Source organism: Camelus dromedarius, chromosome 18 (genome assembly GCF_036321535.1).
Source record: "Camelus dromedarius isolate mCamDro1 chromosome 18, mCamDro1.pat, whole genome shotgun sequence".
Lineage (NCBI taxonomy): Eukaryota > Metazoa > Chordata > Mammalia > Artiodactyla > Camelidae > Camelus > Camelus dromedarius.
Window position 1 is genome coordinate 17,510,302 of NC_087453.1, and position 276,447 is coordinate 17,786,748.

General features: G+C 43.9%; 1 protein-coding gene across 2 annotated transcripts; it reads right to left on the reverse strand.

The window, feature by feature from the left end:
* Positions 1–18,828: 18,828 nt before the first annotated feature.
* On the reverse strand, positions 18,829–162,670 carry CTNNBL1 (catenin beta like 1). Of its 2 annotated transcripts, none has more exons than XM_064475700.1 (16): positions 162,511–162,670; positions 133,937–134,125; positions 130,095–130,201; positions 121,282–121,423; positions 112,010–112,105; positions 104,379–104,472; positions 101,341–101,432; positions 93,969–94,041; positions 93,674–93,732; positions 92,215–92,363; positions 75,136–75,317; positions 45,555–45,652; positions 42,960–43,040; positions 29,920–30,057; positions 29,614–29,686; positions 18,829–19,018 (listed from the first exon to the last, which is right to left on the reverse strand). In XM_064475700.1, exons 1-16 carry the CDS (start codon positions 162,538–162,540, stop codon positions 18,930–18,932), a joined length of 1,692 nt encoding a protein of 563 aa, XP_064331770.1. In that variant the 5' UTR covers positions 162,541–162,670; the 3' UTR covers positions 18,829–18,929. The 2 variants fall into 2 exon arrangements, with proteins under 2 accessions (XP_064331770.1, XP_064331769.1); XM_064475699.1 differs by lacking the exon at positions 18,829–19,018 and adding an exon at positions 19,027–19,449.
* Between the last annotated feature and the right edge of the window lie 113,777 nt (positions 162,671–276,447).

Below are 276,447 nucleotides of genomic sequence, written 5' to 3' on the forward strand. Positions count from 1 at the left end.
CCAAAGTCACATGTAAGTGAATGTCAGAGCTGGAGCCCAAGCCCAGGCTGAAGTCCTAGAATATGCCCGGTCATATGCCAAGTGCTTATCATGTTTTTTAGTCAAATCCTCATAATACTGAAAGGTAGCTGTTTCATGCCCATTTTACAGATGAGGAAATGGAGGCCCAAGAGGTGCCCAAGGTTGTGTAACTGGCAAGTGCAGATCCAGGGGCCAGCTTGTCTCTTCCTCACTCTGAATAGGAACACGTCGGCCCTGTTGGGCACTGAGCTGAGTGCTTTCTGTCCACTGTGCTCCTTGCAACAACAGTGATCCGGTGAGGTTGCACCACTGACACCCCTGTTTAATGATGAGCAGCCTGAGACTTAGAAGATCAGAGGTGTGCACAAGATGACACAGCTGATGGCCACCAGGTGACCTGTTGGCCTGAACTCTAAGCTGCAAGAAGGTCCCTTCAGTTCCTAGGGTGTTGTTTGGGGCCAAAATCCCAGCTAGAGTGGAGAGGGTCAGCCTGGCCCACTCCTTCTGATGTTGGGATTTGGCACTCCTGTCAGGTGGACCTGGGAGTCAGGCACGCTGGCCTTAATCCAGTCCTGTTCCCCTGAATTCTAAGTCACCTCTGCCAGCCATCCTCTCTGCACCACAGCTTTCCCATCTCTAAAATGGGAGGGCTTAACTTGATCATCGCTGGAGAACCCTTCCAGCTCAATACTCTAGAAGGAAATGAGGAATAGTAACTTGACCAAAACGCACAAGGTTTCCAACATAGATCTCTAGAGACCCAGGACTTCGTTCTCTGCAATGAAGCAAATGCCCTTTAAAACCAGAGCTGGAGTATCAAACCAAAGGAATGACATTCTAATGGTGAAATTTCAGGCAAGGATGAGGAGGTGGTAATGACAAGTCTAGAGCAACTTGACCCAGACTGCTGGACCTGGGTGGGGACAGAGGGGTTTCCCCAGGGGTCCCGGCTGAAGTGGAAGCATCATCAGGTGTCCTGGGTCTTTCATATTAATGATCAGGAGACTGGATGGAGGTGCCAGGTAATTATATTTAAATGGCTGGAACCTGCTCCAGGTTTTCATGGCACTCACCAAGGCCTGTAAATCATGCCACAGCAGCTCTAGGAGGGGATAAATTCCTCTCTAATTCAGGAACATCTCCAGCTGGGATTCTGAATGCAGCACAGCATTTTGGGGGGGGGGGGACAACTTTCAGAGCCTCCCCCCTCCCAGGGAAAAGCAGCCTTCTAGGAGCAGAAGAGGGGGTGGGGACACAGCAGGATGAGCAGAAGCAGCTCAGGATCCTGGAGCTGCAGCCCTCTGCTCCCCTCCTCCCCCCACATGAGAAACCAGGTTAAGAACAAGGCACCTTCAGAGAGCAGAGAGTTCCCAGGACGGTGTGACTGTTTTCATTTTTTTATCCAGCCAGCCAGTCAGCCAGCCAGTATTGATCATCTATCCAATATCTTCTCTTTGCTGGTGCATGCAGTGGTGAGAATTCACCCACTGTGTTCCAGTCTAATCTGTGTGAGCTTGGGTGAGTCTCTTCACCTCTCTGAGCCTCAGTTTCCTTGAAGGAGAGACATGCACCTTCCCTCTCCCAACCCTAGGGCTGTTGTAAAAGCAGATGAGACAGCATCTTGGCATCAGTTTAACAAACAGGCATTGTGCCTATGGCTTTAAATCTGTCATCTCATTGAAACTGCCCAGAGAGGAGGGCTATGATTTTCCCCATTTTATGATGGAGCAACAGAGACTGGAGAGGATAAAGAAACTTAGCCAGAGTCACACATTGGCTTATTCTTGCTAACTTCTACCCACAGTCACTGTACTTTTCTTCCCATGCTCCCAGCCAGCCCTTTCCCCCAAACCTACCTGCTCCAACACCCTTGAGGATACACTTCCCGTGGGGGTACACAGCCCCCCATGTGCGGGGCTGTGTGTGGCAGAATAGAAACCAGACAGAAGCAGGCTTGAAGCCAGGCTCACCCCATCCCATCTGTGTGATTCTGAGAGAGTTACTCAACCTTTTTGTGCCTCGGTCTCCTCATCTCGAAAGTGGAGCTGATGACCCTCTAGCTTACTGAGTTTCATGTAAAATGAAGTGAGATGTGTATGAAAAACCAGTCTTCAGCATCTGGCACACAACAGAGGCTCAGTAAGTGTTAGCTATTGGATCTGTCTGTCCTTGCTGTCTCTAGGATAATCTATAGCTGTCAGGCACTCATTTTATTGCTTTACCTCACTGTACAGGTAGGCAAATGGAAGTCCAGAGACTTCTGGGACCACACATCCCATGAACAGGCAGAGACAGTCCTGGATCCTGGGCCTCCACCTCCCTCCATCACAATCCTCCACCCTGTGCCCCACTGGCTACTCACCACTGGGGGAAGTAGATGCCTCAGCACTGAGTAGGCTGGAAGGTCTGTGTCCCCAAGGAAGCCACCTTTGGCCATAGGTCAGATGTGCATCCTATGGGTACCTGCTCCACCTTGGCCTCAGCATTTCCTGCATCCAGTATTCAATCACTGTTCCTCTTCCCTGCTCCCTGAAAAGATACTTTCCAAGAATCACCATTCCTTTCTCCCATGCTTCTGTCCCCACAACCAGGTGGGGTGTGCGAGGCCCCACTGCCTCTGTCCCACTCCTCACCCCACCCCAGTGAGGCAGGGACGTCCCTGTCCATCTCTCAAGAGGCAGCTGGCCAACCACCTGTCTGGGTTTGGATCCTGACTCTTGCCTTTTCTGGGCTGTGTGACCTTGGGCCCTTTCCCTCTCCGAGCCTGTTTCCTCACCTGTAAAATGGGAATGAAAGCAGAGCTTATCATGAAGGGTCACTGTTGAACTAAACAGCCATCACTCAGACTGCAGCACCCGGTAGATAACTGGGCTCAGGATCCAGAATGGGAGCAGTGAGACCCAACTTTCCATGTCACTGTTCTGATTCAGTGAATGTTCTCAGGATGGGCTCCAGCTCAGGCCTGGAGAAGTCTGAGGAGTGATGGAAGCTCAAGGCTTCAAGGCTCTCGGGAGGATTCCAGCTCCACCAACAGGGTGAGGCCAGTGACCAGGCTATGTGGCCACTGGTAGCACTGACAGGGAGGGGGTGGTCTGTTCTGTTCTGTCCAGCCCTGGCCTCTCCCAGCCCTGTCCCCCACCGAGTCCCAGAGGGACACTGACTCACTGGCAGGGAAGAGGGCGTCAGGGAGGGGCTGGCCTGCAGACCACACATCCTTACCCGTGAGCTCATCAGCCTCTGGGGGACTCTAGTCTGGCTCAGGCTTTCATCGGCCCTGACCAAGTATCTCCCTCTCGAGAGCCCTTCTCCTCTTGAAAATCTCCCCAAACATAACACGCCCCCGTCCCCATCCCAGGTTCTATCTTCCCCTCAAGCCTGGCCCTCCTCTGGGTTTCCCATCTCAGGAATGGCCCCCAGCCACCCAGCCCTGTGGCCCTTGAGATGGACTCCACCCCCAAGCCCTGTCTCTGTGTGTGTGTGTATCTCTCGCTCTCTGGAGCACACACTTCTCCCTGCCCTCCACCCCTTCCCTCCCCAGCTGCAGGAAGCCAGGCTCCCCATCCACCCACACCCACCCCTCACCACAGTCACTTCTCCCATAAAAAAGCTGGAAAGGTGCCCTTTTACAAATGCAAATCCTACCAACCTCCCCTCCTTAAAACTGGACATGCTTCCCACTGCTTAGAATAAACTCCAAACAGCTTCCTTCTGCGACCTCACCTCCCACTGGCTCCCCCTCACACTCTCTTCCAGCCATTTGGCCTGCTGGTGGGCTCTAGAATGTACCGGTTCCCTCTCACCACAGTCCCCTCCCACCACATTTCCCTCTGCCAGGAACACTCCCACACCTCTTTCAGAGCTTGGCTCTAGTGCCACTTCCTGGAAGGGCCCACTGTTCCTCTCACGGGCCCTCCTAGCCCCTAGCCCCTCCTCTTTGCATCCCTGCCACCCCCAGCTGGCCTGTGAGCACCTCAAGGGACCAGTCTGATTCTCCTCACTCATATTCTCTGAGACACACACACGGTGTGGTCTCAGTGAATGTTGTTGAATGAATGAGTGAGGAAAGTAATGGATGAATGAATGGAGTCGACTCTTCAGCCTGGGGAGCAGAAGATGTGGGGCACAGTGAGGGGGGCAGTATTTCAGCTGCAGGGGAGCCCAGACCCTGCACCCACCGACACCCACTCACTGTGTCACTCTGGGGTTTTGGTCCCTCTCTGGGCCTCAGTTTCCCCAGAAGAATGAGGGAATTGGATGATGTGACCTTTAAGGTGCCTCCTCCATTGGTCTATGTTCTGGGATAGGAAGGAAGAAGGCAAAGGGCTGAGCTAGGGCCTGGAGGTGGGGCTGGAGGGTGGGACACCAGGTCCACACAAGGACAAATGTTTCCAGAGTCAGAGCTGTCCTGCTGCTGGATGGGCTGCCTCTGGAGGAAATGAGCTCACTACTGCTGGAGGTACGTAAGTTGGGGGGGTTGCTGTAGGGAGGTCCCCACCCGGCAACCGCACTGCCTAGGAGGTTGGACCCATGTCCAGGCACACAGCCTGGAACTGGGAAAGACACACTCTAGAGGTCAGTCTCAGCTGTGTGACCTTGGGCATGCTGGTTTAGCTCTCTGAATCTCCCAGAGCACCTAACGTAGAAAAGAGTCACAGCCTTGACCTTGCAAGGTTTTGAGCTGATGCACGGGGCCTGGAGCTGTGTGAATGTTTGATAAGCCTCCACATCTTCCCATCCCAGCCTGTGCATCCAGGATGCAAGGTCTGGCCATACCCAGGACAAGCTGTCTTCTTCGTCCCAAGTCCTGCAAGGGCCTGCCCCCATTTCCAGGGTCTCATTGTGCCTGGGGGACCCTGGCCTTGACCCTGGAGCCTAGAAGAAAGGGCACCCTTGAGAGGGCCCCTCACAACGCCAGGTGCCTCCTCCAGATCCCCAGGTCTGTGATTTTTTTCCCGCTGCCCCCTCCTCCCTTGCCTCTGTGCAGGGAGCCCCATCCTTTCCACGCCTCCCAATCACGGCAAACTGCCTCATCAATCATGTTCTCTCTAATTAACTTCTAATTTACCTCTTTAGTCAAATTTGTTTACAATCAGAGACAAGAAAACACGCAGCAGCTTAAGGTGCGGCGGTAGGACCAGCTCTGGGGACGGGAGGGGCCAATCAGCCCTTGGCCGGGGTGCCAGCCCGGGGAGGCCTGAGGGCTCTGACGGGCAGGGGTGGGGGTGCTGCTTGGCCCAGTGGCCTGGCCCCCAGCACCCGTAGAGGCCTTCCCTCCCAGCCGCGATTCACCCTGCCCTCCCCACCCACGTGTTCCCCTCTCTCCGGTTTTTCCACCTGCCCCTCACTGGCTGCGTGGCCTCAGAGTATGACTGGACATCTCTGAGGTTCTGTATTCAGGTTTGCAAAGGGAGGAGTAAAAATCACATCACTCACCTTGCAGGTGGCAGCCCTGCCCAGCTGTGCCTGGACCCTGAGCCCAGAGTGGAAGGAAGACAGGCCTTGTTTGTTTGGTTTTTGTTTCTGTATTTTGGATGTTTTACATTTTTAAAATTTTGAACTGATCTCCAACTTACAGAAAAGTTGTAAACATTGTACATGATAATGCCATCACCACCGAATATTTCAGTGTGCATTTTCTAAACAAAAACATAGTCTCACATAACCACAACATAACCATCAGAATCGGGAAATTCGTGTTGAAACATCACAGCTGTCTAATTTCAGCCAGGGCAGGAGTTTTAATCCCACTGCATCATTTACTGGCTATGTGACTCCAGCCAAGACACAGGGCTCCCCCTAGGCCCAGTTCCTGCACCTGTAAAGGGGGTGGGTGAGGCAATAATCCTATCTCTATCTTGCAGGGTTGCTGTGAGTGGGAGTTCAATGAGCCAATGTGTGGGAAGCAACATGGTGGAGGCGGTGGGGGTACTGCCCCCATCTCTGTGTTCAAGATGGAAAGAGCAGCTGAGGGAGGCCGGTAACTTGTCCCAAGTCACATGACATGAAGCCCGGAGTCTGCCCTGGGAAAGACTGGCCTGGAAGAGGCAGAACCCCAGGGTCATGGGTGTGTCTCACGCTCTCCAACCAGGGATGGGGAACCTGAGACTTTGGAAAGCTCAGTGACTTTTTTCTTAGGCCCCTTGACCTACAGTAAGGTGGAAAGTGAAAAGCAGGGGGCAGGTGAGGGGTTATGATTATTAATGGCGCACCAGTAATACTAATAGCAACTAAAGAGCAAGTCACCTTGGAGGAAGCCTCTGGTGGGGGCTTTGGGAAAGAGGATGCACTGATGCTGGGCGCACAAGGCTGGTACATGGGACGTGGGACTCTCGGGGCGGGGGGGCGGTGTGGACTGTGAGCCATCAAGGATGCGGGGTGGGGCAGGGGGACACCTGCTTGGCCATGGCTTCCGGCCTGTCTTCTCACAGGAGACCCCCCTCCTGCTGACTTCCGTTCCCCTGCTTCGCTTATACATCCATCCACTGGCTCATCCAGTTCTAATTTTCTCACTGTTTCCTCTGCCTAGAACATTCCTCCAGCTCCACCCTTGGCTGCCCCTGTTCACCTTTCAGGTCTCAGCTTTACCTCACCTCCTCCAAGAGGCCCTCCAGCACCATGTTACCTCAAGTAGATGTCCCTCCACCCTGCCATACACACTCTCTAATTTGCTCTTTATCTCATTAACTCATTTTCTTTGCTTTACCTGTTTCTATCTGAAATTATATCATTTCATTCTTTTCTTTTGGTTGGTTTGGCTTGCTTTGTGCCTGTCTCCTTCCACTCATAAATTCCTAGAGAGCAAGGATCTTTGTTTTGTTCCTTTCTGTCTCCCCAGAGCCCCGCAGGGGCAAACAGAAGGTGCTAGATAAATATGGTGAAATGAATTTTGAATTCACCCATTCATTAGTACCTGGTGCCTGCTAATGTGGGGGACATGAAAATGGAAACAGACCACGGTTCTTCCCTCACCTGCTCACAACTTGGCCCAATATGTAATTGCAGGATCTCAGCAAAGCCCAGGCCCCTGCATCTAACACTCTGATGGGACAAAACCTCCTGAGACGGCCCTCGGCGGGGCCCTGGCCAGAGGAGAGGCAGCACCCAGACAAAGCCCTGGGTCCTGCCTGGGACAGAGCTTTGGGGCCAGCCCAGTGTGGGCTCCAGCTCAGCTCTGCTCTACCTCGTCTGGCCCCGGAGGTCCCGGCTGGAGCCCTGAAATGACATCAGTTTTCCCTGCGGTTCTGGAGGAGGCTCTGAGAGGGGGCACTGCTCCAGCCCTGAGTGCACAAGCTCCAGTTTGTCCCTTTGGGGGTGTGTGTGTGTGTGTGTGTGAACCCCAGCTGGGGAGCCCCTTCCTGGGGAGCAGGGATCTTATTCAAGGACCAGGAGGTAAGTCCTGTCCGGAGACTTCGGGAAGATGATGGCTTCTGCCAAGGGGGAGGGTGCCTCTGCTGTCTCGCTGCACTGTTTGTTCATATTTCTATTTCCCTGCCTGTGTTCCTTGTTCCAGCCTGTGTAATTAGGTGTCCAGGGGTGTCTCTGATTCTGTTCCGATAGAATTTGCCTTGTTTAATCAGGCAGAGGATGGCTGCCTCTGACAGCTGTTTTTCCCAGGGGTGAATTGGGAAGCAGCAGAAATCGGGTTTCTTGGCTTGAATTCACCTTTGCCACAGACTTGTGGGTGACCCTGGTGCCTGTCACTTCCCCTTCCTGAGCCTCAGTTTGCCCATCTGTAAAATGAGGGGAGTCAGATCCTGTGATCCCTCAGCTGGGAGTTTGAGACACAAGGGTTGGAGATGCTGCCGCAGTGGGGGGTGGGCCAAGTTCAGGGAGAATCACTCACTTGGGTGCCAGAGAAGAGGCATTTAAATCCAAGGTGGCATTTTTATCACTGTGTTCTTAATTGTAATTGCCATTTAATTAGATTAATGATAATTAATAACAGTAATAATGTACTGTCCTTTGTCTGGGACGATGACATTGCAGACCCACCATCCCCAACTGCACTGAACCCCCTCCTCCTCTCCTCTCCCCCCACCCCTCCTCCCAACTTTGTCTCCCTTCTCACATGTGCTCGGCATGTGACCACTTCTTGTTACTATGGTCACGTCATTAGACCATGAAGAGCTCCAGAGAGCTGGGGACCAGGCCAGGCATCCCATGCCCCCCAACATCCACCCACAAAACACAGAGGGACCAACCCAGAGATGCGCTAATATAGGCCGGATGGAAGTGGGGGTAAGTGGTGGGTGGGTGAATGGGTGGTCCAAGAGATGGATAAATGCATTCATGAATGACTTTAGTCTCAGGCCAGGGGAGGTAACCAAGCTATTCAGCCCTCTAGGGGACCCACCTCTGCTCTCAGCCCCCTTATCCCTGACCAAGCCCAGCCCACTCTAACCCCATACACATAGCTCTCAGATATGTCTCCTCCTCTCCATCCTTAAGGTCACAGTCCTGCCTGAAGCCACCAGCCTGCATGCCTAAACAGTACCAGCCCCCTTCCTGCTCTCTCAGCCTCCTAACCTACCCTTTTCCATCTGTTGTGCGTAAAACAGAGTCTTTCAGACACATGCAGTATGTGACCTGCCTCTCTCTCTGGTTCAGAACCCTTCCAGGGCTCCTCTAGGCCTTCAGATAGGAGTACAAACACTTGGCCTTGGCATCTGAACTTTCCTCATGTGGTTCCTGCCCATGTCCCAGTCACCTTCTCTACTACTGCCCCACCCCCCTCCCTACCTCGCTCCCTCTGCTCACCCATGCTCAGGCCACCCCAGAGCTGTCACACTTCCTCCAACACACTTCCCTCCCTCTGGGCCTTTGCCGCGTTCTTCCCTCTGCAACCTCTCCCCTCCTGCCCCACTTCCTCTCTCCACCCAATTCTCTACCCTTCATGATTGAGTTCAAACGCCACCTCCTTCACAATGCCCTCCAGGATGCCCCAGGAAGAATGAGCTACACTGCCCACCTGCTGTATTTTTGTGTGTCTTGACAGTATCCTCTCCCTACCCCTCGCCTGCCAGGTAGGCTCCCCATTTCCCACAAGAATGTTGGGATGTACTTTTCTGACCATTCTTGGGCTTTGAGTTCAAGTCTCAGCTCTCACCTGGAATAGCCTTGTGACTCTCCAGCCTCTTCCCTTTTCTGAGCCTTGGTTTTCTCATCTATAAAATGGGCTGTGGTGACAACTAATTGGATTTGGGGCTGTAAAGCCGCCAGCTCAGAGCTGGACTCTTTCCTGCCTCTCTACCTCTGCCCACTCATCTCTGCTCCTGAAAGCCCCTCCTGTCTTCTCATCCTGGGGAAATTCCACTCTCCCTTTTATTCCTGGGCCAGAGCTGCCTTCTCCTGGAAGTGGCAGGGACCTTCCCAGATATAACTCAGTTCAGATGTTCCTGGAACCTTTGCTTTGCACCCTGACTCAAACTACTTTTGTGTCTGCTGCTCTGACCACTGTGAGCCCAGGCTGGGTGCCAGCCACTCCAGACAGTGAGCCAGAGGGACGCAAAGGACAGGAGGGGCCCAGATCCTGCTCCACATGGTGGCGTTGCCTCCATGCAGGAGGCCAGAGTCTCAGTCTGCCTGTCACTCCATCATTCATCCTCTCATCCTCCCTTCCTCCACCCATCCCCTCCCTTGCTCCATGACTCAGTGGTCATATTCCACACATTTCCCTTCTCTGCTTAAAACTCTCCAGTGGCTTCCCATTGCATATAGGAGAAAATCCTAACTCCTTACTCTGGCAAACAAGGCCTTGTATGGTCTGATCCCTGCCCCTCTCTGCAACCTCATCTCCCCATGCTTTCCTTCTCATTCCTATGGCACATCTGGCTATTTCTCACCATGTAAACTGACTCCTGCCCCAGGGCCTTTGCACTTGATATTTCTTTTGTCTAGAATGTTATTCCCAACTTCTCCTGGCAGCCACTCTGCTCATCAGTCCTGTCTCAACTCCAATACTACCTTCTCAGAAAGGCTGACCATCCAGACCAGAGTAGCCACCCTTCCTTCCAGTCACTCTTTTATTTCCTTTATAGCTCCTAGCACCACCTTAAGTGGCCTTGCTGGTTTATCTCTTACTTGTTTACTTCTGTCTCCCCTGCTTGGGAGGCAATGGGGCAAGGAGCAAGTCTGTCTTATTTGTTCTCTATCCCCATGGAGTCTGGCACATAGCAAGTGCTCAGAAAATATTTGCTGAAGAAATGCTGCAGGAGAACCTACAGGATGGCAGGCCCTGTGCTGCAACACAGAAATGGATGAAACACAGCCGCGCCCTCAGGCAGAGGGGAGGAGCCAGCTCAGGGGAGGCTCACTGGGGACCTGGGGAAGGTGGGGTGTAGGGGGAGAGGAGCTGGGGGGCCTCAGGGCTGAGGGCAGAGTGTGTGGGGTTCTTGGCACCTCTGCTTGTCATGCTCTGGCTGATGGTGGTCATGTCTGCCTGTCTCTCCCACGAAGCTGGGAGCCCCCTGAGGGCAAGACTTGTGCTCCGCAGAGAGGGAGCTGGTCTTGAGGAAAGAGAAGTCAGCAGGGGTTTGGGAAAGTGGGAAGTGGGGCAAGTCACACAGAAGGAAGGGCATGGACAAGGGTATGGGGTGGGGGAGAATCAGTGAGGCCCATTTGTTTAGGCCCACCCACGGCACTTTGGTTCAATTCCCTGACCTCTTAGAGAGCGCTTGTTACATACAGCACACTGCTCGCTCTTTGTTCCTGAAGGACCTTGGCTTGGGAGTTTGCTGATGGATGGATTGACGCCCTCATGGGTTTGCACCTTCATTCTGGAAGGTATAAATAAAGATAAGTCAGCTCACAATCCAGTGGGGAAAGTGAACAAGAATATCCAATAAGATAAGGGTACTGGTGAGGATGTTATGACCTTTGGTCAACACATTACAGATGCTCAAGTACTTCCTAGATATCAGGTCATTGTTGGTCTAGACAGTGAGCAGTATTATAGCACTGTCGCCCCATTTTATAGATGAGGAGACTGAGGCTCAGGGAAGCGAAGTGACTCACCCAGGGTCACACAGCTGGGGAGCAGCAGGGCTGGATTTGAAGCCAGGTAGTCTGTCTCCAGCATCCATGCCCATGTGGATCCACAGGGTCAGCTTGGGGAAACTTGTTTGTCCATCTTTTAATCTTTCCCAATTACAGAGAGACTTTTACTTGCAGCTGCTGAAAACAAGAACCTGTCCTCAGGCTTTGCTCCCAAGAAGGCTGGAGTAAGGTCGGGAGGGAAGGCAGCTGGCCCAGGCCACAACCTGTTGTGGCCACTTAATGAGCTTAACTGATAATCATGGGCTCAGGCGGGTTGCCAGTTGGGTCTGTCTGTTTGGCCAAGGTTCCTGGCCTTAAACCCACCAGTCGGGGGAGGGTGGCAGTGGGGCCAAGGGAGGGGCCTGAGGATCTCCAGTTATTTGAGTGCTGGCAGCCATGGTCAGCATCAGTGACTCAGCTGTATGACCTTGGGCAAATTCCTTCATCTTTCTGTGCTTCCTTTTCTTATTTGTAAAACGGAGGTGAGCGTGGCACCTTGGAAGAACCTACTGGGATGCTGCAAGTTGCTGGGGACCTTCGGTTCAAAGACTACCTGGCATGTAGTAGGCACTCGGCAAAATTTCCACCCCAGTCCTTCGAAGGACTCAAGGAAACAATCCCAGCCCCACCACGCTTGAATAAAGCAGAAAAAGGCTCTGAGGTAGGCTGGAGACCTGGACTCTTACCTGGTTGTCACTAACTGATGGGGTGACTTGGATCCTAGTCCTCTTTGGGCCTCAGTGTTTTTATCTGCAAAATGGTATAATAATAGTCTCCATATCACAAGAATGTGGGGAAGACCCAAGGAGCCAGGCATGTAGTCAGTGCTGAATAACATTGCTGATGCTGTGGTGGTTTTGGAGGGCTGGATCTGCTGATCCTGTGTGATCTCAGGACAGCCACCTACTTTCTTGGGGCCTCTGTTTTCTCATTTGTAAAATTGACCCTAAGGTCCGCTTTCCCTAAGCTCTGTTGTTCCAGGAGTTCAGCAATGTTAATTACTGCTACCTCTGAGACCCACCTAATCTGCATGAGATGAGGAGACAGTAAAGTCCCTGCAACCAGGGGAGGGCAAAGGTGGGGGCAGGAATTCCGGTGCCCATTTCCCAAATAAAGCGAGGCCCCTGGATTTCAGTGCCAAGCTACATGTCCCTGCCCACTGCTGCCTCTTGCCTGTTCAAGTTGTAGGTCTGTTGCAAAGATGGACCAGACTCCCCTGGGCCCCAGGAAGGCCTGGGGAGAAGGGCCTGGGTCTGGATTCTCCAGGGAGTGGGGCTGCGTCAGCTAAGAGAGGAGGCAGGGCCTGAGGGTGGGTGGGCAGATTTATTGCAGCCATCCCTCTCCCCCTGCAGCGCCTGCTTCTAATGAAATTTTACGGCAGGTGGAAATGATACAACTCTGCCAGCCCTAAAAGCACTTCTATTTATTCATTAAAGATATTTATATACTGAGCAGCTCTCTCTGCTGGCCCCACCTGACTCCTGCTGGGCCTGTGAAGTTGCTCCCAGTCCTCAGAGCTGGGGGAAGGCTCCCTGGGGCAGGGGCCCCTCCCTGCAGAGTGACTGGTCGGTTCTGCCTCAGCACATCCCCAGTGCCCTTGTCTCTACCCACTACTTCCTCCTGGACCAAAGCACCAGTATCTCCTCTTCCTGGGTCTCCCGCTCCATCCTGGTCTCTGCAGTGTGTCCTCTACTTGAGCAGTCCCTTTTCAAAACCAGAGCAAATCCCTTCCCTGCTCAAAGCCCCTCCACAGTCCTCAAGGCCCTGCAAGACCTGGTCCCTGGCCACCTCTCTGGCCTTACTCCTCACCAGCCCCTGCCTCACACTTGGGTCCACAGTGGCTTCTTTGGGCTATTTTCTGGAGGCTGGTGGTGCTTTCTGTCTGTCTTGGGAACTTTGCACCTGTGCTTTTGCTTGGAACCAACCTCTTCCTTCAGCTCTTGGGCTACCCAGCTCCTTGGCATCATTCAGAGCTTAGCTCAAAGGCGTCTCATCAGAGAGGACTTCCCAGACCACCCAACCTCAGGGTGGCTCCCCTAGCACCTAGTCTCCATTGCTTTGCTCTGTGTTTGCTCCTTGATGATGCTGAGTTATCACTCTGTGTATTTGTTTACTTGTTTATTGTCCTTCAGTCTGTCCCATGAGGACATGAACTCTTGATGGTAGGGATGATGTTTGCTTTGTTCCTACACAGCTTGTGGTGGGTGTTCAGTAAATGATGGTGGGAGGACAGCTGAACACCTGGGTACCATGAGTTGGTCACAGGTGCAGGGCTCCCCAGGATGGTCCCTCAGAGACCCTCTCAGTCCCCACGTGAAGGGGAGCCAAGATTCCAAGAGTGCTCGTCTCACAGGGGCTGGGCTGGGGGCCCCTGGTCCTCTACCCTCCTGCTCCTGGGTGTTTCCTGGATGCACGGGCTTGCTGAGGCCCCAGGAGCTGGAGCCAGGCTGGAACCTTCCTCAGCTGTGGTCAGACTGTGGTCCTGGTTACTGTAGACCCACCCCTGGTGGCTTTTCCCCAGCTGATCTTTAGGGCTTTAGAGCAAAGACTCTTCCCAGGGGCTGTGGGAGGCCTCCTGCAGCCTTCCCACTGCCTTAGGAGCGGTGGCCTCACTCAGCTAATATTGATCTATGTGGTGCCTGGGCACTTTCTGGACGAGCCTGCGAGGCTGGATCTTGCTTGAGGGGTCAGAATCGAGGCTTCACCAACACCCAGTGGTACCTGTTTCCCCATCACTTGAGGACTGAACGAGCCTGGAAGAAGCGGAGACTTGAACTGGAACAAGCTGACTCTGGACCCACGTGGCCCCTGAGCTCCCATAAAGCCCAGGACATCAACACACAGGTGGTTCCGTCAGGTTCCGCCACAGCCAGGAGCTCATTCAGCCCCGGCCTTGCCAACCTCAGGGTAGCCGGGGCATCCAAAGAGGTAACTGAAAACCCCCAGGTCCCCAAAGGCCCCTTGCCTTGTTGTGGCCCCGTCCTTGTGCTGGTGCAGTTCCCTCTGCCTCGAATGACTTTCTTCCTCTTAGTTTTTAAGACTCACGGCCAGCCTAAGGCTCCTGTGAAAGTCACTCAGGACACAGTTATGGTGCCAGGGCCTGTCTCTCCCATCTCTCCCGCCAGGTTTGGGGGCCCCTCTCTGCCCCCTACCTCTACTGCAGCCCATAATCGCTCTCTTGTGACACTGTCTGGCTACTGTGGGGGAGTTCAAACTGCCTTTCAAGCTGGAGTGCATGGCCCAGTGCCCAGCATGGGGCCTGGCACAGAGCAGGTGCTCAGCAAACGTTTCCTGGGGATGACTGGGAGGAGACAGTGACATTAATGTGGGATGAGGAGCGCAGAGCAGGGAGGTGCTGGGAGAGGGGTTTGGGCTCCAGGGACGGCAGAGGCAGGGTGGACTCTGGTAGAAGGGTGAGGGCGGGAGGTAGGCAGGGATCCTCTCTCCAAGCGGGCATGAAGATGGCTCCTCCTCACTGCTGCAGAGGGAAAGGGCTCATGGCAGGTACAGGTGAACGTTACAGCTGTTGCTCTGTTGCTCTGTTGTGGCGGAGAGAGACACAGGTGAGAGACAGGGAGGGAGCAGGGGCCCTGCAGGGCCTCTAGGGGCTTCCATCATGAAGTCAAGCTGGCTGCTCCTCTGGGGCTGCCCCCACACTCCCCAGGCTTCTGCTTCCAGAGTGATAGAGTGGAGCCCCTTGTCTGCCACAGAGCTGGGGGGCAGTGTGGCTCTGGGGTCAAGAGTGTGGGCTTTGGAACCACTTTGCTTACGTTCCCCTCCCAGCCTTGTCACTTTGTAAGCCACAGAGGCTCTCAATCTGCTTTCCTCATTGGTAAAATGGGTCGATGATAAAAGTACCTACCCCTGGGGGGTATAGCTCAGTGGTAGAGCGAGCGCTTAGCAGGCACAATGTCCTAGGTTCAATCCCCAGTATCTCTGTTAAAAAAAAAGTACCTCCCCCTCACGAATGAGGGTTAAATGTGCTCACTGGAGTAAAGCTGACAGCAAGAGCCCAATGAGCATCAGCTAATATGGCACACACTGAATAAATCCATTCTTTTGAGACACTGAATGACTTCACTCACCGGAGAAATGCAAACAGACAACAAACTGTTCCCGAACAGAGAGGCAGAGACGAGGTCGGTGAACAGGGTCACAGAGGGTGTGGGGCGGCCCTCACCGACACCCTCGATGGAAGGAGGGCAACGTGACAATACCTACGCAGTGAAAAATGCACATTCTCTGACTTAGCAATTTGGCTTGGGAATTTAAGCTCACACATGTGTGAAATGACGTTCTATACAAGGATGTTCACTGCAGCACTGTAATAGTCAAAGATCGAAGACAACCTAAATGTCCATTAACGCGATTAACTAAATTATGGTACAGCTCTGCAATGGAGCTTGGCTATTAAAGGGGTGGGGAACCCTGAGTTTGGTGGATGTAGAGTGAAAAGCAAGGTGCAGAATAGAATATGCCACCATTTGTGTTAACTCTATTTTCATTCACTTGAAAACACCTAAGACCACCTCTGAAAGGCTATTCCAGCTCATTAGCAGTGGCTGCTCCTGGGGAGGGGCCGGGGAGGCGGGAGACGCAGCTGGCAGGGAGATTTATGCACTGTATCCCCTTATGTACCTTCTGAAGTTTATGCCAAGGGCGTGTGTTACCTCATCAAGGAGAGGTGACTGGAGGAGTGCTTGCCATTTTCTCGGCACAGATAACGAAGGCCCACTGCTGTGATACCAACCACTTTCCATGTGCACTAAGGAGCAAGACAGATTGAAAAATGTGGCCCTGCTTTTACCTCCACTGTGGGGTAAGAAAATCTAATCAAGAAGTTTTTGCCTTTAGGAAAGCAAGTCTCGTCTCTCTGTTGACACTGAATTGACGCTCTTGGTAATGGCAGAAGATGCCACCTGGGCACTGGTGCTGCTGTGAGGGGTGACTGAAGGATGCCTTCCAGCTTCCCTGACAACGCATTTCCCCTAGATAAAAAAGGAATGCAGCCTGCATGCAAATATCTCTAAATTAGACGTGGCCCATCTTGCCTCCTGCCGCTGAATTCAGGCGTGCCGACCAACACAAACATAGCAGCGAGCTGCGAAGGGAGAGGAAAATGAAATCCTCACTTCCCTTATGAAGACATTCTGCCTAATATTGTTTAAAGGCTATTTTATTGCCACGTTTAGATAGGAGAAGGAATATTGCCCCTCTGGGATGCGATGTCCTGGACTCAGCTATGGGCACGAGGATACACACAAAGGGGCTCTGTTTGAAGGGGAGAGCTTGTGAACCCCAAGAGTGGCAGACACAGAAGTCGAGTTCTGAACCACAGGGCAAAGGGGGCCTTTACTGAAGCCCAAGAAATTCTCCCAGAGGAGTGGGGCCGCTCAGAGAGGCAGTCTCAGCCATGAGCAGACACAAAAGGTAGGACACACCCCAGGAGTCTAAGGGTGAGCAAGGCTAGTGATGAGGATCTTCCCCTTGTTCTTAAAGCCTTTCTCAGCCTTGCATGGCGCTCTGTAAAACGGGCCAAGGTTAAGATTTTTCCTCATCCCGTCTCCTTGGTTCCCAAACCCCTGGAACTGTACACTGCTTCTGAATCCTAAAGGATTACCTTCCCCTCAGGCCCTCCCATCCCAAAATCAATGGAAAAGGGGACCACTTCCTCATTTGAAGGTGAAGGTGTGAATTCAAACTTCCTTTTAGCACAGGAACTTTACAGAAAAAGAAAACCTTAGAAAGCAGCCCAACATCAGAAGCAGAGCAGAGTGGGGTGACTGTTGCTGAGGGCGTGAGTGGCCTGGAGTCCTGACCACCTTCTCTTCTATGTTGGCCTTTGATGCACTTGTGGGAAGCCTGGGGCTTCGGTAGAACACAGCTGGGAAACTGCTGAATGGAACTTCTCTGGACAGATCATCAGGTGATAGCAGTTGCTTCTAAGGACAGGGAGGCCTGGAGCGGGGGAGATGGGAGGGGAGACTCCTCACTGTATACCTTTTGTTAAATTTTGAACTCTGTACCGTGTACAAGCATTACCTAGTTAAAAACAAAACTTAAAAAGAAAATAAAGCTGAAGGACTAATGATATCTAAAGCATGAAAAAAGTAGTTCAAAAGTCTAAGATTCTATGGGTTGCATCTGGACATGCTTTATTCTTTGTGAATTCATTAAATCCCACATGGACAGTGGAACAGATCGAAGCAGACTGTGGCAGTCAGTGATCCGTGATTGTCTCCTGGACAGAGGCAGCTCGGGGGAGGGCAGAGCATGGGCTGTGGAGTCCGACAGACCTCGCTTTGAAAGCTGGCTCTGTGCTTACTGGTCAAGGGCCTTACACAAGTTACTTACCCTCTGGGAACCTCAGTCTTGGCTTCGGAAAACTGGGGATAACGATGCCGGCAAGGCTGCTGTGCAGGTTAGAAAGAACGGATGTAAATCGAGTAGCACATAGCAGGTGTTTGATACATGGCAGCTATTATCATTGCAGAAAAGTGAAATAAAAAGAACCAAATCCAAAATGTGACCGTACGGCAACTCTAAGTCTGTAACAGGCCCTGCAACACGCTCTGGCCACCTCTCTGCTGGAACGCTTACCTCCTGGTGGTGACTGGCACACGGCCCATCTTCCCACCAGGCAGGAGGTGAGCAGCAGGAGGGCAGGGCCTGTCTCACTGTTCTATCACCAGCCCAATCCAGGCGCGATACAGGTGCCATCTTATTCAGAGTCCTTTGGGGGACTGCCTGGGATAGCAAACAGGTTTCACTGGCAAGTCAATTCTGGCCAGATGGTAGTGGCTGCCGGAGGAGCACTGCCCCTTGGGGCTCCCTGAGCAGCGAGAGCTGCTCTGACTGAATGGTGGCCACAGGCACAACGCAGGGCGTGTGGCGTCCCCTGCAGCCTATTCGCTGACCCTGGGCTAAACAGTTCATTCTAAATTGGTTCTTCCACTCCTCACTCATGAGGACCCTGTTCTGTGTGATGGATTAAGATCAGGCTAAAGGATGCCGACTTCTGTAAGGGAGGAGACCAACCTTCTCACAGTCCCTGTGAAATGGGTGCAACTTGCAATTTTGAAGCCACAGACTTATGACGGAAAGACAAATCACCAAAGGGGTATTACTATCCACACTTTGCAGATGAAGGAGTGGGATTCAGGAAGGTAAAGGCACTTACTCAAACTGCCACAGCTGGTAGACGATGTGGCCGGGATCTGGACCCAAGGCCTGCCCACTCTAAAGTGGTAGCTCGCTCTCATTCTGATGCTTGGAACCACCTGGAAGCTTAGAACAAGTAAGTACCAGCACCCGGGCCGCACGAGAGACTCCAATTTCATTGTTCTGGGGCGAGGCCCAGCACTGATACATACTTTTAAGTCCCCCTCCCAGTCAGAGTGATTCTGATGTGTGACTGGGGTTCAGACTGCGGCTCTGAGGACCACACACTCTGGCCGGCCTTGCAGCACCATGGAGGCCCTTCCCAGGATGCTTCTGCACAAGCGATGTGCCTCGTGTTACACACCCGGGCTCTCTGTCAGGGCTGGAAGCCCCAGAGGGGTGCCTAGTCCATGCCCTTCCCTCCCCAGCTGCAGATGGGCAGCCTCGCCACAGTCCCTGGGGCAGCCACAGTGGCCACTTTATCCCTGATCTGCTCTCTGAGCCTCAGTTTGCTCACTGAAAGGGTGAGGCCAACCGCTACCCTTCCTCAGATGTGTCCTGTGACAGCTGCCAGGAGGAGGTTAGAGGGTACAAAGAATGCCAGCCCAGGAATACCAAAACTAGCTTTAATTTGTCCAAAAGTCACACTGAGCTGTGTAAAAACTGCTTCTGGGGGAGGCCCAGAGAGTCCATGCCGCCCAGGGCCAGGGCCCCTAGAAGCTCTCCAGCAGGCCCAGGACGCGCTTCTGCTCGCTCTCCCGGAACTCCGGGCTCCGGCCGTCCCCGATGTTCTCTGCGTACTCTGGGGAGACAAAGGCAGCGTCAGGCGCGGGTTGGAGGTGTGGGGTCACTTCATATCCCTCCCCGAGCCCCAGCTCCAAGGGGGTGCGTGCTGTCTGGTGCCTCCAGCAGCGCCTGTGGTGGCAGCTGTGGCCAAACTCCCTGGTCCTGCATTCGAGGCCCTCCCCTCTCCTTGCTCACAGTCCTCTCCGAGCGCGGCCTTTACTCACTCAACACACACAGTGGCTGCACACGGGTGGGCACTGTTCCAGACCGGTGGTTCTCAGCGCGTGGACCCCAACCAGCAGCACCAACACCGCACAGGAACTTCTCAGAAATGCAGATCTGGGGCCTATTCAGACCTACTTTTTAGGGAACTCTGAGGATGGGGCCCAGCAGTCTGTCTGAACAAGTCTTCCAGGTGGTGCTGATGCTGCTCACGCCTGAGAACCACTGTTTGAGGCAATGGGGATAAAGCTGCGATCAAAAGAGATGAAAATCTCTGCACTTGTCGATGGAGCCTACTTTCTAGTAGGGGAGACAAACCAGAAAGTAAAGGAAATACATAGGGTTGCTATAAGAAGGCCTCACAGAGACGGGAGGGGGGGATTTGACTAAAGGCTTCAATCACGTGTGTGTGGGACTATCTGGGAATGAGTGGCAGAGGGACAAGCAGGGCAGGGGCTGGGGAGGGGAGCGTGCCTGGTCCCTTCAAGGGTGGGCAAGGAGGTCGGTGTGGCCAGGGCTCACAGCCAGGGGAGGGGGCGGGGTGCAGGTTGTGTGGGGCCACCATAAGACCTGAGCTTTTCCCCTGAGATGGGAAGCTGCAAGAGAGTTTTAAGCAGATGAGTGACATGATTTGACTTTTTAACCAGCTCACTCAAGCTGTTGTGTGGAAGATACCCTGGTGGGGGCAAGAGCAGAAAGAAGGAGTTGTGATTGAATGATGGCTTGGACCAAGGAGGTCATAGTTGAGGTGAGAAGTCTTCAGATTGTAAATATATTCTGAAGGTGGCTCCAGCAGGATTTACTATTAGACTGGAAATGGGATGTGAGAGAAAGAGACACTGAAGTCACCAAGAAATAAGACAGAAAAGTGGAGAAGGTGACAGTGAGCCCAGAATTCCTCCAGGGAACTAGGGGAACAGCTGTCTGCACCACCACAGAGAGGTACAGGGGTACAGTCCACTGACGTGAGAGTCAAACAGCTGGGCGTTTTCGGGAAAAAGGAGGAAGAAAGAATGGTCTAGACACGCCGAGGAGGAGCATGGAAGACCCTCCACTGTCTCCAGTGGACAAAGGCGTGTGGGAGAAAACAGGCACCACTTGAGAGGGCCAACCCCAGGGAGAGGCACTTTCCGTTGGAGCAGGAAGACAAAGGAAACACACCTAAGAGGATGGGGATACAGGAGATGATGCTGACGACAGAAGATTTCTAGAGGACATAATCAAAGAGCTTTAAGGTGGGTAACTGTATGGTCCAGTTTACCTGGTTATCCCAGCACAATACTTAATAATCCTCTACTTTATTCCCCAAACTGTCCTGGTCCCCCTAGATTATGTGGTCACCTGGTTTTAGGAGGTGAGGAGGGGTGGGATATGGCACAGAAATGATGTGTAGAGTTTAGAGAGTGCAGGGCCTGAGTGGTGAGCAGGGGCCCTGGGCTTCCTGTGGTGACTTCCAGGAGCAGGGAGACAGAGCTTGGTGGAGGGGGAGGGAGGACGGTGATCCAACTCCGCTGCCAGCTGACTGCGCCCTGCCCTCGCCCTTGGAGGGGAGATGGTGCAACACTGTGGGCTGTGTTTGGATCCTGCCTCTAATTCACAATCCTAAGTGGCCTTGCAAAATCTCCTCCTCTGAAAATGTACATAAAGAACCTAGTAAATAACGGATGTTCAAGAAACGCTAGTTCCCTCCCTGAGCCTGCTTTGCTCAGGCCAACAATGCCACTCAGAGAAATCCCACACATCCTTCAAGGACCATCTCAAAAGGCAACTTCTCTGTGAAGCCCTGCCTAGTCACCTCTCAATCCTGCTCCTGTCCTCAGGCCCCTCGTCTCCATCACAGGCCTGACTTCTAGGTCATCCTCTCCTTGTCCCCTCTCTCCCTCTAGACTGAGAGCCTCATGAAGGTAGGGGCCTTTGCCTTACTTTCAGCTAAATTCCCAGCAGAGCCTGGCTGAGAGCCAACTAGCTGTTTGGTGCAATGAATAAGTCCTCAGAGCAGTTATGAGATTGACTGCGAGCACACCTGCCCCCTGCTCCCTGACTGGGGTGGCCTGAGACGGAACAATAGAAGACTCTCCTGCAAGAGGCGTCTGCCTAATAAAACATCTGCTGATTCAAATCAGACAGAGACTGGGGAAGGAGGAGAAAGTGTGCAAACCCTCCCCTACCTCCCACCGCCACCATGCTGGGGAAATAAGCTTGCTCCGGCCGCTTCTTCATTTTCCCTCTGTCCTCTATATTACTTTGGACATGTGCCGGAAAACAGGATTTGGGATTCACACATGTGCCAGCTGTGTGTCTCCCCCCGGAAATCATCCTTTTCTGTTAGGTCCATCCATCACCTCCAACAGCAAATGGCAGTGACTCCTTCTATTAAGGCTCCTTAAAGGGACGGCTAGGGTGCTGGGAGAACAGGAACTGGGCTACCAAAGAAGGCTATGGGCTGTACGTTAAGTGGCATCTCTCACTCACGTGAGAATGATCTAGTCGCTGTCCCAGGAGAGACCGTTATAGCATTCAATACCCTCAGAGGCATGGTCTGAAAGCAAGAGTCTTAATGGATTGAACTAACACTTTGCTCTCCTCGTGTATTCTCAGACCTAGGAGAGAGGGACGTGGAGGAACGTTTGATCCTTTGGCGCAGTAATTTTCCAAGGAAAGCCAGCTTCCCTAGAGGGACCTAATCTCTTTCTAGGGATGTGCAAAGTAGAGGAACAGAGTCTGGATCAGTCCTCTAGCTGAATCAGCCCTACCGAGGCCTTAGGAAAACACACGCCACCATTGAACACAGAGCACCCGTCCGATGGACGGGTCTCCTCTTGTCTGTGTGCGGGGAAGGACGAAACAGTCAGATGCCTGTTCTCTGGGAACGGGCTATGAAGGAACTGGGCACAATCTAGAAGAGGGGCTGTCTTGCACACAGCGGCATGGGAACTCACATGTAGTGAACACTGGTCATGTGCAGGCATTTACATCTGTTGTCCCACTTAATTTCTGCAGCAATCCTATAAGGCAAAGAGCACCATCTCTGTTTACAGATGGGGAAACTGCAGCTGATTAGAGAACTGAAGCCACTTGCCCCAGTCTATAATGGTTCAGGAGCTGAGATTCAAACCAAGAACCTGTGTGAGAAGTGAAAATGGCACCTCAAAATCCATGGGGAGGTGGGGGAGCTGGTTCCCAAAGTGGCGCATTCTTACCTGAGCAGTATTGCACCCTGCCTCTTCCCCATCCTTCAGGAGAAAAACCTCCACAGCAGCCCAGCCTTGGCAGGGCATCTGGCTACAATGTCCTCATAAAAGGTAAAGCTCTGGAGGGACTGTCTTGTGGGAAAGGGGCCTCAGTGGCCAGAACAGATGTGGAGTGGGTTGCTGGGGCCACGCTCTCTCATGCTCTCTCATGCCACCAAATGTCAGAGCTGCCAGGTTCTCAGGAACGTACCAGCCAGGGTCCCACAGTGAGCCAGGCGCAGGGCCAGGCACAGGACCAGACCTGATGAGCCCTGGTGCTCTCCTACTGCCCCAGCAGCTGGCACCAACGGTGCACCTCGCCGCACATCCTCCACCCCTTACCCCAACTCATTCTTTGTTTCCAGAGTAGAATCCTATTTGCAGCAAACCTTGGTGGTGCCAGCTACTTCTGGTTATTACAGCTGCTACAGCAGTTTATAAATATTGAACAGGTTCCTCTCAGAGGTCTTAGGAAAGAGTTCTCTTTGTGTGTGTGTGTGTGTGTGTGTGTGTGCGCGCGCGCGCTAGATGAAGGGAGAACTTTGGGGTTGGGGATAGAGGAAGAGGGGGAGTCGGGCTGGAGAGTGAGAAAGGTGGTGTGTACATCAACTCCCTTCTCTACTTCCCTAGCATTTTCAAATGCTCTTATAATAAAGGCTTTGATGGAGCTCAAAAACAGGCAGCAGTGCTGAACGCATAAATATTAAAGCAAACTTTAGACAGCAGGTTTACGATTCAGACATGGAATACAAGCTGTTCTGTTTATGTTAAGAGGGAGAGGGAGGGGGCACCCGGGCTGGCATTTGAGGAAGAACTGTCTTCCAGGACAGAGACATGGACCAGTACTCACAAGCCTGGTTCAATCCCTGGACCTTAAACGCTTACCCTTTAAAAAGTGCAGGAGGAAGTGGGAACAGGAAAAAGAGGGATGCCAGTATTTTTAAGCTGAAAACACTCAAAGACATATAAGTGATCACAAAATACAAGCTGGGAAAGTAAAATCCATGAGGTCTAACAGAGATTCCTCAATGACAGCAATGGGCGTGGAAGGTCTAACGTCACACTGCTCGGGAAGGAGAACGTGCTGGGTCTGCTGTGAGGGAGTAAGTTTCATCAGGGTGTCATTAAAATGAAACCCACTTAAAGGAGAAGGGAAGGAAACCGACCCTTTGGATGCTGGCAGGGTCACATTCCCATAGCCCACTTTCCTAGAGACATTTTAGCTGGTTGGAAAAGCACCCCCGCCCCCCAACCAAGCCCTGAGGAGGGTGATCTGGGTGCTGGTACAGGCTCTCCTGCCTGCATCTGAGTCCCGGCTGCTGCCAGCTCTGGTGAAAGGATTAGGCCAAGGAAGCGAAGGAACTGTATTTACTGAGTAAGTGTTCTGTCCCGGGCCCCCAAATGCATCTCAACCTCAGCCTTCCTTGGGGTAGTATTCCCTTTCGGTTTGTTTTTTACAGAGTTGAGGAAACCATGGCTCAAACATGTTATCTACTAACTTTTACCCCAAGTTACAAGGAGCCGGAATTCCTGCTGGTCTGTGCTTCTCTGTTTTACTTATTCCTGGGTTAGCTCGGACACGAATCACAACACTGGAGGTAGCTTACGCTCTGAGGCACCCATTATGTGCCAACAGGTAAGCACTTTACCTCTAGCATCTCATCTAATCTTCACAGCAACCTTTTGAGGCAGGTTACCCCCATCTTACAGACATGGGGACTGTGGCTTAGAGACAGGGTAGGCAGTTGCCTAAGGTTAACGCCCAGGCCTCTCTCCAGGATCCTTTCCTGCCTCTGAAAACCCTAGAGGCCACAGTAGCCACACCCTATGTATCAACATGTCATCAAAAGATAAATCCTATCAGCTTCTACAGCTTTAATATTACAGAGGCAAAGAGTTACCAAGAGCCCCAAATCAATATGGAAATACATGTTTATGAGCTTCTAAGAAAAGACTCCAAGCCATAAAGAACACAAGCAAATCAAAGGGCCAGGAGCCAGTTTCTGAAAGCATTTTGAAGTCTTTGGCTCAGTCTTTTCACCACCAGTGAAAGAGTTTTGAGTCAGCCAACCTCTAAGCTTTCCTCTGCCAAACAGCCCAGCAACACCCGATCTTGCAATAAATTTCACCAGTGCCTAAAACATTTAAGAGACTCACCAGAGGCTTCCATGCTAACCCTTGGCACAAATATTTTACTAAGAAGTATTCCCAGGTCACAGCTCCTACTCCACGTCCAAGGAGAGGACGACTCAATGTACAGGTGCATCTGTCTGTGCAGGTCTTTCACATTCACAGGGACAGAATGCACAAGGGCGGTTGCCAGGGGCTTGGGGAGGAGGAGGGTGGGGAGTAAGTGTTTAATGGGTACAGAGATTCAGTTTTGTAAGACGAAAATAAATTCTGTGGACAGATGGTGGTGATGGTTAAAATGGTAACTCCTATGTATATTTTATCAAAATTAAACAAAAAAGGCAAACACCTCCTCTGTGCAGCTTCCCTGGATCGTCAAGCTCCTTTTAGTCTCCAGGAGAACTAACCGTGCTTCTTGAGTCCCACTCCAGTCGTAGCACTGACCTCAGTCTGCTTTGTGTTGTGGTTATTTATCTCACCTGTGATGGGAACGTATTCCCCTTGGGACAGGGACTCCTAAGTGTCTCAGTCATCTCAGGAGTTCACCTAGTGCCCTGTGACGCCAGGGTGCTTTGTAAAGGAAGACGCCCTGAATTTTCTTTCTTAAAATGCCACAGGAGTGTATCAGCCAATTGGCACAGTTAGACCTTTTCTTTTTGCCAGATGGAAGGCCGACTGCGTATAGGTCTGAGTCTGGATCCAGTCTGCAATGTTAAAAGTGACTCGGGTAACATCCCCTTAACCTCCATGAGTCTCGGTTACCTTGTAAGCAAAATGGAGACTGTAACTCTGCTTTTAGGGCCTTTGTGAGAAACAGACTATACATGAAAAGCCTGGCACAGAAGTGGCTTGGGAGTGACCACTCTACCTACTGTGGCCCCAGATTTCTGGAACAGTACAAAGAAGCCTGAAGCAGCACCCCAGTATGCACCCCCAAAAAGCATTAGCTGAGCCCCTTCTCCACGCCACTTGTGGAAGACAAAAGGCGGGACGGCTGTCAGTGCGCCTGCGGAGCATGTGGTCTGATCCGTCCTTCTCTGCCATAGAGACCGTCACCCCCTAGGTGGGCACCACAGGCCTCAGGCCAGAGCTGCCGCCAGTTCCAGGGAAGGCTGGACTTTGGGAACACCGAGTAAGCAGTCTGCAGAAAGAGGGACTTTAATGAGCCATCAATTATTCCCAGCTCTCTTGGCACCCCCACAGAAGAGGAGGAAAGAAAATTGTGAGAAAGGGACCGAAATATAATGGGAAGAGTCCCCTGCTGGGCTTGCCTCATCAGCGTTTTCCTGAGACCTCAAGGGATACATCAGCTGTCATCCTGCCAGCAAAACTTAGGAAATATGTAGGCCATAAAATCAAAGAAAAAAGCTTGCATCTAATTAGTATGTTAAAAAAAAAAAAAAAAAAAAGGAAGCAACCCAAACTGAAAAACAAAATTAAAATCAAAGAGGACAGACTGATGAGCTGGTTTCCTTTATGAGGCTTTGTTTCTTCACGCATTTTGATAGAATGAAGGGTGGAGGAAGGAGGGGAAGGGACTGAAGGCTTTTAAGGGGTGGGCCTGAGCAGAGCTCAGCTGCCACCCTCATCCAGCCCCCCAAAGAAGCCTCACCACAGCACTGCCCTGAGGGTGCTCCCTGCACCACGTCCCGGGGCTGCTGAGAGACAGGTCTGTGGCACACACCCACCAGCCGACACAGGCAGACGTGTGAGCCGCGGCGGCAGAGGCATGCTGGCGAAAGGGGGGGGGGTCGAGAACCCTTTATTATATAAACTTAACCTCCCATTGATTTTTTTCTTCTTTTTTAGTGGTCAGAGTCCTGTGAGGGTTTCTTTGACCTGGGCAACGGCATCTAATTCCCTGGCTTTAAATATCACCTCTATACTAATGACTTCAAACTGTCCAAACTAGCACCTCTCCAGCCGTCATGAGAACGTCTACTGTCTGCTGGCCAACAAAGGGATGTGGGTACCACCTGTACCCCTAAACTCACCCTGTACCGAACAGAACACAAGAGCCTCGCCCAGCAATACTCCCAACCCCATCCAATGCTCCAGCCTCCCCACTCCTGCTTGGCCTCCACTGACATGGTTGAGTTCTATGAAGGCCACTGATGTCCTGTTGTCCTGTCCTGCCTTGGGCCTCTGCTCCCCCTGCCTGGGATGCGCCTTTCCCTCTGGGACACCATGCCCAGTCCTGGGAGGAGCCTCTCCCTGCTGTGGGACTCCTTGGCATGGCCTGTGCCTCTGTTACCGCCACCTTATCACTCCCTTAACATTCTGTTCACAACTTTAATGCAGCACTTATCACATTATAATTAGCTCCGAGCATCTCTCCCCACTAGACTGCGAGCCCTCAGGGGTGGGGATCGTGCTTACTCCTATTCTCCCTTGTACCTCTAGTGCTGGATACAGAGCCCGGCAGCCAGCACTGCTAGCTGAGTCGCTGCATTTCACTTAGCTTGAATTATAGTTGGTCATTTCTACATCTATGTCCCCCAGGAGACTCCATGAGGGCAGGTGCTATGTGACACCTTAGTAGACAGTGTGTAGCGCTGTGCCCAGCCCTGAGGAGAGTCTCAGTAAACATGTGCCAATTTAAATTCACACAAGGGCAGGGTTTAATTCAACAATGTTCACATATTCACCGGGTACCCATTATGTGCCTGGCATTGTTCTAGGTGCTGAGGAGACATGAGGAACAAGCCAGACAACGTCCCTACATCATGGTGCTTACATTTTAATGTATGAGACACATAAAACAAGTAAACAAAGACATAAATAAAAATAATTACAGACTGTGATAAGGGCTAAGAAGGAAATAAACTTGGTGCTATGATGGGAAATAACAGATGGAGAGAAGTGGATGGATTCAAGATTGAGACTGGAGGCAGCAGAAACGGCAGATTCACTAGTGAATTGGCTGGGAAGGGTGATGGAGAGAGAGCTGAAGGGCTGGACTTAGGTCTGGAGATATGGGTCTGAGAGTCTAGACAGAGGTGGGGAAGAGGAACAGGAGTTGTGGGGATGAATGCAGCACCTGCAGGCTGCTCACTGGCTCGCTCACCTGTTCATCCACCCAGACACTCAATCAACAAATATTTGGTACCCAGGATGTGCCCAGCACTTTTATAGGCACTTGGGGGAATAAATGAGGATCTGAGGGAGACAGGCTGGCTCACAACAACTGAAAATTCTGAATAACCTAAAGTGTATGTGTCTGGGTTTCTGGAAACAACAACAACAAAACCAACCACCTACTACATGTTAGCACCTGTTAAAAACACTTTTCCTTTCTCAGAAGATCACTGTTTTGATTACAGGGATGGAGGTGCAGGGAGAAGCCTAAATGCAAGAGAGTAGGGCTGAGAGTAGTAAAAAGTTCTAATTGAACATGTGGGCATTAAAAGTAAATGCCACTTAAAGGCTGGGGTTGCAAATCACCACAGCTACACCTTAGGGAGGAGGTGGCATGACACTCTGAGCAGTAATTCATGTGAGTGTGACACTGAGAACAAGAAGGGAGCACCCAGGATGCTGCTATGGAAGATGCTGGGTGAGGCTCAGGAGCGGGTTCCCCTGAGGCTGCTCTCTGAGGGAGAAGACCATAGATTCCAATGCCTCAAATGCTCCATCTGCAAAATGAGTCTAGTGAATTTACCCTCCCCACCTGCCTGGAAGGGCTATCCTGGGCATGTGATTTCCAGTCCTATGTTTCACTCACACTGCTCCTTTGTTTTGGAATGTTCTTGTCCCAGCCTCTAAGACACAGCTCAGTGTTACTACTCCCACAAGGCCTCCCCAGGACCCCACTTATAATACGATGATGATAATTATCATCACAGTATTTTACAATGCTCATAGTAGCTAACATTTACTGAGAACTTACAAAGAGTCAGACATTTTCCACGTATCATCTCATTTAATCCTTTCACTCATTCCATGAAATCCCAGATGGTACCCTGTCCCAGGTAACACAGTAAATAGCAAAGCCAGGATTCAGTTCCAGGGGCCAGATCCCAGGGCCCAAGGCTCTTCACTTCTCTTCACTTTATTATACATATCATTTATCTCCCTATTTCATGTCCCACCTGTAATGGGAGTTATAAGCCACTTACAGGCAAATCCTTTGAATAAATCTAGCCTAATCCGTCACCTTAGAAAACTGGCAGAACAAGGGTCAGAGAAAGAAATGATCTGCCTGCAGTCATGTCCATCACGAGTCTCTCTGAACCCTGGAGTTATCAGTACCATAAAGTCCAACATGGGCCTCTCTACCCGCCACATATGTGAAATCTGTGCGAAGTGGCTCGAGGGTGGGGCTGCATCAGAGCTGACTGAGAGCTTGCTAACCGACTGGAGGCCTCTTGGGAACCACTCCAGCTGAGTCAGGTCCAACCAAAGATGCAACAGTGTTTGAGGGACTCCCTGGGGTAGGTGAAGGAAACTCACTACAGCACTTTAGGTGTGCTGGGCACTACACTGGATGCCGTCATACAGCATCACATGAATCTTTGTAAAATTTCAAGATTATGCTCACACTGCTGGGGGAAGGCAGAGCTGGCACTGGAAAGCGGGCATGCTCTTTTTACTACACCACACTGCCTCAAATTCACCTTCTTCTGCCTTGCGTAATTCCAGGTAGTTCCTGTTACTTCCTGGTTTTTTCCCCTAAGAAAGAAATTTCCTTCTACTACATGTAGTTTAGAACTGGATTTTTGTTTGTTTCTTGTTTGGTAGTTCTTTTTGTTTTGTTTTTTCTTAAAATTTTAACAAATATTTCCCCTCTCTAGTGCTTCTTGTTACGTGTTTTCAAAATTCAGGAACTGGAGGGTCAGAGGCAGAGAATAACTATGTTAGTCTTCGGCATTCTGACAAAGATGACCTGGACACACAGTGAACTGGACAACACACTTCAGCCTGCAGCGCAGAGGATGCTACACACCAAATTCTGGGGATATTGATAGAGACAGAAAGTAAGCATCATCTAATCCCCTGGAGCCCCAGACACAAGCAACATCCAACTCACCCTTGATGATGTGCCTGACAATCTTGATTGAGCTTCCTCGCATATTTAGGATTTGGTGAACCCTCTGGCGAATCTAATAAGGGAAAGAGTGGGGAGAGAAAGAAAAAAACATCATTTGTCCTGGGAGACAGCAGAATATACTGTATTGAAAGTATTCACCTCACCCCCATCCCTGAAAAAGCAGACCTGTGTAGAGTGAAGGAATTCAAGGAGAGTGTGACTCACTTCTTTCTCTGAGAGCCTCTGTGGGGATGGACAGGCCCAGCTGGAGGCAGCCCCCTCCTACCTGGGGCAGCCCGCTCCTACCTGGGGCACGTTGGCATTGCAGATCTCTGCCATGATGTAGCAGATGTGCTGGAGAACAAACAGCCCCGCATCCAAGCGCCGGAGGTAGAACTCATCCTCGATGTCATTGTCGATGATTTCTCCACGCCGGACCATGTCCTAGAAATGAATGAACATTTGGGAATGAAAGTTGGACAGTGAGTGGAGGAGGAAAGAATAGGTTTCTAGTCCACCCGTAATACACAAAAGAATAGCAGCTACAACAAAAACAACGAAAGAAAAACCACTCCGCCTTGATCTGCCTCCTGCTTCTCCCACCATTCTAAAATACCTTTCTTATGTTCTGTCAATGGACGAGAGGCCCAGGAAGTCAAGATTAAAGCCCATTTTCTTCTATATGATGAGTCAAGGCCAACATGGTCTCATCCACATATTCACACTGAAAAAATAAGAGTTGATGGGGACACAAATCTAAGCTATTTATCTGCTTCTTCTATGCATTCTTTCCTCTACGGTTCCTGCCTCCACAAATAACCTCTCTACAAGATATACTTAATTCTCTTCCCCTTCCAAATCAAGCTATACGCAGGGAAAAGAGGCACCCTTTCTCCACAATTCTGTCTTGGTACCTGGTGATGACACAGGTACCCACTCCATGTGTCACTTTCAGCTTACATTTTGTCAGATGCAAAATGCTGCCAACCTTTCCATTTCATTCCACAAGTTCAACACTTCCTCAAGGCCAAAGCCCTAATGAGTGACAGAAGTCTCTTTCTTAAACCTGTGTAACCCCAGACCCATCAGAATAGACGACTGTCCCCATATCTATTCCTCTCTAGCAGATTCTTTTTTTTTAAACAGCTTTATTGAGATACAATTCACATACAATTCTCTCATTTAAAGTGTACGACTTAGCAGCTTTTAGTATAGTCAGAGCTGTGCAGCCATCATCACAATCACTGTAGACCATTTGCATCCCCTCCACTCTCATAGCCCCCATCCAGTGGATTATTACCACCTCTGCCAAGAGAACCCTCTCCCCATCTCGGGGCCTTTACTGCCTTCTTCCTGGGGGTTCTGGGGTGTCTCTCAAGCCGAACCCCATTTTCAAGCTACCTCTCCCACAAAGCATTCCCTGATTATTCAAGGCTAACAACTCCTCCTTTCCAAAATTCCTGAGAGCACCCTCGACAGGCCACTCCATGACACGTCCTCTCCTTGCACGTCACATTTACACTGATTTCAGTCATCATCAGCTCCTCCCGTTTCTATCACTCCCTTTATTTCACGAGGGTGGGTTGTGAGCTCTGTGAAAGTGGGGACTGAATTTTGTCTTCACATCCTCAGCGCAGTAAATATCCACGCAGTAAATGAAAGAAAAGAGACATCTCTGTTTTAGGCTGTCAGCTCTCAGGAGTCAGAACTGGGTGAGGGACTCACTCTGCATGACTAGCAGGCTGGTCTAAGGCGACAGGTGCTTGAATACATGCTTTTGACGACAACAATCCATTTCTTAATTCTGTCAGTGGTTTTATGGCCATGGTTCCCTCTGATGACTCAGATTCCTGTCACTGACAGAAGCCCTTGGGACCCTGCTTTCCACCCTCCCAAACTCGGAGGAGCAATCATCAATCTCCAAGCAGGATCCTTCAGAGACTATTTAGATGCAGATAATGCGCTTCTTTATTTGCCCAGGAGGCCAGCCTGTAGCAACACGAGGCTACTTTTCATTTCGCTCCTAAAGGCCTCTGTCTGTGAGGCAAAAGAGGGCTCCAGACTTGCCGGGCCCTGCACTGCCTGGCAACTCACCCGCACTAATTCGTAGCTTTATTTAGTAGCAAATTCCTTGGTAACCTGGTAATGGTGTTAATGTTCACGAGGTAGTCATGGAGCACTGGCCTGATGTCCAAGGAGTTTAAATACAGAAGGGCCTCTTTAGTTTCTCATTTACTCATAATCATAACTTCCTACTCCAGAACTCCTAAGAGTTCGGCAGCTGGGGGCACAGGAAGGAAAATTACTCTTGACTTCTACTCATGCAAAAAGCATTTGCTGCTAATACTTCACATTTCTATAATGCTGCAAAGTTTAAAGCGTTATTATATATATGGTACTTATTACCAAATTTAAAGAGAGCAGGGAAGGGATTATTAATCCCATTGTACAAATTAGAATCCAAGGCACACAGAGGTTAGGTAAGTTGCTCATAATTACATAATTACCAGTTACTAGAATATGGGCTCCCTAGGGACAGGAATCCCGTCTGATTCATTGCTGAGGTGGAAATGAATAGCATGAAGCAGAGTGTTCAGATCTGGACCCTGCTATATGCCTAGTGGCAAGGACACCTTTCTAAGCACTGATTTAGGGTAGAAAAAGAATGAAAATGGAGGTAAAGGGATACCCTGGTCTTAGTCACCGAGGAGCTGATTGTCTGGGAAAGTCACAGGGATGTGGAAAATGACCAAAAAGTAAAGGGACACAGTGCACTCAAAATTTAAAGTAATTACAAGTAGTAGGTGCTAATCAGGGTTGGTTAAGATGTTAGGGCATTGGGAAGAAGTGACTTTTGGGTAAGGTTTCAAGGCTTCTGATTGGCAGACAAAGCAGAAAGAATGCCTTAAGAATGAAGGCATTCCTGTGGTCTGAGGCCTTACGCCCTGCATACTTTCTGCTCAACACCCTCTCCCCCACCGCCCCCATACACACAGCACTAACAGGCCTGCTCTCCCTTTCTGGCCTTCTCACCTTTGCTTGTAATGTTGGTGCTCTCCCCACACTCAATCTCTATCATAATAAAGTCTAAAATGTGATATTCCTTATAAAACTTTTCCTGAGATCTTTAAAAACTTCTCAGAGTTTTCCAACTTGACATGATTTTTTTCATTTCTTAAAACCCCCAACCTTGGATTTGTACCTCTTTTATGGCACCTTCCATGGTCTGCTCTGTAAGAGTTATTCAGATGTGTACCTCTTTCCTGTGTAGGTTCTTTGAAAGAGTTGTGTTTTACTCATCTTTGTACCCTAGAAAGCACCTTGCAGGGTACTTTTTGCATAGTAGACCCTTGAAAAGCATTTGTGAAACAGGATTGGAAAAATGCAGGTAGAAGTTCAGCACTATTAATATGCTGTGGTGGGGAGGCTCAGTCAGTGCTTTGGAGGGCTAGCTGGTGGGAGGCCTGAATGCTCAACAGAGGAGTGAGATACGAGAGGCTGCAGACTACACCGTGCAGGAAAATGTCATGATGAGAATATGCAAATGCCTGTATGATGGACACACTGGCTTCAAGTGTTGAGAGGCAGGCAGGGTATACAGCTAGGAGGCCACAGTATTAGCCTTTGTGAGAAGCAGATCAGATGGGGAAGACAGGAGAAGAGCGGGGTGGAGAGACAAAAGCCTTAGAGGTTTGCAAACATGGGAACTTGGAGTGAAACACATTCATTCACGCACCTGGTGAAGATTTCCTGAACGTCTAACTATGAGCCAGGTGTTATATGATGTGCTGGGGGTAGTAAAGAGAAACAGGACAGTCTACATAATCAAGGACATTGAAGTCTAATAAGGTTAATAAATATGAACAAACGAATTTTACTTTAATGTAGCAATGGCTATTATGAAGGACCTCTCATACTGAGTGCCATGGGCCTCCAGAAGAAGGACAGACTGAGTCTGTTTTGGGGAGTCAGGAGAGTTCAAGGGAAATACAACATTTGAGCTGGATTCTGAAGGAGCCTGACAAGCTGGAAGGAACATTCTAAGCAGAGGGAAGAGCAGCACAGGTTAAAGCACAGAAAAGTCGCCTTGACCCGGGTGGGAGAGAATAAGAGCGCACATCACTGTCACCGAGAGAGAGAGGACAGAAGGAAGGGACTATTTCTTTGCTTCTTAGATCCTAGCTATCGGCAGCTCATAGTGTTTGATGGATTACTACATACTAGGCATTGTGTGAGGCAGTCTGAGTAAGAACCATTGCTACCACCATCTGTCCAGCTCGGAGGAGCAGCTAACGTTGACTGAGGGCTTATTATGTGTCAGGTACAGTGGCAAGTGCTTTCCCTAAACTGACTCCTTTACGTCTCATAAATATTGCAAAGTAGGGATTATTACCCCCATTTCAGAGGAGGAAACTGACTCAGGCAGAGCAACCTCCCCAAGGCTAGTGGGTAGCAGAACTGAGATTTAAATCCAAGTCTGCTCTTTTCATATTACAGTGTTAGTGTGGGTACAGATTTCAGAGCTGTCTGAAGAACAAAGGAAGATAGTAAGAGTGGTCGAAACGCTAAAGAATGGAGTTTAGCAAAATTAACTTTTTCCGCTTAGGTCAGAAGTGCTCCTGGTGATCCTCCCTTTTCTGCACTCTTACCACAATCTGATCTCCTTTTAACCAGACACACTGCACCTTCAATTTTCTCTAAACATTGTCATGTAGGAAGACCAGACCCAAGAGAGCATTGCCAAACCCTATTTTTAATTCTTTCCTCAGAACTTCAAGATTCTGACAACATTCAATTCGACATTCTACTTTTAGACACACGGCCACATGATTTGAAAGTGAAATTTTCAAATGTAGATCTCAGATATGACTATAGCTCATCTCCAAGAAAGGCATCACCATCACTGCATTGAACATGCACAAAGATGAAACAGAGATTGGCTGCTAAGATGAAGTTTCTGCCCTGACAGTTTTAGAAGCATCATAGAAACCAGGATGCAGAGAAGGTGACTGCTGTCAGGATAGCACCTTATCTAGCCTGTTACAACTCTGTGGCATGGAATATTTACTGCTGAGTGGATTCAGGGAAGTCGAGCACAAAGGTATACTCCATGTTGAAAGGGAAATAAGAGAAGCAGGGTGATTTTTATTCTGATGGAAAATAAGGAAGTTTGAGTACAGTTCTTTTAGGCACATCTTCTCAAGTTTTGGTCTGTTTTAAAAAGAGGAAGGATGTCACTTTTATTAACCACCTGTCTTACTATATGTGAACAGAGTATAAACTTCTTTAAAATGGATTAATGCATGTTTGGCTCCTTTTCTGGGTTTCTAAGACACCAGATAAAATTTTGATCTTGAGATAAGGATGTGATATGGTTCTCTGGATATCCCTGTGTGAGGAAGAAGAACCAGAAATCTGAAAGAACAAAGCAAATGAGGTAAGATCCCAACTCTAATGCTAACTTACTAGTGTCTGCAGGCAAGTCATTTAACTTTTCTTGGCCTCAGCTTCTTTGCTTGGAAATAAGAAGCCTGAGCTAGATAAAGGAAGGGAAATAGGGTTCATGAGTGCCACCTCTAATCCACTGTAATGACTCTTAAAATGGGAATATGATTAATTTGATTAAGGAGAAATTCCAAAAAACTTGAGTAACCTCTTGAGTATTGTAAAGATACTGTATGCTACAAAATTTCAAAGTAAAAATCTATGTATACATTGAATTGCATTTGAAATAAGACATGAGGGTTAAGATTTAAAGGATGTCTCCCACCAATGAATTCATTCAACTCTCGCCTTTAAGAAGAGTGAAGGTGACTGTCTCTTTGTGAAGCAATGACAACTCAACATCCACATACAGCACTTTTTCCGGTTCAGAGCAGAGGATCTGCACTAACCTCACTTGCTGTACATGCCCTCGGTTGAGTATGTACAGCAAGTATCATTTGCAGATTTCACAGATGGAAAAATTGAGACAGATGTCACTGAATTTTGGATAGAGACTTGAGTAGAATATGATTTCCTAGTCCAAGACCCTTTTTCTGTCAGTTCTTTGACTCTAACAAGAGATGGGTGGCAAAAATGGAATAAAAACAACAGCAAAATTTCCTGGGTCCTCACTGTGTGCCAGGCATTCTGCTAAGCACTTTGATGGATTTCTCATTTTCCCCTAAACTCCAAGAGATAAGAACCATTACTATTTCCACTTTCAAATTAGAAACTGAGGCTTACAGAGGGGAAACCTCTGCTAAGGTCACAAAGCTCATAGTCGAGTAAGTGTTGGAGACAGGATAAAAATCCACGCAGGTCTGGCTCCAAGTCTGTGATCACTTCCACAGTTCAAAGTAGAAAAAAATCTTTGCTTTATAGACCTTTTCTGGTATTAGCATATGAGCGAATAGATGGGATTTTTTCTTTATGCTATTTCTGGGAACTACTGTAAACTAGCAGCATTAAATGTAAGGTCATCTAGCTTCCAGGTCTGTCTTTTCTTTATAAAATGAAGAAACTTAAGAAAGAGGAAGGAAGAGAATCGATAGCTAGACCAGCAAACTCTACATGCGATTTGGGAGAGTTTAAAAAAAAAAAAAAAGACACTCTGAAGAGTTTTATTTTGTTCATTCCATAAGAGAGGGCTAGAATAAAAACCTAGATGGTAATTCAGTGAACAGCGCATTAAGTGGAACAGATTGCAATTCACAGCAGCACGGGCCTGTTTGGGGGCTGCTAAAATAAACAGATCCATCTCCAAAGATACACAAGGAGGTAGCACGTGTGGCATCAAGGTGCCATTTCTGCAGGGCTGTGTGTGTTCCGCCCCTCCCCCAGCCACATCCTCACTTTAAATGTTAATCTGTCTTCTGGAGCACTACCAAATCGCTAACTTTCAGGTGCCTCCATCTCTCTCTGCAGGCAAGTCGCAAGCCTCCAAATGAGCCTGTGGATGCCATTTCTAATCTGCCCCTGACAGACAGGTGGTGAGCTGCCCCTCGCTGATGGGAGGAGACAGTCATAAAAGAAACTGCTGTGAAGCCAAGAGGAATCCCTCTTTTCTTAATAAGAGGGGACATGACTCAGAGGCCCAGAAGGGGTCACAGTTACAGTCTGTAGTCATGGGCAGGAACTGTCCCACCATTTAGAAAAGGACAATTTCCTTTTTACTTCCAAAGCAAGGGGAGAATTTAAACCATGGGAGTGATAGGTAAGTGGAGAAGGGAGAGGCACAAATACTAGCAAAACAAAATCTTCCTTCAAGAGCTTCGAAAATAGAGCAGTCTGTTAGAGAGGAATCCTAGGGACTGCTGGTCATTTTCAGTGGGGGAAACAGAGGCTGGAGAATTAATAAAAGGGATATTTTTTTTTTGAGACTACTCAGCTAACTGATAGCAGCTCTGAAGCTCTGATAAGAACCCAAGGATATCACACCAGTTTGCCCTCAAAGGAGAAACTGACTATGTGTTAGGCCAGCCTTAACACATGAGTATGTCCCTGGTTTTTATAAACAATCTCATTAATCTTCAAAATGACCCTCTAATAAAGCTACAATGAAAAACACACACACACACACATACACACATGCATACACACACAGAGCAAAGCATTTCCCCAAAGAACAGAGTTCATGTGTGGCAGAGCTGGGATTTAACCTTGGGCTGTAAGATCCCAGGGTTCATGTTCCTTTTATGATGCCATGATGCCTTCATCATTAGCATGCCTTCAATTTCTAATTTTACTAAAAACAAACAAATAAATAAAACAACTAGATTGCCCACCTGAATTCTGACAACATATACGCCAGCCTTGAGAGAACCAGGGCTTCTGTGAAGTCAGTATGGGAGACACTGTGGACCCCACTGAGAAAGGACAGAGAGGATGAAAAAAGCAAAACGGAGTGCTTAGGCCACACTGCAGGGTAAGTGGCAGAGATGTGGGACCCGGACTCAGGCCCCGCAACTTCTCCTGCAATGGTAGAAAGGATGATTGTGACTGGGAAGGGGGCAGGGAGAGGGCAGTAGAGAAGGGTGAATGAGCAGATGGCTAAATCTGTCTCGGAAAGAAGGACACAATAGACAGGGAGAAGCACCAGCATCCCCTCCCCCACCATCTGTGGCTTCTACTGTCTGTTAGCTGCGTTCTGCCAAATTCATGGACTGAGACGTGTGGGAACCACCGGCTTAAAGAACAGCTGAGAGGAACTCTCAGCAGGATTCCCTGTTTTGAAGCTTGCCCCAGGAGCTTCCCACACTGTCCATGGAACAGTCAACGGCAGCCTCACACGTCCACTGCCTCCACATCTCCCAATGCTTTACCACCACGCATCCCACACATCCATTCCTGGGCCTTACATCCTTTGTACAGGTCTTTAAGTGAGTTTCAAACACTAAGGAAATAGTCAAAGTCTGTTTCCGACATCTAGTCCTGTGGATACTGTTTCATTACAAGGAGTCCATCTTTCTCTTTCCAGGATAAAGCCTGGGATGATTTAACTGTGGCAAAATTAGCATGCAATTTGTAAGTCATTACGGTGCAAAGTATGTGGCGAGAACACTTTATTAAATAAATCTGCTGAGAATAATTTTCCCAGGAACTAAAAAAGGAAAACCTCTCTCCAAGGCTCTCCTCCCACTTTTAAAATCCCTACCAATACCTATGTAATTATGCCTTACTTCTGACACTCAGAAGCCTGGCATCTCTACATGCAACTAACAGAAACCAGAAGGAACCCATGAGAAGTCAGGATAGCTTCCCAACAACAGGGACCTTGGTGTTTTCTGGGCTTCGTGTTGCTTGGGGAGTCAGGTGAAATCTGCTGAGACAAGCACCCTGGGTATTTACAGATCACAGAGAACTGCTGCTCACTAGAAGAGTCTTAAGAATTACATGCCCTTTAAAAGTTCAGGTCACATCTTGTTAACCAGGAACCCCAAGGGTTTGTTCAGATACGCTGTGGCCCTGGAGTCACGTGGACACTGAATATAATGTGAATGCAGTAGGCAACTGCCAAGACGTGGAAGGCTTTGCTAGTTACCAAGTATTGCAGTAATGTGATCCAAACTGGGTGTGTATAAAATTATCAGTAAAGCTTGTAGATTGTTCTAAATAGGAGTATTTTTCTGTGTTGAATATAGCTATAGTTATGCCACAGCATCCACACAGCTATACTTAAATATTTTTGATGATTGGGCTAATAACAGAGAAAACAAAAATTAGGGTTAAAAATGACAGTTCTGACATAATGTAGAAAGCCCAGGACCCTCTGCCTTCCTTAATACCCGTGGACAAATATTAACTTTATCTCATGAGTAGTGCTCCTCCATTTACTGCGTGTTAATCACTATGTAAGTCCTGAGAATATGATGAACAAGAAAGATTACAGCCCCAGAGATAGAATAAACAAACAAAATAATTACAGGTTATGAAGAAGCACTGGCAATGGGGGCACCACTTTACATACGGCGACCACTGAAAACCTCTCTGAGGGGGTGACATTTAGGCTGAGACCTGAAGGTGGAAGGAGGCACCAGAGTGAGAAGAGGCAGGACAGAGGGAGAAGCACAGGACATAAGGCGGGAAGTCAGTGCACAGTGGCAGGGGAGGAAGGGGGACAAGCAGGGAGGGCTCAGGTCACACATTGTCTTGCGCTACCAGGGAAGTAAGAGAATGCAAGCAGATGCAGAGGGTGGTGGTATAAATGGTCTTTACAGAGAAAAGCTTCTCTGGCCACCTCTACACCCCAGGACCTGTGAAAGCAGCTTTCATGTGTGTTATATCTACATCACCAAATGCCTAAATATGTAATTCCTCACACACCCACAGGTTGGGACACACATCTTAAAAACAAAACACAAGGAAGGAAGAAAACAGCTGGAGTAGTTAGGCTGTTTGTCCACAGCTGGAGAACCAGAAGAAGCCTGGCTCTAAAGCCCATGTTCCCCCCTCACACCCTCTGCTCCTGAAATGTAACATCACTCATCCCAAAACTCAACTTGGCTCCCCACTGCCCCTCCTTTGCTCTCGCTCCTCTCTAGTTTGAAATGTCCTAAAAGTCTTTTCCTTTTAAGGTTCAGCTCAAATCCTGTCTCATCCACAAAACTGTTACAGGAAACTCGAGGAGCAGACGGCTTCCCCCGCCCCTCGGACTCCTCCGGCCCCCGCAGCAGCAGCAGCAGCAGCAGGAGCTCCTGCGGCCCACGCTTCTGCTGGCACTTCCACCCGTGCTCACCCTCTGCTGTGTCCCGCACGGAGCAGGTGCCTGTGAGAGACATCTGCCAAATGACTGGACTTTCTCCAGTGAATCTTGGTCAACTGCAAACCACGGACACTTGTACTGTGCCCACGGGAGTCACCTGTACTGTGCCCACGGAAGTCTGAAGTTTGTAGGGAAGATGGTGGCTGTGAGACACTAAAAAACGTCAATATCTGACCCTGTTATTTAAGGTTTTGTTGTTGCAGACTTGGCAAAGTATATGAGGTATTTAGTCATTACTGATCTGACAGTCAATGTCATCAAATGCCTGAGAAATAAGCATTCAATTCAAGTCAACAAATATTTGCTGAGTTCCCAATGGGTGTTGGACACCCAAGTTTAATGGAGGTTGGATAAGGTGACGTGACAAATTGTTTATGACTTAGGAGAGAAGACTGCATAAAGGAGAGACAAAAAAGAGATGGTTTTGTTCCAAGTCACTTCAGGCCTGTGAGGCGGCTTCATCTGGCAGGGCGGAGCCTGCATGCTGGCATGGAGCACCGCTCACAAATGCATCCCTCACTCCCACCCCGCCCTGACTCTCTGAGCAACACTGAGGCTGCTGAGCACTAACGGCCTCGGAATGTTTGCCAGTGCCCAGCAAAACGGCCTTGGCATCAAGAAGACAGATGTTTGTCAGGGCACGGCAGGGGCCCTGCGCCTGTGGCACACGGAGGCACCGTGAAAGCTGGGGAGAGTGGCTGCAGAGATTTCTCTCGTCAGTCCTAATCAGTTTCACACCCTCTTCAATGCTGATAATAGATAATATTGTGGGAAGCAGGCCAGGTTTCCTAATGGCTACACAAAGCTGCTTCCTGACCCCAACAGCTTATTCTGGTCTCCCTCAAACAAAACAAAGCAACCCCCCAAAACAAAGCCTATTTCAGCTTCACCTCAAACGAAGCACCTGATGGTGCCAATGCCCTGGTCTGCTAAGACAACTCCTGGGACATCTGGCAAGGAGGATGCTCTCAGAAAAAGGACTGCCTGGCTTAAAAGTTACAGAAGAATTCCTAAGGAAGCTAGGAAGAGCTAGTTATAGCAGCAGCTTTTACTTACTGAGCAAGGTATTTCACATACTTAGAGCTCAGTCTTCTAACAGCACTGAAAGAGAGGTGTCATTTCCATTATACCAAAGCTCAGAGAGGTCAACTCATTTGTCCAAGGTCTCAGAGCTAGGAAGTGGCAGAGTTCAAATTCAAATCCAGGCTTATCCGACCCCTACCTCCCGCGCACCTTTTCTACCTGGCTGCCGCTGCTCTACACAAAAGACAGTTGCTGACCAACCTCTCACTGTGCTTTTAATCCATTCCATTTTCAAAAAATGGCAGAGTTACCAAAGTGCGTTCATCCGAACCTCAGGGAAAACGTCAAGCTGAGGGGATTTGAGAAATTGACTTTGGACTTTGCTGATAACCACGTTATAGCTAAGAGACTGGAGCTACCTGAGGCACGGTGACAAGGCATGGCTGGGCAGTGATTTAGAGGTGGTGCCTGCACTAAAATTCTAGTTTCTCTGACTCCAGATGCTTCCTCTACCACCCCTGAAAAGCTTCTTCAGCAGGTAACATGGGGGATTCTGTCAGAGCTGGAGTTCTAATTGTCTCATGGCTGTTTCCCAATGAAAGTCTAGGGAAAGTTCAATTTGTTTCTAATTATCATTCAGACAAAGAGAAAGAATATATTACTCTGGCATTTTAACAATCACTAAGTGTCCACCATGTACAAGTTACCATAAAGAGAAGAAAAGATGAAAAAGGAAAGTTTAATCAAACAATAAAATAAAGAGGGTGAAGTGTGTGGAATGAAAGGACTGTGTGTGGAACATGCTAGTATCTGAAGTCCAGCCTCAGAATTTAGAGCCTGCCATTTACCTTGTAGTATCACCATATAAAAGAAGAAAGTCCCAGTCAATCAATTCAATCAATCAACAAACATCTGAGGACTCACTAGGTTTAGGGAGCACAGGGAAATCACAAGAGTGATAAACATGGTCACCCCTCTACTGGTATTCATAAATGGAGGTTTATTTTGGGAAAGGGGATGGATGGATGAGACGAGGTGAAGAGAAACAGGGCACAGACAACAAGGTCACTGTCTTCCCCCCAAGCTCTAGTCTCTCACCCTGGCCTGAGGCCTGAGGGAAGATGCTAGAGTAACTCCCATACACACAGCTCTTGCGCACGGCTCGACTGCCCCATCACAGATGGGAGGGGGTGCTGGAACGGGCTCTCCCACCAGGGAGGTTCAAAAGCGAAAAGAAGGTGATACAGCAAAACAAGATCACAAGGAAAATGAGTCTACTACAGACTCTGAAAAAAGCAAGAAAAGGATCATTTTGCAGTGTGACCAAAGATTGAGGAATGTCTTGTAGGGAAGAGAATACATATCGGACATTAACCAACAGACACGAAAATCTGCCCTGATTAAAGAGACAGATGAGAAAGCTACACAGGCCAGAGATGGCAGAGGGCAAAACAGAAGCAGGTGAAAAATACAGGAGGAAGGATAACCCCCTAGGTAAGCACGGCTCCGCAAGAAAAAACATCTAGCAGGTTTCATTTCCCTCAGCAACGGTCAGCACAAGACAATGCGGGTCAGTCACTTTGAAACTGGTGTGCAGGCTTTGCCACAATGCACTCAGCGTCTCTTCTCGAGGTCTCCAAGTGTCACCTGGATTCAGTGACTCCCAGTGCCCTTGTAGCTCTTATCCCCGTAACCACCGTTCCTGCCAGTGCTTCCCTAGGACTACAGAAGCCAGCCAGACACACTCTGCCAACACACTACCAAGTCACAGCACTGTACTGTGGTCAGATTTTCGAAGAGAAGCTCTCATCAAGGGTACTTGTGCTATCACTCAGTCTCCCGGTGAGACCTGGATCAATCGTACAATCCATCCTCCTAAGGGACTTCACACCCATTAGAAGAGCAGTTATAACCACTGGCAGACTGTCAACTGTTCTGCTCTTCCAGTATGTTAGGTGGCACACAAAGGTGGAGGGCACCCCTGCTCTTGTCTGTCCTGTGGGAAGATAGAAGGTGCACAAGGGACCAAAATGGAGTGCGAAGCAATAGTTGGCAAAAGATAGGCAGGGATACATACATGTTTCTCTCCTTCAATCTTCTTGTCGGCCACCTGCATTGCATCCAGATATTTAAAATGCAATTCCATCAACCTGTCGACCTGAAAGAGAGAGATTTCACAGGCGTGAGTGAAAAGGAAAGAGAATATCAAGGCAAGAGAAGAGCAGAGCTCCTATTCATCTCCCTGTCACCCCTCACAAAGCAAGAGCCGCTCTACCACTTCTTGCCCTGGATCTGAGCTTTGCTTAGGAACACGTAGGAAGGGATCAAAGGGCTGGGGCAGAACAAAGCAAACACTTGGCATGGAGGCAGTTTGAACACAGACCCATTTCCAAAGGACACTACGCATTCCCAGCCCTTCCAGGATTCCCATGAATTCAAGTTGTTAAAAACAAACAAATAAATAAAAATTCAAGTCCCTTCTTACAAAGAGAAGGAGCCTGAAGTTACATACTTGATATTCACTTAGAACTTTACAGAAATTTCTTTTTCCAAACTGAAACCTTTCATGTTCAGATTCTGCCCCAGAGCTGATCTTTTTTTAAAAAGGTCTGAGTAAAATCTTTTTCGTTGCTTTTGAGTCAGAAGAGAGTGCAAGAAAAACTCCTTCAGCAAGTTAAAAAAAGGCCTTGACTTTTGCTTAGCAATAACCTAAAAATCAGTTTTAAACTTCAAACGTGGCCTGAGGAACAACTCAGCAGGTTTGAAAAAGTTCCATTTATTCCCCCCTAAGATTTCCAAAAGATTGAAAGAACACTATCTCTTTTACCAGGCTGGCACCACCATGGAACTTGGCAACCCTGGTATTTCCCCAGGAGCTGATGCTGATTAACAGCAGACGTTGCTTCAACCTGGCATCAGACAGTCCAGGAAGGCTGTGCCCAAATCTTCCCTGGGTAACAGTGACGACCCTAAGATTTTATATACTTCAGTTTACAAAGTATTCTCATAGCCATTATTTTTTCTAAACTTTAGAAAAACTTGATAAGGTAGGCAGGGAAGATAGACAGCAATCCTAATTTTAAAGATGAGGAAACTGAAGAACAGACATTAGATGATGTCACCAGGGTGACAAGATTGCTAAGATGTTCTGTCTCCTAACCTGATGGCCTCTCTCTCACTTTTTTTAAACAATTGAATTTATTCATGTTAATCACATGGGAGCAATTGGTTTCACTGCATGTTAAGAATTTCTAAAGCACTGACTTGGTCTTTTCCTCCTCATCTTAATGATCCTACAGAGATGGTTTCAAAATATTTGGGGTCAAGAATGTCTTCGAAAAGAAAAAAATAAAAATAAAAAAACCAAAAATCAAAAAACAAACAAAAAGAATGTCTTTGAAAAGCTCATTACAGTTTTGTACCCTTGTCTCCTCCCCTCATAAAAGTACATACACATAGACAAAATATATAATATTTTAGGTTCCTTATGGACACCTAACATCAGCACATGGAACTCAGGACAAGATTCTTTGGCTTTTAAGATAGATGTCTATCTGCTCACACTCCTTTCAAACTCTTTAACCTGATGGCCTCTTCACCATGGTATATTATAGTGAGGGTAGAAAAAATGGTTACAGGTAGGCTCAAAGAGATAGTCTTAAATGTCTCTCCAAAGTAGGAAAAAATTTCAGCCTCACCTTGGACAAGGGAAGGAAAGAAATTATTTTAAGTTAAAAAGGGGGCTTTGGTTCTTAATTTTATTCATCTGAACTATCTACTTATGTTTAGTGTGATAAAATACATGGGTTTTCTGGACTCAGGCAGCCTGGGTTCAAATCCTAGCTCTGCTTCTTGTTACTGGTATGACCTTGGGCAAGTCACAGAATGTCTCTTAGCTTCAATTTCCTTATCCGTAAACGTGAGTAATACTGTAGTACCCAATCCACGGTAGTCATTCAATAAATCGTAGTTCTTATTACTGTTAAAAAATCCTATGGTTTGGCAATTCTACCTAATAAAACTGAAAAGTGAAAAAAAAAAAAACTTATGGTTTGGTACTGTAGAAAACAACGCAAAATATCTATCTAATCTCATTTACACGATCATTTCCATGTTCTGTAGCCCATCTAGGGCAGGCTCTACCGTTTTCTATCATCATGTCATTTTCATCATCACTACCATCAACACCACCTAGTAAGACTTCACTTAATCTTCCTCTCATTGACTCTTCAACATGGGTATTAACATCTCCATTTTAAAGCCAGGGAAAGTAAGGCTCGGAGTGGCACACATCTTGAAAGTAGCAAAACCAGGTTCAAATCCAGACATGTGAATCCAAAGCCTATGCTCTCATTCATTTGTAAGGCTGTGCAAGCTCCCTCTCCCCCAACCACAATCCTATCATAATCCACTCTCATTGGGTCTAAAAATCCCCCTAAAGTGCTAGTTGATACCAACCTGAGGTTTTACTACTTCCAGGGGAATGCATTTGAAGACGAGAGACAGAATAACCAGAGAAACCTCTGAGAGCCAAAGCAACGGGGCCCAGATGCTGGAGTAGATATTTTAGGACAGGAACTCTCAACCCAGCACCCCTCAGATCACATCTTAGATAGAGTCCTTCTATCCTCGCTGGTCCTGGTCCCATCTTTACAGTCCAACAAGCACCTACCTTCTCACTGTCATTTTCAGTGAATTTATTCAGAAGCCGAGTTCGCTGCTGCCCTCTCAGGTTCCGCAGGAGGGAAGCCAGGATCGAACAGACATGCTCTGGGTTGGGAAGGAGAAAAGAGAACACGCTGTGATCAGAGCAGTGATTATTACCTCTCTTCAAGCCTGGTCTGGTTCTATTGAAGGAGGAATAAGCAGGCCTTCCCTGACTGCTGCTATTGATCAATAAGACAAGAACCTAAACTGCCAATGGAACACTGAACTGACTTTCACATCGGGCACAAGAAACATATTCAAAAGGGATGATATCCTCAAGGACAACTTGAGCGAGTGAACTGAAACTTAGAATTTCTATTCTGCCTGGAATTAATTGATTTTCATTGTCCACAACAGCACCTCAAACAAATCCCCCCATTTACAGAAATAACCTGTGAATAGGGTATGAATACTAGCCATACACGTGCATAATGAACAAATCAGACATTTCTATCATACTCTCAAATTACCTTATAACCTTCCCAAGTAAGTATTCCAGAATTAAGTAAGAAATATGATGAGGTCCCAGTGCTAGCACTTACATTCTGGTGCAGCTAGAACCCCTTCAAGTTTAAAAGCAGCTGATCAGTAAGTACTTCAAAATGATAACAATGTTTTTTAAGTTCACATAACCTGTGGGCTTCTATTACGAGATACTATTTTTTCTGCCCAGAAAAGAAGAGAGTAATTGAAGGGTTTACTACAGGTTTCAGCTGTAAAGAGATTCTTTTCTTTAAAAAGAATTTTTAAAAATCAAGAATAATGACCTTGAAAAGGAGATGGCAGAAGTCTACCCAAGGAGAAATGGCAGAGTAAAGTTTATTTTGAAATAAGATGCCCAGAGCATGGGCAACAAATATTCTATTTGAAAACTGACTGAAGAACATCGCCATATGCCAAAGTTCCCTTGAAGTCTCAAAAAAGTCACTTGACTGTTAAAGCCACAAATAAGCATTCTTATGGTAGCACAGATATAATTTTGTATTTGTTTTTCTCCTCACTTATATCAGAAGCATTTCCCCCCACTTCATTTCTCTAATCTCTTAATGCTAGAGCTATTCCGCCCTTAGACTTCTATTTTCTATCTTCCATCACCTCCCTGGGGACCTCATCTAGTCCCACAGCTTTAAAAACCACTTACACATGCTGACAACTCTCAAACGTGTGTCTATAGGCCAGTCCTATTCTCTGAACATGGATTCATGCATTCATCTGTCTATCTGCTCTCTCCACTTGGTTGTCTAACAGGTCCTTTAAACTCCACAAGTCCAAAACCAAGCTCCTAACCTTCCTTCTCAAACCTGTTCCCCACCATCTTTTCCACTGAGTTAATGGCAACCAGGTTTTCCAGATTCTCAAGCCAAAAACAGTGGTGGTATCCTTGATTCTCATCTTTCTCACATGTCCCACAGAAGACTTCTCAGCTTTAAATTACATTCAGAATTCTATCTCCTCTTACTACTGTCCCCACTGCCATTACTCTGGTCCACATCACCATCATCTCTTGCTTGGAATACTCAACAGCCTACTGTGGGTCTCTCCATTTTCACCCTTGCATCCTCTGGCCTAATCTCCATAGAGCAGCCAGAAAACCTAAGTCAGGTCCTGTCATTCCTCTGGGTAAAACCCTCCAATGACTCCTCAACTCAGACTAAGTGCCATTTCTAACGTCAGGCAGGCTCCTGCTCTGGGGACTCTGTCCTTGCTCTTTCCCCTGCCTGAAATGCCCCTCACCAGAGTATATGCACGGCTCAGTCTTCAAATCTAGTTTTACTCAACTGTCATCTTCTCAGTAAGGATTTTCCTCAACCACCCTGTTTAAAAATGCAATGCCCGAATACCACCAAGTCTTATCTGCTTTATTTTACTCTTCAGCATGCATTATCTTCTCAAATACTGTATAATTTACTTATATGTTTTGTTCACTGTCTCCCTTCAATTAGAAAAAAGCTTCTTGAAGGCAGGAATTTTACTCTGCTTTGTTCATTGGTATATCCCTGGTCCCACAATGCCTGGCATATACTCGGTGTTTTGGAAATACTTGATGAATGAATGGGAAGAAAACAGGCTCTCAATACAACTTTTGGGTGGTGGGGCATGGGGTGGGGCAGGACAAACAAACCACTCTTGAATTCTAGGTATTTTTCAAATACCTCTGAATAGCTTTCACCTTTTAGTATATAATGCCTATCCTAGGTTCAGCATCTTTGCATTGGTAGTATGCTCTCCAACTATCAGTTACCAAATGGTCCTTAAAGATATTTTGCATTTGGGAGTAAGTAGATGGCTTTTTCTTAGGGAGCCATCAGTTTCAATAAAATATCTCTAATCAGTAGATACAATTTTTTAAGTACAAAGTTTTTCTTAAAATATGCTATGGACAGAGATATTATTTACCCTCCAAAGACCCCAGGTTCACCTCAATATCCTTCTTTTAACTTTTGTTGTGAAGCTGGGATTGAGGTGGTATAACCTCCATCCTGAACAAAAGGAAGGGGCAGGGAGCAGGAGCAGGATGAGATGAAGGTACAAAGTGGAGAGTGGCCAGAACAGGACCTATCTTCACAGGAAGGCAAAACACATCATGAACCCAGGGTAAGGACAGTGAATCAAGACAGCTCAGCCCAGGGTGAGAAAGTAGAGTAAGCAAGGGACGTCTTTGGAGGCTCATGTCAGGCAAAGTCCTGTGACCTCTGTGTATGTCCAGGAGAGAAGATCAGAGGAAGGAAGAGCGGGAGACATAATCAGTTCTGTAATCTTGGGCCAAGCCACTGGATGTGGCTCTGATCTCTTCAGCTGGTGAACAATGTGGGACAGGCCATAATAAATGCAGTGAATTTTAACAAGCTTAGTTCTGAAACTTTGAAATTACTCTGCATGACAACTGGCAACAGCCTCCATGTATATATATGACAATCTGACAACCACAGAGGAAGGAAAAAAAATCAGCCAGAGAGTTCTCATAGATTATCTGGGCCAAATCTCTTATTGTATAGATGGAAAAATCAAGGCCCAGAAAGTGTCTTGTCCACACAGCTAATTAGTGAAAGAAGTAGAACTCAAACTTCAGATTACTCACTCAGTCATTTACTGACTATTTATCTCTGTGCCTGGCAAGCACTTGGTGATCAGGGCCCCCAAACAACATAGTATCCCTAACCTTAAGGAGCTCCTTGTTTAGTGGGGACAACAAAACAATCATCACAGTGCAGTGTGACAAGTTCCATCACTGAGGTAGGCAGAGGGGGTCTGGGGAGCACAGAGGAGGCACAGCAGACCTATAAGAATACCCACTGGTGGTAACAAATAATTGAAAATCTTAAAACAAAACGTAACAGTCATAGCTGACAATTAGGTAGAGAAGAGAGAGCATTCCAGGCAGAAGGAACAATACATGTAAAGGCCAGTTTGGATGGAGTGTCACATACACATGGGAGAGGAGAGGTCAGTCGGGTGTGGAAAGGCTGCATCATAGAGAAAAGTTGACAAGGATCCATCGATGAATTTTAAGCTTGAGAGGGACAAGATTAGACATGAGTTTAGACTAATCCTTGGCAGCTGGATTCCTTTAGAGATCAGTATCAGGAAAATACTTCTCTTTCTTGATGAATTTTTTGTGCTTTTTATCTGGGTTCCTTCTTTGCCTTGGCTACAAGGAAGCTCAAAGATGAGTTTACGCTCAATCAGAGGAAGCAATTTCTTTCACTGTTTTGTTATTGATTCTCTCCATCCTCCACCAAGGATTTTAAAATAAAAGCAATGGATGCGTGTGGTAAAAACCAAAGAATACAAAAAGGTATAAATGTCCTCAACAAATATTTATTAAGCATGCACTAATGTTTTTCATTTCCCATAGTCTTCTCACTACCCTTTTCATCTCTTCAAAGGGGCAAAAAAATCTACTAAGTATCTTGTGTACATTTACAGATGAGGGGAAGAAATATATATATACACACACACATACACAAATATTATCTACTGTAACTTTCCATATCAGCACACAGTTCTTCTCCTTTTTTTTAAAGTGGCTATCTAGAATTCCATTGAACTCATTTATTATAATTTAACTAATGTTCCAATCATGGGTATTTTAGGTGGTTTTCAGTTTTTGGTTGTTTGATTTTTGCTATTAGAAACAATGCTGCAATGAATGTCCACACCTACAAGTATTCTGGCATGTATACCTTTATTTCTGGCCTGGCTACACTTCTGCATGCATAGTCTTATGGCAAATTGCTAGCAGCAGAATTGGTGAGTCAAAGCTATCGACATATAAAATGCTGAAACACTGACAAACTGTCTTCCAAGAGGGCTGTATCAATTATACTTCCACTCTCAGTATGTGTCCGTGCAAGTTATGTATGTACATAACACACACATGTACACACACATACATCACACATATATACACACACACATACTGAGAGTGGAAGTATAATTTTATATACATATTGTAAAAGAGTATCTGTTATCCCATATCCTCACCCAGGTTGGATATCACCCAATTTAGAAATTACGACGAACTGGTAGGTGAAAAATTGGATCTTTTGATTAGCATGGTTTTCTTCTTGTTATGAATAAGGTTAGACACGTTTTCTAATGTTTACTGACCATTTATATTGCCTTCTGTGTGAACTGCCTGGCTTTACTCCTTTGCCAATTTCATTTCTATGAGCTCTTTGTAAATGAAGAATATTACTTTTTTGTCTTATACATTGCAAATATTTCCCCCAATTTGACATTTGGCTTTTGACAAATTCTTATTCAGAGCTAAGATTTAGTATCCCCACACTGTTTTGCTGCAAGTTGCTCCAAATTCCTATTTGAAAGTAAGCAGGGTACAATAATAACCGTCAACACTTTATTGTCTATCGATGACAGTAGGCTTCTTTGACTCTGTACACAATTTTTGTTTTGAATCCTCACTACTAAGCAATGAGAAAGGTACTACTCTCATTTCTGTGTTCTAATGCAGAATCCAAGTGTCAGGTTAATAAACTTATTTAAGGTCATGCCCTTGAGTAAGTGATGGGAGCTAAGATTTGAACCCACATTGTCTCAGTCCAACATGTAAGCTTTTCCTACTAAGTTACATGCTTCCCAAATATAGAACATAATCATCAAAGCTTTAAAGAAGGAAAATAAAAGAGATCAGAAACTAAACCACGCAAAGCCTGAAAATGTGCTTCGTGTGGGGGCTCACTGTGTAAGGCACAAGGTAAATGTGGATTAACAAAAAATTCAATAGTTTTAATGAGAGGAAAATGAAGCAAATGACCATATGGAGGTAAGACATGAATAACAACCCCTCTTCTCTCTTTTACTGAATTTATCTTTCCAGAAACAATTTCTAGCAGAGTCCAAATAAAGAAGAGACTGTGTTTTAGGTAGTTCCACAAATACTGAACCAGAACCCAATAATTTTCCTGTTTATTCTTGGTGGTTAAGATGGATGAGAAGGAGTTGCAAGAGAATGTTCTTTATATACCTGAACAAGATGGTGTATGGGGTCCTAGTGGCAGAGAGAGGGTATCAGGAGCTGTAGTTTTCAAAGAGGAAAATATAATATATAGAAGAATCATTTTTGGGCAGGGAGGGGGGAACTAGATCACATTAGCATGCATTTCCATAGTTCATCCCAGCCTGGAGCAGAAGATAACTTGATCAACTGCAGCGGTATACTAAGAGTAGATGACATATACCAATTGTTTTGGATTTTAGGTAAAGGACAGGTGGTCCATTTCAGGAAACTCGAATCTCCTTATGCTCCTTCCATCTCTCTCTCTCTCTGGGTGGTACAGCTGGCTGTGGGTCACTGGTGCCTGTCAGATAGGAAAACACTTCACCCACCCCAAGTTTTACACACAAACACGGTTTCATTAGCCACTAATAAATGTAGCTTCCCCAGGAACAGATTTCAGCCCAAGGTGGTGTCAATTTTTCATGCACCAAGGAGATGGGGAGAGCTGCTGGCACAGAGAGCAGGGGAGATAACAGGTTTATCTGCTGGCCAGCACTGCTCAGCTGCTCTGTCATTTCGACAGGATAAAATGGAGGTGAAGGATGGCTATGGAGCTGTCAACACAGACGGGGTGGATGCAGTAGCTCCCACTGCAGAGAATAACCTCTAAGGCAGGGCCCAGGAAGAGCAGAACAAATGAGTGCACACACATGAAAGGAATCCATAAGGCTCCAGAGAAGGGAAGGCTAATAAGCAAATCTACACTTTGAAGTCACTAGGTGAGGAGGCTGGGGTCTCGACGGAGTATTAAAGAGCCAGTATGAAAAGTGTGTGCCCGTGTGAGTCCCTGCCTGCTGGATGTCTTGTTTAACAGTCAGACAACTGGCTGCCTCAGACACCAGTCAGTGAAACTGCCTAGAAGGATGGTTCTGGCCCATTCTTCCCTCAGCTCAAATCTCTTCTTTCTCAAGAGCGATTAGCAATGGATTAGAGTCCTGGGTATATGCAAAGGGGCTAAAAGTATGATTCTCTAGGGTCAGAGTTCTGTAATTTCAGAGCTAGAAGGAGAATTAGAAATGTTTGGTTCAATTTCTCTGGGATTTCAAGCACAGAAACAATAGTCCTGACAAAGGATGTGATTTTACTTCTGGTCAAAAGTATCTCTCTAGGCTCCTGAAATCTAGATCTGTAATTTGTCTTTTTTTTTTTTTTAAATCATGACAAATACTTTTGAGAATTGGATGACCCCTTATACATGTTATCCCCTCTGAAATATACACACAAATGTCACATTTCCATGGAGTTACAGAGTGTTCCCATCTCTTAGGGATGGCTCCTTGTGTTCAGACCCATGGTCTCGTATACCCAAGCCAGAGGTCCTTCCAGAATGGCACAACCAGACTGTGGCAGTCACTCTAACCAGTTTTCTTACAGTGTGTGTGCCATTTTTGTTAAGAATGAGATGGAATAGCATTTTCCATCCTCATTCTTAAAAAAGTATGGTCCAAACCCAATAGGTTAACATAACTTCTCTCTGTGAGGAGAGCTATTTATCCACAACCAGGCCTGTAAACAACTAGGCCTATCAGGGCTCAACTGCTAAGAGATACACCGAAAGGACTAACTCCCGAGCTAACCTGCTCCAGAAATGCCAACAAATGAGTTAGTTAATTTATTGTGAATTTATTATGTGGGGCTTTAGGAACGGACAGGCTTGTATTCAAATTTTGCCTTAGGCACTCACTACCTGGTCAAACTAAACCATGGGCATACTGTTTAATCTCTGAATCTCAGGTCTCTTATTTGTAAAATGGGGCTGTCCTTCCATCTATAAAATCCACTGTGTCAAATGAGGTATGTGCACAGTAGGCACTCAACAGACATTAGTTTGAGATTCGCTGGACTGAAAAAGAGCATCACAAGAGATTCTCTCACCCATGCAGCTGTCAGAAGTTACCATCTCACTCCTTCATATTGCATCCTGATCACATGGCCGCCACTGACCCACTGGAAGTGCTCCGGTCAGCCTAGGTTATTCTAACTAGCTGCTGCTGAGAAAAGTAGGAACTTAGATCACTTGACTTCTTCAGCTGGCAGTGCTGTTTTCTACAACTCAAGATTTGTTCTAACCCTAAAATGGAGCAAGGCCAACTTCACTCAGACTCTTTAATCCCACAATAAATTAAAATAAAAAGCTTACGTGTGGCTGTCTATAAAGCCAAATAATACAAGATTCTGGGAGACCTGCAGACAGCCCTGAGGTGGGTAGTGGCTATTTACTAGTAAGCTGAAGGACACAGTGCATCTAAGCAGAGATGGTCCTTCCTTTTAATAAAAATAAATGTTCTTTGCCATGGTAATCATTTGCCTTTTGATCTTGCTGCAAGAACTGAAAACACAACACATGATCTGCAGAGGAAATGAAAAAGATCTTCTCCTTTATGAGTTTTATAACCACAGAGCAACTAATTTCAGGGCACAAAGTGGTACAGACACCAGCCATCCCTTTACTCAAACTTCTGAGAACCTACTATGTGCCACGCAATGTACTCAGTCCTGGGACTGCCGAGATGAAAGGAGGTACCCACCTAGAGGAGCCCATCTGCATCGTCTTCTGAGCAAGGCTAAGAAATACAGCCACAATTGAGCTCACAGCTGACTGGCGCACAAGGATTACGCAGAGCACATATGTGAAGGACCCCTAGCTCAGCTGGGGATGCGGCGCAGAAAAGCAGGGAAAGGGGAGGGGGTGCTGTGCAGATTGGAAGTTAGGGAGTTGGAACTGAGACAACAGGAAACATTTTTCTCAGAGACTTTTGGGAGTGATGCAGAGCTGGACGTCACACAGCAAGTAAGGATCCGTGAGCTCACAGCTCCAAGTTTTCTGTGGTAAAGTTGGTAGACAGGAGCTGGGATTTTGGGTTCTAGGGGCACATTTAATTCTTGAAGCACAGATCTGGACCATATTCTCGAATCCAGGGACAAATGAACTATTCATATTAACAAATCTCCCCAGGTGAGGATTGGGGTGGGAGGTGGGGAAGAGGAAGAAGGTGACGAGGTCACAGTAACAATCCCCAAATGTGACCTCCTCATCCTTCTGTGCCAGGAGAGGTGCCCCCAGATTTCAGAGGTGTCCTGCTTGCATTTCTGTAGGAATTTAGGCCCCATGAGGCAGGGGAAGATGACACTCACCAGAAAGGAAGAAGAGGTACTAACAAGCTGAGCTGGGCCACAGTGGGAGGCTTCCAGGGATCTTTGGCACAGGGACTGACACTGATCCATTCATTTATTCATGAACAGAATCCTATAACATGTAAGATACAGTGTTTTGGGACAGAGACAATCAGACAATGATCCTGCCCTCTGGGTGCTTACATTTAAAATTACTTGACAGAAAGTGATAGTGAATGGGAAATGGGCAGAACCTACTAATGAGGCAAATACTCTCCCAGTGATGATACTGGGGCGACTGGTAGACAAAGCGGCCCCTGAGCTGACCCTTGAAGAGAAGCAGGGAGGAGAGAAGCCTTGATAGGAGAACGGACAATGGGAACAATGGTGTTCCAAGCAGACAGACAAGCATGAAGTAAAGGCGTGAAGTTGGAATGCACAGGGTGTGGACAAAGAACTGGAAGAGATGAGTGTGGCAGGAGGGGAGGGGGGATGATAGGATGATAGGTAGTTAGGTTGGAAAAGTGGAGGTGGAGTTCAGATCACAGACAAATATACATGCTGGACTATGGAAAGTGGACCCAACCAACATCCTGATGGCCTGGCATTTAAATACTGGCCCAGCCTGGCTGGCTGGGGAAAGAATTCAGGACTGCTCTGCCCACCCAGCTGCAGAGTCTGCACCTGCCTTCCAGCAGCCCAAATGGTTAAGAAAGATATGGGTCAGTCAGAGTTCTATTCTTAGGATGGAAATGGTCCATGTACTTCAACTATCAGGTCCATGTCATGGCCAGATCTTGCAGGGCCACTTTAAAATTCAAGGCCATGCTGCAGAGCTGCCTTTGTTTCCATGGAACATTTAAGGCCATTAGCTCTTTTGTTTTAAGGCTATCATATGGAAGTGATCTCTCATTTCTAAAATTAAAACCATCTCCGTCTTATTGCTGAACCTTGCTGCCCACCTCCCCCTGAGCTCCCCCAGATGGAGAGACATCCTGCTTTCTGGTAAGACTCTAGATGCAAACAGGATGTTTAAAATACCCTAATTAGATCAATCTTGACTTCAGGAGTGGTGTATTGGAATATAGATTAATCTGTTCCATGCCTGGCACTGGCATTTGAAGTAGCAGGAGGCCCTGTCAAATCAAGCCATAACATTACACTCCTCTGCCTTTATTATTATTTTTTCCCTTTTTATATTTCATTATAATGGACATCTGCTTAGCAGGGGATGTGGTAACCCAAGAAAAGTCACGCATATGTGCTCAGCCACTCCAGTTGAACATTGATGCAAGTCAAATCAAACACTCTTCTCAAGACAGATGGATCTGTGTTAGCATCTATATATAGCCCCTTTTAACACATACACAAAATATATGTATTTCTATTCTTCAAAAACATTTACTGAATCCTGGCAGGCACTGGGCTAGAAACTGAGGACTTAAAGAGGCAACATTTATTGTAAACCTACTATGTCCCTAAGTGTGCTTTGCACGCATTACTTCATTTAATTTTCTCAACAATCCTATGAAACATATTTATTATTCTCCCCATTTCCATTTTATAGATCAGAAACTAGAGACTCAGCCAGGAAAAGAAATTTGCCTCCCAGGGTTTCACAGCTAGGAAGTGACCTAATTAGTTCCACTGTAATAAAACTTGATCACTATGCTGTACACCAGAAACAAACATAACATTGTAAATCAACTACAATTAAAAAAAAAAAACAGCATTGCAAAAGTTAGCTATAAGAGGTACATTTACATAAAAAAAGGAGTAACTGACTCCCTGAGATGGTCTGGATGAGACAAACTCTGAGGAATAAGGAGGAGTTTATCAGAGAGACAAAGGGGGAAAAATGGCATTCTAGGTAAAACATGAGAGGTTTAAACACATGGGGATATGAAGGAGCACAACACAGGATAGGCTGCAGGGGTAAGTGATGGGATGGCAGATGAGGCAAGAGAAGTGGGCAAGAGCCTCTGGACTTTTTCCTACAGGACCTATAGAATAGTTGATGGAGAACAGGCAGCACGATCAGATTTCTGTTCCAGCAAGATCATCCTGGAAGATTTATAGGAGTGCACACTGGAGGAGAAGCAGGACCAGATCCAGACGGTTACAGAAACATACATACAAAACAAACAAACACAATATATTACATTTGGACATCTGGGTATATCTAACAGTTAGTTCTCCCTAAGCAAAACCTGAAATGGTTAATGATCTTTCAGAAAGAACCCCAACTTCCTTGCCCACTCTCTGGAAGAAGGGTAGTGTGACATAAAGAATATCACAGTAAAGAGACGTGGGCTTCCAGTCCAAAGACTGAGAAAAATCTTCTATGTGACTCTAAATAGGTCTCTTTTTCACCTACTCTCTGGCCTCAATATCCTTGATTGCAAAAGGAAAGAAGCAGCTTGGACAATATTGTCAATTCAATGACAAAATTCTAGTTATCAAAAAAAGATGTGAACAATTATCAAATGACCCGGCAATTCCACTCCTTGGTATTTACTCAAGGCATAATGAAAACATGACTAGAAAAAGACTTGTACAAGAATGTTCACAGCAGCTCTATTCATAACGGCCAAAAACTTGAAACAGTTTGTCAACAGGAAGAATGGAGAAATATATCCACCCAATGGAATACTACAACATGGATGAAACTCAGAAACAGTCTGCTGAGTGAAAGCTTTACCTGCCTGAGTCCACTGACAGGAGGTTCCAGGTGAGGCTAACCTATGGTGAAAATTTCAGAACAGTGGACCTTTGTGAGGCTGGGCGGACAGATCTGATTAGGAAAGGGCATGAGGGAACTTTTTGGGGTGGTGGTAATGTTCTGTACCTTGACAGAGTATGTATTTGTGCAAATCCATCAAATGTTGGCATTCAAGATCTGTGCATTTCACTCTATGCAACTTTATTTTTAAAAATTGAACTCTAAGTTAATGATATTCATGCTGAAGTGCTTAAGGGTGAAGTGTACTGATGTCTGCAACTTACTTCATGCATCAAAAAATAAAATGGACAGATGAGAGATGGATAGATAAATGACAAAGTGAATACAGCAAAATATTAAGAATCCTCTAGAATCTAGGAGGTAGGGACATGAGCATTTGCTGTACAGTTCTCTCAACTTTTCTGTATGTTTGAAAATTTTCTTTGAAAAAATGTTGGGAGAAAGAAGGCAAGAAAAAAGTGAGAGATGTGAACTTGGAATATAAACGATGAGATTCTTAAAGGCCGTTTTTCTAAAAAGTAGTTTTTAATATGTCTGTTGTTTGAAATTTTGAATGCGTTTTCTATTGAAAAAGGCCCACTGAAACCCATTTAACCTGAAATATAGCCAAAATTAATTCAGTATTCTCATTTTTCACTTGCAGCAGTGAGATTATACAAAGTGTCTAAGTACCTACTGGGTGCAAAACAATATGATAGGTGCTACTTTTTGTTGATTTATTTTCACTTCCCCATGGGATTTCTTTCCTTCCTTTCAGAGTTCCAGTAGCACCAGGAATTTAGGAAAGTGTTTTTTAAGTGCTAGCTTGACTAATTTACAGCCTTGAAACTGTGGGAAAATGGGTCTTCCAGCAAGAAAGGGATATGTATGCCCAAGAAATGCTTCTTTTTGCTACACAACTCTTCTCCAAGGACTCAGAGTGAAAAAAACTGGAGTGATGTGGTATCTAACACTTCCTCTCAGGGCCTGAGCTGAGAGCAAGAAGTTCCCTCAGTCTAGTGTTCATAGACCAGGGAAGGCCCATATCTCAGGTGGGTTGAAGGAGAGGTCCATGAAGCTTTAAGTACTTGCCACGTGCCTACGCAACTGTCCCCTGTGGAAAATTACTCTGATCTGTAGTTTTCTATGCTCCTACAATGTGCTTTGTCAGTGAAACAACAGTATCACTCCAGCAGTGCAGTGTGGATTTGGGAATGCTGGTTCTGGGGGGCACCATGAAGAGTGAGCTGGGCACCCATGACTTCAGGACCTCTGAGAAGGCCTGGACAAACTCTGCTCAAGGGAGATGTTCTATACCAAGTGGCAGCATCCTGACTGGCTGAGACGCCAGCTGCCTACCTAATTTCTCCTCTTATTTCTTATTAATAGAACCTGTATTTATATGCTCAGCTTAAAAAACACAAACAACAACAACAACAACAACAAAACTACAGCTTCCCTTATAGCTAGGTATGACTGTGTGTCTAACTTTGAGTCAAGACTTAAGATGAACTGGTGTTTGGGAATTTCAGGAGGGTACATGTCCCCTTCTGCCCTGTCCCCTCCCCATTTTGCTCTCCTATGGTTTGGAATATAGACATAATAACTGAAACTCTAATAACCATCTGGGACCATCTTGAAAACAGAAGCCACTTTTATAGGTGCCTGGGACACATTAACAAGCAAGCAAACATCTTTGGCCCCATGATAAGGAATAGAATGACAGAAGGAACCTGGGCCCCTGATGACATTTTGAAGGTGCCAGTCCAGTCCTGCTGATCTCTGGCCTTGTTTTACATGAGAGAGAATTAAACCTCTGTGTTCTATTATGTTTAAACCACTGTGATTTCCAGTCTCTGTTACTAGCAACCAACTGCAATTCCTGATACACTTATCTAGTTAGTTCTTTTCCAGGAAGTCCAAAGAGAAACTGTATCCTGAGAGTTCAGGTATTTACCCTAAGAAAGCTGAGTGTACAGTCTCACTCATTTTTGGAACCAGCCACACATCCCGGTGGGTAAAGTCCTAGAACCAGGAGTAACTGCTGGTGAAAAGGTACATTCCTTTCTTTTCATCTGTCTTGAAGGATCTCTTTAGAACATTTTCCATTATATTCTAGAGAACCTGGCTGGGAGGACTGATACAGCTTAAAAAAATTTTTTTTTTCTTTTTTTTAATTAACCCTCATTCTTGTAATGGCAGAAAATAAATGCCTGGAGTCTCGGCATTTCTGTTTTCTCTCTGCATTCCCACCAATACTCACATTAGCAGCACCCACAGCCGGCAGTATTCTGAGGAACTGGTATGAGATGGCTCAAGTACGTGGCTTCTGACTCACCACACTGCGTCCTTTAGTGAGCCCCCTAGATGAGGCCGTCTGAATGTCAGGCGTGGCTGGTTACCGTTTAATTTCCTTTAACACATCACTTAGGAGTATTTCATCTAAATTATTTTAAACTGACTCTGTGGCCTAGAAGACCTTTCAGGGTTAAAAAATTACATAGTTACCACTCCTCTCCCTACCTACCCTACAAAAAACATAATAAAAGAGTCCTTTTCAGTGGTTAGTTTACTGTATTCTCAAACAAGCCTAAAAGGTTAGGGAAGCACGGCAGAACCCTGGCACAGCACAGATCCAGCACACACGGGTTAAGTATAAGTGCCAGAATTCTCCTTCATTCTCCCCTCACCAGTGACTTGTTCGCTATTCCAATTTCCCACTTTCCAAGTATCAACCTGCCTTAGAGCAGGAGAGTTAATAATCACAGCCCCAAAGCAAGGGAGGTGTTTTCACACTCTGAAAAGCCATCCCTGGATGCCTGCTATAGATCAGAAATTCAGTTTAGAAAACAAAACAAAACTAACCACCCCCCCGCCCCGTTCCCAGGGCCTTCAGGGAACCGTCTACACCGGCCTCTTCACTACTTTCACCTTGTTCACCAGTCCCGCCTTTGCTCTCTTCCGACAGCCGCGGGCTCCTCCTCCTATTTATTCTTCCCACAGTTAGCAGCGATGTCCTCCTTTGGGCTCCTGCAGCCTCACCAGCTGCTGGGCTCCACGCACTCTTCCTCCAGATTCCAGGGCTTCAGCTGATTTCCACAGAAACCAGAAAAACCTGCTCACAGCCCCAAGGCGACTTTATGTTCATTTTTTTGAAGTGTGACTTCTTAACCCTTCCTTCCATCAGCCAGTAATATAGCAGAGTGAAAGGACAGAAGGAATTTCAGCACTGCACTAACTTAGTTCTCTCATTTCCAGTGTGAGAGTAACGAACTAAACCATTCTATAATCTTGCACACACAAAAGCTACTGGGAACATGTGCAGTCATCTCTGTGAAAATGCTTCAGGATCATATTCTAACTGGTATTAGACTCACAACACGGAGGAGATACAGGAACCTGGTTAATCCTAAAAAACACTCTGCATTTGTGAAGACCGATTCCATGTTCTGTTCTACTAACAAGATATCATCAACAACTGGCAAGTATATGGAGCATTTTGCCATCGTCATTTTCCCACAAGCTAATCTTTCCACACACCCAATGCAACCATTTTACAGTTGTACAAATAAAGAACTAAGGGCCTGAGAGATGTATGTGCCTTTCCCAACGGGTCTTCCTTAACAGGAAAGAAACATTTATCAGTGTTATGTGTCAGGTTTTTGTGCTACGTGCTTCACATACTCTTTCTCACTTCATGTTCATGACCACCCTTGGAGTGAATTATTCTCCCCAATTACAGATGAGGGGAAAAAAGGCCCAGAGAGGTTGTGTGTCTTATCCAAGTCTTCAGAGCTAGTAAGAGCTAGAGACTGATCTGGCTGGCTTTCTTTCCTCTGCCCCAAGTCTGCCTTTCTAGGGGTGAACTAAACTTACAGCACCCAAATTCCCAGGATACTGGTTAGCAAACTGAGTTGTGAAAAATACGCCCATTTTGAACAAAGCTATAGCTGAATGCAGTGTCCCTTTGCTTTATACAAAGCAGATGGTTTCTGGAAAAAACTGACTTCAAAGTAATTTCTGTGAAACAAATCCTACTGGTTTATTGCTCTGGAACCCAAGATGCATTCCCAAGGAAAGAATTCCCTAGCCTGCTTCATCATAAATATCTGGTAAAGGGGAATGTGAGCAGCCTTGGCAGATGTGCCCTTGCTGGTAGCGGCATTCCAGAACCGTCATGCTACGGAGTGTAGACTCCATCCTCACCCTGTATTGAAGCCCTCAAAGTTGATTAAGCAGCAGAGTCACATGATCAGCTTCTAGCAGTAGCGAGGCAGTTCATCTGAGCATTCTAGGACTGTGGAAGAAGCAAAGATGGACTGGGGAGAGGAGACAATTCCAATAGTGAGCCAGTTAGAGGAGAAAAAATGTTGCAACCATCTGAGAAAGGAACTAAAGGAAATGAGGGTTAGTAGGGATGATAGGAATTACAAGATTAAATTTGAGGTATTTATGATTATAACTGACGTAATCAAATGAACTCCAAAGTAGAGACTAAAGGAGAAGTTTGCCTTAGGAAGACCAAAATTGGGATTAACAGAGAAGAATCTACAAAAGGTTTTGAAAAATAAAATAAACTTAGTAGATTTATGAATGACAGCCAAGGAAGACAACAACATGTGGGCTGCAGCTCCTTCCTTTCTCAGTTTTTGAAGATTTAGGCACATACAAGAGCTATGATCCTGTGTCTAGGGAGTGTCTGCTGGGCTGGGTGGTTTAGAAGACTGTCTTGGTCCGGCTGTCCTGGTCACCCTCTACTGGCCTTGACAGATACAGTCAGCAGTCTGGCCCACTGAGCTTAGACCCTAACCCTAAGACCACAACACTGGAATCTGCCTTTTCCAGAGTTCCATCACATTCTCGGTGCCGACTACATGCCATTTCCTCTGTCTAAAAGCTCTTCCCTTTCTTGTCCGCTTAGGACATTCCTACTCGCTTTCAATCTTTCTAATCCCCTCATGGAAGATTTCCAAGTAGACTGGAAGCCTATTTCTTCCTTTAGTGCTTCCATTTGCAACTTGCACCCACTCCTTTATAACCTTTATAGTATTGTATTGTAATTATTATTTGCATGCTATCTCCCCACTGGAAGGTGAGTGCCTCCAGGGCAGAGGTCTGAGGTGGTTCAGGTGTGTTTCCCAGGATCTAACACCTGTCAGGCATCATTAGGTATTCAGCACTGGCTGAAGAACTCTAGAATGAATAAACTCAAGGAAGGGGTCAGCTGAGGTTTCCTCTGGGCCGCCTTACAGACAAAGGTTATCACAGGCTTCCTAAATGACTCCTAGTTCTGGATGGACAACTTACAATGAGCCTCCTACGTCATCAAGCTATGTTCAGACGTGGGTATCTCTCATTTTAAAGCTTACTCCTGAGCTTATTACTTGCGAAATGCCTTCTGTAGCCTGGGACTTTTGATAGAGATAAGACATGCTGGGAATACACATTTCCAGATATACTGCTTAAATAAAGACCATGTTAGGAGGAGACGGGAAGAGGGCTAACATTTGTTAAGCACCTACTATATGCCACAATAAATCTGAGAGGCAGATATCAACGTCTACTTTAATGTAGCCCTGCTACTCACAGTGTGGTCAGAGGACCAGCCGCAGCAGTACCACCTGGGAACTGGTCATAAATACACAATTTCAGGCCTCACCCAGACCTACTGAAGCAAACTCTGCATTTTAAAAGATACCCAGGTGATTTATCTGCAATATAAATATTGAGAAGCACTGTTGTAGACGTGGTATATCTGGGATCAATGAAGTTAATTAACGTGCCTAAGGTTACTGTGACACTGTGATTTGCAACAGAAATATATATCTGGTCTTTGTCCCCTTTCTGGCAGAGAATGCCTAAAACCCTTGAAATTTCCCGATTAGAGCCATAAAGGTGTCCCTTGTTATGTTAATGAGGTGACTTTTTAAGGATAGGGATTGGTTGCTAGGAGAGCCAACCGAGTGATTAGAGTGATTAGAGCAGCAATTTTCCAGTCCCACCCCCAGAACTGGGAGGGGAGAGGGGCTGGAGATTGAATCAATCATTAAAGGACAAAGATTTAATCAATCATGCCGATGTAATGAAGGCTCCAAAAAACCCCAGCAGGTTGAGGTTTGGAGAGCTTTCAAGGTGCTGGGAGAGTGGCATTCGAGGAGGAGGGCCCGGAAGCGCTGCACCCTCCCCATGTCCTGCCCTACCCATAGCTTCCATTTCACTGTGCCTGAGTTATATTCTTTCATAATCGGTAAGTAAAATGTTTCTCTGAGTTCTGTGAGCCGCCCTAGCAAATTAACTGAACCCAAGGAGAGGGTCTTGGAAACCTCTGATTTATAACCAGTTGGTCAGAAGTACCAGTAATAACCTGGACTTGCCAATGGTGTCTGAAGAGGGTGGAGGGGGACAATCTTGCAGGACTGAGCCCTTAACCTGTGGAAATCTGATGCTATCTCCAGATATACAGTGTCAGAATTGTGTTGAATTCTAAGACACCCTGCTGGTGTCCAAGAATTACCTGCTGTTGATATGTGGAAACCACCCCCACCTCCATGTTGGACACTGAGTCTTAGAACATCTAATTTAGTTACACAACCGGTATAAGCTGGGATTTGAACTCAAGTCTGCATGTTCTATGAGTGCTTTTTCCTCTACACTGCTATGAAGAATCATGCCAAGCTTACAGCTTAGAAAAACACATCTAACTTAATATAAAGTATATACAAAAAACTTCATTATAACAAGCCTCATTATCTCAAAAATTTGCTTTGAAGTTATAAGAAATTTTCACATCCCACATTACAAAAATACCAAAAAAGAAAAAAAAATTCACATCCCACATATACCAAAAAACTTGGTAATAGAGCTTTTCTGCCCTGTCCTGCCAATATTATAAATTTTCCTATTTTATTTCTAGAAATAACTAAAGCACAGGATCAAGAACATAGGCTTTAGGTTCTAGCAGATGTTAATTTAAACTGTGTGCATGATTTGAGAAAGCACTTAACTTCTTGGGGGCTGTTTCCTCAGTAATAAAACAGGCTAATGATACCCCACACAGAGCTGATGTTAGGGATAATGACATCATGGATATACTGGAACACAGCAAATAATAAATGTGAGACACCATCACTGCTATCATCACCAATAGGAACCTCAGCCTGGCTGGCACATCACGAAAATCAGCCTGTTAACGAGGCAAGCAAACATTGTTATTCTACAAGTTTGCCAGCCAGCAGGCACACTCAACAGAGACATAATTTATTAGTAATCAATACATTTAAGAAAGTTGTAGGCATATTTTTTAGTGATTATCAAAATGATACGCTTAATTTATTTTATGGTAACCCTACAGCAAATATGGAACACATTAACCATATTTTCTTTCTACTTTAGAGCTAGAAACAAGGAGGAAAAGTGTTACGAGGGAAAAAATGTAAGGAATGTAGAAGAGACAAGGGAAAAACATTGAGTGTAATACACATCACCACCATATTGTGCATGTGCATAAGTTTATAGTATACAAAGCACTTCCCTATATATTATCCAATTCTCACACACTGAAATACTATTACCTTCCTCTTTAAAGGTGGGGAAACAGGTTCAGAGAGGGCAGACTCGCCAAAGTCACAGAGCCTGTGGTGGAAACACAACTTCAAATCAGAACCCAGCACAAAGCTCCTTTCTAATAGGCTACTTAAGGGATTTAAAGTTAACTACTCTCAAACAGAGGTCTCAGCTGCAGAAAATCACCCCCATGATGGTTCATAGCAAGGTTCTCCAACCCCATCCCCAGTGGTGACCTCCCCAGCCCAACCCAACACTATATCCTTTAATAGACCAGCATCTTAAAAGAGGTAAGAGCTGCTTCTCTTTAACCTGATACCTGAGAATAATTTGTTTGGAGAGCCTTTGTTTGGCTACCAGAAAACAATGTTCAACATCTTTCCAACCTCCTTCTTATGCTAATTACAGTTCATCAGCATCTGGACACCCACAAGCAAAATCAATCTGACTATAAAAGCCAGCCAAGACTTTTTCTTACCATTAAAAAAAAAAAAAAAACTGCAACATGATTAAGTACACAGAGCATTTCCCCAGCAACCTGCAAGCTGCTGCATATATAAATCACATCTAATATCACCAGAGTCCAGGAAGGTGGACACTAACAAACATCTCACACCTGTAACTGTATTCTTCATGAGCAGTGAAATGTATACAGGTTTATTTTCAGTTTATCCTCTTCCACATCATCTGTTAGATGCCAACATGTCTAACACATTAAAACAGTCACACATTAAAAAAATTTTGAAAGGCATCTTCACTTCCCCTTATATTATAACCAGATGAACACAGATGCTTTAGCCTTCAGTCCACGCCTCGTCTCCTTACCATCCTGAAGTCCCAGCACATTCACAGTGCTTGGAAGAGCCAACATCATCATCCAAGCACAGCTTACCTTTCCAAACTGCCATCACCTCCACAAGCTAATCATTTAACCTGAAATCTATCCTGCCTTCTAAAAATATACAGTCCAGTTTCCTAATTATATTAAAAGACTCACCCTTGTCAACATGCACATGACACACAGAGTGAAAACAGCAGGTTACAAAATAGCATATACACCATGGCTCCATTTACACAATTATATGCACATATGTACAACCCCCACCCCTAACAGATGTTTGAATGGATGGTGTCAGTGATGCTTCCAGTAATTAACTGTGGGTGGTGAGACTGGGGGTGATTTTTACTTTTTCTCCCTTCTTTTCCACAATGTTTGAATTTTCTACATTAGGTTATTTTATTCAAACTCAGAAAAAGCAATAAAGATATTTTTAACAAGCCTTCCTCTAAAGACCCACCATGTCAGGAAGCTTCTCTTGGCACAGAGAAAAGTAAAAAGTATGCTTACCAAGGCTTATGCTCTGAGCATTCTGGCCAGTGGGTCTCAGCACTAGCTGAGCGATAGACTCCAGAGCATCTAAAAAATATAGATGTTTGGAGTTCTGATCCTCAGATTTTCTGGAGGTGGGGCCCTGGCATGTGTATTCTGTCAAAGCCCTTCGAGTGATACTGATCAGTGAGGGTCGAAAACTACTGACTTACAGCTCATTCTCAAGGGGACCAACACAGGGAGAAAAAAGGCCCGAGTGCTGGGTGAGGTGTTTAAAGGCAGGCAATTCAAAGTAAGCAGATGGGGGTATTCAGGAATGTTTAGGAACAGAAATTGAAGGCTGAAGTACCACTGAGCTTCAGATATGAAAGGCCACTGAGAAGAGAGGAGGCCATTGTACGCAGATACACCCTAAAGTTGGAAGGCAAGAAGAGGTGAACAAAGTATGGCAGGGCAAAATGTTTGCAATTGAGAGACAGAGTTTATGCAGTACTAGGGGCAGGACTACTGATAACTTAAAAGAAATTGCATAGGAAAAGACACCAAGCAGTTTAAATTAGTCCCACTGCTACTGAGCAACTTTGATTTATGATTAAAAGAAGAAGAATAAGAAGAGCAGTGCATATGATTCACTTTTCAGAAACCACAGAAAAAAATTAGCTTAAAATCCTAGTGGGGCCATGTACTAGATGTGTCTTTGGAAAATGACAACTTCTCTATGCCTCAGCGTTCTCACCTGTAAAACATGGTAATAATACACGGCTCACAGGGTTCCTGTGAGGATTAGGTGTAATGATAAATGTTTTTACCTGATAGGTTTTTATCTGATGATAGGCTTTTGCCTATTAGAGGACTCAATGAAAAAAGCCCCCATATGGTAACATTAGGAGGCACAACCCAGTAAAGGCTATGTGTTGAATTTTAATAAACCAGGTTATTACAAACCAAGTTTAATAAGCCAGTTAATTACTGCCTAGCCCCTCGGTCATTTCCTCATTTTGGCACCACCTAATGCTAAAGAAATAACCTAAAGAGGTTTGGCTATTTCTCTCCTGCTTCTACATTTCTGCTATTTGTTTTACTTCTATAAAGGGGATATGCTGCGTACTAAACTATTTCTATAAAATTCAATCAAGATTATAAATGAAAACTAACAGAGTCATATTGACAAAATAATAAATGTACCAGTGGAAAATTCTATATCCAAAATAAGAATTCAGCTAATGTGGCCACTGAAGAACTCAGTTTCTACCTGGAAAAATGAAAAACGTGTGAGAAAAACAGGAATGATAAATGTTTCTCCTTCATCCTTTCCACCCAGGCCCTCAATATCAAAATTGGGTTTGTGCTAAATTAGCTGAAATACTCAAAATATCTAAAATTAGTACTATACCTATGACCTGTAAAAATTTGAGGGAGTCCTTTTAGTGTAACACAATAAAATAACTGTAAGAACAGCAATAACTATTAACATTAATGAATGTTTGCTATGTGCCAGGTTCTGCCCTAAATATATTAACTCTGTCAATCCTCACAACGGCTCTGCAGAGTTCTTCAAGGTCTGGTTTCTGCTTAACTAATCTAATCTTTTGCTCCATGCTCTTTTCACCAAGGGCTGGTGCCAAACTGGCCTCAGAGGGTACTCCTGGGAAGCTTAATAAAAGGCTACATTTTAAACAAGATTCCAGACGATTCTGATGGGCAGCAAGGTTTAAGGCTCACTGTAGTCTGTCCCTCCTATCTTTTATTTTATAGACGCTGCTTTTTTCAGTTGACATTGCTCCATCTGGCTAACTCATACCTAAGATTTGGCTCAAGAATCACCTTCCTTTCCTTCTTCCTTCCTTCTTTCCTTTCCTTCTTCCACTCTCTCTCTCTCTCTCTCTTTCTTTCTTTCTTTCTTCAGTGGAGGTACTGGGGATTGAACCCCAGACCTCGTGCATGCTAAGCATGTGCTCTACCCCCAGGAGCCACATTTCTAAGATGGGGCTGTTTCTAATCTCCACCTGTTCTCTCACTGCCCAGGCTAGATTAGGAGCCCCTGCTCCATGCTCCCACCCTGCCTCACACTCTCTTTTACATTTTCCCTTGTACTATAAACACAGGTTTCTGTCTCCATAGCTGGACTGTGAGCTTGTTCACCTTCCATTAATAGCACCAAACCTGGCACAGAGAAGGAGCAAACGGTTTGTTTAATAAAAGAATGAATGAAGTCTCAATGACCTACCTTTAGGACTCTTATTCATAGAAACAGATCCTCTGCACAAGCATCAACTGAAATAGAAGGTCTGGTACCTCATTCAAGACGGGATGAATTTTGACAGGATCAGCAAAACCAAGATTATAACTGAGGGTCCAGATTAACAGACCATGATAAACAGTGGCTGTCTTATCTCTTGGTAGCTCTTATTATGACCTAGCTTGTCTACACATGGAGTCCTGGTCCACAGCTGGGCTTCACACCCACAAAAGCCAAGGAATTTGCAACCTACATGTAAACATGGAAACTGAGAGAGGTAAGGATGACTATTTTTGAAAGGAGGCTGATATGCAGTAACTGTATTACCATTTATTAAATGTCCACATGCTAGAGATTATGCGGGATGCTCATGATCATTATTCTTCACACAAGAATTTGAGAAAGGTTTTATCAGGCTTGTGGACTGAAGAGGTATTCAAGGTCTAGAAAGAATAAACTGCCTAAGGCCACCAGCTAGTTTGGGGGTAGAGCTGGGATTTGAAGCCAGGTCTGCTTCCTACAAAGACAATCCTCCTTCCCCTACTCTGTGCTGCCTCTGGATACCAACCGGAAGACCAGTGGAGCCACCCTGGTGTTGTAAGAAGCTTTATAGAAGCAGACCTCAGTTCAGATCCTGCTTTTGTCACTCACTTGCTGAAAGACATTTGGTAATCAACAAACTCTCTGAGACTTATCTGTAAAAAGATGATAGGAATGCCTAATTCATAAAGTAGGTATGCCTGTAAAGTCCTGAGTATATTAGTAGATGCCCAGTAAAAATGTGAGCAGGCCATTAACCCATTTCCCCCTCCTCCAACAAAAGAGAAAACCAGTTTCTTCCAAGATGGCAGGTACATCCTGTTTCATTGTCTTCCTCAGTAGCAAACAACTATGCTGTGCTCTACTTGAGAAAGGCCTGTGGGTTAATCCTTAATATGACTGGAACCAGTTAGCAAGCCAGATGTGCAACACTTAAAATCATCCCCTCAGGCCTGACGAGAGGAACCCTAAGTCCAAACACATTGCTTATTTCAGCATCCTTACATTCTGTCATCCGAGGTCAGGAATGAGACAAGCAGCTGGAGAGAAAGAGAAAAGAAACTGATCCAGAAACTACTCAGTTATCAGGTTTTCAAATAGCAGCAAAAAACAACAGCCAGATATTTCCATCCTTGTTTAACATAAAGTGCCTGTTAGTACATGGCTTAGTGCTACTCTTAAAATTAAACACCATTTACTATTCACTTGCTCATTGTTTTGAGCACTAAAACCAACTCTGTGTGACTTTCAAGCTTGGGGAACACAAAAAAGTGGGGTTGGGGGAATCTTTGAATTCTCTGTTTACGTTATATAGAAAAGTGAGGACCTGGGGCTCCCTGGTACGTCCTCTCTGGGGGAGTTTTTGTCTTACATTTCACACAGGACCTGCATGTTTATAGTCTACCCCTACAGAATGTCAGGTTCAGGGAGGAAAAGGATTTCTCCAGGTAGGTACTTTTAAAACTACCAAAAGAGCAGAAGGAAGAGGAATACAAATGGGAAACCTAACCTCATCTGAGCCACTAGCAGGCACTGTGCTAAGTACTTCATCTGTATTATTTCATTTAATCCTCACATAGCAACCTTGTGAGATAGATCCCAACATTATACTAATTTTACAATGAAGGAAATACAGGCTCAGAGAGGTTAAGCCCAAAGTCATACAGCTAGTAAATGAAAGCACCAAGACAGCAACCCAAGTCTTGTCCTGTATATGTGAGGAATACTAGAGTTAAGCATGGTGTATTGATTTCTGCCTTGTGTGGCAGAGTAGAGGATGGTGCCATTTACCAAGACAGGAAAAGCAGAAGAGACCTGGGCAATGAAGGAATGAGTATGATTTTCAATGAGCTGAGTTTGAGTATCTAGTGGAGTTGTCTTCTGGTTAGTAACAGAAACAGACTCATAGACATAGAATACAAACTTGTGGTTGCCAGGGGGATGGGGGGTGGGAAGGGACTGGGATTTCAAAATGTAGAATAGATAAACAAGATTGTATTGTATAGCACAGGGAAATGTACACAGGATCTTGTGGTGGCTCATGGCTAACTAGAATATAACAATAGATGTATGTATGCTCATGTATAACTGAAAAATTGTGCTATATGCTGGAATTTGACACAACATTGTAAAATGACTATAACTCAATAAAAAAGTTTACATAAAAAAAATAAGCTGCACTGATTAGAACTTGGGGTGGAGACAAGGCTGAAGATTTGACAATCAGTGGCAAAGACACAGAAGTTAAAGCTGCAGGTAGTAGATGAAACCAAGAAGAGTAAGTGGAGTTAAAAAAAAAAAAAGAAAAAGAAATAGGAGAAGACACCACCAAGCTATGCAAAAAATGAACACCTGAGGGGCAGGACAAGGAAAAGAATCTGGAGATGGAACACTGGGAAAGAGCAGCTTCCCCCTGCCCCACCAGGGCAGGCATTCTATTTTGTTCCTATCGTATATTAGGTCTTAAATTCTGAACATAGCAGGAGCCCCAATAAAAGTTGGCACCAAATGATGCCATGCCGTTGCCACAGCCCACCATGAACATGTTAAAAAGGTTTCTTTCTTGCCTAAGTTGGTTAAACGCCCTTCTGTTCTGACTGCAGGAAAAGTTTTGCTATTTCCCTCTTCTAACCCTGGTAGGTGGTGGGAGCTCTGGTCTGCAATTCCTCACTGTTAGAAGCCCGAGAAGCACCTGGCAACAGCATACCTCCTGACTTGAGGAGTCCGCCAGATTCACTTACATTTCTTTGCAGATGACAGAAAAGTATTCTTTCAAGCAGTGACCTGTTATCAACTGCTGTCATTGTTGATGAGGTAAAATGTGTGCCTATGCCTCATATGCACACCACACAACCACACACTGCTTGCTTGGTAGCTCACCCCCCCTTAAAGCTCATAATAGCCTCCAGGGAGCCATGTTAAAACAGCGCAATTAACTAGAACTGCTATAAACTCAATAACTCACCTACCTAATGAAGCAATACGAGGAAAATTGGACCTATTTTAATAAGAATTTTTAAAAGAGACAAGAAGTAAAGGTCAAATGCCATTTCTGGATCCCAGCTCTTTTCTCCTTCCCTCCTTGTCTGAAGCAGCTGATACCAAGGAGACAACATACACTGCGCTATTCTTCAAAAAACCAAGGAGGTTGCCAATCATGCTATTGCACCCAAGGGCACATTTTTTTCTTTCCAACCCATCCCCCAAGCTAAGCACCTCCCCCGATCTATTTCTGAAGGTTTCATTATACAAACCTGAATGGATTTCAATGGCAATAATCCTTTTCCGTCTCCACCCCAACTTACAAAAGGAGAACTAAATTACCAGGAATTCTGGGTTTTAGGGGTGGTGTTTGCTTCTCTCCTCTCTAGAGTCTGCTCAATCTAGAGATTCACCTCTCTCAGCCTCTTTTGTTGGCTTTGGGAACAAAGATGTTTTTAGGCCACCCCACTATTTAGCATATCACGAGTCCTGACATCCCAGCAAGAATGAGTTTGCCATTCTCATGCAGCTGTCACATAGCAATCAGACCGGGGGGCAATAAAACCCACACTCCCAGTTCTCCCGCAGCCAGTCTCTTTGCCTGGCTTCCCAGTGGCCTCTTAGAAGAACAGGTATGTCTGTCTAAGGCCAGGGTAGGCAGAACTGGAGACAGATTTAGTGCAGAAGAGATCTTAACACTTCTTGAAGTGCCTAATCTATTCCGGGGTCTGTGCTAAGCTTACACGTGTCACCTCACCTGACCCTCAAATCCACCCTGTGTGGCAGACCTAGCATTTTACAGATGGGGCAACTAAGGCTCAGAGAGCTTAGGAATTAACCCAAGACCACATGGCTGATGAGCAGTGGCCCCATGTGTACCACACCAGGCTATACTGCTACTGTAGGAATCTGAGGACGGTCCTGAGAGGTGACAAGGGCTGAGACTGGACCAGGATGAACTCAACGCTGATACGCAACAAGCCCCTGAGTTTGACAAGAAAAGGAAGAGTGCCGGGCAGCCCTCCAGAGGGTTGGACTGCCAAGCTGATTCCCAGCCCACAGTGCTTTATTATGAGTTGTTGGATTACCAAAAGCTTGTCATAGGGTGGCTTCACCTATAAGGAAGTTCTATCCATAACATGGCTCTTAAGGGCATGGCTCTAAAGGAGGTGTGGGGGTGGGGGGGAGTGTTCTGCCATAATTTCTAAGCCCATGAGACAAAGAAAAGCTTAAGGCCAGCAATCTACTTGTTTCTGCTTCTAAACAAGCTGGGTCCAAGACCACTCATCCCAGATGTATGACCAACAACTGTCAACTGTATTGTCTCAAACTTGCAGGGTTCTGGGAGAGCCCCCAGTCCATGTTTGTCTTCAACGAGCAGTCTTTTAGGGAGGAGGTTGATCATTCATGTGGTCAACGAATATTTACTGTGCATCCTCCACATGTCAAGCGCCAGGCTAGGCTCTGGGACCCAGTGGTGACAAGGCCACTGGTTTCATAATCTTTTTTTTTTTTAACACTGTTTTAATTGAGTTATAGTCATTTTACAATGTTGTGTCAAATTCCAGTGTAGAGTACAATTTTTCAGTTATACATGAGCATACATACATTCATTGTCACATTCTCTTTTGCTGGGAAGTTTCCATAATCTTAGGGGCTATGAAGTCAAAAGTCCTGGGGCCAAGAGTCCATTTAACAAGAGGCTCTATTCCAGCCTAGGAATCACATTATGCTTCCCTGAGAAAGTGACATCAAAATTAAGGACTTGGAAGATGATTAAAAGCTAGCTAGGCAGACAGGTCAGAGAAAATTGTTGCAGATGGAGGCAAGAACATGGTGGAAACCTGGGGGCGGAATGAATGAGGCATGTTTGCAAATGCTCCTGTGCTCTAGCTTACCACACAAACCTGGTCCACTTGCATCAGAAGGGTCAGCACATGAACAGTAATCCAGAAGACAGGACAAAGAAACCTCGCACAATGCACCCCTGCTCTGCCCTGCCTCCATTCTCACTCTACCATTCATGGCCAGGAGCAGGAGCAGCTAGCAGCAGTGGGAGGTGGCCAGGGCTGTGTTTTCTCCTTGGGGTTCATTTCTCTCTGAGTGCTGGTGTATTCAGGACGCAGAGCTCATCCTCACCAGCCATTACAGTCCAAACATGTCTTCCAGGAGCTGTCTTACCAAGCCATTGCCCTCACTAATATAATGTTATGAAATTCCTAATGCAGGTACTCTAAAGCAAATGTACTGTTACCAGCACGCCACCGGGCACATTTTTCAGAAGGAAAACAGCTGCTCACTGAATCTGTCGCTTCTCAGCAACACGCACACAGAGCAAGAGCCTGGTAAGGGCTGTTTTCCTTCACTTTCTTTGAGCATACTGAAGATACAGCACCAAGTCTCTCAACCGAATCTAGCAGGTCAGCCACACACAGTCCTTGAGGAGTCTCCTGGATTACAGGAAAAAGCCTTGACAACTAGGGCCTGTGCCTCGGGATCTTAAAGTTCAAGTATCAGAGCTTCTAGTTCACTTGTCTAGTTTCTACATTGTATAGACCAGGAAGGAAAACGCAGTTCAGAGAAGTTAAGCAAAAGGTCTAAAGTCACACAGCTAGTTAGCTGGAGAATTATAGCTTGCTTCCTTTCTCAGCTGATTTCCTTATCTAAAAAAACAAGGCTACCACCATCTACTTTACGGATCGGGAGTCCTAAATAAGACAGCACACAATGCAGCAGCACAAGGAATGTGGCAGGTTTTCTATGAATAGTGACTCTCTCCAAAATCTTACCTCCTAGATCTCCAAGACCACCCATTCCCTCTCCTCTAGTCTCACTTTGCTGAATTTCCATTGAGGAAAGAAAAAAGACCAGCAATAGGGTTAACATGTTCATAGTGGGTGTTTGGTTAGTATCTGATTTGAGGTGAATTGAACTGTCTCCGTGTCCTCACAGCTCCAATCCACAGCGCATGCCAGGCCTGCTGCGTCTGAGAGCTGATTTGGTCAGAGAGGGTATCACTGGAGGTGATCACGGAAAGCATGTCACATCACCTTCCCTTTAGCCACTTCAAGGTGGAAGAGACTAAGCCAAGTCAGTTTGAGGAGAGACAGACAGGAACTCTCAAACTTTTATCTAGGATGGTAAGGAATGCAAAAGATCCTGCAGAGACTGATGCCGTCCTACCAATCACTGATGAGAAAAATCACCCAAACCATGGGACAAATGTCCACTTCTGACAAGACAACCAAGTTAGCCAGCTAGCAGTTCAGGTTTTCCCTCCTCTTTCAAAAACGCCTCCTCCTCACTCCCCTCTTTGCCATCCCCCCACCACACTATCAAATAACCATCCAACCATGTAAATTCCCTGGTGCAAGTGTCTGTTAGGCTCCAGCAGAACTGTCAATGCTCATAAATCCCGGGCCTTCCAGACTGCACTGCGGCAATTTACTGGGGGGAGGGATGCGGCAAGCCACCGGACAATAGGAGGAGACTGGCCTAGCAGTAACTACTCTGGTTACAGCACCGAAATTCACGGCATTTTGCTGGGAGTGTGCACCATCAGGGAGGAGAAACATAAAAGGGGGAAGCTGGGCTGTAAATAGTTTATTTCGGCAATTCCTGATGTTGGCTGAATCATACTTTAATACAGAAATACACGAAAGCACTCCTCTGGAGGTGACATGTGTTGCCACCTCATTACTCTTTTCAAAAGGGTCTTCTATCAGAGAGACACCTGGCTACAAATTATAGTGAAGAAAACAAAACCTTCACGCATAGACTTATTCACAGGCCAGAAGGAAATGGAACCACTAGGAGTCAAACAAGCAGAGAACCAGTGCAACAAAGGCCATCAGTGACCTCGGGTCTCTGGGTTGCTTTTCCATACAGAGAAAAGAAGATGAAAAAGAAAAAGGTAGCACTCTTCCAGCTAAGAGTTGACTCCTCAGCTGCACAACAGAACTTTCATAGTAGCTTCTCATTTCCTCATTTTTCCTAATGCACTTAAATTGGGCTGATTTTCTTCAGTGAACCCTACCTTCATGCTCCTTCTCAGTGGTTCCCACTTTCTTGATCTTCCTGGGAGATTTCATAAAAAGGGGAAAGATGGTTCGTAAGCCAAGAATGTCAACAAACTTGTGGCAATTGTCTGTGCCCTCGGGTCCAATCATGGCGTGGTCCAGCACTTTCAGGGCACTGCTCCGGGAGATCTTCTTCTCTCTGGGAACAACAGAGGTTTCATGTGAGGCATTTCATGGGTATGTTCTAGCCTTTTTCATTTGTTTTTAAGTTGTATTTACTGCAGTTCTCATAATAATGGAAAAAGAAAAACAAAACAATTAAATGTCCACCAGTGAGAAAATTACTACATTATAGTATATCTACATGAAATATTACACATTCGTTAACAATAAGGAGAGTCTGTAATAGAATGAACAAATTCTTATGGTCAGAATGCTAAGCACAAAAGATAATATTAAAAATTCTACATGATGCATTACCTCAATTATGTGAAAAATATGCATTAAGAGAGACCGGGAAGAAAAAGATCAAAATACTAACAGGTTATTCCAGGGTAGAGGGATTATGGATCACCTATTATTCCTTTTCCTTTCTCTTTAACAGCTCTACCAAGATAGAATTCACACAACAAACAATTCACCCACTTACAATGTACAGTTCAAAGGATTTTAGAATATTCACAGATATGTGAAACCATCACCACAGTCAATTATAGAACATTTTCATCACCCTAGCAAGAACTCACCTATCCTTAAGCTATCACCCCATCCTAGCCCTAAACAACCATTGATTTACTTTCTGTCTCTATGGATTTGCCTACGCTAGGCATTTCAAGTAAACAGCACCATACAATATACAGCCTTTCGTGACTGGCTTCTTTCACCTGGCATAATACTTTCAAGGTTCATGTTGGAGCACGTAGCAGAAGTTCACTTTTTCTATCCTTAAATAACAATTGTATGGAGATGTCACAATTTGTCTATCCATTAATCCACTGATGGACATTTGGGGTGTTTTACCTTTTGGCTAGTATGAACAATAATTATGAATAATGCTACTACAAACATTCACATACACATCTTTGTGTAGAAAAATGTTTTCATTTCTCTTCAGTATATGTATATCTAGGAGTGAAATTGCTGGGGTACCGGGTAACTCTATGTTTAAACCTTTTGAGGAACCGTCAGACTTTTTCAAAGAGGCTGCACCATTTTAAATTCCCACCAGCAGCATGTAAGTGTTCTGATTTCTCCACATCCTTACCAACACACTCATCATTTGACTTTTTGGTGCCAGCTGTTCTGTTGGGTATGAAATGGGATTTCATTCTGCTTTTGATCTGCATTTCCCTGATAAATCATGATGGCTATTTGTATATGCTATCTGAAGAGATGTCTATTCAGATCCTTTGCCCATTTTTAAATTAGTTTATCTTTATTACTGAGTTGTAAGACTTCTTTATTCTGGATACAAGTCCTTTAACAAATAAATGATTTGCAAATATTTTCTTCCATTCTAGGTGATAACTTTCCACTTTCTTGATAATGCCCTTTGAAGCATAAAACTTACCTATTTTTTCTTCTGTTGTTTGCTTTTTTGATGTCACAACTAAGAAACCATTGCCAAACCCAGTATCATGAAGATTTACACCAGTTTTCTTCTAAGAGTTTCATAGTCTTAGTTCTAACATTTAGATCTTTGATTCATTTTGAGTCATTTTTTGTATATAGTATGAGGTAAGGGTCCAGCTACATTCATTTGCATGTGGATATCCAATTGTCCCAGTACCATTTGCTGAAGAAACTATTCTTTCTCTATTTAACGGTCTTGGTATTCTTGTTGAAAATCAACTGATCATAGACACATGGTTCTGGATTCTCAATTGTGTTTCATTAAAGTATGCCAGGGCCACACTGTCTTGATTACCACCACTGCCTTGCAGTAAGTTTTAAAAGTGGGAACCCTACATTGTTCTTTTTAAGACTATTTGGCTATTCTAAGTCCCTTGCAATTCCACATGAATTTTTGGATCAGCTTGTCAATTTCTACAATGATGTCAGCTAGAATTCTCATAGAAATTGTGCTGAATCTGTAGATTACTTTGGGGAGTACTGCCGTTTTTAACAATATTAAATTTTCTGTCCCATGAATGTGGAATATTTTTCTATTTTATTAGATCTTCTTTAATTTCTTTCTACAATATTTTGTGGTTTTCAGAGTATAATTTTACAGTTCTTTTGTTAAATTTATTCCTAGGTATTTTATTCCTTATGCTATTATAAATGGAATTGTTTTCTTGGTTTCATTTTTGGATTGTTCATTCCAAGTGTATAGAAATACAATTGATTTTGTATATGAATCTTATATCCTGCAACCTTGTTGAACTCATTTATTACTTCTAATAGATTTTGGTGGATTCCTTAGGATTTTATAAATACAAGATCATGTCATTTGCAAACAGAGATAGTTTTACTTCTTCCCTCCCAATCTGGATGCCTTTTACTTCATTTCATTGCCTAATTGCTCCGGCACAGTTCTAGTACAATGCTGAATAGAAGTGATGAAGGTGAGTATCCTTGTCTTATTGCTTATCTTAGGGGGAAAGGACCCAGTCTTTCACAATGAAATGTAATGTTAACTGTGGATTTTTTACAGAGACTATCTCAAAGGTTGAAAAAGTCCCCTTCTATTCCTAGTTTAAGTATTTTTATCATGAAAAGGTGTTGGATTTTGTCAAATGCTTTTTTTGTATCTTATTACTCCTTTTGCTACTTTTCAGTGTCTTTCATTTTTCCATAATGAATATAGGGTATTTTTTAGAATTAGAAAAGATAAACTATTAAAAAAATAAAGGTGATTTCCCCCTCAAGTCTAAAGGTCATAGAATAATCCTGCACGGGCTACTACTCTTCTCTAAGGAGTATAATTTTCTATAACCTTACATTGTTTTCTTTGACACTTCATGAGGTAGAGAGGAACAAGTCAGTCATTTCATATCTTAGTATAACTGGTAAATCAACCAACCAAGCCAATTTTCAATATTTACTGAGCACTTAGTATTGTGGCAGACACAAGAGAAAAACAAAAATTAAAGATACGGTTTCTGCTTTTAAAACAGTTAAATCTATTTAAGGAGACCAATATGGAATAAGCAAGGAAAAGTATAAGTCAGCATATAATTTTCCCCCATGTATTTACTCAATCCACAAATCTTTACTGGATACCTCTTATGTGAACAGGACAGATCAAGTCCCAGTTCTCATGGGGCTTCTATTCTAACTGCAGGAGACAAATGGGAAATCAAGATACCTGACAGTGGTAAATGTCATGGAAACAAAGCAATGTGAAATAATGACTGAAGAGGATATTTTAGGTTAGGTTATTAAGGAAGGCCTCTTTAGTAGTAACATTTGTATTGAGAGCTGAGAGATGAAATGAGTTGGTCACGCACATTTTAGGGGCAGAAGGAACAGCAAGTACAAAGGAAATGAGCGGGCATGGTCAAAGAACAGAAGGCTAGCATGTTTAAAGCCTACCAAGGATCAGTGTTCCCAGCTTGGATCAGAGAGGGAAGCATGGCCTATATCAAAGGTCATGCCACCTAGTCTTGTGAGATACAATAAGGCCTCCAAGTAAAAAACTGATTCTAGGAGTTATGAAGACACAGTCCAACATGTTTGTTCTGAGACTATTATGTGTTAGTTATTTTAGAGTGAGAGGGAGACATTACATGTATTTGGGGGAGTATGGGAAAAGACAGATACACTGTAACACTTGAAAGGTGAGAAAGTAAGAGTGGTGAGTGTGGGCTACTCATTAGTAAAGCCTAGAGAAGAGAGTTCATCAGCTTAAGAGGAAAGTCAGGGTAAGATTTTCTTTAATTATTATTTTTAAGAATATGGATAATTTAATCATATTTTAAGGTGTCAAGAAGCCAATGGTGATCAGGAAACTAAAAATAGAGGGGAGAATTAATAGAAGGAGCAAGGTGGTTGATCAGGCAAGGAGAAACAAGCCTAATCAAAAAGGTGGTAATAACATAACCCAAAGCCCTTTGTCCAATTGTTACCTGAAAGCCAAAGAAGAGGAATCAGAAATGATATCCCTCTTTTGTATAGGAAACACTATTAAAACATTGTACTATTAAAGTGTTAATGATGCAAAGCATGCTATCCTGGGTCAGAATAGCCAGCCAAGACTGGGTCCTAATGAGTGCAGGAAAGGCAAGTAGACAAAAAGCTTGCTGAAGGCATCTTTTGGTGCTAGATCATCCCGGTTTACCTGAGACCATTCCATTTTCAGCACTGAAAGTACAACATCCTGGGGAACCCCTCAGTCCTGGGCAAACCGAGATAGTTGGTCATCCTACCTGGTGCCAACTTCAAACGATCAGGGATGTACTGTGAATATTTCTGCCTTTATTCCTTTGCTGTGAGACTAATCAAAATAATCCATAGATACTCACAAATGACATTCAACCCAACTACTGAGTTTAAAAGAAAAAAAAAAGGCTACCACTAAGCATGCAGGCTCCATGCAGCAGGCACGGCACTAGCTGTTAGGAATTATAAGCTCTCTGTCTTTAACCAATTTAAGAACAGGTAAACAAAAATAATTTCAAAAGCCCGAAGCAATGGAAATTAAATCCAAGGAGGTGAGAGGTAGAGATAATTGACTTTATCCAGGAGAAATCTGTGAAGGTATCAAATGGAGGGTTGACATCTGAACTAAGTCTGAAGAATGAGCATTTGCCAGGCAGAGAAGGGAGAGTGTTGACACGGGTGGTGGTGGTGGGTAAGCTGCATGTGCAAAGGTGCAGGAGGTCTGTAAGAACATGTCACTTGGGGGAACTGGAAGTAGGTATGAATGACCAGGGTGGAAGATGACTGAGGGGAGGTGGGCAGGAACAGGTCACAACAGGCCCTAGATGTGCTGCCAGGGAACCTGGGAGTCTATGCCATAGGTGTTGAGAAGCCATGAACTGTTTAAGAAAAGGAGAGCACTACATGGATAGATTTTAGAAAGCTTAATCTGGCAGTAGTGTGACAAAGAGACTGGAGCAACAGAGATTGGGGTCGGGGAGCACAGTTAAGAGAATACGACAAGAGTGTAAGTGAAAATGACAAGGAGTGGTAGTGGTATGAACAAGGCATATTTGTGAGACATGGAATCTTAAATATCAGGAGCAGAATAAACACATTTCTAAATTCAATAGGAAGGGGTTTTTTGGCACCATGAAGAAATTCTAAAAGGAAGCTAGGCAAATAATATATCTATTTTCATTGCAGCTAGACTTTAGCATCCTACTCTACAAGCTTAAATTTACAAAGGTTATGACTAGGGCAGATAATCATGTGAAAAGAAATTAGGAAACTGAGATACAATATCCTTATTGTTTAGTCACTCAGAAAAAGTCCTCTTGAAATGAATGACGGTCATGTAACAGGGCACCTTCAGTTACCATTCAGCATACACTCAAATCATTTCACATATAACACAGAATTGTTTGAAATACTAAAGGTAAAGGACTCTAGTTTAGCCAAGTCTCTCTTTTTCCCCTGCCTAAGCAAATTCAACAAACAAAAGATTTTAAAAGTAAAACCCTTCTTCAGGTAGGCAGTGTAAGACACGTTTAAAGGGGGCAGTAATTGCATATTGATCACCATTTAGGCAAGCTGCATGGAGGTGAACTTTGGAATATTCATTGGGCTCAAGTTCAGGCTTTTAGCAATCAATACCTGTTTGGCCTGACTTTCTAGGGTTGACTTTATTTGAAATATTTATTCTACTTGAAGACAAGTAGTTTATCTTAGTCTTGGCTGGGTTCATCAGGCTGTCGATCATGCCAGGACCAATGTGAATGCTAGCCTCTAGACAATGGGTGGTTGTGGGAAATGACTGAGAGTCATCTACTGCTCCCTCCTCTGCAAAGGTGAACCTTCTGAGGAGGAGAGGTGGGGAGAGGGAAGTTTCTGTTGTTTTAATTAGCTTGTTCTTTCTTATAATACGGAAACACTTTGTAATTAACATGCATTCTGAGTATAGTTTTTTTTTGTTCTTTCTTCAAATATTTATGAGGTCCCTAACAGGTGCCAGGTATTAAGCTGAAGATGTAGAGAGAGGCACAGCTCATGCTTCTGAGGAGCTCAGTCCACGGGGGAGACAGATGTGCAGACAATGGTACACTGAGAAGAGCCAAGTACTGCAGTGGAGGTGTACACAAAGTAGGACACAAATGCAGGAAGGAGGGCTGACTATGTCTGAGTCAGGGAGGCCTCACAAAGGAGATGATACCTGAACCAAGCTTCACTGGATGTCTTTCCCAGGCAAGCAAAAAGAGAAAGGGTATTTCAAGCAGAAGGAAACAACAGCACATGCAAAGACAGCAGTAAGCATGGAACAGTTGAGCACTGGTTAGAACAAGCATGTGAGGAAACTAACCAAAGCAGCAGAAAGGAACCACCTGAAAGAAGAAGGGGGAAACAATCCCTAGAGCTCACCAAGGACCAGAAGTAGTCTTTGTTCCCACCAGTTGCAATGGAAAAACCTTGTGAACTCCCAGTTCAGCAGGTAGAGTACTTAGAAAGGTACTGCTTTAGTAATGAATTAAATTTGCCATACATTACATGTTAGTCTGGACCCAACTAATAGAGATCAAAAATAAGCTTCAAAAGGAGCAAACTATTTCCAAGTAATTTAACTACAATCTAGAACAAAGTTCAAGAATATTTATAAGGATGCAAAAAAAAAAAAAAATCCAAGTTATATCCACAACATCTGAATTTCTTTAAAAAAAAAAAAAGAATAAGCATCCAGGCATTCAAAGAGCTTAAGCATGTTAACTAGAAACAGGGAAGATATTAAAAAGACTCAAAGTGAACATCTAGAGAAGAAAAACACAATGTCTAATGAAAAATACACTGGATGAGATTAATTGGAGATTACATACTGCAGAAGAAGAGTGAGCTTGAATACGTAACAACAGAAACAATCTAAAATAAAACATAGAAAGCAAAAAAAACTGATCACCAGTGATCTGTGGCTGGACAACTTCAAACAGGTTAAAGTATATTTGACCCTTGAACAACATGGGGGTTGGGGAGCCAACCCTGGGTGCAGTTGAAAATCTGAGTATTTTATAGTTGGCCTTCCAGACACAGTTCCTTTGTACCCATGGATTCAACAACCATGGATCATGGCTGACTACTTAAACAAAAAGAACAATAACATATAATGGGATTTATAACATATGTAGGAGTAAAATATATGACAACAGTCGCACAAAAATCACAAAAAAAAAGAAAAAAACTTTGTTCTTAAGAGTAAAAAACTAGAAACCTAAATGTCCATCAACAAGTTAATAAACCAACTGTGATATATTCATAAAATGGAACACTACTCAGCAAATAAAAAGGAACAAACTACTGATAGATGTGGATGAATCTGAAAATAATTATAGTGAGTTAAATTGGGCAGGTCAAAAAAAAAAAAAGAGTACATACTGTATGATTTCACTTACATAAACTTCCAGAAAATGCAAACTAACCTATGCACATAAAGCAAATCAGTAGTTGCCTGGAGACACTGAAGTTGGGGTGAAGATTTATGGATTACAAAGGGGCACAAGGTAACATCTGGGTATGACAAATACGTTTGTTATCATGCTTGTGGAGATGGTATGATGTGTCTACACATATCACAAAACTCATTCATTGTATACTTTAAATATGTGCAATTGAACTATATTGGAATGATAAACAGCTCTGTAGCTGATGGAAGGGCTCAGATAGGTCCTGTACCATTTCCTGCCAGGTAATCCCTTTTCAGTTTAATCTGCCTTCTCAGCCATAGCACTTTCTCATTTATGAAGAGGTAACACCAGCCTGGAGGGCTGTTGGAAGGATTATTTAGTGCTTTTGAAGCATCTTTCAGGTTTGTAGAGAACAGGGGCAAACTACTATTATCCCATCCAAGTGAGAATGGAAATATTCAGTGAGTAGGGAAAGGGATACTTGTTGGACAAATAACAAGGAAGATCTGTGTGTGCAACTTGGAACACAAACTGGATACAGCCCCATCAGGAGCACAGATGACTTCTAAAAGATGTTCATTATTATTTTGCTTTCGCAGCTGAATCTAGAGACTGAAGGTCAGAAGAAAAGGTTCTAGCTCTTAAAGCAACACCACAACAATAAGAAGAACAGTGACAACAAAACCTTCTGTAAAGGACCATAAGAATAAAAATGCAGCAGAGTTTTTGGATCCTCACATGTTCATTTGGAACAAAAACAATAAAGAACAAAACCAAGGGAATAAAATTTCAAGGTTAAAAACAATTCCCCAGGCTGGTATACCTACCTATATGCTTTGGTACAAACTTGTAACCCCATATTGGACCTGCAAAGACTCACTCTGCAGGTGATACACCATCACCATTTTATTTGTTTTCTTTGTCAGAGACACATTTTTTTAGATTAAGGAAAATCTTACTGAAAAAATCTCAGAGGAAAAAAAAAAAACCGGTGGTTCCTGAAATGGATGTATCTGTATACCCTTCTGTTTCCTTTCTTTCTTTCTTTTTGACTACACAGTTAATAACCAAGATGGGTTCACTGTATTTCCGCTACACAACCCCAAGTTGCATTTGTACACATCCCTTGGGGATCACGGTGGTCTCTTCTTTTTCTAACTGGAACAGGGTTTTACAACACAAGTAATAAGCTTCATGTCAACATTTTCAAGGAAACTGACAGTGTAATTCTTCTGTCTCCCACTGGTTTTGTTGTTTCTTAAAGAACACTGAATTATTTGATATAAACACATACTGTTATAAAGTGCTTGGTGGGGGCAAGAGGCAAATGATTTGGAGTATAGTCTGTAATGAAACCTAATATATTGAAATCTTCTATTTGTAGCAAATCTTACCAAAGAGAGACATCTGTAACCAAGAACATGGAAACAGCAAACCAGTCTCTTTCCAGGGGCAATGAGGGCATTTTAATAGCTCTGCCTTTATTTCCTGCTAAATTGTAAAATGGCTATACCTTCGTAAGAGTAATTTAGCCTTATTTCTATGACTTGGGCCCTCTAAATCTCATCATCACTCTGTTAAACTGAATACTAAACTATAATTCTCCTAAATTTTATTTTCGTCTCAACTGTCCCTGACTACCAAAATAGCACTTGGTTCATGTTCATTATTTTAACTCTTTTGCTGCCAAAGAACATCCAAATATTCTGTCTGTATCCTAACTCTTGACTATCAAACTAAAAGAACGGGGCCAAGCTGCCTGACACACAGGAGCAGGATTTTCTCCAGCAGGGACTCTCTGGTTCCCTCGTCCTTTCAGTATACAGGTCCACACTGCCCACGAAGCTCTGCATCTCCCACCCTCACCTCATTTTTCTCTTTCCTTATCAAAACACTAGGGCTGAATAAGGAGTTCCCCCCCACCACTTTTTTTTTTTTTTTTTGAGTTCTTATACTCTAGGATGGCTACCTGCTGCTTTTTTCACAGCATGAGTTCTATTTTTAAATATCACCTCAGCAATCTTTTCTTCTTTTTCAAAATGTCTTCATCTGTCCTTTGGCAGAGATAGAGAAAACAACAAAAAATAGTCCCTTTTTTTTTCTTATTGATTCTGTCAAGCACTATGAAATCCAGGTGCTCTTTTAATATAGGAATGAAAAAAAGTCAGCTGCCAACTAAACTAACACTGGGGTGGAAGGGTAAACCAGAGAGGAAAGGCCTGCAAGGTGATGGCAAAGAGGTACTAGCCTCTAAACAGTCTCCAGAAACAAAAGCCGAGACACTACAAATCTATGTGAAGGATTTCTTTGAACACTGAGTATAAAGGTTATAAGAAATAAATATCTAAACCATAACCCTGAAATACGTAGGAGGATGATGGAAGAAGAGAGTTGAGAAGTTCAAGTGTTCCAAAGGGGGATAAACTGAAGTGTGGACACTTGTGTTGGCTTCTGCTCTGAAGCCCAGCATGGGCACAGGCAAAACAAGGCAGTGAGCCCAGGACAACAGTTGACGCCTGGATTCCCTGCAGCCTTGAAGATCAGGTTGACAACCACTCTGTGGCATGTTTTATGTTCTTCACACACTAAAAGATTTCACATGGGAAAACAGGACTAAATATCTCCAGGCAGGAGTCTGCATTCTCAGCTACATGGCTTTTCATAAGTTACTCCTCATCCCTTGGGTCTACCTATGGGATCTGCCAGCAGTTCTGTGACTCCAGGATTCTAAACAGCAAAAATGTTTCTCAGATTTTTCTCATTCATTTAGAAAATATTTATTGGGAGTAGTGTTGCTCGGTTCTGGGGGTGTGAAGAGGTTGGCCTGTCTCTGCTCTCGAGAGTCTTACAGTACAGCCAGAGACAAACAGATGCTTCCCGCATAGGGTGGTAAGTGCTCCCACAGAGGTGCACGAGGGATGCCAGAACCTCATCTCAAAATCTCGGGGTGGGGGGGGAGAAATGGGTGTAAGGACATGGCTAGGAGAAGTGATATAGGGGCAGAAGTTTCTTAAAGAAGCTTATCCTAAATATCAAGGGTGAGCTACCCTTAGAAAATAATGAAATGTGTTAAGGAATCTAAAATAGTTTGGTTTAGAGAGTAGGATGTAAAAGTGTGGGAAAAGGAGAATGAGAAGAGATGGCCACAGGAGAGTTAGGCAGAGGCCAGACTCTGAAGGGACTTGATACCCTTTCAAACGTTCATAGACAAAAAATAAAGCTTCATTTTTTAAAAATTAAACTTCAGTAATAGAAAAGGAACAGAATAATTTCTATGTTTATACAGAAGAAGGAAAATGATGAAAGAACAAAAAGACAAGACAAAACAAAACCATCGAGGTAATCACTAGAACAAAATAAATGGAAGAAAAGGACCAAACATAACAGTCATTACAACAGAAATAAATACATTAAATTCATCTATTTAAAGACAAACTCTAATATTGGACTAAAACCCTAAAAAACAGCTACATGCTGTTATGAAGAGTCACATATAATATAAAACGACAAAAAGTTAAAGATAAAAGGAGAGGAAGGGATACAATAGACAAACACAAATTACAAAAGGATTCAAGACAAATTCATTACGTGCAACAAAGAGGGTATTCAATATTGACAAAATATACAATTCAAGATTGAAATAAAAGTAATTAGCACTTACTTGCTGAATAAGCAAGTAAGAATATAACAAGCCAAAAATTCAAGAATAGAAAAAACTCCACAATTAGTCTAATTCTACATTCAGAATTTGACAGATTATTAAAAAAAAAAAAAAAAGAAAATTGGATACAGAAGAGTTAAAAGTATATTTAAAAATTTATTTAGGTGATATTTATAGTACTTTGTACCCTAGGAACACAAATTTTATTCAAATGTCCATGGAATATACACAAAAACTAGCCATCTACAAGGCCACAAGTGAAATCTCAAATTCAGAAAGTAGGTATTTTTCAGCCTATATTTTCTATTAATATAATAAGAAAGCAAGACTTAACCACTTGAAAATGTGATGAAGCTAAGCAATTTTAAGAGAAAAAAATTTAACCTGAAATGTTTTTGTTTTTAAATAAGAAATATTTTAAAAAGCATTAACCATTTAATTCAGAAATTTAGAAAAAGGGCAATAAAACAAAAAGAAAAGAAAGTAGAAAAAGAATTAAAGCCAGAAAAAAAAAATTCCTGAGAAGGCAAAAAAATAAAGTATCCAAATAAACAAAATACCAAACCAAAAGCAAGAATAATCACTATCATTTCTAAAAAATCTGACTGAGGAAGAAAGCAAGGAAATTTAAATACATAACATTAATTATGATAAAAGGGACATAAAGTACAGAAGGTGAAAGAGAGGAAATGAAATGGAGGATATGGAAAAGAATTGTATGAATACAAGGACAAATTATATTCATTAACTTGAAAGTTTATGAAATTGAGAATTTCAGGAAAGTATAAAATATCAAATTGTCTTAAGAAAAACTATAACACTGATGACAGAAATCAAAGACCTAAATAAATGAAGAAATATACCATGTTCAAGGATTGGAAGATGCATTATTACAAAGATGTCCATTCTCCCTCAAATAATCTATAGATTCAATGCAATTCCAATCAAATCCCAGCACGGTTTTTCTATAAATTGACAGGCTGATTCTAAAATTTATACAGAGAGACAAAGAAACTAAAGAACCTGAACAGTTAAAACAATTCTTAAAAAGACATTAAGTCAGTGGATTCACAGCACATGATTTCAAGACTTAACTATGAAGCTATAATCACCAAAATAGGGTGGTGCTGGCAAAAAGACACACAGATCAATGGAGCAGAATAGAAAACATGGAAATAGACCTACACATATAAGATAAATTGATTTCTGACAAAGGTGTAAAGGCAATTTAATGGAACATGGATAGTCTTTGCCAGAACTGGACATCTATATGCAAAAATAATAAATAACACCAAGAACCTCAATTCATACCTCACACAAAAACAGAAATTAATTTAAAATGGATCACAGATCTATAAATGTAAAACCCCAAACTGAAAACTTCTAAAAGAAAATATTAAAGAAATGCTTTGAGATCTTGGGTTAGGCAAACACAATTTATATACCATACCAAAAGAACAACTCAAATAAGTTTATAAATTATACTTTATCAAAGTAAAACTTTTAAAAAGACACTGCTAAAAAATGAAAGGGCAAGCCACAGATAAGGAGAAAAGATTTCCAAAGTATGTATCTGACAAAGACTTGTATCTAGAATAAAGAACACTTAAAACTCAATATGACAACCCAAATAAAAATCAGACAAAAGGTTTGAAGGAAGATTTGACTTTAACAAGACATAGGAAAGGCCGATATGCACATGAAAAAATGCTCAATATCATTAGCCATCAGTTATACGCATATTAAAACCACACTACAAACTCACTTAAATGGCTAAAATTGAAGTCTGACAATACCAAGAGTTACAAAGGATATGGAGCAACTGGAGCTCTTATGCCTTGCTGGTAAAAACTAAAATGATACAATCATTTTGGAAAACAGCTTGATAGCTTCTAACAGTAAACTTATATTTATTTATATGACTCAGTCATTTGTCCAAGAGAAATGAAAATACCTGTTTACCCAAAGACTTTATTCACAATAGCAAAACACTGGAAATAACCCAAATGTCCATCAACAAGTGAATAAATAAACAAAATGACATGCTGGAATGAAGAAATATAATGCAATACTCCTAAGTATAAAAAAGAAACAAACGACTGATATATGCAAGATGAAGGATTTTCAAAAACAATTTGTTGAATGATATAAGCTAAACAAAACACATACTGTACAATTCCATTTATATGAAATTCTAGAATGACAAATAGTTGCCTGAGGCCTAAGGTGGACTGTGGAAAATAATGACAAAAGGGAGCAAGTGAATTTTGGAAGGTGATAAAAATAATCTATACATGCACTGTCCAATATGGCAGCCACCAGCCACGTGTAGCTACTGAGCATCTGAAAAGTGGCTAAGTTTTAGATTTAAATTGAGGAGCTAAAATTTAAATTTATTTAAATTTAAGTTTAAATTTAAAAATTGATACTTGATTCAGTTACTGGGAAACATTTAAGGATGTCTAGAAAAACTTAGGTATGGGAATAGACTTTTTCAACTGTAAATTTTATGAAGTCTAAATATAAATCAATGAAAAATTAATGAAAATTTAGCACTGAATTGAGATGTAAATGTAAAATAGACACTGAATTTCAAAGACAGTATGAAAAAAGAATGTAAAATGGCTTAATAACTGTATTTTTTATTGATTACATGTTGAAATGATGATTCTTAATATACTGGGCTATGTGAAATACATTATTAACTTTATTTGTTTCTTTTAAACTATTTTACTGTGTCTACTACAAAATATAAAATTACGTATCTCACTTGCATTACATTTCTATAGAATAGGGCTGTTCTATACATTCACTGTGCTGAAAACAAAGGTGTGTGCATCAGCCAAAATGAGAACTGTACACTTAAAATGAGTGTGATTTATTGTACATAAACTATGCCTGAATAAAAATGATAAAAATATTAAATTGGGTAGTATATATATATATATATATATATATATATATCTGTGTGTGCTAATTTGTGTGTATAAATGATTATCTCATTGCTGACCTTTCCTTATCAATAATCAGAAATGTAAAAAGAAAATTCACAAGGTATAGACATGCAAAATTAACTGTTCCTCTTAATAGTTAATACACTCAGTTATATTACCGTTATTTAATGTCGGCCTCTCCCAATAGCTATTGAATTTCTTGAAGGCAGGAATACTGTCTTGTTCATGTCTGTATAAGCCTAGTACTTAACATAGTAAGTTAACCCTAGTACCTCCTCTAAAAAAAAGTAAATAAATAAATAAATCTAATTACCTTCCTCCCCCCACCAAAAAAAAACAAACAAGTAAGCAAACAAAAACCACAGCAAGTTAACACAGCACCTTACCAATGTTTTAATATGCAAAATTATCCCAGACACTTTATATACAGTCTAAATCCCACAAACCCCCTGCAAATTTGGCATTGTTATTTGGCATTCTCAGTTTTCAGATGAAAAAACTGAGGGTCAGAGGTCAGAAAGGGTAGGGTAACTCACCAAATATCCAGAACTAGTAAGTAAAAGAGCTATGTTCCAAACCCACACTGACCTCAACTCCAACGCCCTTTCTTCCACACTATACCACCTCTCTAGGTGAGCATTTCATAATTGTTTGATGAGTGCCTGAATCAAAATAAAGATTAGCATTTAGGGGCAATAGAACCACAGAAATTTTCCTGAACTTTTAGTGTTACAGCTTCATAGTCTTTGAACGAGTCCCCTCGAGACAGGGAGCAACTTGGCAGCTCTTCCCAGAAAATCAGGAAGCATGAATCTAGTATGAAAAAAAATTTCGTCCTATTAAACTTTCCATTTGGGAGCCTGAAGAAGAAAAATAACACAGAACAAAGAAAATGAGAAAGAGAAAAAAGGAAATACTGAATCTGCTAATATACCTAATTAATGAGAAAGAATTAATCTAACAGTTAACTTCAGCATTCAAAAATGAAAAGTTAGGAGATCCTAGAGAGGAAGTTTCTAAGTCTTTTGGAACTCCTTTTTAATTAGGCTCCCAATCTCAGCATTCCTGTTTGAATAATCCATATCTCTGGTTATTTATTCAGCTCCCTACTGCTGCACATTTCCAAGCCATATGCTACAGGAATACATCACCTCGTATTTGCTCTCAACCATCGAAAGACACTGGCAGTTCAGACCTTTAAGAAGCTTAGAGAAAAGTCCCTGCAGAGTATAGTTTTAAGGTTAGAAGGCCCAGGAAGCCAAATGCATCTTCTTTATATGCTATTTGCTTGAGAAAAGGTAGGTCATTTCAACAAAAGGACAGGCAATTAGAAGGGTAAATGAGACAAACAAACAAAAGACTCAAGAGAGTAAAGCTAGCAAAAATCAGCTGAACACTGAAGGCCTCTGAATAATTCCAATGCTGCTCTCTGCACTTTAAAATAAAAATTTTAAAGCAATTCCAAAAAGGAAGATTTTCCCATCAATCCAAGGTCTGGTATGTACTAGATAAATGAGGTCTACTGTGCCCCCACTCCAGCTCTACACAAATCTTTAAAGAGAAGATATTTTAGAAACATAAACCTTTATAATCCTAAAAACAAAAATAGTTTAAAGCATAAAAATTGTAGAATTTGTCATTGGAGAATTTGTTATAATAACAAAACACTGGAAATAACCTCAATATCAATAACAGAAGATGATGAAGTAAGCTATATTCCCTTAGAGTCCATTATGCAGTTATTGAAAACTCTCAGGAAGATTATGGCACAGCACGGGAAACAGCATGTAAGTTTAAAAAAAACAGAATAGAAAATTACATGCGTGGTAGGCCTAAAAAGCTGTTAAAAACAAGAAAAGTTACAGAAAAAAAGACCAGAAAGATTATGCATCCAAAGTTGGCTTGTGTTTCAGTAACAGAGCTATTTTTAGGTTCCGGATGCAGGAATTCTGTCTTATTTATTTCCGTATAAGCTAAGCACTTAACATAGTACCTTATCAGTGTTTCTAACAGCAGTTTTGCATGTCTATATTGTAAATTACATTTAGTAGATATGTATCAAATTTATAAATAATTTTTTTCAAACAAGTAGTTTAACAGAAGTTTCATTGTATGTGAATACAAGTTTCAAGATGTGGACTCTGGCTCAAGTTCATAAAGAATAATCCCATAATGATTAGTCTTCCAACCATGCAAACATGCTCTTGCATGTCTCAATTTAAAAAACTGTCCATTGACACTATAACACCTTCACCTCATTTCTCTCTTTCCCTTCCAAGCTAGATTTCTCAAAAGAGTTATCGGTAACAAGTTACCTCCCATTTACTTCTAACTTCAGGACTCTGTGAAATATACTAACATGGTATCTACTTTAAATACTTTAAGGAATCAAGGCATAAATAATAAGATACACAAGGAAAGTACCATAAAGAAAAGTTCTAGAACTGTCTTGCACACTTTCATGTTTCCTATGCCAGGCACACATCACATGCACAATTCATTACTGAAAATAATATATAATGAAAATATGTACAAATGAGAAATATGAATGACATTCTGCTGTTAATAATAAAAATACAGACAAACATATGGCATAGATAGGTCTACGTGGGATATAAAGAAAATTGAGTTGTTAAGAAATTAATATAGGATATGTCTGAAAGTTAATGACTACAGCTCCGAAAACCTATGCATTAAGAGAAAAAAAAAAAGTAAAAAAATATTTCCCTTCAATGGGACACAATAAGGGGCCACAAACAGACCAAAATATACTTTTTATTCATCCAATCTAACTTCAGAAAAGACCATACACATACCTGAAAACTTTATTGTTTTATATATCTAGGAAACTTAATGGAATAAAATATCACAGCTACACGTTCTCAAATTCAGGTTAACAGTGAGGAGCTGTTCAAAAAGAGATGGAGAGATAGGAGATACGAAGCATACCTGAGCATGAGATTCATCAGCTGAAGACCCTCGCCCTTCAGGAAGCGCTCACGATTGGAACTGAGCATTAGGCAGGAGCAGAGTGAATCGAACAGATTCTCCATCATCTCCTGCTCCTCAGCGGTGCTAGGATTGTGTCTTTTAAACACCTGTAAAGCAAAGACATCAGAAAGCACAGAACCATAAGAGAATGTCTTTTCATCAACCAGCACTCAACAATTTCCAAAGCCTGTCTGTCCTGATTACCACCCAGTTGAAGAAACAGAAACTTACCAAACAAAATTCTCATCAGTTTCCATTTTAGAGAAACTGGGTTTTCTGATTCACAGGTATTAAATAAATGTCTTGTTCATGTAAAAACCAAAACTCTCAACTGACCATTGTGTCCATGAGTGACTGATAGTTGCAAGGAGGCAGAGCCCCACCCAACCACAACCCATCTCTTCCCCTTCGAAAAGAAACCACAATCCAGAAGGGCAAATCTTGGCCCGATATAAGGAAGAGTCTCCTAACCATCAGGGCTGCTAAACTGCCTCGTATACCAGTTGTGGCTCTAAGTCATGGGAACAGCTCAAAGCACAAGTTTTGTCTTTTCCAGAAATATATGGCATGTTAAAAGGAAAAAGCCTTTTAACAGTGTATGCATATCCATACAGTCTCTTACAAAATGATCAATAATCTTGCAAGAATAGGACAAGCACTTTCCCAGAACTGGAAACAGATTCACAATTCAAAGATCTATTTTTTTAGGATGGAGGCCAAGTCACTCAGGCTGCTGGCACCAAAATGGAAGCTGTATGCAAACTGACATCTCAGACACTCCCAACACTCTCAAGACTTAATCCAAATGATCTATTTTCAGTCCTGGTTTGGGAACAGTATGGATGAGATTTGTTACAAAAATCCTAACAGTATTTTCAGAATGCCAGCAGAACATCATTTCAACTGGATTTATATTTATTACAATGAGCAAATGGCAATTCCTGATTCCTTATTCCAACCTCCAATGCCACATCCTTCCCTCCCCTCTTCTGTGACCTCTATCCCATTGTATTGGAAGTTGTACTCCTGGAGCTTATCTGGATCCTAAGTGAACTAACTCCATGTTAGCAGCAGATTGACAGGAAAGAAAATGAATAATCTTTGGAGTGGGTCAACTGAAAATAATTTGGTATTCTTGGCCCAAGAACATACACTTAAGCAGGAAGTACACCTCTTTTGGACTGACAAATATCAAAAGTCCACACCAGATACACAGTGATATCTGGTTATAAAAAGCAAATGACTAAGAAAAGGAGACAAAACATGTACCTCCAATGTAGTCTCAAACCTGCCAACATACCCCATATGGCTTGCATCATATGGCTTATTCCTTCCCGAAACTTCCAGCTCCACCCCCCACTTAAATAAAGCAAGCCATGTATCTTCATGGCAGACAGGAAGCATAAGAATTACTCACGGATAACTGCTGAAGAAGCACATCGATTCCATCCAGCTCCCCAAGCAATTCCCTGTTTTCTAAAAAGGGAAAAAAATAGGAAGAAAAAAAAATGAAGCTAACTGTCAGATTTTACAGCCGTCTAACACTGATACATCAGCAAACAAAATCAATACAGCTTGACAGAGTACAAAAGCTGCACAGAGAGCGAGAGGGAGAGCAAGGGGATGCCAAAGGCAAGAGAGCTTGCTGTCATGATCTGAAACAAGCCTGGCTCCTATCCTAACAGTATATCAATACCAAGAGGGAGCCTCACCATCGTTGTCCTGGAGCAATATGGCCAGTACTTCACTACAATACAGTTTGTTGGCGTCGAAAGGCATCTTTGCCTGTGGGGAAATAGGAGAAATGAGAAAAAATATTAAGGGGCCTTGCTTCCTTCCCCAGGACCAATTTTTCATAAGTACTAAGATCTGAATTAGAGAGAAGTATACATTAGAAAAGGGAAAAGGCAGGTTAAGGGTAACACAATGTCTGCCTCTCCTCTCAAGAGACCAGACTCAAGTACTACATAGTAAAACCATAAATGGTAGAAGTACACAATGGTTCTTACACTCCTACTGCCCAGTATGAATGTCACCTCCTCTGTGAGGCCTTCCCAGATTTCCCATTTTGAGTTCAGGACAGTTGTCTAGCATATAGTACATACTCAAATGTGAACTAGATGAATAATGGAAGTTTTGAAATTTTAAGGCTAAAATCCATGAAATTTCATCACAAGCTACAATCATAAAATTAGGCTACAAATTAGCAGATAGATGATCAGAGAGGCTGAAAAGAAAGCAAGTACTTGTTTAGATTAGTTGAATGTCTTTATAACAAAGTAGTTCCTTTTGGATTTTTTTAATGCTGAAAATTTAATTTGAAACCATAAGCCTATCTGCTCGTGGACCATAATCTGCCTACTATTTAAAAAGGAAACCACATTAAATATGCAGAAATGTGTTAATATTTTAACACCCAAATTACTATCCACAATTCTTCCCCTGCAGCATGCTCTGCTACTTGGAGTTGCAGAGGGGACACATCTACTGCAGAGACTATCTTTCATGGCCATCCACATTGCTGTTTCAGTAGCGACACTCAAGTATCTCTCCATTAACAATGCCCCTCAGATAAAGGTACACAGAGAGGAGCAAGCCTCATTGATGTGTTTTTATGTACTGTACCCTTGATCCTTTAAATGCAGGCACCTAGACAATGACTGTTAATCAGCAGCAGCCTTGCTACTTATCCAAGTTTTTGAAATGACAAATAATTACTGTACCTGGAAAGGGAAAGTGTTTATTCTGGAGCTAACACCTTCATCACCTTAGCACCATTCACAGTTCTGTTTGGACATTGATTTTGTACTTAAGAGGGAAGAGTGGCCCTTAATGAAGCAACACACAGCATCTTTTCAGTTCTCTTTGCACGTCTTCCTCATCATGCCTAAGAGCACCCCATGGGATTTCAGAAGGCTGACCAGGTATGACCCATCTTAGGTTAAAAGATCTGTAAATACAAGGTCTTACATGTGCTGACTACAAGGTATACTCCTTGAGCAAATTTAAGGCCTTGTTTCAAGAAATTCAGTGTAACAGCCAGGGTTTAAATGGATTTTTCACTTTAAGAAAAATAGTTTTATACAAATCAAAACACAATAGTCTAAAGCCAAAGGGTGAGCATCTCTATTGGAATGAAGGATTTACTAATGAAATTACTTCCTCAAACATTTAAGTTACAAATATTGCTAGTTTAAATGATTTAAGCCATACCAGCTTATACACAGCTTTTCAAGGGTCAGGGTTCTTGTTTGAAACAGGTACACTTTACTGAAAGAAACCAAACAACATTAGGCCACTAGAGCAATAGGCTTTCTATGGTTCCAATGCCTCTTGTCCTTTATTTGATTTTATAAACTCCTGTCTCCAAAGTAGGAGGGAGGTTTCCTCTTTTTTCAACAAATATTTATTGGGCACTTGCCATATTTAAGACAAAACAATTGGAAGTGATAGCAAACAGAGGCGATTTGACATGAACATGGTCCATTGTCATGGCATTTTTTTAAATTATGCTGAATTAAAATCAATTTTATCAAGTAATACAGTCATGTTTAAAAAAATAAGGACATGAATCTGGGATCAGACACACCTAGATTTAATTCATGAGCATGCACTACCTATGTGACACAAGTATGCAGTTCCCAAACTATGTGCCAAGATCCCTGGGACATCATACTGAATTCACAGGGCATTCCAAGGATTCACAGGATTTCCAAGGAAAGCACAGTGACATCCAATATCTGTTGAATAGTGAGTGCATTAACCACTAGTTCCAGGTACACTTCTTTTGATGACATCCTAGCTTTGTGAAGCTGGGTTTTGGTGGTTGCTGTGATAAAAGAACTGTGTGAAAATCAATGTGGAATAGGAATGAAGGTGGTGGTGTTTACTCTGATTCCAAGGTTTTAGAAGTTGTGCAGTACTCAAAAGGTACACATATCTACTGGTAAGTAATTGTGGTATTTAAGATGAACTAAAAATGCTTTTAATTCATGTATATTATTTTCTCAAATAGATACTAAATTGTTAGGACATAAATATGTATTAAACTGTTTGGACCTAATTCCTTTAAATGGGACTACTAGGTCCTTTTTGGCACAGGACCCTGTAAAAACAAAATTACTAAGACACTAATGGCACCATAAATTAAGAATGGTCATCTACCAGAAATTGACACATTGTAAGCGACTGTAGTTTAAAAAAAAAAGAATGGTCATCTATGACCAAAGAAACATTTCTTGGTCTCAAGTTTCTTTATCTGTAATATGGAAATAACAAAATAACAACTTCTTTGGAGAGTTACTATGAGAATTAAATATATAATATGGAAGTACCTAACACACAGTAGGTACCACAAGTTTTTCTGACGTCTGGAAATTAGAAATATTCAGGTTAAAATCTCAGTTCCAACAGTTACCAGCTATGTGAGCTTGGCCAAGTTACTCTGCCTCGCTAACCTGATTGATATCTCCTATGTTAAGCGAAGCTGTGGGCTAGATGGGGAAGAAGGAGACTAATCTTTCATGTCTAGTCAAAGACAAAAGTCACCAAGGAAGTTTTATTTCTGTTTAAATCTCAGTTAGAGATGACAGCCTCCAAGCCTGCAAAACACCAAATGCCAAATTACAAGGGCATTTAGTCAGAATCAGCAGACAGGAGAATTCATTTAACAGGTATAAGGTCTCTTGGATTTTGCAGAGTTAGCCAATGAGGGTTGGGGCTTCTAGGTCTCTCTTCTATCCAGGAGCCTGGTGATCCTAAATCTTTCAGCTGTCAGTGTAATTACAGAGCCAAACATAGGTTTGTACTCAGCATGTACTAGCCCTGAATAAAATTAAACTTCACCTTTTTGGGAGCTGCTGCTTTTTTGGAAAGTACGAGACAATTATGCTACCACCCGCAGCAAGAAGCTGCAGGTTATTTCTGCCGCTCACCTCTGGTACCTGGAACACACAGGGCACATTCAGACACATCTATAGTCCTGTATAATCGTTAAGGCAGCTTGTGCCCTGCACAGTCCCAACTCTTGGTCATAAGAGGCTAAGGACTTAGCATCAACCAGTTGTACATGTAGTATAGTATAGCCAATTCTCAATTCATGGGCTCAAATGCTGAATATGACAACTGTTTTTGAAGCAGTGATTTAACTGGGGAACAAAAAAAGAGTCTTCACTTAGTTTCCTTAGAAAAGAAAAAATAAAACTTTTGGTTTTGCTGTTATTGTCAATAGTACACAATATCCTACAAGTTTGTATTCCCCATTGAAAAATGAACTGTGATGCAGCATCTCTCACACTACTGCTATCTGCCACTTAATGAAATCCTCTGCAATGGGTTTCATCCTCATTAGCAGTACAAATTAGTGAGGTTTCATTTAGAGAATGAAGAAATCCAAGAGTATCTCTATATACTGCTGGGCTACCAGGACAAAAAGGAGACTCACTGACGTGCCACTCACTTAAGAATTACTCAAGGACTACTGAATAAACATGGAACAGTCTGTTACATAGCAAGGTTTTATCAAGCAATGTAAACATTAGTACTTTATGATGGAGGTTCTCAGACTTCAGCATGCATCAGGATCACCTGAAGGGCTTGTTAAAACACAGATTATTGGCTCTTCCCCAAGCTGGGCAAGATTTGGTGGGTCAGGGGTGGGTTCAAGAATTTGCATTTCCAACAAGTTGCCAGGTAATTCTGGTGCTCCTGGTCAGGAACCATACCTTGAGAACAACTGGGAAGAGATGCAAACCTGATGGAATTCCAGTCCCTGCCCTTAAGGAGCTTAAGGACATTTGAAGAAAGACAATGAGTACAGTACAAAATACATAAAAGTCTGACAGGTGATGAAGAAAAAATGCTCCATGAGGTAACTGTCACACAGTTACTGGTATATGTTAGAACCCAGAGCTGCCAAATTCCACAGGAGAACCAGTAGAAAAAAACAAAATGGTTGATATTCAGAAAATAAAGAAGGCAGAATGGGTTGGTGGCAAAGCAGAGCTATTGAAAGGGTGCCTGAAGAAAGTGTGGAGGCTTGGTTTTTAATCCTAGCTCTATCTCTAATAACTACTATGTATTTGGGCAAGGTACTTAATCTCTATAGGTCTCAATTTTAAATTTTTTGTCTGCAGTAGAAGTTATAAAATTCCCTTCAGTTCAAAAAATGATGGAGGCTACATGGAAGAGTAGCGATTTAAGCTGGTTAATGAAGATTACGTATAACTTAGAAACACATAACAAAGACAGGAGTCATTCCTGGTGGAGGGAGGAACATGAACAAAGACAGATACAGAGATCAAAATAACTGCTGACCTTTGCGGAGCAGGGGATAGATGAAAGAGACGTGTCAAAACCGAGAAATGGAAGGGTCAGATCAGGCCAGGAAAAGGGACTTTAAAAAGTAGGCACAGAGTGGGATCTGATGTAGAGGGAGGGCATCAGCATCACTGCAGGAAGGTTCTTGAACATGTAATGGCGCCATGAAAATGGAGTTTTAAATTCGTCTGGAGTAGTACAGAACAAAAATAGGTAACAAAAATGTTCACATCTCTAGAGACCAGTAGATCTTAGTGAGGGCTGTATATTATAATCACCGGTGGAACTTCTCTAAAATACACTAAAGACAGAGACTGAGACGGTAAGTCTTGGAATCCATATTTTTTAAAGTTCCACTGGTGAAAGTAAGGATCTGGTTCCAGTACTGACTCTGATTCACCATGATGTTTATGATGGTGAAGATTACAACAAGCACTTTCCCAGATTATGAGAATTAGGAGCAAGGCATTGCTTCTAAAAACATGCCTTCTTGCTGGCCTCACCCTTAAGCAGGACCTTCACTCATTAATGTTGTGGGCAGCACAGGATTATTCTAAGAGCACTGGCTTACTAGTAAAATAACCAAATAGTATTTTAATGTTTAGATATCCTAAAACCTTGAAATACTTTAGAGGCAGCAACATGGTTATTTATGCCCTGAGGATTACATAAACATGATGCTTGAAAGGCATGAGTCCAAAGCTTGCTAGACTACCAAATGGGCCTCTTTACTACTCTCATAAGGGTAATGGAATCCAAGCCAAACACTCAAAGGTCAATTTCCCTTTCTGTTACCGAGTCACAAAAAGACTGGCAAGTTTCAACACCTTTCAAAAGGCAGATGAAGCCTTACATTCTGGTTTAATGAAAGATCCTCGAGTCAGTATCAAGTCTCAAGTAACAGAAAAATTGGTCCTGACTTTACAGAGACAAAAATTGGATTATTTTGTATATTTTAAGGTTGCAGCACCAACCCATGGCCACCTCATCACAACTCAGGTCCCTGCCATTTACCCCATCCCATTAACTCTATGCTCCAATTTCCTCTCCCCTACTCCTCACTCCCAAAATGTGTCAAGGCTTTGGAGAACAAAGATTTGTTGAATATTGAGAAAAGAAGAAACTGAGGGAGGTGTGAAGGTAATTACATGGGGAAACAAGTCTAGTTCTAAAAACAAAGGACACCAAGACTCATGAGAGGAGGTTAAAAGGAAGCTGCATGACAATGAATGAATGAACCAAACCTGATTTTTTCCTGGAAGGAAAGGCGAGGGTGTGTGTGTGTGGGTGGGGAGTTGCAGTCTACTGAGCTATGCATTAAGTTTAGACTGCCAGGCAAATGTGCCCATACCCACTGACGGTAACATTTAGGCTAGCTGAATATCCTCAAGTCATGTTATGTATGTTATAGATTTAATGGGAACAAATGTTTAAATAAGTAGGACTGGAGGAAGACTTAGATTGTCAGAGAGGGATGGAATCGTGGGGCATTTGATATTTTAGGCAGAATCTTCTTCCTTAGTCCTGCCAAGTAGCTGGGGAATAAATCTGACCTGATGCATCTCAGACCCTCTGGATCTCTATGATCCTCTGAGATACAGCAAGACCATGACTACTTAGAGAATTATTCTAGCTACAATCTAGTGCCTCCTTTTCACTGAAAAGTTGGGAATCCTTGCCTGCCGAGACCATTTCAGTAGCATACAAGCAGTTCTAAACTGCCTCCCATCACACCTTTGATTAACCCTATTTTGACAGAAGCTCCTGCCTCTCCCTTTCATTTATTCATTGGTACAGCACTAAATGTTAAGAAGATGGTCAAAAGAACCATGCTAAGAAGGAAAGAGGATGAATAATTCAACAGAGATATGAACAAAGAATATAAACAGAAAACTAAAAGAGATGAATACAAATGGCTAATAAACAACTGGAAGCCAATATACTTTTCTCAGTTTTAAAATTCCAAATTAAAATAAAATTCCAGTTTTCACTTATCAGGTTAACAAAATTTTAAGTCTGATAATACCCAGTGTTGCTAGGGGAAACAGACCATCTCAAATCGGTGGGACAACTGATAGAGGACAATTCTGCAATATCTACCCAAAATGTTAGTGTGTATACCCTTTGACCTACCAAATCTACTTCCAGGAATTTATCCTACAGATAAACTGCCACAAGCGTGCAAGAAAAAAAAAATGTGCATGTGCTTGTGCACGTGGGGATATTCACTGCGGCATTGTTTTGCAGTGACAAACTTACAAACAGGGGAATGGTTAAATTAATTCTGGTACAACTGTAAAATGGAATACTAGGCAGCCATTAATTCAGTGAAAAAAATCAACTTGCAAAAGAAAATACTGTGTAATTCTATTTGTGAAACACAAACACTCCTATTTACACACAGACAATTTCTAGAAGGATAGATAAAATACTGTTAACAGTGGCCGACTCTGGGAAGTGGACCTAGAGGGAATCAGCAGAGGGGAACTTTTATTTACAGTTTTATACCTTATGTACCACATGAATTTCTACTGACAACATGTTTCTATTATTTTCAAGGGTACTAAAGGCTATTTTAAAAACAAACAAAAGAGGAGAAGCAAAAAAAAAAAAAAAAAAAAAAAAAAAAAAAGAAGCAAGAGGTACCAAAAGATTCCCAAACCAGGGCATAAAGCCCAGGAATAACAATCTGTGCCAATGACCCAGCATGAGCCATTCCCAGAGCAAAAGGAGGTTTGAGATGTGGTCGCCCATGGCCAAACTTACCTTCAGCCTCTTCAGCAGCCACTGGAGAAGACCCTGCTGGGCAGCCTCTGTACACATCTCAGGCCGGAACTCAGCCATGTTTTCCACAATAGCTGAAGAGAAACAGACACCGGTAATTTGAGAGGGCAACTTTGTTTCCATCTACAACAAGCTTCAGTCCTACCACAGGCATTTTATTCCTCTTCCCACTTCCCTGTATCCTCCCAGCTAGATGCTGTTGTCATTTTTAGATTAACCAAGGAGATGCTATTTTTTTTTCCTTCAAGTTGTGTTACAAATAAAACTCATATCTGAATGTGATGGAATTCACTAAAGGAGTAAGTGAAAGATTTTCTGTGTTAACAGGAAACAGCACTACAGCCGAACACACAAAAGTGTGAGTATCTGCCTATGAAGACCCTCTTAGTCTCATTTGTACTACAGTCCCCTAGACCTGTAACTAAAGAGATGGGGGCAGGCAGAAGCCTTAAGGAAAAATAGGGGGAAGAATCTGAAGCCTCTTTCTTTCCTGTTTTCAGTTTTTTTTTCTCTGGACTCTGCAAGAAAGGCAAGCATGATCTTTTAAAATGAACAAAATAATGTGTATACAGGGGAAAGGCCAGAGGTCAGTGTCAGGTACTCAGAAGAAAACATAATTGGTCCTGCTGTCTCCTACAACAACCAAATTATTGTTCAATTTTAAAAAATTAAACATAAGGAGGCAAAAAATGATTATACGATTATGATACTAAAAAAGGAGATATTAAAAAAAAATCTGTTGTCCCATTCTAATGCATCCAATGCCTTCATTTCCTTCAGCGCCCCTTCTGCTCCATATCCCAGGCTATGTTACTTTCACAAAGCAGACAGAGTTCTGTGTTCTCTAAGCACAATGCCCAGAACACACTGGCTCTGCGTTTTGAAGAGAAAGGGCTGAAGAAACCACTGTACCTCCCATCTTCTTCCTCATTCTTTCACCCACATCAGCCTTGCCAATGGCAAGGTAAAGAATGACCAGGTGGCCCCTCAGGGAGTGGATACAAAGTTGTGGGGGCAGAGTAGCATTGAGACCCCTGAGTGATGAAGATCATTACAATACCTTAAATTACTTTCTCACATTTTCTCAAGAAATCAGCTCATTCATTTTAATCTCTTATGCCTTTAGCTTATTCTTCTGCTTACACTTTAGATAGCTTCCTGATGTCCACTAGGATAAAATCCAAACATCTTGCCATGGTTAACAAGGTCTTCCATAATTTGGATAAACGTATTCCACCAGCCCCATCTCCCACCACCCACCACTCCTACCTCGTGCTGCCACAGTACATTTCTAGTCTTTCCCTAAAGCTCTTGCTCATTCATAGCTTTGCAAATGATACTGCCCAGCCCAAGGGTCCACCTCACATTTCTCCATCAAGATGCACCTGTCTTCATATTCAGCCCCAATCAGCTACCTGCTCCAATATCCAGCAATTTGGAGACCACTCCTCTTCACTTCTATGGTCCTCCCCACTGACGCTATTATACCATTTATCACCCTGTACTATCTTACCTTTCTGTTCAAGACTTTCCCATCACTCTGCCTCTTAAAACAGTAGAACTATGCCTAATTCATCTTTAATCTACCCAGTGCCTAGCATAGTGCCTAACATAAACATCAGGTGTTTAATAAAGAAAAAGCTGAGACCAGACAGATCTCCAGAGACTGCCAGGTCAGCGCTTTTCCCATAACACCAGGCTCTTTTTATTAACAGTTAAGACTTTTGATAAGCTTTCTATTCAGCAAAATCCAGCATTAGGCTAACAGATGGTAATGCCAAATTCTGGCTCTAGACTAGAGCCAACCCCCAAATTACAGATTGTCGTGTTCCCTCTTCTCTTACTCCCTAGGTGCTATGTCTTCCTCCTTCTTTATGGTAATCTTCACAGTAGAGAGTATAAAACTACAAGAGAAATCTGTGGTAGGCACAAAGGAGCTGAGAGAAAATCTAATCTCATCAAAATTTCTGCTTCTGCGGGGTCTTGTTCATTTCTCAAACTCTGCTTACAGATATGTCACCTCTGGTTTTATAAGACAGCGACCAGTGATAAAGAGGACTACCCAAAAGCACAATTCTAAATAGGCTATTGGTTCAGCAACTTTGCAGGGGGAAAGACTGGGGAGACTGGAGGAGAAGGTGGAGGAGGGGAAATACTGCAGAGGAATCCACTTAAATGAACATATGATAAAGTAGCAGCCAAGTTAACAGGAATATTTCAACTCACAGTTTAGATGGCAAAGTACACATGAGAGAGAAACACTAACTCTTTTTCAAATAAAATGTCCTGTAAAGGTACAGGCATACCTTGGAGATATTACAGGTTTGGTTCCAGACCACTGCAATAAAGTGAATATCACATAAAGCGAGTCACATGAATTTTTTGGTTTCCCAGCGCATATAAAAGTTATGTTTACACTCCACTGTAGTCTATTAAGTGTGCAATCGCATATGTCTTTAGAAATGTACATATCTTACTTTAAAAACAATGTACTGTTAAATAATGCTAACCATCATCTGACAATGCAGGGCTGCCACGAACCTTCGATTTGTAAATGTAATACCTGCAAAGTGCAATAAAGCATAATAAAATGAGGTATGCGCGTACACGGTTGTTCAAAAGTTTGAAGATAAGTGGGAAGAAAAACCATCAGAGGAGATTCAAAAATTGTAAAATACACACTTTGCAAAGCAAAAAAGAAAAGAAAAAAGAAAAAAAAAGAATTCATCCTACACAGACTTCATCCTAACTTTTGGAGGCAAAGGCCTGCTAAGGGAAGCAGTTTTTATCCAGGAAGGTTACCTACTTAGTGGATTTCTTTTATTACCTGCAAGCCAAACCAAAGCAGCAGTTATATGAAATTTACACAAGGGTCTTCATTTCTGAAAAGGCAGTTTAGGAGCAGAGAAGAAGAACACTCTCCTGCTGTTGACTCTATTATGAAGGAGGAAGGAAATGAGCTCCAAACCCCAAAACAAACACAGAGAAACTCAGGGAATGCTGGCCACCCTCCCCCTTACCCAGCGTGTTGTGGACGCCATCCGCCTCTTCCTTCACAGACTCATCCAAGCGCTCCAGATTCTGCACTAGCAGTGCTACCACTTGCCCGTCCACCTTGAGCAACAGGGAAGCAAAAGGGATACACGTCACAAAACAGTCCCCCAAACCCCCCCATTCTCTGAATGAACCAAGTAATTATCTGCCATATCTCTCACCCCATCATCTCTTTTGAGCCTTGAAGTGACCCCAAGGCAAGGAAAGAGCAGGCATCATTAGCCCTAATTTTAGACTGAAGCTTAAGGAAACAAAGAAAATTCAAGATTACAAAGTTATTGAGTGACATGCTAGCACCTGAACCTAGGTCTTCCGAAATCAAGTCCTGTGCTCTTTTGACTTTTATGTGGTATTTAAACACCTTAGAAAAATGTCATCTTAAGTCAACAGTTCATTTGAGTCAACGTACATTTGTAGACCACAACACTAAGATGTTTAATTGGGAAGTTTACTTGCCATACTTTACACTGCCCTCAAAATTTAGGGTTAAACTCAAAACATTCTTAACTTTCCACACTAAGCTTTTATGAAACTATTACTTCTGATGAACTTCTGATTCCTTCTTGAAAAGGATATTAACATAATAAAATGCCTTATGTTTGTATTAATTTAATGCATAAGAAAGTAATTATATTTCTCTTATTTAATTTGATTCACATAACACTTACAGAAAACTTTAAGTAACCACTTCATATAGATGATATTCAAGAGATTAATGATGGAGTCAAGACCACACAGCTTCTAAGCAGTGGCAGCAGACGCAAAACCAAGCAACCTTCTAAAATGAAATAAGGCTTATACCACTTCACAAACCTTCTGGCACAACGTGTGCCCTTACAGAGACTGCCTTTGGGGAACCCCGAGGTACACCAAGGAAATAAGTAATGAAACACCTAATAATAAAGAAGTGATTATCTATCTGATAACTCATTCCTAAGTCATAGCCAATAAGTAAACCTATATTGGAAGATAAGATACTGCTACATATCCATATTTATAACCTGTCTCTCACTGTCTCAGTCTCTTCACTTAGGAAATAGGAATAAATTATAAAGATTAAATGAAATTATGTGGCATGCCTTACGTTGGGGTCTGATTCAAAAGTTAAGTAGAGAGTTTGAATCTAGCCCTTTACTTCTTGTGATACTTGATTATTCATTGTTCATACCTCCCGTAGGCTAAGAAAAACACAAATTCTTTGAAGGCAGGTACTGCAGCCTCATTCATCTTGGTATGCTCATCAAAGTCAAATGCAATACTATACATAGCAGACATACAGTAGTTTTGCTAAATTTAAATCAACTGACAAAACACTTAGTGTACCGTAATCATATTTTTATGTCTATTGCTCCATTTATTCTCATGCAATCCTCACAGCTTTTACAAGTGAGAAAACAAAGGTCCAGATTGGTTAATTAGCTTGGCCAAAGTCACAAGGCTTGCAGCAGAAGTGACCAACTCTGAGACTATTTTTTTCCCATCATACCCTATCACTTCGATGTAGGGGGAAGAAAGGAGACAAAAGAAAGGAGGGAGAAGGAAATGATCTCATATTCAACTGACACTTCCTGAACACTTGCATTTAAGGCACTCTACAGACACAACTCAAACTCAGCCTGAGGCTGGAACAATGGCAAGAGAGACACGTCTCGAAATAAGGCCTCTACTCCTTCTGAGTGTGACTTAAGGGAAGCATCTGGATGGGGGAAAAACTGAAATTATTGACTACTCTGTGATACCTGAATCACAAATGAAACAGGTTTATCGAGCCTTTCCTTTATGCCCTGGTTTGAGAAACAATGAGAGATATTAGCTGTGTATTTGAGGGGATACTGATGCCAGAACGGAGAGCTCCTACAAATACGAGAAAGAGCTGTTTCCCCCTCTTATATCAAGGAGATATACAATCATGCTCTCAGATGTCACAGCCAGCAAAAAGCTTCACCAAGGAAATTCACTGCAAGGTTTTCCTTAATTAATTGGACAATTTGGGTATGTGAGAGAAAACAGAACAGCATCTGGGGGAAAAACATGAACCATGTCACAGTTTGTTTTTCCCTAAATCACCCCGATTGACTTGTAATCTGCCTGAATCCTAAAGCAGCAGACACTGCAACTCCGCTGGGTATCACTCTGCTTGTCAGTTCTGCAAACTGCTTCACCAGTTTCAATTGCTTATTGCTGCTTTATCTGCATTATCCACCCCCGCCCCCTTCCTTGATTCTTACTTATGTTACCCATGTCTGCTGTCTGGAAAATGGTGGGGACAGTGGCAGGAATCAACACATTCAAATCTCAGAACTGAATGGTTATTGGTAATGGGTGTCTGGCTGAAGGAAATCTTTTTTCTTGCTACAAAAATCTAACTTCTAACAGCCCTTTTAAGCTTGCAAAGTGTGAAACTTTATGTTTAGCTTGGTTAAATGTAATTTTATCTGACTGCAGGAGGGTCAAAACAGTCAAAATACATCCAGCTGAGAAAATGCTTGGAAAAATGTTTATATCATGCATAGCTCTGGATATCATCTAGTAAGAAGTACAAATTAGTGTTCTGTCCCTCTAACCCCTTGAGCCTACCACCTTCATGTCCGTTTCTCAGATCTGTAACTAAGTCCTAAAACTAGAAACAAATATTGCTTAGGGATTAAAGCATCAGCCAGAGTAACCCTGGCCCTGGAAATCATGGCTGCCTGAAGCCTATAAGCCATTGGTTATTTCTGCTTATTAGCAGGTTTCCCAAACAATACTCCACTAGGTCCTACTGAGACAAAGTTCAAGGGCATGATCAGGCATACTTTTCCACTTGACCAGAGAGGTTAGATAGAAGAGAAGAGAAGGAAACAAAAAAACAGCCAAATAAGGAGAGATGAGAGGGTTTGAAGGATTCTTTTTCTATCTTGGACAATCTGCCAACAAGCTTTCTCAAGAGTTTCACTGGAGTTTTTCTACCTACTATGACTTCTGGAAATTTCATACATAAAAAAACAATAATAACCCCTTTCTCCCTGGCCCTCTTCCCCAACAACGCTGATTCTTGACCAAACAGTAAATTTTGAAAATACATATAGTAATATGGTCACGATGTAAAACTAGGCTTGCCACAACCTAACTAATAATATATTTTAGCTTCCACTCTTGCCCCCCTGATCCCTCCACAATCCATTATCCACACAGCTCCCAAGAGTGGTCTTTCTAAAATGTTAGGTCAGGCTACGTTACTACTCCCTTGCTTGTGATCCTCCATTACTCTCTCTCACACTGGCAATTCCACCTGAACTTACTACAAGGCCTACAGAGCCCAGCGTGGTCTGGCCTCGACCAGGCGCTCTCCCTTCACCCCAGCGGCACGCTAACAGTACGAGCCTTTTTTCCGTTCCTCAAGTATGTCAAGCTCATTTCTTGTCCTTGGTCATGCTAAATGGCTGGTTTTCTTCTTGTCATCCAGAACTCAGGCCTTTACTGACTATCTAATCTAATGTGATTCTCCAGCTGCTCTACAGGACATCACTCTATGTTAATTCTCTATGTAATGGAGAGTCACTGTTTTCTTGTTTACTTATTCAGTTTCTCCCTACACTAAGAAATGAGATCCACAAAAACAGACTTTCTCAGTCTTGTTCATTGCTGTATACCCAGTTCCCAGAATCCAGAACACACCAAGCATTCAATAAACATTTAGTAAATGAATGAACAAATGAATTTTGCTTGGAAACAAATACAGATGAAAGCGAAGATGTTAACAGAAACGGGAAGGGATAAAAGGGATGAGTCCAGAAATTTACATAATAAATATCCTTAGAGCAACCGAAAACCTGCCAACCACAGCCTCACCTGAGCAGCACAAATGCATTGCCCACTAGCCCAAGCCAAAACAACATGAGGCTTCAGAGTCTAACATTTAAGTAGGGTTAACTGAGGGCAAGAATGAGTACAGGGCAATCTCCTGGCTCACCACATCAAAGCCACTTTTGTGAAACTCTTTACAGCAAATGGTGGCTCCCAGCCACATTTCCACCTCCTCTGGTGGTGACAGCTCCACGCACCCACATGTGGAAGCCTCCCTACAGAAGCTATGGACACTACCTGCAGCTCTGCAGCCCCTCCTGGTGCTTCTCCATCATCAGAAGGGATCGCTCCCTCCTCCTCATTTCCACAGAAGCTTGCATCTCTCACAGGCATTCTTAATACTCTGCCCTGCATTAACATCATTACCTATTTTGTTCTTTTTTTCCCTTCCTTTTTCTAACTAAACATCTGTCCTCCTATGTCTCATTTAGACCCACACCCTTCAAATGTTTTTTTGAGTATTTATTCAAAACATTTTTTGAACATTTGTTGAAATGAAAAAAAAATGTTTGTTGAACTCAACAAACATTCACAAACATTTCACTAAGTGGCATATGATACATATCATTTTAACTTGACATTTACTAAGTATTAACATGTTCCAGACATAATACTTAATGAAGATAATGACCATCATCTATTGTTTACTCTGTGCCAGACACTGTTCTTAAGACCTACTAAATATCTCACTTATTCCTCACTTCCGCTATGTGCAATAGGCACTACTGTTATCCACATTTCACAGAAACAGGAACTGAATATGGAGAAGTTAGGTAACTTTCCCAAGGACACACAGCTGGTAAGTGACAAAGCCACCACTCTGGCTACTCCCCTGATGGGGATCACATCTCAGGAAAGACAAACTCACAAACAGATGTCTATAAGCCAACATGACAAGTACCAGGATGTAAAAAGTGCTGGGGGAACCTAAATTCTACTGAAGCTTTTTAAAGAGGCTTAAGATTTAAGTGAGGCTTTAAAGGATGAATAAGAGTATTTCAGTTAGCCCAGGAAAAGCAAGGCTTGCCAAGCTGAAGGCACATGTGAGCAAAGGCAAGAGACTGCCAAGTACATGGTAAGTTTTGAGACTAGTAAGTAGGAAATGGCTATAATCTAATTATGACTCTCAAGGAGTCCAAAGCCTTCTTCAGAGAGGCATGCCAGAGAATTATCATCAAAGCAATATAGTCTGGTGTTGACCAGTCTTCAAAAAAGAGTCTATTTTCTAGGCTACCAGATCAACTTGTTACAAAGCACAAATATTCACCTTTCGTATAAGAATAGCAGTGGATGTAAACCAAATTTAAAACCCCAAAGATCCCTGAGAATGCCAGGACAGCACTCTCTCCCCACAAATGTGCTATTCTATTGCTTAGGACTTCCAACTGGGAAAAAGACCAAGGCAATAACTGCAAACTGCACATCACAATAAGTTCTGCTACATGCCCTCTAGCCTCTGCTCATGTAATTCCAGGCCTCTGATACTGGCCCCAAATTAAAACTACGAAGACAACTCAACCCTTATAATACGAAAACACTTATCAAACTTCTTCCTGAATGCAGCAGCACAAGGGTAGAAAAAAAAAAAAAAAAAGACCACCAACCAGTTCTGCTCTCTGATATTTACCGATGGCTCCTGACTGGCTGTAGACAAGCAAATAATATACGGGAGTCTAGAAACATTCAATTGTCTGTGATTCACACCAGCACCACTAGGATAAAGCTCTAAGAGTCAAAAATCTTAAAATAATAAAAAAGAAACTAAACAAAACAAACAGAAAATTCTGTAGAGCAGCTACCTAATGGCTCCCCAGACTGAGGATGAACTGATTCTTTCCAAACAAACAATAAAATCTGCAAGATCCAGCTTTTGTTGGTGGGCTTGGCAACACAGAAAACACAAAGGGGGCTTCTGTGTGAACTGCTGTTTCTGAGTACGTTTTGCAGGCAGCAGCCAGGCTAGCTATTCCTCTCTCCTCTCCTCTATTCACACAGGCAAAGGATGATAATTAAAATCAGCCCAGGGACCAGGCAGGAAGGCTCATTCAGGGCCACTGTAATTAACCTCTGGAAGGTAAGACTACACAAATGACACTGTGGGGACATGGAGAAGGATCAAGTGCCACAGCCTTCCGTCAGATGCCCCTCCAAACAAAAAGACACCCCAACATCCTTTTCTTTCTGCACAGTGGCTCAACGGAAAAATAAAGGTCCTGAATTCTACAAAAGCGGCAGTTCGCTCCAGGAAGGAGCTTAAAAGAAAAATAGCCATAGACATTTCCATCATACTCAGTCACAAATAGCCCTGCTGGACTCCAGCCTTGCTCTCTATAAGAGACAGTTCTTCATATCCCATGGGTTGACAACCCCTTCATTCACATCAAATGCCAGCTGCAGGCATGGCACATGGGAAAGTCTCGTGTCAAGATGTTGAGAAAGAAAGGGTGAGGAGGTGGTGGGCAGTGTAGCAATGGGGTCTCAGAATCATCTGGGGCCCTGGTCCCAGACATTCTGATTCAGCAGGTCTTGGGTCGGGGCAGAAAGTAGCCTAACAAGCATCCCAGATGCTTCTAATACAAGTGGCTGCAGTGATCTTTGATAAATTCCACAAACGGCATCAAAACCAGAACTGAGTAACATTTTTAAACAGAGAGTAAAGCCCAGACAGCAGGAGACAACAGAAAGAAAGGAAAAACAACAGAAACTTAAGGAGAGAAATAGCTTGGTGGGTGGACAGAGTGCCACAGGAGGTATCAGCATAAGAGGTTGGACTAGGCTCACTCCTGCCAGCTGTGGTGCCTTTTCAATCTTAGAACCCTCTCTGATGACTGGCAGAGGGAAACTGGTGTGGTGGGAAACAGGGAAACAGGATGGCAGTGGGCATCAGAGTAGGCAGGATCTCATCTCAGCTGTTACAGGGACTGGCTGAGCGAGAAGGGGAAGGTTTCACTTCTGCATCTGGGTTTTCTCACGTGTCAAGTGAGTTGATGAGACTGCCATCGGTTCACCTCACATATAAACTCCTTTTGATTGGCTGCTGCCTGGAATAACAGCGAAGGAAGATTCTGAGGCTTTGCCTAGGCTCCACAAAGAGGTGCGCAGAAATTACCTGACCCTGCCTTCCACAGTCAGGGCTGCTACTCGGGTCTGGATGAGCTAGAAGGTTTGTTCTCATTTTTAACACTCTCCGATTCCCTACCTATAAAATAAGCAATAATGATACCTGTCCTCACTAGCGCTTGGGATTATAAAGCCCAGAGGAGAAAAGAAATTCTTTTCTGTGAATGTTCTTTGTAAAAATGTCAACACCACATTTTTAGCAACACACTGGGGGCAGGGGAGCAGGAACACGGACTCAAAGAGAACACGGTTCAAATCCCAGCCATGTGACCATGGCAAGTTGTTTTGCCTCTCTAAGCCTCAGCCTCACAGCTATAAATGGGAATAGTAACAATAATACCCTTCTGAGAGGATATGGTGAGGATTAAATAAAGTGTAAAAGAATGAGAAAAAGCCTGCCTGCAGCAGATATATAACAAACGCTAGGCCTGTACAACCCCTTCCGTAAGACAGTTCCAAATAAAAAAGTACCCCACGTTACGTTTTCTTTTCTTACTCTCCTTATTCAGTCTAGCCTTGCCACAGAGCTCTCCCTCACACCCACCCCGTGCGTGCCACTCACAGAGACAACGGTGGGAATGATGCCAACACCTTAGACACCTGCAAAACCCCAGAGGGACGTGCAACTTACCAGAGCATCAATGAGTACTTCTGCTCCCTCTTCACTCTCATGGAGGGTGTCTATATCTGTTAATTCCTGAAGCAAATCAACCACAGCTATGGACACATGTGAAAGATGTTAAGGGTAACACACACATACAAAATCCCTACTGACATTTTATTAGAATATTTGGTTCCCTTCCATTTCCTAGTCAATCGCTTCATCGCGGTTTACCTTTAATACACTCTAATTTTATTAACATCTCTTCAACAAGGTTCTACTCACAATGGGCGTTCAATAAATGGTGGTAACTGCTTCACTTAGTCTCTTTTTTTATGCTGCCTTCCTGGCAACTTATTCCATGGGTTCACTGCATTTTCAGAAATTTCAAAACTTCAAATAGATCACTTGGGAGGTGGCTTTTCCAGTGAGAGATAGGCCAACACCCTTAATCTTATCTCGTAATTTAAATTCTTGGAACACAGTATAATCTTAATTACCTTGTACAGTTCCCCTTCAAAGACAGTAAAGGTTTCGGAGATGATATGGCTGGTGTTCACCAAGGAGCCTTCAGAAATCAGGGCACGACAAAATAGGTTTAAAAGGTACAGGGAAGGATTTACATTGGACTGTGCTAGACCCCACCAACCTCCCTTCCCCTTAAATACCATGTGGCTTTGGTCATAAAAGGAATGAGAACAACGATGATTACACACTAACAAAAATAGAGAGAAAAAGGGACATACAAGAGAAAGAAAACATGAGTGACAGAAAAAAAGAATTACGTTTAAAAACTGGAAACCAAAACTAAACTAAGTTTCCCTTTCCTCAGCCTGGACACATATACACACACACAAACCCTCACTCTGTCAACCAGCATTTACTGAATGTCTGTGATGAATAAAGCACTGTGACAATGACAAAGGCAAATCCATTCATTCTGGGTCCGTTTCCTCATCAAGAAGATGAAGAAGTTAAGATAATCAAAAACATTTTAAAAAATTACACACCCCAGGCAATTACCAACATGTGACAACTGAGAAACACAGACACCTGAACTGCAGGTGTCTTGAAAAAGGAGCAAACTGAACTGGGAATCAGGAATGATTCACTAGAAGACTGATCAGAAAACAGGCAAACTAAATAAAAAGATAAAGGCAGGTAGGCTAGAAAGCAAAATGTCAGGAATAGAAGCAGAGATTAGACTGCACAAAGGCATATGAAGAGGAAAAGAAAGGTTTTGGTAAGGGAGGGGAGGGGAGAAGAGAGGGGAGAGAACAGAAAAAATTATAACTAGAATTACATGAAGAAAATATTATTTTGAAAGACTAATCTAACAGTTGTGTACAGGATGCACTAAAGCATTGGGGTATTGGGGGTGGGCAGATCGGGGTGCAGGGAAAAGCCAGGCCTGGAAGAGGAAGGCCTGTTCTGAAGCTACCACATATGAGAGAGTCCAGAAGTGAAAAAATAAGGATCAGAATCAGGGCAGTTTCACTAGAAACAGGAAAGAAAAAATAAAAAGGATACAGGACATATTAACAAGAATGATAGGACTTGCTAACTGCCAACTGATGTTCCGGGTATTTTATGAACTTCTTTTGTTAAAAGAACAGTTATTTGAAGGTTCGTTTTATTTATCTATAACTGATCAGCTGACCATCATGAATAAGTAATTAAGTTGTATTTTATTCTTTTGAACTTTAAAGTGGTATTTACCCAAAACATGGGAGTGCTATGACACTCGATGTGTGTAAAGAACTTAAAGGTCTTTGGACAAAACTCCTTCACGCTTATATAATCTTTACTAGCTGTTGACACAAAAGACCATGAACCATACTTCACATACGGTAAGCCAAAACACGTTGTTTGAATTAATTAAAACAATAAAAATAAAAAACAGGCTACTACCAAACTAACCCCTAGAAACCTTGACTAGGAGGAATTCTCCCTCTCTGTACACCTCAGTAGTCACCGTCATTAAAATCACCATTTTTTAAAAGTCATCATTATGCCAAACGTGGTGCTACCAAATTCTTACAAAGGCATTGTAAGTGTGATCCCCATTTTACAGGTAAGAAAGCTAAAGCTTAAGTAACTTACCCAAAGATCACTGCAGTAGTAAGGGATAATGTTAGGTCCATCTAATTCTGAAAACAACACTTTTGCCACTACTCTTCATACGAATGCACTGGGGAATATATATCAGGTTTAAACAGGACTAGTCAGGTAAATTCTAGCTATTGACCTTACTGTAATCACAGAGAAAAGGACTGTCATTTATTTTCACCATAGATTATTTAAATCCCAGGAAAAAGAACAAAATGCTAACAGCTCTTCCTCATTCTCCTCATCTAAGAAGCTCCCATATTTACTCTCTTGAAAAGTTCTTAAATATGAGATGTAAAATCTTATTATTAATCTGCATGTTTAATATGCCTGACAAGATTTCATCTATCCACCCATCCATCCATCCATCCATCCATCCACTGAAGAGTCAGATGTCTACAGGACAAAGATGTGAATTGGGCATGCAGTAAGTACTACCATTACATCCCTGGAATAACACCACGCACCACTAAGTACTTATCAACTATAATGCAATGATTATTAATTAAATAATAGCATCCAGAGACAGGTGAGGTATAATGAAAGAACAACAGATGAAGAATCAGAGCAAACTTGAGGACAGGGGTCGTATCATATTTATTTTTGCTTCCTATCTTTAGTGAACGGAACTATCCCCAAATTATTATTAGCTATGGAATCTTGCTCAAGCCCCTTTATCTTCTTATAGCTTAGTTTCCTCATCTGTAAAAAGGTGGTAAGGATCTCTGGCCAGCCTGTCTCACTGAGTAACTATAAGGAATAAATGAGGTTCTGTGTGTCGAAGGGCAAGTAAGTCAACGTACTGACAAAATAAAGAAAGCTCTATAATATAGATTGTTGTTAGGCAAGTCTTACCAAAGAATGGCCAAGATCCTTACTGTTACCTTTGCTTTTTCTAAAGCTTCCAAAACCTAAAATTTAAGCTAACAACAGAATGATCCTCCCTTCCTGGGTCACAATGGGCTGGAAGATCTAATTTTATATTTCAGCTATGCCACAGACATTCAGATTGATCAAGTCCTTTTTCAGCCTCTAAGGTCTTGTGGGACAGGTATCATATTTTTCTTTGATTATTCTTATACCATGCTCACAAATCGTTCACATTAAACCTAGGAACTTAAAAAAAAAAAAAGGAAAAGAAAATTTGACAATGGTAGTGGTTTTATATAGGAACAGGATAAATGTCTAACTTTTACCAAGAAAAGGCATTTCTTATAATGGTCCAGTGGATACCTCCTTGCCTACACTCCTACCTCGGTTGAGAAGTCAAACAAGAAATCAGTTACCAGCTACTAGGTCTGGTAAGCAACTCATCAATCCTACCACTAACTGATTTTACATAAATTCCCAACTTTCACCAAATAGCATTTTAGCAAGGCACTAATGAGTCCATAATTGTAATCACCAACTCCCGGGTAATATAATATGACCCAGAAGATAGAGGTCATTTGAAGACCAGAAAAAGGAATAAGAACTGAAACTAAAGATAGACAGATGAACTCTCAATCTTGATGAGAAAATTCAGCATGGTCTGCCAACCAGCCAGCATTTCTTCACAAGCAGACGCTGGGCATGGGTGATAAGTTTTTCCACTGTAGTTACAATTTCATTTCACAAGGTAAAAGGCTCTCCCATCCTAGTGTAATAGGAAAACAGAGAGTCTGTCTCTCTGCGAATTACTAAAACACAGTTTTTGATAGCCTATTTTGTCACGTCAGGTAGAAAGGCCATCCCACTCACTCCCTCTGTACCTGTCCACTACTGTGGCAATAAGCTAGTATAATAAGAAGTGAAGTAGAAAAGACCAGCTGGGCACATAATGGTCCATAACACAATGACTCTTGTAAAAGGAAGAGTGTTTACTTCCACATTTTGGCTCTAGATATTTGCTTTTTGGCCTGATCTCATGTAGAGACTTGGGATAAAAACTGAGCATTAATTTCATTAATCTCCAGTGAGGTATGTCCATAAGGAACAAAATTATTAAAAAAAAAAAAAGATAAAGAGGAACAAAATGTATTAAGCAGATGGTTTTAAAACAGTCATTTCAAAAAGGCTTCCTTAAGAAAAATGAACCAGTCTAGATTCACAGTATATAACTAATTTAATGGAATAAATGTGGGGTTTTAAAAAAACTTTTTTCTTTTATTCCTAGACTAGGACAATGATTAGATATAGCTCAATTAATACAGATGAATTTCAAAACACAGACAAAATGGTCTTTTTCTCCTTTTAAAATAGTTGGCAGAGAACTACCTAGAATGAAACTAGACTCTTACTTTTATCCCAATCCTAAATCAAAATAAAATGAGGAAGAAAATGCACTCATTCAAGATGTATTAAGACCTACTAAATGCTAGTGGGCACTATTATGCCACAGGAGAAACGTCCAAACCAAGAGTACAACCATCCTGACCTTCCAAGGACATGGAATGTACCGAAAACTCTTAAGCAAGATCAAAAGTTACATTAAGAAGTCCTTTTCCTAGATTGCCATTTTGGCACTTTTTACCTAATCTGACTTACTTCAGAGCATACTTAAATGGCTAAAATATGGATGGTTTATCAGTACAGATTATTGAGGAAGTTAGACTACAAATGAGAAAAAGAAGTCAATTCTTTTCCATGTAATTTTGATTCTAGAAATACCAAGATGAGAACAGCTTCTAGAAAACAACAGGTTGAGATACACAAGTCTTGTTAGACAGTGTTTGCAGGAAAGCACTGGAGCAACAGCCATCTCCCTCCCAGTCCAATTAGAAGAAAGCCCTTAGGAGGCTCAAACCCTTCCCAGCCCTACTCCTGCTCATTAACACTGGGGTCGAACGCAAGGCACCCCTGACTATTGTACATACCCTCTGGGGTAATATGGTGTGCTGCAGTTTGTTCCACTTTAGCATTCTCAGACCCAAACTGCTCAAGTTCAATTGATCCCTGTTGGCCTAAAAAAAACTGTCTGGTCTTTATTTTCCAATTCCCACAATAATTCTTCACAAAATCCAAGAGGACAACTTTGCAAGTTCTCCTGGATTTCAACAGTCTAAGAAAACTAAGCAGTAATTTAGAAAACAATACTGCTAATGGCTACTCCCTAAAATTACTCCAGACCAAAGAGAGCTGTCCCACCAGCACCAAAGATCTACTCTGTGACTAACAAGCCTCTCCCTCCCTGCGTATTAGTGTGCAGGCCGCTGCGCTGATGCCTTGTTAACAGTGCAATGAGACCTCATTTTTCTGAATCACAAATAGGTGGAGAGAAATCAGACTTTGAAAAAGTTGGTTTAGATTACTCAATATTTTTATTAAAGAATAGGACGCTTAGCTGGGAAGCAGTAGTCATGATTAAAAAAATAATAGTAAAGTCATGGACCTGATATCCTTGTAAGTTTGTAGGAACTATATGAGCATATCAGCTTCCAACATGTGAGGAATGGCAATTTCCACTGACAAGGCAGAGACCATGAAAATAAACTTGAAATGCATACTAATCTCCACATCTATCAAAAGCTTACCCATCTCTAACGCCCAATTCCCTAATCACTGCCAAGCCAGGGATGACCTACGTTTTCTTAGAACTCCAATGGTATTTCCTGAGCATAACACTCGAAGGGCACTTACCACACATAGTAATGTGAATGCTTTTGCTACTGACTGGAGTCATTATTTCTTGTTTCCCTAATAGCACCCAACAGGGCTTATTATCCAAAGAAAACAGTAAATGCCGTGATCTGTCACAAGGACTTGAGAAAGGATTCCACTGACTTGTCACTCAAATTGAGAACAACAACAAATGACATACAAAATAAGATATTTATGGATTTGGTGTTGTGGTGATTTTTTTTTTTTTTTGTGATAGCAGAAGGGGTGATCAACCACCATCTGGGGTTCTATTTTCCCCTTTTTATTCCTCCCTGAACCTTTAGGCAAATTGAGTAATTTTGGCTTAAACTGGGCCACAGAGCTGATTGTTTAGCAATATCTTCAGAAAATATCTTCAAATGTACCTTTGATTGTATTTTTTCTGTAGAAACACTCCAAAAAGGTTCACAAAAAGGGGCTCTAAACATGTTTAAGTGATTTACTTTAAAGGAAAAATTGCTTTAAAAAGCAATATATCTAAAAGGCAGCAGATGTTGGATCCCACCTTGCGTCCCCTCCTAATGCATTCAGAGTGACTCTTCAATACTGTGTGAGGGGTGTGCCCCTCCCTCTCTGCCCCTTACCCCCAGAGGTGCTCTTCACAAACCAGAATTCTGCTCTGCAGCCAGCCGATGGCTGAGTTCCAGCCTCTCAAGGGGGCAGATGAGGCACAGAAGCGCTGACAAGCCCTCACCAGCAGCAGTGATGCAGAGCGCTAGAATAAACTCTGAAGCTGCTTCTCACGGTTGAAAGGACAAGGCACAAGCTGTTTTCTCACATCCTCTGCCTCTTAAGGTTACAACAAATCTGCCTCTCTGATCCAATTAAAATCCCTATAGTTTATGTTTTCTCAGAGAAGGACAAAGCAAAGATGACCTGTGCTTGCTGGGAACATAACCAGCCATGTGTGCTCTTGGCTGATAAATGAAGAGTTAAAAAAGATTAAAAATTTAAGTCATGACTGCCACAAAATTGTTTATTCATGGTAAGGTGTTTCGGGCAGTTACAGCTATACAACAGTAAACTGTTAACAACCGTTTCCTGAAGAAAAATTTCCATTATAGATCACAGATAAGACAAGCAGCAGAGTGCAAGGCTGCTGGGACAATGCTCCAACCGACAGAGGGTATGTTAGACTCAAGCCAAGAGGGCCTACCCTTTCCTGAAACCACGTTCAAGAAAAATGGTACACTGAGGATGACATTTACCCTAACTGCTGCATCTAATTAAAATTAGGTAATTAAAAAAATTTCAAATGCACTTTAAATTTGATGTAGGGCATAATTAAAAATCGGATTTTAAAAAATATCATTAGGGCAGCAGGGTGAAGGTTAGCAGACAAGAGGGAAGAAAAACAGTTTAGCGCTTAGAAAACAGGAGGGAAATGGCAGTCTGTCAAAGTTATTACAGAGGGACTTGTTTTTCTCCTTTTGAAAGACCAGAACTTAACAACTTGGAACATCTGTGCCCTTGCCTTTCCCAAGCATGCCGACGTCGAGCACACTTCTTGTGTCAGTCTTCTCCCCAGCAGGATCCAGGCTGGTGAATCAGCAAAATGTCAGTATCTTCACATAGCTGCCACTATTATTTTGAGTTAGCAGGAATAGAAAAAAGAATGAGAGCTGTGTTTCCAGAAACAAAAGAGGTGGTTTCTGAATTAACACACGAAGTAATACATGACTCTGCAATTCTGTCACGGATGTAGTAAATCCTATAGGGAAGAGACCCAAGGTGCACTAGAATGGACACTGGGCTGGAAATCAGGGGCCTGGAGTGCCAGCCTCAACCTCAACAGCCGGCTGCCCAACATCCAGACCTTAGACTTGTCACCAAGTAAATAAGGCACTAGGCTAAGTCATCTCTAAGGTCTGTTTGGATTCTGAAACTCTACCGGTCCGTAGGCAAATTGAAATGTGAAGTCACAACTGGAACTCCTGGTTCCTAGTTCTGTGAGGACCGGTGAGTACCTTGAACAGGGCTAATCATATGATAGATACCCAATATGTTGACTGACAGATGCTGCTTGAGCATCAGTGAATCCTATGGTTCCTCGGGTCTAGCACAACGCCTGGTATGTAGTAAGTACTCAAAGCATGTCTATCAGACGAATTCATGAGACCCATATCGACCTCACCCAGAAACAAGCTAACTGGCTAGGGTTTTTGTACAACCAAGAATCTCACAGCAAACCCTGGGGAACACACGCATCAATCTGGGGACTGACAGATTCTTAATACTAGCATTACATGAAGTATCAGAAATGGCTTAAGATCACCTTTCAAGAAGCCTGCACTAACATTACTCACTGATTTATTTCTATGAGAATTATCAGGCAGGAAAGAACCTAGTCAGACATGCTCTCAGGAGAGAGATTACCAGAAAGATGAAAACAGCATGAAGCAGCAGCAGATTCCCCATGAATACCCTCAAGCAGACGGACTACATTTGTCTCTTACCTTCAGAAATCTGGATTCAAACAGAACACCTATCAGAAGGGAATCTGCTTTAATGACCATAACCCCAACCACAGGCACATCAAAAACCTTTTCCATTAAAGTAGTCGCACATCTGATAGCAATGCAAAGTATAAAATAGTTTTGGAAGTCACAATTTGGATTCATTTATAAGTAACATTTACTAAGTACCTACTATTATTAGAAACTGCTTAGCATTAGCACTTACATGAACTCCTTTAATCCTCTCAGGAACACTGAAAGGCAAAAGTGTTTTTGTTTTTGTTTTTGTTTTTGTTTTGTAAATGCAGTTTATGAATATAGACAGTATCATTCCTACAGAATAGCCTACCACATTTAAGTCTTGAAAAGTACGGTGACAAGTGAAAAAAAGAATTCATAATTTTTAGAATCTCCAATAATTTAATGTTCCATGTCCTTAACGCTGTTAGACCTGAAGGTACCCAGGTCTCGTTACGTCGCAGGGACGTACTAAGGGCTGGAGGGGCACCAAATTTCACATAATAAATGACACTGGGAGTCAAACCTAGATTGTCTGTTTAGGTCTAATGTTCATTCAACAAATACCAAATGTTATGGTGCACCCAGGCTTTTTCTAAAAGAAATTGGGAAGACAACAATGGACAAAACAGAAAAAAATCCCTGTCTTCCAGGACATTCCCATGTGCTTTCTAGCAGGGTTCACTGCCTCCCCTAGTCTCAACTCCACTGGGCCATCAGTTAGCAGAATGATGTCTAGAACAACAGATTCAAATCCTGTCTGGATCTGCCTATATAAATGGGCCCCCAAATCAAGATCCTGAAAAATTAATGTTGTTGATATATGAACAGATACATCACGATGAATTCTGGTACTAATAAGAACAAATAGGGCAATTAAGGATTGCCTAAGATTTATTAATAGATAAAAACCAGACTTTCAAATGAGTAAAAAGCAGCATGTGTTTAAAGATGGGAGATAATGAGAATGGAGGTAGAACACCAGACATGACAACAGACATCAGCAGAGACAGACAGAAGAGAGTAAACAGCATTCCCCAACCATGTCTGTCTTCCTATTGAGGACAGATCTGAAAGGATATCTGTATTATCATGTCCAAGCAACCCGAGAAGAGACTGAACAGCATTCAGCTCTACCAGAAGGTGGTACAGGTCTGGCATGGTGGCCACCACATGCATCTCCTGAATGATGTCATTTAGGTCCAGCTCAGATTCCATAAACCTAGGAGGAGAAAACAAGACAGCATCATTGAAAGGGAAGGCGTGCTATCAGCACTGAGGAGCAAACAGCAACATAATCCAGACAGAGACAATCTGTCAAAGTGTCTACAACAGACCAACCAAGAGGTATGCTCATCCAAACACCATACTGTCACACAATTTCCTTGGGAAATCGATTTCCTCATTACAGAAATCAATCTTGGATTCAGATCTCATTACAGGGTTCCCCTTACTCTTGTAGTCACACGTTGTCTTTTAGAGGCTCCCAAAGCATTTTACAGCATTAAATGATCTGCCCACCAGTTCTGTGATTGGCTACCATTACCCCTTGGTATGGCAATTCACTGCCCTGAACATAGTTATCCTGTAATTCAAAAAGAGTTTCTCTTACTTGCCACTTCAGACCAAGGGCCAATTGTTCCCTTTAGCCAAAGGAAAACACTGAGGTTCTGCTGCCATCTGGAAATACTTCCCCTTCCCCCACATCCTTTCCATTGAGCCGATTAAAAGGAAGATCTCAAAGTAAAGCAGATATAGTCTGGCATCCTGTAATTACCACCATTTCTGAAGTATGATGATACTTCACTTACATTTCCACACCTGAACCTTTCCACAAACCTATGCCCAGGCACTAAAAACAACTGCTTTGCATTCACCTCTGCCCTCTGCATACCCTCCCCCAGTGTTTGACACAGAAGAAATGCCCACTAAGCCTTTGATGTACAAGACAGGAAGGTTTATTCTGAGAAGGAAATGAGCTAATCCATGTAAAGCAATTCAACAATACCTGACTGAGAGGAACCAGTGTTTAAATACCCTAGAGCCAGACTGTCTGGCTTTGAACCTCACTTAGCCACTTGGCCTCTCTAAGCCTCAGTTTCTTCATCTGTACAATAAATGAGATGATAAAGTTACCTAACTCACAGGACTACTGTAAGAAGTAAATGAATAAATACATCTAAAGCACTTAAAAATGTCTAGTATATAAAAAGCACTCATTTCTATTACTTCTACTACAACTATTGTCATTATGATGTCTATAGATATGCTATTATGTCTACATATAGACATTATAATGTCTAAATTCTTCTAGTATGTAAGCTTCTTAAAGACAGGAATTTTATTTTTTGTCTCTAAATATCCACAGATGCCTGCTTATCTGAATTGAGGCTACAAAGAAAAGGAACATAAGCAGGGACTCTTGAAGTCACAAAGGACTCATCAACTTCCAGACGCTGAGGAGATGGGCAAATCCCACCTCTCCAGAACTCTGGAGATTCTGTAAGAAACAAAATCTGAAGACTATAATTCTTTAATATTATAGGGAATATAGACATATTTTAGACAATATTCCTTACCACTGTTTTTCCTCATTACTATTTTAACCATAACATTTATATACTTTTTTCTGATTATAAAATACTACTTTTTGTAAAAAACTGAGAAAAGAAAGACAAGCCCTGAAAAAGTAAACAGAAATCATCCATAACTTTATTAACCAAAAAGAACCATTGATAATACTCTGGTATTTTTAAGTCCATTTCTTCCACTCATAGCCTCCCCATCCCCATCCCACACCAAAAGCAGCCTACACGGTATAGGTTTAGATTTTTGCTGTTGTTGTTAACAGAGGCTGAAAAATTCCTCTTATCATTAAACATTCTTCTACAACAGGAAAAGCCAGTATCTGCCACAGCTGTCAGTCCTTCCACTCTCACTGCAAAATTACTCACTGAGCACAGCATCTTACCTGCTGAGCCCTAGATATGGCCTCAGAATCCTTCTCAACGTAGTATTCCGAGAAAAGACTACCAATCAATCACAGAGAGGGTATTGGAGATTAAGCCTATCTGAAATTCCTATTCCAAATAACATTAAATAGCATTTTAAAAAGCTACATGGTATTCCCTTGTGCAGATGTACCATAATTTATTTTACCAATCCCCCTTTGTCAAACATTCAGATGGTTTTCAATCCCCACCCCCATACTAGATGACACTAGGATGCATATATTCATAATTACTGTGTTAGATAATTCCCAGAAGGGAAGTGCCAACTCAAAGAGTATGCATAACTTAACAGATTTTGATAAATCCCACCAGAAAGGCACCAATAGTGTATGAAGTGCCTGTTTTCCCCCTTGCTCTCTTCAAAAACAGTATTATCTATTTAAAATCCCCTCCAAATGAGATGGGAAATGTAACTTTTCTTAATTTTGCATTTCTGATACCATGATGGTTAAAATTTTGTTAATGTTTACTAGCTATTTGTATTTCTTCTTTGCCCATTTTTATATCAGGGTGCTCATCTTATTTACTGATTTATAAGCACTCAATATATTAAGGAAATTAATCTGTCATACATATGTTGCAAAAAAAGCCATTGAAAAATATCTGCCTTTTAATTTGTACATCGTGCTTTTTGACATAAAGGTTTTTAGTCAATCTTAGCCTTATGATCCCTATTTTACATGTATTCTGAGCAAGGTTTTTTTTTATAGATCAGATCAGATATATTTTATGATGTACTTTCATGTTTATATATATTTAAATGTTTAGGAGAACTAAAACTGAAATTTATTTCAGTACATAATATAGGGCAAAGATCTAACTTAATTTTCTGCAATATCTGGCCAATTGCCCCAATACCATAAACTATCCTTTTTCCACAGATCTGAAGAAATGCTACCTCTATCATACACTAAATTTTAATGTGTACTCTAATCTGTTTATGGGCTTTTCACTCCATTTTATTGATTTGTCTGCAAATGCCTAAGCCAGGATCATACTTCCATATTGTTACAGTATATTTTATGTCTGTTACTGCAAAACACTCTACGTTAGTATTCTTTTTGAATGCTTCCTTGTCTATTCTTACAGGCTTATTATTCTAAGTAAATTTCAAAACTATTTTTGTCAAGACACCCCCCATACCACTTTTTTTAAGGCTCCTTCCACTGTGCTTATAAATAGATTGATTACCTTTTAAATCACCAGTTCCCTAATACCTAAAGTGTGGAGGCCAAATTAGAATCATGGCTTGGAAGGGCTGGTGCAGAATCCAGATATTCCATGGGGCAGTAGATCTTTGAATCTAATGGGCTCAGCAAACCTCTAAGGCCTATTTGCCTTACCAGGGTAGTTTTGTTTTGTTTTGCATTTTAAATCTGATTTTTGGAGAGTGACTTGACAAAAGATTTTTACAGTTCACTAGGAAGAACTGGCAAAGGATACTGGGCACTAAATAGTAATAAACAAAATCATGTTGATTACAAGGAAGAGATTTGGAGACTTCAGTGATAATCAGTGGCTAAATGTCAGCCTGGAGAGAAGCCTCTGGAGGTATCCTGCAGGGCTCCATCCTTAGCCCTGTTTAGATCAACTGTATTATTTTACTGTTAGTTTTTGATCAACAACTTGGGTGAAGATATATAAAAGGCAAACTTAACAAATGTCATATAACACAAAGCTTACAGGACAGTGAACACACAGCTGATAGAATCAGCTCAGAAAATTCCTGTCAGGTAATGATGATGGGCCTAATTTACCAGAAGAAAAGCTACCTAGGATCCACATAGAGCACTGCATTGAACCAAAAAGTCAAATACAAATGCATGGGGCAGGAAAAGATACAGTTTAATAAGAGGGCATCTGTAGAAAGGACTTGTTGGTTTTAGTCAACTGTAACTGCAATACAATCAGACCATGAGCTCTGAGCACTGAGCACGCTCCCTGGTCCACTGGAGAAATTCAGCAGATGCCTGCCAAATGGAGGAGCAAAGGAAAGTAGCTGCTACAAACGCTGCTGCGGTTTTAGGCTGCTTAAAAGAAGACAAGATAGAGTTATGCTGATTAGATAACCCTAAAAGTCTGTGACATCTGTTATGGGAATCCTACTTTAGGAGGGATATGGAAACTAATTCAGGGAAGCAATTGAGATTATAAAGAGTCTAGATATTCTCTCATATAAGAAGGTCTTGAAATTATTTTTCATTCTGAGTTGAAATCTTAAGAGTCAGAGCTACCAAGTGATGACACAGGTTTCTTTGGAAAGTTAGATCCTTGTCACTGGGGGTAATTAATAAAGGGTGATATTTTTTAAAAAATCAAGAATTAGAAGGGAGAAATGGACTGTGTGGACTCTGTGCGCGCCTTTCAGTCCATTCCAACTTTCAAATTCTTCTTCCAAATACACACTCTTAAGTCAGTAATTTTAAGTTTAGACAGTCAGAAAATTACCAAAACAAAACAAGCAGGTCAACTGTGAGCAAGGAAACGTAATAAAAATACTGCTGGGGTCTGGTGTTACATGAATAATGAGGTAAGTGGGAAATGTCTGGAGTTGGGGATGAGAATGACATGGGCCACACCCCCAGTCACATTATTTACTGCCTGTGTAATGATTAGCAGTGTGTCAATAAGCATTTATGGGCACATACTAGGTGCCAGTCACTGTGCTAGGTACTGAGGATATAACAGATAACAAAATAATCCCAGCTGTTAGCGTCATCGAGATCCTAGCATAGAAGAAATAAAAATAATCTATTACAAACAGTTAATTGTAAGGATATCTGACGCTCCCCAGGAAAATTGCCTTTGGAACACAGAGCACGGGGCTCCAACCTGGTCAAGGGAAACAAAGAATGTTAACTAACCTGTCTCTAAAACTCAACTTCCTTCATCTCCCTAGCTGAATTATAGGGAGGACTAAAAGATAATAAAGTGCCTAATGACTGTTGACACATAGTGGGTAATCAACAAATAAGGTACCCTCAAGCTTGCTATGCTATAACAAAGAAAATTCTTCTCTTTTTGCTCACAAAGTATAAGTCTACTCATTTAAAGCACACACTCCAGCATCTGCAGAGGGCTGTCTAGGGATTCGGCATATCTTTAGCAACAGATGACTCACAGCTGGGGGAAAGGATCAAGCTAGAGGTCAGTGGGAAAGCAAGAGCAACATATTAAAACAGTAACCCAGGCTGCGATGGGGTCACTGATTCCATCTGGTATGACGGGGAATATTCTGCTGGCCTGCCCACGTACATTTGCTTCAGACCAGCAGGATGTTCTCCTTCAACCAGAAGAGTGAATTTTAGCAAATGACCAGCAACGTTCAAAAATATGATAAAAGCAACAGAGATTTCTGCAATCACAAAACCAGCTATTAAGTACACAGAGAACATGATGCTACCTACACCCAGCCAAATCAGTAGTTCTCACCAGAGTGTGGCCCTGGGAGTTGCAGGGTCAGGGTGGAAGGTGGTTGGAGATCCTTTCAGAGGTCTATAAGATCAAAACTATTTTTTTATAATAACTCCAAAACATTATTTGTCTTCTTCACTCTCATTCTCTCAAGAATGTATGGCGGAGTTTTGCAGAGGACTATTCAACATGTGATGATATCACTGCCCTAATGGCTAATGAAATATGCACTAGAATTTTCTAGGATAAGCACTTTGGAGTACTCAATAATTTAAGAGCACAAAGGGGTCCTGAGATTAAAAAATTTGAGAACCACTAAACTAAATAATTTTGCCCCTGCAAAAATGAAGAGAAAAACTACTAAAGGACTTACTAGGGAAAGAGCGCACTCTACTTGATGTGATGTTTGGGAGAAAGATCACAGTGCAAAGCAGAGGATGCATAAGGAGAATTGTCAATTGAATCTGAAATGCAGCCAAATGAAGAGAGGCATTTTTGGGTATGCAATCAAAATGACAATTGCATATATGGGAAAATAAATTTGAATGTTTCTGATCTCAACCGGAAAGTTTCATTCAAATACGCTCTAGCAATTTTCATCTTAATTGCACTTCGCTGGTCTAGAGAATTATAGAAGACACTGCACAAGTAAGAATTCAAGAACTCAAGGTTAAAACACAATGTAGTTTCCTAACTGCTTTTGGACATTAAAAAAAAAAGTTCTTTATGCATGATTTCAATTTTCAAATGTTTCAATTTAAAAACGAAGATGGTATATAAATTTTGTCTGAATGGAAAACGCTGTTGATTTGTTTAAAATAAAATAACATTTTTTAGAAACCAGTTCAAGAATTGTAACATTAGAGAATCTGTGGTACCTAAGATGTAGATGGTGAACATAAGCTGCAGAAACTCATTGCTCTGAAAAGTGACAGAAGTATGTCTACCAAGTGGGCAAAGGCAATGTTGGCATCCCAAGAAGTAAATTCAGTTTTTTAAATTTCCAGTGTCATCAACCTATGGCATAGCTTCCTTATAATGTATCCTTAGGTTCCAAGCAATGGGGATATAGTAAAGATAACATCAACTGTATAAGATCTCTCATGTTTACTGAGTACCTACAGTATGGCAGGAACTGTCCTAGGTACTACAGAGATAAACAAGAGACAATCCACCTCCTAAAAGGAACAGAGTCTAATGCAGCAAGACCCCTGAGTAAAGAAATAACAATAAAACAAATGGCAAAGATGTTAAAGACAGATCGCATTCATTGTAGGCAATAACATAGGAAAAGAGATCTGCTTGTGAGAGAATTAAAGGCTATAATGGGGAATTTGGCAGTAGCTGTCAAAGTTTAAAATGCACATGCCCTTTAATCTGGGAATTCAACATTTACGTATGTATCCCACAGAAATACATGTACACTAAGACACATGTACAGGGAGGTTCACTGCAGCATTGTTCATAAAAGTCAATATTTAAAAAAACCAAATGTCCATCTATAGAAAAATGATAAATAAGTCATAATATATCCAAACCATGAAATACTATTCACTAGTCACAAAACATAAGGTCAATATGCACGTACTAACAGTGAGAGATCTTCTGTTACGTGACCAAAAAAAATCAAGGTGTAGAATACGTACAGTATGATTTATGCAGGAAAAAAATTGCATATTTACATATATATGTAAATCAACATACAGAAAACAATCTAAAAGGATACTCACAGAAGTGTTCACAGGCGCTATCTTTAGGTGAGGGAATGGGAAGGGGGTGCAGTGAAAGAGAGCTTTCATTTTTTATTCTACTTTTGCCCTGTTGGTATTTCTTATGATAATCTATTCATGTACTACTTTATAATCAAACACACACACATGCACACACACAGGGCAGTATGACAAGCACAACCACTGTATGGTGGAGAGCAACACAAAACCTGATAGGACTCTGGTGTTGGGAGAAGTGAGTTCTGATCTAGCTACTCCTACTGTCAAAGAGGGCTGTGGCCCTGGGTCCAGTAACCGGGTTCTCCTCCCTCTACCTCCCTCCTCACCTACAGTACAGAGAGAACACAGTGGACCATGTTAGCCTTACCAGGTTGCTGGGAGAACTGGAAGCCCTCTGATACCTCTGTGCCTTTGTTCATGCAAGTTACACTGCCTGCCATGCCTGTCCATGTTCTTTTCTGCCTAGTAAAAATCAGAATCACTCTTCAAGGCCCAGCTCTTCTGTGAAGCCCTCTATAGCCTCCACCTTGGTATTCACTGCTTCTCCCTCTTTGCTCCCACAGTACTCTGTTTGTATTCCTTTTAAAGTGTACTGCCTTCTACCATGCACTTATAGTCAGTCTCCCTAGTAACCTATAAACTTGAGCGCAAAGACTACTATTCAACTCTTAATTGCCTAGGGGCCTTGGGCATATTAAGATTCATTAAAAGTGTATTTCCTGGGAGGGAGAAAGACAGGGAGGGAAAGAGAGATTTAGGACATTAAAATCTGTAAAATTATGAAAATTCCTTTACTTAGGATTCAAAACTGATTGAAAGCTATCAGATTCCTTATTATAGCACTTCAGAGTGCACTGAGGAGCTGAGACAGTAACAACCATACTAATTATCATTTCATGAGCACTTACTATGTGTCAGGTATTGAGCTAAACACTTATCCTTATTCTCATTTATTCTTCACAACAACTCTGTGATGGAGATACTATTTCTTTATACAGATGAGACACCTGAGGCTAAGAAAGGAGAAGTGACTTATTCAAGGTCCTGTGGGAGTTACACCCCTATCTGTCTAACCCCAAAGCCTTTGACATTGGACATTTTCTCAACGGTAAAGCTATCACTAACGGCAGCCACGGTCAGTTTTCTTTGGGCCTTGAAAAGAATAACACAGAAAAGACTTAACAGGCCTCACCTTTAGAAGGGCCTGGTCCTAGGCTGTCATTTGGGAGCCTGACTTTTGAAACGTTCCCTAAGTGATAATGTTTTGCTCCTCTGGGGCACTGAACATCTGCTTTCCTTCTCAGTCTGGAATTCTGGTAGTTGTTGCTGGCAGAGAATGCCATGATCTGTCTTCAATAAATACCCCGGCCTCAGAGTCTCAAATGGGCTCCCGTAAACAGAAACACTGCACATGTGATGATGTATTTCACTGACAGAGAAAGGTACACATCTGCCCGACCCCTCCCAGTGGAAGGGAGCACACACAGGAAGCCTGTACGTGAATTTCTCCAGACCTCCTGACATGTCTTTTCCCCCCCTGATCCTACTGTGTACCCTTGAGCACCACTGACTCTGAGTCCTGTGAGTACTTCTAGTGATTTCCCAAACATGTGGGTCATTCTGGGACTCCTGACCCAAATCACAAAAACCAAAGTAGACAAAACACACAAAGAGCAAAACAAAAACAGCAAACACAAAACCTCAGAGGAGAAAGAATATCAGCAAAACATTGCCTTACTTCTCTGGATTGTCTGGAAACTTGATCCGCAGCTCTTGGTTTTTATATGATCTTTTTTCAAACGTAAGGATCATTTTCTTCACCGAGCTTTCATCCAATGGTTCTTCCTGGTGTAAAGGGACAAATGCAACGATTTCAGTCCAAAGAATTTCTTCTTCACTAATCACTACTTCTTTCTCGTGGCTCTTACATACCATTTTGTCACTCACCTTTCTAAGTTAAGTGCACAGTACATACTTTATCCCCCCCATTAGAATGAGGATTAAGAGTCTACATCATAGGCTACTTTGTATCATCACTCTGTGTGTCACATTTACCACAGGACATTCAGCTTAAGGTGTTAAAAACTCACTCATTCAACAAGTATCTCTTAAGCATACAATATGGCATGGAGGAAGCAACAATATTAAATAAACATTATTTATCTCGTCCTTCACATTTGTTGTATAGCTAAGATAACAGAGGTTTAAAAGAACTCGTTCAAGGTCAAACCCTGAGTCAGTGACAGTGGCCCTCAATCTTTTCCCCACAACGGGTCAGCAAACTATGGTCCACAGGCCAAAGTCAATTTACTGCCTATTTTGGTACAGCACAAGAGAAGAATGGTCTCTGCAATAGTCACTGCTTCGTGTTTCTTACACATTACTGCATCTGGTCCTTACTAGCTGCTAAGAAGGGAATCAGACAGGTTCCTGGAATCCTGATAATAACAATAAGAATTTAGTAACCTTGCTTAGAGAAAGCATAAAAAAACTAGTAGACCATACAGAGTTTTCCTACTTCATAAACTAGAAGAATACCTACAAAGGTAAATAAAACGAATTTTTGAAAACAGAATCATTTCCTCCCCAAAAAATCTATGCTAAAATTTCAGAAATATTTTCTCAGTATATTTTCCATTTCAAACTAATGTGCTGTAATGCACTCTGCCTCTTTAACACTCTCTCAATCCCTAGCTTCATAGCTTTGTAGTCGCTGACGATAATTCACACCTAAAAGCAATAAAGAAACTACTATTAAGAGAACTGGAAATAGACTCTTTTGGAAAGCATTGAATCATTCCATAATTTTTTAAATACCCAAAAATGTTAGTTATTATTTGATTAAATTTCAATTTTTATACATTGGGCTTTTAAGTGGGAGATACCTATAAATTCATTTTGGGCATGACATGTTTCTTAGATTTTATCAATGACTTCTGGACCCTGAGGTACTTTGTTGGACCACCACCCACTTCCCAGTGTCTACAGCTTTAAAGAGAGCTTCCCTGACATGGCAAAAACTGAAATTATTGCCATGGCTCAGTCAGGACTCAGAGTTTAGCTTCACCACATACTAGCCACATGGCATATGTTACTTGGGTGAATATAATCCTCAAACCCTCACCAAGACTAATTGATTCCACCTCATAAGTCGTTCCTGAGTTCATCTATTTAGCACTTAGAATAAAATCCCAAATCTTTCACATGACCTATATGAGAAACATCTGGCAGGATCTGGCCCAGATAATCTCTCCAACCCCAAACCCCTGCTGGCAGCCCATGTCTACTTGTTCACTGCTGACTCTCCAGTACCCATTAGAGTGCCTGGAACATAGCAGGCATCAAACGAAGATCTGTTGAAGGAAAGAGGCAGAAAGAGAGGGGAAAAACATCACCTGTATCTTTCAAGGTCATAGAGATGGCCTAAAGTGATGAGGTACGTAAAACTGTTTTATAAACCACATGACACTATATTAAGGTAAGCTATTATTGTTACTATTCGCAGTATTGCTAATGTATCCAACTTACAGCTGGGATTTAACTAAAATAATCTAAATTTCTAGGAAAGGGTAAAATCACTTTCAAGAAACCTCAATATCCACAGTTTTTCTTTCCCTTAGCTAACATCCTGCCAACCCTGTAGAAAAAACCCTTATTAGTGTTAATAATACAGCTCTCTTAGGATTCCCAAAGTCTTAGCCTCTCCAGGGTTTGGCCTTCCCTCCTTTAATTTCTCTCCAACACTGGGGAAAAACGGAATTATCAGTCTTCGTCATCAGCCACAGCAGTATCTCCAATAGCTCAATGTCAGAAACCAGAGGGAGATTTCAGAAAGATGAATGCTGGTGATGTAGCACAAAAAGGACAATAATATTTTACAAGTTCACGTGACTTTACAGGGGCAAACATCACTTGTTTTTCATCAAATGGGACTTTGGTGGCAGTGAGAAAATAACTCCTGGACTTGTAGCCCTCCATGTGTCATTTTTACAAAGCGATCTCTTTTTCCCTGTCCCTTAACAGAAGGACTGGTCCCACACTGCATTTCTGTCTCCCGGGCTAGAAACCATTTACCCATGACAGCTACTATCCTAATCCTCCAGTATCAGGCTTGCCCGACACGGGAATTATACCTGCCAATTAACTGCTGCTGCAGGGCTAACAGATTGAGCAGAAGCTAGTGAGGAGGGAGGGAGGGAGGGAGAGGGAGAGAGGATGTGCTACACACACTGTTTGTCTAAGGCTGGCAGCGTTGCTGCCCTCGGGAGGAAATTCAGGACTGTCTCCCACCAAAGTGTCCCCATCTTTTAGGGGCAGACCCCGAAACTGGCACTGGTACAAATCCTAATGAGGAGAGTTATTATTATAACATAGTAAAGACCTTTTTGGAATATGAATCAATTTTTTTTCTTCTCAAATTCACACTCCAGCTTCATTTTTTAAATCCAAACTTAGCATCGTGTCTTTGAGGGAACCAAAAAACAGCTGGCTCTTAAGAATCTATTTCCATAATTCATATTGAACAAAATGCCAGGGTGAAATAACATACAAGCTAACACTTAAGGATTTAAAAAGACACAAAGGTAAGGTCATTTTATTTTTAATCACTGATATTTCACATTATTCTTTTCAGCTTCATTCATTTATTCATTCAATAAATATTTGTTAAGGGCCCAGAGCTTGGCATTGCTCTGAATGCTAGAAATACAGCTGTGAACAAAACAGAGCCAGTCCCTGTTTTCGAAGGAGGTCGAAGAGAGGACAAAGAATGAGTAAAGTAAACAAACAGGGATTTCAGGTCATGGTAAGTGCTGTGAAGACAATATACAGAATAAAGTGATGAGAGCATGAGAGAATGACTTGCAGGGCTACCTCGGAGACAGGAAAGACTTCTCTGAGGAGGAAACATCTGAACTAAGACCTGAATGAGAAGAAGCCAGCCATGCAAAGCATTAGGGGGAAGAAGAGCATCCCAGCAGAGGGCACAGAAGTAAAAAGGTCCAGAGGCAGGAAGGAGTGCAAAGGCCCTAAGACACCCTGAGGAAGGGCAAACAGAAAGCACCTTAGGCATCTCTTTCTCTAAACTGTATTTTTCCAGTCACACCTAAATACCTAATCCCTTAGCTCCTTGAGTTTCTTCAACTTTGTTGCCTTGCTAAGGCCATTTCAACTGCCTAAAGAGCCTTTCTCCCACTTGTTTGATAAAATTCTACTCCTCTTTCAAAGACTACTGGCTATACTTAAACATGTAGGTGCCCTCTCTGTGTCCTCAGTACAGACCAGGAAGCCACCCTGACCCTCCTCAGTCAATACCAATAGGCCCACATTTCAGTGCTTGGGCCTTGATTATAACACATAATCCAGAATAATTTAAAACCTCTATCTGTAAGGTTCTTTACACTTTGCAAAATGCTTTCCCCACTTCATTATTCCACTTAACCTTCATGTCAACACTGAAAAAGGTATTCTTCACCCCATTTTACAGATTAAACTGGGAAGCTCAGAGAAATTAAGTATTTAGCCCAAAATTACACTCTATAGATACTGTGTCGGGGCCAAGCACCTCAGCTCCCAGCTTACCTCTTCCTCTTCCTCCTCACCCTCTCTGTCAATAATCTGAAGCAGCCTTTTTTTGTCATCATCTGCTTCTTCTACCACAGTCATTTCCTCCTCCCGGTAGCGGCCACGCTCTCGAGCACCAGCCTGTCTCCGACGCATTTTCAGCTCTTCCTCTTCATCATCCCGGGGACGTTTTGTGCCCCTGTTGGGCTAAGAAAGAGAAAGAAGAAATACAGGATTTTAAAGCTGGAAAAGACATAGAAAGGCATACATAGTAAACATTCTTAAAGCTTTCAAGAATTCCCCGACTGAAAAGTACCATAGCATACAGTTTCTCCCACAAAATGGAGTAAAGTTCTAAGTGGTTATTTTTTACACCCTTAATGATTCTATAAATACAAGATTAAAGTCACCTACAAAGCAGCTGGCTTTTATTTCTGACAGAATTTTTTCAATAATCCAAAGCTTATCACTTCACCAAAGTTCCTGTATATACAGAAATCCCAGGGAACAAAGCCACTTAGAGATGGGGATGCCAGGTTAGGCTCAATTTACTAGTTAGGACACAATCCCCAACACCAATCCCTCAGTATGTGGTTTTAATTCAGGTCTAAGAAAGATTATAGTCACTCACAAGTAGTTTAAACAGAGAATATTACATATTGTAACTTCTGAGGGTCTACAACACACTAAATTCCTACTTTACAGAAGAGATAGTAAGGCCCAGAGGTCAAGTATAATCCAAGGTCACAAAACCAGCAACAGCACTGAAATCAGAACTGGGACTTCCTGACTCCTAGCCCAGGGCTTTTCCCACCATACTGTCAGGACCTCATTTTGCCTTTGACAGTGCAGTCCATGGAGGAGTTCTTACAACTGCTTGCCATTAAATTGGAATAAAACAGGGTACTACTGAAATGGGCCTCAGGGCTGAGGAGGAACAGACACCAACAGCCCAACTGCACCAGTCAGCTTGGATTACCACTCTGCAACTTTGGGCATGTCATTTAACCTCTCCAAGCCTCAGTGTCCTCATCTACAAGTGGAGATTATAACACTTTTCTCTGTGAATTTAAAAAAAAAGATGCTTTTATGTGTGTGTTTTTAACCATGTTTTCAGCTCTACTGAAATATAACTGACATATAAGATTGTGTAAGTTTAAGGTATTACAAAATGATGATCTGACTCACACATATTGAGAAATGATTCATCACCTCACGTAAGTACCTTTTTCTTTTTCTTTTCTCTTTTTGATGGTTGAGAACTTAAGATCTTAGCAACTTTCAAGCATATAATACAGTATTATTAACTACAGTCACTCTGCTATACATTAGATCCCCAGAACTCATAACTGGAAGTTTGTACCAGTTTAGTGAAAGAACCTAAACTGGAACAGTACTAAACAAATACATAAAATTATTACCATGAGTTAGTTAATCCATATGATTCTGTCTTCCCCAACACAAAACATCTGTGTTAGGCTCTTCAATGAGCTCTTCTTTATCTGTTATAATAACTGCACACGCCAACAGTGTGCTAGTTGCAATGTGGTATGTTACTATCAAAATGAACAAAGTGCCACATTCACTACCAACCGGCTAAGTTGTTTGGTGATAACAGACAAATTCCTACGATAGTTACTCATCTCACCTTGTGACTTAGAGCCCACCCTGTTACTGCACTCTGCTGTCCCAGTGGTGCAAATTCATTCCCCTCTATATTCTTGCACCCTGCTGCTTCCACATACCAGGTGCTTCAGTAAGTCTAAGCATATGACATTGCTTAGAAAACTCACATTAGACAATTTGGTTTGTGAGGTACCACCTGCTATTTTTCACTCTGTTCCTAAGTCTCCCTGGGGTAGATTATGATTTCATATGCTCATACTCTATTTCCATAAATACAAAATTACAAAAATCTATTTTCATCATTACTGGTCTCCACTTTAAAAAGAAGAAGAAGAAAAAGAAAAAAGAAATCAACATGCCAGTAACCATAGAGTACAAGAAAAAGGAGGTGGTGGTTTTCCCGTGAGAAGGGGAAGGAGGAAGCTTACTCCTAAAGGAGGACAGGCTTCAAACTAGGAATGTGTAGCGCCCCAGCAGGTAAGGAACTTCAGCCCCCTGGGAGCGTTAATTCTTTCAGGCTCATAAAACAAGTCCTGCTGTGGTTCTGATTAGCGTGAGCCTGCTGCACCAGCCAAGTCAGAGCATGAGCTCCACAGTTCTCTGCGGAAAGGAGGTTTCTGGATTGTTTATCACAGGGCAGAGAGAAAAGGCAGTGGACCACAATTAAAAGGAGAAAACTAAATACTGCCATAGTTAAGAAATGCAAAATAGAACAATGGCAATGTCTCTTTTGAACACATCTTCCAATCCACTTCTGCAAAGCAAACATTTCAGAGGTTGGGGAGGAGATTTGTTTTTACCCCTAATAACAATTTCCACAGAAATAGCACTTCCCTTCTGCAGAACTTACAGTACTTCTTTCAATCTTCATCACATCTCTGGGGATGAGAAGAAGTTAACAGTTCTATTTTATAAGCAGGGAGACAGGATGCCTGAGATCCTTTAATAAACTCTTGGGAAGATAACCCGGTGCCTTCTAAAAGTTGAAACTGATCTCTGGGAAGCTTGTCAATCTACCATGATTCCAGGACCTAACTGAGACAGATCTGGAGGACTTTCAGGCAAAAACATATACCTATAAACATAAGTCATACAAGACCCTGGCCAAGCTAAAACAATATTGTTAAACTACTCAGTGAACAAATAATTTATTAAAGAATTGAAGGCTTGAAGGATCCTCAAGCAATCATCCTGGCCCAGTACCAGTCCCCAGCTTCCCTTAGGGTAGTGTCTAAATGGGAACACAGGGACAAGGCCAGAATGGATTTTCAAGACAAGGACAGCTTTGCCAATCTTTATGAGTAGGCTAAGCACATCCATAAGAGGGCAGCCTTTAGGTTCACCCACTGTATCTCCAACCTCCTTTCCTCTCACACAGGGTATTCAGCTTTAGCTCCTCGCGTGGAGGACAACTCGGTGGCAGAGCACAGCAGCACCCACTGGGATGCTGTGACAGGGCTCCTTCACCAACATATCCGCCCCCATCTCCCTGTCCAACAGGTGGATAAGCTGTCCAAAGGTCCTGATATATTTTATTTCAGCATTTTTCTCTCCCAAGGCAAAATTTCAAGAACTTGTTCTTTCCTTCTCTTCTCAACCCTCAATTCTCTCTTTTTCAGATACTAACACTCCAAATAGAGAAATTTCTACTCACTTCTGAATTTTGACCATTTTGAACAATAAAGGTTAAAATTCATTTCTTTAACAAATACATATTAAGTGCCAACTATATATAAGGTACTGTGCTGGTGACTGGGGACATACGTGTAAATAAAACAAACATTGCTTTGCTATCAAGGGGCTTAACAGTATAGGACATGGCAGTCCAATCAAAATACAATGCAAGCTACAGATGTAATTTTAAATTTTTTAGCAGCCAAATTTTAAAAAGTAAAAAGGAAATTAATTTTAAAAATATATTTTATTTAATCTAATATATCTAAAATATTATCACTTCAACATGTAATCAATATAAAAAATTACTAATAAGGTATTTTACTTTTTTTTATACTAAGTCTTTGGAATCTGGTAGATGTATTTTACACTTATAGTGTATCCCAACACAGACCTAGCCCCATTTCACGTGCCCACAGCCCTGTGCAGCTAGTGGCTACAACACTAGACATCCCAGGTCCAGAGAATTTTCATCTAAGGGCTTCCTGTTTTCTGATAATGTCAAAATGAAACTGGCTTTCTGGCAACATTGAATGAAATATAGATTCACATAAAGCTGAAGTTCTATTTGTGAAAGATCCCTATTAAAAACTCTGAAGCTAACCTAGAAGTAAACTTTTAAATTATATTTACCAATATTCACCACTGAGAGAGAGATCAGTTATACAAAACAAAGCAAGAATACAGAAGTGGGGAAAAACCTAGGAGCTGTCAAACTGATGCTCCGTATCCGGAAAGGAGTTGTAACACTCAAAGCCGGTCAGAGAGGCCAACAGCTCGGGCCTGAGCGCTCCTTGCATCTTACACAACCAGTCCCAAGAGGATTAAGCTGTTCTTACCAGTCACCTTTGGAGATTAATTTGTTTTGGTATCTGAAAAGTGTTTGGAATCCCTCAAAATGAAGGAATGACAAAAGAAACTGTTCTTAATAAAGTCATTTCTCTGCTTCTGCTGCCCACAGCAGAAAAATGATTAACTCTTAACTTCTGATGTACTAGGATATCAGCCTTTAAGGATTTTTACAATCTTCTACATTCCTCACCTTACTCCCAACAGGTGGTGAGTGAAATAAATGCTCATGAAGCATTTGCCACCATCCAGTGACATAGCTAGTACCCTTTCTAGGCTACATAGATTCCCACTTGCTCAAAGCTTATAGGAAGCTCCAAGAATATATATATAAAATGCCTTTACTTTCCAAAAATCTTGAAGCCTAGTGTGTGTGTGTGTATGTGTGTGTGTGTGTGTGTGTGTGTGTGTGAGTATGTGTGTGTGAGACAGAGAGAGAGAGAGAGAGAGAGATGATATACATATACTCATCCCCCTGGAAATAGAAATCACGACATCTCCACGAAAACTTTGGAAAAAAACAACTAAATTAGCAATCTGCCTAGGATACTCCCTGAATACTCAGACAATATCCAACCTAAGCTTTAGGTTTCATTTCTCTCTCTCTTTCTTTCTCCTTCTCTCTCTCTCTTTTTAATTAAAAAGCAATGAGAAGCTGTAGCTGTAATGAGGGGCTATGGGAAAATGTAGTTATATTGGGCTCAAAGTAATGTACCATAGGAAGAGGCTACATCACCAGAACGAATCCTAAATTAAAACTCCACTATGAAACCAACTCCATTTCCTCTGAGCATGCAATCTATATTATCACATTTATGGTCTGTCTCGACCTCAATTAGACTTGGGGTGGGGGGAAGAAAGGGGACTTCTATAATAAGCAATAATGGTATCATTATGATAAATTATGAAAACACACAGTGCAATTATTAATGTGAAGAGCACATTTGTACCAGGATATGGCAGTGTAGATATGCACTATGGAGGGAACTTCTAAATATAGCTCAACGTTCCAAGTTACCCAGCTAAGAAATGGAGTAACTTTCGTAAAATGTACTTTCATGTTAACGGAAGAAAAAGTATGTTCAATTTTATAAAAGAAATGGAAAACGTCAAAGGAAATCTTCTACAACTTTATAACCAACCAAGAATTCTTCACCTAGCACCAAGAAGGTCACATATCTTCAAAAAAATGCCTTTCAAGTTGGGGCATGAAGTGCTGTTTCCTAAATATCAAACAATAGGAAAGACTCAAATTTGAGCTGAAACAGATAATCTAGTTTATCCCTCTCTTTATAGAAATAGGGGAATCTGAGCTTGGTAGGTTTAAGCAACTTGTCTGTGGTGGAGAATAATGTAAGGCTTCTAATTCCCAACATAGCGCTCTTCCTTCTTCGCCACAGTAACGAGTCACTCCTAACCTGTCTGCAATGGTCATATGCTATCTGGAGAATGAGTTTTGGAGTCAGATTTTCCTAAATTCAAATCCTGGTCCCTCCACTGGGCAGCCCTGAAAAGTAACTTACCCATTCCAGGCTTGAGTTTTCTCAGTCTATAAACTAGGAACGACCACCACTTTCACACAGACATTTATGTATATATGTATTTATGCACATAAAGGCCAATGTTACAAAGTGCTGATCACAGTTTAGCCCACAGAAGACAATACATTTATCTGTCTTTGACACACCTGACTCAAAACCAAAGAACCTCAAGGTTAAGGGTGTTCACCATTAATGGGTTTTAAAATGAGGATTCCTTTTTTAATGTCACAATATTTGATAGACCCCACCCACAGCTGCACTTTTTAGTATCCAATGATTGAGACAAGACACAATGACAACAAATTGATTTCTATGTATTTGGTAATACTTTTCATTGAATTTGTGTTTCTAATTGCCACGTTTATGAGGGAGAAGACAGAAACAGAGAGACTAATTGATTTTGAGAGACTGAGATTCATTCTACAGAAAATGCTTGTGTCATCTAAATTCACAACCTCTTGCAATAATTCTGAGGCACTAGACAATTCAGACTTTAGGAACCCTTGATTTAACTCAGTCATCTTTCCGAGGTTTGAAACCCCTTTAAAACATTTCTGCTAGGCATACGCTGAACCTTTCCTAACACTTTCAGTGACCAGAAACTAAACCTCCCTAAATTGTGCCCCTTCCATCTCTCAGTCACTCAGAGAGTTTATTAAAGAGAAACCTTTCAACCTACAATTTTCTTCCATAGATTCCAATCTTTCTCCTTAAAGCAATATAAAGTAGGTTTAGTCTCACTCTCACATTAAAAAAATTTTTTTTTATTATTTTAAGACAGTAATACGATTTCATTCTTCCTCTCTCATTACCTTTTCTTTTTCAGAATAAACACTTCTGATATGGGGGAGAAGTGTGCATGTAACACAGAAAAGAAAGGGAAGTATACACATAATTAAATTCCTTTCTACCATTATTTTGGGATTTCATAATTTTAAAGCTTTCTGATTCCTCTTCAGATAATTAGACATATGGAATGTCACAAACCCAAGCTTGTGGACGAATTGGTCTAACCAATTTGAAACGTTCAGAAATCATCTGCTGTTAACCTCACCTGATTACATTTTGTCAGAATGAAAAGGAGTTTTCAAACATTCATTTTTACCAGATGGTAGTGAGTGGCCTGACCCAGAAGTTACAGATGAGCTGCAGTAATGAGTTTTCCCTTGCCTTTGTTGGCTGCACATTCACTGGTGACATTTTACAAGTAGGGCTTCTGGCTCAATCAATATTTGCAGGCATGAAACCTGCCAAAGTTAACATCAGGGCTCCCTTGCAAATTTGCTTAAGGCACCAGAACTGAAAAAGCTCACAATCTCTAATGCTGCAACTACCATCAGCCAAAGTCATCAGAGACAGAAAATTCTACCCACCTCAAAGTGTTGTTGTGATGCTTAAACACCTTACAAAGGGGCCTTACGTAAACTATAAAGTGCTATACCAATGTAAGGGATAATCATCATATTTTTAAGAAATATCTGAGCGACAATTCCAGATATTCAAATATAATTATATATTATGCCATTGCAAGACTTAAAACTTAAAAAAAAAATCAATGAATCATGGAAATTTACCACCTTTATTTTCTGGAAGAAAAAATAGGTACCAAAAAACTTCTCAAAATCTGAAAGCAAAGTCATCGCAAATATAAAACAGAACCTTCATTTACTTAATTCCCAATTTTAAAAATTACAGGCACCAAGACCATAATAGTTACTGGAGAATGTGGATTTTATCAATGTCCACAATGAAGGGAGGAAAAAAAAATCAATGTATCAAAAATTAACATCACCAACAGTCTCACTGATGATCTGTAATCTGATTGGCTGACAAGCAACATGAATGTGATTTATGACTTAAATCACTAGTCATGAACTCTACTTAATCAATTTTTCCTACCAAAAAAATTCTTACTCCTTGTTAAAGCCTGAATATATCTGTCTTGCTTCCAAAGGGTGTGCAGATTTCTTTTTTAGAAGTACAAACTATTCTTTATTGTCCATGATTTACTTTGACATCTTCTCTGATTAATACTGCAGCTGCATCAGAAAGCTGAATGTTGATTTGGTTTCTTTATTTATCAAGGCTAACAGAGGCAGATACTTGTAAAATCATTCTAAGGTAAACTACCTCCATTTTAACAGACATTATGAATGTTTTGTCAGCTGCACCAGAACCATGATCATTCATTCACTCAGAGAGTGTTTACTGAGCTAACAGAACCTGAACATCACTCTATTAGGTGCTGAAGGGAATATGAGACATCAACCCAAGAACAACAACAGATCTAAAATAAGTAATACAGTAGAATGCAAAGAGCAGCAGACCAATAATCAGAAAAATCTGGGTTCTAGTGAATCACTTACAAGTCACATGACCTTAGATAAGTCATTTGACTTACTAGCATAAGTAAGTCAAATGCTCTACCCTTGCTCTGCTACCTCACAAGACTGTCTTTAGTAAGATAACAGAAAGTAAGATTAAATAAAATAAAGATACAACACTATGAAAAGAAAACAGAGCCTAGGATTCAATTCCTTTTAATGACTGCTAACTGCAAAGTTTTATGTATCCAAGAGACTTTTAGAATTACTTAAAATCAGGGTTTGACAAGGAATACAGTAACAATTATGATTACAAAAGAAAAAACATGGAGTAGCCCACAAGCATGTAAAAAGGGCCCCAAGTCTCATTAGAACAGGGAAATGCACATAAAAACCATGAGGTATCATCAGGTTAGCAAAAATTAAAAAAAAAAATTAAAATCTCGCAATACCATGTGTTGGTGAGGATATAGAGAAACAAACTTAAAACTTGCTGATAGGAATGTAAATGAGTACGGAGCTAACTGGTGATACCTAATAACACTGAAGATGCATACATTCTACGACTATCCCAGCAAGTCTACTCCTAGGTATATATACATTAGAGAAATTCTCAGACATATGCACAAGGAGATATTTAAAGAATGTTCACTGGAGCATATCTGTAATAAGAAAAAAGAGAAGAAAATGTCAATGATCACTGGATGCATACATAAGCAGTAATCATAAAAAACAATGTATGGGAATAATAATCACCAAATTTAGGACAGTGATTGCTTCTAAGGGAAATAACAAAATTGGATTAGGGAGGCATATGCAATGAAATGGGATTAGGGAAGGGTACACAGGACACTTCAACTGTATAATACTTGACTTCTTAAAAAAAGATCAGAAGTAAACTTGGCAAAATGCTATTGTTACACACACATTTAGGAGGAAAAAAGAAGGACCACTAGAAGCTAGCAGGGAATCATGCAGAACAAGTCATGCCCAACTGGTTGCAGTCCCTTGATATGTTACTGCTGACTAAGGGTTTACAATACCTGCAGGGTACCTTTATCTCAACAAGATCTTTCACAAAGTCACTCAAGTGGGCAGCTGGAGAAATGTGGGTGAACAGAAGCACAGATAGGTAGCTCCACAATAGGTTGAACCAAAAGAGTTATGAGCAATGTAGAGTCCTTTGTTTAAATTCAAAATAGCAAATATATACACTCCCTACCAGGGGAGATATGACTTAAAAAACAAGTCATTCAGGAAAGAGTTGACAATTTCAGTAAATGCTAAATTCAATGAATCAACAGGATGGCCAACTTTAATTTTTCAAAAACCTAATGCATATTAAGGGTTCCCTATTAGAAGTATAACATCCAATTCGGCTACAGTTCCGTAGCACTGCGTTAGCCATCGCATTTTAAAAAGAGGCATTACAATCTCGATATTGCAAGAGCAGGATAGTACAGGTCTAGAAACCTTGTTAAAGAAAAAAAAATCAGAGAAGATTCAGGAAGGCACTCAAGAGTCACCTTCAGTTAGTTAAATGATGCCTTGGAATGGGGTAAATACATATAGTGCTACCATGAATAGCAGATCACCTTCTTTCCCCTATTTTTTCCAGCTAGAGAGAAATCATACTCAGTCTTAAACCCCAGCTCAAAGGTCACCTTCTCTAAGATTCTTCCAAACGCTCCAGCAAGATCTCTGAGCTTCCTCAGCAGGGGATCATATCATACTTGTATCAGCACACAACACGTGCACAAATAAATCTCCATCTCCTCTACAAAGTCATAAGCAGGGTCCTCAAGGGTAGATGCTCTGAGATCTGACCCTTGCTGCTAATACCTCAGCATGCAACAGTGCCCCACTCATAGCAGGTACTTAACCCATGTTGCTAAATCAATGAGACAAGGGAAGAGGACAGCTAAACCAATGAACTACCCAAGAAACATAATTTACTATTAGCAAATGTATAGAATGTATACATGTTCTCAGAATTCCTTGGGTTATTAGAAGACTGCAACCAAACAGAATTCATCTGTTCTGCATCTATACATTTTAGCATTTCATGCTGCCCTGGGCTATACAGCTTAGTAAATTTTCTAATGGTGGAACCAAGTGATATTCAGAGGGTAAGAATAGTAAAACTCAGATTAAGACAAAGAGTATTTGTGCAACCTCATAATCTACAGATGAATAAATTAAGACTTAAGGAAGTGACAAGACTTGAGCCTGAAGCCACAGAGCTGGATCTGGGATCTAACTCTCACTTTTGCAGGAGCGGTATACACAAGCTCTCAATCCTCTTTCCTTAGTCATAACCTCAGAAACTATCATCCTAAAGGCATGATTTGCATCATCTCTCCCTGCTGCCACCATCTTTCAACCAACATTAAAATCCCTCCTGCTATTTTCTACCCATGCTGTTAGCCAGGAAAGCTCTTTTCTGTAGTTGTTCCTTGCCCGTTTGGAAGTTCACTGCCCAAGAGAGCTTAATGTCATTAGTCTAAATGGAAACTGCAGAACTCCCTCCTCTGGGTCATTTGGGGAACCCACACTGAGCCCAGGGGTATCTACCATGAACAGCAGTCCATTTTGATCTTTAAACATTAAATAACAAACTAATATGGTAAGACTATTTAAAACTATTTACAGTTTTAAACCAAGGTTCAGACACAATAATTTCACTTTATTATTTAGGATGACACAAGGTTTAGGTATTTTATAAGTATATGCCACAGAGGCTGGGGGAAGCTGGGCTATGCATTCAGGAACCAGCAGACCCACACAGTGGCTTTGCAAGTTACATGGCACACCTGTTACAGGTACTTATGCTGACAGAGAAGTCTCCAGCTAGTGGAATACTGCTTCTAGCAATGGACAATTTCATTAAGATTAAAGTGGGGCAAGGAAATCTTTAATCACTTTTTCAGTAAGTTGCCTCTGAGGTCATTGCCAAGACTCAAAACTTCATTCCTCTTTCAAACAGGAGTGGTTGAGGGGGAAAGGGTATATACTAGCAAGAAGACAGACAGGAAAGAAAAAAGTGAAGATGTTTTGAGAAAATGGGAAGGGAGGAATACTCAGAGGGTATTAAATGGCCTGGGACTGAATGAGTGAGACCAGATCATAAACAAGAAACAAGTCATTTTATTCACTTACAAAATCTAGGTCTTCCACAGTTGCTCATTAATTGCTTAAGGGTCCCAACATGGCTTTGATGTTAGGAGCCTACGACATCAGCTATTACCATTATTTCTTCTAAAGCTTAAAACTTATCCACATAAGTCTGTTACACAATAGCTGCCACATTTATTTCAAGGAAGACAGAGCTCACATGAAACTTTGAGTATATGGTTAAGAAGAGTATTTTTCAACATTATGGGTAATACTTTAAAGTCTGAAAATGTAGCATGATCATATAATATACTTTCCACCACTGGAGTGTGGATTTACCTATCTCAGCTTGAAGTACCTGGTGTTATGGCCTCAATACACGCCTGCTGATGAGTCCATCGAAAACAATGAAAAGAGATGGTTTCACGTCTGCTTTTGTCTAAGACGCACTTTATTTTCTTCAACTCAAAGGTTTTACTATTTCTTGAAGCTTTACAACAACTAAAGTTAGCAAAATACCTCCATTCCCAATAAAGCCAAGGATAGTAAATGAGTTATTCTTAAGAGTCAGAAATATTTCCTTTACCCAGAAAATAGAGAGAACCCTGACCACCCCATGTGAAATATGATCAAAAGGAATTCTCTGGTGGCCTGGGTGAATGCCTCTTGCCCACCTACAGATTTCCCCTATAAGCTCTATCCCCACTACCACTGCTTACAGAAAGGCTACAAAACTGACTTCAAAGTGATTTTAAACTAATAACTGCTCACTTCCAGAACATTTTAGGATACTCAATTTCCTAGAAATAGCAACTAATAGACCAGAAAAGGCAAAATTCATACCCTGCTAGGCAGGAAGAAACTCTACCAAGGGTTAAGATAATTAAATAAGTGTCTTATACAGAAAAAAATAAATAATAGAATGAAATAATTGTTTTGAACTATCTCTCCCCCTTTTAAAGCTTTTCTTTGAAGCTTGGTAGGCTTATGATAAGAAAAAAACTTAAGATTGACTGCCTTTTTTAAAAAAGTACTTTAAAATAGTGCAGAGACAACTGGTTTTTTTGCATCATGCAAAGACATCATCACATGTTATAATAGCATTACTGTCTTATAAAGGGAAGCAAAGTGAATTTTCATAAGCAGGTTTCCTCTGTGGGTGAATCTCTAGTGAGTTACAACCAACTCAGAGAGAGCCATCAAGGCAAACTACCCATTAGCTGTCAATTTAGAATGACCCAAGAAAGCTAGCCCCAGAGCTCCATTGATATCTTTTCAACAACCTCTTAATGTTGTTTATAACACCTGTGTTAAAGCAGCCTGACATCAATCCTACTCACTTGTCTCAGACTGAAATTACTTAGAAACTTGAGAATTCTGGTAAACACACCAAAAAACAGAGATATCCTGGCTGAAAAACCCTGAACACAAGGGAATTTGGCCACCTCTTTTAAACAAAGCTGCAAAGGTAAGCCATGGTGGGTCTCAATAGGCAAAGTCAGATATAAATCTCACTAAGAGCTTCTTAGGAGGCACTGAGGTCAGAGAATCACAGGATTTAAAGAAACCAGAAAGAATTCCTCCTACAGCTTCCTCACCAAGTGATTATCCAAGCTAATAACAGTGATCATTAACTGTGTGCTTATTACATACCTGGAAATTCACATTTCATTATCTTTTTAATCCTCGCATAACCCTGCCATGTAGGTAGCACCATTCTCTGTTTCTTCAAGTGAGGAAACCAAGGCTCAGGTGGCTTGCTTAGCAAATTGCCTAAGGTCAAAGAGCCAGAAAATAGTGGAGATGGGATTCAAATTGGTAGTCTAAGCCCAAAGTTCTTGCTCATACTACTACCGTGTGATTGGGAAATCACCCTCCCTCAACTGATTTCTGTGCTTACTGCAGATCCATTTCCTGAGGCTACTCAAACTTAAGCGAGATTTTTAGCAGCTCTATCACTTTTAATTTTAGAAACCCATGGGTGTCCCAGACCTGTACAAAACAAAGTGCATAAGAAATGATGCTAAAGTAGTCCCATTTATAGGGAGCATGGTGCAGAGAGAATGGATTTTAGTGGTCAGACACCTAATTTTGCTGTTACCAGTGTGTGACCTTGGGAAAATCACCACTGTCTCATCCTTGGAAAAAGCTCTCACAGCATGAGAAGAAATGCCTAACCCAGAAAAAGTACACAATAAATGTTTAGGAAAAAAAAGTCAAATGGAAATGGATATGCCAGATATAACCAACATGTAATTAAAAACCAATCTTGTTGTATTACCTCTTATTTTTTGCCTATAAGGCGGGGTAAAGAGAAAATAGCAAGTAGGGCCCACAGTAGACTTGGCGTAAGTCTTTGGCAAACAGATTTTTTTTTAAAAGCAAATTAATTAATTAATTAATTAATTAATTAATTAAATAAAATAAAAAATCTTTGGCAAATAAATGGATGAATCAATCTCTTGCTTTGGAGTCAGAGACAGCTCTGGCCTTTTAAAAAAATTCCAGTCAATTCCCAGGTTGCTACAGTATCAGAATCGAGGTTTTATCAAAATTATCAACTGTTACTTGAGACAAGTTTCATCCAACTGAGTGTTTCTAGTGTCACTATCATTCACAAAAACAGCTGAATATACTGTCCATCAAGAAAGAAGAGATAAGAAAGAGGAGGCAACTGTGGAGGTGCTAAGTCTTAACATAAAAAGATATCTGCAAGAGACCCGAAGTCAGCCACCTGATCACAGATTCACTGCTTCATTCACTCATTCCTCATTCTTTTCTTTCTTTAGTCAAGAGACATCTATTGAGTATTTACCATCCAGCAGGCATTGATCTAGTAACTGCCTTAGAGGAACTCAAAGTCCAATGGGAGGAAAGATATGCGATCAAGTGATTTCAATAAAGAATTGTTGGGAAACACAGTCTCATGCACGCAGTATGTCAAACCCCACTCAGATGCATAAAAATGGACCTTAGGCCTGGAATTCGACTTTACAAGAGATAAGGAGCCCATACAGCCTATGCCTGGTCTATCACCTTGTATGGGAATATGTTTCCCTGTTTCAGGCTCAGCAAGTGTCCCTTCCTTCTGCTTAAGCATGTCCGTCAATGGCCTTTAGTCATGCTACTAGCTTTCAGGTCTGGGTCCTCGTGCTGCAAGAAAGAGGGGTGCACGTAGGCCAACTGCCCAGCATCAAAAGGGGAAGGGCTCTGCTAGTCACAAGGGACTGACGTACACTGCTGGAGATGACCTGGCTGTCTCTTCTCTATGTGAGTAAAGCATTGTTTCATCCAGGGCTTGACTGTTTCGCGTTTTCCTTGGCAATTCCAATTCCAAGATGCAATGGGCAGTGTTTTAAGGCCTCCCCTGGGATTGGTAACTAATGCATGGCGTTCTGCTTCCCTGGATTTGATAACCAGTGCATGGTGTTCTACTGGACAAAAATGATACACACAGTAGACTGGAAGCAAGTACAAGGTAGGGTGAGGGTAGCATTCTGCTACATTCTACTCTCTAGGGTATCTGTTCTGAAGCTACCTTCATCCACTGGAGCTTACTATTAGGAAAAAGATTCTACCACCTACTTCCTGGGTGTCTTTGGGTAAGTCACTAAACCTCTGTTAACTCTCCTTACTTATCTATAAAATGTGACTAAGAATACTGATTTCCTGGGGTTGCATTTAAGACGATATGGAATAACATATCAAATAAAATCACACAATGCCTGGCTCTCATGGGCTTCAATACCTGGTAGTTCCCAGCTTTCTGTTTTGTTCTTTTGGCTGGGTGACATATGTAAGAGAAAACACACATTCACTTATTTCACTAGAAGTATAACAATTTCTACAAGCTCCCCTATGAGCTGTTTTTCATTCACTTCAAATCAGGAACATACTAACCCTACAAGTGACCCTCTTCCACAAACACTATCTATCAGTTGAAGGCAAACCTGCCAATAACGCAGAGGCAATACTTCAAGCCCAGCTGCAAACCTACCTCCCGATATTGTCCTGTTGGGCTTGGTGTCATGCTCCCAAAATAAGCCATACTCACTGTACTCAGTAATCAAAAGTTAAGATGGTTAGAAGTGCCTCTGCCTCACACAAGGTGAACCTTGGCTAAAAATTGCTTTTTTCATTAAAATAAGACTTCCTCAACCTCTTGCTGACAATCACAACTAGAACGTGGAGCCCAACAACAGGCAGTTAACCAGTCTTTATCTTGCTCTAATGGTCGTTTTAAGCACACAGAAAAGGTAGCAGGAAAATTACTAATTTAAACAAAATGTTTACTCTTCTAATTATGGGACAGGCTCCAAGAAGATGTAAAGTGATTTGCAATCTTCATTATGGAAACCCCACCGACCACTGGCACAAGTAATGTCAGCCAGAAGGCAGACACCATCTCTCTTTCCCCCACTGAGCCTTCTGTGTCCTTATAAGTTTTGGGGATAGAAGAAGAAATCTTTGGAAAAAGAAAAAAGATGAGGTAGAAGAATCAGAATTTCTGTCTCCCCAAGTTCATTATGCTGAGTGAGGTGGAAGGATCCCCAGTGATATGCCATGGAGATAATATTCAGAGACCACCTTAGCAAGCTAAGCAGCCTGAGGGCCTTTGAACTCTTAAGTCTTGTAAAAACTGCCCAGCTCAAGTGGTCTTAAGCAATTCTTTTTATTTGCTGAAAAATCCTGTCATCAAGGGTAAGAGGTGCATAGAAAACTAGGTGGTACCCACCAACAGCACCTCTGGTCAGAAGGAAATCTGTTCCTCTGCAGATACGCTTGTACCATTGCTAATTTGTGTTATCTCTGCCCATTCAGATCTCCTAGTGCTAGCTCAGGGAAAAAAGTCCCTGCCAACTAACTCTGACAAGTCTGATGGCAGAACTCCCACTGGAGAACCAGCAGAGACAGCAAAGGCAGGCAATTATTCCCTTTCATTAGAGAGAGTTCTTTTTAAGTTTGTTCGTTTTTTTTAAATTTTGAAAACAAAAAGTAGCCATTCACAGCCACTGCTCACCGCAGTCACTTATACAACTGGCAGAAACTGAAGTTTCCCCCTAAGCCAACTGAAAAAGATGTCCTAGAAGTAACCAGAAATGGCTATGCCCCTTTAATTACCCACTGTAATGTAAAACCAGACATGGAGAGAGGATGGCCATAGCAAATCTGGACAAAACAGTGGTGATATTTAATCATCAGTCCAGACCATCTGCAACTGTTTTGCAGAAGCACATAAAGTTTATGTATTCCAAAGCTTCACACAAGTTACCAGGTGCTGAGGGTCAGCTGCATTGTCCTCGGGCTGCTTTCTTCATTCTCTCCAGGGCAGGGTGCTCAACAAAAGGCACCATGCCCACACTGTCTGTGCCAAGCCTGGCACTAGAAGAGTGTTGCTTCTTGATTAAGCCAGAACACAGATTAAATGTTCAGAACTGGAAGATTCTGAAAACAATCTAGGCGGGAAAGCAATTAACCCAGGGAGAGCACCACTTCAGCTGCAGCCCTCTGCAGCACAAAGGTGAATTCTACCCGCCTTGAACAACCGAACTGGCCAGATTGCTCCCCTACAATCTATTCTCCACTCTGCAAACGCAGTGCTCTTTTAAAACAACCAAATTGTGTCACTCCACAGCTTAAAACCCCTAATGGCTTCCCAGTGTACTGACAGTAAAATCTAAACATTTTAGGGTTTCCCATCCTCCCCACAGCTGACCTCTTTCCTCATCTCTGTCCCCTCCTCACTCACCATGCTGTAGCCATACTGCCTCAAACATGACAAGCTTATTCCCACCTTAGGCTTTTGTAGTGGTTTTCCCCTTGGTTTACGTTGCGTTCCTACAGCTCTTTATGTGGCTAGATCCTTCGCATCATGCATTCTCAGCTCAAATGTTACTCCCTCAGAGAGGTCTTCTTGAATCTTCTGGTGATCCCCCACCACTCAATTACATCAGCCCATTTTCTTCCCTTCATATCCCTATTTAAAACCATCTTGTTTTTGTTTAACTAGTTTGCATTTTTTTTGCGTGTTTAGGTGTTCTTATTTATTTGCATTTGTTTTGTTTGTCTTCTTTATTGTCTGCCTTGCCTCCCTAGATATAAGTTCCATAAAGACAAGGGACTGCAACTTTCTCGTGTGTCTATTCCCAACGTCTAGTATAACGTCCTGCATTGAGTAGGCATTTAATAAATTTGTTGAATAATTAAAGAGTGAAAGATTCAATATGGATTACTAATTCAAATAAAATTTACTAGCCCTCAAAAATCTGGACTGGCCAACAGCCTGACTGTGAGCATATGTCATAAAGCCCCTAGAAACATTAGCTGGTTCTTCGCCAAGCCCTGGTGAGTGACTAGGAGACAATGGCAAAAGGAGACAAGACCAAGATGGAGAACTTGTAGGCTCTCAAAGTTGCAGAACTAGAAAATCTGCAAGCCTCTCGGGTAGCATCTTGCTCAAACTGTCCTTTCACAGGAGGATCAGGTGGGCTGACAAATGGTGATTACCAATGCACTGGGGCCAAAGGTTGGGTCTTGAAGGTCCAGCTAAGGCAGGGTACACCATATGAGGTACACTATATGAGGTAGTTTCAGTCCCAGCCAGGCAGAGTCCTCCTGGATAAGGAAGCAGTTGGGAGCCAAAGAGAAGATGTACATACTTAGTCTAAAAAAACTGGTGTGTGTGTGTGTGTGTGTGTGTGTGTTGGGAGAGGGAAATGAGAGATAGGGCCAAGGGCCAAGCACAAGACAGGAACTGGGCAGAGGCATGAACAGGTCAGGAACAAGCACACAGGGTCTCAGGTGATTGCTACAATTTAGACTTCATGGGCTAGTAGGTGTATGAATCTGTGTAAGACTAGCTTAAAGATATAGGATCAAGGCAATCAGACAGGTAAATGACTCCCCTCCAGAAAGATAAGAAATCATGAAAGAAAGGGGCACTCCACAGAAGGCCAGGTAAACCCCTATCTGTGAGTTCTAGTTTCTCCTAACAGACTCCTGAGTAGTGGGCAATAGCAATTGCTCAGGTGTTCTTCAGTCTCCAAGATGACAGTGATGGGTAAAAAGATGTTAGAGGAAATGCTAAATGGAAAATGAAGACAAGTTACACTAACATGACTACTAGCATCACGCGGACTTCAGTATCTAACAGAAGAGCCCCACAGTTTTACAGTTTATCCAAAGATGACCAAGAATCATTCATCCAACAACCTCAACTTTTCATGACACCATTAAAAGAAAGCAAAAAAGGCCCTAAATAAAACCCTATTAAACAATAACACTAAGGAGTGACAGCTGACACCAAAATGAAGCAAGAAAAACTGTAAGTAGGCACAAGAACTCAAAATCTAACACTCCAAAGTGTTTTAATGTAGGAGTAAAAGCTTTCCACCCCTCAAAAGGTCAGGAAAGAAATTGAACACAATTAACACGTGTTCATAATAACGAGCCTAAGACAACAGTGTGACCTACTGAGAAAGACAAGAATGTGTATGTTTTAGAAAAAACTCCATACAAAATGATGAAAAATTCAAGTTTTAAATATGTGAAGGAGGAGGGGACATAATCACGGAAAAAAGCACTTCTCTGAACCCCATTTTATCACCAAGTAGTTGAGATCCTGAGGCAAGTCACATTCCCTCTCTGTGCTCTGCTGTCCCCGTCCGTAAATAGAGGAGGTTGTGACAGATCATTTCTAGGTCCTTCTTTTCCAGCACTCTTGCTCTACTTCGAAACTTCAGTTATCTGGAAAGTCTGTTTATGAGGAACACCACATTCTCCAAAGACACTAGATAAAAGTTAGTGCAATTCAATGCAACCTGTATTTTCAAATAAGGAAACTCATTATGGGCTTCTTACAGCTCCAACCCTCAGTTCCTCAATGGCAATGTCTTTTTCTTGTCCTCTTTCGTTGCTGAGTTTCAGCATTCTGTTGATTCTTTAATTCTTTAGCATCGCCATCTTCCCCTACCCAATGAGTTACTCCTGTCAGAGCCCCCACTCCATGTTTCAGCTTCTCTGCCAATAATTATGTAACTGAAATGCTCAAGTTTCCCTTATTATTAATATGGGACACTATTAGCTGTTTCCTTGGAAGCATTAAAGTTCAAAGAGGACAGAAAAAGATAACACAGCAACTGTAGCTGCAATTCTTTTCCTTTTATCCAAAGCTGCAAAGAAAACAGCATTCCAAAATGACACACCAGCAGAGGGCTGATATACTATTAATGTTTAAGTCTGTTAATGATCCCAAAAGTAACTGCAAACTTAGTTACTCTTAACTGAGGGGGGTGGGTGTCAAATAAAAATGTAACTAATCTTCAATTTTATGTACTAACAGAATGAGCACATGAATAATGCCAAACAAAGTGTTCAATAATCAATCATACCTGCTTTGGGAATACAGTCAGACACAGTCAGAGAGAAGCCTCCTAACATTCTGTGCTTGATTTCAAATCCTTCTCAGTTCAGTCAATGGCTTTGGACAGTGCTGGGTAGTAGATAATCTGCCTACAGGCAACTGATACCCTAAAATGAGCTAAGAGAGGAAGATGCACTGTGGTAGTCTCACTAGATCTTTCACTGAACTCAGGATGAAGATAATCTAGTGTCTATTTACCAACCCACAATGGAGATGGGGTTCTAAAGTTAAACTTTAGGCCAATACATTTTCAGAAAAGTCACTCCTGGAACCCTGTGGAAAAGAAAATATTTTTGAACTATTCAGCTGAAATACTAGACTCAAATGACTGACCTTGGAGAAGGTAAGAGAATTTCTGCTGTACCTTCTCTGAATTCCATTTTCTCTACAGCTATTCAAGACTCAGACCAAAACCAACCATTTCTTCCTTCAGGAAACTTAAGGGAAAAAAGAAAAGAAAAAGAAAGGAGTAATTTGTAAATGAGATCCCTGGCACTAGAAAAGAGGAAAACTGAGATCTCTGGGTAATATTAAAGAGACCTGGGGAAAAGAATTACTGTGCTGGTGACATAATTTTTGATATCAGTGACTGCTAACTGCGGTAGAAGAGGGTTACACTTTAATCTACTGAGCACAGTTCTATGCTGTGGCATGTGTGGGTGACAAACTGTTCTCATTTCCTTTTATAGCATGCTAAACCTTAATCTCCAAGAGACCAGTGACCTTGGGAATACTAAGGCAGCTTTATAGAATTCGAGAAAAAACATTTTTTTTCTTTTGCTACACCATATGTGTTGTTTATAATTATACGATTAATAAAAATTCTCAGCTAACACTGACTGGGCACTTGTGTGTCAGGCACGGTAATACTTAGCCCTACCCACACTGTCTCATTTAACCCTCGGTAAAGTGGAGATTTTTTAAAAGATGGTGGGGCAGAGACAGACGCTGTTATATAATCTCCATTTTAAAGATGAAGACCTGAGGCTTAAACAGGTTAATTAACTGACCCAAGGTTACATAGCTACCAAGTAGCAGAGGTGGGATTCAAACACAGGCAGTCTGTCTGACCCAGAGTTAGTGTTCATCCACAACACTAAGCATTAAAAGGCACCTAAATGGGCACAGTAAGAGGGCATGTGCCTTAAATTATTTTCTCCAACAGTGCTGACAAGCTATTTTGAAACATCCTTATTCTCCAGTGTAGCCATTTTTACATATGAAAATTTTCTTATTGGGGTCTTAGAAATTCAACCCTCCAATTTTAACAGTAACTCCCCTAGGGAGAGACTGCAGAAAAGGTATGGCTGTCTTCCTCAAGTTCACCTCCAAAATTAGGCATCTCAACAAGACCTATCTCCAAGGAAGCTGAAACAGGTAGGACTGGAGTCTATGACCAGAGAAGAGTATTGGCACACAGAGGAAATAAACCCACATTCATCACGCCAATATGAGATCCACAAAGACAAAAGTAAGACAGACTACTTATCTGACAAAGTCTCAAGAGTCTAAACTAAGATGGTGGCAGCTGAATTAGAAAAGAAGGAGTAGCAAGAAGACTCAAGAAACAACTCCTCCTCTATGGAGCCTTTCCAACTTCCTGATGGCTGAGCCACTCCTACCTCTGCGCCATCAATATCTTGTTCATGCTTCTACGAACAGCAATGGCGCTCTGTACTGGATTATCAGTTTTCAGATCTGTGGGATGCTCCCCCTTAGACTGTAAGCTCCATGAGAGCAAGAACTGTGACTTACACATTTTCAGATCCTAACACCTTCCTGACTCCTGCGAGAGGAGTTAAACCTCTGCTCGTGAGCTTGTGTTTTCCATGAGGAAAAGAACCTTGTCTTTCATCTTTTGAGCCCCTTTATCTTTGAGAAATAACTCCAGGGCTTCTTTCAAGTCTGCTGAACAGCTACAGCCCTGACTAAAATGCAAAATCTTGGGTAGGTGATGAGCAGGCGGGTGGAGGGATGCAATATTTGATACTAGAACATCCAGCCAGAATGTTCAGTAAGTCAGGACTAGTGTGCTGTTTTTCTATATAAAGGTGCGGTGAAAGACAAAAGAATGGATGAGTTCCTCTAAGAAGATGAGGAACAGGGTTAAAGAATCAAATTCTAGTGAAGAATCAAGAATAATGAGGCTCAAGAAAATATCTGGCACAGAGGGCATTGGTAACCTTCAAGAATAGGTTTTAGACATTCTACAAATAACTGACCAATATTCTTTGAAAATGTCAAGACTGTAAAAAACAAGGAAAATAAATTTAAATGCAATGTGGGATCCTGGATAGGATCCTGGAACAGAAAAAGGACATTAGTGGAAAAACTGGTAACATTTGAATTAAGTCTATAGTTTAGTTACTAGTATATGAATGTTAATTTTCTAGTTTTGATCACTGTGCAATGGTTATATAAGATAACCTTAGGGGAAGCTAGGTGAGGAGCATATGGAAACTCTGCTGTTTTTACAAATGTTCTGTAAGTTTAAAATAAGGTCAAAATAAAAAGTTAAAAAAAGAATATAGGTTTTGCAGCAAGAGGAGCAAAATGTAACAAGGAAGAGTTACAGTTCGGTAACTGAAGTAACAAATTTGAATCAAACTTTCTTGAAGTCTTAACACTAAAGCAAAGAGATGCAAGTCAGCAAGCAAACAAGATATTAGAACAAAAGTTTATCCAGAAGAGCATATTTAAAGGCAGGTACTGGTTCATTCACTCAATCACTAAACAACCATTTATTAGGCATCAATTATGAGTGAGACATCCTGCTAGGTGCTGGTCCCTGTCTCTAAGTTCACTGCCTACTGTGCAAGGAGGCACATAAATAAAACGTATTTTGTGAGTATGAAAAGAACACACCAGGGGAAAGAGAGGATAGGAAGGTTGCAAAGTGAGGAAATGAACTTAAGAAAAAAATGTCACTCAGGAGATGAAAAAGAAAACACCCTGAAATGGGACTAACAATGAGAATAGCTCTTTATTTGTTATGTATAGTCCCCCAATAAATAGCAATAAGTAACTTCAAAAACCACTAGTCTCAACTATCATGCAAAAAGAGCCTATTTCACAATGCTATAAACTGACATCATGATTAGGATAATATTCTCAGGATTACAGGTAAAATGGGGGCACCACAGAATGAAAGATATATTTGAGCTCAAGTGTTCAAGCTTCCCATAACGTTTCTTATACACACACCATCAATAAAAAACACAACAGAAAACCTCAGTTACAAACTACAATACTACCTTAAGAAAAAGAAGCAGATAAGGGATACAAATGATGAACACATATAAGGGGGAAAAAAGCTTATTAAAGCAAATGAACTCTTTATATACCTACTAGATTAATGAGAAAAAAATTAAATTATGACAACTAGTAGTATCAAGATTGCAGTAGCATTGGAACACACACTGCTGTTAGCACTGTAAAGTGATAAAGAGTTAATCCTATATGAGCACAATGTATCGCCTGACATATCCGCAGCTGAGACAACCCCATCAGCTCCTGCCACTCCCGTTCATTTACTCCAATACATTTTACTCCTATGCTTTTGCTCTCACTAACCCTAGTCAAGAATGACTCTCAGCCTCCTTCACCACCCACAGAATTTCTGTTCATTCAAGGCTAGGATTCCAATGTCATCTCCTTTTCTCCAATGACCAAAGCATCCATTCCTATCAATACATCCCCTCTCCAAGCATATCCAATCATTCCTTCCATTGTGCTTTCATAACACTTAAAAATTATGAATTTTTTAAGGTCCAAGACCATGTCTTAATAATTTTAGTCCATGCAATCCTTAGCACAGGAGATGATGGCACATGATAATTACTAATGACAGGTGTGAGGGGGGAAATGACACATGAATAAAAAAGTTCACTGCAATATTATCTCCAAGAACAAAACCTGGAAACCACCTAAATATTCAATTATAGAGGAACAATTTAGAGAAAAATGGTTGGTCTATCACTCAAGTAAAAATATACAAACATTAAAAATAACATGAAGACTATGTAGAAACAAAATATTTCTGGCAGTGTTAAAACCTAGAACACAAAGCAGTATACATACAATGGTTTTAGACATGTAAAATACATAAAAACTGTGGGAATATAATAAAAATATTTATTGGATTAAGGTAGTAGCTTCCCTTTTCTCAGTACTTTCTTTTAATACTATTCCTGTCAGTTTACTGTCATTAAGATTTTTTATTTCAAAAGAAAGAAATAAGAAGGGGAAAGAAGAAAGACTATTGATTCCTACAAGCCCTTTCAGTCCAAGGAAATGCTATATTACTGACTGATAGGTGACAAGAGGAGTGGGTGTCTGCAGTATTGCCAAACCAAGGGTCCCTAACCCCAATCTGCCTCAAAGAGAATACTTCTCACGTCACAAAGCAAGTCATTCCCACTGAGCCAAACTGCACTGTGAATTCTTTCTTGCAAAACTTCGGAGGTAAGAACTTTTTCCAGACATCTGTGGAATTAGTATTAATGAGAATGCCCTGGAGTTCACATACACGCCTATGCAGCAGAAACTTCTCAGCCAAGGAACTGTTGGGCACACTTCTTGATGAGATGTCTAAGCCTGAAGGCATCAAAAAAAAGTACATTTCCATATTGGGAACATAACTGGTTTCCTTTTTAAGACTTTTTCCACCACCTCCTGTCCACATTGTAATTCTTCTGTCTTCTCAAATGAATAGTTAACATATGTCAAGGATATAAGTCATATACCAAGGCACTTGCTCCTTAATTCTATTACTAGAAGAACCAATCTCAGCAGAAAATTGGAATCTTCCCATGAAGTTGCCCCAAAAGTGAAATTTAGTAAGCACCCTCAAAAAGTTAAATACTTTTAATAAACATTTTTTGATATTATACATTTTCTCTGTTTACTTTAGTCTCTGAATTTTTGGAAGGAAAGAACCAAAAGTCATACAGCTCAATCTCTTCATTTTACAGATGATAAAAAAAGTGATGTACAGAGAGGGGAAGTGACTTGCCCTGAGTCACCCTGATAAATAATGATAAAGGTAGGATTAAAACTCAAATCTCCCAGATTTTCAGTTCATTCTACTACATCAAGCTTTTTTTATTCCTTGAAATCTCTGAAGCTCTTGGCCTAAATAATTAGTATCACAGAATTTTAAAGCTAGAAAGGACCTCAGAGAAACTTATCTAATCCCCTCATTAGGCATATGAGGAAACTGAGGCCCAGAAAGATTAAGCGATTTGCTCTCAATATCTAGACGGCAGGGGAAAAGTAAAACTTAAGCTCAAAAAATTGAAAACTAATGGCCATAAGAAGGGAGGAGAACGTCTCAGCCAGAGAATATTTTAAGAGGAATGTAGATCATTCTAGACCAGGGGGTCTCAAAGTATGGTCCCTGGACCAGCAGCTTCTGCACCACCTGAGATCTTATTAGAAATGCAAATTCTAAGGCCCCAAGGGAGACTTACTGAATCAAACTCTGGGGATGGGGATGTTCAAATCCGACCACTTTCTCCCTGAGAAATGAACTTCAGTGGTCACATCGAGCCTATTTTGTAAATGATAACTATAATCAACAGCACTTAAGATTTATCTATTCCTCTATGTGTGTATATTACTTAAATTTTAAATGTTCTTTAAAATCTGAAAACAAAGTGGAAAACTAGATTTGGGTACTCAGTTAGTTCCAGTTCTGGCTCTGCTCCTTACCGGCTGTTTGTCCTTGGGCAGGTAACTGACCTCTCTAGCTTGTGTTTCCTTTTCTATAAAATAGGCATGCCACCTACCTCAAAGGGCATGTTGAGAATTAAATGTAAGGACATATCTGAAAGCACTTTAGCTCAGCATCTGGCACAGAGCAGGCAGGCAGTACAGCGCCGTGGTTAGGAGCTGCAGCAACGAGGTAGGCATTTTTTGTACCTCAGTTCTCTCATCTGTACAACAGGGATTTAAAACAGTACCTTCCGCAGAGAGTTTTCACAAGGATTTAGAGAGATGATGCAGGTGAGCAATGCATCTTTCATATCTATAAAAAGTTACTGTTTTCAAAGAGCTTTTGCACCCATTAACTCAGGTGATCCTCACAACTTTCCATAAAAGGATGGGCACATGTGATTTATTACGGACTAGATTCCAGGCTGTACCGTCTTTTATGAACAGGAGGAGTGGACATTGACAGAAAGAAAATTGCATGAATAATACATGTGGGGAATGAACAGAGCTGGAAATAAGGAGACTGGGATTCTGGCCTCAACTCTGCCACTACCTTGGCCTACAACCTCAGGGAAGTCCCTTTAACAGAAAGGGGTTCACTTTTCATCTGTGAACAAGTAGGTTGAATGAGGTTATCTATAACATCTCTCAAAATAAAATTCAACTAACACAACACTGTAAATCAACTGAACTTCAATAAAAAATAAATAAAATAAAATAAAATTCAAAACTCCTTATCATAGACCACAGGAGGGCCTCTACACAGTCTGTCATCCGCCTACATCCCTGACATCACCTATCATTCCTCTGCTCACTCAGGAGTTCCAGTTACATCAGTTCTCCTTCTGATCCTCCAACGGCTGCACCAGCTTCTACCTCATAGCCTGTGTACTTGCTGTTCCCTCTAAGGCTGATCATTCTGTACTTTTCATCAGTCTTTTAAAGTCTATTCTTGAAAAATCCTTCACAGGCCATATTATCTAACACAGCAGGTTCTGTCTCCCACTCCCAGGGGTTATTTTCTTTAGCAGCACTGTCCAATAAAAATATATTCAGAGTCATATGCAAGCCACATACATAACTTTAAATTTTCTAGTAGCCACAGTTTAAAAGTTTTTAAGAAGATGATATTAATTTTAATAATTTTCTTTAAGCCAGCGTATCCCAAGTATTACCATTTCAACGTAGAACCAATATAAAACTTAATATATTTTACAATCATTTTTTATACTAAATCTTGGAAATCCAGTATACAGTTTACACATGTAGCAGATCACAATTTGAACTAGCCACATTTCAAACGTTCAACAATCACACATGCGCAGTGGCTACCACACCAAATAGCACAGTTCTGAAGGATACCCTGTGTATCCTTCAAAGCACTTATCACAATCTGAATTTCTCATTTGTTTACTCTCTTATTTTGTTACCTCCCCACCAGACTACAAGCTCCACAGGAGCAAGAACTTTGTTTTGCTCAGTGTTGTATACTTAATGCTTATAGTGCCTTGCACAGTACATATTCAATAAATATTTGTTGAGCAAATGAATGAACCTCTGCTAGCTTTAATATTCTATGAGTCAGTGGGCTCATGTGTATGCCAAACAGGCATACAACCACTCATTCAACAACCCCCCTATTTCCTTTCTTCTTTCACGGTCAAAGCTGTTTTAAAAAGTAAATCACTTGGCTATATATTTCCCATTGTTTACAAGTTCTTTCCCACTTGGAGATGTCTAGAGTCTCCAAAGTCAGTTCTATGTATACTGGCTGAGGGAATAAATGCATGAATAAAATTGTTAACATTTATTGAACGTTTACTCTTTGACAAGTATTGGTCTACACACTTTATATTTTACAACAGCTTCACAACAGACTTACCTGGTAGGTACCATCATTTCCCCCATTTACAAGATGAAACCAAGCCATAGAGAAGTTAAGTATTTTGTTCAACGTTACAGCAGCCAATTAGCAGCAAAATAGAGATTCCAAGCAACATGGGACTACAGACTGATGGCTCTTAGTCACCTATTCTCTACTGCAGACCTGTCCCATGGGAATGTAAGGCCAGCTATATATGTATGTTTAGTAGCCACAATAAAAGACCAATAGCTACAGGTAAAATTAACTTTAAACATATTCTGTTTCACCAATTTTACCCATATATGACCATTTAATCAATATGATCAACAATCAAAGTAACTGATAGGATCATGCAATCAATATAAAAATTTTACCTTTTATTCCATACTAAAATCCAGTGTGGTTTTATATTTTGATTACTTCTTTGTGGTTTTACATTTTGAGTACTTCTCAATTCAGACTAGTCCCATTTCAACTGCTCAACCTATGTGGCTAGTGGCTACCATACTGGACATTTAGGAAGTCAAAAGAGGGGGGCTAGGGAGGAGGGCATAGCTCAGAGGTAGAGTGCATGCCTAGTATGCACAAGGTTCTGGGTTCAATCCCTAGTACCTCCATTAAAAATAAATAAATAACCTCCCCCTCACCCCCAAAAAAGTAAAAAAATAAAATAAAGAAAAAGAGGGTGGTTAAACTTTGAGCTAACAGCCAGAAGACTTCAGCTCTGATCTCAGCTCTGACTTGTTGAGCGACTTTGGACAAGTCCTGTCTATCCTCTGGGCCACCACTGCCCCACAAGTACTCTGAGAAAGTGGGACAAGAAGATTCCTAGGGACCCTTTCCATGCTAAAATGTCAAACATCTCCCAACAGGATCCATCCCATGCTAGAATTTCAAACATCTCCCAACAACTGCAGTTAACATGGGTCCAGCTTGCTACACTTTAAAATCAGCTTTCAGGTCCATTAGTTGATACAGTCCTCAAACAACACTAACAGGTAGCTCTTACTGTCTCTGTTTTAAACATACAAAAGCTGAGGCCCAATGAGGGTGACATGACTTGTCCCAAAGCCACAAAGCCAGTCAGTGGAAAAGCAAGAAAAACCAGTGCTCTCCCACCACGACCACCAACTGGGGACAAGAGAGCAAAAGGGAGATGGTTGTGCAAATAGTCTGGGGCCTTCAGAAGAGTTGAAGGGAGCCAGGCCCTAGGGTAGGGTGAGAAGGGGCCCAGACTGGAGTTGAGAAGAAGGGGCTCGGGCCTTGGGAAGGAATGAGTTGAAAGGGCCCAGGAGAAATTCGAAGGAGTGACGTGAAATGAGAGGCTACGACCCGGGTGACATGAGAGGTGAGGGGACCAGGGCCTGTGGCTGAGGTGAGAGGAAGTGAGATGAAGGGACCCTGGTCCTGAGACTCCTGTCCGGGTAAGGACACGGTCCCCCAGCCCTCCTCGTCCCTCATACCTGGTAGCTCAGAAGTTCGCCCACGTCCATGGTTCCAGGTTCAGCCAACACCGGCTACTCCAATTCCCTCCACTCACCACCAAGCCGCGGACCCTTCAGCAGCGCCTCCAGCCACACTACCGCAAAGCGCTGTGAGCGGGGCCGCAGAGCCAATGAGGTAAAAGTGCGAACGACTCGCGAGTCAGCCACACTGCGGTAAAAAGGCAGCGCTACCGTAAAGCGCGCTGCATTTGACGCCACTACTTCCGCCCGGAGCCTGAAGGGGCGGGGAAGGGGGCGGAGACTTGAAGGAGGGCGGGGCTATAAGAAAAGACAAGAGGAGCTAAGATTTACTGCGCTCCCTCTATGTGCAGGGCGGAAAGGGTGTGCTCTCACAATCCATTCAGTGACTAGGGAATTTTATCATTTTTTCCTCACCTCACAGATAGGGAAACTGAGGCATAGAACTGTACTATCCGGTACGATACCCACTAACCACATGTGGTTACTGAGGGCTTGAAATACGGCAAGTCTGAAATGAAATGTACCTTAAGTGTAAATAAAATACCCATTGGATTTCTAAGACTTGATTACATGTCGAAATGATATTTTAGATATATTGAGTCAAATAAAATAAAAGATTAATGTCACCCATTTCTCTTTACTTTTTAAACGTGGTTAGAAGAAAATGTGAATTACACATGTGGCTCTCTTTGTGGCTTTCATTGTATTTCTATTGGACACTGCTGGCTCAGAAAGTGTATTGTCCAGGGCCATACAACTATTACTGGCTGCAAAACTGTTGGTGATCACATTGCCCTCTCTGGGCTTCTGTTTATTCATCTATGCAAGGTCCAATGAGAACTGGATGATCTTGTTCCTACCCAAATGAAGTAAAAAGATTTTCTGTAGGAAAAGTTGCCCATCCTTGAAAGAGAATCATTCAAAGAGTGCATTTGAGCTCCTGGGATTTAAACAAGGCTCTATCTTCAAAGGATGTTAAGCCTCTCTCTTAGTCCCCTTGGCCATTAGTCCCCTGCTCTTTGTGTTCATGATATTTGTCTTAGTCTGTTCAGGCTGCTATGAAAAATATATATACACTGGCCGGCTTATAAACAACAGAAATTTATTTCTCACAGTTCTGGAGGCTGAGAAGTCCTAGATCAAGGCACTGGCAGGTTCATTGTCTGGTGAGGGCCTGCTTTATGGTTCAGGGACAGTGTCTTCTCACTGTGTCCTCATGTGGCAGAATAGGGTTAGGGAGTTTTCTCCCACCTCTTTTATAAAAGCACTAACATAAGGCTCCACTGTTATGACCTAATCACCTCTCCAAAGCCTCACTTCCTAATACAATCATCTTGGGAGTTAGTATTTCAATTTGTAAATTTTGGGAAGACACAAACATTCAGACCATAGCAATATTTACAATCATTCACCCCATCTCATCTCCATGGTCTCCAGTTATACAGAAATTATTTTTATTCCTCAAAGCCAAATCCTCCCCTCTTCTGCCAAGCCACCAGCCCCTACACCTTAACCAACTCCTTCTCACCCTACAGGTCTCAAATGTCACTTTCTTAGAGTAACCTTCCTCAACTCACCTTTAGTCCAAGTAAGCAACTTCTCATTATTCTCTTTCCTAGCACCTTCTCTACTGCACATGTATCTCAATCTGTACTTAATGGTTGATTACTTGTTTACTGGCAGCTTCATCTACTGGACACAGGCTCCATGTGAATTGTATATGTCATGTTCACCATTATATTCTGGTACAAAAACTCCAATAATACAGTGCCTGGTGTAGGGGGAGGTTCCACAAATGGGCCTTGTGGGTCATGGTAAGTAGATTAGATTTTACACTAAGAGCGTTGGAAAGATCTTGAAAGGTTTTAAGCAGGGGGAGTTAGGTGATTGGGGTATAGTTTTTAAGAATCACCTGTGCAATCTGCTTTGAACTGAGATACTTGAATGTCTTTTCCGCTCCTACTCAGCTGTGAGTATAGACTGCCTCATTCAGAGAGAATAGTGGGAGTATACCCTTTGGAGCTGTCCACCCTTTATAACTATGTCCTAGCTCTTGGTAGCTGGAGCCGGCTTGTAAAGACAGGCTTGCAAGAGCCTATGATTAGATTTTCAGGAAATTGACAAGCCAATTGACATCAGGTTGGTTGCTTGAAATTGGCCCTGGTGGGAGTATTTACATCAAGGAACTCAACATATGGTACAAATCAGGGTTAGTGGTTTTTCAGAGAGCTGGTTGTTAAACATTTACCAACACACCACTAATTCTGGTTCTAGTCAAATTTCCACCACATCTACCTGTGTGCCCTTGGGCAAGCTACTTTCTAAGTTGCAGTCTCCCCATATGTAAAGTGACTTATTCATTCAGCAAGTATTTACTGAATGCCTACTCAGTGCCAGACACCATTCTAGGATCTGAGGATAAAGACATTTATAAAGAAAAAATTCCTGCCCTCTTGGAATCCATATTCTAGTTGGGGAGAAAATCTAATGAGGAAGATAATGTTATGATCCTCATTTTACAGATGTGGAAACAGAGGCAAACAACTTTATCTCTATGTGCCTGATTGCCTCACCAGCAAAGTGGAGATTCAACCAAATTTATATCAGAAGATTATGGGGAATTTATACAAGACGCTGTGTGCAAAGCTCTTAGCTTGGTGCCTGGCACAGAAAAGTACTCAATCAATGTTTGACGTTAATATTATGAGTTGAGAGGGAATTTGGGGAGAGGGAGCAGGGAGGTGGGAAAGATGAGATCATTCCTTATATCCTTTCCTTTGCAGGCATTCAATCACGTCTGTGTGTTTTTAGAAAATGCCTTAAAATATAGAATCATAAGGCAAAAGCCTATGAGAACCAGGTTTGGGGAGCACCCTGTAATGAGGATAATGTACCTGCCAGGGATGGTTTCCCACAGGAGGCACCATTTGGACTGGGGTTTAAAAGATGACAAGAGTTTGCCAAGAGGACATGGTGAAAGATTGGTGACCCAGGCAGAAGAAACGGCATGAGCAAAGATAAGGATGTTGGACAGGGCATAGGGTTTGTGGAGGGACTGGTGGGAAGTAAGGCAGGAGACGGTGGCTGGGGAAGATCTTGGATAGTGAGGCCAGATTTAGCACATAAAAAATGTAAGACACCCAGTTATGTCTGAATTTCAGTTAAACAACAAACAATTTTAGCATAAATATGTTCCATGCAAAATTTAGGAACATACTGAAAGCTTTTTGTCACTTCTCTGAAATGCAAATTTAGCTGGGCATCCTGTATTTTATCTGGCAATCCTCGTCATGGAGGAACTTGGAATACCACATTAAGATATTTCAATTTTACCTTGATGGGAAGGTCCATTAATAATTCCTTGGGAACCTCCCCAGAGATGAAGTTTGGAGCACTCATCCTCCTGGTCTCAGCTTAATGTTATCACATCAGAAGCATTTTCCTTGAGGATAAGGACTATGATAATCGCTCTCCTCTCCTCCCCTCAAAATTCTCCATCAACATTCTTGACTATTATATTCAGAGCACTTATGACTTGTGTTTCTATACTTATTTTCTTTTCACTCACTGGGGGTCTGTTTTCTCTTCCATATTCTAAGTTCCAGAAGGCCAGAGATCGCTGCATTGCTCACCAGGATAACCTTAGAACCTAACACAATACCTAGCACTTAACTGGCACTCCCTAAAGTTGTTGATTTAATACATGGTCCAATCAATCTACTAATTGATACATTCCTGGCAGTACTACTTTCAAATCCTTTCAAATCCCTACCCCAGATCCTAACTATATGCTATTCCAATTTTAAAGATGAGGAAATGGAAGTTTAGAAAAGCTGTGTGTATGTCAAGTGAAATAAATCAGACCAAAAAAGCTAAATACCATATGATCTCACTTGTATTTGGAATCTAAAATAAAACAGAACAAAAACAGGCTCATGGATGCAGAGAACAGATTGATGGTTGCCTGAGGCAGGGGTGGGGAGTGGGCAAAATGGGTGTGGGGAGCCAAAAGGTACAAATGTCCAGTTATAAAATGAATTAGTCACGGGTTTGTAATGTATAGCACAGTGGCTATAATTAATAATGCTGTATTGCATATTTTAAAATAGCTAAAAGAGTGGATCTTGAAAGTTCTCATCCCAAGAATAAATTTTTATAACTATATATGATGACGGATGTTACCTGGACTTAGTGTGGTGATCATTTTCCAACATATATAAATATTGAATCATTACATTGAGCACTAATATAATATAAATTTTCCTAAAAAAAAAAAAAACTAACAAGGGCGGGGGCGGTTCGGGGAGGAGAGCTATGTGCCATGCACCAAGCAGAACAAAAACATGTGCTAATGGTGATGATTTGAGAGTGGCATCCACCAGAGAGATGGGAGAAGGCCACCACCCAAGAGACCAGCTGCTGGGCTGTAACCTTTTTTTTAAAAAATGTAATGTGGAAGAATGATCCCTTCTAGAAAGTTCCAAATAGCAGTGGGCTGCCTAGATTCCTTAAACTTCAAGCTTTTGGTGCTCCGAGATGTAGTCAGAGTTGCTTCCTCCATCTTTCATTGCCCCAGTAAATTATTTGTTGGAACAGCCTTTAAGAAAATATCCTCAAAAAAACACTCATAAAGTATATTTATCACCAATATTGAGCTCCTACCCTGCAATCATGGGCTGATTGGAAACACATAACAGTGCCGAAGAAATCCAGGCTCCATTCAGGCACTAAATGAGTAGGGAAGAATTACAGGGTAGGGAGTGGAAAGGGGGTTATGTTTTCTGGGGAGCAGAATGCAATTTCTGGGGTTTGAGAGGAGTCCCTGTTCCTTCTGCCTCTCACTCCCAAAATCCAGGTCCCCGGATCCTCTCTACTTTAATATTTTTAAATGGTGAAAATGAAATATAGAGAGTTTAGTTACTTGCCCACAGTCATAGTATTAGTAATTGGTGATATTCCAATCCAAGCCTGTCTGACTATGCACCGAACAGTAAGGATTTGGGCTCAGTTAACCTTTCAAATGGCACTGACATTTATGATACAGGCACAGATGATTATTAAATGCTAAAGAGTAATTATCTCTTCCAGCAAGCACTGGTCTCTATTAGAGACAAGGGCAGTTTATGTTCTTAGATACACTGTGAGCCAAGTAAGAATTCAATAGTAGTGGATGGGCAATGAAAAGGAATTATTTGGAGGCTTTTTTTTTTAAGGCATGATAGTAGAATTGAATTATGTTGTTACGAGTCCTAATCTTTTAAAGATACATACTGAAATCTATGCATGAAATAATATGATGGCTGGCATTTGCTTCAAAATAATCCAAGGTGGGAGCAGGTGTGGGTGTGGGTGGAAGTGTGGATGAGAGGGTGATTGGTGAGTTGATAATTGTTGAAGCTGGGTGATGGATGCTTTGGAACTCATTATTCTTCCTGCAACAGAATGGCGGCAGCAGTTTTAGGCACAACATCAGGAAGAGTAAGAGAGATCGTCTTTTCCTGATGCTTTCTCTTAGAAAAAAGGGAGAAGGAAGAAAGGCTACAAGTAGGGACTAACTTTGTCCATTGCCCAAAAAAGGATTCTCCAGTCACTTACGTAGGACTGGAAAAACCATGAATATCAGTACTCACAATGGCTCATAAGAACGTAATGAATTTCATAAACCCCTAATTCTAATGGGTTTATCCCCTCATCAGTGCCCCACCCACAATGATCCTCATGAGTCAGACATTTCAGAGATGCTTTTATAATAAGGGATGGGGAGAATCATTAATGCAATCAGTATTTGGAGTCACTGAAAAAGGACATTGGTCAAGACCACGTCTAGCTTAGGAAGCAAGCAGGCTCCTTAACCAGTGAGCTGAAGGAGCTGTTTATTACCCAGGCTTAGTACTAAGGACGTGGATTCGTTATCTATTGCTGTGTAACAAATTACTTAAAAACGTAGTGGCTTAAAAAACAATGAACATTTATTATCTCACACAGTTTCTGTGGATCAGGAATTTGGAAGCAGCTTACCAGGACAGTTTTGGATCAAGGTGTCTCTGGAGATTGAAGTCAAGATGTCATTCACTCCCAAGATGGCTCGGTCACACGCCCAGCAGGCTGGTGCTGCCTGATGGCCAGAGACCCCAATTCCTCACTCTGTGGATCTATCTGGCCAACCAAGTGTTATCATAACATGATGTCTGGCTTCCCCCAAAGCAGGTGATCCAAGAGAGATCAGGGTGGAAGCCACAGTGTTTTTTGTGACCTAGTCTCAGAAGTCACGGTCCATCATTTCTGCAATATCCTATAGTTTGCACAGATCAGACCTATTCTTTGTGAGAAAGGACTATACACGACATGAATGCCAGGAAGCAAGAGTCACTATTCCATCTTGGAGTGGAGCCTCCATATTTCAGTTAAGCTCTCAGATGACTGCAACCCCACTGATATCTTGACTGCAACCTCATGAGACATGGGGTGCCAAGATCATCCATCTAAGCTGGTCCTTACTTCCTCATCCACAGAAACAGTGAGATAATAAATGCTTTGGTATTTTAACCTCCTGAGTTTTTAGGCAATTTGTTATGCAGCAATAGATATACAAAATCGAAGCAGGTTAGATGCCCAAGAGTGACATTCCCATTGTTGGCTGCCACTGTGACCTACTGATAAACTGAGCATCTGATTAATACCCATTAGACTCCCTGAACCATTCCTGGCAGATATCAATGAAGGCAGAGGATGGCCCTGCCCTCCAGGATGGCTGGAGGGAAAGCTGCTAAATTTACACCTTCTCTTAGAGAATTACAATGCATGTTAGTATATTAAAAGTTCCAAGCAGTCTTGTAGGCTTTCCAAGCCTATGTGACCACAAAAACCATTTTTTATGTAACATCTGTGGAAGTAGTGTTATAAGAAACACATTTTAAGAAAAACTGATCTATGTCAACCTCCTCAGAAGTTTCTGAAAACCTGCTACCCAGAGGGAAATCTCAAATTTTTGCTTAGAAAAAAAATCTATGCATATCCATGTATGTATTTTAAAGACCTAAATTCTTCACGCCTAACACCCTGAGCATACAAATGATGTCCCATCAACAAAATTAACATTCTCTGACTCAGAGCTTCCCCCTGCACCAGTATAAGCCCCTCGGCCCAGATCTCCTAAAAGACTGAGTTCTTTCTGGGCATGCGTATACCCATCTATACTCCTGGCTGACCCTCTCCAGATCCTCAGCTCTGACTTCTGCATTGGCACCTGCTGCCCCCAAGTCACTTGAAGGGAGCCTCGCTACTGCCACTGGTACCCTGCCGAGAACGCTGCTCTCTGGAGCTCTAGAAGCTGCAAGACCCCAGAGGTGCCACAGTCTCCTGACTGGGTCCTCACAGCGGCAGCGCCAGACCATGTCCTGTAGGGACATGGGGTATAGGCATCACTCCTCATTGCTAGGTGGCACCTGTCATCTGGGCCCTACAGCAGTTCTGCTTGTACCCCACATCTCATTCCCTCTGCCCACAGCATCTCTCCCTAAGAGGGTCAGACTTCATCCCTGAGTCAGACGAAGCAGCAGACACTACCCTGTTCTCCCAATTCCCCATTTACCCTCGGACACCCACATACAGAACCTCAAAGAATCTTTTCTTTCCTGTCGCTCCTCTCCCTCCTCTCATCCTCCTCTTCTTCCTCCTCTTTTCCTTCTTCCTCCTCATCTTCATCGCCCCCATCACCTAGCTGGGGTAGGAGGAGAATTCACTAGCTCATTAGTCTCTAAGCCCTATTGCTGGGACCCCTTCTCTGAATCTTACATGAAGAAGATACAAAGGCTCTGAGATGTTAGTGGTGATGATCTCTGAGTAGTGGGCTAAGAGTAGCTTTAATTTTCTTCTCTCTGCTTATTTGTATTTTCTCAATTTCTATCCTGAGAAAATACTACAGAAGTAAATAATAAAGAAAATATATATCTATAGAGGTAATAAAACAAAACCACTTTTAAAATTCATGCTATTTAAAGTTATTCGTAATGCCACATCTTGGGCTTTGTAAAATTACATAGATCTATTTCCCCTTGGATGCACACTGTTCCCCTCGCCCAATACACCTCTAATCCTCCTATTTCCCTCCATGAGAAATAACTACTGTTGGTATTTTAGGAATAGGTTTTTATAGAGCTTGTTACATTTTATATTTATATTTATGTTATATGTTTTTGTTTATACCACCACCTTATTCCAGAAAGGATTTAAGGTGGCTTATGAAGATACATAAAACACAGCAAGGCAGCATAAATTAAAAGAAGGTGTAAAAAAAAAAAAAAGGACACTATGAACTGATCTACAGAACAGAAACAGACTCGCAAACATAGTAAACAATTTTATGGTTACCGGAGAAATGGGGTGGGAAGGGATAAATTTGGGAGTTTGAGATTTACAAATATTAGCCACTATATAGAAAAATAGATTTGAAAAAAGTTTCTTCTGTATAACGCAGGGAACTATGTTCAATATCTTGTAATAATATTTAATGAAAAAAATATGAAAATGAATATATGTGTGTATATGCGTAACTGGGACATTGTGCTGTACACCAGAAACTGACACATTGTAATTGACTGTACTTCAATTTAAAAAAAGAAAGAAACATCACAAAAAAAAAAGGTGTAAGAATAAAAACATGGAGAAGGGCATAAAACAGAGATAGAAATGCAGCTAATACAAAAACACAGAGTCCTGCTGGCTTGCTCTGGAGAGGCCACTAGTTGGTTTTCAGCAGCTAGCTAGCAAATATGAAAACAGAAACTTGTCCATCAATTAACTGGCCCCTCCTACTCCAACCAGCTCATCTTTCCAAATTATGCTCCTATGGAACCCTTCCATGAACTGGACTTCCATGAACTTGTTCTAAAATTCAGTTGTGGAGATTGTAGGTCTATTCATTGAGGGAAGGGTTAATAGGCAGAACCGCCTTCATTTATGATTTTTCCCCAGTGCATGTCCCCCAAATTTACCACCTGCTCCCACTGTTCATGGCAGAGATTAGCACAAGATGGTATTTGATTTTTGCACAAAATTATATGTTTACTCATTTAAAAAATGAAAATGTCTTTATTCCATTGTATATTCTTGCCTCCTTTGTCGAAGATTAGTTGAAATGTCCATCAACAGATAACTGGATAAAGAAGATGTGGTATATTTATACAATGGAATACTATTCGGCCATAAAAACCAACAACATAACGCCATTTGCAGCAACATGGATGCTCCTGGAGAATGTCATTCTAAGTGAAGTAAGCCAGAAAGAGAAAGAAAAATACCATATGAGATTGCTCATATGTGGAATCTAAAAAAAACAAAACAAAAAAACCCCAAAAAACCAACCAAACAAAGCATAAATACAAAACAGAAACAGACTCATAGACATAGAATACAAACTTGTGGTTGCCAAGGGGGTGGGGTGGGGGGGAGGGATAGACTGGGATTTCAAAATGTAGAACAGATAAACAAGATTATACTGTATAGCACAGGGAAATATATACAAGATCTTATGGTAGTTCAGAGAAAAAATGTGACAATGAATATATATATGTTCATGTATAACTGAAAAACTGTGCTCTACATTGGAATTTGACACATTGTAAAATGATTATAAATCAATAAAAAATGTTAAAAAAATGAAAATGTGTCATTTTTTTCTTCTTTTTTTTTTTTTTTTTTGTTTTTGCTAGCAGAGAGACAGGGGAAAGAATGTGTCACTATTTCATGGCATTTTGCAAGGACAATGATTTCAAGGTATTTCTCGATACCCCCCAAAAAGTTGGGGAAGGCCCAGGTGGTGGTATCTGTAAGAATTCCATTAAACAGCCATGTCTGAGACCTACCAGGTACCTAGCACAGTGCTGGGCACAGGGAAAGATTTAAAAACAAGTATAATAAAGCATATGCCTTCCAGAAACTTACCATACAGTGGAGGAGACCTACGCATCTTGATATTTTTTTGTCACTCTGTGATTTATTTTTGAACTACCTTTTCCCTAGCTTCTTAATTTAAAGGCTAGAGAATCAGACTCTCAATTACATTTATTCAACAAATATTTATTGAAGGCCAATTAAGAGGGAAGCTTCATCAACTCTATTTTGTGTATGTTCTGGGGGCAGAATCCTGGCCCTGCCACATCTGGCTGTACAACCCTAGGGAAGTCACTTCACCTCCCTGAGCCTCTTTTCCATCATCTATAAAATGTGGGTAAAAATAGTATATTAATCAAAGTAGTCTAACTGCTGTAATAAACAACAAAATGGATGTTTATTTCTTGATCATATAATAGTCCAACGTGGATGTTTGGCACATGGCCTTCTACACATTGACTCAGGTATCCGGGTGCTTTCCATCGGTGGCTTCACCATCCCCTGGGGCCCTGAAGACCTTTGCTTCCAGTTGGTGGATGGGAAAAGAGAACATGGGGGGTTGTGAGAGATGCATATTGGGGCCTAGCCTGCCTCATCACACTGCCCAGAAAGCAGACACATGGATACTCCTAAGTACAAGAAAAGTCAGGAAATATAGTCTCTCCGTGAGCCCACGAAGAAGAGGGAGTGAGATTCAGTGAACTCTTAACTGCCTCAAACACCTACTCCACAGTGTTATCGAGGATTCTGTAACGATAAATATGCCTAGCATACAGTAGGTGCTCAATTAATGAAGTCATGTGCTATGTTTGTGCAATAATAGCATTATCTATTAAGCATCCAAACCATGTATCAGGTATTCGGCTTCTGTTTAGTCCCATAGCCTCCCAATAACCACACGAGGCCAGGCGATTAACCGTCTCTTTACAGATGAGAAAACTAAGACTCAGGGAGGTTAAGCAATCTGCCCAAGGCCACACAGCTAAAAAGAGCCTAACCAGGATTCAAACCCAAGTTAGTGTGACTCAAAAGCCTGTGACTTTTTCACCAAATCATGATACCAACGGAACACACAGAATACACAGATATGGGCCACAGGAAGTGAGCTGCCTGGGGCTAGTCTTCATAAAAGGTTACATGCAAAAGGAATACATACATACAAAAAAACAAACTTCAAAAAGTTCTTTGGCAAAACAGCAGAGGGGCATTATTGAATAACAAGCATGAAAATTTCCTAACAATCTTCCTCACCTATTTCTAGCCCCATTGTCTGGTCTATGTACTACCAGCCCAAATCTCTCTTCTCTTTTTGGTCTGCTTCTCTCTTATCTCCTTCCGCTAACTTGTGTCCTTCCTGTGTGAATCACTTTAGGCTCTTAGTTTCTTCTGAATTCATCTCTGTATCCAATATCCCAACTGCCACACAAAAAAAAGACTCTACACAATCCTCATTAATCCATTCATTCAGTCAATACAGTATTTATCAAGTTCTATACACCAGGCGGTATTCTGGGCTCTAGGATTCAGATTCTGGTAGAGAAGACTGATGCTAATCGTATAATAATCACACAAATAAAGACCCAAAAGAGAAGGAACCCAGTTCTCTGAGTGGAGAACAGAGGCAACATGACCCAGCCTGGGAGATGGTGCTGGGTTGCCCAGAGATCTGAAGGATGTATAAGAATTATCCAGGTGATATAGAAGGACCAGGCAGTGGGATTGGCATATACAAAGGTCCTGTGGTGGGAGAAAGCACATTTGAGGAACATACAGAAGAACAGGATGGCTGGGGCCCAGGGAATGAAGGGGAGAGTCGGGTAAGGTGAGGCAGCAGAGGTGGGCAGGGGCCACCCCAGTGAGACTTTGTAGGATGTAGAAAAAGAACTAGGTCTTTTCCACAAAGAGCAAAGGGAAGCCATGAAGGCTTTAAGTCAAGAAATGTGTCTGTATAGAAGATGTGTTGTCAGTGCCTCTCACCCATGTGCCCTGGTCCCTACACATTAGTGTACACTGGGCAGACTCCCAGCTCAAAATGCCAGCACTTGTGCTTTTTCACCTGAGGACTTGCTCTGACCACTGGAATATCAGAGGTGCCAGAGGATTAATAGTCCATCCCCACCCTCCCACTCCAGAGCAGCCCCTCTTCCTGATAGGACTTCATAGTTAAAGGCCTAGCTCCCTCACTCCTCAGTTGGGATAACTCTGAGCTATGATGTGTTGTTCACTGGCTCCCAGAGGTCCTGCCGGTGTTTCCTGGGATCACACCCCAAATAAACTCTGTACATCTGAATCCTTTTCTCAGGCTTTTGGGAGATCCCAAATAAGATAGTCTACCATAAGGACAATGGGTTTGAGCACAGCAGGGGAGGATGGATAGACCAGTTGTCAAGGCAGGAGATGCTTGGGGCTTGGACTGAGTGGCACTGAGCATGGGGAAAAGTGGAGGTAAAATTAGCAGGACTAAGATATACAGTGAATATGCAGGAAAAGGAAGAAGGCGATGTGAAGGCTGCTTCCTGGGCTTTGTCCTCCCTAGAAGGGGGGCAAGGGGAAAGGTCGAGAATACATATGTTAATATTTTTGTCCGTGTCACAGAACAGCTTGTAACCACCAGATTTTCTGGAACTCTCTGCTGTCTTCTCACCCTGCCTTGACTCCTCAGACTCTAGAACAACCTAGCTGCCATCATCGGGGGAAGCCTGCATTTTCTCCTGCAGGGCAGGATCCAATAACAGTGTTCTCATCCAATAAAGGAGGCTGACGCACAGGGACAAAATATTGAATTAAAAACAATACCGGAGCTACTGAGCTCGCGCCACCCCTGAACTGCCTGTGCGTGCCTTTGCTCTGCAAATTGGTAACAGAAGCCCCAGGGAAATACTGTCCAGGAGAGCAAGGAGGAGGGAAGGTGGAGGAATTGGGGAAGCAAAGTCAACTCTTAGCCACAGTTGGCTGAGCCAGCACCCAGGAGCAAGGAGTCAGCTGCCAGAAACCCAGCCCTAAGCTGGAGGCTCTGGCTTTGGTCCTGTCTCCATGAAGCTACCTTCAGGGAAGAATTCTGAGATCCTCTGAGATCAGGCATTCTTGGGTTTGCAGCCTGCAGGCTGCAAATCCACCATAAGAGTTGACTCTGTGACCTTGGATTAAGTCCTTAAGATACTCTGAACTTCAGTTTGTTGTTGGTGGTGTTTCAAGGCTCAGCACATGCCAGCATTGTGCTTAGCGCTCATTTAACCCTAACAATGACTCTAGTCCCATCTTACAGATGATGGAACCAATGCTCAGAGGAGTCAGTTACCTTGCCCAGGGTCACATTGCCAGGTGTAGCCAGATTTCAGATAAAGCAATATGAACCTTGCACACGACCTGTTAACCAAGCTATTCTCCTTCAGATAACACATCTCCTATTTTCAAGGTGTTGGGGGATCCCCATGCCACTAGAAGTGTTGGCGGGGGGCAGCACTCTCTCTCTTTCCTTAATACAGCATTTAGTCTCACACCTTGCTATGTTCTCTCTCTCCCTCCCCTGCTTCCCCTCACTCAACTCTTCCTTTCTTTCCTCCAACCGTTCGCCAGCCCAAATTACAAATTCCTCCCCTCGGCCCTTGGTCAGCAGCTTCCCACAACCATATCGTCTCCTTCTAGCTGCCTGAATTGACATCTTTGTGCTTGTCCACAGTCACGCTCTAAGGGGCCTCACCTGCCTCCAAGGAGGCTTCTCAGTGTATCCCCCCAGCCCCCAACCCAACCAGCTATCATCGTGAAGAATTCTGATGCCCACTGTTAAGGTGATCAACATGTCTCAGCCGTGTTTCAAAAGCCTGAAGCTGAGATGGGGTCCGGAGTGGAGCTGGGGGTTTGGACGTTATAAGTATCCTGGGGCTGTCGAGGCTGAGCCATGGAGGTAAATGAGGCCACCCAGGGAGAGTGAGTGTGGTAAAAAGGGCAGAAACCCTACCAGGACCTCGGGGATTTGTTCAGACTCCTGGACAAGGTTGGAAATGAAAATAGGGAGGTGGTTGCACAAATCCATCTTCAGGGCAGAGACCCTGAAATGGGGAGGGCCAGCCAGGTCCTGGGCAGCCCAGGAATTTGGGAGAGTGTCAGTCAAGAATCTTGTCACTGGGACAGAAATTCAACTTGAACTGGTCAAGGCGAAAAGGAGAATGTACTGGCTCCTGTGTCTAAGAAAGATTGACTACTCTAGGCTGAGGCCAGGCAGTGGTGCTCCTGGGCCTCAGCCAGTCAGGCACGTGGGCTCAGAGGCTGCCAGGACCATCTCACCGTCACTTGCTTCTGCTTTCCTTGTTCTCTCACACTGCATCCTGACTACTTTCACATAGTACCAAGCATGACTACCTGTAGCCTCCAGATCTAAATCCCATGGCTTGTAGCTTAGAAGCTTGGCTCTGCTGCTAGGTTTAAAGATCCCATGGAAGGTTTCTGATTGGTTTAGCTCTGGTCCAGTGTCCACCTCTGGCCCAATTAACTATGGCCCTCCCAAGCGTGAGCTTTGAAAATAATCGCTTGGCTTGCATTGTTCTTACATCAATCAGAATGCTTTGGGCTGCCAAAATGAAAACACCAACTTAGCTGATTAACAATGAGAAAAATGTATCAATTCAAAGATTAAGTTCCAAGGTTTGATGGCTATAGGAGTCATTCATTCAGCAGCTCAATGATGTCCAGTCCATCATCCCATCGCATTGTTGGTGTGTGGATACATCCACCTGGTCACAAGATGGCTGCCACAAATCCAGGCATCACAGACAAATGTGATCATACCCTGCGAAAGAGGAGGGACTTTCTCTTTCTGAGCAAGAAAACCTTTCCCAGAAGCTCTTGAAAAAAATGTTCCTTATATCTCATTGGCCGGAATTGTTCCCATTCCTGTTTCCAAACGAAACACTTACAAGGGAAATGTAAACTTCATGAACGGCTTGATAGAGCCCGTGGCCATTTGTAGGAGGATGGATTACCTGAAAAAAAAAAAAAATCAAGATTCTGTTAGAAAGGAAAAAGAGGGCAGTGACCAGTTTTGGCTAAACAAACAAAAATGCATGCTACTCCTCTCTTTCCTCTTCCCAATCCCCAATATCCTCTTTCTCTATCAGTTAACATTTTATTCACCCTTCAAGAATCAACTCAAGTATCATTTTTTCCCTTACTTTTCTCCATCAGATTAATTGCTTTCTACTGTGCGTCCAAGGAGCCTGGCGCATGCTACTTCCATGGTCTTTATTACATCCTTATAGAGAGAAGTCGGGCTTTGGAGTAACTGGACCCAAGTTCAAATCGCAGGTCTGCCACTTCCTTCACAAGGAACTTGGGCATATTGCTTCCTCTCTTCAAGCCTCGGTTTCCTCATCTGTAAAAGTATGCATTCCTTTTTAGGCAGTCTGGAGGATGGAGGCAGGTAACGTGTCTGGGAGTATTCCATAATCTCCTTGGAAGGAAGGAAGAAAGGGAGGAAGGAAAGAAACTATCAGGCTGGCCTAGGCAAAACTCAACTCTCAGCAGGAAAAGCAAAAGTCATTCCAAGGTGCCGACTCTATGGCCCCCTTCCCTTGAAGTTCCCCTCCCTCTGGGTCTCCCAAGAAAGTAATTTTTCATCCCCAAAGTCATTTGGCTTAGAGAGAAGGGGGAGATGTGGTGGCAGGGTCTGTATTGTGCCTGCCCTGCTGCCATCCATCACCCGGCTGACAGGAACTCACCTCCCACAAATAAAGTTATGACAAGCGTCCCCAACCCATTCTTTCAGCCATCACCTCCCTGCTTCCATCATCTCTGACATTATAAGCCATCAGCCAAGCTGTTTGTCACATCTCTGACAGAGTCTTAGCATAGCAGGGCTATGGTAAGGTATGGCTGGACTCAAAGATGGGTGTCCTGTCCGCACCCACCACTGGGGATCTCGAGCTATTTCACATGTGCTCTCAGGAAGGGTTTCTCCTCCAAGGGGCAGGGGTCCAGAGGTGAAGCAGAACTGGAGGGGAACTAAACATTCATTCATTTATCCATTCAGCAAACATTAGTGAATATCTCTACCGTCCTGAACCCATGTGAGGCACAGCTGCAGCCACAGAGAGAACTCACGCCCAGGCCCTGCCCTAGAGCAGTGCCTAGTCCAGCAGGGGGGGTAGAAACAAGCCATGTCAAGAGACAATGCCAGCACAACTGTGGCAGAGGCAGTATAGGGGACTAGTGGAGCACAGAGGAGGGTAGGTACATAGGGAAGCCTTCCTGGAGGAGGTGGCATTTGAACTGAGACATGCAGGATAAGGAGGAAAGATGTGTGAGGGGGCAATGTGAGCAACTCCTTGAAAGGTCTCCTTTCTTCTCAGCAGCTTTGTCTACTTATAATAAAGAGCAGAGTGGAGTGAGGTTTAGGGATAGGAAGAGAATCATATTCCAGACAAATGGAATGGTATGTGCAAAGGTCCTGTGGTAGTTTTCTAGGGCTAATTACCACGCATTTGGTGACTCCAAACAACAGCAATTTATTCTCTCATGGTTCCAGAGGCCAGAAGTCTAAAATAAAAGGAATGGCAGGGCTGGTACTTTCTGGAGGCTCTGAGAGAGAATCGATTTCCTGCATTTTTCCTAGCTGCTGGTGGTTGTAGGGAAGCCTTATTGTTCCTAGGCTTACAGATGCATCACTCCAGTCCCTGCCACTGCCCTCTGTATCCACATGGCCTCCCCTCTGGGTCCTGTCTCAAATCTCCTTCTCTTTTCTCTAAGGACACCCGTCATTGGATTTAGATAGAGCCTACCCTAAATCCAGCATGATCTTATCTTGAGATCCTTAATTATATCTGCAAAGATGCTATTTCCAAATAAGCTCCCCTTTGCAGGTACTTGGGGTTAGGACTTGGATATAGCTTTTTCAGAAGGACACCATTCAACCCAGGACAGACCCAGGGGCCAGAGAATATGGCATATGCAGCAGACAGAGAGTGGTTAAATGTGGCTGGAACATCTGAGACCGGGCCAATTCAGATCCCATCTCTGCCACTAATAAGCAGATGACCTTGACCAAGTCCCTTGACCTCTCCGAGCCTCCGTTTGCTCACCTGCAATGTGAGGTGCCCTCCGGACCTCTGAGGACTCTGGTGAGAGTGAAATGTAGTCATTCCATTAAAGGGCAGTACCTCAATGGGGGTATATCCAAAAGGGACTTTTTGGTTGCAAGAGACAGAAGCCAACCCACACTGGCCTATGTGAAAGAGGATTTATTCACTTATGGAGCTAAAGAGCCCAGGAGTAGAACTGCTTCAGGCTCTGCTGGATTCAGGAGCCCAGATGCTATATATTTAGGATCCAATGTCTTTCCACCTCTCTGTCTTGTGCTGCTCTGCTTCATTTCACATTCCCTGAGGCTGGCCCTTGGTGCTGGCTGTCTTCTGTGGACCCTGTAGATCTGCTCCCTACCCTGGTCCACTCTGCTCTGTGGAGTGGAGGCTGACCTGCATGGACCGCATCCACAAGCTCCCTTGTCTCTGGCTTCCAGTAGGGTTTAGCCAATGAAAAGCAATGGCCAGCGACCAGAGGGAGGGAGGAGATGAAGGTAGACTGTTTCTTTTTTCCGGTCCCTCCCTGTGAGTTCCCTCCACCAAAGCCCCCAGCTCCTGCCAGGAGAAGCCTCCTGGAGCCATAGCAGTTCTCCTTGTATTCTGTAACCACATGCTGCTCTTGCCCTTCAGACCTAGGGCTGCCAAAGACTCCCCACGATCTAGCCTGGATGAACTGCACCATCCTTTGTTGGATTCCCTAAATGCTGTTATAATTCCCTAAACGCCTTTGTTAATAACTCCTTTATTACACTCTCCTGAAATTTCAGTTTGAGTGTCTCTGTTTCCTTTAAGGATCTTACGTGGTGCACCCCTGCAGCTCATGCTCTGCTTGGCTCCACTCTCCTGGTGGTAAGTAAGCCCCATGTGGCAGACTGTGACACGTGTGGCCCTCCGTGAACCAGGTCTCCCAGTCTCTGTGCCCTTGTGAGTTCCCTCCTACAGTGAATGCTGGGCTTGACCACATGACTGGCTTTGGCTAATGGACCCAACTCTATTGTTCCCTGGCCTTTCCAGTCCAGCCACAGCTGAGTGCAGCCACCTGAGTGACCCCAGCCAACATCATGTGGACCAAATCACCACTGTCAATCTACAGAATCTTGGGAAATAATAAATCATTGTTGCTTTAAGCCACTAAGTTTTTGGGGTTTTTGTTACACAGCAAAGAATAACTAAAACATAGCAGCAGCTCCAGTTCTACATTGTTGCACGTTCAAGGGCAGCTCGAAAGAACAAAACTTTTTTGGCAGCTCCTGCGAGAGTCCTGGCATCACTTGGATTGGTTCCCTTGGGTCATGTGCCAACTACGAGCTAATTGCCTGGCCAGAGGAACGTGATGTACTGATTGGCTCAGTCTGGGTCACATGCTTTATCCTGGAGCTGTAGGTGGAGCCCCACTTAGATCACTGGACTGAGAGTTGGGGAGGGGATTCCTAAAGTAAGATGAAGGACAAGGGAGCTGGCTGCTAAGGACACTTTATGGGGGTAAAACTAAGGGAAGATTACCCTCTGTGCTCCCCATCCAACTACCATTTGTGCTTACAAGATATGGGTAAAAATAGATCCCCAGTATGAAAGACGTCCTAGGATGTGATAAGGACACCATAAAACTTTGGCCATGGACAGACCTAGCTTTTAACTCTCACTTCCTTTTTGGAAGCTGCCTTTGGCAAGCTGCTCAACTTCCGTGAACTCTTCTGTAAAATAAGTTAGTTAATTCCTGCACAGATGCGTGGGGTGGAGGGTTTAATTAGATCATGGCTGTTGTGGTGGACAAAGAGAGGGGCTGCCCAGACACCCCTTCAAGGAAGGGCTTGCTGCCCAGCGTGGGGAGTGTGGCAGCAAACAGCCTCCAGCTGTCAGCTCTTCCAGGTCTGCGTCAGCTGCAGAGAGCCACCTGGCCTCAGGTCACATCCTTCCCAGGACAGCCTGCATCTGGTCCCAGGGTGAGCCGGGGTTTCATGGCTTGGCCACTGTGGCCAGTGCAGACCCACCCTGCTGGGCAATGCTCATTCCAGAGCGCCCTGCTGGGTGGGCTGAGGCTTTGCAGAACCTGCCCTGTGGCCTTCTTGCTGTGCCCAGTCCTGCTTCATTCCTTTTGTGTCACAGTTGCTGATCCCTAATAAATATCCTGCACCCCAGACTCTGCTTCCAGAAATCCCAATCAGCTGCAAGTGCTTAACCCAGCACTCAGCACTTAGTGGTCTGTTGTAAAGGTCTGCAGAGTGAAAACCAGCTCCTTGCTCAGCAGGATGAGAACAGGGAAACAGAAGGGACAGGCGACAGAGGCTGGTGTGGGGACGGCCAGGCGTTAAGCAGCTGCTGTGGAGGAAGGGGCCGGCAGGCTGGCAGCGGCAGCTGCTTCCTCGGAGGGGAGAGGAGAGTCTCTCCAGGGGCACCTGCTCCACCCCCACACATCTGCAGCCCGCTGCCCGCCAAGCAAGTGGATCAATTATGAATGAGGCCTCACACGTCCTGGCAGGCCTGAAGACGGGGCAAGTCAGGGCTCTCCTCCAGGCTGGTCCTGGCCCCAAGTGGCCTGCCTAGGATCCTGAGGCCTGGCGGCCTTTGGAGAGGTGGCAGAGACCACTCAAGTCCTAAAGCAGAAGTCCCTTCCTCTTTTTGTAGAATCTTATAGAGTTCAAGACATGTGGAAGGGGAGAGTCAGCATTCCAGGACAACCATCACAGAACTGGAAACAACTCTATAGTCCTGGAACAAGGGAATCTCTGGTTTAAAGGATTCCAGTATTTTCAGGCCAGAAGGGGCCACACGGGCTCTTCACCTGAACATTTCTCTCTCCGAGAACTCTGAGACCAGACCCTAATCGTGTGGCCTGGAGGCACCTCTCACCTTCTTCTAGGTGCACAGGAGAAAAGAACAGACCCTACAGGAGGTGAGGGCTTAGATAGGAGGGAGGCTGTCACAGCTGGCAAGAGCATGGGATGGGATGGGATGGGATGCAGGAGTCACGTGGGAGGGGCTGTCTTCCTGAAAGTGAAGGCTTCAAATGATAAAATACACGTAAAGCACCTGACAGACACGCTGTAGAAAATATGCTACTTCACTTCCCTTTTCCTTCTGTTCACAATTCTCTGTTCCCTATATTTCAGCATTATCCATTCACCCTGAGGAGTTTTGGGAAAACACAAAGTTATCTGGAAGGGAGACACTGGACTGGCTCCCCTAACCCAGAAACAATCATCCATCACGACGTGTGGGGACATGTACTCAGTACAGGCCAGGACTCTCTGCTGTGGGACCAGGAGGATGGATGACTACTCATAGACAGAAACTCAGGAGGGGACTATTTGTACAGGGTTTTGAGAGTAAAAGAGGAGTTCACCAGGCAGAGAGGGTGGTGGTAGGAGGAGAGGAATTCCACATACTTTCTGTGCCTGTTAAGTGAATTGCAATTCTAATCCGTTTCTTAGAGATGAGTCCAAGCAGCCACCCTGATTTTACAAATGGCAAAATCGCCGGACATGGGCAAATCCAAGCAATCTTCACGTTTATTTCCTGTTTCTAAAATCCCCGAGCCAGGAATACAAAGGGAGCAACAATGTGTCCTGAGCCCAAATTAGACCTTGAGATGGAGAGACATTTTCAAGAGTTGGGGCCAAAATGAGGAAGTTTTTGACAAAGCTGAATTTATTCCACTCAAAGATCTGTCTTTATTCCCAAGATCATGTCCTTCCTACTTTGAAGGTGTTTTAAAAATGGCCTTTCATTAATGAAGTCATGGTGATAGTAAGTGATCGTTGTAGGCTGGATTTATTTTTTAGTGTTTTCACTTAGCAAAATAAGAAGTTAATAACCCTACATTGGTTCTCAAAATTTTTTTCTGTATCATACCATATCATCCTGAAAGCTCAGATTTTCAGAACCGCTGTTGGAAGCCATTGGTGGTAGAAGGTTCCTTCTCATCATTTGGACACTGCTCCCTGTCACCTCCCTAGAGTGACCCTCCCTGTTGATCTTGCCTAAAGTGGCATCTTTCCCCCTCCCCACGTGTTTTCTCTGTTTCATCTCCCTGTTTCTTCCATTGAGAACATTTACTTGCTGAAAGCATCTTGTTAATTTGCACAATTGCACACATGCTTATTTACTGCATCTTCTCTAGCAGAACGTAAGCAGCACATTTTGTAAGGTCAGGAACCAGGAACCATGTCTCTCACGCACTCTCCCCAGCACCTAGCACCAGTTCTGGATGCATAGGAGGTGCTGGAGAAGTGTTTGTGGAAGGAAGGAAGGAAGGAAGGAAGGAAGGAAGGAAGGAAGGAAGGAAGGAAGGAAGGAAGGAAGGGAGGGAGGGAGGGAGGGAGGGAGGGAGGGAGGGAGGGAGGAAGGAAGGAAGGAAGAAGGGAAGGAAGGGCGAAAGGAAGGACGGAAAGAAGAAAGGAAGGAAGGAAGGAAGGAAGGAAAGAAGGAAGGAAGGGCGGGCCATGGAGCTTGGGCACTCAGGCTGGAGAACATCAGGGGCAGTAGAGGGTGGAAGATGCTCCGGGTACCCCATCCTGTAGCTCCTCATCCCACCTTTCAGCCATTGCCATGGTACACAGCACCCACGCACACTGGCAGCATCCTCCTTCAAGTGTCTGCTCAATCTCAGCTTTTCCACCTCAAGGCTTTCTTACAAGTGCTGGTCTCTTGCTTAGCCCACTCATAGGCACAGCCCAGAGCTACAAGGGAGCTCATGCCCCCTGTGGCAATGCTTAACCCCTGGGGAATGGGAGTTGGTGGATAAGTGCCCCAGCCTCCCATCCTTTGTGTGAATGATTCCACATAGTTACTCAGAGGGTCCTCCCAGGACTGAGCCCCAGGAGTCCACAGCAGCGACCACCTCCTTCCCTGTCTCCCACTCCCTCACTCCTGCTTGCTGTGCTCACCTCCCAAGTAAATTCCAGGCACCAAGTCCTCAAGGCTGTGCCTTGGAAGACCCAATCTAAGACAGACTGGGTCACTCTACTCCCTTGCATCTCAAAAATTCCCTTTCCCTCATTCTCCCCTCTGAAGCCCAAGTTCCACCTGCCCTGCTGTTCCCAGGTGACTCCTAGAGAACTACCCTGCCTTGTCAGTCAGACAAGCTGGCAGGTCTTGACCATCTTCCAACCTGGCCCTCATTCTGAGAAATTTCAATGAAGGGACTTGGCACGGCACGTTGGGGTCCAGGTGCTTTGGAGACAAGAAAGAAGTAAGAGGCCTCGCTAAAGGAGTCTGTGATGATTAAATCATCTGCTGTACCTGGGCTCCTCCCGCCTTTTGTTCTTTGGCCAACACATTACCTCCAATCCATTATCTTCCCTTTCTTCTCTCGGCCTCCCTAGCCTGCAGCCACCTCGCAGGGTCGCCAACCTGGGCTGAAACCATAGGACAGCTCAGGATGGCTATAGAACTTTATAGTTTACAAAGGACTTTACAGGCTTTTCTACTCACAAGGCAATTCATTCATATTATCATCAATGTTGTTTTAATACAAACATTTATTAACCTCCGGGAGAAGTTTCCCTTATCTTGCTAAGTAAGAGAATAGCCTGGCTAGAAAAGTCATGTCATTAAAATTCATTCATTCATTCATTCTCCTTTTGGTAGCTTCTCTGCGTCCAGGTCCTAGGGATACAAGATGGAACCCTTCCCACCAGGAGCTTGTAGCCTGATAGGCAAGGGTATGAGTCTAGGTCTAACCAGGAAACACTTGAATATTTACAAAAGAGGAACTTTAATCTAGGAAATGGGAGGCAATGGAAGAGCCAAGAAGCCAACTGGACACCGTGAAGGAGCCCAAAGATGAGTAACAGCCGATAGCTGCCACCACCCCTGGACCTGAGGGACAGAAGGCAGATGGAGTGCCAACAAATATATGTTGAGCATCTCCTCTGTGCTGGCCATCGCTAGACTGTGGGGATACAAACATGACCAGGACAGCCATGGGACTTGCCCCCACAGAGTTGGCAGTCTACTGGGAGAAACAGACCTTGAAAAATGTATAAGAAATGATAGTGTGAACACCATAGCAAGCAACATGCTGTGACCAAGCTTATCCTGGCTGTAAAAGGAGGCGTGTAATAGAAGAACCTAACCTAGTCTGGGGGCCAGGGAAGGCTTCCTGGAGGAGGTGACAGTTAAGCTGAGAGTGAATGAGGAGGAGGCATTATATAGATCCCATGTCACAAACTCTCACCTCTACTGGGGCCAGTGATCAAATGCTTGGCCATATTGCATGCCCAGCTTGGGCTAATCCCCCAGCATCCCGCCGAGGACCCACCTCTGGCCAGCCACACATGGACACACTCTTGGCTGAGACAGTCCCTGGCCCACTACTAGGCCTGGTGATACTACCTAGGCCACTGGTGACGAGAGATTCCTGCCGGGGCTAGAGCACCTGGAATGCATTCAAGCCCAGCACACGCCACTGCCTTCAGGAACAGCCCAACCAGCACTGAGGCTTGTCCTCCAGGCCCTGCTGGCCGCCTGGAGCCTTGGCAGACAGTCAGGAGGAGGCGGCTGGGAGGGAAAGACAAAGAGAATTCGATTTCCCTTTTGCTCCTGGTTCCCTATGTTCAGTCCAGATGCCTCCAGATCTAATTCTGAATAAATAATTGTACTGAGTAACCCGGGTCCCTTGGTGATTAAGTAAACACGCCAAGGCGGTAGAAATTGAATTAGTGTGGTGTGCTCAGCCATTATTACCCACCCCTTCTCATGAATATTAATGAGGGGTTATTAAGAAATGTAAATGATGCCTCAGGGGGTGGGAAGGTGTGGGGGGTGGGTCAGGGTGAGAGGACAGACTGTTCAGAAGGCAGCGTGATTGAAGGCATTTAAAAAATTATGTCAGATCTTTCTCTTCTGCACCGTGGCAATGTTTCCGGATGCTTCATTTTTATTAAAATGAGGGTAAAGGAACAAATTTTAATTTGAGGATAAAATTAGCATTTTCCAAGCAGTGTTGGCGGCAGCAAGAACATATTTTGCCAGAAAATGGACATTCAGGGCCGGGTGGTGCCGGGTTGGGGGAGCCGTGGCTGATGGACGATTAATCCTCTCAGTTCATCTCCAGGCAAGGGAGTAAACAAATTAATCTCTGAATGAGGAGCAGCCTGGAAGATGATGGAAGCCTGGAGGACCCAGCAGTGTCTTTGGGAAGCCAGGAGGTGTCACCGAGGCCTAGGATCGCCTTTACTGCTGGTTCAAAGAGGTTCAGCACTTGTTTGAGGTCGCTCAGCAAGGTAGGGCACTCCGGCTGGGTTCTACAGGCAAGCTGGGAACCAGGCTATGATTCCTAGACAAACTTTGGGCCGAAAAGCAGCCTTTCCTCCCACCCTTCTCACTTGACCTCCAGGACCTAGTGGCTGTCTCACCTCTGTGGCTCCAGCTTCTACCCTCACCATTCCTTCCCAATCTGTGCTGCCAGATTCATCTCCCTACTTTCACTACATTTTGTTTCTGCTCCATCACCTTCAAGGGCTCACTATTGCCCTTAGGCTGAAGATTAAACTCCTTCTCCCAACATTTAATTCCCTCCCGATCTGACCACAAACCCACTTTTCCAATTTAAGTACCCACTGCCCCCTCTCAGCTGCAATCAGATGCATCTAGGAAGGTGAGAGGGTGAAAAGAAAGGAGAGAAAAGGAAGGTGGGAGGACAGGAAAGAAGGGAGAAAGGAAGAGAGGGAAAGAGGAAGAAAAAAGAAGTTAGTGTTAAGTATCAGAATATCCCTTTTTTGCTGAATGTGTTAGTTAATAATGCTGATGCTGCTGACGATGACTGTAGTAATTGCCATCATCTCTTGGGTGCCCCGTCTACGCCAGCCACTGGCTTAACACCATTTAATCCTCCCACTGTCACTGTGAGGTAGGCATTGTTACCTCCGTTTTACAGAGAAGGAAATAGACATCACACACGTTGTAAATGACAGAACCAGCCTACTGGACATAAAAAGCTGAATTCTTAACTACTGCACCTCCCACCTCACATGGCAGTCATTACTAGCCCCATTTTACAGATGAAGACAGGAGGTTCAGTGAAGTGAAGTAATTTGTCCTACAAATACCCGAAAGAGACAAACAAGCAGAAACAAGAGGAATCAAAATTCCCTAAGCCAGCCTTGGTCCATCTTCATAAGCACCATTCCTAAGAATAAATGCACTGAACAGCCTGGTCTCCCTGCTTTCCCCAGTCAGTGGCATCAGGCACTCCAGAGGAAACTCAAAGGCTCTCAAAGACCAAGCCAAGCCGTGCCCTCAACAATGTCCACCAGATGAAGCCTGCAGGTTGGCCCTGCAGGTTCCCAGAGGCATCCTCACCCAGGGCCACGAACCCCAGGCCTGTAGGACGAAGCCCAGATGTGGGGTCCTAGCACTCAGCCCCCTTTGCTCTGCTCTGCACAGGAAAGAGTGAATATGATCAGACTCATGCATTTTAACGACTTCCTCAGCATGTCTCGCTCCATGTGCTCTCAGGAATAAAGGCTGACAGGTGCAGCTGAGTTAATCAGAGTGGATAATAGAGGAAAAGACAGGAATCACTGGCCAAATTGCAGCAGAGAAAAATGAGGCAAAATCATGAGATGCAAGTCAAAAGTATCCAATTACAGAGTGATGATGTTTAAAGGGCAAGAACCACATTCTCAGTCCCCTGGAAGTTCTAATGCCACACTTACTGTGAGGATGTGTGGACAAGTAGTACATGAGATCATTTCAGGCAGTACACACATGAACATTTTTTAAAATTTGAATAGGTATGTTTGCTGTGTGTTAGGAAAAATATAACTAGCACATAAAATTTGATGTATATTATTGTCTGGAATGAATCATCTAAACCTCACCCAGAGAAGCCATTTCATTGCTAGTCAATTAAAAGAAAAAATATTTTTAAAAATATTATAGTAGGAAGAAAAATATGGTTAAAAAAATATTAAGTCGACACTTACGTGACTGAGTTTTGGGAAACAATATTTTGGTTCTTTATTATTCAAAGTGGGGTCCATGGATCAGCAACAACAGCATCGCCCAGGAGCTTGGAGGACATGCAGAATCTCAAGACCTTCCCTAGACCTACAGAAGGAGCGTCTGCATTGTAACAACATTCCCTGGTGACGTGTATACATGCTCATGTATACTTTGTTTTGAAAGCACTGATCTATCTTATGTATCAATGGGGGCAATGAAGACTGTTTCAGACTTAGTCCCAGGGAAAGAGACTGGACTGGGATTCCATTCCATCCATGAGACTCTCTGGTTCTAAAACATTTAAAATTTCATAATTACAGAAGAGGAGACTGAAATCCAGAGAAGGCAAATTCAAGATGGCACTGTGTGATTTTTGTCAACTTTGGGACCAGTCCAGGTCTCCAAACATCTTGGCTTGAGCGGGAGGAAATTGTTGACAACAAAATTGCTGTCAACAATGAGACGTGACTTTTTTTTAAAAAATGATTATTTTAAAGACATCACAAGGAAAGAAAACTATAGAACAATATATTTTATGAATGCAGATGTAAGAATCCTCAATAAAATACCAGCAAGGCAAATCTCGCAACATATAAAAAAGATTATACACTATGACCAGGTGGGATTTATCCCAGGAGTACAAGGTTGGGTTAATATATGAAAATAAATTAATGTAACACCCCACAGCAATAGAATAAAGGACAAAAACCACATGGTCATCTCAATAGATGCAGGAAAAGCATTTGACAAAATCCAACACTCTTTCATGATAAAAAACACTCAACAAACTAGGAATAGAAGATAACTTCCTCAATCTGTTTATCAAAAAAAAAAATACACCTAATATAGTCAATGTGACCAAATACATTTTCTTCCTAAGATCAGGAACAATCAAGGATGCCTGCTCTCATCGCTTCTATTCAGGATTATACTGGGGGTTCTAACCATGGCAATTAGGCAAGAAAAAGAAACAGAAAGCATCCAGACTAGAAAGGAAAAAGTAAAACTATCTCCATTTGCAGATGGCATAATCTTATATATAGAAAATCCTAGGGAATCTATATTAAGAAAAAACTCACTAGAACTAATAAATGGACTCAGCAAGGTCACAGGATACAAGATCAATTTTCAAAAGCTAATTGTATTTCTACACATTGGCAGTGAACAATCAAAAAATGAAATTTATAAAACAATTGCATTCATGATAGCAGCAAAAAGAATAAAATGGTTAGGAAAGCTTATAGGCTGAAAACTACAAAATACTGTTAAATTTAAAAAGATCTAAATAAATGGGAAGACATCTTCTGTTTATAGATCAGAAGACTTAATATTGTTCAGTTGGCAGTGCTCTCCAAACAGAAATACAGATTCAATGAAGTTTCTATCAGAATTCCAGCTGAGCTGGATTTGATTTTTTTTTTTTTCCAGAAAATGACAAGGTAATTCTAAAAATTATATGGGATTGCAAGGGCTTCAAATAGCCAAAGCAATCTTGGAAAAGAATAACAAAATCAGAGGAGTCACATTTTCTGATTTCAAAACTTACTACAAAGCTAAAGTAGTCAAGACAGTGTGGTCCAGGATAGACATGCAGATCAATGGAACATAACTGAGAGTCTGGAAACAAACCCTTACATTTATGGTCAATTGATTTTCAGCAAAGTTGCCAATGGGAAGGAATCATCTTTCCAACAAATGGTGCTGGAACAACTGGATATCTACATCCAAAAGAATGAAGTTGGGTCCCTACCTCACCCCATATGCAATAATTAACTCAAAATGGATTATAGCCCTAAGTGTAAGAGCTAAAAGTATAACACTTTTAGAATAAGTCAGTCATAGGAGCAAATCTTCATTGGTTGGTCTCTTAGAGCATCAAAAGCACAAGTGACATTCGTTCACACAAAAAATTGTTCACGAATGTTTATAGCAGCATTATTCCTAACAGTCAAAAAGTGGAAACAACCCATATGCCCATCATCTGATGAACGGATAAATAAGATGTGATATATACATACAATGGAATATTATTTGGCAATAAAAACGAATAAAATACTAATATATGTGCAATATCATGCTAAGTGAAAGAAGCCAGTCTCAAAGTACTGTATATTGTATGATTCAATTTATATGAAATGTTCAGGATTGGCAAATACATAGAGGCAGAAAGTAGACTAATGATGGACTAGGGCAGGGTCAGAGGAGGGTCTGTGTGGATTTGGGAGGAAATCAGAGTGACTGATAATGGGTACAGTATTTCTTTTGGGGGTGATGAAAATGTTCTAAAACTGAAGTGGTGATGGTTTCCAATTACCCTGTGAATATATTAAAAACCATTGAGTTGTACACCTTATATGGTGAATTGTATGCTGTGGTAGCCCCTCAAAGATGTCAAGGTCCTAATCCCTGGAACCTGTGAATATGTTAGGTTACATGGCAAAAAGAATTAAGAATGTAGGTGGGATTAAGATTGATGATCAGCTGAGTTTAAAACAGAATAGAATAAAAGTAGACCAGGAAGATTGTCCTGGATTATCCAATGGACCCAATGTTATGTCAAGGGGCCTTAAACATTGGAAGAAGAAATCTGAGGAGAGAACCAGAGACATGGCATCATGAGAAGGACTCATGTCAACATTGCCGGCTTTGAAGATGGAAAAAGTTAACTATGACCCAAGGACTGCAGGCACACTCCAGAAGCTGGAAAAGGCAAGGAAACAGATTCTCCCCTAGAGTCTTTGGAAACACAGTCCTGCTGACACGTTCATCTTATTAGCCCACTGAGATTGGTGCCAGAATTCTGATCTACAGAAGCACAGCACATTTTTGTAATTTTCAGCCACTAAATTTGTGGTAATTTGTTGCAACAGCAGTAGAAAACTAATACATATTGTATATTAGTTATATCTCAATAAAACTGTTTTTAGAATGATTATTGTCTTAGGCTACATAAATAGAAGCATGATGTCTAGAAGGAAGAGGGTGATGGTCTCTTGGCAATCTAAGTGAGGCAGACTCCATCTGGAGCTCAGCTGTCAATGCCACACTAGATGAGGAGTGTGAGAAAACCAAGGTGGGTCCAAAGAAAGGTCACCATGATGGTGAAAAGACTGGAGATGATGTTGGGTGACGAATCACCCACTGAGGTGGGGAGGAGTTTAGTGGGGTTGAGAAGACAGGTCCAGGGACAATAGAGTGTGTTATCTACAGACAGGGTTCAGCTTGAGATGAAGATTAATTTTCTTCTTCTTTGTTTTAAAAAATATTTTATTTAATCCAAAACACACGTTTACTTAGAAAAATTAGAAAATACAGTTAAGCAAGAAGAAGAAAAAACACCCCAAATATTCACATAACATTTTGCTGCAGGTTATTAATGCTTCTAGTTGGCCTGCTCTAGGAAGATAAAACCATGTTTGTCTTTTATTGTTATATTTCCAGGGTGTGGCTCAAGGTAGATGATCATGGAATGCTTGTTGAATGTATACATAATGCACACACACACACCTTTTTAACTTACAAAAGCAGGACCCTACTGTACATAATGCTTTATAACCTCCCCCCCCATTACCAGTATATTACAAGCTTCTTTCCAGTTCAACAAATACACATTTACATTAGAGATGTAATAGATACTGCCAGACTGCAAATGGAATTCAGGGGGTCTGTGAATTTGAATGGGAAAAAATTATATCCTTATTTTCACTAACCTCTAACTGAAATTTCTCATTTCCTTCAACCATAGTAGCATTAGCAGTATCCTTGCCATCGGTAATGATCACAGATGCTTCCACAGCAAATTACCATTGTTACTTGAAATACTGTTTACACTCATCACTCTTTTGAAGTGCCACTGGTTACTACACCTGTCACTAGATCTTGTTATTGAAAATAATAAAGAAGCACTAATAGTACCATAGCATAAATTTTTAAAGATTTAAATAAATGTATTTTAATATAGTCAGTCTTCTTGGAAAGCTTACACATCTTATTTTATACGTTTAAAATCATTATTCTGAGAAAAGGTCCATGAGCCTCAACTAAAAGGTCCGTGGCACAACAGAGGTTAAGAGACTCTGATCTACACTGTCGCTCTTTTTCTCAATTTTTATTCTGAAATAATTTTAAATTTACAGAAAAGTTGCAAGGATAGTGTATGTACTCGTCATCCAGCTTCCCCTCACGTCAACATGTTACATAATCATGTAACATAATTATTGAAGGCAGGAACTTAACATGGGTACAATGAAGATTAAATAATCTTCAAATTGACTTTAAATTTTGCCTGTTTTTCCACTAATGTCCTTTTTCTGTTCCAGGATCTAATCCAAGATCCTATATGGTATATAGTTGTCACGTCTCCTTGGTCTCCTCCAATCTGTCGTAATTTCTGTCTTTCCGTGTCTTTCATGATCTTGACACTTTTTAAAAAGTGTTGGTCAGTTAATTTGCAGACTGTCCATCAATTTGGATTTGTCTGATATCTTTTCACGATTAGATGAGGGTGTGCATTTTTGGTAGAAATAGCACAGGCGTGATGCTGTGTCCTTCTCCGGGCATCACATCAGGAGGACCTGATGTAGACGTGTTTTATTCCTGTACAGAACGGCTGCAGAGTATCCATTATATATTAATTGGATGTAACATATAATTTACTTAATTGGTCCCTTTCCAATAGACTTTTAGCTTATTTTCAATTTAGGGCTGTTACAAATAGTGCTACAGTGAAAAAAGAAGTATGATGGGCAGGGCTGCCTTTAGAAGCAACCAGCCGCAGCCAGGAGTGGTGATGAGGATTCTGTCCCTGGAGGCATGCAACAGCAGAGTGGCACCAGATGCCACTTCCACTTCCCCACCAAAGAGCATCTGGTGACCCAAAAGACTCACAAATGGCACAGAGGAAAAAGCAAAGGATGCTCTTCTCCCCTGGATCTCCACTCAGTCACCCCATTTCCACAAGGGGAGGCCTCAGCCCAGCTGAAGGGTAAAAAATGCTCCCCAGAACAGACCAGGTCTAGTTAGGATTCCAAACTTCTTGCTCCACTGACGGCTAATTGCTCCTAAGAGCTGAGATCATTGGAGGGGAAAATACAAAGCGACCTAACCTTTGCTGGGCTCAGGGAACCAGCCAGCCTCCCAGCGGAAAGGTCTGCACTGCCACTCAGCTCGACCCTCCTCTCTCTGCTGTGGATTGCTAGCGGAGCAGGGTGGCTCGGGGCCCCGCACCCAGCAGAGGAGGAGCTTTGTGACTTACCCAGTCTCAGGATGTTTGGGGGCTGCAAGGGAGACAGTGATAAACCTTCCAGCTGCTGGGTTCCTAAAATGTATGAGGTACAACCATTTCAGAAAACTGTTTGGCAGTATCTAGGAAAGCTAACCGCATACACATTCTGCTCCTAGGTGTACACCCAACAAAATAAGTGCTTTTGTCTACCAAAGAACATTCATATAAACTTTATTCACAATCACCAAAACCTGGAAATAACTAAAATGGGCATCAGCAGAATGAATAAACAAATTGTGATATACTCATACAATCGAATATTACTTGGCAACAAAGTAAAAAAACAAGCTAGTGCTACATGCAACGACATAAATGAACCCCCAGATATTGTGCTGAGTGAGACACAAGAGGTCATACTAAATGACTCCATTTACATGAAGTTCAAGAACAGGCAAACTATGATGACAGAAATGAGAATAATGGCTCCCCTTGGAGGGGAGGATGGTATTGACGGGGAAGGGACCCACTGTGAAGGGGCTTCTAGGATGCTGTTCTCCATCTCAGCCTGGGTGGGGATTCTGTGAATTATACATAGGTAAAAATTCATCAAACAGTATACTTAAGTTTTTATGGCACATAAATCATGCTTTAATTTAACAACATCAACAAAAAGATGAGTGAGAACCAGCGGCAGGCTCTGCTGGCCCCAGGAGGTGGGGAAGGGGGCAAAGAGGGGGTGACAGGCCCTAGCTCTGTCAGGATTTGCTATGGGACCGAGCAATCAGATCAAATTGAGCCAGGTTTTCCACTGGGGAGGGGTCGATGTCGCCTGCCGCCCTTGCCAAGTTACTGTGAGGAGAATTGGGGAGGTGAGTGAGAAACCAAATTCTAAATCGAAAACTGATTTGTGTATTGACTCCTCCAAGATGCATTAAGCACACGCACGTGCCAAGCCCTGGACTGGGCACCTAGGACGTGCAGGCAGGTTAGACCCAGGCCCTGCCCTGGCAGGACATCTCAGAACTAGGCAGGGATAAGGCAACCGTCTGCCAAACCACGATGAGGGGTATAGAGATGCCAGCAGGCATGCAGATGGTAAATAATCGAGAATTGGGGAAGGGACTCCATTGGGGTGGACGTATGGGGATGGCCTCTCGAAAGAGATGACTTGGAAGAAGAGAGTTGAAAGGCAGGAAGGAGCCAAGCCTGCAGAAGGACACTTCAGACAGAGGAATCCGCGAGGGCGGAGACCCTGCACCTGGAAAGAGTCGCACGTGCTCACAGAACTAAAGGGAGGCCTGTGTGGCCGGAGAGGGCAAGCCTGGGAGAGGGTTTCAAGGAGGGGCGGACCATGCACAGCCTGGTGGGCATGGGGAGGGTTTGGGGTTTTTTTTGAAGCTTACTGGAAAGACATAGGAGGGTTTTTAATCAAGAAATACGATCTGATTTGTGTTTTTAAAAGATGATTTCAGTACTAGCTAGAAGCCAAACACGAAAGATCATATACTTGATCACTCTATTTATGTGAGATCCAAAGATCTCACAAAACTAGCCAGTAGTGATGGAAATCAAAACAGTGGTTAAGTCTCAAGAGTTGTGGTCTTGCGGCTGAAGGGTTGGAAATGTCCCCTATCTTGGTGCAGATGGGATGTACAAAAACGGAAAAAGCTGTCACGATATACACATAAGACTGGTGCACTTCATGGTGTACTATATTATTTGTGTGCCGTATCTCAATAAAAATGTAAACTAAAATTTAAAATGGCTAACATTTTATTGGCTAACATTAGTTTTAAAAGTCAGTTTTATTGAGATATAATTTCCATGCAATAAAATCCCCCCTTTTAAAGTGTGCAGGTGGATGACTTTTGACAGACGTGTTACAGCAGTATAACCACTACCACAATCAAGATATAGAACATGTCCATGCCCTGCAAAAGTTGTCTTGTGTCTCTTTGCAGTTAACTCCCTCCTCCACCCTAGCTCCTGGCAACCACCGGTCTCATCTCTATGCTTAGAGTTTAGCCTTTTCCAGACTGTCATTAAATGGAATCATTTAGCATTTAACCTTTTGAGTCTGCTTCTTTCATGTAGCAGAATAGTTCTGAGACTCATCCACGCTGTTGTGGATATCAATAGTGTGTTTCTTTTTATTGCCAAGTAGGATGCCACGTATCGGTGTACCACAATTTATTTATCCGTTCACCCACCGGTCGTTGAACCTTTGGGTTGTTTCCAGTTTGGGGCGGTTAAGAACAGAGCACTTACAAACATTTGCAGATAGGTCTTTGGTAGAACTATATTTTCATCTCTCTTGAATAAATAAGTTCGTACTGGGGTTGCTGGGATATATGACAAGCACATGTTTAATGCTGTAAGACGCTGCTGCAGTGCTTTTCAAAGTGGTTTCCAGGTACTAAACACATGATCTTATTTTACTCTCACATAGGTGAGGGGAAAGTGAGGCTCAGAGATGCTAAGCGACTTGCCCAAGGTCCCACAGTAAGTAGGTGACAGTGCGGGGCGCCCAGAGGCCCTACAGTGAAACCCCACTATCAAGCTCCCCGAGGGTGGCCGCCCTCACGAGCAGGCCCAGCGGGTGAGGGCTGATTTGCCCAGAGCCAAGTTCAGACAAGTTCCAGACTAAAAATTAGGACCAAGACAGGAGAGACGGTGGTGGACCACGTAACCCCTCCAAGTAAGAAAATAATTAAAGAAGAAGAAAGAAGAACCAGGTAACATGAAAGCAGAGAAAATTGCCAGCTACGAGCCAAGTATTAAGTCATTTGAAGTCAGCCGTTTACCTCTGCTCCCAATATCCCTTGGTCTCTGGCAAGTTTTCAAATTAAAGTGCTGTAGACCCTCTCTCTCCCCAGACCCCCGGGTGATGGGGGTTGGCAGGGCTGGGGGCTGTGACAGAATATTGTCTGGAACCAGCAAACCCCCAGCCTACCCCCAGCCTCAGACAGACCTGGACCCTGGCTTGCTGGGAGGTGGCTTCCCCCAGCCCTAGACAGGTCTGACCCCCGCAGGGCCACAGGGGGAATGGAGGTTAATGAGATTTTGATGAACCTGCAGTTTCCATTTTGCAAGGGAAAAGGTTCAGACCCTCACTAATTAAAGGGAACTGACCTGTAAAATGAGTCTGGGGATGGATGGCAGGGCAGGAGGGCCAGCTGAGGGAGGAAGGCAGCAGCCTGTCAACACGATCTAGTCAGATGTGGGGAGGAGGCCCAGAGACTAGAAGGGACTTGCCCAAGGACACACAGCAAATCAGACCAGACCTGGGTCCTAAAAGAGGTAGGGAGAATGGAGGGGAAAAACTGAGAAACAGAAGGAGACAAAAAAAAAAAAAAGAATTCCACTGACTGCCTATTCAGTTAACATCTAACTTTCGCTGCAGGCCATGCTGAGAACCTCATCCCATTATCTCATTTAATCCTCACAACTTCAGGAGGTAGGTATTGTTACACCTATATGTGGAAACTGAGGTTCCAAGTAGTTAAGTGGCTTTCCCAAGGGCACTCAGCCAGCCAGGTCTGTTTGATCCCACACTCTTAGTCACCTTTCCCGATGCCTGAGGTGACCTTGGGTCTCAGTTTACACGTGCTGTCCTGGTTTAAGTATTAAAATGCCCCTTTCACTGTCCAAAATGACTCAGTTTAAGCAAAATATGACTACCCTACCTAGGCGGCACGCTTCCTGTGTGATATGCCTAGCCCAGGATCCAACACAAATTAGTCAAACCTAAATACAGACAACACAAATTAGTCAAACCTGAGACAGACTTCTGTCATGTCTCAGAAATGAAGCAGTAGAGTATCGTGGTAAGAAATTTTAGCTCTGGAGTTAACTAAACAGAGGCTCAAATCCAGCCGTATGACTTTGGATTAGTCACTTGACCTCTCTGGGCCTCATCTGGAAAGTGGGGATAACCATGGCTACTTCCCTGAGTTGTGAAGATGATATGAAAAGAGGGGTATAAAGTGCCAGCACATGGTTGCTACAATTGCATGGCCGATGTAGGATCTTAGCCTACGCCCTTTCTGCTGCACCCTGTGGATTTCCACAGTACGTACTGGGTTTATGTTTGCCCTGGGATAAAGCTTGTTTATAGACCTTTCTCCCATGACTCACTTTGCAGGTCCCTGCCCCAGGGCCTTTGCATATACTGAGGCTTTTGGTTTGCCTGTTTTGCTAAAAATCGCACACCAGGCATCATTCTAAGCATATTACATATGTTAACTTACTTAATCCTAATGTTTATAAATAAGGAGGCATGGAGAGATTAGTCAACTTGCCCAAGATCATACAAAGCTGAGATTTGAACCCAATTAGCCTACCTTAAGGGTCAACTCTGCACAGTACTTCCCTCTGTCCTGAAGGTGCTACCCTATTCCCACCACTGACCCCTCCTCTGCCTTTGTGTGAATAACTCCTACCCACTCTGCCTTTGCTGGAATATCACTTCCTCCAGAAGACCCTCCCTGACTGACCAGCCTAAACCACATTTCCCACCCACCCCAAGGAATAATCACTCATCCCACTCTTCATGTTCTCTCAGAGCTGAATTCAGTTTGTTATTCCCTATTTATTTATTTGCTCATTTGTCTTCTCCACTAGACAGTGCATCCAGGAAAACAAGGGCCATTTTTATATCTGAAGCATCTAGAACAGTGCCAGACACATGGTAGGTCTTCAATAAATACTCGTTGAAGGAAGGAATAAAGGAAAGGAGCAAGGGAGGGAGGAGAAGAATTAGAAGCCCCCTAAGGACAGGAGCTGCCTCTGATGGTGTTTTATGGTCCCAGGAGCCTGGCCTGGGGTCTCCAGGCACACAGGAGGGGTCTCAGTTATTGCTGACTGACTGTGCTGGCAGCCTGGCTGACCCACCTCCTTGGGCCCTGGGGCTGTGGGCAGCCAGATGGAGCAGGGCTGGGACCCCAGCCAGTGCCAGGCTCCAGACAGGTAGGGACTCAGCCCTCTATGGCCAGCAGCCTTTCCTCTCTGGCTACATCCGCCTCCTCCTACACCCGACCCCTCCCTTCTCCCTTCTCCTTTCTGAGATGAAGCCATGAAATGATTTTTCTACTTGAGCAGTTTTCAATTTAGATTAAGAAAAATGTGGTCTGCAGTCACTCAGCAAAAGGCCCTGGCAGCCTTGTCCCTTCAGAGACTGGGGGTTTCTCAACCGTTGACAGCAGAGCTGGTTCTGGAGTTGGGGGAGTGTGGAGGGAACTTCCCAGCCCCTCTGTGTAACCCCCATGCTCATCCTCATGATTTGGCCTCCTCCTGCCTTCTTGGCTAAGGGACCAGGATCTGGAATCAGATAGAATTGGATAGGTTCAGGCTCTAACCCATGCAACTGTGTGACCCAGGCAGGTTCTGTACCTCTCTGAGGCTTTTTGTTTCATAAAGTGGGTCAACGGTAAACTCTCTAATTTGGTCCCTGTCTCCCACTCCAATCAAAAGGCTCCTTCTTAACCTTCCAGACTGTGGATGAATAAATAGCAAGGACAACACTCGGACTTTTAGCTGGGATATGCCAAGAAACCCCAAGACCAGAGCAGAAAGCAGGAGAGACAGGCTGATGGTGAGGGAGGTCTGACCAGAACAAGAACAGATGGAAGCTTCCAAGGAGGCCCTCAGAGGGCAGAGGTTAACTAGGCCCAAAGACAAGGGCATCTCTGTGGGTCAGGGGGCAGAGCAGGGAGGAGGCAGAACTCTGGGGCCACTTCACTTCTTTCTAATTCTGAAATCTGTACATCTGTGATAGATTTTGTGCTGTTTGTTCATGCTGCCTTTCAAAACGGAAGTGCTTTTGTTCATGTGGGTAAATAAAAGGCATGTATTAATCATAGTTAATACCGCCAGTTCCAAAGTCAGGAATACCTGGCTGTCATTTCCTGTTCCTTCCCTCAGTAGCTGTGTGATCTCAGGCAAGTTACTGGACTTCTCTGAATCTCTCTAAAATAAAAATTTTCATACTGTTCTGTTTCTCTGGTTTTGTTTTCTGTAAATCAACCTTACAGAGGTATAATTTAGTATAAGTGATAAAATGTACCCATTTTAAGTGCACATTTCCACAAATTTTGACAAATTTATACACTCATGTAACCACCACCATGATCAAGAAAATAAACATCTTTCTTATCCTAAAAAGTTCTCTTGTGCCCCTTCTCAGTCCTGTTGCTTTTAGTATAAAAATAATAGGTCCTCCAGACCCCAAAACGACAAATCTTGGCATCAAAATAAGCATTCCAAGGAGCACAGTGCTGACGCTGTGACTCTGCTCCCCGCCCCCACCCTCACACACGTACCATCATGTAGACCCAGGGACACTCGTGTTCCTTGTTAGAAAACCCAGCACCACAGGACTCAAGGTGGATTCCCCAATGCCGACTGCCCGTGCTGAGCCACCAGACAGCCCGTCTCTCCCCACACAGACAACAACTCCAGCTGGCAGCTGGCCTCCTGAGCCATAGGCCACGTGTCTTTCTGTCTGATACCTCCAAGAGTCTGTGAGCTGCTCCAGGGAGGCCACGTGGCTGCTGCGTGTCATCCACCACTGTGTCTTCAGGGCCCTGAAGGGGCCTGGTGCACAGTAGGTGCTCGGTAACTCACTGTAGAATGAATGAGTAAGGAGGGGGGGCTGCCAGCCAGAGGACCCCGTGGCAAGGAGCGAGGAGCATCACACCTACCCAAGGGTTTCCCAAACGTCTATCCTTCAAGTCCCACTTTCACAGGTACCAGGCACTATTATTTAATATTCTTTAAATTGGCTCAGTTTTGATTCTCTCTGTGTTTGCCTTGCCTTAAGCAACCATGAAGTCATGGCTTCATCTCATATATATATTTTATATATAATATATAATATATATATATATAAATTTTATATATAAAACTTTTAATTTTAATATGGTTTCAAACTTTACAGAAAATTTGCAAAGAACATCCATATTCACCAGTACTATACATGCTACCCCACTTATCATTCTATTTTTCTAATATACCTTATACACCTTAATACAAACACTATACTAGATTGTGTTGCTATTAAAAAAAATACTTGTTGCCCTCCTTAGCAGGTGTCTCCCTGTAAAGGACTGTACTTCCTATCTCACTGTCATCAGGTTCGGCCACGTGGCTTGCTTGGCCTAATGAAAGGTAAGCAGAGCTGTGCAAGTCACCTTGGAACAGAAGCTTAAGGGCCACCACGTGGTTCTGCCATTGTTCTTTTCCTGCTGTCATGTAACCAGCAGCACTGTAGGCAGGGGCTGCCCCTTTAGCTTGATTCTCAGAATGATGATACAGAGTCGAATCAAAGCAGACCCACGACCGACGGTGTGAGCAAAAAACAAAACCTTATTGTTAAAAGCCATTGCGATTTGGGGGAGAATCATTTGTTACCACAGCATAATTCTATTTACACTGACTGATACAAATGCTTCACTATTAAAAGGAAAAATGTTTCTGTACCACCTAAAAATACACAGCACATTTGAAAAACTTGGTATTGGCCATGGTGACCCCAAGAGATATGGTTGAATAGCCCATGAAACAAAAGAGGAAACTGAGGCTCACAATGCTTAAGTTGTTTGCCCAACTAGGGAAGGCGGCAGAGAAGATTCTGGGTACTGCTGTCTGGGGGCTCAGTTAAGGGAGAGACAAAGGAATTGTCCTTTGTCAAAAAAGCCCTGTCAGGGATATCTCTCCTGGACAATCTCCTCTCCTTTCAGAGCCCAATCTCCTCTCCTTTCAGAGCCCCTTTCTTCTGTCCCTTGTGCCCCCAGTACCACCAGAAGCCCCTCCTGGCCCCATTCTGGAAGGTTTTTCTTGCAGCTGAAGGCCAGGTGATTCCCTCTGAGGAGATAGCTGCTAACTAAAGGTGTTAACTGCTACTGAAGTTGCCAGCACTAACTAAGGTATTAGCTAATAAGCATTAACACCTCTCAAGGTGTTGGTGTGTTGATAAGGAGCTTCAGGAAGATCCAAACAATTTCAAGAGTCAGAGGAACAGAACTCAAAGGTGGCAGAATTATTTGGTTCTACAGCCCTTCCTGCCCCTATGACGAGCCGGACCCTGAGCCAAGGCGTGCGGCTGACACTGCGCGTGTGCAGGGCTTTACAGTATTCACAGCGCTTGGCAGTCTGCAAAGCACTTAACAGTTTACAAAGCGCTTCCTTATCCATCATCTCCCTTGCTCTCCACATCAGCCCAGTGAGGTAAGCTTTGCTATCCCCAATTTGCCAATGAGTGAGCCGAGATTCAAAGACTGGGAGTGAGTTACTCAAGGTCACATGCTGGGGGTGGGGGGCAGACTGGGCTTGCTTCCAGAATTGTCCGACTCCCAGCCTGGTGCTCCTCCCACGGACCCCAAACCCCCAACATAAGTGAAAGAGTAACCAGCAGGGGCCAGAGCATTTCAGTTCACATCAGCCTTCCTCCTGGATTTAAGGTTGACTCTGACCCCAAAGAGTCAGGGCCAAGGCCAGGCTAGTTCTTGGAATACTCATGCCTATAGGGTCCCTCTTTTCTGCTAACTTCTATTCACCTTTCCAGGCTCAACTCAGACATCACCTCCTCCTGGAAGCCTTCCCAGATGGTCCTGGGCAGTCTTTCTTTGAGCTCCCAATATATAGGGCACATTGCATTAGAATGATCTCTTTACAGGCTGGAGAAATCTCTGTGTCCCTGGTGCCAGGTATGCAGCACAGAACAAAGGAAGCTGCCATGAATGCTTGTTGAATGAATGAATAACTCCCATTGTTGGTAGAGAGAACTCACTGAAGTGAATGCCATTGCCTGCCCTCCTAGGATGAGACTGACAAAAAAAATGTGGTCATTTTAAAGTAAAGTAAGAGATGAGCTATTCTCAATTCCTTAAAGCCCGATTAATATTTTACTATCCAGCAGAAGTAGTTTTTTGTATCTTTCTGTGTCTCTGTGTGTGAGTATGTGTACAGACTATAGGGGGAAGAAAGGGAGGTTTCAAGGCCAAATAAATTTAAAAAGCATTGGGTGTAAGAGGAGTCTGCTGCAGGAATTCTCAGCGCCTTTAAGGGTAATGTTTATTGAGCATTTACTATATGCCAGGCACTACGCACAGTGCTTTACATTCATTACCTAATTCATTTATATTCCAACCAATCCATTAGCTTATATTATACTAGACTGTAAGCTCTTTGAAGACAGGAGTTCACTAGTTAGTAAGTTAGCTAGTTAATTAATTAATTACTGTGTCCATTTGATAGATGAAGGAACTCTCTGACTACAGAGCCCAGGCTCCTGACCACTGTCTTGCTGCTAGTCTTCAATGTGGTAACTAATGGGCCTGGCAGATCTGCAGGACAGAGTTCTTGCACTTAGCATTTCCAATCTTGATTTGACTCTGGACCTTTTTTTTTTTTTTTCTTTTTTTAAGGAAATATCTGGAAGGACAGTATCTTGAAGGATATACTCTATGAAATAATGCTCTAGGCTCTGTAAGCCTTAAGGGCAGGCCCCATCTTCTCTGATTTGTCTCCCCAGATCATGGCACATAGAGATTGGAGAGCAAGAGGGAGGGAGAAGCCAGGATATTCCTTCTGATCTTTGTACTTTTTTCAGGGAAAGGGAAGAAAGGAAGGAAGGAAGGAAGGAAGGAAGGAAGGAAGGAAGGAAGGAAGGAAGGAAAGAAAAGAAAAGAAAAGAAAAGAAAGAAAGAAAGAAAGAAAGAAAGAAAGAAAGAAAGAAAGAAAGAAAGAAAGAAAGAAAGAAAGAAAGAAAGAAAGAAAGAAAGAAAGGAAGAAAGAAGGAAAGGAAGAAAGAAAGAAAGGAAGGAAGGAAGAAAGAAAGGAAGGAAGGAAGGAAGAAAGAAAGGAAGAAAGAAGGAAAGGAAGAAAAGAAAGAGAGAGAAAGGAAGGAAGGAAGGGAGGAAGGAAATAAATGGATGGGAGGGAGCAGGGGTGGGCATATGGATGGATGGATAAATGGGTGATGGGAATATGGATGGACTGGTGGATGAGAAGACAGATATATGGATGGATGGATGGGAGGACAGATGGGAGAATGGATGGGTAAATGAGTGAGGGGCTGGATGAATCGATGGGTGGGTAGACAGACAAACATATACATAGGGACTGTGAGGTGCTGTGCAATGGATGCTCAGTAACTTCTATGTGGGTGCAACAACGGAAGCAGGGCTTGATGCTGTACTTGCAGAACACTTCACACAAGATTGAGAAACTATCAATTGTCTGTGTATGTGAAAGAAAGGAGGAAGAAGTGGTGGAATTTATGGAGAGTTTAAAGCCCCACTAAGCCATCCCTTAGCACTCCCACTGCGGGTGTGACTGTAATAGACTATAATAGCGCAATTCTGAAAATCCATGTCCCTAAGAAGATTCAAAGGTTTTAAGGTTCTGTGTGTATAAGACTGAGAATTTAAGTCTCTGTGTCTTTAAGAGTGCTTTACCTCTGCTAATGTGAGATGTACTATGTCCTAGGCAATGTTCTAAGCACTTGACAAAGAGCAGCTCTTTTAATCCCCACAGCCACCCAGGGTGTAGACATTATCATCATCCTCATAATGAGGTACAGAAATATGAAGTAATTTGCCTTAGATCACATAGCTCATAAGAGGCAGCACTGGGATTTGAACCCAAGAAGCTAGGCAGGGTCCAGAGTTCATGTTTTCGATAACCACACAATCTGGCCTCAGGGAACTGAGGATTCATTCATCTAAGTTTCGAAGATTCAGTGCTCAAAGCTTGAAGAGTCTGCAGTTCTGTGGCTCTGAGTGTCTCCACACCCAAGAGGCCAAGGCTTCCTCATGAAGAAGGAGGAAGGAGCCTTCAAAGGCTGAGAGAGAAAGGGAGGGGGGCCCCGGCTGGATCCTGTAGACACCAGCCCTGCTGATGTCAGGTGCCTGGCCGTCACTCTTCCTGTTAACCTTGAGGGAAAAACACATTTGTGGCAGATAACAGGCACGAGGGTGTGCCAGCCCTCCGCCCACTCCTGGGCCTGATGGATGGGCTACACGGGCCCCCCCTGACCTGTGTGTGTACCGTTATCTGCTCGGCCAAGGGAGGCTGTTCATCATGCCGACAGCTCAGCAAGGCACACCTGCTGGGCCCGCATCAGCCAAAGCTGCCAGCATCCCAGGGGAAGGGAGGAGAGGTGATGAGAGGGGTGGGCAGGAGAGACAAAGAGGAGAACCAAGGACCCCATGACAGCAGCACCTCTAGGCCCAGGATTGGCCCATAGGGTGGCACTAACTGCTGGGCATGATGCTGTTTCTCATGGTACCATGGATGTGCTGTGTGACTGTGGGCTAGTCATTTGACCTCTCTGGGCTATAAACTGAGATTAAGCTTTGCCAGAAACCTGAGGGTCATCTTTTTTCTCTTTCTCCTCATGTTCCACAGCCAATTACTAGGTTTTGTCAGTTCTACCTCTGAGTGTGTCATGATCCTGTCCATTTCTCAACATCATCTCCACCAGGACCACCCTGTTTCAGGCCCGAACCTCTTGCCAGGGCTCACTGCTTCCTTTCCTGGTCCCTACACTCCATTCTCCACACAGAAGCCAGAAAGATCTTAATTGCAGAATCAGATCATAACACTCCCCTGCTTAAAATCCACCAATGGCTCCCCACCACACTTAGAAATAAATTCAGACTCTTTACCAGAGCTCTGCAAAATCTGGCTTCCCCATCCCTGCCCATCGTCACATCATACCTTCTTGTCCACCTGCTCACCAAATTCCAACTACACTGCCAAGTCCTCGCCCAGCTCAAGGCCTTTGCACCTGCTGCTCCATCTGATGGGAGAGCTGTTTCCCTAGTTCTTTGCAAGATCGGCCAGCTCCTTCTCATCCACAGACCTCAGCTCAGTTGTCACCTCCTCAGAGAGGTCTTCCCGGCTCTATGCTCACTCGATCATGGCACCAATGTACGCCCTTCTCAGCACTTACAACAACCCCAAATTATCGTGTTCACTTATTTTTGTATTTATTTATTGTCTGTCTTCCCCACTAGAAGGTAAGTTCTGCAAGGTCATGGATTTTTGTCTTATTCACCACTGCATCCCTGAATGCTTCTCCTGTACCAAGCCAGATATTCTCCTTCACTTCAGGGTCTTTGTACCAACTGTCCCTCTGCTTAGAACCCTCTTCTTCCCCTATTTAACTCCAACTCATCCTTTAGATGTACGGAAGACTGTGTTTTCCAAAGATGGTCACATCCTGTATGTTCTTTATAAAATGTAACCTTGATATTCTTCCCCTTGATGTAGGGTGGGCTTACGACTTGATTACAACCAATAGGATGCAACAGAAGTGATACTGGAACACTTCTAAGTCAAGGTCAAGGACACTGACTCTGGAACCCTGAGCCACTATGTCACCAGCATGACTGTCTGGAGGACACCATGCTACGAGGAGGCCCAAGCTAGCCATCCAGAGACCACATGGAGAAGCTCTGAGATTCCATGTAGAGAGAGAAAGAAATACCCGGCTGCTCCAGCCCCAGCCACCATCTGACTGAAACTTTCTGAGAGACCCTGAGCCTGAACTGCTCAGCAGAGCCCTTCTCAAATTTCTGATCCACAAAAACAATAAGCAACAACAAAATTATTGCTGCTGTTTTAGCCACTAGGTTTAGCTTTTAAGCAGCATAGGTAGACAGGACAAGATCTCAGCTTACGCGGTACCTCCTCAGGGAAGCCCTCTCTAAGAGCGCTACGTCAGATCCCCCAGTTCCATTTCACTTTTCTTCATGACACATATCACAGGTGGTAATTATGCAGTTATTTATGTGATGGTTGATTTTTGTCTTCCTTCCATTAAAATATGAGCTCTGTGAAGGGGGAAGGGATCACTGTCTTGTTCTGCCATGTCCCTAGGACCTTGAATAGCACCTGACACATAATAGGTGCTCAGTAAATACCACTGAATCGATGATTTCACTAAAATGTCACACCAGCCCTGAAAAGTGGGCTTTACTCTCTCCATTTCACAGGCAAAGAAACAGAGACTTGGAGATGTCTAGTCCCTGCCCGAGGCCACGCAGCAAAGCAGGAACCTAGCCTGATTCTCTCTGACCCCAGAACCAGGGTCCATCTCCTAATAGGTAGAGGGATGGGGTACAGGCTTGGGATCCTGGAAGTGGGAGCTAAGAGGGACCACAAACATCCTTTTGTCTTATACTTGGAGGAAGAGAGGCCCAGAGAAGAGAAGGGACTTTCCCAAGGTCACACAGCTCATCGATGTTCAGGTTGGGACAGGACCCAGAATCCACATTCCTGGCCTAGAGCTCCTCTGGGTACTTCCTCAGTGCTGTCCTGAAGACCTATCAGTCAAGGCCAAGTTCAGAGTCCAGGAGGGAAAGAGACAGGAAAATAAATTGTCCCTTTAGGGAGAGGAGGGCCCAAATTTCTATGTATAAAACAACAGGGACAAGAAAAGCAATTATTTATAGAACTCTACTGTGTGTCAGACAAGCCTAAAAGATATTTCTCTCAACACACCTATAAGGTATGATCACCGCCTATCACAAGAGGAAACTGAAGCTCAGAGTGGTCAGAGGACTTACCCAAGGTCACCAAGCTGGCAAGAGGCAGGGTCAGGATTTGAATCCAGATCTGTCTGTCACCAGGACTCCTTCCAGGATGCCATCCTGCCTCGACAAGAGCTAAGGGAGCCTTGAGGGCCCATAAGAATGGGGAATCAAGGAAGGCTGCATGGAGGAAGGAGGCCCTGAGTTGGGCTTTGAAGGACACAGTATGCTTTCTAAAGACTGAGCTGGTAAGAGTGTCCCAGGCGGAGAAGGGGAATGTGGGAAAGGCTGCAGGTGGGACCAGCAGGCAGGGGTGCTGGCTGAGGTTGGAGGGGTGGACTGCACTGAACCTCCACAGCCACGGCCAAGGCAGAATCCTGCTGCTCCTTCCCCTCTTCACCTCTGCGGCCCCCGGTCACCTTCCCCGGCACACACCCCCGGCACCCCACCTCAGCCAGAGCGCAGGCGGGAAAATAAATGAGTCTGTTTATGAAGCCCATAATGTTGCCAGCAAAACAAGGCACTCAGCAGAGCAGCTCGGCACCTCTAATGGGATATTATTTATGTCATTTTCCTCCCGGCGCTGGAGCCATTACCGCCCGGGATGGCGCTCCGTCACCCTCCACTCCCCCAGCGATGTTCCAATGTCACGCTGAAGGATGTGTGCTGCAGTCGTCATGGCTGGACCCGGGAGGGGCGGGGAGTGCTGAGCCGGGTGATGGGGCAGCCCTCTACTCGTGCCAGTGGAATCTAGCTTGTCCTTAGCTGCTCTTGGTGCCGGCCATCCTGCCAGGCATTAAGGATGCTCCCTTGGCTCCCCACTGCCTGCAGATCAAGTCCCATTTCTCCAGTCAGCCAACAAGGCTTCTGGGCTTTGGCCTCTGCCCACCTACCCAGCCTCAGCTCTGGCCATGTGTGCCTAAATTCCAGAACCAGACAGACCTGGTGCTCTAGACCCAGTTTATGCATCTTCTCTGACCGAATCTGTCCCAACTGCCCCCTCTTGCTTAATAGTGAGCCTAGCCTCTGCCTTTGCCTCATCTTCTGACCCAGCTGCTTCAGTGTCCTCGGCCTGAGGACCAGCCTTCACCACGGCCTCTGTCAAGCCCACTGGGATGCAGCAGCTGATGCTTGGGTCCAACCTAACCTGAGGGAAGCTCTGACTCTTTCATGTTCAGATAGAGCACCACATGCAGGGCATGGGATCTGGTTACCCCAGGGGCTTCCCAGAGATGCCAAGTAACAGCCCCCCACAGAGCAAATTAGGAATACTGGCAGTCAGGAGAGAGGACGGAGCCACAGACGACGGATTGCTCCAAGGAATGGAGGCTCACATGGCATGTGACCTGGCACCCCGCCGCACTGGCTCAGATGTGTGGCCTGCTCGGAAACATATCGCTGTGTATTTCCCGCCTTCTCTACCTCCCTTCCCTTTCCCCCTCATTCTTGCTGCTCCAGCATTACACCCCCATGAAGCAGGCAGGCTTTGCCTCAGCCTTTGGGTTCAACCACAACTTCATCATTTCTTGGTGAAGTATCTGGGGCTACTTAAGGAACCTGTCTGAGCCTCAGTTCTCTCAACTATAAATGGAGATAGTAATAGTCTGTACCTCACGGGGCTGTTGTAAGTACTCAGTGAATATCAGGAATGTTTGTTTTTCCTCCTAGGGTATAACTTGTCTTGTGTCAGGCACGGGTCTGTGCTATTTTCACTGCCAGGAACACTTATGACAACCCCATTTATCTTTCATGCTTACCTGAGCTATCATCTCCCCGGAGAACACTCCTTGCTCCCCGACCCTGAGCCCCTCTTCTGGACTCCCCTCCCCCAGCTCCTTTTGCTTCCTCCCTGATTTCGCTGAACATTGTACTGCATTTGCATCTTTCCTTAGACTGAAAACTCCCTGAGGGCAGGGCTGTGTGTTTACCTACCTTTGCTCCCCGAGTACTTAGCACAGTGCCTGGAATATAGTATGTGCTGGGCATACAGTGTGTGCAATGTGTTTTTCTTGAGTGAATGAATGAATGATCTTATTTAATTCTTGCCACAGCTCTACTTTGTAAGGGTTATTGTCTCCATCTCATTTCTGATTTGTCCATTTCTGCTTCCATCTTTTTAAATTCCTTCCTTCTATTTTCTTTGGATTTATTTTGTTATATTTCTACTATCTTGAATGGAGGGTTTAATTAATTTAATTTTTCAATCTTGCTGTCTAATAAATGCTTTAAAGGCTAAAAAGTTTCCTCTGAATATTATCCTGTCTGCCTGCCCCCAGTAGGGATATGACATACTCTCATTGCCTTTCAGTTCTAAATGGCTTGTGTTTTATCTCATTTTATAAATAAGGAAACAGAGTCAAAGGGGTGAAGGGACTTGCCCGAGGCTACAAAATGAGAGACAGGGGCAGAGCTAGAATTTCAGCTGAAGACTGAAATCTAGGCCCAATTCATTCATTTTATTCTCTCTCTCTCCCTCTCTTTCTCTGTTTTCAACTAAACATTTAAAGATAATTGTACATTCAAATGCTGTTGGAAGACATAATACAGAGAGATAACATGCATCCTTTACCAGTTTTCCTCAATGATGACATCTTGCAAAACTATCGTATAATATCCCAACCAAGATATGGACATATGATCCACTGACCTTATTCAGAGTCCCCCAGTTTTACTTGTATTCGTGTGTGTGTGTTTCTATACAATTTTACTAATGGACCAATGCTCCTTGCTCCTTGTATATCTGGTTTCTGAGCATCATTTCTGCCAAGCTAGAGTTCTCACACTCTGTTCCCAGAAACAAGCCAGATTCTGTTAACTGTGTCCTTTCTTTTTCCCTGGGCCTGAGCCTCAGCTTCCCTTCCCTTCAGGGCCCCAAGTTCTCTACAGTTGACTATACTTAAGAGCCCAGCCCTATGCTTGGGGCGCTAGTGGCTGACATCAGTGTCTCTGAAGTCCTTTCCTTGCTTACTTGTCCACCTCTCACCATCCCTTCCTGCAGACCACACCTAAGCCGTCCCCTCCCTTTGCAGGTCTCTGGCCCATGGAGGGATGAAGCTGGGAGCCTGCCCAGGGTGGTTTATGGACATCTGAACAGTCCCACCCACATCAACAGCTCTATGGGAGCTGAGGGTTGGACTTGACCCTCCAGTGAGAGACCTTCTGGTGCCACCTTTTTGTTTTACAGATGGAGAAAAAGTAGCTGGAGCTACTTTACTATGTACCTACTATGTACCTGGTACATTCACACTCATTACCATTTATTCTCATTGTTTTACAAAAATGCACAATTTACAGGTGAGGACTGAGGTTCAGAGAGGGAAAGTCACCTGTCCTGGACCACAAAACTAATACATTGTGAGGCTGAGATGAAAATACAGGCTGGTGCAGCTCCACAGGACACAAGGTTTCTACTACGCTTAGTTTTAAGACAGGAGTCAAGAGCATCTCAGACCTTGGAACCAGACTGCCTGGTTCCATCACTTCAATTCTTCTCTGAGCCTCAATATCTCAATCTGTAAAATGGGAATAAGAATTCCTTAGCAAGGATTAGCCCCCATAACAGCTGAATAGAAAATGAGGCCTCCAAAAATGGAACCCCCCTACACTGTTGGTGGGAACATAGTTTGGTGCAGTCATCAAGGAAAACAGTATGGAGATTCTTTAAAAAAACTAAAAATAGGCTTACCATATGATTCAGCAATCCCACTCCTGGGCATAAATCCGGAAGCTCTAATTAAAAAAGGTACATGTACCCCCATGTTCACAGCAGCACTATTTATAATAGCCAAGACATGGAAACAACCTAAATGTACATCAACAGATGACTGGATAAAGAAGGTGTGGTATATATATATATATATACGGAATATTACTCAGCCATAAAAATAATGAAATAATGCAATTTGCAAGAACATGGATGGACCTAGAGATTATCATACTAAGTGAAGTAAGTCAGACAGAGAAAGAAAAATACCACGTGATATCACTTATATGTGGAACCTAAAAAAATCAACACAAATGAACTTATTTACAAAACAGAAACAGACTCACAGACATAGAAAACAAACTTATGGTTACCAGGGGGGAAAAGGGGTGAGGAGGGATAAATTGGGAGTTCAAGATTTGCAGATACTAACTACTATATATAAAACAGATAAACAACAAGTTTCTACTTTATAACATAGGGAACTATATTCAATATCTTGTAATCTATAACAAAAAAGAATATGAAAAGGAATATATATATGTATGTATAACTAAGTCACTGTACTGTACACTGGAAACTGACACAACATTGTAAATTGACTATATTTCAGTTAAAAAAGAAAAAAGAAAATGAAGCCTCTGAGAGGTAAAATGTCTTCTCCAAAGATCTTCAGGAAGTGGGTGGTGAGGGTGGGATTTGAACTCCAATCTGCCTGAATCAGGAGCTGAGTAATTTGACCTCCCCGCCCCCTTGGCCCTTTAAGGAGTCAGTAGGGCCAAGTGTGCAGCACCAGGAGGTATGAGTCAGGACTGAGGGAAGCACTGGCTGGATCAGTGGCCACAGGACAGGGCCTGGCTCCTGAAAAGACTCTGCCCCCAAACCCCACTCCAGGTGCCTGGGAAGATCTTCAAAGTATACAGCAGGCACTTGTCGGCTGCCCAGAGGGCCTTCCTGTGCTTGGAGAAGTCAAAGGAAGACCAGTAAGGAAGCTTGTTGGAGAGCAGGCTTCAGGGACAGAGGGGAGAAGCCAGCGGGGAGAAGCCAGCTGGGAGAAGCCATGACCCAAGGACACTGGGCCAGGCTCGGCCCTGACCCCAGCCAGAGACCTAACCCAGACAAGGCCTGTGCGCACAGCTGTCCCTGCCCTGCTTCTCCTTCCTCACTGATGTGGCATCCCTGTTACCTGGACCACCAGTCTCCTGCCCATGGGGGAAGAACTTGGCCCAAGTATTCAGACAACCTGTGGGCTTAAATCACAGCTCTTCCCTACCTGGAGCTGGCACGTTCCTGAGCCTTAGTTTCTGCATCTGTAAATAGAAAAGAATAAGTTCCAGCTCATGGAGTCCACCATAAAGATGAGAGAGAAAGGAATGTAAGGAACATGGCACGTAGCAGGTTTTGAGGAATCCAGGGGCATCTTGTGAGACCTTCTGCATGTTCACATACATGCTTGGGGAAGATACTTTGGAGAATGGAGTCACAGCAGATGGGTCCTGTCTTCAGGAAATCCACATGCTGAGGTGGAGGCAAGACTGAAGGGGAAACACTTTGGGCTTGGACCAAACAGTCCTAGGTTTGAATCCTGTGTGAGCTTAGGAGGGTTGCGTAACTTCTCTGGACCTGTTTCCTCATCCATACAATGGAGCTCATAACTCCTCTAATATGGAGTATCCAGTGAGCTAATGGAGTTGAAGATGTTGTGTAAACTATAAAGTCCTGTCCAGATGATAATGCTCTCATGGGCCAGATATTCCAAAGCAGACAACTGAAAAGAGAAGATCTCCTTGGAGTGCTAAGGAAATAAGAGAAGAGGGGAGGAAGGGAGGATGCTGACTGAGCCCCCACTGAGTATCAGGCTTCTGGAGATTTCATGGGTAATTCTTATAACTGCCCAGGAGAAGAGGCACTTCCCCTGTGAGTGGCAGGCCTGATATAGAGTAGGGACTCATGGGTTATTCCCTTCTCAGACTTCTCCCATATTTCAGATAAAGGAGCAGACCCAGACGGGTGAAGTGACTTGCCCAAGGTCATGCCTCTGGTAGGTAGAGGAGGTGGGATTTCCAACCATCAAGCTGGGTGAATGACTCGGGTATCTGAGGGTCAGGGATATTTCAGGAGGGGACTGGGGACATAGGTCCCAGGTTTTTCCTCCTTTTTAATTCCCTGGTAATCTTTTGGGGATCAGGGGTGGGCATCCCAGGTGGCCTATGCCCATCAGCAGGGAACCTGGGTCTGGGTACCACTGCCAGCCCCCAGCTGCTCCCCTGAAATTCTAAGCTTTAGCATCTCCCACCTGGAATACCAGTCCTCTTCTGGCAGCCCTCTCTGCCTCCTGTCCCCCTAACCCATCCAGGCCACCTAAGAAGGACATTTTAAATCCCAGATTTGGTCACATCCCACCCCTGCTCATACCCCTTCAGTGGCTCCCACACCCCAGGACAGGATCCAAACTCCTCCTCTCAGCATTCAAGGATCCGTTGACCCCACCCCTTCCACCTCCTCTCCCTCCTCATCTCCCACCCTATGTGTGGGCGCTCACCCCAACCCCAGGAGCCCGAAGCTCCTCCCACACCTCTGTGCCTTTCCTCCTTAGGTTTCCTCCACCAGGAATGCTGGGCTCCTGGATGGCCTGATCACGTGCTGCTTCCTTGGAGACTGTACCCTTGACCTTCCACGTCAGGATCACTTGCTCCTTCTCAGCAGACTCTCAGTACATGGTTTCTTCCCCCATTAGAGCACACGTAATAGTAATCTTAGATCAATAGCCATTGTTCACCAAGCACTCCTAGCACCTGATACTATGCTAAGGCACATTTGAATGCATGCCCTCACTGACTCCTTACAGCACCTTTACCATCCCCATTTTACAGATGAGGATACTGAGGCTCAGAGGTACAGGAAACTCTCCCAAGGTCACACACTCCAGAGCCAGTAATCATAACGTCTCTGTTGTGCCACTTTGCTGTGATTCCCCCTACTGCAAGGGTGGGAGTGGCAGCTGTGTGGTCCATTTAGACTCCACCAGCACCGGACCCAGTGCCTGAAACTGGTAGGTTCATTTATTAGCATTAAGATGCTTTGAATGAAGTACGAGATAACGAAGAGTAGCCAAGTGCATAAGTACATTCTGCACTTTATTGAGCACCTACTAAGTGTCGGGCACTCTTCTAGGTGCTAGGAATACAGCAGTAAGCAAAACACAAAAATTCCTGCCCCCAGGGTGTCTGGTGAGAGGAGACAGTCTGCTGGAGAGCAACAGGCAACAACAACAAAAACTAAATATAGGATCAGTATGTCAGATGGTGAAAAGGGCTATGGAGACAAATAAAGTTGGGAGGAGGAGGATGCACAAAAATGAGTATGTCCACAGTGGAGGATAAAGGTCCCTCTTAGGAGGTCCACTGCGTGAAGTTGACCCAAGAGGAGACAGATCTCCATTTGGGGGTTGAGGAGCAGCATGGAGGGGTAGGGGAGTCGCTGGCAGCAGAGGTGGGGGTACCTGGGAGGGTCCGGATCCCTCCTCCCTGACTCGCCCTTGCCCTCACTCCCTTAACCTCCCTGCCTGGCATCTAACAGGCTCAGAAAAAATGGCCCATGGGAGGAGCCATCCAATCTCTCCTTGCAGCCTCGGCTGTGACGGTGGCAGCACTAAAAGAAGCAGCGTGACGGAAAATGGCCAGCCGAATTACTGCCTCCTCGTTGGCCTTATTTATGGCCCTTGCTGTCTTCGGTCCTGCCCTCTAGCATGGGGCTCGAGGGAGGGAGAAGGGTGCTGCACTCTGCCTGCCTGGTGCAAGATGACCTTGGGGACAATGTCCTCCAGGGTCCCAGAAGAGGGGTGGGTTTTGGAACCTGGGTCACCGCTTTTCGTGTAGCAGCCCCCATGCTAAGGTCACTTCCTCCAGGAAGCCTCAGACACCTCAGTTTTATTCAAGGTGGGGCATGAGAGGAGTCTGACCTTTATCAAGACCTCTGTGCCAGGCATTTTGGGCACACAGTTTCCTTCAACCCTCATGATCACCCTATTGCTCAATCTTAGAAGAGGAAACTGAGACTCAGGGAGGTTAATAGGGTGGGCTCAAGGTCACATAGCAAGTAAAAGGCAGATCAGGATTTGAACTCAGGTCGGTCTGATTCAAAGGCCTTCATTTTTCCCTCTAGAACTCTGGTCCTCAAGGTCACTTTTTATTTCTCTTGCAACTCCTGGCAAAGTCCAATACAAATCATTAGCAGGCTACAAACAGACTAGAATTGGGTCTCATAGCAGTGTGGACTATGAAACCAGAGAAGACCTAATTTCTAGTCCTGACAGTGCCTTTGTAACTTTGAGACTTCAGGCAAGTCTCTCTCCTTCTCCAAACCTCAGTTTCCCCATCTGTAAAGTGGGCATAATAATACCCTTCCTCTTGATCTGTTGTGGAGGGTGGATGAGATGCAAGGCAAGATCATTTTTGGAGAAGGAGCTGTTTGGAGACAGTGTAGTTATGCTGAGATCAAACTCCAGGAAAGGGTTAAGGAGAAAGGAGCTTTTAGTGTTCCAGCAGCAGTAGCAGCATCTTTGCAGCAAACTTCACCTGTTTACAGTCCATTAGAAGCCATTATTGCTGTGTCTGGGGCAGATGCACACCCCTGACCTTGATGCGTGTCTGACAGCCGCAGGCAGCAATCTGGGGAGCAGGAGTCACTTTGGCAGCATTTAAAGGGCCTCTTCCAGTGCCCTTATACCTCCCAAATCCTGGGCCACAACCTCTGAGAGCCAGAGGGCCCAGAAATGGGCCCAGCCTGGGCTCCAGGTGCTCAGGCATCCCCCAGCCTTCTTGGGGATCCCCAGATCACCACCTTGAGTCTGCAAGCTTAGTAGGATAATAGTGAGAAAGGAAGAAACAAATAGACAGCTAGGGCTGCAGGGACCTCAGAGAAATTGAGTTCAAGCCTTTTCCTGTGTGTAAGAAAGGAAAGGACATGCCCAAGGTTGGAAGAAGAGAGGGAGAATGAGAACCGAGCTTCTGGGACTAGCCTAGGCTTTGAGATGTTAATAGTGGGAATTTCAGGAAGTGACCGGTGACATGTTGGCAGTAGGATTGGGCAGAGAGGAGGTTTGGGCAATTTTCACCATGATGCACATGCAGCTGCCACCTCTGGCTTCAAGAAAGGCAGCTCCTGAGCACGGGTGGCTTCAAGCCCACCTTTACCCCCAAGTTGCCAAAGCTTGTGTGAGAGAGGACGAGAAGCCACGAGAAAAGGCGGGGCAGCTGCTACAAGAGGCAAAATCTAGTTTTTCTCAAAGTTCTGCTTTCCTTTTCTGCTCAACTCCCCTTTTCTGTTTTTAAACAACTTTTCTCCAAATATTTATTGCTCCCAGACTTTCTCTTCATTCCCCTTCAACAAGCTCTTTTCTCAGAAAAGAATTAAAATCTTATTCACACTCAAGTGTAAATGACTGACAACAGCTCTCAGTCAGCGACACTCCCTCCGATTTTAGCAGGACTGTGAAAAAATAAGTAGGAAGATAGTCACACACACCCTGCCTTCCTCACCTAATTACAACCCCTGGTAAATTCTTGTCCTTCAGACCTATCCTCAAAAGTCTCTCCTCCAGGAAGCCTTCCTTCAGCTCCAGGCTGACCTAGGTCCTTCTGTTATATACCCTCTCAGAACTGAGTTCCTTCTCTTCACAGAACTTTGTCTTTTGGTGTGACTACTTGATGACCATCTATCTGTCACTCACATTAGACTATGATGTCCCTAAGGGCACCTTTTTCTCTCCAGTGTATTCTCCAGAGCCTAATGAAGTCTCTGGAATACAGGAAATGCTCAATAAATACCTTTAGAGTAAACACATGTATTACTGAGTGAATGAAACCTGAGAAAGCTATAAAGTCTGGACTCTGCCTTCATTCCATGAAGAACAACCTCTTAGTCCCATGGAAGCAGTGACTCTCTCCTCTGACACTGTAGCAAGTCTTGTTGGCACCGCATCCAGACCCCCTTTCCCAAGCAGGCATACCCATCCCCGTTCTGCTGTAGGGTTGAATACCCCCTTCTCTGCAAAACTGCCCCCTTCTCTGCAAAACTGCCCCCGGCTGACTGGGGCCACCTCTTCTGGGAGGTTACACCCTTCATCTCCCACCCACGTGGGGCTCACAGACTCTGATGACTGATGATGAGGTACAATCCTATGGTGCAATGCATGCTCCAGAGCCCCCTGTGGATAACCTGACACACCATCTATGCTATTCCCCTTTCCTTTCCCTCTCCTGCTTCCCTCTCTCCTTTACTGGGTTTTCTTAAAAACACTTCCTCAGTAAATCCTATGTATCGAATCCCTCTCATGCTCTGTTTCTAGGATTCTGACCGGAGACAGGCACTTCCCAAGTCTTCCATGGGCTCTAGGTTAACAACATCTCCCTACTGGTGAATTAACATTTACTAAGCACCTACAGTGTGCCAGAGTCCATGCTAGATGCTTTACATTTATCATCTAATCCTCACAATCACCTGATGAGATGGGCCCTATTATTATCCCCATGTTACAGAGGAAAAAATTGAGGGTCAGAGAGAGTACATGACTTACTTGAGATCATACAGTTGATAAATAGTGGAAGAGGGGTTTGAACCCAACCTGTAATGCAGGGTGACTACAGTTGTAATAGCACAGAAAAAAAGAGAAATCAGCATTGTCAGGAGTTGGGGAAGATGGAAAAGTAGACTTGTCTATAGAGAAAACATTTGAGTCTTGAAGAATGAATAGGAGCCTTTCAGGTAGATAAAAGGGAGGAAGAGCATGTGAGACAGAGGGAATAGCATGTGTAAAGGCCAGGAGGCAGATATCTGCATGTATTTCATGTAGTTCCAGCAAAGAATGCGAGGTACATTGAGGGGTGTGCTGCAGATAAAGGCTAGGACCAGATCTTAAAAGGCTTTGGGTGCTAAGGAAACTAGACTTTTCCCTATAGGAAGTTAGATGACACTGTTGGGTTTTAAGCAAAGGAGTAACGTTTTCCATTTAGGAAAATTACTCAGGTCCAGGATGGAAGATGGATTGGAGAGAAAGACTGGAGCCCAGGAGGCTATTTAGGAGAAAGAGGGCAAGATTGTATTTTAAGGCTATGAGGATCTAGAAAAGTAGGTGAATTCAAGAGAGAGTGATTTGGGAGATAAAAATAGCAGGATGGGGGTGCTGGACATGGGAGGTAAGGAAGAAGGAGGAGTCTGGGATAATGTTGATGTGTCTATCATGGGTGGTGCCATTTGCCGAACGAAGTGAGAAAAAAGGGCATGTCTGGGTTGAAGGATGATGAGCTCAGTTTCAGACACGCCAATCTGAGATCTTCTCCAGGGGCACTGTCCAGGGGGTTCTAGGTAAATGGTCCATCTCTCCTGTAACTCAGGAGAGAGGTGGGAGTTGAAGTTCTGTATCAGAAACTCTGATTGGCTTTTTGTGACATCATAGAAATGAGGAGGGGTTAGTAAAAGAAGCCCTTGACCACAAAAACATTGAGAGTAACTGGTCTAACCGAGTCTTTTGTGTTGAACTTACTGTCCCAGGTGAGCTTGCCAAAATTGAATTCTTTCAACTAAGCTCTTTGGACTTTTTCAAATTCTTTAGGATCATGAGCTTCCTGCTGCCAGGCACCCTCCCCCTACATTGCCTTTCCAAAAAAAGAAAGGAAAAAAAAAGAGGTGGAATGGATGATTTGGGAGCTGAAAACCTCCAAATGGGGAGGTTATATCCTCGAGACAGCAGCATCAATCACCGCATTTTCATTATTAAGTAACATCGAGGTATGCTGGGCTGATTCTGCACCTTATCTGAACCTAGCAGCTGTGCCCTAAATTCCAACTGTGGCGCCTGTCTGCAGGAATTCAGTTGCCTGTGTTTAAAATGAGTGTTAGCATCTATCATTTCCCCACACCAAATGGTTTTGTGTCGGTGGTTGGCAGCACTAATCTGTCACCAGGGTACTCCACTGCCCGGCTCGATACCCTTTTTGTCACTGTTGGGGGGAGAGGAATGAGAGGCCCCCAGGATGGGGGAAATGTCACTGCGAGGACAATTGCAACATTTGAGACTCTTTCACAAAAAAGGGGAGGGAGAGGAAAAACTATCTGTGTCTATTGCAGGCTCTGACTTCCCAGCTCACTGATTCTGGGCAGTCAAGGGTCTTCCATCATCCAGTCTTTGGGTCAGTATAAAAGTTGGTGGGACCTTGCCACAAAAGGCTGTGGCTCTGTCCGTGGTGCTGAATGCCTTCAGTGTTGTGATACTTCCATTCTCAAGGATGCAGAATTGCAGCACATGTGAACTGAAGAGGACCTTAGACCATCAGATCTGGTATGGCTCAACCTCTTTGGAAGTTCAAAAACCTTTTAGGGCCCTCTACCCAGAAATATATACAAATCCAAAATTTTGCTCATACATACCAAAATTAGCCTATTATTTCATGGGGGTTTTGGACCCCTGGTTAAGAATCTCAGACACAGTTTAAACCCCTCATTTTATATACGGAGAGGCTGAGCCTCATGGAGAGGAGGCTATTTTTCAGAGTCTTCAGAGCAAATGGGTAGAATGGGGCAGTGGTGGTGAATGAATCTTAAGCCAGCTATGTGTAGTTGAAAAAGGAAGGGCTTAAGAGCCAAAAAAGACCTGGGTTTGAATCTGCTCCACAATTAGTAGTTACTAGTTGTGTGGTTGGGGAAAAGCACAGTAGATACACTCTCCAAAATTCAGCTTTCTCATCTGTGAAACTGGATGGTAGTATCTAGTTTGTAGGATTGCAATGAGGATTAGTGTTAACGGAAGCAGGTAGCATGCTGCTTTGGATGCTGCGATACACACCCAGTTCCTCCTTCAGAACTGAAAAATTTTTTCCACCAATGAGGGTGCCATCGTCAGAAAACCAACAGCTGTCTGTCAGTCCCCTACAGGGATTGCCTCAGCTGAAGAGAGTTGCTTCACTCAGAGTAACACCTTTTCCTGGGACAGGCTGCATCCAATAACTGATGTATATGGCAGTGTAAAGGCCCTCCCCAACTCCAGACAACTGAAATATCATCCCAGCTTTAGAACCATCCGTAGGGTTGGCTGAGGCCTCCGTGGAGGCTGTATCACAGCTGTACTTTCCCTCTGCTCAATTCCAATTACTTCCCTTCTCATCCTGCAGGTTTGGCCCTAAGAACATTCCCTAATAAGCACCCTGCATACAGACCCCTATCTCTGAGCCTGCCTTCCAGGAAATCCAGTCTGTGAGACAGGACCAGATCAGATCCTGTTGGTTAGCAGGCTCTTGGGTATTTTCCTGATGTTCTTGTTGTGATTTGAGTTTAGAAGCCAGGGCTCCTGACTCCCAGTCAAGTGCTTCACTGGGCCAAAAAGCTACTATTTCCCGTGTTTCCATTGTCCCAGCCCTCTTCTCTCAGTCCCCTGGGCTTGGTGCCTTTTGGAAGGAGATACTTGGCCTACTGTCATTCTTTAAATGCAACCCTCTGTTCTCCTGTTAACAAAATGCCTCAAACTGGTCAGAGATGCCTGGGCTACTTGACAGAGAATCATTCAGGTGCTCCTCACTTCCTGCTTGACCCCAGAGATGCCCCTCTTCCCTTCTCATATCCATTAGATCCTCAAGTACACCTGGGCAGTAAGAGCAAATCTGCAACCAAAAAACTCATATTCAGCATTCAGCCAATGGTTAATGAGCACATGCTGTGTGTAAGGCTCTGTGCTCTGGGGAAAATGGTGTCTAGTCTTATCTTAGGGGGCTCCAGGAATAGATACACTCACTCATTAAGTTGGTTGTTCAACAAATATTTATGGAGCCAAGCCCTCTGCTATCCCCTGGGGAGATACAATGAACAAGAAAGATGTGATCCCTGAACTAAAAAGATCACAGCCTAGTGCCTCCCATTCCAAAAGGGTTTTCCCAGGGTTTTATTCCCCCTTAGTTGTCAAGGACATTTCCTTCTGCAATCACAATCCTTCTGATTTTAATTTAAACTTGTCATGTGGTTATTTTCCCATTCACTGTGGCTCTTATCCCACCTTTGAGAAGACTCCTACTCACCAAGGCCTTACATATCTTTCAGCTTCTCCTTTTTCAAAAACCAGAATCATCTTCTCAGGATAACTCTAGGCTGAATCGGACTGACAATAAAGAGGCCAAGGTCAGAAGACCATTCACCACAGTGGTTCATTGGCATCACTTGGTGACCAGATGGTGTTTGCTCCTAATCTTTGCCCACCCTCCAGGCCTGAACCCAGAGGGTAGGTGAGACTGCCCATCACTGGTTGGAAGCATCATTTTCCTTTATAAAGGGCTGTCTTGCTATGCTTAGTGTCCCTCTGCAAGGAGTAATTATACTTCCTATTAGGAAGATTGGAAAACTGAAGCACAAAGCTGAAAAATGACTTCGCCAAGGTCATTCTACTCTCCTGAGGTTGAAATTCTGCCACTGAATTGAAAGTGAGAAACTGACATATGCAAACACACAGACAGGCAGAGTGAGTGACAGGTAAGAGGACAGGGGAAGACAGGGGCTAAAGAGAAACGTAGATGGGGGACAGAATGAGAGAGCAGCGGAGGAAATGAGAGAGAGAGAATTCAGCCCAAATGATGACTTCTTTGCTTTCCAGAGGCATTTATCTTTCATTTGACCTTATAAGAGTCTATTTGTGTTGATATTTTAAATTGAGGATTTTTTCTTTTTAAAAAACATCCCTCTGCAGTTAGTACGGTTCTATATTAATTTCTATTCATGCCAGTGGCTTCGGTATTTATTCTCCTCCGAAATCACTGAGTTGGAAGGGACATAGTGAAAGTCATTTGGCTTTGTGTTTGTTTGGATTCAAAGCCTGAGGCCCAAGGGGTGGGAATGGGGGGCGTGGGAGCTGAGGGTCAGTACATTGGGCTGGTAACTAGAAGGGGGTGCCTGGCAGCGCTGTCAGGCACCCAACTTCTGTCCAAACCATACTGTATCCTGCACTGTCAGCTGTGAGGTGTCCCCCTGAGCAAGGGAGCTGTCCCTCTGGGCGAGGGAGCCAGAGCCATGAATCCCCTGGGATTCCTGTATTCAACATCCTGGAGATGGTGTCTGAACTGGACCTTGAAGCTTATGGCAAATTAAGAGTCAGTGTGGCCAAGAGTTCAAGTTTGGGCTTGGGCATCTGACCGGGTGTGTGTCCCAACTTTACCTCATATGGGCTGCATGACCTTCACTTCACCTCTCTGGACCTCAGTTGTCTGCATCTGAAAAATGGGATCAGTAAGAAGGCTGTCTGCCTAAGGCTAGTGCAGTGATTAAGGAAATGACTGCTCTTGAAGAGATTTGCATAGTGCCTGGCACCCAGCAGGTGCTCAGTAAATGTCTGTGGGTTGAATGAATATAGTTCATGCACGTGCACAGGAATTCTGCAGGCAGAGGAGGCATGAAAAAGTGACTAAGTACATAGGCTGTTGAAACAAACAGAACTGGGTTCAGATCTGTCGTCTATTTCCCCGTTGACTAGGAGTCAAACTGCCTGGATTTGTGTCCTGGCTTCACCACTTAATAGCTGTGTAACATTGGACCAATGAATTTACTTCTCTGAGCCTGTTTATTCATGATGAAAATGGAGGTGAAAATAATACCTACTTCATCAAGTTGCTGGGGAGACTAAATTGGAACACACAAATAAAGGGCTCGGTGTGGTACCTGGCATATAGCAAGAGCTTGGGAAATGTTACTTAAAAACAAAACACCTCTTATAGATGGGCATTCACAAAGCAGAGAAATGCAGTGGAGGACTCTGAAAACAGATGGACTGTGGGTGCAAAGGCCCAGAGGTATGAAAAAACACAGTATGAATAGGAGGCTGACTGGGAACAATAAGGCATGCCTGGAGCAGAGTGAGTGGGCTGGAGACACGAGGAGAAGTAGCCATGCAGGCCAGTCTAGGGAGCTCTGACTTCTCCCTGAAGGCCACAGGGAGCCACTGAAGGATTTAAGCAGGAGAGGGACACGGATATATTTGGACAGAGTAAGCTCTTACTCCCTGTGGCTATAAGCTTTGAGGGCTTTCGCAATCAGGGTGAGATGTCTCATTATATGGATGAGAAAACCAAGGACCCACATGGGGAAGGGTGTGTCCAGTGCCTAGAGTGAGGCCTTGGCACTGTCACTCCACTATGCCAAGCTCTCTAGGTGCTTCCCCGCCTCAGGACCTTTGCCCATGCTGTTCCCTCTGTCAGACACATTCCTCTCTCTCCACCCCCATGCCTTCAGATCTCTGAGACAAGGGCACTGACCACTAGATCTGAGTCTCTGGTGACTATGTATCATGGAAGTTTGTTTTCTTCCTAGCTCTTATCATTGTTTGCAACTGTGTGATAATTTATTGGTCTGATGCATGTCTGTCTCTCTCAAGACTGTAAGCACCTTGAGGGACCTTATCAGCAGTACCTTGTACAGGACCTTCCACACAGCAGACATACAATGAAGGTATGTTGACAACAAGGCCCTACTGTATAGCACAGGTAACTATAGTCAATATTTTGTAATAGCCTATGGTGGAAAAGAATCTGAAAAAGAATATATATATATATATAGTTTCAGGTGAAACTAACACAACGTTGTAAATCAACTATATGTCAATAAAAAATAAATTTAAAAAAATTTTTAAAAATAAAAAATAAACATGTTGAAAGAAGGAGAGAGGCGGGGGGAGGAAAGAGAGAGATTATGAGGTAGGAGTTCTTTATGTCCATTTTACAGATCTAAAGAGGCTCAGATAAGTGAATCTCCTTGCCCACAGGCCCACAGCCGCACCACTAGGAAACTGACATACGCCCAGCCCCAGTAGACTCCCAAGTCTACTCTTTCCTCTGCACCACTGATGACCAACAAGGATCTTGACCTACAAAATATATAGTCAATTATGTAGCAAATGCCCCTGTGCCCAGCATGTAGCTTAAACAATAGAACATTATGGAGAACTTTGAGGTCCCCTGAGTTTTCCTCTTGAACTCCATCCCTCCCTCCCTGCCTCCCCAGAGGTAACCATTATGCAAAATAGGCTGTTTAGCATTTTTATGCATGTTTTTAACACTTTTACTCCAGTGTGTATGCTGAAACAGTGTTGTTTTATATGCTCTTAGATTTTATGTAAACAGCATCATCCTCTGAGTATCTTTCTGCAACTTCCTTTTTTTTGATCAATATTATGTGAACTTCATCTCGGTAGCTCTATTTCATTCATTTTCACTGCTGCATATCAGTCCCCTGTATGAATAATCCATGGTTTATTTATCTATCCTCTGCATTGAGGGACATTTAGGTTGTTCCCAGCTTTATGCAACATGTAAATCTTTTTTCAAAAGAAATATTTTGTGGAGGCTCAACATAAAAAGCAGATAAAAGCAGAATTGCCTTGTTTGGGTTGAGGAAGCAGCTATCTCAAGGGCCTAGGATGGGGTTCTGTTGCCAGGAGGTCTGCAAATATCCCTGGGGCCTCCCCCAGGCAGTGGGCAGGAGGGAAGGCAAGAGGAGGCAGGACAGTGAGAAAGAGGTTGACATTGCCTCTGATTTGAGTCCGCAGAGTCAGATGAGGGTTAGATGTTCCTTGTTGAGTCTTTTCCGGGTCAGTTCAACCTTCTCCCCAGAGGCAGGCACACACACACACAACTTTCCATGACCCCAGGTATGCACCGTGCCTACTTCTTCTCTGTGTCTTACTCATGGCACCTGGTGTGCCCCGACTCCCTTCTTCAAATCCAATCATTCAAGTCCCAGTTCCAGTCTCGACTCCTCCATAAAATCCTCCCTGACCGTCCCAGCCTAGGTCATCTCTCCCAGACAGCTCATCGCCATCTGAGTTGAGACAAGTAAAACGTAGGCTTATTTGGATGTTTGTTCCCAGTAAGTTGAGGCAGATGAACTCCAACCTGTACATCCAAAAGCTTACTATTCGTGCTGAGGCATACCTCTCGAAGTTCACAGAGATTGTGGAGGAAGACCTGGGTGGACTAGGATGCTGGTTGGATGGGGAGGGAGGAGGGAGGAAGAGAGGAAGGGATGGGCATCGACTCAGGCATCATGGACAACTTCATGCTTTTAGTAGGACCAAAGTTTGAATCCCACCCAGTCTTGCTACTTGCTGGGCGATCCTGGGAAAGTAACTTCATTTTTCTGGGCTTTAAAACAAAACTTTTAGTTGTCTGTGCCAGTGGTTCCCAAACAATCTGTGGTGAAGAATCAGATTTTATTTTTCAATCTGTGGTGGACGTTCTTTTGGTCTATTCTCTGATCACACACCTGGATGCTGCAGCAACATCAAATTGCGGTAAACATTTCTACACACCTGCTCTCACTGTCTGTATGCTCATCTCATATCATATCAAGAATAAATGGTTCTCAGATCAGCGCTGGTCTACAGACCACAATTCGAGTAGCACGGGTCTACACTTGCTGTTTCCAGTTCCTCCCCCACAACCATTCCCTCTCTCACTTTTTAAAATAATTTATTTAGAAGTAATTTCAAACTTATGAGAATAGTACAAAGAATTGCATCTCCTCTTAATCAAAATTCCCCAGTTGTCAACAGTTTACCACACTGCTCCATTTCTACACACATACACAAATTTTTTTTCAGAATTATTTAAGAGCAAGTTGAAGACATCATCTCTAAACATTTTAGTGTATACATCCCCCCAAAACAAAGCACTCTCTTATGTTACCTCATAACTAACATCCAAATCTGGACATCAATGCTGATTCAATATCACTGCCCAATCCACAGACCACTTTCTAATTTTGTCAGCGGTCCCAACAATGTCTCATTTTCTTTTCTTGTCTAAGATCCCACAAGAATCATGCATTGCATTTAGTTGTGATGGTGAATTTTACATGTCAGGTTGACTGGGCTAAGGGATGTCCAGATAGCTGCCGAAACATTACTTCTGGGCGTGTCCGTAAGAGTGTTTCTGGACGAGATTACCATTTCAATCAGTAGACTAACAAGAGCACGCTCCCTGATGTAGGTGGGCCTCATCCAGTGGATTGAGGGCCCAAACATAACAACGAGACGGAAGAATGGTGAATTTGCTCCCTTTGCCTCAGCTAGGACATCCATCTTCTCTCAGCCATCAGCGCTCCTGGTTCTCAAGCCTTCCGACTCAGACTGGGACATATACCTTTGTCTCCCCTGATTCTCAGTCTTTAGGCTTGGACTGGAACTACATCAGTCATTTCCTGAGCCTCCAGCTTGCTTACAAATGGCAGACTGTGGAGCTTCTCAGCCCCCATAATCATGTGAGCCAATCCCTTATAATAAATCTCTATCTATCAGTTCTGTTTCTCTGGGGGCCCCCGACTAATAAGTTGTCATGTTTCTCTTTAGCCTCCTTCAATCTGGAGCAGTTCCTCAGTCCTTTCCTAACTCTCACGACCCCTTTAAAAGAAACAGGCTTAGCTTCCATTATGACATCCACCTGAACCAGCCACCACCATGAAGGTTGCCCAGTGGAGATTCTCTATCTCTATCATTTCTTCCACAGGGATTAGTTATCATTCCACCATAAGGGAGAGCTTTCCCTTCTAGCCTACTTTTTTACTATTCACTTATTTGTTTGCATCAGCATGGACTCATGGATTCCTATTTTATTCGATGGATTACCATTTGTTACCATTGTTATACATTCCGAGGCTCAAATTGCCCCAGATTTGGCCAATGAGAAGCACTTCAAGCTGGATCCTGTGTGTATTTAGTGGAGGATGGTATTTAAAAAACAGTATGAGTGAGTGTCATTGTTTACAGGCCTCCTCAACAGAGCTACGAAATGTTATGCCACATCTGTACACACACCACACATACCCACACATGTAGACCTATACCTACATCTCTATTGATCTTCAGTTCACATCAATACCTCCAATTCCAATTTAATACCTCAAGTTTCTTTCTGGTTTGGGACACCCAGTTCCAATTATCCTCCATATATTTACTGGTTTGCTCAGTCCCCCTGTATATAAACAATGCCCCAACCGTGACAACCCTGTCCTTGGCCCTGCTGCCTCCTTGGTCCAGCGGCCTTTTTAGCTCCTGGCAACACTGTCACCTCCAAGAGAAGAGAAGGAAAGGGGAGGGAGGGAGAGGAGAGAAAGAAGAGGAAGAATCTTCCATTCTCTCTTCAGCCTGCTCCAATCAAGCTGAATCTCCCATCATTCTTCCAAATCTGCTTTAGTAAAAATCACCAATGATGGGGGCAGGAGCAGCAATAGCTCAGTGGTAGAGCGCATGCTTAACAAGCACGAGCCTGGGTTCAGTCTCCAGTACCTCCATTAAGAAAGTCACCATTGACACCCCTCAAGACTGCTAAATCCAGTGGTTAATTCTCAGTTCTCATCTTACTTGCTCTAAAAGTTGAAACAGATACAATTGATTATGGTCTCCTTCTGGAAACACTTTCTTCATTTGGCTTTGCCTGGGTTTTCCCAACTCACTGGCTGCTACTTCTCTGTACCCTTTTCTGGCCCCTCTTCAAATCCCCACCTACTCAGTCTGAGGACCTCAGGGCTCCATCCTCAGTCCTCTTCTCTTCCTCATCTACCTTCACATATCGTCTGTGCCCTGATGTCTCCCAAGTCACGTCTCTACCCAGAACCACGCCTCCCGACATCTACATCTGTGTTAGTTTCCTGTCATAACAAATCACCACCACCTGGGTTACTCTCTCACAGTTCTGGAGGCTAGAAGTCTGAGATCAAAGAGCTAGCAGAGTTGGTTTCTTCTAGGGGGTCCAAGGGAGAATCTGTTCCCCGCCTCTCTCCCAGCTTCTGGTGGTTGCCAGCAACCCCTGGCATTCCTTGGCTTGCAGATATATCGTTCCCATCTCTGCCTCCATCTTCACATGGTTTTCTCCCTACGTGTCTTCACATCATCTTCCCTCTGTGTGTTTCTCTGTATCCAAATTTCCCTCTTCTTTTAAAACACCAGTCATTAAAGTAAGGGCCCACTCCAATCCAGTATGACCTCATCTTAACTCGATTACATCTGCAAAGACCCATTTACAAATACAGTCACATTCACAGGTTCCAAGTAAACATGAATTTGGAGGAGGGGGGACACTATTCAATCCTGTACAATACACCACTCAACATCTCGCTAAGGGATGCCTCATTATACGTCAAACTTAAGACGTCCAGCCTGAACCCCTGATCTTCCCTTTCTGTCCCTAAACGTGCTTTTTCCTCAGCCTTCTCTATCTCAGCCAATGGCTACTTCACCCTTCCAGTCGCTCTGGCCAAAACCCTCTGGGTCATCTTTGACTCCTCTTTCTTTCACATCCCATGTTTAATCCAACAGGAAATCCTATTTGCTCTACTTGTGCCTAGAATCTGCCCCCTTCTCACCACCTTGCCTACTAAAACCCTGGTCCAAGCCTCCACCATCTCTCATGGGATCACTTGTAACAACCTCTTCATCAGGTTCCCAGCTTTCACCATCACTCCCTTTGGTCCGTGCTCCCCACACTAGCCAGAGTGATCCACTTGAAACACAAGTCAGACTGTGTCACTCCTCTGTGTGAAACTCTTCCATGCTGGGTTGCTAGATAAAACACAGGGTGCCCAATTAAATCTGCACTCCAGGTAAACAGCAAATAATTTTCATTATAAGTATGTCCCATGCACTAAGTTATAAAAAAGCTGTTCATTATCTGAAATTCAAATTTAACCAGGCATCCTGTATTTTTATTTAATAAATTCGACGGTCATGTTCCCACAGCTCCCACCTCATTCAGAGAAATACCCAGAGTTCTTACACTTACTGCCCCACAGGGCCCAGCATGATCTGGCCCCGCCACCTACCTTCATGACCTTCTACTTTGCTCTCCCTACCCTGCGCAGCCACACTGGCCTCCTTTCCAATCCTGGTATATGCCAACCCTTACTCCCACCTCAGGAAATTTACCTGGTAGGCACTTCCTCTGAATAGTCACATGGCTGGCTCCTCGCTTCCCTCAAATCTTTGCTCAAATGCCCCCCAGTACGGCCTTTTCTCTCTCTGTACTCCCCCCAGACCTTCTATGCCCTTTCCTGCTTTATTTTCCCCACAGCCCTTGTCATCGGCTGATGTATTTTACTTATTTCTCTTGTTTATCATCTCTGCCCTTGAATAGAATGTCAGCTCCACAAGGGTGGAGGTATTTGTCTGTCTCGCTCACTGCTCTACATGCAGAGCCTAGAACGGTGCCTGGCCCATAGGAAGAGCTCAATAAATATTTGTTGAATGAATGGCTTTCAGTTTCTTCATCTGTAAAATGGAAATATCTCCTAAATCGTGGAGTTATTATGAAGATCGCATGAGTTAACATAAGTAAAGTGGTGCTGAATAAACGCTCACCCTCCCCCTATCTAGGTTCCCTGCCAACTCAGAGATTCTACAAAGGTCTACAAAGGTCTGCTGAGAGTTGGCACTCCTCGGAGTTGCTTCTGTCCTTCTGGTGGCAACTGCTAGAATTACAGCCATCCTGCCCTGGAAGTCCTAACCTGTCTTTAGGGACCAAGTCTAGCAAATCCCCTTTTTAGGTTAGCAAACATGCCCAGAACTCCTGAGCAAGGCTCCCAGGAACAGAGCAGCCACCAAGTGCCTCAGAGACCCCTCCCACACCCCCAGGCCCATATCTTCCTGCTGCGGGCGCCCACTTTCCCCAGCACCTGCCTCTGCTCATTCCTGGGTCTGGTTTTTAATTCCATCTCGCCGTCTGCCTTTGCCTTCATTATCCTCTGCCTGCCACGGAGGGGTTAGTTAAAGTGTCGGAATGATGTCATTTACAGCCTCCTGTTGCTAAGCAACGGACCCAGGTGAGCCCTTGAACTTCTTTCTTAGCTGCTGCAATGTATCTGGTGGAGTGATGGGGGCCCTGACTGGACTATTTCATCACCTGGGACAAGCCTGGTGGCCTCGTCCTTCTTGGGGCTTGGACAGGACTGACCCAAGCCTCTGGGACCCACTTTCCTCAGCTTCCCCTAACTAACCAGTGCTGTTCAGGGATTCCTGCATGTCCAGCCCAGGATGCACATTCCCAGCAGAAATGCACCAGACTTGACCCTACTTTTGAGGGCCTCCGTGTCTCAATGCATAGAGAGTCCCAAGTAGGCCACTATAATCCAAGGTGCAGTATCACAGTCTAGGGTGAGTCAGACTCGCTCTGCCTGCCAAGGAAGCTCCAGAGACGGATGAACAGGAGATGGCCTGGGACAGATGAGGGGAAAGGGCTTTCCAGGGGAGGGCACAGGCTAGGCAGATGCCTAGAAGCAGGAAAAGCCCTGGGTCCTTTGGGCACCAGCTCATGCCCTAGAGTGGTGGCATCAGAGGGAGGGTCTGCACTCAGGTTCAGCACTCACCTTGTGTGACTTCAGCTGCATCCCTGCTCCTCTCTGGACCTCGATTTACATCCATCAGGATGCAGAGGGGCTGGGGTGGGGTGGGGTAAGGATTACATGAAATCAGTGTTTTGCAAAACACTATGTGCATGCTGCTAGGGGTATACACTAGGTTTTGGGGTGTTTCAGGTAACTATTTGAATAGTTTTAAATTTACTTCAAAGAGTGTTCGAATGATATACAACTAGTCATAGCAAACAAGTGATGTGACATATTCCTTTAAAATAGTTTTAGAAGTTTTTTACAAGCAAGTTATTTTAAAGAAAACTATTTACTAATAATACAGGTGGTACCTAAAGTGATCTGGGAATGTCCAAGATTTCAGAAACACTAAAGCAGCTTTCAAGGCTCTTTCTGCTCTGCTGGCCACACAAGAACTAATACTGCCCAGCACTCTGTGTCACTCCTAAGCCACAACCCCTGGGGTACACCAAGCGAGATTATCACCTTCATCTCACAGCTGGGTCACTTAGACCCCTGAGGGTTACTGAGCATGCCTGTGGCTTGGAGAGCTGGGCTCTGAAGCTGTGCCCATTCCCCACCACAATGACATCACTCACCAGTCTCTCCCAGCTCCCATCCCCAGCACGGGTGTAAACTGTGAATATTCACTGAAAGCATCCAGGAACACATCTGCAAAGTCAGACATGCTGGAGACAGCCCACCATGAGACGCTGGGCCAGTTATTTCCTGCCCCCATCCAGATTTTGGTTTTGCCATCTGTACAATGGGTGTGTGCCCTGTGAGGTTGGGTGAAGGTCAGGGTCTTTTCCAGCTATATATTCTCGGCGTCAGTTTCTGAGGGCCCCTAAATGTTCAGGAAAACTAGGGGAGGAGAGGGAAGGAGGCAGCTGCAGCATCTCAGGCCTTGTTACTCTGTAAATTGCTCTTAACTGCAAAGGGCTCGGAGCCCCACAAGGACACTTCCTAGCTTTGCCTTGGCCAAGACTCCTCCATTGTTCTGGAGGGTCTGGCTTGCTTGAGCCTGGTCTCTGGGGTCTTCTGAGGATACCCCTTCCTCCCTTAGGCCACATGCCTGATAGGGCGACCAACCATTCAGTCTGTCTGGGATAGAGGGGTTCCTGGGCGGCGAGACTTTAAGTTTTAAAACCAGGATGGTCCCAGGCAAAGGGGAATGAGTTACCTCCCTGCTTCCTCGTGCCAGGCCCTGTGCTGAGAGCTTTACTCTCACCTCTTCCTGGAGTCCTCAAAACAAGACAGAAGGTAGGGCTCATTGTTACTATCATGGTCTCACTTGCCAGATGAAAAGAGCAGTGGCTCAGGAAGGAACTGACGTGCCAGGGACAGAGCTGCTAGTGGTGGAGCTGATTTCCAAATCCAAGTCTGGGGGTCGCAGAAGTATAGGTACTTGACATAAACCCCTTCTGTGGCCCAAGAGTCTCAGCATTGGACGTGCCAAGGTGAAGTCAGGGAGGAGGTAGGCGACTGAGTCAGTATTAAGGTCCTGCTCTGGGGTGTTCTCTGTGTCCATATGACACTGTTCTCTTTTCCATGAAGACCAGAAACTTGGGCTGTGGTGCCAAACCCATTCCTAACTTATTGGGTAAACTTGAACAAATCACTTGATTCTCTGGGCCTGAGTTTAATTATAACTAGAAAATGGAAAAGTTATCCTGGATCCCCTTTAAGGCTGCAAAGCCATGAAGGAAGCTTAGAGATCATCAGATTGAACTGCCTCTTCATTTTATAGATGAGGGAAATTGAGGCCCAAAGAGAGATGAGATTAAGTCTTGTGATTGACTTGCCTAATGTCAAAACTCAGAAAGAAGCAAAGCCACTTGCACCTCTTGGGGAATGATGGAAATGTTAGGTTACCTTGATTGTGGTGGTGGTTTCATAGATGTATACATCTATCAAAATTCATCAAATTGTACATCTGAAACATGTGTGGTTTACTGTACGGGAATTATACCACAAGAAAGTTGTTAAATAAATAAATAGAAGCAGAATCAACATGAAGAGAAAGATACAGAAAGGAAGGGAAGGAGATAAGGAGAGGGAAAGGGTGGGAAGAGGGAGAGACAGATACAGAGAGGGGTGGAATAGGTGAGAATTAGCAGCAGATCTTATTTAGTTTCTGGATCCAGCCATGCCTGAAGTCCACTCAGGCATCCTAGTGATTAAGCCAATAAATCCTTTCTTTTACTTAAGCCAGCTTGAGATATACTTCTCACACTTACATCCCAAAGAGCCTTAAGTAATTTGTACCAGTTCCTTTATCCTTCCATTCAGGGATCTGGGAATATGTGTATTAAGTAATTAATTCATTCATCCATTCAAAAAACGTTTATTAGCACCCATTATGTAATAGGTACTGTGCAAGGGGCACAGTGTGGATATAGTTATAAACAAGTTACCTGGGAGGCCTCAGAGGACTCACAATCCAGTGGGGAGGCAGATAGGAAAATAAATGAGTGCAATGGGAGGGCAAAGGTGAGGCGCCGTGAAGGATGTGAGGGTGAAACAGGGCAGGCTAGAAGACAGAAACAATGGACTGACCCTGGGAAATGATGTAAAATGGTGCAGGAGAGGGATGGAAAGGAGTGAGAGAGGCAGTGGGAAGAAGAGGGATCTGAGTATGGAGCCACCCCTGATTTAAAGATGGATCAGTGCCTACTCCGTTTCTTAGTCCGGGTGGAGCAGGGGTTTCCAAGGTAAGTAAGACAGGACCCCTCCCAGGGTGGAAGGGGAGACAGAAGCCCACAAGCAAGAGCCTGGGGATAGTATAGAGCCTGGGAGAGAAGCCTGTCTGCCGAGACACTGAGAAGCGTGGCCAATTCTAATTGGGGAAGGCGATGTCAGACAAACTTATAAAAATCTATCTAAGTTGGGTCTTTTAAATGGAGGCGAGGTGATCAGGGATGGAGAGTGTATTGCAGGCAGGGTTTGGGGGACGGGGTAGACTAGGGCATGGAGCTGTGAAAGAGCCAGTGTGTCTGGACAGCAGAGCAGCCCAAGGCAGACAGAGAGTGCAAATCTCACTCTGATGCTGCTTCATGTGGGTTTTCCTCAACACAGATCCTGAGACACGAGTTTATATGCAGGCAGTATATCTGGGAGGTGGTCCCAGCACAGTGAGGATAAAAGGATGTGAGACCAGAAAGGGTAGGAAAGGAAGCCACTACAGGGTGTAGTTATGAGTGAGCAGCTGCTGTGGGCAACTGGAGCTCAGTCTGGCAGGGGACCCTGGAGAGAGTGCTCGGAAGAGGTGGCAAAACTGTCCCCAGAGGGGCAGAGCAAAGAAGCTAGAATCCTGCCTCCCCTAAAGAGGGCTGTCCCTGAGGTTTTTAACTCACTGCATGTCATGCTACCTCTGTGGGTTCAGCCATGCCCTTGCAGGCCAGAGATGCCCTTGGCATGCCCAGGATCTGTCTACAGGTGACCCCTGGGGCAGGTCGGCAGTGGGGCAGGGCACCAAAAGCATCTGCCTCCACCACTCGCCAACTGTGTGAACTTGGCCTCTATGTGCCTTGGTTTTCTCATCTATAAAATGGGGCCAATAATGGTACCTTCTGCACAGGAATCATGATGCAAAATTCTTAGAACAGGGCCTTGGAAGTGGCTCAGACAATGGTAATTATTATCATTTTTAGCAAACAGTAAGTAGCTCTCAGGGCTGGAAGGGAAGGTGGGGGGCAGAGGAGACAGCAAGAAATGAGTGTGAAGGGGGAAGCACAGGTGGTGAAGTCTGACTCAGAGATAAGGAGGGGAAGGAGCAGGACTTGGGGGCAGACAGGGAGAAGGGAGTTCAGGATGGCTCCCTGAACATGACCTGGGCCAGGTGTTTACTCACAAAAAATGACTTCACGACCTCTCTGTACCAAGCACTGTCCTGGAAGATAAACCCTGGCCTGCAAAGAGCTCTTAGTGCAGGCAGGGAGATAATATTTGAGTGGAAATAATGACAAGTTGGGTAAAAGACATCAGAAAGAGATACGCAGAGGGAGCTTGGGGGAGGGAAGCAATCCTTCTGGGAGGGGAGGTCAGGAGATGCTTCCTATGGGGAGGAGGGGTATATAGGATATGAGCTTTATGGGAAGGACAGAGATATGGACAGGTGATGTGAGGGGAAGGCCCAGCCTAGGAAAGGGCAGAGAGGTGGGAATTTACAGGGAATGGTGAAGGAAGGGCACACGATTCAGTGTGTCTGTACCTCTGACATGGAGACCGCACTGTGTAACCCTCTTTGGAATCAGAGTTATCTTGTCATGTCCAACTCCAGACTATATTTGAGTTTAAAAGTTTGATAGCACATGCTGTTGGTAGAGGCTCTGAGGAAACAGCCCCTCTCCCCTCCAAATGCCAGCAGCGTGTACTGTACAAACCCTATAGAGGTGGGTGAGTTGGTTTCCCAGAAGCAGACAAGGATTCCCATGCATATGATTTATTAAGGGAGTGCTTTATGGGAAGACTGCAAAGGGAAGCAGGACAGGGAAGGGAGGAAGCCAAGCAAGATGCATGTATTAGTCATCTATTGCTCTGTAACAAATTTGCCCAAATTAGAATATGATATCATCAACATTTATTATCTCATGGTTTCTGTGTGTCAGGAATCCAGGAATGGCTTAGCTGGATGGTCAGACTCAGGTTCTCTCAAAAGGATGTAGTCAAGGCATTGGCCAAGGCTACAGTCATTGCAAGGTATGACTAAGAGAGGATGCAGTTCGAACCTCACTCTTCTAAGTATGGACAGGCCTCAGGTCCTCACAGGATGCTGGCCAGAGACATCAGTTCTCAGGCACTGGATCATTCCACAGGGCTGCTCATAAGTCAGCAGCTTGCTTCTCCCAGAGTAAGAGATATAAAAGAGAGAGGGGACAAGAGAAAGCCCTCAAAACAGAAGTCACGGCCTTCTTACAACCTAATCTTGGAGGTGATGTCACATCATGGCCTGCACTCGAGGGCGAGGATTATGCAAAAGTATGACTACCAAGAGGTGAGTGTCTTGGTGCCAGCTTAGAGGTTGCCTGCCACAGTGAGATTTTAGGTAACGTCCCCACCTCAGCCTGGTCCCACAGGGAGCTCTGAAGTATAAATTAGAGCTCGTCCAGCCTCAAAGCCTGGGAACTGGGCTTTCATATTCCTGGGCCAGTCAGTCATTGACTAGCTCCCCCGCAGGGAGACTTAACATCCAGGCACGTTAGTTGTTTCACAGGCAAGGCAGCACCAGTAGCCTACGAAGAAGGTCACAGATGTGAATTATTAGAAACAAAGCACAGAGAAGGGGGGGCACTTACAACAAACCAGTAAAAAAGATCCAAGGAGATCATGGGGGAGTACTAATCGTGTCCCTAAGAGGGGATCATTTGTAAACACTTATCAACATAAAGAATGTCAGCACCCTTAAAATATGCATCTCATTTCCAGGAATTTCTCCTACAAACACACTGAAGAACCAGCCTAAATGTTTATCAGTATGCTCTGACTAAGTAAACGATGGTCCATTCACACATTGGATTATTATATAGTCATTAAAAGAACTAATATGAAGAGATCTCCCAGGCATGTCACTCTGTGAAAAAAGCAGGTGTAAAATATTGGCTGTGTTGGAGAGGAAGGAATTATTTGTACTTGCAAAGGGATGGACATTCTCAGGTAAAATAAACACTAAATTATTATCGGTGAGAGGGAGACTGGGAGCGTGGAGTAGGAGAGAGACTTTTTGATTCTGCGTCTTTGACAATAACTAAATATTTAACTATGTGCATATATTACTTTTGTAATAATTTTTAAACTATTTTCCCAAAAAAAGAGAGTGAATCTGGCAACTCAAGTCCCTGGAAACCACAGGTATGTTTCTGACTCTTTCAGTCACCTGAGCTGGATGTTCTGAGGACCCAGCAAAAGTTTTCACCCAACCCAGTGTCGTCACTGGGAACTGTCTGGTTTGGTTCCATGAGATTGTATCATCTATCTAATTTGTTTCTGTTTCGTGTTTTATAATTTACTCTGAAGATTAAATTGTATTTTATATTTCACTCTAAAATTTTTATAATAGCCGTTGGCCAAAAGCATGAGTGATCTGATTTTTGACAGCTTTGTAAATTACCAGCCTGCACCAGCCTGTTCTTGTCTTGTTCCGTCCAAGTCATCCTCCCCACAGCCAGCTCCAGAGCTCTAAGGGGCAAATTCAATTCTACAACTCCCACGGCTGCTGAAAGCTCCCCAGGACTCCTCACTGCCCTCAGCATAAGTCATAATAACTCGAGCATCCACTGACTGAGCACTGACTGCGGCCCAAAGTCCACTTTCCATTACCTGTCTCTGAGTTTTCACAAAGACCCAGGAGGCAGAAATCACCTAAACCATTTGAAAGCTGAGGAAATGGTGCCGCAGAGAGGTGACATCATTTTTTGGGTTCACACAGTCGGGATGTGGCTGAGCCCAAATCTGAAGTCCTGTTTGGCTTAAAGGGCTGGATCTGGGTTGAGAAAGCACAAACAGGGCTGGAGAGGTCAGTAGAACCAGATCAAGAAGTGCCTTCAATGGCAAGGCTGAGGATAATGGCAACCAAGGAAGGGTCTATCACAAGTCCCCAACTCTTTATTTAGAATGAGCTTAGGTGCCCCCGAAGGCCTTCACGGTCACTTCTTCCAAAGAGTGTTTCCTGGTTTTCTAGCCTATAGGTATTCATTCATTCATTCATTCATTCATTCATTCAACAAATTCATGTGCCAGAAACTGTGAAGGGACACAGACCCACATCAAATGTGGTCCTCCATCCAGGAGCTCAGTGTCACCCAGCAGTGACAATTCAGGGATCCATGTTTAGGACTGGAGGAAGCAGAGGGGGTTGTAGGAGCACAAAGGAAATAGCTCCACAGCCTGGGAGGCGGAGTCTGGGTCTAGGAAGATTTCTGAAGGAGGTGCTGCCTCAGCCGAGCTCTGAAAGCATCAGATAATGAGGGGAAATGAGGGGGTGTGGTAGAAAACTGCGGAGAAAGAGTGTTCAGCAAAAGGCATAGAGCATGCAAAAGCCTGGAGGAGACATGAAGGAAAACTCTGAATTGTTTGCTGCCCATCCTCCCATGCCTGGAACAGTATTAGGCACATAATAAGTGCCTAAAGTCAGGCACATAATATGTGCATAATAAGATCAATTGAGAAAATAGAGCATGGCGTGTTCAGAGAACCACGGGTGATTCAGGGCAGCTACATTATGACCTGCAAGGCAAGGAGAAGTCAGCCAGAGGCTGGAGAGGTCTGTAGGGGTCAGATCAGGAAAGGTCTTTAATGTCAAGTTAAAAATTGTGAGCATCAGAGAGACATTAAGAGGTTTTCATTTGGAGGGAGGGGTTTGCTTGGTTGGATGGATTTTTGAAAGGCCCTCTAGGTCATCACATGGAAAACAAACTGAAAGGGACAAGGCTCGAGGCACGCAGACCATGAGGAGGCTGGTGCTGCCATTCAGATAAGAAAAAATGACTTAGAATCTTATATCCTAACCAGCTACCACTGTCTACCTGTCTACTCAGGCTTACTGAGAACCCTAGAACCTTGTCCAGCTCAGTTCCATTCTCCAGTTTGGGCTTTAACCAGCAGAGAGGGATCCCAGATATCACCCTCTCAGTCCCAGGCACTATACCCCTAGTAATACAGCCAAAGATGGCGCTCGCATCCAGTTAAGCTTGAGGTCTTTTCCATGCATTTCTAGTTAACCGAGGCATAAACAGAAACTGCTGTAGATATTTCAAGCAGCGAGGAAACTGAAGGCATGAAATTTATAACAAAGGTGCTGGGATGGGGAAGCAGAGGAGCAAAAGGTAAAAAAAAAAAGGGTGATACTCAGTTATCCAGAAGCTGCTACCTCTCGGGGTTGAGCAGCCAGCCACTGCTGTGAGGCGGAAGCCACCCCCGTGATCACCACTGGGGCCACCGACACTGCTGGAGCTCACATCTGTCAGTGGTTGACTTAAGTTGTCTGCTGTCACCACTGCTGCATTTAATCTCCTGCTAGGACTTCCCAACAACACTACCTACCGACCCCAGCTGATGAGATCACCTGGGAAATGTAGTCTTCAGGCTTCCAGTATTAGCGACAAGAGAGTAGAGAGGGGTAAGGTGGCACTGAGACCCATCAGCAAACAACTGGCCCACAAGACCTCTTCAGCCAGCACAGCAAAAAAAAAAAAAAAAAAAAAAAAAACCCACAAAAGAATCCCTTTGACAACATCAAAGAGAAGTGGATGGGTTTGTGTCAGTTATAGCACCAAGGTGGGAGCCAGACAAATCTTTGGGATGGATGAGTCCTTAGCATCAGCGTTTTCTGAAGCTTAAGGGGCAGCAAAACTCTTTTCCCAGCTGTGGCAGCTGCATGTGTCCCAGAGAGCAGCTCGAGTTGAGGTGAGACCTGTCACACACACATCCAGCAACTGCCCCCCTTGCCAGAGTCCTCCTGCCAGCCCCTCAAGGGACTTCACACAACCACCTGACTCTGAGAAATCAACTCATGCCCAGGTTTTCATTTATAAAGATGACTGAATGACGGCATGCCACTGAAAGAAAAATTTATTACTTACGTTCCCGAGAGAAGGGAGCACACTACACCACACAGGGCCACACGAGGAAGCAGCAGGTTTGGTCAGGAGGCAGGAAAGAGGCGAAGGCATAGGCCACAGCCTTTATTGGAGTTTCTACAGAAAAGGCAGGCGGGCCAGAGCAGACAGCTTATGACTGGTTGGTCTGAATAATTCCAGTGGTCTTTGGGGCACCGGGACTGTGCCTGGTTGTCTGGTACCTGGCCCTGGGTTGATTTAGAGCAGGTGAAACACTGGCTTGGTGTGTGAAGGTTAGCTAAAGGAGGTAGTTCCGAGTATGGACTCTGGACCCCGGAGGAGATGTCAACAACTCCAGCCAAGAGTTTGACTCTGTGACTAACGCCAATGGACAAATTCAGAATCTGAGAAACCAGAGCTAGAATAAGAACGCTGTGGAAAGTAACTGATCTTGTCTTGTTCTCTTACATATACCCATTTTACAGATGGGAAAGGGGAAAGGACCTCCCCAAAGTTTTATAGAGTTTGATTCAAGATGGAGACTCGGGTCACCCATTGTCTCTCAGCCCAAACCCTTTCCCTGATTCCTTTAGGCTGGTGTTGGGGAGTATCTGCAAGAGGCAGCGGAAGGGAGAAACCGAGCGGGAAGAGGGAGGGGAGAGGGCCAGGCTGGGGCAGCCCGTGTGTCCTGAACTGGCTGAAACCGATCCTGGCTCCAGGCAAGCAGCTGCTGAGTCCCCTTCCCCTCCTAGCCACCTCCGAGCTCGAGTGACCTCTCTCATCACACAGCCCGCACATTTTTTGCCCTATCCTCTCCATGCCAGCTCTCTGCACTGAGCCTCCAGTCTCATCAGTTTCTAGCCCAAACTGGGCAGCAGATGAAAAATCACCTCTGCAGTGGTGGTGCTGTATCAATATGGCTCCATCTCAGGAACACGTGAGTCCAAGCAAGCTGCCGAGTGACATACACAACGTGGGACCACTATTCATCAGGTCTTTTCTACCTACCTCTCCTGGAGAGGAGGTCTTCCCTTGACCCCTTCACACACATGCACACACTCACACACACACACTGCCCACTCCCACTGTGTTCTCATCCCTCAGACCTCAGCTGTAATGCCCCTTCCACAAAAAGGCCTTTCCTTGCCCACCCCATATGAACGGTCTCCTACAGATAATGTCTCTCCCAGCACCTCTGCTTGTAATAATGTATATTTTGTTTGTCCATCTCCCCATTCCAGAGGATGGGACACTGCCTGTCTGGTTTCAGCGTCATCTCCAGTGCCTGAAACACATAAGGCACTTAATAAATGTGTTGACTGAATGAGTGAATGTAGTAATGAATGAATGAGTAAGTAAATTAATGATACTGGGGCTCAAAGCCGAGAAATTATTTGGCAAGGCCCCCAGCTGCTGGAAGAGGCAAAGGCAGATTCTGGGCTATTTCTCCTGCCCCTCCAGCCCCAGGAGCTCAGGCACCAGGGAAGGTCTTCAACGTGAGTTGGGGGCTTACTTTCTCCCACCGCCCCCTTGCCTGGAGTCTCCCATCCCGGTGAAGAGAGAAGGCCCGGGAGTCCCCCTCAGGAGTCCCAGCCACCCCCGCCCCCCTGCCGCAAAGGAAAAAGGAGGGGCGGGCCGCTCGCTCCCCCCGCCCCCACACCAGGCTCCGCGCGGGGAGGGAGCGCGCGCGGCCCCCGCGCTCCCCGCCTCCGCGAGGCCGCTGCAATTTGCAGCCCGACCTCAATTAGCCCGGTGCCTAAGCGCGCCAATTACCGCGTCAATCACTGCGCCAGAGGCAGCGGAGGGGAGAAACCGAGCGGGAAGAGGGAGGGGAGAGGGCCAGGCTGGAGCAGCCCGCGTGCCCTGAACTGGCTGAAACCGGTCCAGGCTCCTGGGAAGCAGCTGCTGAGTCCCCTTCCCCTCCGAGCCCACCTCCCGAGCCGAGTGACCTTTCTCATCACTATTTTCTACTCCTCCCAGATGGAGGTTGGAGAGCCTCCTCCTGCCAACTGCCACCCACCTCCCCATGCCCCGCTCCGCTCAGCCCCCGCCAGCCTCAGTTTCCCCATCCACTAGATTGTAAACTCCCTGAAAGAGAGCCCGTATCTTGCCTGTCTTGCACACCCTACACACTCAATAAACAGTGACATAAATACAAGAGCAAATCTGTTATATGGAAATCAAAACAATACCACAGAAGACACTTGTGAGGATAAAGCATGATGTCTAGAAAATTATGGAGAACTGGCATACGGGGAATGCTCGAGAAATGCTATTATCATCTCCATCCACTTAGTCAAACATCTGAAGGCTCCGCCTTTGTGCCAGGCTCTGGGCTGGATGCCTGGGACGCAGCGAGGAGGCTGGCCTGGTATACACATAAGTTCATGGTCCGCTAGTTTTGACTAGATTGTTAAGGTTTGTATTCTCCATAACATGCCTCATTTTTCAAGCCTCAAAGGTTTTTTTGGCTTTGAGAAAAATGAGGTAGAGGCACAAAGGGGGAAGAGGAGAATGAGACAGCTCGGTAAGACCACCAAGGAGGTGAAGGCATCCCAGGTCCCCTCCTTGAAGGATGTCCTGCCCCACAAAGCAGACAGACAACAGCACGCGAGGTCCCCTAGTTTCGTTTCCTCAGTATTATTTTCCAGCCTACCTTCTTCTGGCGCTTTGGGGGAACCTCTTCCCGTTTCAACTGTCTGCTTGTCGAGAGGCTGTAGTCACCACAGCTGCTCCAGCGGGCACTCAGGCTGGCCAAAGTTCTCCTTTAGCCTAGCCAGCGTGATTGGTCCAAGGATGATCATGTGATTCCAGCAAGGCCAGTCAGAGTTTGCCCCGGGATTGCTCTAAAGCCCTTGGATTGATCCCTGTTAGATAGGTTTCCCGAAAGAGGGGCTGGAGTCTAGGGTTGCAAGTAGCCGTTTTATGGGCTTGCATAAATGAAGCCACGCCTGGGAAATATGTGGAGAAAGAAACATTGTTCAACTTCTTACTTCTATTGTTCGGGTACATGAGCCAACAAACTGAATCTTGACCAAGCCAGTTGAAGTTGGGTTTCTGTCAGTTGCAACAAAAGGCCTTTCATTTTCCAAAATCTCCACAGTGGGCATGCCTAGTTATTACAATTTTAAAATATAGGGAGATGCTCTTAGAAGTACTTGAGCACAAGGGCGATGTCCACTGATCTCTATTCATTTGTATTTTATATCACTTAGGTGGTGACAAGTGTTACTTTTGTGGTAAGGAAGAAACAGTAACGACTCCTCAAGAACAAAATAATTCACTTCTGATATTGAAACATAATAATGAGTGAAAGAAGTCGGATCCAAAAGTTCATACTGTGTGATTCCATTCGTATAACGTTCTAGAACAAGCAAACTGTGTCTATGGTACTAGAAGGCTGGGGCGGGGGATGTGGACTGGAAGGGGCACAAGGGAGGCTTCTGGAGTGATGGAAACATCATCTCAATCTAGACAATGGTATACATATGTAAAAAGTCATTGAGCTGTGTACTTAAAGACTTGTGCATTTTACTGAGTGTGTTTTAGACCTCAATAAAAAAATTTTAAATAGAAAAATAACGTGTATTCATATCTCTCGGCACCTTAAAGCTCTACAAACCCCCTTCACTTAGCCTAATTTTATATGGAAAATAAGAACCCTTTTCTTCATTGGGATTCTGAAACACAATAACTGAAAACAATATAAGTTAAACATTAAAATAATCAAAGACAAGACCAGGGGGGGCCCAACCTTCTCCTTTCATCACCTCTGGAAAGCCTTTCTTCCCTGCTGAGCCCTCTGGGTATTCTCACCACCTCCAGGTACTATCTCAGAATAAGATGTGAATCAGAGGCTGGTAGATTCAGCAGAACTGCATCCTCTTAGAACAAAGAACAGCCTGGCATTTGGAACAGAAAAAGCCTTGCTTTCCCAGCAACTTTGCAAAAGTGATTTCTAGTATTAATGGGTGGAACCTTCTTCTGGATTGATCCCCTTTTCACAGGACTAATTATAGATTTATTAATATTTATGGACCTCTCATCACAGCCGATAGCTCTTGTTTGAGGACATAAAGCCTTATCTCACTACTTCCAGGAAGGGGCATTTGAAGCCAGCTCTAATTGGGTGACCCGCAATCAAGATAGAAGGGGAAAAAATGACAATAGCTCGCCTGTTGCCATATATTAAAATACCATCCGCCCAGCTTAATGATTATCTTAAGAATTAATAATCTTGCTAGCCCCAGTTGGGGCCCTAATAGCGGGGAAATCGTATTAAATGCTTTGCTAAGAGCAATCAGCTTTTTGATAAGGCTAATGGCCCTGCCCCTGGCTGTTTCTCATCTCTGAGCTCTCTGTTTTCCTTCCCCAGCAGAAGGCCACTTTGTCCACATCACTTCTCATCTAAAGTCAGCATCACCTGGTTCTGTCTCCTGATAGGGCTCCTGCTGCCTCTCTCACCCTCTTTCAATCCATCTTAGGTGCTGCAGTGAGATTTATCTTTGGAAGATGCAGCTTCAACCCTGCCATGCCCCTACTCTACAATCCTACAATCTTCAGTGGCTCCCCATTGCCTACCACATGAGCTGCATGAATAGGCATCTAGCCTTCCAGTCCAGCCCCACAGCTCCATACTTTGTTCCCTTCAAGGACCCACTGGACGATTACTTCTCTCTTCCCAAGGCACACCCCTGAAGTCAGAGAAATAACATGAGTTTGGGATTTGGACTACCTAGAGCTAGATCCCAATGCTATCACTTTCTAGTTTGATCTTATGTAAAATGCTCAACTACTTTGAGCCCCAGCTGCCATATCTGCAAAGGGAGATAAAATGTTGTCTACCTCACGTAGCTTGTTATGAAGATTGCACGTGATCAAGTAGGCAAAGTGCCTAGACTGGGGTCTGGCATACCTCCAGAACAGATGTACAGTGAATGTTTTGTACTCACCCTCTAATTTTGCAACTTTACATCCCTGTATCTGGAGTGCAGAAGAGTGTGGGGTGTCAGAGCTCAAGGAATTGAGAATTCAGATTCAGGCTTGAGTGATCTTGGCAGATGTCTCAATCTCTCTAAGACTCAGTTACTTCGTCCATGAAATGGGTAGGATAGTCCCTCCTAATTATTGCTCTTATGAGCTTTAAATCACAGAATGCAGGCAAAACACTTACAATACTATTGGCACATAGTAAGTGCTTGATAAACATTAATTACATTGTTGTTGCTTTCCCAGTCATCAAAGTACCAGTCAAAGGCCTTCTTTTCCAGAAAGCCCTCCCACACTTCATCTTTTTCTGCCTCTGTCTTATAATGTTTTGTACTTTCCACAGGTCATTTGGATGCTTCCATCTTTCCCCTCTGCCACCTCTTAACTGGACTCTGAGTCCACAGCATGAGACCAAATCATACCCAGTTCTGCACTCTCTCCCAAGACCCATGGTGCCTGACATGAAGTTTGTCACAGAGCAGGCACTCAAATGTTGACTCAATAATGACAGCAATTATAGCTGAGCACTCACTATGTGTCAGGCACTGTGATGGGTACTTTAAAGCAAAGAATTCTTACAGCAATTAATTTTTAACATTCATAGCAATTAACAAGCAATTCACTCCTATAACAATAACAATTCATTCTTACAAACAGGCTCTTTTTTTTTTTTTTTTTTGGTATTAGTAGTATCTCCAGTTTATAAGGCAGAAAACTGAGATGTGGAGAGGTCATACAGTTAGGAAGTAAAGGACTCAGGGTTCAAGTGCAGCCTAAGGGCTGTCCGGAGCCCTTGCCCACCAACAATAGGGAGCTAGAGTTGTCAGTGTTTCCCTAAGCTTTACTCAGGCAGCCCCAGTGGGCAGAGTTGTGGCTTTCTTCCCCCAAGGTGGATACCAGCACTTGCTAGGTGCCCATCTCATTGGGAGGCCTTCCCCGACATTATCTCCTTGTATTGAGCACTATTATCTTCATCTTATAATGGTAGCAACCAAGACTCAGAGAGGTGAAGCCACTTACCTAAGGTCACACAGCTGATAAGTGGAGGAGCTGGAATTTGAACCTAGGCCCAGTGGGCTCCAGTCTCCTTCATGACTGATGGGCTCAGTTAGAAGCATGAAGTTTTCCCTCCAGTTTTTGCTGGACTACAGCCCTGTCTTGACCCCTATGCCTCTTTCCTGGGACCCTGACACCCAGCTCTGTGGTGAGCAGCCCCTACTCTTGGTGGGCAGGAGGGCTCTGGGCTCTTCCCTGTGCCCTCTAAGCCCTCTCCTCCCCTCCAGCTGATGGTCTCATTTTAATACCAACGGAGTTGCCTTCCTCGGGTTCAGACCCTGCCTTGCCTCTGGCCCTTGTCCTTTTGGCCTAAGGGCACCTGAGCCACCTGATCCCCTCCTGAAGCCTCAAACAATGGGATTGGGAGTCAGAGGCAGGCATCCACTTGAATTATCCTTTCTGGCAACTAATCTATATAATTGCAGAAAAATGTGCTAAGAGCTTTGGGGGTCTAGGCAGGAAGCACCCACCTGGGTGAAGTAGGACGGGCTGTCTGAAAAAGATTGGCAGCTGGCCCTGGAAAGGGTGAGTTCACCAGGCAGAAGAGGGAAACCAAAGCCTTGAGGGATGTGGAGCAGAAAACACAGGGGGGCATGACATTAATGTTGTCCTCCAAAAAGACCTGGAGTAGAGACTGTGGGTGGCAGAGTGAGGTCAGTCCTTTGGGGACAGAGTGGGGAGGATGTCTGTGATTCCAGAAGATGTACAGGAACTGGGGCTTCCCTTTCCATATTGAGGGGTCGAGGAGCAGTGGAGCGAAGAGCACCCAGACCCCAAGAATAGCTGCCCATGTCACCTTTCTGCTCCCTTCCAGCAGCCGTCACCAGGACAGAGATTAGGTGCTGCCGACAGGTGCCAGGCAGGCTGCTTGCTATCACCAGCGAGGCCCCTGACAGCCGCTCCAGCTGTCTCCCATCAGAGAAAACACACATCTGAGACCAGACTGATGAGGTTGTCTCCAGACAGGCGGCTGCGGAGGAAGGGAGGGGCAGGAGACGGGCTGCTGTTGCAGTGCACACCCTGGCCGTCTCCCCAGAGCAACCTGCAAGAGGCTCTTAATCACCAGAGAGCCTCTGAGGGCCTTTCTCAGGCTCCTTTGACCTCACTGGCACATGCATGTGCACAAATATGCCCTTAAACAGGTCTGAGAGTCCATCTGTGCACCATGTGACAAATATATACACATGCACGGACACCAGTGTAGATGCATCTGCACTGGGGTGTAAGCGTGCACAAACATACATTCACACCAGTTCTTGGGCAGAAAAGCTGCCACAGGTGCACAGATACACCCATCCATGCCCCAATTCCTATGCGTTTGTGAATACAAACATGTGTGCATCCATGTTCACACATGTACACACAGAGTCTAAATCTGGGTTCTCTGAAGAAAAGACTCTAGGGATTTGGATGCTAATAGTTGATCTAAGACCACAGGAAGCACAACGCAGATGACAGGAGACGAGGAAGGTGTGTTAATAAATGATTTGTCAGTGGAGGTCCCCATGGTTCAGTCCTGCTGAACTGGACACACTCTGAGAGACTATATGGAACACACTTTGAAATTGTGCAAGGAAGTTGGAGTGTTTCTCTGAAACTGCTGCCCCTTATTGGCGGAGTGTTAATCCTGGGCATTAACTCTCCTCTCCTGAGTACACCCAGGAAAGGCCCTTAAATGGAGACACAGAAAGCCATAAGCCTAAGTAAGCTGTCCACAGGGGACCTACAAGATAAGGTCAGGACTGTGCGTAGGACGCTGAAAGTGTCCACTACACACAGGGTGTACCCCAGTACATGGGCTCTCAAAAACATGTAAGGAGGAGGGGTAAAAATACATTAAATAAACTGTATGCATTGATTCCAAGAGACACATTTTAAACATGCCAATATCCCTGAAATTGGCATATGCCCTACAATTAAAAGAAGCAGTGTTATTTTTGGTTTTGTTTTTTAGTACATAAAATGTACATAAAAATTATTATCATTAATAGAGTCAGATTTAGTGAAATATATCCACATATGTGCTGCCATGTGCCTGGAGTACCTCTGGAAGGAGACACAAGAAACCAGGGAAATGGTATGGCAGGGCTACTAAAGTTTGTTTTATAACAGTTTTATGTGCCTGGAGTACCTCTGGAAGGAGACAAGAAACCAGGGAAATGGCATGGCAGGGCTACTAAATTTTGTTTTATAACAGTTGTATTGAAATATAATTAACTTGCCATAAAATTCATCCTTTAAAAATATACATCCTGTGTTTTTAGTCTATCCACAAAGTTGTACCACCATTCACCACTGTCTTTTTCATACATTTTCATCACCCCTGAAAGAAATCCTATACAAATTAGCAGTCACTGTCTGTTCCCCACTGCTCCCAACCTTAGGTAACCAGCCATCTACTTCCTGCCTCCATGCATTTGCCTATTCTGGATATTTCATATAATGGAATGATACAATATGTGGCCTTTTGTGTCTGGCTTCTCACATTTAGCAGAATGTTTTTAAGGTTCATCCATGCTGGAATATGTTCTGTACTTCATTGCTTTTCATAACTTAATAATATTCCATTGTATGGATTTAACACATTTTGCCTAACCTTTCATCAGTTGATGGATAATTGTGTTGTTTCCACCTTTTGCTACTATGAATAATGTTGCTATAAACATGCATAAACAAGTTTTTGTGTGAATATATGTTTTTGTCTTGGATAGCCACCTAAGAGTGGAATTGCTGGGCCATACCGTAACTCTATATTCAATCTTTTGAGAAACTGCCAAACTATTTCCAAACAGGCTGTTGCCTATTCTGTTCCCAGCAACAATGTATGAAGGTTCCAATTTCACCAAATCCTTGCCAATATCTGTTATTGGCCTTTTATTATTGTTATTATTTATTATTCTCATCCTAATGAGTATAAAGTGATATCCCCTCCAAGCCACTGATTATTTAGTTCAATTTCTACATGTTTGTGATTTCCTAAAATTCTTCCATTGATAATCTTTAACTTCGTTCCATGTGTCCAGAAAACACATTTTGTATGATTTAAAATTTTTTTTAATGTACAGGGACTTGTTTTGTAACAATGTATTTTCTGTCCTATAGAATGTTCCATATGCACTTGAGGGAAGAATGCTGTTTTGGAGGGGAATGTTCTATAGATGTCTGTTAGATCAAGTTAGTTACAGTGTTGTTCGAACCTTTTATTTTCTTGCTCATCTTCTGCATAGGTGTCCTACCCATTATTGAAGGTAGAGTGCTGAAGCCTCCCTCTATTATTGTTGAACAGTTTTTGCTTCATATATTTGGGGCTTTACTGTCATTAACCTAACATAATTATGTGTTCCTGTGGACTGACCCTTTAATCATTTTTAAATGTCTTTCTTTGTCTATAGTAACAATATTTGTTTTAAAGTCTATTTTTTCTAATATTAGGATAGCCTCTCCAGCTCTCTTTTGGTTCCCATTTGGATGTTATAAATTTTTCTATCTTTTTATTGATAAAGTAGAATCTACGACTGTCATTCTGGCTCTGCTTTCTGTATGTCATGCCTCTTTGTTCCTCTGTTCTCTAATACTGCTTTATTTTATGTTAAATAGATCATTTCTGGCATATCATTTTTATTCTCTTGTTTTTTTTTATTATATTTTGAGTTATTTTATTAGTGGTTTCCCTGGTGATTACAATTAACAGATTAACTTAAAATAATCTAGTTTGGATCAATGCCAACCTAGTTTTCCATAGTACACAAAAACTTTGTTCCAGTATAGCTCCATTCCCTGCCTTCTTCTTTGTACTATTGTTGTCATATAAATTACATCTTCATACATTATAAGCTCATCAACATAGTTTTATAATTATTGCTTTATACAGTTGTCTTTTAAACAAAAGAAGAAAACAGTTACAAACAAAATTACATACACACTGTCATATTTGCCTGCATACTTATTTTTGCTCTTTATTTCTAAATTTTTTGTTTCTTCATGCAGCTTTGACTTACTGTCTAGGGTCCTTTCATTTCAGCCTAAAGGACCTCCTTTAATAATTCTTATAAAACAGGTCAGCTAGTGACACACTCTTTAATTTTTTTAAAAATCTGTGGAAATGTTCCTTTTTCTTTTTTGAAGGATGGTTTTGCCGGACAGAGAACTCAGGAAATCAGTTCCCCCTCTCCACGGTTTGTTGTTGCTGCTATTTTTTTCTTAGTGACTTTCCTGGACTAATTCTATAAAGTCTGAATTCTTTGTCATGTGTGGCCATTGAAGTCCCTGCTTATTTAACATGGTGGTCAACTAATATTTGTACAAAGGTTTTCTTAAATGCCCTGAACCAATTACTTTTATAGCCTTTGCCAAGAGGCTGTGTGTATGTGTTGGGGAATTTAAAACTTTGTCTGAGCCTTTACTTCCTGCTTACGCAGAGCCTCAGGTCAGCCACAGGTAAAAGATCATGGCATTCTCATGTCTTTCCATGTGTGCAGATAGATTCCTTCTAGATTCCTCCTCTTTCTGGATGCATCCTTCTAGATTCCCCAGAAAATGTTAGAGATTTTCAAAGTCCCTTTCTCGTTGCCCCAATTTTCTTTTAAGATTTTTGGTTAGTCTCTTCTTAGCTCCAATTGGGGTAAAACTGCCTCAGGCAGCTATGATGTTAAACAATGGCTTCTGATTGTTGCCACAAAAGCCCTTGGAGATAGACCTTTTGCACAGAGAGAGCTCTAATTCAGGTCAAAGACAAGTCCTGAAAATGAAGCTTTTGAGCAAGCTGCCAGACAGGTCAAACAATGACAGTTCTCTGGGAATGGGGCTTTTGGGGAGCTCCAAACCTGCTCTGTCTTTTCTAATGGCTGCTAGGCTACTGGTTTATACAGTTACTGCGGCTGTAAGACTGTTGATTTTCAAGGCTACCATGGAGCTGGGGAGAGAGGATGAGATTAAGGCAAATTAAAACATCGTAAAACTCACTGTTCTTCCGATTCAGCTATTTTTCCTGCATAAACACTCCTTGCATTGTTGTATGTCTTTAGTCAATTTCCAGCATTAAAAAAAAAAGTGTATTAGAGAATTTTTCCAATGTTTTCATTGCTTTTATGGAGGATTAGATTTTTGTAAGTCCTGCTTCCACCATTCCAGAAGTCAGCCACTAGGACATTCACTTTTCCTATGTATCTTCTGCATTATATGAAGTTTTCACCAAGTCCAAGATTACTAATCAAAAAATGAAATGTATAGAAAGTCAACAAATGGTATTTACACACATGTGCATGTGCACACACATTGTTGCAGGAACCCAGATGCATAAGCATATTAATCTGTCTGTGACACATATTTGTTCACCCACATGAGGAGTGGCAGGGTCAGCTCTGTGCTTCAGAAACATCTCCCCAACTCCTGGTTGCAATGTGGGTCGTAGAGAGCATGAGATGGTAGGCAGAGAAGCTAGGAAGAAGCTGGGAGTCATCCAGCAATAGTGATGATGTGGCCTGGACTTGAGGGGGCTGCACATGTCCACAGCTCATCACCTCCAGGGGCCCCATGTGTGCACCAGCCCAGGCATATACATATGTGCATGGTCCACGTGTTCAGGCACACATACGTCCTGGAACATACTGTTGAAGGTAGAGGGGGTTGCAGGTCTGGACTGTAAGCCATAAGGGAACTTAGTGAGAAAGACAGGGTTCTAGAGGGGAGGGTATGAGGGAGGTGTGGTTTTCCAGGCCCAATGCCCTGGGCCCACCAGCCTACCCTCTGTCAAGCTGGACCCATAGACCACATTCTGCTCTGGAACATCCTTTTCAAGCTATGCAGATCCCATCCTGGTTTTCCCAGCAACCTATCTCTAGGGCACAGCTTTAACAGCCACTGGGGGCCCCTCCTTTTGTCCCCCTGATATGTTATTAACTCTTCCTGTGTCACCCTAGGTCACTTCTTTTCCCTGTAAACAATTTCTACAGATGAGGGTTATGTTTGTTTCCTGACCTGATCCACCCCCAGAGTTCATCTCATCTTCAGCTCTGGGCCACTCCATGGCAGGGAGCACACAGACAGAGGCTCAAAGCTAGCTGGGTGAGACCCTGGCTGTTACACACTGGATCGTCTTGAATTCCTGCTGACACCAAAGATTACAGGTCTCCTAAGTCCAAGATACTACAATTTGGGATTTTTAAAAATACAATTTCTTTTTACTAAGAATTCTTTCAAACATCTAAAGAATATAGTAAAGACTAATGCATTTACTACCCAGTTTTAATTTATATCTAAATGATGCCTGACTTGCTTCAGTTCTTACCTTTTATTTTTTTCAAATTTATTTTGTCAGCAAACAGAACGCATTCATCCATTCTTGGGTTGGTGAGCAAAGTTTGGGCTGTTTCCAGGTTTTTTGCTATTATGGGCAGGAAGATTATGAGCATTCTCGTCATGTCTCCTGTTGTGTATGTGCAAGTTTCTCTCAGGTATGTACCTAGGAGTGGAATTGCTGAATATTCAGCTGCATGAGATACTGCCAGACTGTTTTTCCAAAGTATTTGTGTCAATCTGCACGCCACCAGCAGGGTCTGACAGGTCTTGCGGGTCCGCATCCTGTGGTACCCTCACAATGGAATGCTCTCCAGCAGTCAAAATGAATGAACAACAGCAACAAGCAACAATAAGTATGATCTTAGTAATACAATAGTGAGTGAAAGAAGGATGCATAAAAGCCACTCTTTAAAAAAATTTATAACAACTTACATACACAAACATACATCTGTATATTATATATACACATTTTATTAGTGATCATCCTTTAAAAGAAAGAAAACGCTGCAGCTACAATTGAAGATCTCTAGATATACCACGCCCCAGTTCCTTTCTCTTTCTCCCCAGCCCCAAAGGAAACACTCTCAGAGAATCGTGTTATATTTTAACTGCTTATAAATGTATCCATACTGTTGGTGAGGTTTTGATATTTACATAAATGATATTAAATCATACATAGCCTGCAGTGATTTGTTTTTTATTTTTCTCCACTCACTATTATAGCTTTGAGATTTATCCAGGTCACTACATGTGACTGAAGTTCATAACCTGTAACAGGTATATTCAGTTTACCAATTTGCCACATTTTATGCATCCATCCTCATATAGAAGGCAATTAAGTAATAATTTCATGATTTTGAAATTCCAAGATTCCAAAATGGTATCTTTCTAATATTTCAGTGTAATCGAGTGATCCTTTAAAAATATGAATCCATTTTCTTATTTCCAGTTGGTGTCCTCCGGGTCTTGTGTTTGCAAAGTCGCAGCCCTGATGAGAAGAGGACTTGGGGCACAGACAGCAGAGGTGGGAGAGAGTTCGATGGTCTGAGGAGGGCCAGGTCCTCAGTCACCCCTGAGACCCCAACACAGTCCCCTCAGCTGGGCTTCAGGCGAGGAATCAGAAGGAACCGAGAGCTCTGAAAGCCGCAGGCCCCTAAGAAAAGAGTCCCATCCCAGGTCCAAGGCTGAGGGTGTGAAAGAACCTGCAGCCAGGTCTGCAGGACCTAAGAGCAGGAGTGGCCTGTGTCATTCCAGGCTGAGCCCCAGAGACCTGGGAGTCTGGGTACACAGGTCTGAAATGGCCTTGCAGAGGCCCCTGCACCTGGCCTGGTGCAGGAGCATCAGGGACACTCCAGACCCAGAGGGACTTCGGGACAGCCGCCCGCCATGGTGACCAGCAACAGGGGCAGCCTGGCTTTTTTTTTTTTTTTCATTTTTCAGTTTTATTAGGCAGAATTGTTACAATTTGCACATATACAATGTATTTCATGTAAATACATATACAGAATATGCTGCATGTATTTTTTTAATTTACATATATGTACTGTTCATTGTTTCTAAGAATGTTTAGAGCTTTAGCTTTTTAAACTTACATAATTATCAAAGGAATAAAGCCAACCCCCAAATAAGAATTAATTCAAAAAGATACATACACTCTGCTGTTAACAGCAACATTATTTATAATTGGGGCAGCCTGTCTTGATGGTGGACAACAACCAAGTGTCAGTTGTCCTCCCCCATGACCTGTGTCAGTCCCCAAGATGTCTTCCAGTCCCGTGAAAGAAGGGAAACCTATCTTTCCGAGTTTCTCCCGCCGGGGCACAACAGGGTCCCCATACGGAAATGACATTGGGCTACAGAAAAGCAAAGCAAGCTACATTCCTTGTACACCTGGTGTGAGTGAAGAATTACACCTGTTGCACTCAGAGTTGAGGAATCTGGGTTTCCAGGACAAGTAGTGCTCCAGGCTCTAAGATTCCAAGCTCTCCAAACCTCAAGGTTTGAGGACAGTTTGGAAGGAGCGAAAGTCTATCTTTAGAGCTCCTGAAGCCTCTGCCAGAATTGTGTCCCTTTTCCTGACACTCCGGGCCCGTTTGGGACAGCTAAAGAATAAAGAGGTTGGAGGGGGAAGCCCCTGATCTCCTTGGCCCAAGACTCTGCCAGGCCTTGGCTAGGTGGGGCTCAGAGACCTGTAGTATCCTTGGTCCATTCACTGTGTCAGAGGGGAAACTGAGGCTTGGAGAGGAAATGCTTTGCCCTGGTCACCTGGCCACCACACACACACCCGCCCATCCCTCCCCTCTCCTCCTGACTTCTTCCCCGGTCCAGGCTGCCTCCCACCCTCTGCAGAGGATAGCAGCCTGCGGTGGGAGTCGGAGGTTGGCTAGGAATGTGTTCCCCACTGCTTGTGTTCCCACAGCCCCAGGGCCTCTCACTGCCGAAGGTTGCCATCCATTTTCTGTCCACCTCATTTGTCCACAAACCATGAAGAAAAATCACTCCCCGTCTCTCCGCCTCAGCTGCCACCATGATGTATGGCCTCCATCAGAGCCCCCTGCCCCAGCGGCACCCTCCTTCTCCCCCAAACCCCCCAAGGCTGGGGGTTGGGGGTTAGATTGCTCCTGAACCAGCTGCCGGGGTGCATTTTAAGAGATCATTCAGGAGACGATGTCCCTGCTTTGTCTTTATGGAGGGAAGACAGTGTAGATGTTACTGATCATTGCTGTGCCGCCCCGGGTAATTCATGTCACCTCTCTGTATAATAACTCTCCTCCCCCACTCCCTCCCTCAGAAGCCACACAAGGTCTGTTTACAGCTCTTACTTTATTTGTTCTTTCCATCATCTCTGATGAAAATAACCCTAGTTTCTATTTATCCTTTGCGCCAAGCCCCGCGCTGGGCACTGAGGACCTACAGCCCCCACCCTTGGTGAACGTTGGCATCTCGTGAGAGAGTCAGACATGCGAAAAAAAAAAAAAAAAGCAGCACCCTAGTGTAGAAGTGCAATAATCAACAACTTTCTGGATACATAGGTGCCTAAGGTGAGGACGGGGATCCCTCTGCTGGCAGGGGGGTGGGTGGAGAGTAGTGTGTGTACATAGTTGAGGTCTCTGAGCTGGGTTCTGAGCCTCAGGTTAGGAGCATGGGCTCCGGAGTTGGATTGGCTGCGCTGGTATCCTGCTGTGTGCCCCTGGGCAACTTGCTTGGCTTCTCTGAGCCTCTCCACTGAATTCTGGAGAGCTGGTAATGGGAATCACTCTGGGTGGGGGTATGGGGGGTACTATGAATACCAAGTGAGTACAGCATAAAGAGTGCTAAATATAAAGCTTGGTACAGAAGGTTAGCTGAGAGTCTCACAATTTGTGGAGTGCTAGAAGCTTGCCTAGAGGACAAGGTGAAGGCAAATGGTCGAGGCAGAGGGAAAAGCTTTGGCACAGATGTGGACCTTGGGAAATATGAGCCACTGGGAGATGCTGGTGTGTGGCAGGAAGTGCTAAGAGAGGAGGTTGGTGTGGACAGGGCTTGGAAGGCCAGGAACTTGTACCCAAACCTACAGGCAATGGGGAGCCACGGACGGGTCTTGAGCAGGAGAGTAGCAAAGTCAGATGAAGTTTTAGAAAGATACCACTGATGATGACTGGGGAAAAGAGGTTGGAAGGATCAACTTGGGGTTCAAACCTGGTCTTCCTTCTCAAATGTCCCTGTGCATTTCTAGTAGGAAAACCAGAGCCTGATTTTCCTAAAGGCCCCGGGTGCTGGTGAGGTTCTCATCTCAGATATGTGTATTTGGGTGGGGGGAGTTGAGGAGCCCAGCTCCCAAGCAAGGGGCCCATCAGGCAGATTCTGGCTGGTGGGGGGTGGGGTAGGTGGGAGGGGAGCAGGGCAGCCTCCAGCTCACCCCGCCCTTCAACTGTGGACTCAGTCAAGCGTTCCCAACTCCGAGGCACGGTGGCTGTCTGGCGTGTCCAAACTGCGCTCCTGGCTGCCTCAATTTCGCATCCCCCAGGCAGTGCAGACACCGTGAATGGCCCGGAAATTGAATGCAAAATCAAAATGCAGCAAACAAATGGATGCAAAAGTCATTTGGAGCCAGTAATAAGAACCACCTCTGGACTTTGAGGCCGGGAGAGTCCCTCAGAGGCTGAGCCGACTGGGCAACTCCTCCCCCAACCTCCGCTGGCCCTGGCTCTCTTTCCTCTGACCCACAATACTGGGTGATTTCCAAGGTCACCCCATTCAGCTCCTCAGCATATAGACGGGAAAACTGAGGCTTGGAAAGAGAGGACAGAGAATCAGGGTCCTTGAGTCAGACAGGTCCGAGTTTTGACCCAAGTCCTCCACTTTCTAAAGCCCATGACCTTGGGTGGGTGGCCTGATGCTATTTCTTCATCAGACAGATGAGGAGAAGACCCTCCTTCTGGTCCAGGTGGCCAGACTGAAGGTAATCCTAAGTGTAGAAGGGAGCCCAGTCCGAGAGGGTAGTGGCCATGCTGGGATTTTTCATGGCTTCTCCCAGCACCTGCACTGCGCCTGACACACAGCAGGCGCTCAGTGCTCAGTACATGTCTGCTGAATGCGTGCATGGCAGAATGAGGGCATGGGAAACAAGAAGCAGGCTTCTGCTTTCTTTGCTCACATAGCCCGAGTCTTGACCAGTGCCTGGCCCAAGGTAGGTGCTCAATAATTCACACATGAAAGACCTGAGTTTTACACTTTAACCCCCTTCTCCTCCCAATCCCCTCACTGAAGAGGCCCAGCACCCCAAGTCCCCTAGTCTGAGCTCCCTGGGGGGTTGCAAATTGGCTTTTCATCCCCTCAGCGTTCAGATATCAGAGGGAAATGTTGCGCTAACATCTGATGCTCACGGACACCAACAAGGCATTTTATGGTTTACAGAGCGTGGCTCCCATCAAATGTCTTTGTCACCCCTCCTCTTCCTCCGGCCCTGTCAACATCACAAACATAGAAAGAGAAACTCAGAGGCTGGACATGACTTGTCCAGGGTCACCTTGTGCCAAGCAGGATGGCAGGGATTGGAATGCCAAATCCCTTTCTCTTTGCATCACTCATTCCTTCAGCAAAAGCACAAAGAGCACCTGCTGACTGAGTCAGGCTTAGGACTTTGGGGCCTCATATGGTCCCTGGTCTCCACTCAGGGCTGCGAGGGTTCCAGGTCAGCAGGCTGAGGGCCAAGGCCCACCCTGGCCACCGCGACCAGGGGAAGTGAGGGACAGAATGAAGGACAAGAGGAGGAACCTCAGGCGGAGGCAAGTAGGCAGCCAAGGCACAGCAGAGAGAGGGACAGGAGCAGAGAGAAAGGCAATTACACCAAAAACATCTATTAAGCACCTCCTGTATACTGGGCACCCAGGATACAGCAGTGAGAAGGCAAAAGCAGATGTGAAACTTACCCTCTGGTGGGGAGGCAGATATTAAATAATCAACCTGATCTGTAGTCATTCATTACAAACAGAGGTAAGTGCTCTGAAGAAAAGGAACATGGTTCTAGGAATGTGTGACACAGGGACATAAGCTGGGAGTGGGGAGGAGTGGTCAGAGAGGGCTTCCTGGAGGTGATGGTGCTTGGGCTGAGATCTGGAAGATGAGGAGAGAGGGAGGGAGGAAGGGAGAGAGACAGAGACAAAAGGAGGAGGAGGGTGGAAGAGAGACAGAGGCAGAGAGGAGGAAAGACAGAGGAAGAGAGTCTGAAAGAAGATGATGGGCCAAGGGGAGGAGCTAGAAATGAGAGACAGTTGGAGAGCAAGGCAGAGAGAAGCAAGCCAGGATCGGGCAGCTGGACAGACTGACACACAGAGAGAGCTGGTTGGGGAAAGAGGGGCAAATGGAGACAAAAAGAGCCAGGGAGGAAGGGAGGGTAAGAGGCAAGAAAGAGACTGCAAAACTCCCAGCTCCCCACCCTCTGATGCCTGGACTTTCATCTTGGATACAGGAAGAATCTGAGCTCCCCTCAAGGGAAGAGGGAAGCGAGGGGCCTTTAGGCTGGAGCTGAATAATGCATTTCACGTTCCAGGGCTGTTTCATCTCTGCCTTTGTAAACCTGAATTCCAGAGTGGAGCTTGGCTGCAGCCAGTGAGGGTGTTGGGTGGGCAGGTAGGGTGCTGCTTGCTGCAGGAAGGCAGGGCTGGGCCTGGCTGGCCAGGCCTCCGGGCCAGAGCAAGGGCCTGAGCCTCCTCCCTCCCCCATATCCTCTGTGAGTACCTTATTCCGGTTTTCAGCTGGAACTGAGTTCCTCCCAAAGAATCAACTGTCAATTAAGGTGCTTCTTGTTGTGTGTTACCTGTTAATGAACAGTTAGTGTTGACTGTTAATGAGGATGTGTTCGCTGGAGACTAGCATGTTCAGTGTCAACCATGGTTTTTGTTAAGTAGCATGTTTGCAGTTTACTAGGGTGTTAACTGCTAATAAAGGTTTTGCTGTTAACTAGAATGAACACTGTATGTTCAACAATAAGAAGGTCTTCTGATCAGTAGGGTGTTTGCAGTTAAGTAAGGTGTTAATGGTTAATGAAGATGTCAGCTATTAACTAGGGTGTTCAATATCAACTAAGATTGTGTTAATAGGGTGTTTGCTCTGGCCCCAGCTTTCGTGCCTCGGTTTACATACTCCTCCCTCCTCCTTCTCCCAGCCTGATTCACTAGAGTGCCTCCTTTCTCCCAGTCTGGGGCTCCTTAGGACCAGAACAAGGACCTGGCTTGACCTCAGAACCCTCCCCTGCCACACCTTGAACTGGGTGCACAGGTGGTCCTACCCAGCTCCCCGGTCCTAATCTTACTTGACAACCAGGATGGAAAGTAGACCACTTCCTGACCAGACCTACTTTTATTAAAAGGAACATGTGAAATAGACACACAGCCAAATGACTGACTCAATAATGGAAAGATAGGAGGGGAGGTAGGAAAACTGTTTCTTGGCCCTGAAATCCTAGAGAATGGACAGGCTCTGAGCTACGGCAGTGGGATTCCTATGTCATTTCAGGCTTTGCAGGCAACCTGTGCTTCTGCCAGGATACGAGGGGCATCATCCATCAGCCCTGTCCCTTCAGGCTGAAGTGTTTGGTTGTGTGACACTTGGAGATCGGGAGCCCCAGTGCTGATGTTCCAGGATTCCTAAGAGGACCCTGACCCAGGAGGCAAAAGGAGGCCTGGGGTCTGACCTTCGAACAGTTACTGACTTGCTGGGCAACACTTACCAAGTCATTTCCCTCTCTGTGTACCCCCTCGGGTGTAAAGGGGGGTTTGAACCAGCAGATGTTGGAGGGTCTGGCCACTTTCATCTTTTGGGGCTGCTCATCAAGGCCCATTTCACAGACATAAAACAGAGGCCAGGGAGGTGTCCCAGGTGTGTACTCAGCCCCCTCCAGGCCCATCCAGCTCCACTCACCACCCTTGTCTCCTCCAGCCAGGCCCCGAGCTCCTCCCCCTTCCCAGGGTGATAGTGATGACAGTCACCAGTCCCCCTCCTTGGGCAGGGAACCAGCTGCCGTGAGTGGGGACTGGAGAGGATGCCAAGGCTGCCCCATCAGGCCTCTTCCCTGTGGCCTCCAGCCCCTCTGCCACCCTAGCCCACTGGGTTTGGGCCAGACACACTCTCATGTAAGTTTGCAAACACACCTTTGCTCTTAGGGCAAAGACCAAACCCCAAAAGACTGGCTGCCCACCTCAACTCACCCCACCCCACTCTCCAACCACACCGGCCTCCCTACAGAGCCTCCTGAGACCCACACTTCCCCAGGCCTCAGGGCCTTGGTACACACTGCTCTTGAGCTTGAATAAATGCCCCTCCCCTATTCCCCTCAATCCCACCCCAACTGCTGACTGACTCCTACTCAGCTCAAATGCCAGTTCTCTGGGAAGCCCTCCCTGAGCCCTAGTCTAGGTCAGATCTCACTGTTTTATGCTTTCCTTGGAAGCACTAGGCAGAGTTCAATGATCAGGTACGAGTGTGTGATCTTTTTCTCTCTGGTCTCCGTTAGGCTGGATGCTCCCTGAGACCATGTCAATCTTGGCCTCCTTCACATATATCTCCAGAGCCTGGCATAGGCATGGCACTGGGGAGCATTGCATATGCTTTTACTCAATGAAGGAATGAGTGAGTAGATAAAGGAATGAATGAGTAATGGTCAAGTATTCATATATACACACGCAGAGAGAGAAAGAGAGAAATACGCAAACACATATAGAGGACTTGGAATCAGGAGAACTGAAATTTGCTCCTCTTTGACTAGGTGACACAGAGAGGTAACTTGACCACTCTGAGTCTCAGTTTCCCCATTTGTAAGATCAGGATAAATAAATGATCCCTGGAGTGAATTGGGGAACTGCATGGGAAGTGCCCCCGAGCTGGCCCCACCGCAGGGATGCTGCCCAGTCTGTGCAAGTATACGCTTAGCTCAGGCATAGCCTCTCATCTCCAGGCCAGAGGCACAGCTCACATCTGGCCTCAGAGCTGGTGCCTCTTGGCCAGGCAGAGAGAATAGCATGGCTGTCAGTCCGCACAGTGGGCCACCCTGACCAAACACTTGACGGACACTTTCTTATTTAATTCTTTCAACAGCACCATGAGGGAATAGGTGCCTCTACTCATCGCATTTTACACATAAAAAGACCAAGGCTCTGAGAATTGGTTTAGGATATTTGTGGGAAGAAGATGGGGGCCCTGGGTGAGCCCCGTCTCTGCAACCCCATCCCCATAATTTTGTAGTTCCCTATCTCTCCCTTTCTTTCCCTATCTCTTTCATTTACCTTCCTTTCTGTCCAAACAGATGTCTTAAAGCTTTTTCTCTCTCACCTTCTTCCTACAGCTGCTGTAAGAAGCTCCTCCATCTCTGGCCATCCTTCTGGTCCCTTCGACCCCAGCTGCCTTCTTCCCTTCTTCCCAGAAGAGAAGGGGAGATGGCACAGGCCTCAGCTTGGCCTGGGCTCTACCCAGCTCTGCCATTCAGTAGCTGTGGGGTGCTGGCAAATTGTGCCTCATTTTCCCTATCTGCAAAGTGGGGTGATAATAATACCACCCAAGGTTATTGTGAGAAATAAATGAGCTAATACAAGCAGAGTGGACGCTGTGGATGCCCTAGGCCTGTATGTGTCCATAACTCCATCAGTTTTAGCTACTATCACTTTATTTTGTGGCAACTGGAAACAAATACCTTTGTCCCTCGAGGTCTTAATTTCCTCATCTGCAAAATGGGCACAATGATGTTTGCTCTTCATAAACCTCCATTGAGTAACCGAGTGAAGAAAAATAAACACATGCTCCACCATAGCTGAGGGGTGGCCCTGGGTGAAAAGACAGTTTCTGCCCTTCTTTGTCACCTCCACTCACAGCTGCCCTCCTAGTCCCAGCAGCTAGGTATCTCCGCCTCTGCCCCCACCATGCTTCCCTGGCCCAGAAGAGGAACCCTCTGATTCCCTCCCCTGTAAGCAGGAAGGCTTCCCATTAGACTCCAGATATTACATGGAGATCAGCAAGCCCTCATCCTATTTGAACAACTGTCCAGATAGTCACAACCTCCCCCCACTCCCCCGATCCTTCTAGGTGCAACTACAGAGGCCCGGGCAGCCCCCCTCCCCATCCGAAGATGTGCTAGAGCCAGCTTTTGCTGGCTCGAAAGAGGCAATTGGTAAATTTTAGAAATCTGGGGACTGGCTGTTAAACTGTTGGCATCTTGAAATCAGCCACAGTGGGACTATTTCCACCATGGAAATAGGCAAATGCCACAAGAGAGCTGGTTTACCAGCACACAATGAACTCCATGCCTTTTACCAGACCCTGACCTGAGTCCCAGTCCCGTCTGGACATATAAAAGAATTTGTATTTTTCTAAGTTAAAAAAGCTAAATGACTTGGCTTTCTGCATGTGGTCTTGTCACAGATTTCTCTTCTGTAGGTAGATGGTTCGCACTGGGAAACAAAAAAGATTTCATGTCCACCTCTTAGCACCTCCCATCCCAACATACGTTCCCTGTAGAAAGGCCCATCTTGACCTTCCAAAGATTTCTTGACTCAAAAGGTCTTAGAAATATTAACTCCCAGAAACTCCAAGGTATAGAAACTTTAGATTCTGGAATCCTGACACCTTTAACTCTTGGTCTTAGATTTGGAGTATCCCAATTTGGGGATTTGGTTCCAGAGTTAGCGGGTGAGCAAATAATCCAAACCAGAACAGTCAAACCACCCTCCCACCCACTGGAAATCCAAAATCCTTCAGGAGACCCCTCGCTGGAGCCATCCACCGCTCAGGGAGTCCAGGGGTGGAACAAATCCCTAGCTTTTCAGCTGAGCCACAGATCAAGTATTTGGTGTGAGTTTAGGGACTATGGTGTAGTAAGATACACACCTTTAAGCCCTGGAATTTCACGCAAGGTGGCAAGATGCCTACACCCACCATGAGAGGGACCTAGAAGGCAAAGCACATACCTGCTGTTGTACATTCTCCTAGTAAATACAGAACCCCCAAACTGTTCTTGCTCCTGCTCTCCCTCCCCAGTCATAGCTAAGTTCTGTAAAGCCTTCAATCAAAGGAAATTAAAATCATAGACATCTGGGGGTGGAAGGGACCTCCCAGCCAGGCCCTATCAAGTGCTGAAATCTCCCTTACAGCACCCCTCAAAAGAGTTCATTCAGCATCTGAATTCCTTTAGTGGCGGGGAGCTCACCACCTTGCAAGACAGCCCTTGGCACTTCGGATCACCTTTAATTATTATTGTTGGAACAAGATGTACACACTTTCCATAGCTCTCATCATTAATGAACAGCTCAAATTTCCTCCCCTGCAACCAAGGTGAGGGAATCAGGCCCGGCCTGGCTGGGGAGCCGTAAAGTGCCAGTGTTGAGATCAAAATGATGCTCTCACACTCGCACTCAGAGAAGGATCCATAGCTCTAATGAGCCCAAGGACCCCCTTGAAACTGCCCCCAATATTGTATGTAACTTCTGAATATTCATGGACCCCTGAAGTCCCATGAGCCAGTCCAAATCTCTTAAAATATAGATGAGAAAATTGCAGCCCAGAGATGGAAGACTTCCCAAGGTCAAGGTCACACAGCACCTAAGAGGCAGAATAAGGATCCAAACCTACATCTTCTGCCTCAAATCCTGCAGACTCCTCCCAGCCCTCTCCCACATCAGGTCCCTTTTCCCAGCCAAGCCTAGACAAGCCCAGAATCTGAGCTCTAAAGCAGAGCCTCCTCCTGCTCTACTCCCCACCGCCCGCACCCCACCCCCCACCCCACCCCCGCCCCTGCCATCACTGGGGTTGGGGAGGGGTTAGATCTTCCTGGCAACCCTCAACCACAGAAGCCACAGGAGACCTTGGTACGTACCCAGGCCACCGAAGGGGGCGGACAGCTGGGCCGGGTGATGGGTGGTTTTAATATTTAAACACAGTTTGCCGCTGCACAGCCGAAGGCAAAAGCAGCTGCCTCCTTTTTCTTCTCCTTCCTCTCCTTCCTTCCTTCCCTTTTTTTAAATCTTTAATGTCTCCCGCCAGCCGCCAGTGGGGGAGGTGTTGTTGGAGTGTCATATTTCAAAGGGTTGCCACAGCTGGAGGGATATTCAGAGCATTTCGAGGCAATCCATTGTGTATAAATATATAGATATATATATATAGGTTTCATTATCCCCTTCAGGGCTGCCAGAGAATATATTCTTTTAATATGTATAATATATTTGAGCTGCTACATGACTCGCAGAGGGGGAGGAAGGGAGGGTGGCACACAATTGACATTTCAGAGGCATTTCCAGGGAAGAGAAACAGCTGACTTTGGGAAAGGGGAGGGGTCCGTTCAGCTGAGGTTGGCCTCTGGGGTCCTGTCACTAGGAGGGAATGGGGTCTAACGCATGATGCCTACCTCGTGCCTGGGCCCAGCATGGATATTTATTCGGTCCTTTGAGATGGTTCATCTGATCCTTTTTGGGTATCCATAGCTTTCCACTCTTCGGTGCTGTTCAGCTACAACAAAGGATTTGGGGGCAACATTTCCTAGATTTGCTGCAGCCGCAGATGCTTGGGGCTGTAGGCTTGCTGTGTGACCTTGGACAAGCTGCTTAAACTCTCTGAACCCTAGTGCCTTCATCTGTAAAAGGAGAATGCAGGCCTGCCTCGCAGGGTGAAAGCAGATCATGTACGTGAACATGGAAAGATTGCCAAAGGATCACAGCTGGGGGTGTGGCCCAATTACAGGGGTGAGGGAGGGCTGCCCTGGAGAACTGATATTCCTACTGAGACCTAAGAGATGACCCAGACGAAGAGAGTAAGGAAGAGAGAATGTTCCATGTACTTCCCAAGCCAGCAGGCAAGGAACATTTTGGCCATTTGAGACCCACTCGTGGGATGAGTCCAGAAATGAACCAGGTTGCCCTTAGCTGGCAGGCTTAGCTTGGAGTGAGCCTGGGACCAGAGTGGCCCCCAAGACCTTAGCCTCCCTCACCTTCACCTCTTCAAGTGCGTGGTGCCAGGACTTGAGCCTCTGCGTCCCGTTTTACTTGCCAGTTCCTCTTGATGCTTCCCCCAACCACTACCCATGAAGCAAAATAATGCCTTCCTTGGGAGCTGGGATTATTTAGAAACAAGGTCAAAATAAGAAGGTAGCTTGTTTTTCCCTGGCATTTATCAGCATCTCTGAATCTCCAGCAGCCTCAGCCCATTTGTCTCTCTTGGGTCTCCCTCCTGACTCTCCTACCTGGGGTAGGGCCACCTGGAAGAGGAGGACAGAAGTCACCTGGGTCCCCATGGGAACAGAAACCCTGAGCTCTGGGGCAGGGCCTCCCACACACAGACCCAGGCCAGCTGAATCAGCACCACTTGGGAGCTTCTGAGTCAGTAGATTGGGGGCCCAGGAATCATACTGCCTAACTGCCAGAGTGATGCTGAGGCCAGGCCAAGTTTAGGAGCCTTAATCCTTGAGTTCAGAACCACAACCCACCCCCAGAGGCAGAGGAACACAGAGGGAGGGCTGGACTCCATTCTGGAATCCCTGAGTTCCTGCCAGCGGTTCTTAAATTCTGTGACCCTCTCCACCTGCTTTCCTCACACCCTTCCCCATCTCGGCAAAGGGCACTTCCAACCATCTAATTTTTTAAGGGATCACCTTGGATTTTCCCCTGTCCGCTACCTCTCATCTGACAGAAGACCCATCAGCCCTACTTTGAAATACCTGCAGAATCCACCACCTCCACGGCTACTGCCCAGATCAGAGGCACCAGCATCTCTCCCCTGAATTACTGCAACCAGCTTCCTCTTTGGTCTTCCGGTTTCCATTCACGCCGGGCCCCAGCCCACTCTCCACCCAGCAGCCAGAAGGACCTTTTGAAAATATGAATCTGATCATTTTTCTTGCCCTATTTCACCCTCTCCACTTGCCTTGCCTTTGCATGGCTGGCTCCATCTCATCTTTCAGCTCCTGGTTTAAACGCTGCCTCATTAGAGGCCCTCCCCTGACAACTCCAGCTAAGAGCAGCCTCCCCCGCCTCAGTTATTCTTTCTCTCTGCCCTTTCTTGATTTCCTTCACAGCGTGGATCCCAATTTGTAATTATTTGTTTGTTGTTTACTTCTTTGACAGTCTGTCTCCCCACTTGGGATGGCAAGGTCCCTGGGGCAGGGTCTCATTTTCCTGTTTACTGCTCTATCCCCAGGGCCCAGCAAAAAGCCTGCTGCCTGTGCAGTGGGGCCTTCATATAAATTCCTAGAAGAACAGATATTTGATTGACCCAATTCATCATTCTGAGTCAGGTTGTTTAGGTAATGAAAATGCACACTCTGGGGTCAGATGACTATTCCATTCTCCAAGTGGGAGGGGTCCAGAAAAGGGCAAGGTGGTCTTGTCTGGACATGGGTGTCTGGACATTTTCTCCAGGACACTGGTCCAGTCACCTCTTAAGCTTCCAACCTGAGCAAGGATGAAGCAGAAAGATCAGGAGAGAACTGGAGGTGTGGTTCCCTACATACCCATTTTACAGATGAGTAAAAAAGCCTTCAGCCTCTCCCTCAGATTGGGCAAACTCTAGAGGGGAAAGTCTCCCCAGCCTTGCCCTCCAGACCTTATTCCTGGGTTCACAGATTTCCCAGCAGCTGATGAAGGTCTCTAAGGAGACTGAGAGGTCGAGTCCATCCATCCCCCTGCCTTGAAGCAAGTCTGAGCGGTCCAGTTAAAGGACAGTTCCCCCATCCTATGCCCCAGAGACCACCCCTCCTCCCCACACTAAGTCCGGAGAGGGGTGTGATGCGGTGGGATTTGGGACTGGGATCTAGATCTGAGTAGCCTCCTTCCTCCTTTCTAGGCCTCAGTTTCCCTTTCTGGACACCAGGATGTATTTTGAGGCTACAGGAGTCTCACGCCCAGCTAAGCGCGGTCTCTCGAGGTCCCCAGTTCGCCCTCCGCCCGCTGCAGCCGAGCGTGGATGTGGCACTGCTTCTCCGCGGAGCGATGGCGCCCCCTGCTGGAAAAATGTGGAAGGGCAGCCCTGGGTCCGGCCGCCGTGGATGCTACCTGCAGGCGGAGCGGGTCTGCAGCGCCACCTGGCCAGCTGGCTAGAGATTCACAGACACACAGAGACACAGATGCATTCCAGGCCCATCCTAAAACATAGGTACAATACCCTAATTCTAGGAGCCCAGAAAAGCAAAGAGCGGCGGATGGCAGGTGTGGACAGAGCTTGGATACGTGGGCCATGGTAGCCACAGGTGCATGTGTCCCGGAGGCCCCTCGTGGTGTGTGGGGAAAGGGGAAGGGGCGGGCCCGCATAAACACCCCATGAGGGAAACGCACCCAGTCATCCAGCGGTGGGAAAAGTGCCACGTGCAGGGGGCAGGCTGAGTCGTACGGGATAGGAGGGGAGGCGAGAGGCTCCCCTGCCGCACCTCAGCGTTACAGGAGACCCTTAGGAACTTCTGAGTATGGGGTTCCAGGCTCCCGGCAGGACCATGTTATTATTTCTTTTTCCTTGTGGGTGTTCCCCTGCAGGGTTCAGAAAGTGTCAGGCTTCCCCAGGGACCAGAGCAGGCACCTGCATCTGGGGAGAAGGACCCAGAAACCCAGCAGATCTCTGGCTTGGAGCCTTTACATTTGGAACTCAGCTGTTCTGGCTTTTAATTTGTTCATTGTGGACATGCCACGTGCTTGCTGGGCACTATTCACATCCAGTGGTGAGCAAAGTCCCTGCTCTGATGATGATGCTTAGTGGGGAAGCAACTAAAGGTCTGTGAACCATGCACAAAAAGCAAGCAAAATAGGTGTTGTAATGCCAGTTGATTATCCAGAAGTTCTACTGCTCAGTCTACCCAAGAGAAGTGAAAGCATACACCCATATGTCCACACCAAAGACTTGAATGTAACTGTTTATAGCAGCTTCAGTTCTGATCGTTGAAAACTGTCCATCAACAGGAAAGCGAGTGAACCACCTGAGGTACATCCATACAATGGAATACAGCTCAGGAATGCAGAGCGGAGTGAACCACCCAAACACACTGCAGTGTCCTAAATCTGAAAAACATTATGCTGAACAAAATAAGTCAAATACAAAGGGTACATGTAGGATTATTTCATGAATGTGAAAGCCTAGAGAAGGGGAAGCTAAACTACAGTGACAGGAAGTGGGCCAGTGGAGCCTCAGGTGGGGAGAGAGCCATCTAACTGAACCTTTTGGGGTGATGAAAGTGTGGATTCCAGTGGTGGTTACGGGGACATATTTGTCAAAACTCATCAAACTGTCCAAGTTAAATGAGGGTCTTGTATTTGTTAAACTTCAATAAAGTTGATTTTTTAAAAGATACAATGCTGAGAGTGGTAAAGACAATAGGATGAAGGGAAAGGTGGTATGTTTAGGATAATGCGGTCAGAGATGCCTCTCTGAGGAGCTGATATTCGAACTGAGAACTTAAATAGGCAAACTGGATTTGGACATCAGGAGCAGGATCAGCAAGTGCAAAGGCCCTGAGGCAGGAAGACCCCCTCCTTTCATGCCCCAAATAATAAAACAAGCCTTATGCCATCATGTGCCTAAGGGCTGCCAATGGCTGTCTGAAATAAAACAATGGAAGGGGGGCTTGCTCCTCCCTCACCCCAGTGTTGGTTTCTGTTTGTGCCCACAGACTGCTTGCTATAAGTGGTGAGCCATTAGGGCCCACTCCAGCTCTGGGTTTCATCTGAATGAATGAAACCTGCAGCTCCAGGGGAGGAGGGAGATGTAGGGGTGTCCCTGGCATGAAAGCAGACCCTGAGGCAAAGATGAGGATGCAGGGGCTTTCTTTTGGAGGTGGTCCTGGGAAGGACAATTTGAGAGTGGGAAGGGAGGAAATGGAAGAAAGCCAATACAGGGTGGTTAATGAGGGGGTTCCTGTTCTGTGCATCTGGGGATGGATCCAACTGGGGGCCCCTGGGACACTGTGTGGAGCACATGGTTGAGGACCAGTCCTGGGGCATGAATTCCTTGGCCTATCCAGCTGCCTGGTGTGTGTGGGCTGAGCCAGTTCTGGCCAGACAATGCCCTTGGCAGTGAGATACAGAAAGATGCTAGTGAGAGCAGTACTATCTGCAGGCCACCTCCAAGATGGGCGAAGGGAGGGCTATGGGCAGGGCACCAACCACATCTGCTACAGCATCTGACTGGGGACACGTGGAAGGAGCTATATAGAGTTCTGCGAATTTTGTTTCATTCATAACCCGAGTCTTATCAAGAGAGGTGCAGCCGCTCTAACATGGCTGGCTCTGGCACCTCCGGTTAGAAGCAGCCTGGCTCCTTCAAGCCCAAAACCAGGGCTTCCCAGAACTCCTCACCTTCTCTACTCCCACATCCAGGAAGACTCCCCTACACCCCCTGCTGTGGATTCTCCCCTCCTCCCTGTCCTCTAGGCCCTGACCTCATGCCCTCCTGCTTACCAGTCCCCAGTCAATTCAGGTGACCAATGAGCCAACAAAGTGAGACTTCAAAGTTCCAGCCTTGCCATGCTCCTCCTTCTCTCATCCTTGCTATGGCTCCCAGTGGCCTCAGCTGCATTTATCAATCAACTATCCCAGATCCACCCGCATTTTTTACTTAATATTTTTCTTCAAGTTGACTTGCCTGTTTGATTTACGTACGTTATCTTCAAAAGGAAACTATTGAAACAATGTACTATTTTAAGATCCTTGTGAAATCATGAGTTTGAAAACCTACCTCAAATCATTTCAACCTCTTTCCTCTTTCCTTCCCTGGTACCCTCTTGGAGATCAGAGGTGGGCATCCCAGGTGGCCTATGCCCATCAACAGGGACCCTGTGTCTGGGTACCACTGCTAGCCCCCAGCTGCTCCCCTGACATTCTAAGCTTTGGCATCTCCCACTTGGAATATCAGTCCTCTTCTGGCAGTCCTCTCTGCCTCCTGGCTCACTAAGCCCAACCAGGCCAACTGAAAAGGACATTTTAAATCCCAGAGTTGGCCACACCCGACCCCTGCTCAAATGCATTCAGTGGCTCCCACACCCCTGGGACAGTATCCAAACTCCTCCCCCTGAGCACTCACAGATCCCTTGATCTCACCCCTTCTACCCCCCCCCACTCCTCATTTCCCACCCTGCACGTGCGCGTGCACATGCACACACACACACACACACACACATATACACACATAGCCAAAGCATCATCACTTGCCTGCTTGCAAACTTTTACCTATGCTGTTCCCTCTGCTTGCATTCTCTTCCCATGTTCTTCTGTACCTGATGCTCTCCTATTCATCCTTCAAAACCCATTTCAAGTAACATTTGCTATCTAGATTTTTTTCCTTCTCTGAGCTCCCAGAATTAATTTCTTCCTCATGTGGCTTCCCACATCCCTCTGCTCACCTGTTATAGTATGAACCACCTGGTGCCACAGATGCCTGTCCAGATGCCTCCCTTCCTATTTGGCTGGGAGTGTTTGTTTTGAGGAGAAGTGCCTGGAGTGTTTCTTATTCATAAAGCATCTGACAAACATTTATGCAGTACCTTCTGTATACTGGACACAGTGAAGGATATGGTAGATACAGCCAGCCATGAGCAAGACAGACAAAATTGCTCTCTCCTGAATCTTGCAGCCAGTTGGGGAAGATAGATGAAATACATAGACAAACAAATGAGTATATAATTTCCAAATTGTGGTAAGTGCTATGAAGAAAGGCACCCTGGGTGTTTGGAGAGAGAATAATGAAGAATCTATTTTGAGTAGGGCGGGAAGAAGATGAGGTGACATTTGAGCTGAGTCCTGAAGGATGGGAAAGAGCTAGCAAGAAGGAAGTCTGAGGTAGCAGAGAAAACAGCCATGCAATGCTCCTGAGGCAGGAAAGTGGTGTGTTGCCCGATGAGGATGGAGATCAAGGTGGCTGGAGCAGTGTGATAAGAGGGAGAGCAAGGAGGTGAGGTTACAGGGATGGTGGTGGCCCGGTGACACGGGGTGTAGGAGATATTGGCAGTGCTTCGGCCAACAGCACCCATACACCCTGGTGAATTTCTGTGTCTTTCTGCCTGAGGGAGTCACCTACCCACAGCCCTGAGCTTGGCTGGATGCAGAGGACAAGCCAGGAGACTTAAACCCCAAGGGTGACCATCAATCAATGAGGATCGGAGATGGAGGATAAATACTGCAACTTCCTTCAGGGCCAGGATGAGGCTGGGACGCACCCCCAGGAGGGGAGACACTTGGGCCACAACATTTGGGACACTCACTTTCAGGGTGAAGACCTTCTAAAATGTTTTTATAACAGTTTTATTGAGACATAATTCACATATTGTAAAGTTCATTCTCTTAAAGTGTACAATTCAGTGGTTTTGAGTATATTCACAAAATTGGGTAATCCTCAGCACTATCTAATTCCAGAACATTTTCATCACCCCCAAAGGAACCCTGTCCCCGTTAGTCACTTCCTGTCTCACCTCCCATCCCACCCCACCCCCAGCTCTAGGCAACCCCTCATCTTTCTGTCTTTCTGGATTTGTCTATTGTGGACATTTCATAGAAGTGGAATCATACAATATGTGACCCTTTATGACTGGCTTCTCTCACTCAGCATCGTGTTTCCGAGGTTCATTCATGGTGTCGCAGGTGTCAGTACTTCGCTTTTTATGGCTAAGTAATATTCCACTGTCTGAATAAACCACATTTTGTTTATTCTTTCCTCAGTTCGTGGACAGTTGGGGTGTTTCCACTTTGGGGCAATTATGGAAAATGTTGCGTGAACATTCAAGTGTAGTTTGTGAGGATGTGTGTTTTCATTTCTCTTGAGTGGAATTTCAGAGTTGTAGGGTAACTCTGCATTTAACCATCTGAGGAACTGCCAGACTGTTGTCTACAGCATCTGCCCCATTTTACATGCCTCCCAGCAGCACTGGAGGACCACAATTTCTCCACATTCTCACCAACACTTGTTCTTGTCCCTCTTTTTGATTAGAGCCATGCAGGGGGTATGAAGTGGTACCTCGTGGATTCTCTTTAGCTGTGGAAGCCTAGGGACCTCGTTTGCCTCACCCAAGTCCCTGCTCTGGATTCCTCACCTCTCCACAGGGCCTTTCTGATTCAGACACCTTTATCTCCGCATCGTCCCTCGCAAGGCCCCTGCAGGATTGAGCTGGTGGCCCACAGCAGTAACACATCCATTGCAGCCCCCTGTTGGCTCTCTCTCCTATCACTTCCCAACTCCTACATGTGCCTCTTGTGATTGCCGCCCATTTAAAGCCCTTGCACCCAAGTTCTTGTCTCAGCATCTGCTTGAGGGGAACCGGAGCTAAGACACATTGCCAGGAGGGTCACAGTGAGGAATTAAAATCAAAACCCTCTAAGGAGCGTTTTAAGCAGAGGGGTGATGAAGCATGATCTCTCTTTTAAAAGATCATGCTGGCTCCCTGAGGGGAACAGAGTGTGGGACATCTCAAGAGGAAGGGGGAGACCAGGGAGGCGCTGTTGCCATCATCCGGGCTGGACCAAGCAGGACTAGGAGGAGGAAATGGACCAGCACAGCGCCTGACAAGAACTCAGTGCTTGGTACCCATTTGTGGAGTTAAATGGATTTGGGAAGGGACAGGAAAACCTCCAGATCGCAGTGGGGTCTGGCATGGGATTCTAGGGCATGGTGGGATTTCAAGAGATGGAACCATGTGTGTGTGTGGCATACAGGTGAGGGCAAAGTGTCAACAAAGGCTAAGAGCCAGGATGCTAAAAGAACAGAAAGGAAGTGGGTTTGCCCAGATCCTACAGTACTTGAGAGGAACAGGGAGAGACAAGGTGAAATGGACATGAGAGGGTGTCCCTGCTTCGTGGAAGCTTCTTGGAAGCTGCAAAGTGTCAGACAGTTTTACTATTGGAAGGATATACAAGGCATGTGTGATGACTGACAAAGATCCTGAGGGGAAAGTCAGTGGTGTTCCCACTCAGCTGAGTCGTAGCACTAACCCCCATTCCCTGTCAGAACCTCAGCACAATTCTGCTCAACCAGCTTCAAGCTGTACCACCCTTTTGCCTGCTCCTGTGCTGAGGTCTTAGGACCAGCCCCTGCCAGACTGAGGCTTCTCCATCCGACTAGGTCCCAGGGTGAAACAATAAAGAGCAGAGCCACAGCTGAGCCACAGTGGACATGAAGCATAAATGAGAAATAAGCATGTGAGGTTATCAGCTACTGAGGTTTTTGATTGGTTTGTCCCTGAAGCAAAACCTCATCTATCACCCCCGTCCTAGGTTCTGGAAGTACAACAGGGATCAAGACAGACAGTTCTTGCCGAAACGGAGCTCACAGTCTGCTTGGAAAGACTGATACTAACCCAATGAATAATTATTTAGTCACAGTTATATAAGGGCCACAAAGGAGAAGCACTTGCTTTTGGGACAGCATCTCACAAGGCTACCTGACATCATCCGGAACACCAAAGAGAGCATCTGAGGAAGTAACAATAAAATCAAGACCTGAAGAATGAGTTTGAGTCAGCCAGGTGAAGAAAGGGAGGTGAGGTATTCCAGCAGAGGGAATGGCATGTGCAAAGGCCCTGGGGCAGGAAGGGAGCTGTGTATCTTCTTCAATTGCCTCTCAATTCTGTAAGCCCCAAGATTCTGCTGACCCATTTCCTTTTTACTTAAAATAGCTGAAATGTCACTGCTTTCCATCAAAAGAATATACATTTTGTATTTTAGGTGGGAATTTTTGGCCACAGTCTGCACCCTTTCTCCCTTTTAAACGTCTGCATTTATTCTCCTTAAAACAGTTATCAATTATATTTATGTTCTGTATTCAGGCAAGGATATGATTTTTTCATGTTTTCCCAGTATTCACCCAGGGGCCTGACATAGAGGGGTTACAAATGCAGACTTCAGGTCCACGTGGCCTAGATTCAAATCCAGCTCTGTCACCTATAGCTGTATAGGCAACTGACTTCATTTTCCTGAATCTTACTTTCTTCTTCTGTAAAATAAGGATAACATCAATCTATTCCTTATAGAATTACATTGAAAATTAACTAAGACAGTTTATGTAACACTCAGTGTCTAGCATAGGAAGAACTTAATATACCATTATTGTTCATATCATAAGTTGAAGACATTTTAATAAGAATGTCAGACATGTCCCAGTATTACCACTAGGTGTTGCCACAGACTTGATTAAAACAACAGCACCAGCCTCCCAAATGCAGAAACCCTAAGACGTCGGGAACAAAAGGACCTTAGAGAAACTGAAGACAGAGTAGGCAGGGATCTCTCCAGGTCATGAAAGCAGGTCCGAGATTTGAACCCACTTGTCCTGCTTCCTCAAGGATGGCAATCTTATGGCTCATGGTTGGGAGGAGCCCTCTGCACCAGGGTTTCCACAGCACACCCAGCCCCTGGGATAGCCTGATTTATGCATTTGCACTAATAGCTAGCTCTGAGTGCTAATTATGTGACAGGTGCTATTATAAGCACTCTAAAATGCAAACTTATTGAATTCCCAGAAACAAACATATGGGGTAGATTCTCATTATACACATGGGAAAAGTGAGGCACAGGGAAGTTAAGTAATTTTCTCAGGGACACACAGCTAGTAAATGCAGAGTGGGATTAAAACCCTGGCATTCCGGCATAATCTGTACTATCCCAGAATTTACTTCTTTGGTCAGTTTGATAATAATGTTTCTTACTACATTTTAAAAAATCGGAGTATAGTTGATTTACAGTATTATATTAGTTTCAGGTGTACAACATAGTGATTCAACATTTTTATAGATTATATTCCCCTTAAATGTATTACAAAATGATGGCTATATTTCCCTGTGCTGTACAAGATATCCTCTTGCTTATTTATTTCGTACCTAGAAGTTTCTATCTCTTAATCCCCTACCCCTACCTTGCTCCCCTCTTCCTTCTCCCCACTGGTAAACACTAGTTTGTTCTCTATATCTGTGGGTCTGTTTCTGTTTTGTTTTATTCATTGGTTTGTTTCTTATTACATTTTAAATCTTTTAATATCACATAGCTTCTTTGGTGGTTTAACAAATAACTATTGTTCTATTGCAGTTAAATTTCCTGCATCTAAGTCTTGACAAGGAAATAACGTGGATTTCCAAAAAACATAATTTTTCTGGTGATGATATAGGAAAGGAGGTATTGTGGTTTCACAAAACATTGTTCTATAACATAAGATTTTGCCAATTTGTTATCATTTAGCTCCAAATTTGCCATCCAGTTCCAACTGAATTCCATGGACCTAGCTACCAGCTAAATCGGAGACTTGGAGGAAAATGAGAAAGGGAGAAGCTTAGCCTGGCTTTTCATTCATTCATTCATTCATTCACTCACACTCATTCATTCATTCAACAGTTACTACCTCCTCCTCCCTTCCAGGCCCTATTCTGGGCTCCGAGGTCAAGAAATGACCCCAAAATGAACCCTGCCCTCAAGGGGCTCATAGCCTAGTGAGAGTTAACAGACACAGGAAGTGCATACACACTGGCTTTGCTTCACTGCCCGTCTCCCCAGATTGTCTATAGACAGCATTTGTCTTATTCACTCTCTATCCTCCATGCCTACCACAGTGCCTGGCACATTTTAGGTTCTCCATAAATGTTTGCTGAATGAATGCAAAGGCTTCATGGAGGAGATGGCATTGGATCTGGGGCTTTGGCAACTGGAGGGGCTATTGACCGTAAAGACAGGGGAGAGGGGACATGCTCTCAAGAGGAAGAGTGAGGGTCATTTTTGAAAGATCATCCTGGCTGCTGTGTGGAGGATGCTGGTTCTGGGTGAGATGGGGCTGGGGGAGGGGCAGGGAGACCAGTGAGGAGGCTGGTACAGGGTCCAGGAGAGAGAGGATGGTGGCCTGGACCAAGGCTTTGGCAGTGGGGACAGAAAAGGCCTGAAGAGGGATTCTGAAGGGGTGGATAGATAAGATGTGGGGAGTGTGGAGCAGGATAGAACAGGAGTCACGGGGAAGTTCAGGTGTCTTGTGGAGGCAGTAAGTTGGAGAAGCCTTGGCAGGAAGCTGAAGTCTGTTGAGCGAAATTTTAGGGCAGAAAGCCCTTCCACGTCTCTCAAGTCAGAGCCCAGCTTTGGTGTCATTCCTACCACCTGGAACTGAGCTGGGAGGGTGGAGAAGTCTTGTGGGTACAGAGGAAAGGAGCCAGCTGGACAGGAGCCAGCTCCCTGTGAGTAACAGGCCCTGCCTCACCCTCCCCTGTTTTCTGGGGCCCTAAGGGGGAGAGGGTTGGCCACTGCTTCGTCAATGCCCAGACCTGGCATGAAGTTTTCTGGAAGGTGGAGTCCTTTCAGAACGCGCCTTGGTTCTTACTCAGCAGCACACATCACATGCCATGGATGGGAAGGACCTCTTCTACTATATTTTATTTTTCTTGGGGTATAACTTACATAAAGTATCTAAAGTACCCTAATCTTAAGGTATAGTTTGATGAATATTTACCCATGTAATCACCACCATATAAAGATCTAGCCTTTTTCCAGCACTCCAGAAAAGCCCCTTGTGCTCTTCTCTCATCTCTACTCTCCCTCCAACACAGGTAACTACTATTCTGATTTCTATAACCATAGATTAATGGCAATTAAGCAGTGCCAAAATGTATGCACCTCCTGCCCTTGAACTTTACATGAATGGAATCATGCAATATGTACTGTTTTGGTGTCTAGACTCTTTTAGTCCACATACCATGTGTGAATAGAATCCATGGTGTCACGTGTCATTGTTTTGTACTTTTATATGTAAAACACAGTATTCCATTGGATGAACACATCATAATTTGTTTCTCCATTCTCCTGTTGATGAACATTGGGTCATATCCACTTTGAGCTATGAATAAATCTGCTATGAAAATTCTTGTACCAGCCTATTTGTAGACATGGGCACTCATTTCTCTTGGAATAAAAAGCTAAGAGTGGAAATTTTAGGTCATAGCATAGGATTATGTTTACATTTGGTAGAAACTGCCAGTTTTCTGAAGAGTTTGTACCAATTTACTCTGTCACCAGCAGTGTGCAAGAATTTCAGTTGCTCCACATCCTTGTCAACACTTAACTTTTCTCTTGTCTAAATGAAAGTTTCCACTATGAGACTTCTCTTTTCTTCCAGGGTTGAATATTGAGTGAGCCTGGAATGAGTGCACTGATCCCTCAACCCAGAAGCAGCAAAATAGTGAGAGGCCACGACCAGTTGGTTGTAACTGGATATTTACAACATATAAAACTGCCTATTGATCATCTTCTCCCAGACGTTTTCCAGGCTTTTCAAACTTACCTTCTCAAAGCCAAACTCTTGATCTTCTCCCTCAGTCTGAGCCTTCTTCAGGCTTTACCACTTTAGTCAAGGGCTTCTTCATTCCTTCATACTCAAGGCAAAGACCTAGGTGTCATTGCCGATGCCTCAGCACCACCCACATTCCATTTTACATCCTTTACTTCCCCACCTCCCCAAGCCACCACCCTGTCAGGGCCACCATCACTTTGCACCTGAAGACCTCCAACAGCCTTCTAACCTGGCTCCCCATAGCCACTCGAAAGTGCTTTCCAAGCCATGCAGCCAGGATGGCCTTTCAGAAACCGAAATCTGGTATCATTCCCCTGAAGAAATGGCTTCTTATTACTCTTCAGATAAAATCCAAAATCATTAGGTAGTACTGTCTCACTACTTGTTCATTTCTCACCCTGACCTGTTCCTTCCGGCCTCCCACATCCAGGACAAGTGGTTCTTTCTGCTTAGAACATTCTCCCTCTCACTGTTGCGCAGGACAACTCCTAATTGTCCTTCGGTTTCTCAGCCTAAATGCCAGCTTCCAAGGAGAGTCCAC

Excerpts from the sequence above, each read along its gene's own strand:
- CTNNBL1 (XM_064475699.1), bottom strand. The coding sequence starts at position 162,540 with ATGGACGTGGGCGAACTTCTGAGCTACCAG. Across the intron at positions 134,126-162,510 it reads GCGAACTTCTGAGCTACCAG|CCCAACAGGGGCACAAAACG; the intron begins GTATGAGGGACG and ends TCTCTTTCTTAG. Across the intron at positions 75,318-92,214 it reads CTGATGAATCTCATGCTCAG|AGAGAAGAAGATCTCCCGGA; the intron begins GTATGCTTCGTA and ends TGTTGTTCCCAG.